General features: G+C 42.4%; 2 protein-coding genes and 1 non-coding gene across 5 annotated transcripts; 2 read left to right on the top strand and 1 right to left on the bottom strand.

Annotated features, from left to right (window-relative positions):
- Positions 1-38991: 38991 nt before the first annotated feature.
- Positions 38992-235954, top strand: ATP10A (ATPase phospholipid transporting 10A (putative)). Of its 2 annotated transcripts, XM_021680630.1 has the most exons (21): positions 38993-39497; positions 114357-114561; positions 173007-173092; positions 185508-185614; positions 186016-186147; positions 187226-187356; positions 188974-189226; positions 192357-192574; positions 194770-194964; positions 197415-197997; positions 205196-205299; positions 205393-205519; positions 210959-211143; positions 221434-221761; positions 224385-224461; positions 227803-227928; positions 231614-231814; positions 233603-233683; positions 233762-233866; positions 234343-234530; positions 234655-235954. In XM_021680630.1, the coding sequence occupies exons 1-21, from the start codon at positions 39037-39039 to the stop codon at positions 235271-235273; spliced, it is 4512 nt and encodes a 1503-aa protein (XP_021536305.1). In that variant the 5' UTR covers positions 38993-39036; the 3' UTR covers positions 235274-235954. The 2 variants fall into 2 exon arrangements, with proteins under 2 accessions (XP_021536306.1, XP_021536305.1); XM_021680631.1 differs by lacking the exon at positions 224385-224461 and having other exon boundaries at positions 38992-39497; positions 227807-227928.
- On the bottom strand, positions 139579-139700 carry LOC123325936. The gene has a single exon (XR_006540769.1). It is a non-coding gene; the product is annotated as a small nucleolar RNA SNORA28 (small nucleolar RNA).
- Positions 235955-249346: 13392 nt separating the features above from the next.
- LOC110572233 (chromatin modification-related protein MEAF6-like) lies at positions 249347-250254 on the top strand. Of its 2 annotated transcripts, XM_021680476.2 has the most exons (2): positions 249347-249878; positions 250208-250254. In XM_021680476.2, exons 1-2 carry the CDS (start codon positions 249347-249349, stop codon positions 250252-250254), a joined length of 579 nt encoding a protein of 192 aa, XP_021536151.1. The 2 variants fall into 2 exon arrangements, with proteins under 2 accessions (XP_021536151.1, XP_021536152.1); XM_021680477.2 differs by lacking the exon at positions 250208-250254 and having other exon boundaries at positions 249347-249964.
- The last annotated feature ends 38104 nt before the right edge of the window (positions 250255-288358 follow it).

A 288358-nucleotide genomic window follows, 5' to 3' on the forward strand; every position in this document is an offset into this window, starting at 1 on the left:
TGGGGGTGCTAATGTAATGGAGGGAAATTTGGCAATATGGAGCGAAACTGCATATATATTCGCTTTTTGGCCCTACAATCACACTTCTAGGAATCTGGCTCAAAGATACCCTTGCAAAAATGTAAAAAGATGTAAGCCAAAGGGCATTCATTGCAGCAAAAGAACAGAAACTGCCCACATGTCAAAATTGCAGGAAACTGACTGAAAGCACTATGTGTGCCATGAAATGGTAAATATGAAGGAGGATTCTGGGCAGTGGTTATGTTAGGGTTGTTGTGTTATTCCTTTCACTTTTGTATTTGCTTAAACATATTTTTATTGTAAAATGTTAACTACTACTTCTCCCTACCTCCGCCCGCAAGATTGGCTCTGGAGGAACGTTGGTAATTTTTTTTTTTTTTAATTCACTCCAAGGGTGTCTCATTAAAGCAAAGATCTGAGGGTGGTCTGTGCCTCTTCAGGAGCTTGTGACAGTCTTCTGTTCAGGGAACACTGAGTGTTTCTAAAGCTTGAAAGCCATTGCTGTATCAGACCTATGCCTGGCTCCTTTGCAGAGAAATATGTTGTTGCCTTCACAATTCTTTTCCACTCTTCAGATTTATGAGTCTGGCTGCCCTCCAGGCTTCCATTGGCTGCATTAATTTCAGCTGGTACTGTCCCTGGCTGCTGGTGTGTAACCGCAGTGAAATGTTGTTGCTATAATTTGAAGTATCTCTTGCCTTTTCGGTACTTCACAGCCCCCAAAGTCTCTGTTTCTGGTCCCCAGGCAGCACTGTTCATGGGGTGAGGACATTACAAGTTTCAACAGGATGTTAGATACCTTTTACAGCCAAAACACAACCTCCACCCCACCCCCTTCCTCCTCCCCCCTCCACCTCGAACTAGGAAGCAAACTTGCAAGTAAGTATTAAAATGAAATGAGTGTTGTATTTATCTATTTATCGTCTATATAGTGTCTATTTATTGTGTTGATAAATAGAAAGTGCAAGGGAAATTAAGTGCTAATCAAACAAGAGGTATGTTATATAAAAATGCCAGCCACATAGTTTCACCATCCCAAGGTTTTTAATTCCTATAAAGGCTGGCTTGGCTCACAGCTTGCTCCACCCAACTCGAACTAGTATGTATAAACATTTCCATTCTTACCTAAACATCTTCCGTTTATATTTCCTAATCCTTTTTTTCCCTTCCCCAACTCAAGAGAAATAAATCAAAGTAGCAATTTTAACATCCTATAGGAATTTCCCATCTAACTCATTTTTTTAACATTTTTTTTAATTTTGTTATTTTAATCACCATACATCATTAGTTTTGGATGTAGTGTTCCATGATTCATTGTTTGCATATAACACCCAGTGCTCCATTCAGTATGTGCCCTCTTTAATACCCATCTAACTCATTTTTAAAAAAATATTTCAGTACCTTATGAATCTGCACACACTTCTCTGCACTGAAGATATGAGAAAGATTCTGGAGACATAATACAATCTGCTTTCTTCCACCCAAGATCAAAGCTCTTCCAATCAGTGTCCAGGACTATGGGGTAAGCAGATAACGTTGGTGGTCACCTGGTCCAACCTCCTGGCTGATCCGAACTTCTTGGAGGTTGGCTGCCTGAGCCTCAGATTTTCTTCTGCATGCTCTCCACTACCACAGCTCTCTCTCAGGACAGAATCTGTCTTCACATATGGAAGGGTCATGATGAGCATGGGCAAAGAGGTAGCTTTGGAATATATGACAAATCCCTTTCTAATCTTTCCTACTGCAAGTTTCTCACACCTGCCCCATTTTTCCAGGCCCATAGCTACCCCCTATATCCTGCCTTCCTTTCCTTTCACCTTTCCCAATTAGCTGAGCAACAGTAGATAGGTGGATAGCATCTCATCTGTTTAGATGTGGTAAAATCAGCTCACTCGCTCCATGCAGTAGTACAGCATTTTGGAAAGACTGTGTCTATCTAAATTCAAATGCACTTTTCCTTTGAAGAATCCAGTTCTAGGAATCCAACCTATATCAGTTCTTTACTCTGTGCATCAAGGTGCATGTGTGATATGTTTATGGTCTCACTGTTTGCAATAGGAAATTGTCAAAGATATCCAAAAGCTTATCAGTATGTAAATGATCAAGCACATTTTGGAAACACTTTGCAGGGTACACAACACACCTACCACAAAATTAAGATGGATATGTATGTCCTGCAGGGAAAGATATCCCATACCACCCTCCCACTGTCACATGTTAAGCAAAGATACAGGATACATGACCATCACTTCTGTAGGAAAAAACTATATCCTTATGGGGAAGGCCAGAATGTATCAAGTCCTTTCATTGGCACCAAGCACTAAACCATTAAGTTGCCTCCTCCCTTTATATAATAATGGTTTTTCAAAACTATAAAATAAGTATAAGACCAACAAAGTTCTGATTTTTCTTCTCCACCCCATAAGTCTCATTTTGAGCTGGCGCACTGACCACAACCTTAGCATTTTCATGGTTAACTCACCGTTCAGAGACAGGGTGGCATTTCTGTAGAGAATGGGTAAAGGACTTATAACCATATGTGCCTTCTGTAGTTTAGCTGTATATATTTTTTCCAAGAGTCCTGTGCCAGGTCTTACTTACATCTCAACCCTCCCCTCAACTCCCCACCTTGGTGTCATCACATCAGATTTTTCGCCGGCCTCAGAAACAGTCTTCAGAGTACTGGCTGGGCTCCATCTCACCCTGTCGCTCCCCACCACATCCTCCTTTTCCCTGCAGGCTCCTGCCCTGCGTCAAGTGACTCAGGCCTCCTTCCCATTCCAAAAGACCAGGAAGAGTCATGACTCTATCTTAGAAAATAAAAGTTATACATTGAGGCCAAAAAAGGAGAACAGACATATATATATACCTATGCCTATATTTACATCTATCCATACCTGTATCTATATCTATAGAGATAGATAGATTGCCACTGCAATGCTATATGGATATATATAGCTATATAGCCATTATATATTAAAGGTTTATTTATTTGAGAGAGAGTGCACGTACAGAAGTATGAGCTGGGGGAGGAGCAGAGGGAGAGGGACAAGCAGACTCCTCACTGAGCAGGGAGCCCGACCTTGGGCTCGATCCCAGGACCCCAAGGTCATCAGCTGAGCCGAAGTCATGTGCTTAACTAACTGTGCCACCCAGGAGCCCCCAGGTATATATTTTTAAAACAAAAATATTTTAGTGGACTAAGGTTCAAAACGACCAGGCTCTGGAGTTACCAAACAGGCACAATGGTTAGGTGGAAAATCAAAAGATTGAATTCAGGTTTCTAAAACCAGAAATAGTAACCATTAGGAAATGTCAGGTGCAAACTAAGAATGAGGTTATTTAAGAGAATCTGAGTAATATATTTAAAAATGGACAAAAGCCAATTTCAAAGCATCAAAAGAAAGAAGTCCGCCGAGAAATCAATACTGGGTGAAGCATGAGAACAGCCAGTACATTCAAGAACAACATGATTTCACTTACATGTGGAATCTCAAAAACAAAATAAATCAAGAAACAAATGGAAATGGACTCATAAACACAGAGAACAATGGTGGCTGCCAGACAGGAGGAGTGTGGGGAGGCTGGGTGAAATAGGTGAAGGGGATTAAGAGGTACAAACTTCCAGTTATAATATAAGTAAGTCACAGAGATGAAAAGTACAGCATAAGGAATATAGTCAATATTATTGTAATTACATTGCATGGTGACAGATGGTGACTACACTTATGGTGAGCACTAAATAATGTACAGAATTGTCCAAACAATATGCTATACACCTGAAACTACCATTGTATGTCCACTGTATTTCAATAATAAAAAATTTTAATAAAAAAAAAAAAAACAGCATCTGGGGGCACCTGGCTGGCTCAGTTGATGGAGGGTGTGACTCTTGATCTCGGGGTTGTGAGTTCGAGCCCCATGTTGTGTGTACAGATTACTTAAAAAAATAAAAATCTTGAAAAAAAAAAAAAAGAGCAATAGTCATTTGAAAAAAATGGCTGCCAGTGGTAAAAAATGCATATTAAGGTAACAAAACACAATTTTATAACTAATAAATTAACCAGTATATAATGAAAGTCCTGGGCTGGCAAGCTCTATGCAAGCTGGTGCCCTGGAATATACACGTATAACCTCCATACCCTTTCCCCTATAGCAGAAACACTTCCCCAAGCAAGGCATGAGCTCCAGAGCTGTTGGCATGGGACAGGGTAATTGGGCAAGACTTTGAGTGGGAAGGAAACAGAGACACGGCCAGGGAGAAGAGGCATGGGTGAATGTGACTGGCGGCTTTAAACTTCCATGTCACTGGCCTTTTTTCTTTGACACCAACCTCATTGCCCCATGTCTCTCTGTTCCACCCCACCATGTTCTCTCCCTTTCCTGTGGGATGAAGAAGAGCAAACATGTGTATCCTAACAAACACCTGCCTGGTGAGATAATATGTTGATATTAACCAAGGTGTCTTTCCCCCGTCCCTCCTCCTATTTCAGCAGCAACCTGGAAATTCTTGTCTTACCGGCTAGCGAATGGCCAGAAGGGCTGCAGAGATCTAGCACTTGGGTTCTCAAAACAGACTTTTGAAACTTCGTGGCAGAGAAAAAACAGCTGAGAGAGACCTGAGGGGAGCTCACAATGAGAGTCATTCCTTTCCCTCACTCCCACCCAACTTGACAGTGATGCTGGAGTCCAGTGTGAGAGGAAGAGGAGAAGGACCCACGGGCACAGGGGCAGAGAAAACTTCTTTCTCTTTCTCTCACTAGCTTCTTCCTACCATGGACTTTTTCTTTTTTATTCAGTCTTGTGTTACATTTGTGTTTGTTCTGCTATTTTCGGTTCTATTTACTATGCCCCAAGATCTTTGTTGCTCTTTTTCTCAAGTTCATGTATTACTACTATTATTTATTTTTTATTTTTTTTATTACGTTTGTTAATCACCATACATTACATCATTAGTTTTTGATGCAGTGTTCCATGATTCATTGTTTGCGTATAACACCCAGTGCTCCAGTCAGTACGTGCCCTCCTTAATACCCACCACCAGGCTAACCCATCCTCCCACCCCCCTCCCCTCTAGAACCATCAGTTTGTTTCTCAGAGTCCATAGTCTCTCATGGTTCGTCTCCCCCTCCGATTTTCCCCCCTTCATTTTACCCTTCCTGCTATCTTTTTTTTTTTTAACATATAATGTATTATTCGTTTCAGAGGTACAGATCTGTGATTCAACAGCCTTGCACAATTCACAGCGCTTACCAGAGCACATACCCTCCCCAATGTCTATCACCCATCCACCCCATCCCTCCCACCCCACCCCCCACTCCAGCAACCCTCAGTTTGTTTCCTGAGATTAAGAATTCCTCATATCAGTGAGGTCATATGATACATGTCTTTCTCTGATTGATTTATTTCGCTCAGCATAATTATTAAGTATTAATATTTTATGTGTGTGTTTGTGTACATATACTTATGTGTGTTTATCAGCTTCTCAGTTTCTTATTCCCCCTTCCCAACTGTCTCACTTATTCTTTCTTCAAATATTTATTGACAACATACTACGTGCCAGACATTGTTCTGGGCGCTAGAGGTGTAGAAGAAACACAAACATTTCTATCCTCCTGTTTTCATAGACTTTATATCCAAATAGGTGAGGGGCAGCATAGAAAAGGCCTATAATAAACAAAATCAGCATGTAGAGCATAATATCAGGTAGTGATGGGGGCTTTGAAGTAAATCAGGGAGAGGGACCAAAGAGGCAAGGAAGATGGGATTTCACATGTGAACAGGCAGGCAGAGATCTGGGAAGAAGGGACGTCCGGGCCAGGGGACCAGCACACCTGGGAGCTGAGGTGGGAGCAGACTCAGCATGTTCAAGGAGGAGCCAAGAGGTCAGTGTTGTCTGTACAGGTGTGAGCAAGGGAGAGGAACAACATGGGGTCATGGAGACAACTGCAGGCAAGCATGCTGGGCTTTACTATGGAAGGGACTTTGTAAAGTCAACAGAGGGTTTTGAACAGAGGAGGAACCTCATTTGATATACATATTTAAAAAGATCACCCAGGACACTATGTAAGAAATGCACCAGAGTGATGGAGTCAGAGCCGGAGGCAGGAGTCTACTGTAGTACTTTAAGGGAAAGATTGCAGCTTGGACTAGGATGGTAGCACTCAAGATAGCTATAGTGAGGAGAAATGAGTTAAGGTATGCTGTGAGTGTAGAACATGTAGGATTTGTTTATATAGTGGATGTGGGGCATAAAAGAAAGTGAATAGTCTCTTCCTGTCTCCGAGCTCTTACTTTTTTTTTTTTTTAATGTAGGCTCCACACCCAGTGTGGAGACCAGTGTGGGGCTTGAACTTATGATCTGAGCTGAGATCAAAGTCCGAAGCTTAACCAACTAAACCATCCAGACACCTCTGAGCCCTTACTTCTGTTTCCCTTTCTCAAAGTTTCTCTTTTCCCCCTCTCTTCTTTTTTTAACTTTTTGTAATTTTTAAAAAAAAATTTTAAGTAGGCTCCACACCCAACATGGGGCTTGAACTCACCACCCCAAGATGAAGAGTCGCATGCCCCACCAAGTGAGCCAGCCAGGTGCCCCTTTCCTTTTTAACTTTTTGATACTAAAGATCTGAACTAAATGTATGTTTATTAGTCTTCTGGAAAAAGCTTCATGTCTTAATTTAAATGTGTCTTTTGAACATTTTATAATTTATTTAAAATAAAAAATAATAGGGACGTCTGGTGGCTCACTTGGTGGAGCATATGACTCTTGATCTCAGGGTTGTGGGTTCAAACCCCACATTGGGTGTAGAGATTACTTAAAAAGAAAATCTTTGGGGTGCCTGGGTGGCTCAGTGAGGTAAGTGCCTGACTTGATTTCGGCTCAGGTCATGATCTCAGGGTTGTGAGGTCTAGCCCTGCATCAGTCTCTGCACCAGACATGGAGCCCTCTTAGGATTCTCTCTCTCTCTTTCCCTCTGCCCTTCCCCCCTGCTCCCACTCTCTCTCAAAAATAAAAAAATAAAAATAATAATCATATAAAATCCTTAATAAATAAATAATAAAATTAAAATAAAAAAATAAATTACTGATGTTTGTGATAAGATTGCTTTTTTTTTTAAAAGATTTTATTTACTTATTTGACAGAGAGAGACACAGCATGAGAGAGAACATAAGCAGGGGGAGTGGGAGAGGGAGAAGCAGGCCTCCCGCGGAGCAGGGAGCCCAATGCGGGGCTCGATCCCAGGACCCTGGGATTAAGGCAGACGCTTAATGACTGAGCCACCCAGGCACCCCAGGATTGCTTTTTTATTTCTGTGTGTTGTTCAGTTCCTTTTATCAGAGTGCCAGGAACCATTTTTCTTCATATTTTTCATTCAAAATAAAAATACTTTTTTTTCTACATAAAAATATGAGATATTTTTGTAGTTGTATATTAATGCAGTGACTACTGCAGTAGCAATGAATGCCCTATCACCCAGATTACAGTTTCTAAATATCATTTCCCATAGAAAGCCATCAGGGCTCTTTGGAGAAATGGTTTATTCCAGAGCTGATGTAAGAAATGTGCAAGATGAGCCTGGAACGTCATGCCGTCCAAGCGATGGGGGAAGCTGTCAAGTACAACTGGAGTTGTATCAAAAAGACCCAGAAACCAACCTGAACAGACCTCACTGACCAATCACAGAACAAGGAGAGTTCCCAAATGCTATCTGCTGTGATTGAAAGACATCAATATGTTAAAATCCACAAGTTCATTTTGATACAAAACAAAATAGCCAAATTGATCACCATTGGAGGATACTAGGAGCCAATTCATTATTCTGCAAACTAGTTAATATAGGGAAATAATACAGCATTTTTTAAAAAGACTGACTGGAATATCAATGTATTGAGAGATCCTTGGGAAAGTTGATTTAGCCTAGTGCACTGGGGACAGTGGCAGTTCAATAGAGCTTGCTTGCTAAGAAGACTCACGGGACCCAATGGCAATGCTTACAATTCCATAGATTATTATAAGAGAAGAATCCAATGTATCGTGTACAGCAACAGTATTAAAGTAAGGACATGCATCCCTGCCAAAGATTGTCTCCCAGGAAGGTATCCAGAGAGGTCAGCAGCCCTCTCCCCTGTGCTCCCTCTGACAGGGCTGTGGCCAGGTGCACATTCTCTCTAATCAGGAACTATGTGGCTGAGAGGCAAGTGCTAAGCAGGCTGATAAAGCAGAACCAAGATGTAAAGCCAAATTGGGAAGGCAAGGTACAAAGATCCCCAGAGACTAAGGCCCGAGAGCCGAGTCTGGATAGCTTTTCACTGTATTAATACACAATGAGGTGGTTTCCAGTTTTTAGCTAATTTGAATTAAGTTGCAATGAACAAACCTTTTTGTGTACATGTATTTTTGTTTCTTTGCAGTACATGCCAAGGACTAAAATTGCTGATCACAGATGTTTAATTAAATACAATAGTTTTTTTTTATTATGTTATGTTAATCACCATTCATTACATCATTAGTTTTTGATGTAGTGTTCCATGATTCACTGTTTGCGTATAACACCCAGGGCTCTACTCAATATGTGCCCTCTTTAATACCCATCACCAGGCTAACCCATCCCCCCTCCCCCTCCCCTCTAAAAAAACAAAAACAAAAACAACTACCAACTATTTTTTCAAAGGAGTTGTACCAGTTTTATACTCCCAGCAGCAATGTGTGAGAGTTCTAGTCACTCCACATCCTTGCTCACACTGCGTGTTGTCATCCCTTTTCATATTAGTCATTCTAGCTTGTGTGTAGTTGTACCACCCTGGTCCTAAAGTTTCCTTTATGGGAAGGATGTGATTATGAACTTAATATCTTACATTGATATATAGCCATTCATATCTCCTATTCATTTTCTCTTAGTTTTGGTAAGACAGGTTTTTCAAGGAAATTGTTTTTTCCACCTCACTTGTTGGCTGTATTGGCATGAAGTTATTTGCAATGTTTCTTCATTGTTCTTTCAATACCTGGAGGTTGTAGTGATAATGTTATTCCATCTCACTTCCACTTTTGGTGCTATTGTTGCCCTATATTTTTTAATTTACTTAAGTTATAAACCTCACAATATATTGGTATATTTGCTTAAACAATCATTTGCCTCTTAAAGGTATTAAGAAATGAAAAATAGTATGGAGTCTTTTATATTTTATGTTTACTATATCCAGTATTATTTATTGCTTTCTGCTGATCTGGATTTCCACTTGGTTTCGTTTCCTTTAAGGCTAAAGAACTCCTTTCAGCTTCTCTTCTAATTCATGTCAGCCAGTGACAAATTTGTTTATCTTAAACTATCTTTATTTCACCTTCATTTTGACAGATCTGTTGGATATAGAATTCTGAATTGACATTTTTTTTTTCTTTCAGTGCTTTAAAGATATTCTTTTACCTGCTATTCTCCATTGTTTCTGATAGGAAGTAGAGGTCATTCATATCATTTCTTTGTATATATATGTTTTTCTCTGACTGCTTTCAAGATTTTCTCCTTATCTTTTATTTTTAGCAATTTGATTCTCATGGCTTAGTTCTGTTTTTCTTTTATTCATCCTGCCCAGAATTTTCTAAGCTTCTTATAAACTTGTGGAAGCTTATGTTTTTACCAAATTTGAGAATATCTGTCCATTATTTTTCTCAAACAATTTTCCTGCCCTTTCTCATTGCTTACTGAAACTCCAATTATACATGTTAAGCCACTGAATATTGTCCTACAGATCAATGACTATACTCAGTTTTTTCTTTTTTTTAAGATTTTATTTATTTATTAGAGAGAGTGTACTCAAGAGAGAGAGAAAGTATGAGGGGGAGAGGGTCAGGGAGAGAAACAGACTCCCTGCTGAGCAGGGAGCCTGACATGGGACTTGATTCTGGGATTTGGGGATCATGGCCTGAGCCAAAGGCAGATGCTTAACTGACTGAGCCCCCCAGGTGCCCCTCAATTTTTTCAATAATTTTTTTTTCTTTCTTTTTCAGATTGGTTAATTTATATTAACCTATCTCAGTGTGTACTGAATATACATCTGTTATCTTCAATCTATTATTAAGCCCATCCAGTAAAATTTTCATTTCATATATTGTACTTCTCAGTTTTAGAATTTCCATTTGATTCTTTTAATAGTTTTAATTTTTCTGCTGATATCCCCTATTTTTTAAATTCATCATGACTATATTTTTATTTGCATTTAAACATATGTTCAATAGCTAATTTAATGTCCTTGTCTTCTCATTTAAATCTGGGTCATAAAGGTTTGTTTCTATTTTTTGTTTGGTTGTGATTTTGGTTTTTGCCAGTTATGTATCACATTTTTCTGTTTCATCTCACATTTTGCATGACATTGTATATGCTGGGTTGCTAAGAGTTGTTTTTGTTTTGTTTTGTTTTTGTCTTCCTTTAGAACTGTGTTTTTTTTTTTTCTGATAAGCAGTTAATTCATTGGTATTTAGTTTGATCCACTTGAGACTGTTTCTAGACTTTGATATTATAAATCTAAAGTAGCCCTTACTCTTGGACTGATATAGTCTCTCCTTAAGGCATGGCCTTCCTGAGGCCATTTGAATGAATATTCAGGGTATCAGCATTGTGTCTTTGAAGACAGAAACTTCTGGTGAATGAGAATTCCTATATTCCCTAGCCCCTCCTGCACTGTGCAATCTCTGGAATTTCTGTTTAACTCAACAGCCAGATCTTGCAGAGTATTGACTTATACTTTGATAGCTTAATATTTAACCAGAGACTTAAGTGGACACTATGAAAATTTATAAAACTCCTTTATTGCACAGTTCTTTGCTCTTTCAGATACTCTACCCTCCAAATTGGCTGCTTAAACAACTCTGAACTTCAGGCAAGGCCCCTACCACTCAGTAAGGTTATGTGTTCTCTGTGGGCTCTACTTCTGTCCACCTTCAGCAGCAGTTTGGAAAATACCCTCAGGTAGCAATTGAGACAATATTTGGTGTTCATCCCATGTTTTCCCCTTCATTCAGGGGTCACAGTCCAGTATCTGAAAACTACTGCCTTATGTATTTTGTCCATATGTATAGTTGATTATGATGGGAAGTCTACTTTAGTATCAATTATTCCATCATGGTTAGAAGTAGAAGTTGACAAGAGGCTTCTTCTTTTCTTTCTTTTTTTTCTTTTGTTAAAGTTTGTACTTCAATAATTCACAAACAACATCACATACAGATTATACTTCACATAATTTTCTACAAACTTTAAAATAAGAAAGAAATATTTAAACAAATGTAAAGTATGAAAGCAAGTTTTGAAATAGCTTAATTTAAAAAAAAAAATTATTTTGAGGAAATCAGAGTAACAGAGCCCTTCTGCTGACTCTGCTTCAAATGCTACCTTCTACCACGTCAGCACATGATTCTTTGGGTACTGGGATTTAAAATACGTTTGCAAAACCAAATGAGAAATAGATGTGTACATGTAGTATAAGAAGAAATATGTTTGGGGCGCCTGGGTGGCTCAGTTGGTTAAGCTACTGCCTTCGGTTCAGGTCATGATCCCGGGGTCCTGGGATCGAGTCCCAGGCTCCCCGCTCTGCAGGGAGCCTGCTTCTCCCTCTCCCACTCCCCCTGCTTGTGTTCCCTCTCTCGCTGTGTCTCTCTGTCAAATAAATAATAAAAAAAAAATAAAATAAAATCTTTAAAAAAAAAAGAAAAAGAAGAAATATGTTTGGTCTTTGTATCTGGCTCCTGGCACAGAGTTCCTATAACCCTTGGAATTTCCTATGTATTAGCAATGTCTTTTGTCATTCATAAAGAGCCCCTTTTGAGCCCACCTGAGTTTATGCTAATGAGGTGACATAGGGTCATCAGGATGAGACTGCTCACTAGAAAATCTAAGTGATTGGAAGGTTGGAACTTTCAGCCCCGCCAAGAAACCCTTGGGAAGGGGAGAGGAAGCACTGCAGATTAAGCCCCATAGAAACTCTAGAATAGGGAAATTCAATAAGTTTTCATATTGGTGAACACATCCACATGTTGGCAGGGTGGTATACTCCAGATCCATGGGAACAGAAGCTCCTCCACTTGGGACCCAGACCTCAACCTCTGTATCTCTTCTTCTGATTATTCTTCCAGACTTCACCCTTTGTACCTCTTCATCTGATTATTCATGTGCATCCTTTATAATAGCTTTTATAGCACCTGGGTGGCTCAGTAGGTTGAATGCCCAACTCTTGGTTTTGGCTCAGGTCATGATCTCTCAGTCATGGGATCAAGCACCCCATCAGGCTCTGTGCTCAGTGCAGAGTCTGCTTCAGATTCTTTCTCCCTGTTCCTCATGTGTTCATGTTTTCCCCCATTCATGTGCTCTCTCTCTAAAATGAATAAATAAAATCTCTAAAAATAGCTTTTATAATAAGCTGGTAAACCTAAGTTAATATCTATTAAAGAACAAAAATTCACTTGAACTTTTTTGCCTCAATGGCTCAGTCAGTTAATCATCTGACTCTTGATCTCAGCTCAGGTCTTGATGTCAGGGTTGTGAGTTTCAGCCCCACATTGGGCTCCACACTGGGTATGGAGCCTACTTGAAAAAAAAAGTCAGCTGAGTAAATTTGAAGATCTAATTGGTTTTATTAACTGATTCTCAAATCAGGCAGCATCCCATCTGGCAAGTAGAGGGGAGCTCAGAGGTATTGTACAAAATGGAAGGTTTTTATAAGAAGGAGGGTGAAGTAAGGAAATTATTAGCAAAATAAAAGAAAAGATTGTTTCAGGCAAAGTCACCCTCCCTCTGGGGGAAGGACAGGGGTTCTTACTAGGTTTGCCTCACCTTCCTTTGAGGAATGGAGAGGGCTCCTGTGACAGATTACCTCAGTGGTGCTGACCAGAAAATTTCTGACCAACCACATTTCGGTGGGAGGTTAAAACTGCAATTAGGTTAGATATTAAGCCCTAGTTTGGTGACTTGGTTTTAGTGGCTCCATTTTGGGCCTGTGATTTTCCTTTTAACATAGCTGAGTTCTCTGAGCCACCCTAGCAAATTAATAGAACCTGAGGAAGGGGTTGTGAGAACCTCCAATTTGTAGCCAGTTGGTCAGAAGCACAGTTGACATTTGGCAATTGGCAACCAGACTTGCAATTGGCTTCTGAAATGGGGGCAGTCATGTAACCAAACTCAAGGGGTTGAGGGCAAAAACAAAGTCCCTAGTTGAATTATATGCATTATTGCTTGTTCAGTCTTAGTACCTGGGCAAATTTAGATTCCTGAGATACCTGGAAAAGGCCTCCTATACATCAATTAAAATGGGCTTAGTGCAAGCTTTTTCTTCAGGTCTGCCTTAACTCTAGTTAAAGCTCCTGGTAGAAACCTCAACCAGTTTTCCTGAGTTTCTTGACAAAGCTTAACTAGGGTGGTCTTTAAAGTTCTGTTACATCTTTCAAACTTTCTGGATGGCTATGTTCTCCAGGCAGCATGTAGCTCCATTTTATCCCCAGAGCATGGGCCACACCCATGGTTATTTTAGAGGCAAATGCTGGTCCAATATCATTTTATGTTGCTTGGAGAAGACCAAACCTAGGAATCACCCCCTTCAGCAAACCCTTGACTACCTCATTTGCTTTTTCAGTTCTACAAGGAAAAGCTTCCAACCAGTGAAAGTATCTATGAAAATGAGGAGGTATTTATATCCTCCAGGGGCAGTCAGCATAACTGTAAAATCTATCTGCCTGTCTTTCCCATGTAAAGCTCCTTTAGCTTGCATAGCTTTGGTAGAGGTAGAACCAGTGGGTTAATTTGTATTTTTTTTTTTAACACAATACATACATTTTTGTGCAGCTCCTTGGGTGTCTCTTGGCATCTTTCTGAGTGACCCACAGGCATGAAGATTGTGTAAGCATGGACTGTTGTGGCAAAATTCTCTGAATTTTACCTTAAGTTATCTAGTTTCAGATTGCAGGGTTTCAGGAAAAAAGACAGGTCTAGTCCCAAAGAATGGGAGAAAATTGGAAACCTTCATTTGGAGAGTCACAGCTAAATATTCAGTGAAACCAGAAGAATTCAGGATCCAGCCCAGTTTTATAGGCAAACAACAAACACTCAAAAAACAATTAATCAGAACTAGAATCTAACACCCACAGAGGTGTGTTACTGAAATGTAATTTTTCTCTCTAAAACCACCCTCATTTCCACCAAAGATAGCCAAATTAAGACTAATCTGTTTGTTAAACAAATACAGTTTTAATGAACTTGGCCTAAATATATACGTAAGTGCAGGAAGACTAGTGATTGGCAGTACAGGTTCTTTTAAATCTGCTTTGCTGGAACTTCCCATAAATAATTTCAGATTGAACACTTAACAGCTTCTCAAGGCTAAGAAGTCAAGCCAAATACTTGCCATCAGATTTGCCTGCAATAGTGTAGATTTTGGTTACTTCCTCTCTTCTTGAGCACCCCAAAGTATCTTGATGTTCATGAGTATGTCAGGAAATTACTTTCCTTCCTTACTTGGTAAGGCTCCCAGGAACCTTGTAAGCAAGGACCCAGGTCAATTTTTCCAAGGGGGTAATTGGCTCCAAAAGGTCAACTTCAGTTCCTTAAAGCTGTCTGGTCATATCTGAGTCTATGTATGTCTCTCTCAAATATGATAGTCCAGTCAAAGCCTTAGTAATATGACCAATGTGTCTAATGATATTCTGTTACAAGGACAACAGATTTGTATTGAACTTATGCAAATAACTATAATTGCCATGAAAGTAAGAATACTCACTGAGTTTCCAAAATATGGAACAATCATAACAAAGATAAATGTTTTATATTTGTTTACAAAAGAACATTTTACCACATTTTTGTAAGTCATAGATAGCTTAAGAGAAAAAGTTTCCTTAAATCTGGAAGAGCAGTAACCTACAATGGTAGAAACATTAGATTGGCAAAGGACCCATCCACAGAGACCTGGCAGGCCAGAAAGGACTGGCAGGATATATTCAGAGCACTAAATGAGAAAAATACGCAGCCAAGAATACTCTATCCAGCTAGGCTGTCACTGAAAATAGAAGGAGAGATAAAAAGCTTCCAAGACAAACAAAAACTAAAGGAATTTGCAAACACAAAACCAGCCCTAAAAGAAATATTGAAAGGGGTCCTCTAAGCAAAGAGAGAGCCTAGAAGCAACATAACCCAGAAAGGAACACAGACAATACACAGTAACAATCACCTTACAGGCAATACAATGGCACTAAATTCCTATCTTTCAATAGTTACCCTGATTGTAAATGGGCTACACGCCCCAATCAAAAGACACAGGCTATCAGACTGGATTAAAAAACAAGACCCATCGATATGCTGTCTGCAAGAGACTCATTTTCGACCCAAAGACAGCCCCAGATTGAAAGTGAGGGGGTGGAAAACAATTTACCATGCTAATGGACACCAAAAGAAAGCTGGGGTGGCAATCTTTATATCAGACAAATTAGATTTTAAACCAAAGACTATAATAAGAGATGAGGAAGGACACTATATCCTACTTAAAGGGCCTATCCAACAAGAAGATCTAACAATTGTAAATATCTATCCCCTAACATGGGAGTGGCTAATTATATAAGCCAATTAATAGCAAAGCAAAGAAACACATTGACAACAATAAAATAATACTGGGGGACTTTAACACCCCCTTACTGAAATGGACAGATCCTCTAAGCAAAAGATCAACAAGGAAATAAAGACTTTAAATGACACACTCGACCAAATGGACTTCACAGACATATTCAGAACATTCCATCCCAAAGCAACGGAATACACATTCTTCTCTAGTGCTCATGGAACATTCTCCAGAATCGATCACATCCTAGGTCATAAATCAGGTCTCAACCAGTACCAAAAGATTGGGATCAGTCCCTGCCTATTTTCAGACCACAATGCTTTGAAACTAGAACTCAATCACAAGAGGAAAGTTGGAAAGAACTCAAATGCATAGAGGTTAAAGAGCATCCTACTAAAGAATGAATGGGTCAACCAGGAAATTGAAGAAGAATTTAAAAAATTCATGGAAACCAATGAAAATGAAAACACAACTGTTCAAAATCTTTGGGATGCAACAAAGGCAGTCCTGAGAAGAAAGTATATAGCAATACAAGCCTTTCTCAAGAAACAAGAAAGGTCTCAAATACACAACCTAATGCTACACCTAAAGGAGCTGGAGAAGGAACAGCAAATAAAGCCTAAACCCAGCAGGAGAAGAGAAATAATAAAGATCAGAGCAGAAATCAATGAAATAGAAACCAAAAGAACAGTAAAACAGATCAACAAAACTAGGAGCTCGTTCTTTGAAAGAATTAACAAGATTGATAAACCCCTGGCCAGACTTATCAGAAAGGAAAGAGAAATGACCCACATCAACAAAATCATGAATGAAAGAGGAGAGATCACAACCAACACCAAAGAAATACAAACAATTATAAGAACATATTATGAGCAACTCTATGCCAGCAAATTAGAGAACCTGGAAGAAATGGATGCATTCCTAGAGATGTATCAACTACCAAAACTGAACCAGGAGGAAATAGAAAACCTGAACAGACCTATAACCACTAAGGAAATTGAAGCAGTCATCAAAATATCCCAACAAACAAAAGCCCAGGGCCAGATGGCTCCCTAGCGGAATTCTACCAAACATTTAAAGAAGAATTAATACCTATTCTTCTGAAACTGTTCCAAAAAAGAGAAATGGAAGGAAAACTTCCAAACTCATTTTATGAGGCCACCATTACCTTGATCCCCAAACCAAACAAAGACCCCATCAAAAAGGAGAATTACAGAACAATATCCTTGATGAACATGGATGCAAAAATTCTCACTGAAATACTAGCCAATAATATCCAACAGTACATTAAAAGGATTATTCACCATGACCAAGTGGGATTTATCCCTGGGCTGCAAGGTTGGTTCAACATCCGCAAATCAATCAATGTGATACAATACATTAACAAAAGAAAGAACAAGAATCATATGATCCTCTCAATAGATGCAGAAAAAGCATTTGACAAAGTACAGCATCCTTTCTTGATCCAAACTCTTCAGAGTCTAGGGATAGAGGGTACATACCTCAATATCATAAAAGCCATCTATGAAAAACCTACAGCGAATATCATTCTCAATGGGGAAAAACTGAGAGCTTTCCCCCTAAGGTCAGGAACGTGGCAGGGATGTCCACTATCACCACTGCTATTCAACATAGTATTAGAAGTCCTAGCCACAGCAATCAGACAACAAAAAGAAATAAAAGGCATCCAAATCAGCAAAGAAGAAGTCAAACTCTCCCTCTTTGCAGATGATATGATACTTTACATGAAAACCCAAAAGACTCCACCCAAAAACTGCTAGAACTCATACAGGAATTCAGTAAAGTGGCAGGATATAAAATCAATGCACAGAAGTCAGTGGCATTCCTATACACCAACAACAAGACAGAAGAAAGAGAAATTAAGGAGTCGATCCCATGTACAATTACACCCAAAACCATAAGATACCTAGGAATAATTCTTTTTTTTTTTTATTTGAGAGAGAGAGAATGAGAGACAGAGAGCATGAGAGGGAGGAGGCTCAGAGGGAGAAGCAGACTCCCTGCCGAGCAGGGAGCCCGATGCGGGACTCGATCCCGGGACTCCAGGATCATGACCTGAGCCGAAGGCAGTTGCCTAACCAACTGAGCCACCCAGGTGCCCGATACCTAGGAATAATTCTAACCAAAGAGGCAGAGGATCTGTACTCAGAAAACTATAAAACACTCATTTAAAAAATTGAGGAAGGGGCGTCTGGGTGGCTCAGTTGGTTAAGCGACTGCCTTCGGCTCAGGTCATGATCCTGGAGTCCCTGGATTGAGTCCCGCATCGGGCTCCCTGCTCGGCAGGGAGTCTGCTTCTCCCTCTGAGCCTCCTCCCTCTCATGCTCTCTCTCTCTCTCTCATTCTCTCTCTCAAATAAATAAATAAAATCTTTAAAAAAAATTGAGGAAGACACAAAGAAATGGAAAACGGCATTCCATGCTCATGGATTGGAAGAACAAATATTGTGAAGATGTCAATGCTACCTAGAGCAGTCTACACATTCAGTGAAATCCCCATCAAAATACCATCCACGTTTTTCAAAGAAATGGAACAAATAATCCTGAATTTTGTATGGAACCAGAAAAGACCCCGCATAGCCAGAGGAATGTTGAAAAAGAAAAGCAAAGCTGGCGGCATCACAATTCCGGACTTCCAGCTCTATTACAAAGCTGTCATCATCAAGACAGTATGGTACTGGCACAAAAACAGATACATAGATCAATGGAACAGAATAGAGAGCCCAGAAATGGACCCTTCAACTCTATGGTCAACTCATCTTTGACAAAGCAGGAAAGAATGTCCAATGGAAAAAGACAGTCTCTTCAACACATGGTGTTGGGAAAATTGGACAGCCACATACAGAAGAATGACACTGGACCATTTCCTTACACCACACACAAAAATAGACCTCAAATGGTTGAAGGACCTCAATGTGAGACAGGAGTCCATCCAAATCCTAAAGGAGAACACAGGCAGCAACCTCTTTGACCTCAGCCACAGCAACTTCTTCCTAGAAACATCGCCAAAGGCAAGGGAAGCAAGGACAAAAATGAACTCTTGGGACTTCATCAAGATAAAAAGCTTTTGCACAGCAAAAGAAACAGTCAACAAAACCAAAAGACAACCGACAGAATGGGAGAAGATATTTGCAAATGACATATCAGATAAAGGGCTAGTCTCCAAAATCTAGAAAGAACTTATCAAACTCAACACCCAAAGAACAAAGAATCCAATCAAGAAATGGGCAGAAGACATGAACGGACATTTTTCCAAAGAAGACATCCAAATGGCCACAAACACATGAAAAAGTGCTCAACATCACTCAGCATCAGGGAAATCCAAATCAAAACCTCCATGAGATACCACCTCACACCAGTCAGAATGGCTAAAATTACCAAGTCAGGAAACGACAGATGTTGGCAGGATGTGGAGAAAGGGGAACCCTCCTACACCGTTGATGGGAATGCAAGCTGGTGCAGCCACTCTGGAAGACAGTATGGAGGTTCCTCAAAAAGTTGAAAATAGAGCTACCATATGATCCAGCAATTGCACTACTGGGTATTTACCCCAAAGATACAAATGTAGGGATCCGAAGGGGTATGTGCACCCCAATGTTTATAGCAGCAATGTCCACAATACCCAAACTGTGGAAAGAGCCAAGATGTCCATCGACAGATGAATGGGTAAAGAAGAAGTGGTATATATATACAATGGAATATTATGCAGCCATCAAAAGGAATGCGATCTTACCATTTGCAACGACGTGGATGGAACTGGAGGGTCTTATGCTGAGCGAAATAAGTCAATCAGAGAAAGACATGTATCATATGACCTCACTGATATGAGGAATTCTTAATCTCAGGAAACAAACTGAGGGTGCTGGAGTGGTGGGGAGTGGGAGTGATGGGGTGGCTGGGTGATAGACATTGGGGAGCGTATGTGCTATGGTGAGCGCTGTGAATTGTGCAAGACTGTTGAATCTCAGATCTGTACCTCTGAAACAAATAATGCAATATATGTTAAGAAAACAAAAAAAGAAGAAGATAGCAGGAGGGGAAGAATGTTGGGGGGAAATTGGAGGGGGCGACGAACCATGAGAGATGATGGACTCTGAAAAACAGAGGCTTCTAGAGGGGAGGTGGGTGGGGGGATGGGTTAGCCTGGTGATGGGTTTTAAAGAGGGCACGCTCCGCATGGAGCAGTGGGTGTTATGCACAAACAATGAATCATGGAACACTACATCAAAAACTAATGATATAATGTATGGTGATTAACATAACAATACAAAATTTTTAAAAATCTGGAAGAGCAAACATTAGAGAGCCAGCAATGTTTCAAACAAGAGTCATAAAAATTATAATCATTCTCAATTCATTCAGTCTCAATTTACTAATTCTTGCTCTGTTTGAATGCAGTTTTTTTTCGTATTTGTTCCAGAAATTCTTACTCAGTTTCATTTTATGATCTTAAGGGTATCAGAAACCTGTATTTGTCAAAAGTCCTTTCCATGAATCTCCTTGAAAACCAAACACATTTGCAAGAGCCTCAGGACAATAACTATAAATGACAAAAGACTCAAAAATAGCCATGATTGAAGATCTGATGAGAATACGTTACAATGCAGTTGATAAGGAAATTTGATTATTTTTGTGATACACAACATTTCAATAACTGCAATTACAAGTGATGACGTTATACCAGGACATATTAAAACCTGAGAAATTTTATATAATTTCTAGAACAGTTAGAGCATTTATGCATACAACATAACCTAAGGTTTATCATCATTTGTTTGCACAATGCTTCCCATGTAACTTAATACATAAAATAAACAAGCCTAATTAGTTAAAAAGACTTTTTAGAATTTGAATTTTGGAGAATTTCATTAAAAACCTTAGAAGGTTTTAAAGGACATGCCTAAATAGGATTACAGATATTAAAAAATTTAATTCTTAATTACATTTAACCAAGATGGTAATAAGAGATTCTACAGAAGGTTACACAGTTGTTAGCAAAACATGGCTCTTTTTTTCTCTTTTTTTAAAGTTTTTATTTTAATTCCAGTTAGTTAACATACACTGTTATATTAGTTTCAGGTGTACAATAAAGTAATTCAACAAAAAACTTAACTCTTTTAATTTAATTTAATTTTTTAAGTAGGCTCCACACCTAATGTGGGGCTTGAACTCACAACCCTGAGATCAAGAGTCTCATGCTTTACCGACTGAGCCAGCCAGGAACCCCAAAACTTAGCTCTTTTAATATTGAGAAATTCAGTTTTCTTAAAGATTTTATTTATGTATGTATGTATTTATTTATTTATTTGAGAGTGAGAGAGAGGGTACACAAGCCAGGGGGAGGGGCAGAGGGAGAGGGAGAAGCAGACTCACCGCTGAGTTGGGACAGCTACACAGGGCTTGATCCCAGGACGCTGAGATCATGACCTGAGCTGAAGGCAGATGCTTAACCGACCGAGCCCCCAGGTGCCCCAAGAGTTGTATTTATCTTTGATAAGTAACCTTATGGAATCTGTGGGCTAGATTTTGAGCAAGGGTGATTTTCTAGTCTGTATTTTCTTTTTCCCTTTAGTCTTAGGAATGGGGAATGATTTAGATAAAAGTTCCCAGAGAGGCTGAAAGACTTTGAATTGTCTCTAAGACCTTCTTTCTAGTTTTTGCAATGATTTGTAAGATAAGGACAGTTGCTTTCAATCCCTTAAGGAATTGGGTGGCAATTTAAATGACATCATAAGTTGACCTACGAATCTGATTACATTTTCCTCAATTTGCTTCAACCCCTCTGGGTATACGGTTCTAATTTGGACTTAAGAGAGAAGGCCTTAAAAGAAATTCTTATCAGATTCTGATTATCTGCTTCCAATCAGGCCAACTTTTGACTACAGAGTTATCATTGCCTTAGCATGGTGAGAATGATTTTGATTTTAACACCTGGTTACCCATATCTCATTTCAAAGATATGAAGAAGGTAGAGTAGTAAGAAGTACTTCTTCAGGAGTTGATATTTTTGAGCTCAGTTTTGTCATTATTTCAGAAAGTTTCTTATTAGTTTCTTGCATGGATAGTATCTTGTCAATGTTTTTTTTTTTTTTACAGGCTTCCAAATACCAATCAAAATATGTACCCCACTCAAATTGTTTAGTTAGTAGGGGGCTTTCTTGTGTTGGGTGCACAAATACACTTGTATTAAATACAATAATTAGATATTCCAAAGGATCCTCCTTTAGGACATTTGAGTGTTAAAATCATCCTTAGTATAATCCAATTTTGTTTTTTTTAATCCCAGTAACCTGTACCCAGTGCATGCTTCTCGTGACCCAAGATGCTCTTGCTTCTTTCACTTGGGGATTTCTAAACTCCCCTTGAATGAGCATTTAATCCCCCAGAGCATTTACTTAAGGGGGCCTTTAAAAACAAACAATAACTTTCCTTCTGAACTTGGGTCTCTCTGTCAAGGATTTCTCCCCAACTGCCAAGGTCTGTAATAAGGGTTAGTGGGGACACAGATTCCGCTGTTCTTAGCCTACTGAAAATTACCTTCTCTAGAGAGTTGATAAATAAGCTCTTAAAAGCTCTAAAAATGTACACTCAGGTTATTCAGGTCTACCAACCTGGCACCTTTCTTACAGGTAATTTTCAGAACATGAGATTTATCTTACCAAGGCCTTCAATGATCAGGCATCTGATCAGCCTCTAGGACTTGCAATCCCTCAAATTCCCTAATAGGACCGGACCAGATAGCTGTGCAGACCCTGAGCCCTCCCCCTCCCACCCATAGGGGCAGAGCCCTAAAGCAGATCTGTACCAATTAATTGCCACTCACTTCTCCAAATGGCTCTCCCATTAAAATGTTCTGAGCAGCTACTGAACCCGTTCAGCAGGTCAAGGTGCATGAACCTGACAAATCAGACACCAAGAAGATTCTCCTATGCCCTTCCCCACAGGTTCCCCAGCAACATAAATGAGATCCCCCCTGCCCCGCAAGTCCCACCCCAAGTGAGCTGCCACAGCTCACTTTGTAGCCAGTTGGGAGCTGGTTAGGCAGGTATTTCCCATCTGGGTCTCCAAAATTTGTAACCAAACTCAAGGGTTTTGCTGCTTGGGTGTATTAAATTGAACACAAGCCAACAAAATGTTGAAAGCAAAAAAATTTGTATTACTTATTACAAGTAAGGAGACAGGGAAATAGCTCTCAAAGCACAGTCCCCCCGTGGGTTCAGTATATTAGGGGGCAGGGGCAGGAACTTGCATATACATTAAGGAACATATGCATATTCTCTTACTTAGGCACTTTGGTTCAATTGTACATGCCTAGCATGTCAACATGCCAGTGCATACATTTTATATAAAAAAAAAAAAAAAAATGGCAGAAAGCCCTGCCCATAGGAGGAGATCTTAGTATTATTATGAGCTAAAAGAAACTTCAGGACAACTCAGGGGGCTTCTGTACAGGTCCTCAGCTCCAAACCAGCTAGAACTGGCTCCAGCAAGGGGCTATCATGTAAAATGCCTAGTTGGGCATCTCCTTGGCAGGAACTGCTGATTCTACAATATAAAACACATTCTCTTCCTGCGTTTGTCACCATCTTCCCCCACCCCCACCACCAGCTCTGCTGATAGCTTTCAGCCCTCAGATTTTACTACCTCTCTGTGGCATCCTAGCTAACAGCCATGTGGGACTAAGCCCTTAACCTGTGGGATCTGGTACTATCTCCAGATAGATAATGTCAGGATTGAGTTAATTGCTTGATGGTGTTGGAAAACACACATCAGAGTAGTATTAATGAAATGAGCCACCCAATGTAATGTCAGAAATGGTTTAAAAGCAGTATATGCTTTTCTACATTCTATACATACATTTTTGATTCCTTCAACTTCCTCACCCCATTTCCGTCTCCTTTGAAATTATAAACTATGGCATTTCTCATAGCTATAATTCTGACACTAATAACACCAGTTAGATCTTCTAGAAATATGACTTGAATTGTATTTCTTTTTCTTTTTTTTTCTTGAGAGAGAGAGAGAGAACATGCACAGTGTGCACAAGCAGGGAGAGAAGCAGAAGGGGAGGGAGTGAGAATCTCCAGCAGCACCCCCCTGAGTACAGAGCCCAACTTGGGCTGGATGTCACGACCCTGAAATCATGACCCCTGACCCAAAATCAAGAGGCGACGCTAAACCAACTGAGCCACCAGGAGCCCCATCCTGAATTTTATTTCAAAAAAAGTGACATTTCAACCAAGCCAGAAGACAATGATCACAGACAAAAGGAAAAGAAGATGAAATGTTCATTTTTCCAGATACTTACCTGAATTATACACATGAGGGTATGTGTGTATTGCTTTTAGTCAAAGTTGCTTCTGTTGTATGGAAACCATTTCCCTTTATTTAACTGTCCTTAAAGAGGCAAGTTTTTGTTATATCTGGATTGTCTGCAGCAAGATGGAGAGAGCGTTTAGGATTCAAATCCAGTCAGAGAGAAAAAGTGTAAATTTATGATTGGTAGCTGAAGTACAGAGGAGGTTGGTGGAATCATGCTGCTGATCAAAATGTACAAGATACAGAACAACCAGTCTGACATAACTTGAAGGACACCCACTTTTACCTGCCCCATCACCTTTGTCCTTCCTCACCTCACACCCTACATCCCATGTGTTAAAGAACAAAAATCCAACTGAGTACATTTGAAAATCTAATTAGCTTTATTAAGTGACTCTTGAATAGAGAAGCATCCGATTTGTCAAGTAGAAGGGAGTTCTGAGGAGTTGTACAAAATGGAAGATTTTTATAGGAACGAGGGTGAGTAGAGGAAGTTATTAGCAAAAGAAGGGATTGTCTCAGTCATGGTCACCTTCCCTTAAGGGGAAAGGTAGGGACCTTATCATGCAGATTATCTCATTTTCTTTTGGGGGATGGAGAGGGCCCATGTGACAGATCACCTCATTGGAGCCATCAGGAAATTTCTTGACAGAAAAAAAAAGAAAATTTCCCGCCTGACTGGGTAAGACTACATTTCTGGAAAAGTTGAAACTACAATTAGGTCAGATATGAAGACCAGGTTTGGTGACTTGGCCTAAGTGATGCCATTTTTGGCCTGTGGTTTTCTTTGTAACACAGACATACTTAAGTTCTTCCAGAAGGCCTCTAAATACTTGGCTATTTTACCGTTTGCTTATAATTCCATGATCTCTGCTGTGTCCCGTTTTCCCTTTTGTTGGTAAACTCCATCTCCTTTCAAGACCTGGTTCAAGGATGATGTCTGGTTTGAAGCCTTTCTCAACTACCTATGTCCAGATAGCCTTAACTTTTCTCTGATAGAACTCTGCAGAGGTTTCTGTCACAGCAGTGGAATCACGTTGGGGCACTTAGGTGTTTACGAGTGGAAAAAGGTAGGATCTAGAGATGTTGACCTTGGAAACTTGTTTTGCCTGCTCTTCCAAGTTTGGAAATTCCTCTTCATCATTTGGGAGTAGAACGGATATAGGAAACGTTAAATGAGGAAGAGTATATTTTTAGAGATTTGGGGTTTTGTTTTTACTTCCAAAACATGCTTTTGAGAATCAAAAAGGAAGATCTGAGGTGGTATATTATAGCAGATATGGAAACAGTGAAGGAAGAGCAAGACAACTCCATGGCTGGAGGACTGTAGGAGGTTGCTTGGGTAGGGGCCCAAGAGGCAAGATCTGACCTGGTAGGCTATTGTGGAGACACTGGCGCACTGCCTGGCTTCACCCTCCACAGGTCCCGGAAGCTAGTAGAAGCAGAGTTAGTGCATGCAGACAGACGACATTTGTCAGGATCCTCAAACGTTGCCCTGGTGCTTTTCTCCTCACTTTAAGGTATAGGCTGGATATCCACAGTTGCCATCAGGAATTTTCCAGCACAGTTTTCTCCCCCTGTCTTGCTACTATTTTGAACCTGCTCAGAACTGTCCTGGTAGACATCCTTTTCTGTTCAATGGCACAGGACACATCTGTGCTCTTCCAAAACAGAGGTGGGGTCCTTGACACCTAGAGGGACAATGGTGGTGTGGAAGGGAAAACTTCAGCTTTGGCATGTGAATGTAGCTGGACAGAAATATAAACTGTCCTAATACATGTTTGTACCCATTGAACATGGGCTTCTGAGGGGAGAGACCAAGCCCTATTCTAGTGCTGTTCTAGTGATATTCAATTAGCATATCCATCACTGTTGTTCGTCTGTGACAAGATTAAGAACTTGCATCAGAACTAGAGGGGAGGGGGGTGGGGGAATTGGTTAGCCTGGTGATGGGTATTAAAGAGGGCACTTATTGAATGGAGCACTGGGTGTTATATGCAATGAATCATGGAACACTACATCAAAAACTAATGATGTATGGTGATTAACAAAACATAATAAAATTAAAAAAAAATGTAATGGCAACCTACTGTTTTCTTCACTGAGAATGTTTTCTCTAATAAGCAGTGCACCAACTGTCCACAGGCCACACTTCAGAAACACTAACTACGCATCCTTATAATCTTGGTGGTTATTACAGTATGCAATGCATAGTAGGTGCTTAATCATTATTTATTCACTTTGTGAAATAGTTTTCTGCATGGATTGATTGATCTTTAGATCAATCATAAAAGGACTTAAGCCTTCTTGGAAAAGCAGTATTTTCACCAGATAATCACTTTCCTATCTTAACAATTCCTTCATCAGTAAAGTGGCACATAATATACCTATTATATATTATCAATATACCTTTATCTGTCAGTTGATCAATAATATATATTATTGAGCCAAACATGAATTTGGTTATTCTATAAGATAAAATTGGATACAGGAAGAAGAACCTCCCTTACCTACCCATCTTCCTATAGCTTGGTCATAGCAAGTGTTTACTCAATAAATCATTAATTAATTAATCTCTCATCTTAGGGATTGCTATGGGTTGAATTGTGTTCCCCCAAATCCATACATTGAAGTCCTAACCCCCAGTACCTCAGGATGTGACCTTATTTGGAAATAGAGTTTATTCAGATACAACTCATAAAGGGAAGTTGAGGTCATACTGGAGCAGGGTGGGCCCAATATAACTTGTGTCCTTATAAAAAGGGGAAATTTGGAGACAGACACACACAGGGAGAATGCCCTGTGAACATGAGGGCAGAGATCTACAAATCAAGGAGTGCCAAACATTACCAGCAAACCACCAGAAGCTAAGGGAGAGGTCAGGAACATATTCTCCCCCAGGGCCCTCAGATGGAACCAACCTCCCTGACATCTTGATTTTGGATTCTAACCTTTGAAATTATGAAAAAATATCTTTCTGTTGTTTAAGGCACCCAGTTTGTGGTACTTTGTGATGGTAGCCCTAGAAAATCAATGCAGGGATATGTTGCTATTTACTTTGTTCAGATCCCATAAATGAGATGTTACACATATTATTACTACACATAGCATTTTCTGACTTCCTTTTTTCACTCATCGACATATGGATTTCTTTCTGTCCTTCTTCACATTTGATTCTACCTCATTTTTTAAAAATGGATGCATAGTATGCATCGTGTGGACTTACGTTTTCTCTGTTAAAATGTTGTTTACCTTTTACATGTTAATATGTTAGACCTTAATAGCAAAGAGGGATTAAATTATATAGTTGATCTTGTCTTTTATAGCTTCTGGTTTTTGTTCTTGTTTAGAAAAATCTTCCCACTCCGACATTATAAAGATAGCATGTATTTCTATAATATTTTCCTTTTTACAAAATTAAATAATTAATCCACCTAGAATTTATTTTATTTTATTTATTTTTTTGACAGAAGAGGAAAAGTCTTTGCTAGTTTTACAAAGATTTGTGAAAGGGGCACCTGGCTGGCTCAGTAGGTGGAGCGTGTGACTCTTGATCTCCTGGTTTTAAGTGCAAGCCCCACGCTGGGTGTAGAGATTACTTTAAAATAATAAAAAATGTCAAGGGCTAGGAGGCTGGAAATCAGGAAAGGCTCCCCTGGTTACCTGGGCGGCTCAGTCGGTTAAGCATCTACCTTTGCCTCAGGTCATGGTCCCGGGGTCCTGGGATCTAGTCCTGTGTCTGGCTCCCTGCTCAGCGGGGAGTCTGCTTCTCCCTGCTGCTCATGCTCTCTCTCTTTCTCTCTCAAATAAATAAATAAATCTAAAAAAAAAAAGAAAGAAAGAAAAAGAAAGAAAGAAAGAAAGAAAGAGAGAAAGAAAGAAAGAAAGAAAGAAAGGCTCCCCTGATGAGGCCCCAAATGAGCTGAATCTTGAAAGATGAATCTTGCCAAGGCAGCCGTCAGGGAAGCCCATCCACCTAACACAGGTCAATCCACCTAGAATTTATTTTAGTTTATGGTGTGAGATTAGGATTTGACATTTTTCCCTAGTTAATTTTTCCAACTGGCTATATTTAAATTTCTTCCTTTCCTCTATTGACTTAAAACTCCACATTTATCGCAGACCAAACTTCCATAAATACAGAAATTAGTTACGTTTGTCCTGGTTATACATTCCTTCATGAAAACCATCAGGAATAATAGCTTTAATTGACATACAGTAGGATATAGCCTTCTTCTTTTTTTTTTTTTGAAAGTGGAAAGTATAGTGTTTCTTTTTCTTTTTCTTTTTTTTGTCCACCTTTTAAGTAAATCATTTGATATTCAAACATTCTACGTTACATATGTTAGTTATAAAGCATAATAATACACTTGAATAATAGTTATCTATTACTAAAAATCAAATTACTCAAACAACAGTCACTTTAAACAACAACAGTTATTTATTATCTCTCAGGTTTCTGTGGTTCAGGAATTCAGGAGCAGCTTAACCGGGGGGTGGGGGGTGGGGGTCTTCACAACCCCAAGATGCATTAAGATGTTGGCCAAGGCTACAAACATCTAAATGCTTGATTAGAGCTGGAGGATCCACTTTCAGCTTGGCTGGCAGTTGGCAGAAGATCTCAGCTCCTTGCCAGATGGATCTCACATAGGGCTGCATGGGTGCCCTTCACCATGGTAGCAGGCTTTCCCTGGACAAGTGATCCAAGAAGGGAGGCAGAAACTGCAATGTCTTATGATCAAGCCTTGGAGATCACACATTGTCATTTCCTCGGTATCCCATTGTTTATACATATCATCTCTGTTCAGTGTAGGAGGGGACTACACAAGGGTGGTGATACCAGGAGATGGGGATCACTGGGGGCCACAACACAGAACACCCAGGAACTCACCAAGACCAAGAAATTGTATACTACCGATAATTTTCATCTACCCATGTGTCCTTTCCTTACCACAGCCCCCTACCTCCCTTTGGTATGTATCATTCCACCTTGTTTTTGTGTGTGTGGTTTTTTTTTAATGTCTGCATTTTCAAAAAAACTTTATTTTGAAATAATTGTAGATTCATATACAACTGTGAGAAATAACACAGGGAGATTCAGTATACTCTTCACCAAGTTTTCTTCAATGTTAACACCTTACAGAACTATAACACAGTATTACAACCAGAAAATTAACATTAATATGATTTATTGACTTGATTCGAATGTCACCATGCACTCATGTTTTACATGCAGTCATGTGTGTATATTTGTGTGTGAATTTAGTTCTTTTAAATGTGGGGCTTGAACTCACAGCCCAGAGATCAAGAGTTGCATGCTTCACCAACTGAGCCCGCCAGGAGGCCCACTGTGTATGAATTTAGTTCTATACAATTTTGTTGCATGTGTAGATTTATATGATCACACTATAGTCAAGATACGGAATGCTTCCACCACAAGGACCCCTAGCAGTACCCATATATCTCCCTCCCAAACCACATTTGTTCTCCATCTCTATTACTTTGTCATCTCAAAACTGGAATGGAATCATACAGTATGTAACCTTTTGGCTTTTTTTCTGAGCATAATTCCCTTGAGATCCATCCAAGCTGTTGTGTGCCTCAGTAGCTCATGTCTTTCATTGCTGAATAGTTAATTCGTGATCGGGATGTACCACAATCTGTTTATCCACTTACCTATTCTAGACACTTGATTTCTTCCCAGTTTCTAGCTATTATGAATAACACTGCTGCTATCAACATTTGTGTACAAGTTTTGTGTGAATGTAAGTTTTAATTTACCCAGGATAAACATCTAATAGTGTAATCACTGAATTACAGGGTAAGCACATGTTTAGTTTTGTAAAAAACTGCTTTATCACAGATAAAAGTAGCTGAACTGCTCCATAAAAACAGTATTGTCATGTATGTAGTCTTCTAGGACTTGCTTTTTCACCTAACATTAGATTTCCAAGATTCCTTCACATTGCTGCATGTAGCTGTAGTTTGTTTTCATGGTCGTACAAATTTTTCATTTTGTGATTTACTATACACAAAGGTGGAGCAAGTTGTTCCCTTTATGAATAAGCACATCATTTACAAAGGAAGTGTTCATGTGCAAGATTTCTTTGGCATATTCTTAGGGATGGGTGCTGAGGTTTAAGGACTTTGTTCAAATTTCAGATAGGATACCTGGTTAACCAAAGCAGCTGCATCCATTCATAGTTCCAGGGGCAATGTTGGAAAGTTCCTTCTAATCCACATCTTCAAAAGCCTTAAGTATTTGACTTCTTAATTTTTGTTGTCAGTGTAGTGGGTTATTAATTTCCTATATCCGAAATGGTTTTTTTAACTTACTTGTCTTCATTTATTCTTCAGTTACTTATATTCAAGCTGTCAAGTTGAAAAAAAATAATAAATCCAGTTGGAATCAGTTTGGAAAATACATAAAATCCACAGGTTAGTTTAAGAAGCAAGCACACTCAGAGAAATGGCATATTTCTATATTTATTCAGAGATATCTTCCTTTACCACCTTCAGCAAAATCTTAAGTTGTGATCATATATTCCTTATCTGTGATATTGGGATAAAAATTCTCCTACCTCATGGAATGGCCAAGAGGATGAAGATAGTCATTATGAAATGAGCAAGCACATGCCTGGCAGGCATTACATTCTCTACAAAGGTTAAATATTATTTCTTCTATTGTTGGTTTTTATTATGATTATTTGCATACATCTTGAACTGACCATTTTTGCTTTTCTTTAGGTATTTTATATAACTCTAAAAATGAGATCCTTCTGTTGATCCATTACATTTTCTAATTGGTTCTTGCTTATACATGAAAAACTTATGATGTACATTTTTATTTTATAGTTACCTGTATTACTAACCACTTTCCTGGATAAAAGCCATGATGTTGTGGGGTACCTGGGTGGCTCAGTCAGTTAAGTGTTCAACTCTTGGTTTTGGCTCAGGTCATGTCTCAGGGTCATGGAATTGAGCCCAGCGTTGGGCTCTGTGCTCAGCATGGAGTCTGCTTGGGATTCTTTCTCTCTTCCTCTCCCTCCCCTTCTGCCCTCCTTGCCCCCAGCCCCAACCATTTGTGCATGCTCATGCACAATCCTCTCTCTCTCTCAAATAAATAAGTAAAATCTTTAAAAAAAAATAATGTTGCAAACAGTGATAAATTGTTCCTTTTTTTTCCTGGTATTTATACTTATAAATATTAAAATATGGTAATAAACTATAAATAAACTATATGTGGTTCCTTTGCAATTCCACTTTCCAATTTTTAATAGGAGGTTTTGTTAGCCTTGTGGAATAAATTGAGAAGGTCTCAATATCTTCCTGTACTATGTTATAAATAAAATAAATTAACTGTTTTGAAGTTTCAACAGAATTTATCTGTCAAAGGGTCTCCATTGGGTGCTTTTGAAGCATGGATTTCTGAGGACACTTTCAAGACCTCCTGGGGCTTAATATATTAATCTATTCAAAATGCTTTTTTCTTTTTTCTGCGTCACTTATATTAATATGTTAATTTATATTTTGCTAATTGTAGAAAGTATATTATCACGAATAGGAAGGTAATATTTTTTCTTTCAGAAAACAAGCATGCGTGATTGTCTCTCTAGACGCTTGCTTGTCTACAAATGCATTTAAATTGCAAGATAGCTGGATATCAAGTTGACTAATAAAGAAACCTATACTCAAAATATGCTTCCCACAGAATGGTGCTGTCTTTTCATCACATAATGAAAATAAATATTTATTTGTTGAATACTTGCTAGAGGCAGCCCTGTGTGGCAATGGGGGCATGGGGCCTCAGTAAATGGCTAGACACCGAGCCCTGCGCAGGGGAGCTGAGGTCTCCCAGTGCTGGAGAAGGTGCCCCTCACAAACAAGCACATGGCACATCAGATATGGGAAATCAGACAGAGCTGGTTGGGGACAGGATGGGATGCATGGGGAGAGGGGCCTGGAGAGTCCTGTCCCACGTGCTGGACTCAGCTCTCTGGTGTCCTCCTCCTTCTGGGTCTTAGCCTCATTACCTTTGCTCTCTGTTAGCTCTCTGATGCTTCCAAATAGATTTTCTGTTAATGTTTTGCCCATCTTTTCTAGATGTCCTCTGAAGCCTTGGTCCAATTTACCTTGTCTACCAGTAGCAGGGCAGACAGGCAGGCCATTACCTGGATCCATCCTCCAGATGGGTAGCCTCTTCTCTATTTTCATTTCTTTATCTTTATGCCCTGTATTCTGAAAGAATTCCTCAATCTGATCATCCAGACCGCTAATTTTGCTCCTTCATTATGTTTTTTAAATTATGATAAAATACACACAATATAAAATTTATCACCTTAATCATTTTTGGGGTGTACAGTTAAGCGATTGCAAGTACATTCACACTGTTGTGGACTGTGTTTTTAAAAAATATGTAATCTGTGCTGTCTTTACTCCCAAGAATTCTTCACTGTTCCTCATTTGCTTCTTTTCCATGGTAATTTTATGAATGGGCTGGTCTTCTAGAACTCTTTAAGGATAATAATAATGGCGTTTAATATTATTTTCTGTGTTCTGTTAGATCTGTATTCTGAGAGGAAAAATTCACCTCTGTGGAGTTTGCTTTTTTTCATGTTAGCAGTTCTTCTCAAATACAGCAATGAGAGCAACTTGTCAAAATAGCCAGCATGGGGTCTGGAGTGGCACACTGATCCTGGATGCAGTGAATTACTGACCCTTTTATCTCCCCAAGTGTCCCACAATGGCTTGTGCTCCCAGGCCTGCCTTACTCACATTTTGGGCTTTCTTAGGAGATCTGTCTGGAGCCTCCCCCACCACCCCCCTTTTTTTAAAAACAGCATTGTCTACTTGATTATATAATGTATTTTCTTACATTTATTAGATTTCCTCACCAATTCACTTTTATCTACTTTTTATCTCTCAGATATCCCTCATTACTATCTTCTGAAGAAACTTCTTTTGTCTTCTGAAGATACTTTCCCCTGTTTCCCAGCACAACTATACATTTCTCCTTTCAAGTATATCATCTGTCTTTTTAATAGGAATTTCATTTGAAGAAAAGGAGATCAATTGTGCTGAGGCAAGTATCCTAAAATAGAACTTTTTACTTAAGTCTCTGGAATTTGGCATTTCTGGGATTTGAAACAGTATCATGGATTCAGCTTGTTGGATCATTATCCAATTAATATAACCTAATTTTTCACAGCTCTATACTTTGATAATTTAATTTAAATGAATGTTAAGGCCTTGTTAATTAATGGGCAATATCTGTGCCTAACTTTACACATTACAAATTTCAGAATCTCTTATGACTTTTTTTCTTAAATTAGGGACACTCACAAGAATAAATATTAAACAAACACTATCAGGTTAAAATGTTGTAGAATGCAATTTTTACTTATTCCATAAGCATTTATTAAGCAAGTATCACACCACCAAAGTAGTACATGAAAACTGGAAGCAATCTTCACGACTGTTTCATCTGACTCCTGACATTTTTCAGTGAGAAAGTATCATCCGGTCTCTCCTATTTACATTCTATCTGTAGGTACAATCTTCTCATCACACAGCTCTAAATCACAGGTATCTTCTGACATGGCCCAGATCTGTACCTCTAGTGCTGGCTTTTCCTATCACTGCAAGACTTCACTATCCTGCTGCCTACTTGACATCCATTAGATGTCAAACAGGCACTTCAAGCTTGACATGGCGTATGTTAGCTTTGTATTTTCTTCCCCAAATCTGTTCTTCTTTGTGGGAGTAGGAAAATTTTTCCTTCTTCCATCCTAGGTTCTTGGCTGGTCTAATAATTAAATTCATAGGAGAAAAATAAATTTGTACTTACAAGGGTCCCATAAAAATATGAGACTCAAAAAGTAACCAATGCAGGAAGCTTTTGTGCCTTTTAGACAAAAAATGGTAAGAAATTGGTGAAGTGACAAGGTCTGTTTATATAGCCTTCTTGGTCTTAAATTCCCAAACTCTGGTGATAAGTTTACCTTCTACCCTCCTGGCACAGTGAGGATACCTTTCACATAGGACATTTGTTTCCTGCTTTTGGAGGGACAAAGGAGGGTCAGTGTGTTTCCCTCTTGCACTCACTGGTTCTCAAGTCACTTTATTTTTAAAAGATTTTATTTATTTATTTGACAGAGAGAGAGAGTATGTGAGAGAGCACAAGCAGGGGGAGCGGCAGAAGGAGAGGGAGAAGCAGACTTCCCTGGAGCCTAAAGTGGGGCTTGATCCCAGGACCCTGAGATCATGACCTGAGCCGAAGACAGACACTTAACTGACTGAGTCACCCAGAGCCTCAAGTCACTTTAATTTAAAATAATCAACATGCCAAAGTGGCATATTTGGGAGCTGGAATATTCTACAATCCTTCATCCCCAAGTCATTAACTAAACTCTTGAGTTTTATTCTTGATTCACTTCTTTTCCTCATCTAAATATCCAACCTGTTGGCCTATCATGTTGACTCTACCTGGAGTCATCTCTGTCTATCCACTTCCTAGAGCCTAAGCCACCTCTTCCTTCATTGCCTTGCCTGCTCCCACTGGGCTCCAAATCTATCGTCCACCTTTTAAAAGGGAAAATAAGATCCTCTCACCTCATGCCTCTGCTGAGGGCAGTCCACAGCTTCCTGTTGCACTGGGAGCAAATCCAGAGGCCTATCCCATCCAAAGGCAGGCCTGGCCCTGCATGCTGGCCCCTCTGCCTCCCTCCCACTCCTGGCCACATTCTCCTCCACCCAGACTCATTCTTTGACTCCCAACTGACATCTCTGGCTGGGCCTCCCAGCTGACCTTGGCTGTGTGCACCCTTGCCAGACCACCCCAGGCCTGACCCTCCCGTTGTCTTCAGGCCTCAGTAACTCGTTATCCATTGCTTGGGCCCTTCTCAACTTTGTTCCCTCTTTCATACTCCACACCCAGTTCAATGGCATATCATGTCTGCTTTAATAAGGCCACATCCCACCCTGCACCATGACCACTCCCATAGGAACCACTAACCTTTCTCTCCAGGATTATTACAATGGCCTCTTACTATCTCCTTCTTACTGACCCAGCTCCTCTGCATTCTATTCACACAGCAACTGATTATCGTTGAGAACCTAAGTTCAGTCACTTGACTCCTGTGCTCAAAGCCCTCCAAGGCTTCCCTTCTCATTCAGCTAAAAGCCAAAATCCTTACCGTGATTCTTCAGGCCCTACATGAGCCCACTCTGGGCTACATCTCTGCTTGCCCACTCGGCTCAAGACAGCTGGGCCATCTCCCTGGGCCTGGAACCCCACGTTCTTCTACACTTGCTTGTTCTTCCCCAAGACATCTCTGCAGCTTGTTTCCTTCACCTTTGCTGAGGGTTGCCTCAGGAAGCCCCCTCGGAAAGCCCTAGCTACAGCAGCCCAGACACACCCCTCCCTGCTGGGTTCCCTGTGCCCCTCCATTTCCTATGTCCTTCTTGTTGGAATACCTTCAGAGAACACAGAGAGCAGGGACTTAGAGGTGTTCTGGAAGTGTCTTGTTTAGTTGCTGCCAATGTTAAGGGATGCTGATTCCAATGTGTGTCTGTGAGGTTCCCCCCCATACTACCCAGCAATTCTTTGACACCAGCTGTGTGTCCTATAATTCAACCCAATTCTGACACTCCCTGGAGACTGTGTCAGATCTCACAGGTTAAGGGCTCAGTCCTGCAAGACTGCCTCCCACATACACACACACTTCAGATGCTAATCACAAGTTCAGGTTATCACCTGTGCTTCTGACCAGCTGGCTATACATCAGATGTTCCCCAACAACCCTCTCCTTGGGTTTAATTAATTTGTTAGAGCAGCTCACAGAACTCAGAGAAACATTTATACTTACCAGATTACCAGTTTATTATAAAACGGTATAAGTCAGGAACAGTCAGATGGAAGAGATGCATAGGGCAAATATGGGGGAAGGGCATGGAGGTTCCATACCCTGTCTGGGAGTGCCACTCTCTCTGAATCTCTGTTGTTCACAACCTGGAAACTCTCCAAACGCTATCCTTTTGGGTTTTTATGGAGGCTTCATTACACAGACACATTAAAACATTGGCCATTGGCAATTGATTTGACCTCCAGCTCCTCTCTCCTCCCTGGAGGTCAACGGAGTTGGGCTGAAAGTTCCAACTTTCTAATTACATGGTTGGTTCCCCTGGCAACCAGCCCCCATCTAAAGTGCTTTCTAAAAGTCACCTCATAAACTCAGGTGTGGTTAGAAAAGTTTGTTATGAATATCAGGACAACTTTAGCACTCATCACTTAGGATTCCAAGGGTTTGGGAGCTCTATGCCAGAAATGGGGATGGAGACCAAATATATATTTATTATTATAAATCACAATATCACAGTCTCTTCCTACTAGAATGTTAGATCCATGAGAATTACCTGTTGTCATCAACAATTCTTCTGAGTCAGTCCCCAGCACCTAGAACAGTGCAGGGCACACAGTGGGTGAAGAATAAGTATTTACTGAAGGAGGACAATTAAAGTGACTTGCATAGGGCATGGTCAGAGCTCAGTGGTCCAGATCACCAACCCAGAGTTCATCCAAGCCTGGCCCTGGCCCAGGTGGTCAGGTCTGAGAGTTTAACTGGCAGAAGACATCCAAGCTCAAAACCCCAGCAGAGCAATCTAAGGGAGGTTTACATACCACTGCATATACATCGGGACAGAAGTAATTTCTTGAGGTTCAGTGGATCACAAGTGTGGAAACTTCCTGGGAGGCCAGGTGAGTGAGGTCTTAGCAACAATATTGAATTTGGATTGGTGAAGAGCAGGTGGGGAAAGAGTCCAGGCTTAAGGAGCAGTGTGACTCATGGAATCTTGGAACCTTAGAGCGGAATGTAGATGGGAATGAACAAGGCCTGTTCTGAGAAGGGTAAGGAGACCTCTTGCCCTGGGGCTGGTCCAGGAGTAGGGAGGGGTGGAGTTAAATCAGTAAGTTGGTGCCAGTACCCCTGAGGGCCTCAAGGGACCTCTGCCTGAGGAGTCAGCATTTGACCCTGTAAGCAACAGAGGACTCGGGTAAGCTCGAGGGTAAAGAAATGAAGTGAAGGGGTCCAATAGTTCAAGGAACCATTTTGGCAACATGTGGTCTGATTGAAGCAAGGAGACTGGGAGGCAGGGAGACCCACCCAGAAGCTCTGGGGCCACACTGGGGATACCTATAGGGATGGAGGCATCTATGGAAATAGAGGGAGCCAGTAGGCCCTGGGGCCTCACTGGGTTAGACGATGGAGGAAAAGGAGGGTCCGTGAGGTTTTAGTCATTGGAAACCAGGGAAGCTGTGGTCCTTCGTTTGCTGTTAATACTCAATTTGGGATGCCATTGGTTCATCATGAGATCTGATTTCTTTCCCTGAAAATGCAGGTCCTTTAGCCAAATCTTTCTCTGAGCCAGGCCTCTACACACTAATATTCTGCCCTTAGGAATGGCATGGGGGAGAGGCTTGATATATAGCATACAGTATTTTCTTAGTATCTGTCACTTTACCCTCCTTATGCTGGATTCTGACAAATACTGTGGTCTGTGGCAAGGCTCCCTGTAGAGCTGTGAGACCCTGGCCTGGCTCGATGGGGTGTGAGCCCCAGGGTACAGGAGGTGAGAGAGTGTTGTGGAGGAAGACATAAGTGATTTGAGCAAAGCTAGGGAAGTGACTTCTAGCAGGCACAGAAGGGACAACCCAGCGCCAGCAGAGGCTGCTACGGTGGTCTCTTGGGAGATGATAGAGTATCCCAATGCAAGAGGAGAAAGGAGGGACTGGCCTCCAGGAGGCCAACAGCTCCCAGAATCAAGACAGGCAGTACCCATAAGGGCTCTTTTCGCCCACATCCTCAGCCAGAGTCTCCTTGCCAAGAAATCTCTGCTTCTTATCCCTGTACTCCAAAGCAGAAGGCCAAACTGTCACAGCTGTGGTCTATCTGGGGGAGAGTGTTACTGCAGAAATGGGGACTCCTCAATACCTTCTGCCATACCCAGCATATTCTCCCACCCCCATCGTTCATATGCTCCCCTCTCTGATTCCTCACGAATACTGAGGGGAGGGAGCCCTTTGCCCCAAAAGACACTTCTGCAATTCTGGTCCTCTCCTCCTCTCCCAACAAACATTTTCAATTTCCTGTCACAACTTCTCCGAGGCCACCTCAGAACTGCAGCACACAGGGATATTTTGGCTCTGAGCGTTTACCAGAGAGGAAAAGAAAAATACCTCAAACCAAAGCCTGCCTTTGCCACTGAAATATTCCTCCTTACAAAAAAAAAAAAAAAAAAAAAAAAAAAGCCTGTGTAGGGAAGTAAGGAAAAGCAGCGATGATCAGGGAAAGGGAAAAGTCTAGTTACCCAAGAAGTGAATCTGAAAGTAGGTGGAGGTTGAGCAGGCATAGGGAAGGGTGTAGAGGCAACAGAATCCCGACTTCTTGGGCTCTCCCCAAAAGCAGTTATCCTCGGTAAATGAGATTTAAAAATCGTAGCATTGGTATGCCATTGCTCATTTGGATTTTGATTCTAGCTGATTCCAGGAGGCTCCTAACCCGGGTTCCCAGACCGTTTCCCTGTCCAGGGCCTGGGAAGCAGAGCTGGCCCAGGAAGAGCCTGACCAAGCTGCCAGGGGACTGCGGTGCCTTTGCTCTCACACTCTACAGCTTCCTCTCTCCTACCGGTGGTAGGGCGCATTTGCACTGTTCTGGGACTAACTGATGCTTCTGGAAACGAAACTAAACTGCTCTAAAGTTTTCAGCCCGGGTCTTTCTGTTTCCCGCTATCCGCGGTATCCCAGCCTGGGCGCGGCGCGAGGCGGGGCCAGGAGCCGCGGCGGCGGAAGCGGCCAGGCAGGCGCGAGTACAAGGGGGTTCTGTGCCGCGCGCGCCGCCCCGCCCCGACTGCTCCCTGCCCCGACAGCGGACCAGCGGGCAGGCGGGGCGGGGCGGGAGCTGACCGCCTTCTCCTTGCGTCCCGCAGGCGGGGAGCCCGCGCCACCGCGCCCGGGCCGCCGGCGATGATCACCTAGGAGGCTGGCGCGGACGGGCGCGAACTGCGGAGGAGCCGGGCGCGGCGACACGCGGCCATGGAGCGGGAGCCGGCGGCGGCCGAGGAGCCCCGGTCCCCGGGTCGTCGTCGGCGGCGGCGGCGGCGCGGGGACGGCAGGACGCGCGTGGTGCGCTCCAACCTGCTGCCGCCCCCGGGCGTCGAGGACCCAGCGGCCGGCGCGGCCAAGGGTGCGCGGCGGCGGCGGCGCGGGGGCGCCCAGCACCTGGCGGACAACCGGCTCAAGACCACCAAGTACACTCTACTGTCCTTCCTGCCCAAGAACCTGTTCGAGCAGTTCCACCGCCTGGCCAACGTGTACTTTGTCTTCATCGCGCTGCTCAACTTCGTGCCGGCGGTGAACGCCTTCCAGCCCGGCCTGGCGCTGGCGCCCGTGCTCTTCATCCTGGCGGTCACGGCCTTCAAGGACCTGTGGGAGGACTACAGCCGCCACCGCTCGGACCACGAGATCAACCACCTGGGCTGCCTCGTCTTCAGCAGGTGAGCCGGGCGCTCCGGGCTGTGGCGCGCAGGGTCAGCTCAGGGCCACGGCGCTCCGGGAACCTGGTGTTGGGCGCGGTGTGAGTGGCACCGGGCGGGGTGACCCAGGAGCGGCTCGACGGGGGGCTAAGGGCCCGGCCTCTTTTGCGCCTGGGGACGCAGAAAGCAGGAAACCTAAATGCTGGGCGGGCGGGGGCTCCCCTGCCCCTGATTGGCACTCAGACGCCGCGTCCAAACCGGAATGATCCCAGGGCTGGAATCCAGCAGCCGATGGGCGTCCTCATCCTCGCCGCTCCCGCCTTTTAAGTAAAAAGGAGGGAAATCCATGCCCTGCGCTCTGGCTTGAAGTCCTAGCTTCAGTTTTCGGCCAGGCTCTCTAGGACAGGTTGTTTAACACGTTTAACAACCAACACAGGTACGTAAAGCTCAAGCTCAGATAATCTCTCTTCTTGGGACAACAGTGAAACTGCCACCAAGTTTTGGTGTGACCAGCACAGACATATAAAAAAGCAGGGGTAATAATAACAGCGTCCCTCCGTTGATGTGAGCTGTGAGCAGACCACCCAACTGGGCACCATCCCATAGTTGACTGTTTAATGTTAGTTTTCTAAAAATTAACCCCAGTTTCCAAATGGAAAGATTGAAGCTTTGAGGGGTTTTTGAGCCCTGCCCATGGTTGGTGAATGTCATTACATTGCGCACACTCTCTCTCCCTGCACCTCCCCAGAGTTTCGGACCCTCAGGCTGGAGGTGACTGCTGTCTCTTCTCCCTTTAGACTCCCCACCCCCAAAAGAGCCACTGGGCTGCAGAGCAATCTTGGAGCTGTGTCTAGTAGCTGAACCCACCTCAAGGTGGAACCCTTCAGGAAGGCAGATGGGCTTGGCTTCCATCCAAAGCTCAGCCCATCTTTCTCTCCTGTTCACCTTGCTTGACTCCTGATGTAAAGGCCTGGTGTGGGTCTCTGAGTTAAGGACATTAGTCTTGTCTGGCTTCCATCACGTGTGAGAGGCTTCTAGGAAACCCCTTGTGCTCACAGTGGCAGATTGTTCCCCTAAAAGACGAGGGTCATGGTTATTCCTGCCTCTTAGGATAGCATAGATGCAGAGTATTATTTCTGATTCTCCCAGCAATACTGGTTGTGCTTCATACTTATATTACAAATGAGTAAACTGAGGTTCAGAGAGGTTAAGTAACTTGCCCATGGTCACACAGCTGCTGTTTAGTGGTATTGGAATTTGACCCAGGTCTTTTCAGTTCCACAGCTTTTCCAACATTCTGGTCCTTGAGCTTCTTAAATTTATATAAAACTCACTTCAGGAGCTTGTTAGAAATAACAGCTCTCAGGTTCTATTGCCATTGTTTCTGACCAAGCTCATCTGGGATTGGACCTAGGCATCTGAGTATTTAATTAGCACAGAGGTGATGCTTATATAATGGCTCATACTTTGAGTAATGCTGCCCTCTTGCTTTCAAGGGGCGCCCACTGTCCAGTCAGCAAGCATGATGTCGGTGGACAGGGCTGTGGGATTTCCTGGCTCCTGTTTGCAAGAAGCCGGAGGCCAAGAAGGGAGGAGGCACCTATTTCACAAACGTCCTCTGTCCCTAGTGTGAGGACTCTGGGAAGCCGTACCTCTGGCTTCTGTATGACGTAACTCCGGTGGGACTCTGGCAGGTTTAAGTCTTTACACACATACCACTTCCTGTTATTACCGAGCTAGTAGCTCCTGTAGCCTCCTTTTCAGAAATACTTGGGTCTCAGGAAATATAGTGTATTTTTAATGGACAAAGTGTTTTTAGCCCATTAAGTCAATTGACCCTTTAAACAACTACCACCCTCAACATCCAGATGAGAAAATAGAGTGGGACCCAAAAGCAGTTCTCTTCACTCGACCTCAAAAGGGTTCACGGGATTTTGAAACATTCATCTTCCCCTTGGACCACACCTGACCATGTTCTCTTCTATCCTGACCATACTGGGATTCTTAAATAATCAGTAAAACCCTAGGGAGCAGGTCCTCAGGGATAATGGTACTTTCAGGAGAAGTTCCTAAATATCTCCTAGCTCCCAAGATGAATTCCTTGAGTGCTTTCCTGGGGAGAGAAGGGGCCTTCTTAGGAAGGTCCCAGGTGCTTATATGTAGGTGTGAGAGGGGTGGTAGCTGTTTCTGGAGAGGACTGTCCAGTCATCCTTGTTCAGAAGCCAGGTCAAACTCTTTGAGGTCCAGAAAGTCTGAGATTGATGTTTTCAGGATTGAGCTGTGAATGATGTGGATTTCTGAGCCCTCCCCTCTCCTCTGAGAATGGTGAGTGACTTAAGCACCCATTGCATTCCAAGCCTTAAAACTTCTGTCCATTAACTCAAACTAATGCCCTGATTTGCTCCTCACCATGCCAGGCCCTAGCCAGACCCTGGGATAGAAAAGGGAGGAGGCTGGGTCTTATCTGGAGCTTACTCCGGGGACTGATTGTACTGCAGGATGTGTCCATGGGCAGGGGACCTGGGCAGGGCTCCTAGCCTAGGGGTGTAGGATGCAGGTCAGGAGAGGCCTCCCAGAGGAGGGCATGAGTGAGGACCAGGGAGGATGTGGTCAGATAGGGGGTGGATGCTACCCTTGAAGGAACATGGTGGTGGTGATAGGGTACGACAGGGTCACAGGGCAGCCTGAGACTGCAACCAGGCCATAACCTGTTGTGGGGGCAAGGTGTATGCTTGAAGCCCAGGATCTCAGGGGGCTGGCATCAGGACTGGCCAGAGAAACCCAGGAGAGGATTTTTAATTTTATGTCCAGCCAGTTTGTTGAGTGCCTTTGGTTACTACAGGCAATGGGAAGCATAGCTGTGAACAGTCGAGGTCTGTTCTGTACTCTAACTGATGTGCAGAGAGGTGTAAAATGCAGTCAAAACATATGTAAATGCAGAGCGAGAGCAAAGTTTAGTTGGGGAAGCCTTATCTGCTGACACTGTCTCTGGATGGTGACTTCTCTTGGACATCTCTGTGTTCTGACTGCAGCTGGAAGTGCATCAATTATTCACACCATTATTTATGTGGTGTTTCCCTCAGTAACATAGTCCTTGGGTCCCTTTATGAGAATCCGCATCAGACTTGTTAGAAATGCAGCTTCCCAGCTCCCCCCTCCCCACCCCTGGACTGTTGAGCCTGTGGAGGTGGGAGGGCTGTTATCTACATCATGGTTTTGTTTACACATGGAAGTTTGAGAAGCAGTCCTCTGCTTCCATGTCCTGAGCCCATTGTGTCCTCTCATGGATTTCAGACTGTTGGTATTTAGGCAAATCTTCCTGAGCCATGCCCAGTGGATGAGAGAGAGAGGTGGGTGATCCCAGGGAGTCAGGTCCATTCTGTGGCCTCCTAGCTGGAGGGAATGGTCAGCTTGAGCATCCCTCAGCTGTGGACTAGCGGGCTGGGGTGGGTGTGGGAAGCCCTTCATGGTCATACAGACCTCCTTGGTGCTGGCAAATTCTGGCCAGAGAAGTCCTCTCCCTTGGTGCCACAGGTGAAAAGAAAGGGGGCTTGCTGAGCAGCCAACTGGGACAAGGCTGGTTGTCACCAGAGATCTGGGCTGAGAGGCGAGCAAATGGTTGGAGGGCGCAAGGCTGGTGGGACTGGAAGAGGAGAGTGATGGGAATACAGAGTCAGCCTGGAGAGTGGTGATTCTGGTGGCAGGAAAGCAGAGAATAGTAAGCAGAGGAGGACATTGGTGAGGAAGTTGAAGAAGGAACATTCCTAGAAAGGGGTGTTGCCCAGGAGAGGCAAAGGGAAGAAGCAGGGACCATGCATGGAAGAAAGTGCTCTCATCCTCCTCTGCAACCGTAAGGGCAGTGGGTAACACTTATTAAAACAAGCAAACCTTACCCCCTGCTCCCAGAGCAGGCCTTAGAAGGGCGCAGCTTGGGGTGGGGGTGCTGCACAAGGCCCCTGCCTCTCCTGCACCCTGTTTCCTAACTTGACAAATGAGGTGCTAGCCCCAGGTCCACATACCCCTTCTGGTGCTCTTGTCCTGTGGCCCTCCCTCCCTCTGCCCCATACCCTGCCTGGGTCAATGTGTAATTTTGTTTCCCTTTTACCTCCATTCCCTTTGTAATGATTCAAAGATGGTCATACTGACACCTTCCAATGTCTGTCTCCTGGCTGGTGGAAACAGTAGCATTTCTGCATGAAATAACCTGAGGGGACTTTTCCCCGGAATCACTTGGGCTTTGTACTTGGATTTGAGTTCCATCCTCTTTTGGGAAAACAGGTAGTCAGGGGGTGCTATAACGCTTATCTTGGATTTGCTCTAATTTTGTCTGTTCCCTTTCCTTTGATTCTCACCTCATTTCCCCAGCTTACAGGCATTATCTGTCCAACCGGCTTACCCTGGGCTTCATGATTTGTTTTTTCAGAAGAGCCTGAAATGACACCCAGCAAAGTTCTCCTTTTGTTTTCTGTTCATTATCTTGCCTCTCCTCTCCTTCCTTCCCTTTCCTGGGGAGCTACATCTCTTCCTTGTCAGCAGCAGAAACATCTTTTCCCTGGAAGCATAGCAACTTTGTCTTATTTAGAGTAAAAGATTTGCAAAAGCAGAGACACCAGGAGATCTCTCTCGGGTATGCTAGGCAGGGGGACACTTGAGGAATAGTATTTGGAAATTGCCATTCACATGCTTTTTAGAAGTTATTTTTCTTTTGATACCTGTCCTATGTCACATGTGACTGGGCTCATGGTGGTCAAGTTGTAGAAAAAGAACCTTTCTTTTCCTAAAAATTTGGTTGCCCTCAGAAGGTAGGCATGGGACAGTTCTTTTTTACTTATTGATAGGAGGCAAGTGTTTTATGTGTATAATTCCATCTCAACCTAACAACAGTCATATTTTCACATCCCCATTTTTCACAGATGGGGAAACTGAGGCCATAATTCCATCTTGTCATTTCAACAGTCCCATTACTTTTTACATCCCCATTTCTCAGATGGGGGAAACTGAGGCATCAAGACTTGATAGCTTGCCTAAGGTCTCCCTGTTAGGAGGCAGCAGTACCACGGCTTGAACCCACAGTCCTGCTGTGACTCCACGTTTGTAGTTATTTTTGTACTTGAGACCCCTCCCCCCAGGAGACATAGGCCTCCTTAAAAAAAAAAAAAAAGTTGAAAATTTTATTCATCTCAAAGTACTTCCTAACTTCCCATATGATTTCTTCTTTGACCCATTAGATACTTAGGAAGGTCTTATTTAATTTCCACATATTTGTGCATTTTCCAAATTTCTTTCTGTTACAGATTTCTAATTTCATTCTATTCACACATATAGAGAAGTGCACATATAACATATCAGCCTGCGGTTTCAACAGTTAGCAGCTCATGGCCAGCATTGTTTTATTCTGTGCCTTCCCTCTCCCTTTTATTTTGAAGCATACCCCAGATATTTCTTCTTTCATTATTTATCTTTAGAAAAGCAATGATTCCTTTTAAAAGTAAACTGCACATCTGAAATTAATGATGTACTATGTGTTTGCTAACTGAACTTAATAAAAAAAAAGTAAAACTAAACTGCAATGTCATTATCATATCTAAATTTATACTAATTCCTTGGTATTACTAAGTATCCAATCTGTGTTCAGATTTTCACTTGTCATGTAAATATCATATATATATATTTTTTTCCATCTGTGTGAATCAGATCCAAATAAAGTCTCACTGTGATTGGCTGATAGGTCTTTTAGGTCTCCTTTATCTGTGGCTATCCCCCTCTAAAGCTCCATTTCTCTTTCTCATTTTCTCCTTGCAATTTATTGTGAAGAAACTGAGTTATTTATACCGTAGGGTTTCCCATGGCCTGAATATTGCTGATTACTTTCCTGCGGTATCTTCCTTTCTGTGGTAATTCCTGTTTAGTGGTAGATTGGTCTAGACACTTTATCAGAACTTCCTCAGGTACAGATTTGACTTTCTTTTCTTTTTGTTTTTTTGGTCAAAACTGCATTCATAGATGGTGTTCTGTACTTCCATCGAGAGGAACATAGTGTTTCTTTGTCCCTCTTTTCCTGATGGATGTTAGCAGCCATGGGTGATCACTGCCTCCTTCCATTAATTTGTTAGTGGATGCCAAATGTTGATGGTCTAATTCTTTAATTTATTATCGGGAATACTTTTATAAAAAGACCCTTCCCCTCATCTACTACCTACGTTCCCAGTGCTACAACTCATAGGAAAAGAGAGGTAAGTGTTTGATTTGGATCCCTAGCATCTTCTGATGGGAACCAGTTGGCTTTCTAAAATTTTTTACCTTTTTATTTTGAAATAATTTGTAGAAAAGTTGCAAAAATTGTGCAGAATTCCTGTATATCCCCCCCCCTACAGTATTCTAATTTTAACATTTTACTTAACTGTACTATGGTGGTTAAAACGAAGAAATTAACATTAGCACAAAGCTATTAATTACATTCTTTATTCAGATCTAAACAGTTTTTCCTTTAATGCATTATTGTAGGTAGTTATTTTGCAAATTGATCCTGTATCCTGTTACTTACGTAGGTGTTTAAAATTTTTATGTCTTGCTGATGAATTGATCCTTTTATCATTATAAAATATGTTTCTTTGTCTCTACCAATTCTTGTCTTAAAAATCTGTTTTGTCTAAGATTAATATAGCTACATCAGCTCTCTTGGTTACTGTTTCCATGGTTTATCTTTTCTTATCCTTTTACTTTCAACCTATTTTAGTCTTTGAATCTGAAGTATGTGTCTTATAGCTGGCATATGGTTGAATTATGTATTCTGAAAAATTTATTCTGCCAGTTTTTGCCTTTTGATTGTAGTACTTTATTAACATCTAACGTAATTACTGGTTAGGTATGATTTATGTCTGCCAATTTGTTGTGTGTTTTCTGTATGTCTTACATGTTTCTTGCCCATAGACTTCCATTATTGCCACCTTTAAATAAATATTTTTCTAGAGTACCATTTTAATTCCTTGTTTCTTTTACTATACTGATGTTCTTTGTTATTTCTGTAATGGTGCTATAGAAATTACAAATAGTATCTTAATTTAAAATAATGTAATTCGCATTAATACTAACAATTTCCATAGCACATAGAAAATTTGCTCAGTATAGTTCTATTTTCTCCCCCTCCTTTGTGCTATTACTAGCCTATAAATTTGCATCTTTACACATTATATGTCCATGAACACAGATTTATAATTATTGCTGTATGGAATTGTCTTTTAAATCCACACAGGAGAAGAAACAGTTATGAAAAATATACTTGTCTTTTTTGCCTCAACTGGTATATCACCTTCAGGCAGCTGCAGTGTTAAACAATTGTGTTGATTCTTTTTTTTTTTTTAAGATTTATTTATTTTAGAGAGAGAACATGCTCCCCAACACAAGTGGGGGGAGGGACAGAGAGAATCTCAAGCAGACACCCTGCTGAGCACAGAGCTTGAGGCAGGGCTGGATCTTACAACCCTGAGATCATGACTTGAGCCAAAACCAGGAGTTGGACATTTAACTGACTGAGCCACCCATGTGCCCCACTGCTGATTATTTTCAATGCATGCCCTGGGTATAGGGCTTTTCCCACAGAGCGAGGTCCAAATCAGCTCCTGTTACAACATTGTTCTGGGGTTGGAACTTTTTGAGGGACTCTGAACTCAGCCTACCCTTTCTGGTGGCATCAAGTCAGCTGATTTTCATAGGTTCTGTGGAGCCAGGGAGAGGGGAGTGGGAATAGGTTAAGTTAAAATTCCACAAATCCTACTATTGTTATTGAGGTTCAGCAGTTTTTCTTGAATAAACTCTCCTTAGCTTGTGGCAAGCTTTACTTGTTAACACCCAGGCTTCTGAAAAAGTTGGTTTGGAAATTTTGCCAGTGCTGCTTTTATGGAGAAGCAAATTTATATAGAGGTCCTCATTTCACCATTCTGGCAGTCCCACCTCCTGGTCAGTTACTTGTCAGTTTGGGTTGGTGTGTTGTTTCTCACGATTAGATTGAGACTGGGTTTTTGGCAAGAATACCACCAAAGTGATGTCTTTTGCACACTCTGATATCTGGGTGTGTATGATGCCTATATGTCTTATTATTGATGACTCTAGTTAGGATGATGTCTGCTGGGTTTCTCCATTGTAAATTTATTATTTTCCTGTTGTAAAAAATTAATATCTTGAGACTATAGAGGTATTTTATTTCTCCTCAAACTTTTGCCCTCCAACATTAGCACCCACAGGTGGATCTTGGTGGTATTCTAATAGTGATTATTTTTTTACCCTCATTCCTTCTGTATTTATGGAGTAGAATTCTTGGAGGAGCCATTTTTTTTTTCTTCGTCATTGGTAATCTACTCAATCATTTATTCCTTATCAGTGGAGACTAGTGGATATTTATTTTATTCTGCAGGTTGTGATTGAATGCTGTTGTGATTTATCTTGTTGCTCACATTGTTCCAGCTCTGGTGACTGGGAGCTCTCTCAGTGTAGCCCTGTGTCCCTTTGGCATGTACCCAACCTTTCTTGAGCTCTTCCCTACTTTCTGGCTCTAAGATGTTCCAGGCTTATCTTTTATTTTCTTTGCTCCGGTTCTGGAATTAACCACTTTTCCTAAGGGTTCTTTAGTTTTTTAAAAATTATTATTATGGATTTCATGGATTTATTTACTATGGAATGCATATATTTAAATACAATCCATTGGTTTTGGGTCTGTTGTGGTTATTGTAGTTGACTCTTGAGTCTTTTCACATAACCTGCAATCATTTTTTGTTTGTTTGTTTTTTGGTCTGTATTCCTAGCTCATCTTAAGTATTTCCTACCACAATTCTGGAACCAGAAGAAGCCTTCTTATTTTTTTTTTCCCTTAGTTTTATTGAAATATAATTGATATATAGCACTGTGTCAATTTAAGGTATATAGCACAATGACTTGGTTTAAATATATTATGAAATGATTACCACAGTAAGGTTCGTTAACGTCCATCATATCACATAGATACCAAAAAAAAAAAGTTTTTTTCTTTGTGATGAGAATTCTTAATAACTTTACATATACACCACAGTATTGTTACCTAGGGTCACTGTGTTGTACATTACATCTCTACAACTTGTTTATAACTGGAACTTTGTACCTTTTGACTACCTTCACCTATTTCGCCCATTCCCCCACCCCCTGCCTCTGGCAACCGCCAGTCTGCTCCCTGTATCTGTGATTCAGGGTTTTTTTTGTTTTGTTTAGATTCCACATGTAAGTGAGATCATAGAGTATCTGACTTTCCCTGTCTGACTTATTTCACTTAGCATAATGCCCTCTAGGTTTATTTATGTTGTCACAATGGCAGAATTTCCTTTTTTTCTCATGGCTGAATAATATTCCCTTGTATATATACACCACCAGTTTTTTATCCATGTCTTGGCTACTGTAAATAATGCTACAGTGAACATGGAGGCACACATATCTCTCAGACATAGTGTTTTTATTTCCTTTGGGTATATTCCCCAAAGTGGAATTGCTAGACCATATGGTAATTCGATTTTTTGGAGGAACCTCCATACTGTTTTCCATAGTGGCTGCAGCAGTTTAAAATCCCACCAGTGATATACGAGGGTTCCCTTTCCCCCACATCCTCGCCAACACTTGTTATTTCTTTTTTCTTTTTTTAAAATTTTCTTTATTTATTTGACAGAGAGAGACACAGCGAGAGAAGAAACACAAGCAGGGGGAGTGGGAGAGGGAGAAGCAGGCTTCCCGCGGAGCAGGGAGCCTGATGCGGGGCTTGATCCCAGGACCCTGGGATCACGACCTGAGCCGAAGGCAGACGCTTAATGACTGAGCCACCCAGGCGCCCCAACACTTGTTATTTCTTGTCTTTTGGTACTAACTTTTCTGACTCGTGTGGGGTGGTGATATCTCATTATGTGTTTTTTTTTTTAATTGTAGTTTTTGATTTGCATTTCCCTAATCATTCGTGATGTTGAATACCCCCACTTGTAGCTGTTGACCATTTATATGTCTTCTTTCAAAAATGTGTGTTAAGATCCTTTGTCCAATTTTAACTGGATTAGAAGCCTTGGGTTTGTTTTTTTTTTTTAAAGATTTATTTATTTATTTTAGAGAGAGGCGAGAGCGCATGTGGGGGAAGGGGCACGATGGGATAGAGGGAGAAGAGGAGGGAGAGAATATCTAGCAGACTCCCTGCTGAGCACGGAGCCTGATGTGGGGCTTGATCTCATGACCCTGAGATCATGACCTGAGCTGAAACCAAGGGGCAGATACTGAACCAGCTGAGCCACCCAGGGGCCCTGGGGCCTTGTTATTTTTAATTCAGTTCTACTGTAGCTTTCAGTGTCCCCTGAAGCCCAGTGTCCTGGTTTGCCTTGCTGTGGTATGGCTAGATCCTCATCTGAGGGTCATTCTTTATGGTGGTCATGAACTCGGCAAGTTCTGTCTTTCCTGGAAGGGGTCAGGTATCTCCTGTCCGGGGACAGTACTGCCTCTAGGTGTGCTTGCAAATACTCCGTTACCGCAGTGACCACCAGGAAGACCTGGCACTTGGTGTTCATGGGCTAGGCTGCTGAGTGCTATGTGATGTACTTGCTTTGCTCTGGACAGTCTCACCCCATAAGGAACTGCCCTGCCATCATTGAAAAGCATTTTTGGAAGACTTTGAAAGTAAACACTTATCTGTGTTTCTGGATGACTTGGCTTGAGAAGATTAAGAAGGACCTGTGTGACATTAGGGTCCTGCCCTTCACGAAAATGGGGTGGTCCAGCTATTGTTGAATTCCTGAATCAGGGGAGCCCAGTGTACTTACTTGTACAAGTCTTAACCTTACTATATTTAGTACATTGAAAGAACGAACAGGAAAAAATGGAAAGGCTATTTTGCTTTTGCTTTTTTAGAATACTCTTAGCTTGGCTTTCCGTGTTTGCTTGTTTTGCATTTTCCCGGAGTACAGTTTGTATGCATTGCCCTGGATATACACTCTGTGGTTATTTTTCCCCTGGGCATACTGTAGTTTGAAAATACTTTGCCTACCAAACTATTTTCATTAGGTAATAACAATTCTTTTGCCCATTTTAGGCCAATCAGGGACAACTAAAACCCCTTCAATGAGGTTGAACCCTTGCCAACAGTTAGATACTGGGCAGGCTGCATCTCTCTTCAGCCCAGTGCCCTCATCTAAATAGGAAGGAGGATTAAGTGAGATGATGCTCAAAGAGGTTGGAGCAATGCTACGCAGGTAGGTAAGAGTTTGAGGAAGTTATCTGTAGCTCATTATTATGATGATTACTACTACTGTTATTTCTATTATTGTTCAGATCTTTTGGTCAAAATGTTTCTGAACATCGTTAATTACACTGAAGTAGATGTACTTCCAGCCAAAACAAAGAACTTTAAGTGTCATTTAGCATGTGTGGTTTTACCATTGGTAAATGGACAGTTTTTGAAAAGCATTTTGAAATACTGAAATAATGGGAGCGATGGACTCCCATTGCTAACTTCCTGGACCCCTGATAATCCAGGGATACCCTTGGTTGGCTCAAGTATCTTCTTAGAAATGCACTTCACTGGAAAAGCACTGTAGGAAAATAGCAAAATTAAGGCATTATTTGCTTATTGGAGAGCAGTGTGTGATGTATTTTGGTAATTATTTGGTAATAACCCTGTTTAAAAAAAATACATCAAATAAGTTTAATTCAGTTGATCCATTTAATGGTGTCTTTGAAATTCTCATTTTTGTTTGTCAGTTGTCATAACAATTTAAAAAACCCTAAAGTAAGTCTTTGGTTTTCAAAAGGAAAGCAAACCTAGAGCTGCCAGGACTCTTCTTCCAGAGATGGGCCCTGCAGGACTCCTCAGAAGAGTGCTTCCCAGGCATTAGGATCCGTGATACCTGATCCTAGAACAGTCCAGACATTAGATCTGTGTGGGACTCTGCCTTGGTTCTTCTCCCCCCTCAGGTTTGCCTCTTTTAGGAACCATAGCACTTTCCTAGAAAGGCCCCAGGATGTGAAACAGACATGGGCGTGGTCTGGGTCTTAAAAAGTTGCCCCTTCCAAAGCTCTGGAGCCCCCACTGGGAATCCCACTTCTCCCACCTCTCTTCCTGTGCTTTTCTGAATGGAACCTTCTGTCCCGAAAGCAATCCGGTAACAGAGGGGTTAATGAAATGGAAGGAAATCCAGCTGTCACCAGACAATTGGACTGAGCTCTTTGTTCTCACTTACTACTCTTCCATCCCACCCTTTGTTTTTGGGGTACTTCGAATAGCAGTTTTTTAAACAAATCAAGTTTGGGGGCATCTGTTTTTGGTTCTGATGTCCATACTTTGTAAAAACGTGACCTTGGGACACTCAGTGGTATGTGTAGCGTGTCAGCTGTGGGCGGGGAGGTGAGCGTGGCCGGTGCTCAGGGGCATCCCATCTGTGCAGCCTCATTCGGGTGGCAGTTCCAGTTCTCTAAAGGGTTGAGTGGGTGGAGGGGGCCCTGGGGCTTACTCTGAGGGTGTGGCCACATCCTTTTCTGTGCTTGGGCAGAGACACAGATGGGGCCTCTCCCCCAGCCCTCTGCCAAGTTGGACATCATTCTCATTTCAGTTACAAAATCCATCCACTCTATCTTGGTCATCTTCAATGCACAGGGATTCAGGAAATCTCTTGACTCCCGAAAACTCAGAACAGTCTGAGGCAAAGAGGCAGGGCAGGAAGTGAGTGTGTTATCGGGAGGGAGGCCGTGGTTCCTCTTGGGATGCTTTCAGCTTTTGTCTCTCTCAGAACAGGCAAGTCATTTTTATTTATTTATTTATTTATTTTTTGAAAGATTTTATTTATTTGACAGAGAGAGACATAGCAAGAGAGGGAACACGAGCAGGGGGAGTGGGAGAGGGAGAAGCAGGCTTCCCACCGAGCAGGGAGCCCGATGCGGGGCTCGATCCCAGGACCCTGGGATTATGACCTGAGCCGAAGGCAGACGCTTAACGACTGAGCCACCGAGGCTCTTTCCCCTTTTGGTTTCATATCCTGTTAATTCCTCTGTGAAGTATGTGGGGGATATAATGGGAATTCCTTCATGGTAAGCTTGTGGGGCTGGGAGAAGGGTGTGTGGATGGGCGGAGGGAGCATCGTGTCTGTAATTCTTGGCGCTGTTCCCAACAAGTGCATTCAGTAACATCTTAAATCCAGTCCCTGTGTTTTCAATCCTGCATTCACTTTGTCTTTTCATTGTCTATATTTGAAGTTTGGACATCTGGGCCTTGTTGACCCTGGAGGTTACAGCCCCTCCCAGGACCAGCCAGTTCCTAGAGACAGCAAAGGACTGATCTGTGAGCGCACCTTTCAAATGCAAATCAAACAATCCAGAGCCCACAGTCCAAACACTTCTTTTTCAGGCTATCACACTCAGGGCCACCATCCCCCTGCCCTAATCAGCCCAGGGCCAGGTGCCAGACAATGGGCAGCCCCTATGCTCCAGAGCTCACTGAAGTTATTCCTAACCTTGCTTGCCCTACCCTGCCCATTCCTTCCAGTGGAAACCACAATAAAGGGTCTTGCCCACGTTTTCCTCTTGTTCTTTTTTTTTTTTTTCTTAAGATTTTATTTATTTATTTGACAGAGAGAGAGAGCGGGAGCGCACAAGCAGGGGGAGCAGGAGAGGGAGAAGCATGATCCCGATGTGGGGCTTGATCCCAGGACCCTGGGACCATGACCTGAGCCAAAGGCAGACACCTAAACAACTGAGCCACCCAGCACCCCCCACCTTGTTCCTGATGGACTTTAGTGCTTCCCTGTGTGCCCCCCTTTGGTGTTGTGTGCCCCCTTCTGGGACTATGAATAACAAACTGTATTCTCAGTGGTAGTCATCTTCTGATCTGTTAGCCTTACCTACACCTGAATAATAATAAACCCTTCATTTTAAGACACATCCCAAGGAGCTACTCCCCTCAGGCCCTCTTCACCCTCCTTGTGTGTTTGACTTGACCTGTCTTATCTACTCCTGCCTTTGTTGGTCCCTCACTTCTCTTCCTCCTTCCTCATCATCACCAGAGCTGTATTTTTCAGTTTATACATGTTATGTCTTTTTCTTTGAATCTGGGATCGTACCAGTGAATCTGGAAGTCATCCCTACTATGTGCCGAGCTGCAACCCTGGACCTCCATGCATGTGATCCTTGGGAACCATGCTCTCAGCTGCTCTGCACACACCTGTTAGCTCTTCTAAACCCTGACACCCTCACCCCATCTCAGCCTTTTTCTCTGACTCCTGGTTCCCCTCTCTTGTGCTCCCATCTATGCTGGGAGCAGAAGTCCCTCCTCTGTACCCTGGGTATTACTGCCCTTCCTCTGCTCCATCTGTTTCTACAGACATACTGCTCTGTCCTGCTTTCTGGGCCACTCTGGGACCAGCCAGTCTTCACCATCCCTGTGGTTCTTGTTCTGGAGCAGGGTCTCAGCATCTTTGATTGAATATAGAGAGGAGTGAGTGAACTAATCCTCATGATACATGGGTCATGGCACGATGAATGCCTGTTGGTAGAATAGTGGCCCCCTAGAGATCCTAATCCCCAGAACCTATGACTGTTAAGTTACATAGTGCGGGAGAATTAAGGTTGGTCATAGATGCAGTGGCGGTTGCTAATGAACTGACCTTGAGATAGGGACATTATCTTGGTTCTTTTTTTTTTTTTTAAGATTTTATTTATTTATTTGAGAGAGAGGGAGAGCACAGAGGGAGAGGGAGAGGGACAAGCAGACTCCCCGCTGAGCAGGGAGCCCGATGTAGGGCTCGATCCCAGGACCCTGAGATCATGACCTGAGCCAAAGGCGGACGCTTAACCAACTGAGCTATCCAGGTGCCCCCATTATCTTGGTTCTTAATCCAATCACAAGTCCTTAATGTAGAAGAAAGGGCAGGAAGATGCAATGTAAGAAGGGCTCAAGAGATCTCACTGGCTTCAAAGACAGAAGAAGAGCCACAACCTGAAGAACGTGGATGGTCTGGAGAAGCTGGAAAGTCAAAGTAGCAGACTTTGTCCTGCATCCTCCAGAAGGAGCACTGTCCTGCAGAAACCTCAGCTTTATCCCCGTGAGACCCATGTCGAACCCCTGATCTCCAGAACTGTACGATAACACGTTTATATTATTTTAAGCCACTGAGTTGTAATTTGTTACATCAGCTATAGGAAAAGAATGCATTTGTGTTCTTGGGAGGATATAACAGATACCAAGTGCTTGAACTACAGTTTTTGATGTGTTACTATTGATTTATGTAATTTCAGTTAAAAACATCTGTAGCCATTTGAATTAGCTGAGAATACATGAGGATCCCATGTTGCTTCCTGGGATCATGAAGACATGATATGGTGGAAAAGAGGTGTTTATTTTTTTTTCAGTTGAAATATTTAATGATAAAACGTTACACATTTCTCTAGCACTATATGCTTTAGGAATTTTTATGACCTTGTATGGTAAAGTTCCCGGCTAGCCCTGCAAGTTACTTGTAAATTCTTTGTTGACCCTCTCAGGAAATGGTGACCCAGAGAGGGGTCTTGGCTCAGAAGGCACAGAGCTGGGGAGTGGACAGTTGGCCTTGGACTCTGGGATCCCAGATGATGTTAACCAAGGTGACTGGCCACCTGCTTGTCATGTGCTGCCCTCTGTGAGCATTCTGGGCCATTTTCTTTTTTTTTTTTTTAAAGATTTTTTATTTATTTATTTGAGAGAGAGAGCACATGAGAGGGGGGAGGGTCAGAGGGAGAAGCAGACTCCCTGCCGAGCAGGGAGCCCGATGCGGAACTCGATCCAGGGACTCTGGGATCATGACCTGAGCCGAAGGCAGTCGCTTAACCAACTGAGCCACCCAGGCGCCCCCCTGGGCCATTTTCAACTTGGATTTGTGTGTAGATGGGATCCAGCTGTTAAATATTTCAGGCTTTTGAGAAAGTGTCTAAAACCAGATAATTATCCTGATAACATGGCAGAACCCAGAATTTAGCAAGTGTAAATGACAAAGATGCTGCATATATCCTTTTTAGGAAAAATCAAGTGTTTTATAGACATTCTTTTCAGTGTGGCTGGATCATATGAGTAATCTCCAAACTTTTTTGATCTCACACCCCATCAGTAAAAAGTACTTGTGCATGTGTAATTAATGTGTATTTAGTTATGTATAAATCGTAGGCATTCAGTGAATGATTGAATAAGTAAATAAATTAGAGAAATAACCACTACAAATAAAAGTTGTGATGTTTTTTGCATCCCAGTGATGGCGTATTTTTTGTGTATTGCATCCCTTCAGGGACCGTTGTCCTCGAACATCTTCCGAGTAGCTTTGCGGTTGTGAAATCATCTCAGGCCACCGAAAGAATGTTGCGTGCTTTCAGTTGTGTATCAGTCCAGCTCATTGTCCTGGTTTCCGTTTTATCTGGGGTGACTTACAAAGTTTTACAGAACTGTAGGCACCACTGATGCCCACCCTGTGCACACAGGGACAGGCCTTCCTCGTGTGCGGTGGGTTGGCTCTGGTGGTCAGGGCCTGTGAGGCGCTGCTGTGCATCCACTCTGCTGACCTGCATGGGTCACTGCTCGTACAGCTGGTGAGCCAGCACAGGCTTGTCCCTTCACACGGGGCAGTGAGTGAGAGGACACTGCTGGCCACCTGCCTTTGAGCGTGCTTGTGCATGTGCCTTAAAATTAAAAAAAAAACCAAAACTCTTTCAAATAAATAAATAAAAATCTTTAAAAAAAAAAAGGGGGGGCGCCTGGGTGGCTCAGTCGTTAAGTGTCTGCCTTCGGCTCAGGTCATGATCCCAGGGTCCTGGGATCGAGTCCCGCATTGGGCTCCCTGCTCCGCGGGAAGCCTGCTTCTCCCTCTCCCACTCCCCCTGCTTGTGTCCCTGCTTTCGCTGTGTCTCTCCGTCAAATAAATAAATAAAAATCTTTAAAAAAAAAATATGGTAAAATATGCATGACATTTGCCATTTTAACCGCTTTTAAGTGTACAACTCTGTGGCATTAATTACATTCACTCTGTGGCATTAATTACATTCACTCTGTGGCATTAATTACATTCACATTGCTGTGCATCCATCACCACCGTCTATCTCTAGAACTTTTTCATCTTCCCAGAGTGAAACTCTGTACCCATTGAACACTAATTCCCAGCTTCCCTTCCCCAGCCCTTGACAGCCACTCTTCTACTTTCTGTCTCCATGATTTTGACCACTCTGGGTACCTCATATGAGTGGAGTTATTAATGCAGTATTTGTCCTTTTGTGACTGGCTTATACACTTAGCATAATGGCCTCAAGTATCATCCATGTTGTAGCATGGGTCAGAATGTCCTTCCTTTTTTGGGGATGTGTACACATACCCCATTCTATTTACTCATTCGTGGGGTGATGGATAGTTGGGTTGCTTCCATCTTTTGACGTTGTGAATAATGCTGCTGTGAACATGGGTATGCAAATACGTGCTTGAGTATCTTGTGGTTTATCCTGCATGGATTTCATTTGGATTCCCTTTCCAGGGGCTGTATCCAGGAAGGCACAATGAGGGATGGTTATTAGGGCAGGGTGAACTGCGTATGGGGTCATTTTCCTACTGTTAGCTTTTTTTTTTTTTTTTTTTAAAGATTTTATTTATTTGACAGAGAGAGACACAGCGAGAGAGGGAACACAAGCAGGGGGAGTGGGAGAGGGAGAAGCAGGCTCTCCGCAGAGCAGGGAGCCCGATGCGGGGCTCGATCCCAGGACCCTGGGATCATGACCTGAGCCGAAGGCAGACGACCTACTGTTAGCTTTTGCGTTGGTCTCATGGACTCTAAGAAGGTTGCTTTAGCCCTTTAACTAGGTGACACTGCCAACGGACAGGCCTCCAGGGGCCAGGTGTGTACCTGTCACACTAGTCTCCGCCCCTTCCCCCACGGACGAGTACACACAGTCAGCTTGGAGGAGTTGCTATCAACAGACAGCGTCAAGTGCTCCTCTGTGGTCTGTTGCCTAGATATTATCCCACTCTTGATCTTTGAGTTTGAGATTCCTTTTGAATCCAGAGGCAGCCCTGCTTGCTGGCTGCATGGGCACTGCTGTGGGCTTGCGGCATAGTGTGGGGAGCAGTGATGGGGGCTGAGGGCACACTGCTGGAGGAGGCCAGGCCTGGTTACTGCAGCTTCATCACCGGGGTGGCCTCTGATGCATGCTTAGAGAATGGGCCATGCTGGCTTGTTGATTTTGAAGCTGTGACTCAGTCTTTGTTGCTGTTCAGTCAACTATTTTACCTCCATCTTCCTTTATGGTTATTCATAGCGTGCGTCCTTTGTTCACACTGATCTTTGGCAGTCAGATTGAGAAGTTGTCCTCTAGCGTATCTCACAGCTCAGGAGAACTGCTGGTGGAGGGGTGTGGGAGCCGAGCTTTTACTTGGTGAGTGTGCACCACGGCACACAAAGATGCCACGTTCTCCCTGCGTTTGGGGGATTTCTCCTGGTCAGTTCAACCCATCAATAAGACTCTTGTTCAGGGCTGTGCCCCTTTTGGTTAAATCAGAAGCATGCAGTGATTGATTATGGGAGGAAGGGGAAGGTCAGCCTTATCTAAAATATGTCTGTGAAGCCAAGGAAGAGTTGAGATCATCTCGTGTGTCCTACGGTGATCCCGCCGAGGCTCCCAGCCTTCCTGGCCCTAGCCCCATTCCATGTCTCATTTTACAGGTGGGGCTAATCATGTCCCCAGTGGGCAAGTCTGTGGGTCCACAGTGCTGGCTGTTTTGCAGCTGGGAGCTGAGCCAGGGTGTGTGGGGCAGGGCAGGGGGTCCTGGTGAGGGGGCAGGTGCGGCTGCACCCTGGCAGCTGTTTCTTCATTTCCCGCATTTCTCACTGTGTGGTCATAAAGCCCCCTCTGAAAGAGGCTGCTTTTAAACTAATGCGTGAGGGCTTGCTCTACCTACATTTTAAAAGCTTTCAGGAACACAGAAGTTGCTTTTAAAGGAAGCAGTTTCACCTATTTAGTTCCCTTTTGATTACCTGAGAATTTAGCACATCTCTTTAAATAGAGGGCATCATAAAAATGAATATGTTAGGAACATGGTGATAGGTAGAAAAATCTCTCTTAAACTTCATTACTCTAGACAGGATCCTTAGTTTAGGAAAACCTGTAAACATTCCTTTTATTTGTATCATAATTCACCTTGAGGTTGCAATTAGTTCACCCTCCCTTTTATGGAAGGTCCATCGGGCTTAGGGATGGGATGCAGAGAGAAACCCAAGACTTGTTTTCTGAAGGTCATTTCTATGGAATGGCGAATTCTCTCTTATCTTTTTGAAAATGTTCGAATTGCAATGATATGACACAAAACCAATTGGAAATAATAAATGTTATCAAAGTTTATGACAAAGACCTTTTTAATAAGATACATGCTTTGTGGACTTGTTTGTTTCTGACATTTTAGCTCCTTCATATTATTTGGTGTGATTGTAAAGTAAGGTGTTATTGCCACTTGAATTTTCTTGAACAAAAGTTTCTACTGTGGTGGGTTTTGTTACAGTTTTGTCAGAGGATGATACTATCATTATAGACAGATACTCCAAAACTCTACCTTGAGACCCTGGGAAGAGGAATTAGGTGAAAAGGAGCCCTTTCTGACAGTTGCCTGCTGAGTGTTCTTGAATTCAGAGTTTCATACATCAACTGGAAACTGCATGCAGAATAGCTTCTAGAATTAGTGGGATCTTTGGCAGTAGCTGTGGGCATGGTGTGATTTACCCAGGCAACTCAAATGTTGGGAGTTTCATATTGGTGGTCATGCATTTATCTTCCTCATGCATTTATCCTCAAAGGACCTTTTCTGTTCTTGATTCTTGGATGAACTCTGAATACGTGGCAATCAGTGAGGTTACAGCTAAGGGAGGGATGTTGAAAGAAGCTGCTTTCATTCATAGATATCTGAAAGACCTGATGTGTGTGTGTGTGTGTGTGCACGAAAAGCTGTTTTTACTATAATATAATGTAAGATGCTAATGACAAAGCACTGTACAGAGAGGAGTATCTCTTTTCTGCACCAAATCTGAACATTGAGTTGGGAAAATTTATCAACGTGTCTATATAGAGGCAAAGTTCAATCAGTTTCTTTTTTTTTTTTTCAATAAAAAAGATAATTTATTCTGTCATTTAAATCACATCTCTCTCCACTTGCACTGAAGAGGGAGAATTTCCTTCCATTTCTAGTTTTCTGCTTTGAAATTTAACTTCTGCAGAACTGTGCTCTCTGAAAGTCTCTGTACATGCTGTTGTGGGTTTGGGGGGTGCTAAAAGACTTGGGAATGCCATAGCCACATCCCAGACCGATCGCAGTAGGAGTGTGGAGGATGGACATGCTCCCGTATGGTTCATGTCAGCTCTCTGACACAAGGGAGAAGGCACAGGGAGTGACTGTATTGGACAGGAATTTGCACAATTTAATTTTGTACGCCCCCTCTAACATTAAATTATGGACACCTCCTACAGCTATTGAGAATACTAGGTTTTGAAATTCTGAATAATGGAGGGAAGTAATCTTAATATTTAATTAAGATTTTTTTATCATAGTGTCAGACTTTTACAGTTAAAAGAGACCTTATAACATTAGGGATGATGTTTAATGACTGTGGCCTAAAGTACCGTTGACATCAGTCATGAATGTAGATTATGTAAATTCCGTTCATCATATTCTGTGAAAATCATGTGACTCCCATAGAAATAGTTCAGAAAATACAAATGAATATAAATTAGTGTTTTAATTCCTAGCAGTTCCTTTAAACAGTCAGTAGAAAAATGGAAAACAGACTTTGGCTTCCAGAATAGGATGGTGCAGATTCAATTTTCCCAGCCCGTTCACTGTAAATACAATGAAATCCAGGAAATAGTAGGCACAATAACAGGACACTGGTATTTGGAGAAGAAAGCAGACTGGTTAGGTAGCTCAGAACCTGAGGAATGATAACATGGTGAATTCTCCAGATTTCCTTTTTAATTTCCCATATATACCCAGACTAGACATGGAGAGGTCTCTCACCAGAACTGCCAACAACTATGGACAAAAACAAAACAAAGCAAAATAAAAAAATGCTATGGCCAAAGGAGAAGGCCAGCAGAGACCCTGTGAGAGCCTAGGGTCCTGCTCTGCACGCTTGACACCAGCAGGCAATCTGGGCCTCCCCTAGGGCAGCGTCACAGGGCTCCGTGTCTTCCTGCTCTCCTTCCAGTGGCAAAAAGAGACCTAGACCCAGGGGCTTCTGCCCACCCACCCATACCACAGCAGAAGGCGGCCCAGGGAGGTGCCTTCCATTCCCTTACTAAAAACATTTACAGAAAGACGTACAGTTAACATCATACTTCATAGTTGAAAGTCTGATGCTTCCCCCTTAGGAATGAGAACAAGACAAGAATGTCTACTCTCATCACTCCTATGTGATCTAATACTAGAAGTTCTCATCACTCACAAAGATAAGAAGAAGAAGTAAAGTGCATACAGCTTGGACCAAACAAACAAACAAACAAAAAAACAACAAAACAAAAAAACCCAAAACCTCAATTTGCAGACAACATGATTGGCTATGAAGAACATTCTTAAGGTATCTACCAGAGACACCCAAAAACCTCTTCTAGACCTAATGTATTTGCTCATTAAGATTACAGGATACCTACAGATTCAAGGAAATCCCTATCAGAATTCCAGTGGTGTTTTCACACAGCTAGAACAAACAATTTTAAAATTCTTATGGAATCACAAAAGACCCTGGATAGCTAAAGTAATCTTTAGAATAACAAAGCTGGAGACATCACACTTCCTGATTTCAAACTGTACTACAAAGCTATAGTAATCAAAACAATATGGTATTGGCATAAAAACAAACATAGATCAATGGAACAGAATTGAGAGCCCAGAAATAAACCCATGGATATATGGTCAGTTAATTTATGACAAAGGAGAACTCAGAAATAAGTCCACAGAAATATACTCAATTAATTTTTGACAAAGAAGCAAAAGCAAGTCAGTGGAGGAATTATAGCCTTTAATAAATGCTGCAGGAGAAATTGGGAAAAAATAGAAGGAAGGAAGGAAGATAAACTCATACCTCAAACAAAATTAGAAGGGATCACAGATTTAAATGTAAAACTATAAAACTTTTAAAAGAAAACATAAAAAGAATTTGGGACTTAGGGCTAGGCAAAGAGTTCATAGTCTTCACCCCAAGAACATGATCCATAAAAGGAGAAAGAAAATTGATGAACTGATACTCAGCAACATAAAAACATATGCTGTGGGACAAATCTTACTAAGAAGAAGACAGATTACAGACCAGGAGACAATATTTGCAAATTATGTATCCAACAAAGCACGTGTATCCAGAATATATAAAGAACTCTAAAAATCAAACATTAATAACAACAACAACAACAGCAAAATCCAGTTTGAAAATGGACAAGCCCTAAGGAGACATTTCATTGAAGACGTACGGAAGGATTAAGCGCATGAATAGATGTTCAACATCCTTAGATAACTAAAGTGCAAATTAAAACCACAAGGAGATTTCACTGCATATCTACCATAGTTGCAAAAATAAAAACATCAAGTGATAACACTAAAACACTGGAACATCCATACCATGGGATACTATTCAGCAAGAAAAAGGAATGAGCCATTGACACATACTACTTGAATGGGCCTCCAGGAAACTTTGCTGAGTGCAAAAAGCCAATTTCAAAAGGAAACCTATTGCTTGATCCCATTCATGTAACATTTGTGAAATAACATAATTATGGAGATGGGGAACAGATTAGTGGTTGCCAGGGGTTAGGAATAGGGGAGGGTGGGTGAGGCTACAAAGAAGGACTTAAATATGGGGCCTTATATTTGTGGTTATAAAAGGCTTTATGTATGGAAAATTACATAGGCGTACATATGCAAACACACACAAGTGTGCTCAAAGCTGGTGAAATCTGAAGAAGCTCTGTGAATTGTACCAGTATCAGTTTCCTAGTTTTGATACTGTACTGTGGTTATGCAGTATCTTAACATGGGAGACGATGAGTTAAGGGTGAACAGGACTTCCCTGTACATTTCTTTGCAATTTCCTGGGTATCTATGATTATTTCAAAATAAAAAGTTTAAATATAGTCATTTCATTATTAAGAACTGTAATTATAAAATATGAAAATGAGACACAGAAACTTATCATACCTAGTGCCCAGACAATGGGAATGGGAAACTGCCAGCACGACAGCCTCAGGAGGGAGCCCTGGTCCCTCGGGATGCTCTGCCACTTCAAATAAGAGTAGGAGAGAAGTGCCTGCTACTTTTTCTAGGGAGAGGCAGCATCAGAGATTTACATTCTTTTCAGGAAAGATGAAGCACTTGGGTAACAACCTCTCTTATAGGTATGGGCATAAGCATGTAAAATTCGTGAATAACTATAATTAAGGGCAAATAGAGGATTCTTACTATTATTTCAGACTTGACTTTAAGGAGACTTGGTTCTCTGGTTATGAGGGATATAAAAAACGCTCAGGAATATTACCTTATTATATTAATGCCTGGAGATATCCACCAGTATTTTATTTTAATGTACTTTTATCTTATGGTTATGAGCAATTCAGATAATTGCAATTGGAATGGATGCACTAAGGCACACACCCTATTATTTATTATCCCATTCTCAATCCTAGGAGTGAGCCCTTTCCCTTTTAAATCAGAACTGTAATTGTATGCTAACAGCGAATGTCTTCTAGAAAGAACAGGTACTGAGTGAAAGCACATTGTTACATCATAGTTGATACCTAAGTAAATATGCATTTTTAACACATTTACAAGAAACGGATACTGTAGCAAAATACTACACTGCTGTGGGATGTTCCTAAAATAAACAAGTTTGCAGACAGAGACATTCATGGGGCAGGTGTCTCTACTCATAGAAAGGTGAGGAAGTTCTCAATGGGAAATGCTTCTGAAAACACACTGATTATTAACTGTAAAAAAAGACTCCTTCTAGAACTGAAATAGTATCCTGGAGTAATATCTACTCTCTCCCTGTTTGCTCAGGGGAAATAGGTTTTAAGGAAATGCCTCATGCAATATTATGAAGAACTATAACTCTCAATGAGATGCTTCCTATAAAAAGCAGCAAGGGACTCTGCAGAGTGAATTTAAAGATACGGAAAATCCAAATTTGATCTGCATTTCAGTAGCAACACCCCATTGTTGGATTAACGGTAGATTAGCTACACTGGATCAGAGATTAAAGGGTAACTGAGTATGGGTCCAAGGTCTGAGGCTGCAGTTGGGATGCTATACAATACAGTCTAAGTTGGCAGAGGCCCTTTGGGCTTTCCCACTAACAGTGTGGCTGGGAAGGTTTTAGCAAGGGGAGGCTTTGCTGAGAATGTGCACATGTCATCATCACTGGCTGTCCAGCATGTTTCCTCACAGGCTTGTTTGGAAGCACAGTCCCAGTGCCTTCTTTCTGCTCCCTGAGGGAAACTGAGGGTTGTGCAGGAGCTTAGGCTGCTTGGCGTCCCGTGCCTGTGTCTTCTGCCTGTGTTCTGCAGGCAAATAATCTGAAATGAGATTAAGAGTGTATTTCAAAGTATTAGTCCTCAGAGGTTCTTAGTGCTGAGTGTTGGTTTCCCATGGAAAAAGTAAAAAGTATCTGTTTCTGTTCTGTCTGAAGCAGGTCAAACAGACCCTACTGAATGTCAGAGAAGCTGTGCCTGGATGGGGTACACACTTCCTGGTAGGGCCTTCCCATATGACCAGCCACTTAGTGCTGGGGGCATCTGGTGTGGAGCTTCACGGAACTGGAACAAGTTCTACTAAAGTTATGGCTGGAACCCCCAAGAGCACTGGTTTTCCAAGTGTGGTCCCTGGACCAGCATCATCGCATTACCTGGGAACTTGTTGGAGGTGCACATTCTATCACTCTGTCCCTGACCAGCTGAATCAGAGAGTCTGGAGTGGGCACCATAATCTGTTTGATGCTGTCACATGCTGAAGTTAGAGCATCCTGTCCCTGAGCATTGTTGGCTATTAGCTCTCTCCCTCCTCTTGTCCTCCGCACCGCCAAGGAGCAGTGCCCCCCAGCCAGGGCCCTTCTTCCAAGAGCATGGTCACCTAGTTTAGCCATGGTCCATGCCTGCCTTTTAACCAAGTCCACCTGTGTGTTTCCCCTTCAGTTTGCCAAGTCTATCACATGTTCTTGGCTGTTTCCTAGGGGCCCTCCTGCTAACTAGAATCAGGCAGGTGATTTTCACTGAATTTGCCATTTGTGAATGTGCATGTTTTTTGGTTCATTATCCATTAGTGCTTATTTGTGTTAAATAATAGTTCTTAGAGCTTGAAGAGTATTGCAGTTTGTAACTTCCTGCTTTGTTCTTCAAGTCAGTGTCATTGTGTACACGTAGAAAGCCCAGTTCCAAATGCTTTGTGGACAAAGGGGAAACATTAGTCTTTGCCTTTCAGGAACTTATAGCCTAGTGAGAGGGACAGACATGCACATCGATGATGTCCCTAGAGGTGTGGTTCTTTGCAAGTGGCTTCTGCCTTCACTCTCCTCTGTGAGTCAAGGATGATGATTTGCTATGGGGAGTAGTGCCCATGAGTCAGTACCTGCAACAGTCTTAGGACAGTTCTAGCATGTTGTTAGCATTAATTAAAAAGAGGAAAGACTTTCTGGAGAAGGTGGGGCTTATAGGGGGCCTTGGAAATGTCTTAGTGTGTGAATAGGTAATTAAATAAATTAATTAAGGGTGTTTGTACTTGATTGCCTTGCTTCAGCGTTGGCTACGGCAATTTAGCTCACACCATGAGCCTTAAATGCTTCTCACTTTGATGTCGGCACTGCCACCTCTGTGGTCAGTGTTTCCTTTGCCACGCCACACTTATGGGGCATTCAGTCAGACAACCCTCAGAAAGGCAGTTAGAAAGGGAAGAGAATTAACAAAGAAAAAAGGGTACAGAGAAAGAAATGAAGTGTCTGGGAAAGATGGGGCAGGCAGCATATAAGGAACTGAAGGGAAGAGAAAGTGGCAATGGATCGGAAAGGAGATGGGATGCTCTTGTGCCCAGAGACCAAGCTCCTGGGTCATCTTCATGCACTAGAGACTGCCCTGACTCCTGGAGCCCAGAATGCAGCTATAGATGCTCTTGAGTGGAAGTCTGTGTCCCTACACTCCCTGTCACAAGTAGGGGAGGTCACAAGTAGGGAGGGTCACAAGTAGGGGGTCTCTTCTGAGGGATATTGCCTCTGTTGGGAATCAGGAGAGCCATGGATCATGATTTTTTTTTTTTTTTTTTAATCTTTGACTTCAAAGTGAAGAGAAATGTTTGGTAGTAGTACTCTACTGCCAAACGACTCTTTAAAACATAAAATTGGGTGTTACAGTGAGAAAGCCACCCTGAAGTGGCCTCTAGCCAACACTCTTTGGTGCTGTGGAGCTGGGTTTCATTGACTTCAGATTCCACAGAGACATCAGTCTTCCATTTCAGTGAGGGCTTTTGGGGAGCGTGATTCACATGCATGTATGCTTTTTGCTCTTTTAATTTCTTTTATTTAGAAAAAAAAAATTATTTAGGCAGAAGACTATAGCTCCTGCCTGTTTTTGTTTTATTTTCTGCTTTACATGTAGTATATCAAAATAGAGTGACTGGTGCAAAGGAAATGTGTTTGAAAAAAACCTGGAACCCATTCTAAATAGGACCCATGATCATAAAACAAAAAATGGAATCTCTTCAACAGCAACCGGGGATATAAAGATGCCCATTTGGAATTCCAGTGATGGATCCAGAGTGTCTCCAGTCTTCGTGATGTCTGTGACTTGTGCAACACACTCCATGTAATCGCCCTCCCAGGAAAGAGGCCTTGTGTCAGCACAGAAAATAGTGTTCAGTTCTCCACCATTACCATAGTAGTCTCCTAGGGCTGTTGTAACAAATCACCACAAACTGGGTGATTTAGGACAAGAGAAATTTATTCTCTCTCAGTTCTGGGAGTTAGACGTCTGAAATCAAGCTGTCAGCAGGGCCATGCTGCCTCTGACAGGTCAAGGGAGGACCCTTCCTTCCCTCTTCCAGCCTCTGGTGGTGGCTAGTAGTCCTTAACGATTCCTTGGCTTGTAAGCTCCAGTTCCTGTCTTCATCACAATGTGGCCATCTTCACTCTATGTTGAGTCTCTTTCTTTGTTTTCTTACAGGGACAGCCAGTCGTTGGGATTAGGGCCCACCCTACTCCAGCATGGCCTCGTTTTAAGTTGACTAATTACATCTGCAAAGACCCTATTTCCAAATAAGATCATGTTGTTTAGTTCTGGGTGGACATGACTTTTGGGGGGACGCTATTCATCATAGTATAATTGCCATAGTCACTGACACTTGTAAGTCTCTGTAGAGAGGTGTTTTTTTTGTTTTTGTTTTGTTTTTTAAGGATTCCATTTTGGTGGTTAAAAATGAGTTATTATTATGAGCAGAAGGTTGTATGTCTTTTTGGAAATCCATGACAATGTTTGTCTTCTGGATGTCTGGATCAGGCAGTGAGGGAGTACACACAGGAGCCTCTGTAAGTTCGGGGAGAGTGTCCCGGTACCCCATGCCCAGCACAATGCCTTGCATGTCATATGAGCTCAGTTAGAGTTTGTGGATAAATAGAAACTCAGAAAACATGGCACAGTAATCCACATGGTATTAAGAAAGGAATCCTTGAAGGCAGTCTAATTGATTGCCACACATTTCAAGGATATTGCTAGGTCAGCTTTACTTTCACAGCTCTACACACTGTATTTTTAGACAACTCCCAAATGTGGTTCCATTCCCTATTAGGAATTGCCCGCCCACAACATTCCCCTGGAAAATGTTATCAAGAAGATTAACTGTGTCCATGAATAAATTTGGCATTTTTTTCTGAGGAAGCATAAACAAGCAGAACCCATTACAGTTAGAGTAATTGCTCAACAACGTGTAATTGCCGCACGGGTACCTTGTATGGGAGGAGTCCATGGAGGCCCCAAGCCACGCATGGCTTTGGAATGAACTCAGCTTCCTTAGGAGGGAGAGGGCGTAGGCAGCAATTCCAGACACCCAGACAAAGTAGAGGGGTGCTGGGTGAGGCCCAGGGTCTAGCCCGTCTGATGAGGGTAGGACGGGGTGTGGTGGGGAAGGTGGGTGGGTGGCCAGAAGTTTTGTTAGTTTTGTTTCCGTTCATTGCAGATTCGTCATTCACTCCAATATAATTTTGGCTTTGAATGATGTGGATGGGCAGGCAGCTGAAGGAAAGTCTGGCAGGACCTGAAGCTGTGAAGCCAGAGAAGGAATGATGTCCCCTTCCGAGGGTACTGCTAGCTCAGCTCATTGTTTTTTGGTGCCTTTTGTAAGTCTGAGGAGATGAGTTCCTTAAATTTGAAATACTGATTCCCATAAGCTATCAGATATTGAAGTTCTCATCAGGTGACAAGTTTCCCAAAGCTGATTTTTTTTTTAAGGGTTTAATAGTTAACATGAAAAGAGAGCGTCTTAAAGTGTCATGTCTTCCTGGGACAGCTTGGCTGTGGGAACATGAGTCACAGTCTTAGAGTGCTGGCCTAAAGATCCCAGACACACAGTGAGAGGAGGAGAGGGGTCAGACAGAGCAAGCAGTGCTTTAGTAAGGCAGAGGTGTGCTGTCTGGGGACACCTTTTGAGTGAGGTGAAGGTGAGGATATAGGCGCAGGGCCAGGAGCTGCCCCGTGCACTTTCTTTCCTGCAGTTAACCCCCTGCTATGCCTATGTGGTGGGGTAACCCTCTTCATGCCTTGTTCTGTTTGTAGATCAGTCTACGGCTCCCACTGGTTTTTCCTGAAGACCTAGCTGCCTCCCCTCTGTTATGACTGATCTTGGTGGCATCACTGGCCTTTCGGCCTTTACTCTCACGAGCTCCTGCCTTTATCCTTGCCTTAGCACATACTGTGTACCCTCCGCTCAGCTACCACCATGGTGCCTTAAAATATAAAGCAGATCACACACACCTCTGCTCAGAAGACCCCCTGCCCCACCTGTCCTACCCCAAAGCCCTCCCTCATGTTCTCACCCTCCCACCTTGCACCTGCCTTGCACGACACTGGCCTCCTGGCAGTGCCCTGCCTCAGGGCCTTTCTGGAACCTTCTCCCAGTACTCCCTAGCTCCAGTGTCCCATCCTCAGGAGTCCTTCCCTGATCACCCTGTCTTTGTCCTTATACTGGTCTGGTTATCTTGACAGCACTTACCACCATCTGTCCTTTTACCTGTTTGCCCTTTAGCTGTTTTGCAGTCCTGCCTCCTTATGATGTAAACTCCAGGGGGGGCAATAACATTTCCTGTGTGACTGCACACCTGGCTCCTAGAGTAGAGTGATGCTTGTCTCCCAAATGATGCTCAAAATATATGTGTATGAGTATGTTTTAAAGATTTATTCATTTATTTTCAGAGAGAGAGAATGTGCATGCGTGTGTGCATGAGCAGGGGGAGGGGCAGAGGGAGAGAACCTTTCAAGCAGACTCTGCCCTGAGTGAGGAGCCGCACGGGGGCTCCATCCCATAGTCCATAAGATCACAACCTGAGCAGAAATCAAGAGTCGACACTCAACTGACTGAGCCACCCAGGTGTCCCACTGTGTATATTTAAAAGAAAATAGAACATCAACACACTCAATATTCATTGACTCAGTTATGAAATACTTTGACTAAAAATATATATTTACAGAGCACTCTTTGTTAGCACATTTTTAATATGTAACTGATATTACCTCCTTAGTATAAGTTTTGGTGAAATCAATGCAAAGCCTGGTGGTAGTCATTGCTCATTGGGTGCTATCAGAGGTTATCATGGGCATTGTTGATGTCACTACCACACACGAAGATGTGTGAACCAACACCCTTCCCTTACCCCAGACTTGTGTGACCAAGCTTTGTAAAATTTTTTTTTTTAAAGATTTTATTTATTTATTTGAGAGAGAGAATGAGAGAGAGAGAGCATGAGAGGGAGGGAGGAGGGTCAGAGGGAGAAGCAGACTCCCTGCCGAGCAGGGAGCCCGATGCGGGACTCGATCCTGGGACTCCAGGATCGTGACCTGAGCCGAAGGCAGTCGCTCAACCAACTGAGCCACCCAGGCGCCCCTGTAAAATTTTTTTTTTATGAAAAAGCATTCTTTTGATCAGCTTGTGCTATTATAAGAAAAAGTGAGAAAGGAAGGAATACAACTGGCTTTCACTTCCCCCTCCTTACCATCTTGATTCTTTTTTTTTTTTTTTAAGATTTTATTTATTTGAGAAAGAGGGAGAAAGCATGAGCTGGGGAGTGGGGGAGGGAGAAGCACGCTCCCTGCTGAGCAGGGAGCCTGATGTGGGGCTTGATCCTAGGACCCCAGGATCATGACCTGAGCTGAAGGCAGATGCTTAACTAACTGAGCCACCCAGGCTCCCCTACCATGTTGTAAACATATTGGAAGTATGATATTTACCACACATCCTTTCTCCCAAACATTAATATTGACTACTTAGCTTGATATAACATAGCTTTACAAATAAAGTTACCAGATATCATCAGCCATAACACCTGTATTTAGTGCACATTCATTTCTACAAATATAATCTGGGGAAAATAATCTTTAATGCAAAGATTAAAGTGCTGAAAGCCAATTTTTACAATAGCTAAAAAGGAACACAACTTAATGCTGTCAAATTAGCATAATAGTTAGATATTATGGTAAATACATTTGTTGGAATACTGTTGTATTTATTAAATTGCATTTTAAAATAGTTTTAATTAAGTGGAAATGCTTACATTTGAAAAGAAACATAGAAATTATATTAAATATAGGACATTAAATTTCCCTCTCGGCACTGTTTTAGCTACATCCCATAAATTTTGGTGTGTTGTGTTTTTGTTTGCATTTATCTCAAAGTATTTTCTAATTTCCCTTGTGATTTCCTCTTTGATCCATTGGCTAGTCAAGAGTGTATTGTTTTAAAGTCCACATGTTCATGTATTTTCCAAGTTTGCTTCTGTTACTGAATTCTAAGTTCCATTTCATTGTGGTTGGAGAACACACTTGGTATGATATCAATCCTTTAAACTTATGGAGGCTTGTTTTATGGCCTAGCATATGGTTTGTGCTACAGCATTCCATGTGCATTTGGGACGAATGTTGTATTCTACTGTTGTTGCACAACATGTTCTATAGTTGTCTGATAGATCTCATTCATTTTCATTGTTCAAGTTTTCTATTTTCTTGTTGTTTTTCTGATAGTTGTAGTCATTATCATAAGTGGATTATTAGGAGCCTTCAAAATGTTGAATTGTGTGTTTCATCTTTCAGTTCTGTCAATTTTTACTCTATGTGTTTTGTGACTCTTGTTAGGTGTATTTATGTTTATAATTGTATGATTCCCTGATGGATTGTCCCATTTATCATTTTAAAACATCCTTTGTTAGGGCGCCTGGGTGGCTCAGATGGTTAAGCGTCTGCCTTCGGCTCAGGTCATGATCCCAGGGTCCTGGGATCGAGTCCCGCATCGGGCTCCCTGCTCCTTGGGAGCCTGCTTCTCCCTCTGCCTCTCTCTCTCTCATGAATAAATAAATAAAATCTTTAAAAACAAACAAACAAACAAAATCCTTTGTTATCTCTCTAGTACCAATTTTTATTTTACTTTATTTTTTTTAGATTTTATTATTTATTTGAGAGACACAGAGAGAGAGCACAAGTGGGGTGAAGGGCAGGGGGAGAGGGAGAAGCAGACTCCCTACTGAGCAGGGAACCCGATGTGGGACTCGATCCCGGGACACTGGGATCGTGACCTGAGCTGAAGGCAGACTCAAGCAACTGAGCCACCCAGGTGCCCCCAATTTTTATTTTAAATCTATTTTTTTCTGATATTAGTATAGCCAGTCCAGCTCTCTTTTGGTTACCATTGGCTTATTATATCTTTTTCCATCCTTTTACTTTTCACTTTTTTGTGTTTTTTAATCTAAAATGTGTGTTTTATAGGTAGCATATAGATGGATCATATTTTTTAATAAGACTATTTTGTTGGGGCGCCTGGGTGGCTCAGTTGGTTAAGCATCTGCCTTTGGCTCAAGTCATGGTCTCAGGGTCCTGGGATCAAGCCCCGCATTGGGCTTCTTGCTCAGCAGGGAGTCTGCTTCTCCCTCTCCCTCTGTGCACTCTCTCTCTCTCTCAATAAATAAAATCTTGAAAAGAAAAAAGACTCCATTTTGTCAATCTCTGCCTTTTAGGGAGTTTGATCCATTTACATTTAATGTATTTACTGAGAAGGCAAGATTTAAGTACATCATTTTGCTATATTTTTTCATAGTGTCTTAATGTATTTTTTCCTCTCTTCCTCCATCACTGCCTTATTTTTTGTTAAATAGATATTTCCTAGTGTACCATTTTTTATCTCTTTGTCATTTTTTTACATATTTATTTTTGGAGTTAATATTTTAGTGATTGTCCTGGGTATTAAAATTAACATCCTAATTTATTGCAATCTAGTTTAGATTAATACCACCTTAATTATAGTAGTATAAAAATTTTTCCCTTAATATCTTCATTTTCTCTCCCCTCCATTGTGCTATTATTATGCAGATTACATACTTACGTCTTATATGTCCATCAACATAGATTTGTGTGTTCTTTTTTAAAGATTTTATTTATGAGAGAGAGAGCACAAGGAGAGGGGAGGGTAGAGGGAGGAGCAGGCTCCCCGCTGAACAAGGAGCCCAATGGGGCTTGATCCCAGGACTCTGGGATCATGACCTGAGCAGAAGGCAGATGCTTAACTGACTGAGCCTCCCAGGCACCCCCCATCAACATTGATTTGTAAGTATTACTTTATGCAGGCGTCTTTTAAATCAAGGGGAAAAAGAGAAAATTACATTTATACTGTCTTTTATGTTTACTTAGTAGATATTTTACTGGGACTCTTTATTTCTTCATGTGGATTCAAGTTACTGTCTAGTGTGCTTTTATTTCAACCTGAAGGATACTGTTTAGTAGTTCTTGTAAGGGAAGTCTGCAAATGATAAATTTTCCCAGTTTTTGTTTATTTGTGAATGTGAATTTCTCCTTTGTTTTTGAAGGATAGTTTCTGCTGGATATAGACTTAGTGGATGGCAGCCTTTCTTTCAGCACTTTGAATATTTTATTCAATTCCCTTTATGATTTCTGATGAGAAATCAGCTGTTACTTATTTAAGATAGCACATCTGAGATGAGTTGCTTCTCTCTTGCTGCTTTTAAGATTCTGTTTGTTACTAAAATTGGAGCACTGGGCTTTTGACAATTTGATTATGATATGTGTTAAGTTTAGACCTCTTGAGTTTATCTTACTTGTAGTTCATTGAGTTTCTTATATGTATATTAATATTTTTCACCAAATTTAGGAAGTTTTCAGCCATTATTTATTCAAATGTACTTTCTTCCCTTTTTCTCTCTTTCCACTGAGACTTCTATTTTGTATGTTTCCATACACTTGGTGTCCTACAGCTTTCTAAGGCTCTGTTGATATTTATTCCTTTTTTTTTTCTGTTTCTGATACTGAATGATCTCCATTGACCTATTTTCAAGTTTTCTGATACTTCTATGTGCTCAGAAATCTGTTGAGCCCCTCAGTTTTTCATTTCAGGTATAATACTTTTCAATTCCAGAATTTCTACTTGGTTCTTTTTAATCATTTCTATCTCTTTACTGATATTTTTTATTTGGTGAGACTTCGTTCTCATATTTCCTTTTCATTTTTTAGACATGGTTTCCTTGAGTTTGTTGAACATATTTAAAATAGCGGATTTAAAGTCTTTGTCTTGTAAATCCAACATCTGAGCTTCCTTGGTGACAGTTTTGCTTGTGTATGGGCTGTACTTTCTTGTTTCTTTGTATGTCTCATAATTTTTGTTGTTGCTGTTGTTGAAAATGACATTTAAGGAATATAATGTGGACACTCCAGAAATCCAGTTCTCTCTCCTCTCCAGAGTTTGTTGTTGTTGCTCTTTGTTGTTTGCTTAGTGACTTTTCTGAACCACTCTTCTAAAATCTGTTACTTGTTCTGTATGGCCACGGAAGATTACTTGATTACTAACTTAGTGGTCAGATAATGATTGAGCAGTCCCCTAGTCTGTGCTGGTGGGCTCTGTATTCATGTTGTGGCATGTCTTTAACACTCAGCTGGGCAGTTTACCCTATTTTAGCCTTCACTTTCTGCTTGTTCAGAACCTCACAGTCAGAAGCTAAGAGCTTAAGGTGTTCTTAGGTCTCTTCTGAACATGTGCAGAGCTCTGGGCATGTGCGCGTTCCTATGCATGCATGTGGCCTTTTAGATTCCCAGGAATATGTTGGAGTTTTTCAAAGCCATATATGGTCTCATTCCCCAAATTTTCTTTTCTTTTCTTTTTCTTTTTTTTTTTTTAAGCTTTTGGTCATTCTATTGTTTGTGGCAACTCTTACTCACCATCTGAGGCAGCCTATACAATTGCCTTCCATTGTTCTTAACAGACACCTCCAGGAAAAAGGCTTTTTACACTGACAGAGCTCCAAAGCAGATCAAATGAAGACAGCTTTGTTAGTGGGATCTTCCAGGGAAAAAACTGCTCAAATTATGATAATTCTGTGAGAATGGGTCTGTGGGGGCACTCCTTTTTTTTGCTACCTCCAGTGGCTGCCAGGCTGTTGGTTTTCCCTGTAGTTACGGCTTCTATGAAGCTAGAGTGAGGAGAATAGGAACTAGTAGGGAAAGTTAAAAGAGCTCACTGCTCTTACTGAGTTTCAGCCTTTTTCTTTAATAAACATTCCCAGATTATTGCTAGCCTTTGATTAGTTTCCAGAGATCTTAAAAAGTTGATTTTGACAATTTTTGCCAGTGTTCTCATTGCTTATCTAGAGGAGAGAATTTTCCTCTAACATGGAGGAGAAAATCAAGCCTTCACTCCACCATTTGCATTGACAACCTAAACATAGGATGTTAAAAATATTTTCTTAAAATTTGTTAAAATGTAAGAATGTTAAAAATATAAGAAAGATTTTTTTCAATTATTAAGTTTAGCAAAATTATCTTTTCTCTCTGAAAGTAGGAAGCGTTAACTATAAATTTCAGGCTCATATGCAAATAAGTTTGCCTTATAGCAAATTATTGGCAACTGGTGAGTGTGAGCAAACTATGATCCCTGTTTTTGTAAATGCAATTCTGTTGTAATACAGCATACTGTTTGTTTACATATTGTCTATGGCTGTTTTGTGCTACAGTGGCAGAGTTGAGTTGATGCAGAAGAGAGCTATGGCCTGGAATGTTTACTCACTCTTAGGCCCCTTACAAAAAAGGTTTGCCAACCTCAGGAATATAGTAAAGTTAAGTAGCTAGATTAAATTAATTTTTTTTCTTTTCTTCTTCTTCTTTTTTCTTTTGTTATAGTGATGCATTGGGAAAGGTGTTAAAGTTTGCTTATTCCTTTGTGTATTTTCAAAACCCTGTCAAGAATTCATTAGAATGAATTCATTAGAATATTTTGGTTGTGAGCAATGTTATGCTATGGAAATTTTTTGCTTGCCTTATATAAATTGAAGATTGATGATGTTGAATTAATGCAAGTGATGCTTTTGTGCTCTGAATAAATTGTGTAGTAATTACCTTGGCAAATCTTGTACTTATAAACAATTTGGTCCAGCATTTAAAATACAATATTATGAATTTCTGACTACAAGAAGGAAGTATACCTGTTAAGGGCACTAACCCTACAAAAGGGTATCTGGAGAAAGTTCTCAAGCTTTCATTGACCAGCTGTTTGAACTTGTGCAGGTAACTTTGCCTTGCTGGCTTCAGTTTTGTCCTCTCTTAAATGAGTATAATGCAATTCTTCTAAAAATGCTTTGTGAAAATTAGGTTATGTATTTGAAAATATCACATAAACTATAAGAACTAAACAATCATCTATGTCATTATTACTGATATAGATATTAACATATAATAGAGATGCAGAAGAGACTTTTTTTTTTCTTTTGCTAATGCATACCATTGAAGCTAGAATTTTTTTTAAGGTAGTAAGCTCTCCATTAACGTAAGAGCCTATTAGGCCTTTCCAAACTTAAATTACAATTTCTCTTTACCTTTTGAGGTTTCTAAATTTAAAAGTCCACTAAAATATGTAAAAAAAAAAAAAAATGAGCTTTTTCAGTGGTGCCTGGGTGGCTCAGTTGGTTAAGCATCTGCCTTTGGCTCAGGTCATGATCTCAGGGTCCTGGGATCTAGCCCCACGTGGTGCTCCTTGCTCAGTGGGGAGCCTGCTTGTCCTTCTGCCCCTCCCCTGGCTTGTGCTCTCTCTCTCTCAAAAATGAGTTTTTTTCCTTAACTGGTTAGCTTATGAAAGGTTGCATATTGCAGGGGCATCAGGGGTTCTTTTTTAGATTAAATGGTTCATAACTTAATGAAGGTAGAATTTACAACCTTAGATGGAAATCTAATGTAAGAAAGACATTATGTATATCCAGATTTGTTTTTATTTTAGGTTAGAATTAGCAGTTCAGTTTGGCTTAAATTTTGGTTTACCACAGTTAAACATTTAAACATTTATTCTGCTGTGAATTGGCAATGCACTGCCTTGTGTAAGGTATAAAAGGAGAGAGGAAATTGTTATATGTAAGATAATCTTCCCTACTGACATTATTTTCTAAGATGTAGGTTCTGTGTGTGTGTGAGAGAGTACATAAGTTGGTATGCCTTTAGAGTGAAATGGACCTGAAATTTGGCTCCAGCTCTCTTTAAAGGCTAATTAATTTGAGCATGATACTTAAAGCTCATGTTCTTCTGTGAAATGGGAATATAACCTCCCTTATAGCCTTGTTGTGAGTTATGCAAAGGCACAGGTCTTTGTGACAAGCCTGGTCAGCATAGAAGGAAAAAACATAAGCCAGATAAATAAAATTCACATGCTGTCCCCAAAATCACATAGCCAGGTTGAAATTATAATACTGAAATAAACATAAATTATTATGTACCACTGATTGTATTTTGAGAAGTACTGCATAACAGTTTAGCATCATACAATACATATTTGTTAATAACATTTATTATGATTCTAAAATGTATAGGTTAACTATAGATCATTTGGAACATATAGAAAGAAAAAAATAACAATCATGTGTAACCTTTTCTGCCACTCAGAGATATTTTTAACATCCTGGTATATCTACAGTTTTGTATCCCATGTTGGTCTCATCATTATTATGTTTCCTATGTCATGAAATATTCTGAAAATGTATGATTTTTAAGGACTACAAAGTTTCTACTCTAAAGATTGTCACCATTTACTTCATTGTTTGTTCATTTTTGAAGTGGTCGTACATCCTTGTGCACACTTTCTGTTGGTTATTACCTCTGGATATATTGCTCTAGGGCTCCTATGGCTTGTGGACAAAGCCCTTTCTTCTTTTTAATTTTTTAAAGATTTATTTATTAGAGGGAAGGGAGGCAGAGTGAGAGGGAGGAATAATCTCAAGCAGACTCCCTGCAGACATGGGACTCAATCTCACGACCCTGAGATCATGACCTGAGCCAAAATTAAAGAGTCTGACGCTTAACCAGTTAACCGCTTAACCAACTGAGCCACCCCAGCACCCGCAAAGCCCTTTTCAGTATCAGATGCCACGACTGAAATGCTTGCCCACATAGGCCTCCTGCTCAGGCTGCACCAAAAGACAGGCAAAAATGGCATCTTCTTGCTTTTAATTTGTGTCTCTTTGACAGCTTGTAAGATTGCAAATTATTTCCTTAAGGTTACAAGCTATATGTATTTCTTGTTTTTAAATCACCTCTTTCTTTGCTAGTTTAAAAAAAAAAAGTGCTTATTTTTCATTAAATTTATAAGATACATAGATATCCCATCATATAAATTAATTTTTATCTGGTGTATATGTTGCAAATATTTTTCGCACTTAATTATTATGTTCCATTTCTTTTAGGGTGAAATTTTTGACACATAAAGGTTGAAAACTTTAATGTAGTCAAACCTATCAATCTTTAGCTTTTGTTATACCTTTTTAACTTAAAAAGTTCTTCCAAACCCTGAAATATGCAAATAGTCACCATATTCATTTCTGTTTTTTAAGATTTTATGTCTTAATTTCTCTCAAAGTTTTACAGTCCCCTGCGTATAATAAATTTTTCCAAGAAGGATATATTGAATTCTCTCTTCCTCACCAATTTAAAATCCTACTTTTATTGTATTAATTTTTAAAATCTTCTTACTTCAGACCACTGATCTTATCTTGCACATTACATTGCACATTTATAAACATTTTAATGTGTCATGGTGAAAAAGCACTCCACTTCAATAGTTTTCTTGGGTATTTTCACCTATTTATTTTTCTATATAAATATTAGAAATATTTTCAAACTACCCTCTCCCTTCCCCAAAAAAAGTCCCTTTGTAGTTTTGGTTGGGATTGCTCTCATATAAGGAGAATCAACATTGATAAGGTGTAGAGTATTTCCATTTAGGGCAGTGGTGGGTGGGTCTTTGTATTAACCAAGCTTCTTTTTAAGTCACTCAGAAAGCAGTGTTGTATTGTCCATTTGGATTCTGTACATTACTTTTTAAAAAATATTTATTTATTTTAGAGGGGGGAGGGGCAGAGGAGAGAGAGTATCACGCAGACTCTGTGCTGAACGCAGAGCCTGAGGTGGGCTCGAGATCACCACCTGAGCCAAAACCAAGAGTCAGACATTTAACCAACTGCTCCTCCCAAGCACCCCTCTGCACATTAACTTATAAATTTATTTCTTTACATATCTAATTTTCGTGCTATTGTGAATGGATTGCCTTCCCCGGACAAGCTTCCTCCCCCAGGTTTTTGAAATAGTGTGTGTCAGTGCATAACTATGTTACTTACAGTTGTATCTGGCTATTTTGTTGAAGTTTTTGATTGTGATCTTGGAAGTTTTATCCTATATATTTATTACCATATTCATTTAATGTGTTTTGTTTAAAAATATTTGCTTAGTATTAATTTGCTGTCTTTAAAAAATATTTTCTCATGTATTTGTCCTGTATTTCTCCACATCAAAAAATTCTCACTGGTTTCAGTTTCCCTTAAGTGTTATCTCCCATAAAGACCAAATATTTTGAGGTACCTGGCTGGCTCAGTTGGTGGAGCATGTGACTCTTGATCTCGAAGTCATGAGTTTGAACCCCACACTGGGCATGGAGCCCACTTAAAAAAAGTTTTTAAAAAAGGAGTGGGGCGGGCGCCTGGGTGGCTCAGTTGGTTAAGCGACTGCCTTCGGCTCAGGTCATGATCCTGGAGTCCCGGGATCGAGTCCCGCATCGGCTCCCTGCTCGGCAGGGAGCCTGCTTCTGCCTCTGACCCTCCCCCCTCTCATGTACTCGCTCTCTCTCATTCTCTCTCTCTCAAATAAATAAATAAAATCTTTAAAAAAAAAAAAAAAAAAAAAGGAGTGGGGCACCTGGCTGGCTCAGTCGGTTAAGCGGCTGCGTCTTGGTTTTGGCTCAGGGGTCATGATCTCTCTGTCGTGTGATAGAGCCCTGCATCCAGCTCTGCACAGCTCAGAGTCTGCTTCACATTCTCTCTCCCTCTGCCCCTCCCCCTGTTCTCTCTCTCTCTTTCTCTCAAATAAATAAAATCTTTAAAAAAAAGAGCAAATATTTTTCTTTTTGTATGTTGTTTGCATAAAAATAAAGTTAAATTGGCAATGTAAAATTATCCCTACAGTTCATTTTAATGGGATTTAAGATCAAATAAATAATGGTATAAATTAATTGTATTTTTCTGTGTGGCTTTTTACATTTGTGACTTTATCTCACAGTTATTTCAAACAAATTGCATGAAAATTCAGTTTACTAGAATATTAAAACTAGTTTCTTGTGAAAAGCAATAATGAGTATCTTTTGTATATTACCAAAAAGAATGCGCGTTTACAAGCCACATTTTGCTTTATCATCATCATAGCATTTCATTGCATATAATTCTTCAAATTCTTTAGTACTCTTCATCTTTGAGAGAGCCCCATGTTGTCTTGTTTCCATTTTGGAGATAAGAAATCTGACCCCGAAAAAGGTTAAATAACGTGTACCCAGCTGGATCTGCATCTATTAAGAGTTGAACTGATTGTTGAACCTCATAGTCACTTTTTACTGACAGCCACCAGTGTCCTCCTGCCTATAATCTGATTGGACAAGGTTTGGAGAAAAGAGAGTGAGCAGTTTATGTTTATGTACATTTGGGCAGTTGCCCTCACTTGAGGACATTATCTTATCAATCATTCTTAGACTCTTGTAAGATGAAGTATGTTATATGAAATTAAGTTCCCCAAGTGAATAAATAGTATTTTCATTTTAATCATCTTCATACTATCAAAACTGGAAGTTCATCTATTAAACTGATATATTTAGATACAGGTTTTACTTTCCCATGGGATACAGACTGTTAAAAGAAAGTGGAAAAATTACATTGTAAATAATCCATTACATAAACTAGTGAAAGTGTAAAATTTGGGCAGAATTTTTTTTCCTACACATTATCAAATTTAGGATAGGGACCTACCCTTTTGTAGCCCAAAGTATAAGCTACAACAGGAATTCTTACCCATTCTTTCAGCAGGCTTCTCTCTGTAAGCCTCTCGTCTCCCTAATGAGGAAAGTAATACTTTAAATATGGAGATCTTGTATCTTTTTAATTTGCAGATAGGTCAGACCTCAGAAATTCATATGTATAAAACAAAAAAAAAAACCCACATTTTTTCTTATTTTTTAATTTCTTGCAGTATTATACTGTCTCAAAACTGTAGTGCAATGGCTGAGAGAGAGGGAGAGAGATGTCCAAAACCTTTAGCATGGTTGACTGTTATCTTTTAAAGTGATATTAAAGGCCTGGCCATATTTTGGAAATATTAAACAAATTTATACTCTACAAAAAGTACACAGAATTCTATATTTCATAGATTTTAAATATGACTATCACTTAACAGAAATCTGCATTTTTAACGTATGTAAAACCGATCAAAATTGGTTGGCACAGTCAGAAAGAAAAAACTTTGAGTTCATTTGGTTTTCCATATTTTTATACTTTTGCTTTAAAAGCAAAGCCAGAAAAGCAATGTAAAATTTGTCATTTTATTCATCATAACTTTCATTGTTCTGCAAGTTCTATTTATCGACTTCAAGCAGTTTAATTTCTAAATTCTAAATATTACTGATATTAAAAATAATGTAATGGGAATATCACACTTTTAGGAATAGTTTTAATTTCTTGTAAGTTAATTATTACAGGTATTCTAGATCCCTACCATGGAAATTTCTGGTTAAAAAAGATTTAAGTAATTTTCCTCACTTTTTAAAAACTCTTTCCTAAGACATAATTGTCAGATTAATTCTCAGATTATCAGCCTGGAATTCCAAAGATAAAATTTCCTTACATTTGCAAGAGTTGGAACTAAGATAACAAACCACTTTGAACCATAAAGGTATCACCCTATTAAAGCAAAAATGCATCATTCTAAGCAAGGAAGCTAGTTGCTTGGTTAAGGTTAACATACCCTCTAGAACTGCTAATAAGTAAAACCAGTCTTTTGTTTGAACATTTTCCATTTCATTTTCTTGGGGAAAGTTGCTTTTCACATGTGAAGAAAATACAATCATTTAAGAAAAGCTTAATAAAATGTTTTTGCAGAATTCATTTCTGAGTTTGGTTTTAGCCCATGTAAATAAACATTGAGAATTGGAAGAGCCCTAAGGTTCTTTGCCTTCTAAGATTCTGCAATTTGAAGAACATCTGCTGTTAAATAGCAAAAGTGATACATTGAAGTTTTCTACCTTCTTACTGCCTGGCCACTTCTGGCTTTGGAAGTGGGAAGCCGGTGGGAGCTGGGAAGGAAAGCTCTCAGAGAGGGTGTGTGCATCCAGAGGTGCAGGCCAAGTCGAGCAGGCACCCCATGTACATGGTCCTGTATGGCTGTAGAAGCCAGCTCAGCCCCAAGAGATGCCCCTTGTTCCCATGGAGTTGCAGTGTTGGCTGGGTTTCACAATAAGCTAGACCCGGAGATTTTTATAAATGTCTTTTTATAAGCCTCTTTTTTTCAACTGAGGGCAGAGGTTATGGTGGACCACTGGTTTGGGATCTCAACACTCCCATGGAACGGACTATCTATCCACTCTCTAGGTACTATTTTAGAAGAGTTCAAAATAGAACCTTGAGACAGAGAGCCACAGTTCCCACTTTATGCAGTGAGAATGCATTTATAAAACATACTTATAAAAAAATCAGAAAACAGGCCCAGAGTGTGAGTGGCCAGGCTGTCGCCACAGTGTTTTGGCTCTGTTACCTCTCTGTGCCCCCTCCCTAGAATGCCACACAGATTTCTCCTATTTTGGAATTTGAGGTTACGTTAATCATTTTGAGCACTGATCATTTGAACTGATCAATAATCTCAACTGATTAGATTGATTGAGCAGGCTTCTGTTTTGATTTTCATTTTTGTTTTGATAGAGTATACCAGCATGGGTTTTATGGAATTTAACTTGAGTGCCTAGTAGTTTTGATGTAAGCTTGGTAGAGGATGCAAGGGGTGGGGTGGAGGGAGTTCAGTTTAATCAAGCTGATTTTAACAACAACAGGAAGTTCAATTGTAATATCTTTTTTCTTGAAAGGACTTTCTAGTCTCTTGAGAGAACCTTTGTCCATACATATTCTTCACAATCCAGATGGATATTTCATGTTTAGAAGGTATACACCATACGCAAAAAGTGCAAATATTTGTGCATTTTCCCATTAATTTTTAAACGTTGGTTCCAGACTCTGACACACTTTAGAATTCAGGACTCTATGGCTGACTCTACCTTTCTCATCTCTCTCTGCTCAAATTTGGAAATGTAAAAGGTTTTCCTCTTTTTATGTACAAAATGAGTTCCCAAATCACTGATAGTTCCACGGGAAATCCAAAGTAGCCTCATTTAAATGTAAAAAGGCTCATTCATTTATCTTTAGAAGTTAACTGACTCCCATCTGCCCAGCTTTAGGACTGTGGAAACCTACAGGGATCCCAAGGAAACATGTATTTTCCAGAGCAACTTTAAAGAAACACAAGACAACAAGGCCCCAGTCAGCATGGATAGTGCTGAAGAAAAGGGCAAATGAGGATTTGGACTCCAGACCCAAAGGTGTCATCGGTGACACCAGGCACCATCTCTGTTTCTGGGGCCCCTCGTGGCTTTCTTACTTATGCAGGATTTCCATCTGCCGGAAGGGTTTCCATTTACTTTCCCAGAGTACAGGTCTGCCTGGGATGAATTCTGTTCATTTTTCTGAGTCTGAAAAAGTTTTCGTTTCTCATTTGTTTTCAGAATTTATTTTCCCTAGGTGTATAGTTACAGATGGACAGTTTTTTCTTTCAGTACTTTAAAGGTGTTGTTCCCCTGTCCTTTTGCTTCATTGTCCTTTTGCTTCATTGTTTCCAATGAAAGGTTTATCGTTCTTTTCTTTGCTTTTGTGGTGCTAATGAATCTTTTCTTGTTTTTGTGGTCTGTCATTGATTTTAAGCAGTTTGAAAAGGAGGAGCCTGGGTGTCATTTTTTTCTCGTTTCTTGTGCTCGGGGTTTATTGAGTGTTTTGAATCTGTGCTGTATAGTTTTCATTAAATTTGGAAATTTTTGGTCATTATTTACAGGTACATTAGATTACTAGAAGTTGTCCCACAGCTTACTGATGCTCTTCTCATTCTAACCACCCATCTTTTTTTTTTTTTAGGATTTATTTATTTGGGAGAGAGTGAGCGTACTCATGTGGGGGGAGGGGCAGAGGGAAAGGGAAAGAGAGAAATCTCAAGCAGACTCCCCGCTGAGCACTGAGCTCAATCCCAGGACCTGAGATCATGACCTGAGCCAAAATCAAGAGTCAGAAGCTCAACCAACTGAGCCACCCAGGTGACCCCTAACCCCCCCATCCTTTTTTTTTTTAAATCTGTGTTTCATTTTAGATAGTTTCTATTGCTGTGTGTTCAAGTTCCCTAATTTTTTTTTTTTTTCTTTTCTGATGTCTAATCTGCCATTAATCCCATCCAGTGGGTTTTTTATCTCAGACTTTGTAGTTTTCAACTCTGGAAGTTTGATTTGGGTCTTTATTTTTTTTAATCTTTTGTGTAGCTTCTTGAACACATGGATTACAGTTATCACAACTATCTTAATGTCTTATTTATTTTATCTGTGTCATTTCTGGATCTGTTTGTACTGATTGGTTTGTATCCTTATTATTGGTTATATTTTCCAGTTTCTTTGCATGCCTGGTAATTTTTTATTAGAGGTTGAGCGTTTTGAATTTCAAGGTGTGGGACATTTTTATGTTCCTATAAATGTTCTTTTTTTAATTGAAGAATAATTTATGTATAATATTGTATTAGTTGCAGGTACACAGCATAGTGAATATGTATACTATGAAATGGTCACCACAATAAGTCTAATTACCATCTACACTATACAAAACTGTTATGTGAATGTAGTCCCTGTGCTATACACTACATCCTGTCTTATTTATTTAACTGGATGATTATACCTTTAAAACCCTTTTATCCATTTTGTCATTTCCTCTACCCCTCTTCTCTCTGTATCTATGAATCAGTTTCTGTTTTCTTTTGTGTTTGTTTTATTTTTTAGATTACACCTGTAAGTGAAATCTTACGGTATTTTTCTTTCTCTGTTTGACTTATTTCACTTAGCATAATGCCCTCTTGGTTCATCCATGTTCTCCCAAATGGCAAGATCTCATTTTTTTATGGCTGAGTAATAGTCCATTATATATATATATATATATATATATATATATATATAATGGAATAGTATTAGGTGGAAATTCATCTATCAGTGGGCATTTGGGTTGCCTTCACATCTTGGCTATTGTAATTAATGTTGCAGTGACCATAGGGGTGCATATATCTTTTGGAATTGGTGCCTTTGTTTTGTTTTGTTTTTTTAAGATTTATTTATTTATTTTAGAGGGGGGAGGGGCAGAGGGAGAGAATCTCAGGCAGACTCCCCACTGAGCATGGAGCCTGACATGGGGCTCCATCTCACAACCCTGAAATCCTGACCTGAGCCGAAACCAAGAGTCCGACACTTAACCAACTGAGCCACCCAGGTGCCCCAGTGTTTTTGTTTTCTTCACATAAATACCTAGATCATATGGTGGTTCTATATTTAACTTTTTGAAGAACCTCCATACTCTTTTCCATAGTGGCTATACCAATTTATATTCTTATCAGCAGTGCATTCTCTTTTCTCTACATCCTCTCCAACACTTGTTATTTATTGTCTTTTTCATACTGGCCATTCTGACAGGTGTGAGGTGATATTGCATCATGGGTTTTTCTTTTTCTAAGTTTTATTTATTTAAATAATCTCTACACTCAATATGAGGCTCTAAATTCACAACCCCGAGATCAAGAGTCACACAAGACTGAGCCAGTCAGGTGCCCCTCTCATTGTGGTTTTGATTTCTGTTTACCTGATGATTAGTGATGCTGAGCATCTTTTCATGTCTATTGGTGATTTGTATGTCTTCTTTGAAAAAATGTCTTTTCAGATCCTCTGCCCATTTTTAAATCAGGCTCTTCGTTTTTTTTTTTTTTTTGATACTGAGTTTTATGAGTTCTTTATATATTTTGGATGTTAATTCCTATAAATGTTCTTGAGTTTTGTTCTCAATGTAGTAAAATTACTTAGAAACAATTTAGTCTTGTAGAGCCTTACCTGTATGTAACCTTCGTGGGGCAGGAGCAGAGCAGTCTTCCATCTATGGCTCATTTTCTCTCTACTACTGAGAATAATACCCATCAGATTACTCTGCCTGGTGTCCTTTGAGTTCAGAGATTTTCTACCCTGGCCAGTGACAGCGAGGACTATTCCTGCACCTCTGTGAACTCCAACCATCTTCCCTTTGCTTTTTTTTTTCAGGTGGCTCTTTCCTGGCCTTGGATAGTTTCCTCACATGCAGCACTGATCAAGTCTCAGCTGAGAACTCAAGGGGGACCCTCTGCTGCCCTCCATTGTGCTCTCTCTCAATTTTCCCATCCAGTGCGTTTTGGTTTTTTTTTTTTTTTTTTTTTTTTTAATCTCAGACTTTGTAGTTTTCAACTCTGGAAGTTTGATTTGGGTCTTTATTTTTTAAAATCTTTTGTGTAGCTTCTTGAACACATGGATTACAGTTATCACAACTGGGCAGCTCTCCCCTATCTGGCACTCTGCCCTGCAAACTGCAGCTTTCTTGGCTTCTCTGGACCCTCAGCTCCATCCCCTCTACTTAGAGAGACCTTGTTCCCTGTCCCATCTGTAGCCCGGCAACTTTCTCCAGACAATATAGTGGGGCAGGTGTGAAGCTCACCTTGTTTATTCCCCTCTCCTTCGGTCCTTGTGGTCCAGTGTTGGAAATCCATTTTTTAAAAATGTATTTTGTTCCAGTTTCTTACTTGTTTCACAGAGGAGGGTAAATCCTGTACCTTTATTCCATCTTGGTCAGAAGTGGGAATTTGCGGTTATTTTTGAAAATGGAATTATAGTTTCTTGAAAAATCTTCTCTAAAAATGCAACTCAGAGATTAATCATGTGTTTTGCTGCCCTTCTATAGTCAAGAGAGAATAATAGTACAAGGTTTCAGAATAGTGTATTCCCCTGTGTTCAAAGAAAAATAAAGACAGCCCAGTACCAAAAAAACAAAAAATAGCTTGTTTTAATTTAAAGTGGAACAAAATGAGTATTTTTTCCCCTACGTTTAAGGCAGGTTGATCGTAGATAAATTAAAGGGCTTTGATATCATCAGCAAAGCATTCTTGCCAGCCCAGGGACAAATGCAAGTGTTCTTGGAAGAGGTTTGTGGGTGTGCTTCGGGCGTCCTTGTTATTTTCCCTCGCTTTGAATGAAAAAAGAAACTTATTTATTTTTGTAGTAATGTTTCCTCAAAGTGATTGTGTAGCAACGGGTAGAACATAACACTCTACATTACAAAGCAGAAACAAATAGAGCTTTGTAGTCAGTACAGGGTATGATATCCAAGCTACAAAAGTGTTCTTTTAATATTTCTTTTTTTAAAATTTTTTATTGTTATGTTAATCACCATACATTAAACGCTGTAAGAATCTGAGTGAGGTTCCTGTTTCCTGACTTGTTATTTTTTAAGTGTGATTGATACCATGTTCTTCACCAGAGAGTAGTCAGAAACTAAGGAAACTTAAAAAACAACAACAACTAAGGAAAAAAAAAAGAAGAAGAAGGTAGCAGGAGGGGAAGAATGAAGCGGGGGAAATCGGAGGGGTAGACGAACCATGAGAGACGATGGACTCTGAAAAACAAACAGGGTTCTAGAGGGGAGGGGGGTGGGAGGATGGGTTAGCCTGGTGGTGGGTATTGAGGAGGGCACAATCTGCATGGAGCACTGGGTGTTATGCACAAACAATGAATCATGGAACACTACATCTAAAACTAATGATGTAATGTATGGGTATTAACATAAGAATAAAAAAAATCAAGAAAAACAAACAAACAAAGAACAACAACAACAAAAAACACAAAAAGTCCAAAACTAAAGCTCAGTCATTTTGGTTCTAACTCCTAGGCTTCAGTTTCATAGAATGTCAAACAGGGACCATAGCTGTAATCTTTGCTAACAATGTTCTTCCACTCTGTCTCCTGATCGTCTTTGGTCAATCTCAGAGGAGCCGTGTGGGGAGAAAGCTGAAATATGTACTGAGTGAGAACCATCCTTGTGCGCAGTTCCTGTGTGACACTGTGCACTGCCAAGGGCTGCGGGTCTCTGCCCGCTGGCAGCTCTAACCACATGCCTCAGTTTCCCCTGTCCTCCAGGACAGGTCTTGTAGAGTGGAGAGCACTGGGGTGCATCCAGGCATGGACAGACACACAGTGGCTGGTGGGGACCAGCTGCGGTCCAGCCATACTGAGGAAGAGCCTGGAACCTGGGCTGGGTCTGAGCTCAGTCCCCATGCATCAGAGAACCTGTGCGCACTGTCTTTGTACTCCTGATGCGTGTGGTATTTCCGCGCCCCTGAATCTTCTCCTTTCCACGATCTCAAAGGTGCTTTTTCATTACCTTTCTTGTAATTTTTTGGATTGCTTTTCCATTTAGGTGTGGTCTTGCCACACACACTTGAAAAATAGTGAAGATGGCAGAATGTACTGTCTCCATCTGCTTAAAGTGGGGGCAGACCCTCAGGGGTAGTTTCCACATGGGGCTGTTGGAGGGCTTCCAGCATGCCCCACACTTTATTCTCAGTCTTCCCTCCTCATCTCCTGTTGCTTTCTCTTAGTTTCTTTCTCTTCTTTCTTCTCCCAACCCTGCCTTATATCCTAGTGGAATCCATCAGTCCCTTCGTGGCCAAGAACTGGCCAGTCACCAAAATTTGCTTCTGGCCTTCTTCTTCCTCATAATCACTCAACTCCAGTATCTGTGAACAGGCTGCAAGAACCACGGGCTGTGACATCCTGGCAGCTCCCTTCTGGGTACATGCACTGTCCTCTGATGCTGACTTTTTCCCAGTCTCCTGTAACCCACCCACACGGACCTATCTAGGACCCATTTTTGAAGGACCCCATTGCCTGGTAGCTGAAGGGTTTTAATGGCTGTAATTAATCCAATAAAGTAGAATTCCTGCTTAGATGCTTGCAAGGTCATCTGTGACCCTTGCTGGATAACACAATTCCTCCACCTCATTGAAAACACACAATGGTTGTCATATAGCTAGAGGACTTCAGCTGACTCTCAGATCAGGGCATCATTACTTTTTCTCTGCATTTGTAAGGTTGTGGTCAAAGGGAGGCCATCATATGTCCTCTACTTAGCTTTTAAATACAATTTATAGTGTTTGGGTCTTTGTAGCACCTCACCTTCCTGGCTTTGAAGGTGATTCACTGACCACCCAGTCATTGCCCACTGGAATCCCCGGAGTGGTATTTTGTGTGGCAGACTTTTATATCAGATCCTGGACAGCTCATGCCCCTAAGTCCTGCTGTTTTCCAATGATGGCAGAAACATGCCTTGTTAATCTTGTACCTGTTGCAGGCAGGTATGAAGTAAAGCCCTGTTGGACACATAATCTGAGTTCAGTTTGGCTATTATTTTCTTTGGCTACCTTTCATGATGTTATTTATTTATTTGTTTATTTATTTATTTATTTATTTATTTATTTATTTATTTATTTATTTATTTTCAGTAAGCTCTATGCCCTACGTGGGGCTTGAACTCCTGACCCCCAAGATCAAGAGTTGCAAGTTCTACTGACTGAGTCAGCCAGGCGCCCCTCTTGGTGTATTTTTAACTTTTGCAAAGCAGTCTTTCTGCTCAGAGCCCTGTTGGCATTGCTACATTTTGAATTAAATTAAATTTGATTTAAAAACAATTAAATACATTGATGCGCATTTCCTAAAGCACCTTCAGATTTAAAGGAACTATAAAATGTGCAGGCAAGAGGATTGGTCTGCCTACGAGTGGCTGTGACTTCTAACAGATTCATGTGGGTGTGTCAGGCTCTGATCGTCCAGTCGTAACTCACCTGAGTCTTCTGCCATGCTCTTGCTTTCCCGGCAACCCCAGTTTCTATAACAGCTATCCTATTAGGTGTGACCAAGGACAGCAAAATTAGGGAAACTCAAACTAGGCTCTGGGGCTTTTTGACAGCAGATCTTATCAGAAGGTTTGTGGGAGATGAGGAGCTTGAGAATGGTTTTCCTGCTCTGGCCTCCTCCTTCTTACTCCCCATCACTGCCGTGGACCATTGGGAGTTAGCCGTCAGTGATGGGACAGACTGCCAGCAAGCCTTAGTCTTTGGTTCATGACCCTGAGTTTTAAGACTAGGCTCTAAAATACACTCTGTTTTTTCAGAAAAAAATTCTTATAATTAATTTCTTATGTTCAGGTAGTTTATCATCCATATCCTAGATTGACATGATGTACTTAGACTCTTTAGCTTGGTGACTCCAGGACAGGACACTTCCCTGTTGGGGACCAACCCAGATCTAAACTCTCCAGTGGTAGCGCTCTAAAGGTGGAACTGAGAATGAAGGCTGTGGGAGAGAGGGCTAAGTGTCTTTGGTCCCTTTCTTATTCTGTTTCGGAATTTTTAGTAGCAAGTCCCATGCTTAAATCACAATGCACTGCTGGAGACTAGATCACTGTGTTCGTGGAAATGTCTTACTGCCTTCCTAGCATATCCTGGGTGATGGACACAGTTCTCAGGCACACTGTACATCTGTGGCCCTATGACTGACTTGGAAGTCTTCCCAAGAATAAGAGGGAAATGAATACAAATGAAACATGTAAGGCAGGAATTTAATTTTGTGCTACATTGAAGATAGACTTTACAAAAAAAAAAAATCTTGTATCAAGTAAATGTGCCCTTTGTTTATTTTAGCTCTAGCAAATTTATGGGGAAGTGGATGGGTTTCTTAAATTAAAGTTTGATGCTCCATTTGATTTTTTTTCTTTGTCTTTGATTTTGTAAGAAAATCCATTCTTTAGAGAAAATCAGAATAAAATGCATGTCCTCCATTACTCTGCAAAGCAGTAATGAATTGTCCCTGAAGGTTTGGGGAGTGAATGTCCTTGGTTCATGACTCACCTCTCACCCCCAGCTCATGCCTAGACTCTGTTTGGGAAATATGGGAATTATAGGCCTCCTCCTATATGCTAGGAGGTGCTTTCCCCACCGTGACCTCTTTTAGGGGTTGCACCATCCTACACAGCTAGGCTCTTTCTGGTGGTGGTTCCTCCTCTTCACCTCATAACATCCCATCCCTGGCCACCAGGGGTGCTCTTGCTCAGAATGCAGTTCGTCCCAATGCTCAGAAAACTGCGGGGCCCAGGCCTCAGAGAATACAATAGGGACTCTTTCATTTAGCCATCATGTCTGTTCTCCCCACAATGGGGCTCCTTTTCTGTTAGGACCTTATTGCCCACATCTGGCCTCTCCACACATCCCCATCTCATGGCCAGTCAGTGAGCACATCACATTCTACTTTGGTCTTTCCCAAAGTCCAGGAAAGCTTGTTTTAATGTTAGCACTTGGGAATTTCCCCACCCTCTAATCCTAAACCCAAACCCTACCTTATCCAAGAAGCTTCTCTAGGTTTCTCCAAAGAATGGACAGTATTTGGCATAAAAATAACAGATCCAGGCTCGTCATCCAGTAGGGGAACAATATTGGCAAAAAAAAACAAAAACAAAAACAAAAAAAAAACACGAGTTGGGAATCAGTAGTTACTTACACAAATGTTTCCCACCTGAGAAACAAGACACAAATGAGAGAATGTTTTAATGAGAATCGTTGAGCAATTGTGTTGAAATAATCCTTTGTTGTTCATTTAACCGTTAACTTATGGCTAGCTACTTAATCCAAAAGCCTGGCAAGACAGTAAGGCCATAGTGAAACCTTGACAAAAAGCAAATACAGTAGGATAACAAACTTGAAAACTAGGAAGGAGCCTTGATATCCAGGGGTGACTCATGAAAATGTTATTTTCAAATTGCAGAATGAAGGGCCTTATTAAAGTAGCACAGCATGGGAACAAAGAGTTAAACCAGGGGGTGTGATCTGTCAGCCTGCTGATATATTTGGCACATTTGAAAAGTAAATGTATTCAACTTTAAATGTTATTTGATGATAGCTTATGGCTTTTTTTCTTTCTAGTATGTTCTTCTGTGGTCTTCCTCAAAGAAATCGGTCAGATTTGACCTTCACCTCCACTATAAAGACAGCTACAAAATTCATGAGGAAGTCAGTTCAGAGTCCCAACTGGCACCAATAAATGCATTTTTCTTTTAAAAACATTTGGTTAATTAGGATTTCATTTAAAACTGTCATCCAACAAAGAATGCTTGACTGTCACAAGAATTGCCAAAGCATTCATTCTTTCCACCAGAGCATCTCTGGGAGGCCTGCTGTGGCTGGGTGTAGGGATGGGTGGCCTGAAGACCAGCTGGGGCCCTGTGCACATGGTGGCAGGGGAGTGGGTGAGAAGGCACACAGTCAGGCTAGGGCATTACCTGGCTGCCTGGCCCACCTGCTTGGGGTGCAGGTTCTCCGAAACGGCATGTGGTCACCTCAAGAATTCAGAGGTACTCGGTGGTTGAGAGAAGAAGGCATCGGAACCCATTCTTGAAAAATTTAAAGATTCCACTAAGTGAAGAAGTGAGTGGAGGATGTTTTGCTAGTCTCACACTCACTATAGTCATTCTTTAAAAGTCCTGAGAACTTCTCAACTCGTCCCTTTTGCTCTTTTGTTGCCTACTAAAAAACTACACTCTGAGCTGTGGTGGAGGCCCATCCATTTGACGGAAACATGGGTGTGTTGAGGTGTCAGCTGTGGTCAGAACTGTAATTTAGATGCAGCTGAGAAAAATAGGTGCCTGCCCTTTAGTTATTCCTGGAGAAAGAATGAGTTATGGCTTGGGGAAAGGGAACATTTATGGTAGGGAGGAGGAAAAGAATGTGTTAGGGCAGCTGGTTTGTGTAGTCCATGGAATGAGTGAAAAATCACTTGTTCGATGCATGGCCAAGAGGACATTTAGTCTTCTGTATAGAAATAATCATGTACAGCAGTTTTCATTGCTTGTTCTCAAAGCAGTGAAGGCCACTTGTCATAAGTAAGGTAAACTTCTTGGCAAAATTATTTGAAATAAATAGCAGATGTACCTTCCATCTTTGATTCTAAAATACCTTTTCCTCTGGTCTGTTTAGGAGTTATGGGAATTATAGGTTTTATTTTTTGTCTTTTATTTTTAGTAAAGGTAGAAACTTATTTTCCTGAAGCAAATTATGAAATGTTGGGCAATCCCTAGAGTTAGGTGAGTTTGGGGAAGGAAAATAGCCTAACCTTCATTTTTTACCTATGGATTTAACATTTCCTTGTGTCCTGCCCCTGCAAGAGAAACATAACCCTTCAGTCTTTGGGCCCAGGAAGGTGCTAGAGAGAAACATGACCCACATTTGTGGTCTATAAGACTGATTTTTATCTGGACCTGGCTTGTATGTTAATGCATTATGGTCCTCATCAAAATCTATAAATAGCCATCTCATTACTGTTTCAACTCACAGAGAGTACAGAAATGCGAAGCGTGCTGCAGTGGGTGGGTGAGTTTTTTGGTAAATGCTACCACTGAAAAATTGATGATGATAAAGGATTTTTTTTAATAAAGGTGGTGTGTCTTTTCCTGGATCACGACCCTTAGGCATAGTGGAATGAACTTAAAGCCACCCGGGTGGCAGTATAGTTCCAGTCCCTTGTGAGGTCCTAGCTCCAAGGCTGGTGTATGGCTGGGCATGAGAGATTGCATCTGCAGAGTGGGTCTGAGGTACTCAACTAGTCATCCAAAAACAGGCTTGGAAAGTGTCATTGAGTGGGGACCCCGCAGGCTCAGATGGGCCCACGTGTGGATGTTGGGGCTGGCTTCTCTAAGAATATCCCTGTGGACCACCATTGATATCCTGTTCTAGCAACACACCTTATATTTCTTTCTTTTTTTTTTTTTAAGATTTATTTATTTATTTTGGATTGGGGGAGAGACAGAGCAAGTGTGAGCATGGGGAGGGGCAGAGGGAGAAGGAGAGAATCTCAAGCAGACTCCCTGCTGAGCCTGTGGCAGATCTCGATCTCACGACCCTGAGATCATGAACCTGAGCTGAAATCAAAAGTTGGATGCTTAACCAGGTGAGCCACCCAGGTGCCCCAGTGTGCCTTATATTTCAAGAGAGTTTTTACTTTTCCTCCATTCTTGCCTCTCTATTTTCCAAACAAAGACCTTCTACCTACCCGGGATGTATTATAATTTAAGCAAATCTAAAAAGCCAATACTTAAAATTCCTAACATTTCTGTAATATTTTATACTTTTAGAAGAAATTTCACATTTATTTATTCAACTGTTCAAGAACTATTTATTTGAATATTAAATATTCAACAAATACCTAATGTGTGCTATGAAAATTCTGATTTGATTCTCAAGGACAGTTCTGAGAGGCAGTTTGCTTTACATCATTAGCCATATTTTACAGATAAGATGACTTAATGTTCACGTTCACAGAAGTTGGATGGTGTATCCAGGCACATTTGCACAGTGGATGGCAAAGATGAACTTGAACACTTGCTGTTTATTTTAGGTCTCATGTTCTTTCTGCTCTATTTTGATGGCTCTCTGTCAGTTATCCTTTATGTACATTTATCTGTGTGTACCTATTGCATGTGCCTGTGTGCACACACACACCCCATACACATAGATATACACACACATACATGCACACACACACACACACACACACGTCTTGCGGACTGAGCATTGTGAAGACAGACCAGCAGCATGTAGGTGGTATTAGAGGTACATGCATGCCTGAGTCTGGGAGGAGAGCTGCTACTCCCATTCTATACTCAGAGAAGCCAAGGCCTATGGAGGTTTGGGAACTGCCTGGAGTGCTCAAAACTGAGTGAGCTTCAGTCCCAGGTTTTCTGAATCCACTATTCAGTTCACTTGCTGGCATGTCCACTGTGAGCTGTCTTGCCAGTACAAACAGGATGGCAACCTGCTTTGGAGTTTTAAGAATGTATATTCTTGGGCGCCTGGGTGGCTCAGTTGGTTAAGCGACTGCCTTCGGCTCAGGTCATGATCCTGGAGTCCAGGGATCGAGTCCCACATCGGGCTCCCTGCTCAGCGGGGAGTCTGCTTCTCCCTCTGACCCTCCCTGCTCTCATGTGCTCTCTCTCTCTCTCTCATTCTCTCTCTCAAATAAATAAATAAAATCTTAAAAAAAAAAAATGTATATCCTTACGGAACAGGTGCTGATGACAAAGACATTTGTGAATGGGGACTGGATTTAACCTGCCTGAGGATAAAGCCAGCTACACTGGGACCAAACCCTGGTTCATATGGACTCACAAAGACAGAGAAATTCAGGCTGCTCATTTTGATTCCAGGAAGAAGCCTTGATAGTGGGCGAATTGTTCTAGAGACATAGTCCTTGTGGCCCAAAAGCAGATGCCCAGATGGAAGAGGACATTGGGAGGCCCACCTTGCTCAGGACCTGGTGTGTCCTTAACACCTAGCATGTGCCCTGCAGGACCAACAGACACTGGATAAATGAATGGATGAAAGAAAGGAGCCTAGGTGGTAAAGTGTAATTCACGTGTCAGGGGAGGCAATGTGGTAGACTGGGAGCGAGGGAGAAGCATGGGCCACAGTTCCACTACCTTACTACTTTCTTACTAACGATTTGCTTCCCTTCAGACCCCTGAGATTGCTGTGTCTAGGAGGTCAGATGCAGATGTATTCTCAAGCCTTGGCTTTGTCTTATCAGGAATTACCCCACCTCACAAAGTTCCCTTGGTCATGTGGGCACCAGGTGGAAACTGAGTTCCGGGTGAAATCCCTAAAATGGCATGCCCCACTGAATATTAGCCACACTCTCCTCATATATACAATGCAGCTCTATGCACCAAATTTTGGTTTATGATTTATTTCAGGCAAAATAATGGCCTCCCCAAATATGTCCATCATCCTAATCCTCAGAACCTGTGAATATTTTAGGTTACGTGTGGCAAAGTAGAATTTAAGTGGCTAAAATCACATAGCCTTAAAATAAGGAGATTCTTTTGAATTTTCTAGGTGAGCGCAATGTAATCACAGAGGTCCATAAGGTAGAAGAAAGAATGAGAGCAAGAACTAGAAAGATGGCAACTCAGTAGGAAAGACTTGGCCTCCACTGTTGGCTTTGAAGATGGAAGAAGAGTCCATGAGCCAAGGGATGTGGGCGGCCTCTTAGAAACTAGAGGAGATAAGGAAACAGATTCTCCCCTAGAATCTCCAAAAAAGGACACAGCCCTGCTGATACTTTGATTTTAGCTCAGTGAGACCTGTATTGAGATTCAGACCTCCAGAACTACAAGATAGTAAATTTGTATGGTTTTAAGCTACTGAGTTTGTGGCAATCTGTTACAGCAGCCCTAGGAAACAGGTTCCTGATATTATTGACCTGGCTCCACGGCCTGGTCCACATAGCCCTAGGTTGCAGGGAGAGAGGTTCTCAGGACTGAGAGGATCCGCCTTGACATTCATCAGCATGTTCATGTCAGTTTTCAAAGAGGAAAGCCTAACTCTTTGTGATGTTAAGACAACACAGTCTGTACTGTGGGGATGGGCATATGCCAATGTTTCCACAGTGCACTTTGCCCAATTTCTGTTCTGTTCTAAGAAGAAAAGCATCCAGATGGAGAGTTCCCAAATAACGTCTTGGCCCCAAAGCAACATTTTACTGACTTTGAAACAGGAAAATAATTCAAAAAGAGTCTCTGGTGAACAAAGATGGCTTTCTATGTGGTACTGAACCTAATTAGGCCACATGCCCTCATCATGTGGAGTGCTTGTTCCCTGTGGTGACATGAAAATGTAGATGAGATCCTTCCCTTTGGCCTAGGGCATGTGGCTAGCTGCTCACCAGCTTGGATCAGTTATCAGAGTGATGAATCCCTTTCATAGGAGATCTGCCGCTCCAGTGGCTTTTGTGTTCTGGCAGACCCCTTCGGGTGCAGAGGTTGTGCGGGAGGTTCCCCAAGGTGGATGGTGACGCCCTTCCTGCTCCATGGTGGGAAAGGACCGCTGGCCCAGCAAGCCTGAGCTGCAGTGGTGTCAGGGCCAGGGTGCTTTATAGAGCTGGGGTGTGTATTTTTCCTTAAAGCACGCTATTCCATGCCACTTGGATTTTTACCCAAATGAGCAAATGGAGACCCAGACGTTGGCTGCCCGGGACATGAATAAGAATCAGCATTTCAAGGCTGAGTGGTCGCACCTTCCCCCAGAAGCTTGCACCTGAGATGCATTCACAGCAGCCTTGACTGAGTGCAGAAGTGAGCTCAGTGCTGCCTTACCCACATTAATACACCCACTCCCCACCACCCACAATGCTGTCACAGTAACTGTTGTCCTCACTTTACAGATGGGGACGCTGAAGCTCAGAGACATGACTGGCTATGCAGACTGTAAGTGCCAAGTCAGAGGCTTAGCTTGGGGGTCTGATTCTGCCCTGGACTCCTCTTCTCAGCTCACTCGTCTTGTGCTGTGTGTCCAGGTGCTGCTGAGGGGCACCCAGACACCCCTATCCACCATGCCTGGGCTCCTGCCTTGGGAGGCTGGGGAGCTGCTGCTTCAAATCCCAGGGTGTACACGACAGCATGTGGGTGAGCACACGTGGGATGAATATCCTAATACAGCCCCATCTCCCTGGGGACACTGTGCACTGTCATCCAAAGGGTTTTCTTCAACTTAGTTACCTAAAAGGAAACACATTTTCTCTTCACCCAGAGTGACTCGCCAACCCTTGGCCTGCGGCTGAAGCTCTAATCCGGTACAACATAAGGATAGTGTAGTCAGCTAGTTACTCAAATACCAAGAATATATTGAATGCATGGATTTTACCTCTGTGAAAACACAGTCTCTGGTGTTGTTGAAATATCGGTAATAAAACTGAGAAATAAGACAACTAAATAAGAAATAGATGCTTAACATCACGACTGTGAGTATTGGTGTTTGAAATAAAGGGGATTTAATTAGGACAGGTGGGAAGCCTCAGGGCACGTTCCAGAGTGGGCTGCAGGACAGGCCTTTCCACGCTAAACGAGGCTTAGTTTGCATTATTGGGGACTCCAAGTGGAGTCACTTTATCTGGTTTGTCCACATACTGCTGGCACTGTGTGCATTTCTGAGGAAGGGGAAGGGCATGGCTGGCTAGAGTGGTCGGGCAGCTCCCACAGAATCGGGTTTTTGCTTCCATGATCTGGAGAGAGTTTGGTTTTTTTGTTCAGTGTTTGTGTGTCATCCAGTCCACTTAGCAGTAGACCTGGAAGCTGTTTCACCAGATTGGAATCTGGCATATCCCAGATTTGTTGCCTTGACAAACCTTGCAAGGGTTACATTTTGAAGAAAGCTAATACTACATTTGTAATAGTCACAGAAGTCTTATATTTAGATGCGTTGTCAGAAAACTTCCTACTATGGCGAGCATGGTCTCTCTGTGTGACACCGGTTCAGCCTAATTCCATGTACTTCCCTGGAGGATGTGGAACCTTGGCCAAGGGTGAGATCAGGGTGATGCATCTGATCTGTGCTGTGGTCTCTGTCCCCTGCCCCCAGGGCAGCAGGCTCTTGTTAAGGTGTCCCTGGCTCAGAGTGGAGCAGAGACTCAGCCCTGGCCCCAGGGGAGGGGGAAGATCAGCAGCTGTGGGCTGCCCCCTCTGGGGCCATCCCCACTGGAGGGGACCTGAAAACTTGCCCACCCTTTAGAGGGCATCCTATCTCCTTAAATCTCAGGAGTGAGTCTGTGATTTAAAAGAAAAAAAAAAGGTAGCACAAAATAGAGAAGTCAGAGATAGACTTGAGTTCAAGGGAGCAGAGTCGCTGGAAGGCATCCAGGGAAGACAGGGATGAGGGAGCAGGGAGCCACCATGTGCTGGCCTCAGGCGCCCCTCCTTGCCCACAGAGTGGGGGAGGGGAAGAGGAGGTAGGAGAAAGTGTGGAGGCTGGGGTCAGAACCTTTTGTCACGCCGCTGAGAAGTCCTGTATACAGAGGCTTCTGCTTTCTGAATTCTTGAAAAATAACATTTCCAACTTACTAAAGTTCCCAAAGCTGCTGAAAGAGGGAGAGGCAAGTTCAAATTACTGCTACTCCTGTCTTCTGCCCAGGGACATGTTGTCTTGCAGTCCAGTTGGCCCATCCCAGGGGGACACCAGGCAGGTTGCAGGCAGAGAACACCTGTCCAGACCATTCCCAGGATGTCTGCTTGGCCATGGGGTTACCTGTGGATGGATCCATTACATCCCCCTGTGGAAAGATGCCACACTATGAAGGAGGATGACTGCTCTCTGATGACGGCACTGAGTTTGTGCACCAACAGAGGCATCTCTTAGACTCCCTAGCCAGCATCCTGCTGTGGGAGCTTCAGGTGCTGGGCATTGCTCTGTGTGTGTGCATGCTGGGTCATAACAGAACCATGGCAGTGTGGATGAAAGATAGACTGGTGCCGGGACCATATTCATTGGCTCTAAAACAAACTTTTCACAGGTCAGATTTTTCCGTGGATTTCATGACACACTACTCCAGGGTTAAAGAATAAAATGTCTACAGAAATATTTTCAGGCAGTAATTTTAGTGCTAGTACCTATCTCTGGTACACTTCAGGAAAATACATACTACTAATAATAGGAGTGATATGGGTCATAACACATTGCTGAAGCCAAAATCATAAATCTAATTCAGTGGCATTTGGATTCTTAAAGAGAAGTCCAAAAACATTAAAATGAGATTTTGTTCTTATTCACAAATCCTTTCAATCCCAAATCACTAGGGAGGATTGAGGGAAGAGTCTATTATTCCTCATCTCAGTAGACTGCAGCAAAGGCCCAAAGTCGTCAATATTCTGTGTTTACAATTGGACCAGAGGTAAGAGGTTGGCATAGGCCTTTCCCCGTGAGGGACCTGTGTGACGGTCATCTGCCTCATGGGGCAGTGATTTTGTGCTGATTGGTGGGAACCTCCTGGCTGATTCAGTTCCTCACAGGGGCATGCTTCTTGTCTTTGTATATTTGTGAGTTGACAGAAGGCACTTTGTATGTAACCAGTCGTATCCTGCTCAATTTTCCAGAGAAGAGTAATGTTTTGTTTTGTTTCTTCCTAAATTGAGTTGTCTTTTTTTTTTTTTTTTGAGAGAGAGCATGAGTGAGCATGCTTGTGTGAGCCAGTGGGATGGGTTGGGGTGGGGCATGGAGTGTGGGGGGGAGGGGCGGAGGGGGAGAGGGAGAATCCCAGGCAGGCACCATGCCCAGTAGATGCAGGGCTGGATCTCACAACCCTGAGATCCTGACCTGAGCCAAAATCAAGAGTCAGATGCCTAACTGACTGAGCCACCCAGGAGCTCCTGTTTTTTTTTTTTTTTTTTCCTCCTAAATAAAGACTGGCAAAAACATGTACGGTTTAGCAATTCCCATTTCTCAGCATTTTTTCCCCTAATAATCTAAAATTGGAAAGCAATGGTTACATGAGTTTTTGGAGTAGGTCTCCTGACTTCTACCTGAGAGCTTTGGGGCACTGACTTAACCCCCTCTGACCCTCAGTATCTTTATACTTAAAATGGGAATGTCACCACCTCAGGGGCACTGCAGAAATGGAATGGAAATAGTGACTCTGCAGTGGCCATCGTGGGGTCTGGCTTGCATGGCACGCGGGGGACTGTCGGCATGGCCAGTCTCAGCATGTTTTTACTCAAGGAGGAGAACAAAGAGCTCACCAGTCCTCCTGAATTCCAGCACTGTTGATCGTTGTCAGAAAATTACTGGGTGAAATCAGTTTCCCTGGGTGACTGTTGCCATTATTACTCTACTAGAGAACATTGAGATTTGGCTCTCAAACTGTGAATCCCAAAGGTGTCTTATGTCACCATACAAACGGCCTCAAAAGAAATTGTGTCACCATAGCATAGTTTGATCTATATTTTAATATTCCTTCTATTCCAGGAGCTACGTCTCTGAAAAGAGCAGTGCTTGTTTTGGGGTCTTTCACTGACTATGCTTTGTAGTCTGTCATAATTGAAGGACATTTATAATATGTTTTGGAGAAATGTTATTGTACTGATTCTTTTAGAAAGGCTTAATATAGAGAGGAGGTTGCTTGCATGATTCCTAATTTTGCATAGTGGGGAGAAACCCAGAGTGGTGTTGGTCAGGGACTGCTCTGGAGGTAAATGTAGTTCAATAATCCTCAGGAAGACTTCTGAGTGGTGCAGTAAGAGACAATTTGGGCTCCACTGACACAGTCTGCCATGCCCATTGAGTAAGAAAACTGCTCTGCTTCTCTGGTTTTTAGTCCCCTCAGAATATCAAATGAGAGGGAGGGGTCTTGTCATCAGTGAAGCCTTTTCTCTTTCAAATTCTGATTCAGAGGAAGCAGGGGACTCTGGGGAAATGGTGGCCTGCATACAAACCCTTTCTCCCTCCAACCTCACATGCCTGAGCAGGGTGGCCCCTGGGGCCTAGGTCTCCTTGCATGTAGAGCAGTCTTGGGTCCATCTGTGTCCATGGGAAGCAAGCACTGGTGCAGCCTCCCCACTATGGACTGCAGGCACAGGGGAACACCATCAGAGAGCCCTGAGGTGGGTCCCACAAAACAGAGCATCTTGGAAAACGCCTGGGCCTGCAGAAGTCTTTTCCCTTCAGTGGGGAAGGTGAGTGTCAGTGCATGCAAGGGTAACCAGATGCTCTGGTCTCTGGTATCTTTCTTGCTCCTGGGGCTGGAAGAGACTGCCAGGGAGGGCAGGGTGAAGGCTAGTGCTCCCCACTCAGCTGGGGAGCTACTTCACCTTCCAGAGGAGGGCACGTGCCCTCACTTTAGAAAGCGGAGCAGAACCCAGGTGCGCTAACCAAGAATAGTAACCATTCCACCAAAGGGGCCTGGCCGCCAGGGAGAGGAAGATGGTTTGAACAAGAGAAATCCAGTGGGGCAGTGGGAGGGGCCGGGGAGGGGCAAGGAGACTTGTGGCCACACAAAGAAGAACTCACAGTCATTGAAGACACTGAGCACACCCAAGAAGGGAAGTGGGGAAGATCAGCTAGTGAAAACTGGAACAAAAACTGTAAAATGCCTCGGAATAAATTTAAAAAGAAAGGCTCAAACCCCTCCTGAAGAAAAGTGTGGTACCTTTCTAAAGGATGTCAGCAAGCACTAGGCGATGAAAGCTTCCCGTGGCCCTGGGTGGGAGATTGAGTGCTGTCATAATCCCAGTTTCTCCCAAGGAGAGTATGCCTGTGTGTGGTGTGTGGTGCGATTCTGCCTAGAAGGTTCTCTTGGAATTGAATCAAATGGCCTTAAAAGTATATAATGCTCCAGGATAGCCAAGACATGTTTTAAAAGATGAAGGAAGGACTTTGTTCCAGTTAGTGGAACTAGGGCTGCAGCATAAGGTGTCCATGACTCACAGGTGCCCTGCTGAGTAAGGGCAGGAACCCATCCAGCAGTCACGCCACGTGCTGGGCCGGCTGCCCTGAGGCTTCTTTCCCCCAGAGGGGGGCACCCAGTGCTGGAGCTGATTTGATACACTGTGCAATCAAACCAGTAATACCACAGTGTGGACATGAAAAATGACAAGCTGATTGCTTGAACATCGTAGATAAACCTCCAATAAATGATATTGTATGTGAGAATTTTAGAGTAGGTGTTTCAGTTCTTTGGGAAAAGGTTTATTTAATAAATAGTGTTTATACAATTGGCTATGTGGAGGAAAAAGCATTGGACCCTTTGGTTGTGCCTTATATAAAAATGAGTATCAGTTGGTTTGAACATTTAAATATGAAGAGAACTCTGTACTCTTACCCTCCCCCCCCAGAAAAATAAGGAGGCTACATGTACAGTCCAGGGGCACAGGAGACTTCCTTAGCCAGGCCTAGAAAGGTCAGGCATATTTAACTAAATAAAAATCTTAACTGTTATATGACAAAATATGCCACAAATAAACATTATAAAACCATAATTCTTTAGAGGAAAAAATATTTTCAAGGCAGAAGAAAGGAGATTAATATTTTTATTATGAAAGTTCTCACAAATGAAGTTGTCAAGAAGGAAGCAAAAAATACAATGGGAGAAAATGAGGGGGAACATAAGCGTTAATTCCCAGAAGAACAAGTCAGTTGGCCTGCGAGTAAGGGAGATGCAGATATAAAGGTAAAGTGTCCTGTCCTGCCTATCAAACTGGCAGGGAGGTTTTGAAGAGAGAAAGAAGCAGCTATTGCTTGCAGAAATAAGGGGGCTGGTACTCTTAGATACCAGTGGAGAAATGTGAATTATTGCAGCCTTTTAGGAAAAATTACTAAAAAACACTGGACCTCTCCCAGCTTTAGGGCATTGCCTACACGAATGTGTATCATATTACTTCTGCCCATTTTGTGAGAATATCCTACCAACAAGTGAATTAATGTAGAAGAAATTACCTTGACAACTCAAAGTGTCCCCAAAGTGTTTATTACATGCTTCAAATGGCAGTAATAGTATTATTATTGAGATGACAAATCTGATCCCCTGGTCTTGATGTCTGTGGAGCTGTTTTGAGAATGTCCCATAAAATTCAGAAAAAACTGCAGTAGAAATGATTTGTCAAAAAAAAAAAAGAGTTTTATGTTGAAACTCACCAGGGGGTTTCTGAGTGATCTTGTTTTAAGGTATCATTTTGCTGTCACAAGCTGGTACATTTCCTGGGAAAAATTGTTTCTTCTGGATAGGCAGTGTTACATTGTAGCAAATAATTGTGTGGTCCCAGCATAGCACAGTGTAGGCTGAGAAACTGCATCTATCTCATCTTGGTTCTAAAGAAGCCTGAGGTCCTTGTTATATGAGTTCTGCCGGGACAGCCTTCAGCACTTCCTGACTTTATCTCAGAGGGGTCAATATTTTCCTTCATCTTGGCTCATTTGAGCAGTCTCCTCCATGCATACATGTGCCTCTACACATATGTGGAGCATTTCTTACTATACATGTAGCTTTTAGGAGACATCTGGAATAACAAGGATTTCAGAAAATACATTTCATGCATTTGGGTTAAACTACCGTACTTTTGGTAATTTTGCTATCACAAGATTCACTGCAGAAAAATCACTCCCAAGTATCTTCTCTCACTGCCTCTGACTTTTAGTATTAAATTCAGAAGCCATTAGCATGTCTCACCAGAGGAGCAGATGTTTCAATTTAGGGTAGAAAGAAGACACATTCTGGATGTTGCGCAACATATTTGGGTCAAGTTCCTGCGGCAGATTTTGCCATTTCTGTTTTAGTGCTGAGTTCTCACATATATGATTTTTAAAATATGTTGGTCCTGTAAATGTTTACTTAATAATTCATTTTCCAGAATGTTTGTCCCAGGTGCTTTGAAGCAGTGCTTCTCAACCTGGGATGATTTTGTCCCCCAAGAGGCGTTTGGCAACGTCTGGAGCCATTTTTGTCTGTTACAGCTTGTGGGGAGGGACGCACTGCTGGCATTTCTTGGGTGGAGGCCAGGGATGCTGCAAAGCAAGATGGCCAGCCCTCTGTGATAAAGCATCATCTGGCCCAAATACCATTTGTGCTGAGGTTGAGAACCACTGCCTGAAAGCCGCTGTCTCTCATTCTGGGCTGTCTACTTCTGCCTGTTGTGTAATGAGGGTTTATTAAATTTGGGGTAATTTTAGAATCTCAGTGGGTCTTTTTAGAGTGCTGTGAGAATTTTCCTTTTCTCTGTCTCTCTGTCTGTGCTCTGCACACACGCCTTCATTTGTTCACAATATGAAAAATAAATTCCATGAAGGATTTTCTTTTTTTTTTTTTTTTAAGATTTTATTTATTTATTCGACAGAGAGAGTGAGAGAGTACAAGTAGGGAGGAGTAGTAGAGGGAGAGAGAGAAGCAGGCCTCCCGCCGAGCAGGGAGCCCGATGCGGGGCTCGATCCCAGGACCCTGGGATCATGACCTGAGCCGAAGGCAGACGCTTAACCATCTGAGCCACCCAGGCGCCCCATGAAGGATTTTCTTATCCCCAAGGCATCAGGCCTTGGCACTGATGATTATTCCACGAGGTTCTTGGACCACTTGCCATGAACCTCCCATTTAGGGCTTGTCTCGCTGCATCCTGGTTTCTCCTTCATTCTGTTTGCTTAAAATGTGTTGTGTAGCTCTCCCTTTCCTGGGCCCCAGGAGTTCTAAAGAAGCCTGCCCAGGCTGGGGAGGCCTCAGCCTAGTTGGTTGGCATGTTAGGTTCGTTCCGTGGTCTTCCCTTTTTCTTAAAAACGTGTTCTGTTTTTAAGATACTTTACCTTTGAACCTAGCTCAACCGTGAACTTTTTGAGAGGAGAAGACGATGCATTCACCTCTCTTGTCTGTAAGACACAAAGCATCCAGAAATTTCTACCAATTCTGTTTTTGTTGGTTTAGTAAATGAAACACAACTTTAGTTGCAACATGCCTGTCTCCTCCATGGGATGTTTTATCAACAGGAAATGTGACAAGCTGACAGACCAGAATCAATTTGATGTTTGGAAAAGAACTTTTTTTTTACAGGGATTAATTGCTCTGTGCCAATGAAATAGTATAGAATGGTGCTCAGCATGTAATCTTATTTTCAATATGACTCTACTCATCTGGGTGCTCTATTTCACTTAACTGCTATGAATAATTACACCCTCTTTCTAAGTTAAGAAAACAAAATAACAGCTCTTGCTTTAAGTCCAAACCACAAATTAAATGTTAAGTATAACTTGTTAATTTGTAGTATTTCTGATTTTATTAGTCAAAATGAAACACTTGCTTCAAAAATAATAGTGGGGAAAAATCATGCACACAAAAAAAAATGGAAAGTGATGTCAAAATAGAGACTGTGGCCTTGCTCAATTGGGAGTTCCTTGGGGACGGTCTGATGTCCACCGGGAAGCCTGTGGGACCGGAATGAAGGCTGCTGGGGGTTAGGTATGAACAGTTTCTGTGGGAAGACAGACCCACATTTATAGACCAGGCACTTGAGGAGCTGAAGTTCAGGCTCCTGAGCCCCAAGCCCTCTCCTTCCCTTGCTCCTCTTAATAGAAGGTGAGTCATTAACTTGGCAAGAAAGTGCCTGTGCTGGGGCTTCAACCCTCAGTGGGAGCACTGGCCAGATGTGAGGCATCATCAGTCATTATTGATGATTCCAGAGCCAGCTGCGTAGAATTGTTTGTAAATATTCTCTGGGGGAGGCATTTTTCAAGAAAGGGTGGGGCAGCTTTGCACAGAAGTGACCTGTAAGATGCCCGTGGTAGGGGAGCTGCTATATTTGAACATGAGCAGTTTGGTCCATAGCCTTGTCTCCCACAGTGCCACGTGTGCCCGACCCAAGCTGGGAACACTTGTCGAAGCTGCCAGGTCATTCCGAAGCCATGAGAAAAAACCATTCTCCAGCCTCAGTGAAAACCCACCAACTGCCCTTCAGTCCCAGAGTGGGGCTCCCCAGAGTCAGAGGCCTAAGGTGGGTGGTGTCCTTCAGGTTGCCCAAGCTCAGAGGCTCTTGGCCACAGGTGGTCTCAGTTAGGGATGAGCTCATTTCTCAATCTGCCAAGGCCCATTTAGGGCACACTTCCCAGTTTGTAGCAGAGACCACATTTTGGTGACTTCTAACCTTGGACGTGGCTGCTCTGGTCGTTTGCAAATAGGCAGGAGTTTAGGCAAATGGACTGAGATTTGTTATTCTGTGTCTGTGTCAAACACTGCATAGGTCTGGAACTGTCTGCCTTTCCACCCTTATTCAGGCATAGCAATATTTTATTTTCAGACCACATCGGTCTCTGGGCTGCGCAATTTAAAAGGAAAAAATACAGAGTTTTTGGCTTGGAATTTTGCAAAGTTGTCACCAGACAACTCCTTTAGGAGTTTTAGTTGTTCCTCCTTTAAGCCACCAGATCAGATGTGCTTTCAAAACCAGATGGCTGGAAGGCTTCATGGTCCCTGGAGTCAGACAGATTTGGTCCTTAGTGTGTCTTCCTGGCTTGTGACTTTGGGCAGGTCATTCCACCTCTATTTCTATGTCTGTAAATGGGAATATAATGTTAGGATTGTGTGAGGACTCACTGAGATAAAGGATATAAAATGCTCTGCACATTGCCTAGTTCATAATGAGTGGTGTGGAGGGAAGCTGTGTTTATTGTTCTTTTGTTGTTATTATTAAGATAATGATGTCTCAATACTGACAGAGTTTGGTGTCTAGACCTCCAGCTGGTGTTGGCTGAAAGACTTGAAATGTGCTTCAGTGGTGAACAGGTCTGAAGGGAGACAAAATACCAGGAATGTTTGAAAGGTGACCTTTGATCTTAGTGGGTGTGCCATTTCAGGTGTGTGCCATAAAAGTTGCCTTTTCAAAAAAATAAATGAAAATATGGCAGTGGAAGGCATGGCACTCTGGACTCCTGCCCAGCTACCCCTGCTGGCTTCCCTACCTCATCACTGACCTCCCCTTCATGGTCCCCTAGTCCAATTTTAGCCCTCATCACTGTTTCCTTCTATGAAGATAATAGAAGGTGAAGGGAAAGAAAAGATAATAGAAGGTGATATCTCTGGTAATCTGAGTGATGGCATCCACAGTAGGGGACTCATCACCTCCATGCCATGAGCTCCAAATTCCTATCTTTATTTGCCTTTGTCTTCAAAGCTGTGGGCATCTCCTACAAGCCCAACCCACATACCCCATCAGCACCTTGAAGAAATCACAATTGGACTCTGTTCCTTCCCACAGTGGACCCACTCCTGGGTAAGGTCAGTGGCACCCACATTCCAGCCACTGGGGCTGGAGAATGTGGATACTCACAGGCCCATGTATTTATTTATTTATTTATTTAAATTCAATTAATTAACATACAGTGTATTATTAGTTTCAGAGGTAGACTTCAGTGATTCATCAGTCTTCTATAATATCCAGTGCTCATCATATCATGTGCCCTCCATAATGCCCATCACCCAGTTATCCCATCCCTTCACCCCCACCCCTCCAGCAACTCTGTTTCCTATGATTAAGAGTCCCTTATGATTTGTCTCCCTCTTTGATTTTGTCTTGTTTTATTTTTCCTTCCTTCTCCTATGATCTTCTGTTTTGTTTTTTAAATTCCACATATGAGTGAAATCATATGATAATTGTATTTCTCTTACTGATTTACTTTGTGTCTGACTTAGGCTCAGGTCATGATCTCAGGGTCCTGGGATCGAGCCCTGTCTCCAGCCCCAACTCCAACCCCACTGCCAGCCCCATGGCAGGCTCTGCGCTCAGCACGGTGTCTGCTTGTCCTTCTGCCTATCCCTCCAACTCGTGCTCTCTCTTTCCCTCTCTCAAATAAATAAAATATTTTTTAAAAACTAAAAAAAGAAAAGATTCTTTTCATCCTTTAGGATCTAAATTCAGATGTCCCCTCTTCTAGGAATCAGTCCCCAATTACCTAATCAAAACAAGTGTTCTTCCTTTCAGCATTAAATTGTACTTAAAAATTGTAGTGCTCAAACCTTAAAAAAAAATCCCAACCCTGCATCTCTTCTTTCTCTTCCTCTCTTTCTTACTCATCCCCATCCAAGATATTCCTTCGTTGATTGGTCTTATTAGAAGAGACACTTTTAAAGGAGGGGAGAAAGCAAGGGAGGCAAGTGAGATGTGCCTCTGTTACCCTGTGCGCCCCCATTCCAGCACACGAGCAGGGTGTGGGTGTGGTGAATGGTGGGAGGGCAGGAGTGGGGTTCCCATGTGTAGTTGTGAAAATAATTTGCCATTGAATTAAAGCTGACATTTTTACAACATAGGAAAGTATACAATAAAATATGGCCATTGAAAGTTGTTAGATAATGTAAGGGTAAGAAAATCGAATGTGTATGCATGTTACAGGCATTTTGAACTTTTCATTCATCTCCTCAAATACCAAAAAATAGAAGAAGCAAGCATCTCCAACTGTAAGATGCCCTAGAAGCCGGCAGGGGGCAACTGCAGGCATGTGGCTTGCCGTGTTTTGGGGCAGCGTGGTCCTGCAAACACCCGCTGCTACTCTTTGTTGATTACAGTGTCACAGAGCTTGAATGATCATGTCATATTACACCAGAGGAGTAACTTGTGTGTGGAATCAGAAATGAGTTTCCCTCTCTCTGCAGCCTGGGAAGACTCTTAAAAACAGAACGAGTTCCTTCAGGAATTCAGAGACCAGGCTGGAGATCAGGGACAGTGACGATCCAATTATTGTTGTGACCATCCTTGTACGAGGAGTGGCAGTGGGTCACCAGGGATGTTGACTGGTTGTGGCAAATTCGGAATCTGTTGTCACCTTAAAAAAAAAAAAAAATGCTCCTTTACTGTTAGGGAAAATTATAGCCAATAATCTAAATGCAAATCTACGGGAAAACAGCACATTAAAGATGAAAGTATGATTCCCTCATTTTCTGCCAATGCCTTTTTTTCTTAACTTTATCTAAGTTTGGTTTTATGAAATAGATCCACCTTCACTACATTGGAGAGATTTACAAATACATTGTTGAAAACCCTGAACCATGGCAGAGACACCAAAACACTGGAGGGATCAGGGCTCAGTGAGGCTGCAATGGGTGAAGATTCTGATGCCTTTCAAAAAATAAAACATTAGCAAGACATTTCAGAGCAGTATATCTTGAACCCTGTATTCATGAAGAAGAGCTACGTGAAAGTAACAGTGATCTCCAGGGAAAACATGCTTTCAACTACTTAAAAGTAATTCCTGTAAATTCTGTAAGTCCGCTATCTCCTCTTAGGGAATTGTTTACTAAGGAAACTTAAAAACATAACTAGTACAAATAAATAGTTTAACTCAGCCTAAATATTAAATAACCAAAAATGATGAATTAAGGGATCTTTAAATTTTATTTACTGCTTGTCTTCAAATAAAATTGGTCACTCATCATCCTCCTGTTTCCTTATTCTTTCACCCCTGCATTGTGTTGTTTTGAACAAAAAAAGGCTCAGATGAGAACTGCAAAGCTCAGCATGACTAATTATAAAATGTTAGTAATAGATTTTCCCAGAAGAGGAAATCTATTAATCTCAGAAGGCTCACATTAGCCTCAGAACAGATTTTCAAAATCATCTATTTAACGTTCTCACTGTTTAGCTGAGGAAACAGCAGGCCCCAAAGTGAGGTGGTTGGTGCAGAAAAAAAAAAACAAAACAGTGCGAGGGCTTTTTAAGAAAAGACTCATTTTTGCCTATGACTTCATACATGGTTCTTTTAAATATAAATATAAGACATCTTTATCACTCTACCCTCCCCTTTTTTGCCCACATTTCAAAAGAACCACAGTTTTTTCATTCATGACCTTTGAAATCTTGGTTCAACACTCTGAGGAGTTGAGATCTTTCAGGAATTAGCAGAGATTTGCAGCTAATTGGAAGAGCCAGTTGTCATTCCTGTGGTGCAATCAGGCACCACGTTTGTAATTATTTATAACATAGCCACTATTTCAAGACTGCACATTTTCAGGGTTTCCCCCCATTTTATTTTATTTTATTTTATTTTTAAGATTTTATTTATTTGAGAGAGAGAGAATGAGAGAGAGCACATGAGACGGGGGAGGGTCAGAGGGAGAAGCAGACTCCCCGCCGAGCAGAGAGCCCGATGCGGGAGTCGATCCAGGGACTCCAGGATCATGACCTGAGCCGAAGGCAGTCGCTTAACCAACTGAGCCACCCAGGCGCCACCCCCCCATTTTAAAGATTTTATTTATTTATTTTAGAGAGAGAGTACAAGAGAGCAGGGGGAGGGGCAGAAGGAGAGAGAAAAATCTCAAGCAGACTCCCTGCTGAGCACAGAGCCTGATAGTATGGGGCTTAGTATCTCTGAGGACCAAGATTATGACCTGAGCCAAAATCAAGAGTCAGGTGCTCAACCAGCTGAGCCACCCAGGAGCCCCAGGGTTTCCCCTCATTTTAATATGTTATTCATACCCTCTGATGGGCTTTCACTTTGTGGGCGTTTGGATTTTAACCGGTCTTGCTCTACATTCTTTTCTTGTGAGGTAGTTTTTCCTTAAGTATGCAGATTATAAAACTGCCGGTAACTGCCTGTAGAATCTTTAGTTTGTTACACACTGTAGAAGATTGAGCTGCCTGGAATGGTGCATATTAATTTTTTATTGCTCTGCAACAAATCCCTGCAAACTCAGCAACTAAAAACAATGTTGCAACAATATGGATGTACCGAGAGGGTATTATGCTAAGTGAATAAGTCCGAGAAAGACAAATACTGTGTGATCTCACTAAATATGTGGAATCTAAAGAACAAAACAAATGAACAAACAAAACAAAACAGAAACCGATTCATAGTTACAGAGAATCAACTGTTGGTTACCAGAGTGGGGTGGGGTTGGGTGGCAGGGCGAAATCTGTGAAGGAGATTAAGAGGTACAAACTTGCTGTTATAAAACAAATAGGTCACGGGGATGTAATGTATAGCATAGGGAATATAGTCAATAATATTGTAATAACTTTCTATGGTGGGCGCCTGGGTGGCTCAGTTGGTTAAGCGACTGCCTTCGGCTCAGGTCATGATCCTGGAGTCCCTGGATCGAGTCCCGCATCGGGCTCCCTGCTCGGCAGGGAGTCTGCTTCTCCCTCTGACCCTCCCCCCTCTCATGTGCTCTCTGTCTCTCTCATTCTCTCTGTCTCAAATAAATAAATAAAAAAAAAAATAACTTTCTATGGTGACAGATGGTAATTACACTTATCATGGGGATCATTTTGTATTGTATAAAGATATTGAATCACCATGATGTACACCTGAAACTAATAGGATTTTGTTTGTCAAAAAAAGAATGCAGATGTATTAACTTAGTTTCTGGGTGTCAGGAGTCCAGGCGTGGGTTGGCTGGGTCCTCTGCCTAAGGTCTCACCAGGCTACAGTTGAGGTGTTGGCTGGGGCTGTGGTCTTGTCTGAGGCTTGGGTCCTCTTCCAGGTTCTTTTAGGTTCTTGGTGTAATTCAGCTCCAGGAGTTATGAGACCCCATGCTCTCAGCTCTGGCCGTGTGGCCACTTCCAGCATTTGACTTCCTGCCTGTGGCCTGAGGCCCAGATTTATGGGACTCCTGTGGCTCTGTCAGGCCCACTCAGATGGTCTCTCTGTTGATTGGCTCATAGTCTACTGATTGGTCACCCTAGTTATGTCAGCAGGAGTGATTTCCACCACATTCACAGTCCCTACCTCACTCAGGGGGGCTGACGGTGGTGTGTACACCAGGACTGAGCTGGGGATCTTGGGGCCATCTCACTCAGGGGGGCTGACGGTGGTGTGTACACCAGGACTGAGCTGGGGATCTTGGGGCCATCTCAGAATCCTCCTTCCACATGGGGTGGCCGGCATCTGCCCTTAGGAGGAATATTGTGTGGCAAACTAAATAGTGCTACTTCCTAATTGCTGTGAAGGAATCCAGAGTATTGAGGACGTGGTGACTTCAAACCTTGCCACTGTAAGAAAACACAAGCTGTGTGTCTCAGGAGAGTCCTAGGTTCCTGGGGGAGGCAGGCCTCTGCCTGGTTGGGGTTAGAGTTGGCAGGGAGGCCATGGGGCAGTGTGAAAATCCTGAGATTTTTGCCAAGGAGAGGAGGGTCACACATCCTGCCCACCCTGAACTGTGTCCACACTGGCCCAAGGAAATAGAAGGCAGTTCTGAATTGTTTACCTGTTACTAGGAGGCCAGTGTTACATAGCATTGTGTCAGAGGAATTTATTTCTGTCTTCTCTGCAGTGTTGTCCTGTGCACAGATCTGTGAGGGAGCGTGGGACACATGCCTGTGGGTAAATCGCCTGGCGCAATGCCCTCCACTAATTGCTTCTTCTGCTGCCTCTCTTTCTCTGTCACTGCAGCCTGGGAGCCAGTCCTTCTAGCAGGAGTCATGGGAATTGCGGTTACTAGGTGTTCGTCTGCTCAGGCAGCCATAACAAAGCACTACAGACCAAGTGGCTTAAGCAAGTCGATTGTCTCTCAGTTTTGGAGTCTGGAAGTCCAAGATCAAGGTGTTGGCAGGATTGGTTTCTCTTGAGGCCTTTCTCTTTGGCTTGCAGATGGTCGCCTTCTCTCTGTGACCACACATGGTCTTTCCTCTGTGTGCACACATCCCTGGTGTCTCTTCTTCTTATAAGGACATCAGTCATACTGGATTAGCACCACACCCTGTGACCTCATTTCCAACTTAAGACCCTATGTCCAAATACAGTTGCTGGGAAAAAATAAGTGTTATACCCTCCTCATGAGAAAAAGGGCTACTCATATATAATGTGTGTGTCATATGTAATATATATTATATATACATATATATGTGAATATATAATATAGCATATGTAAAGTATATATGATATATTTAATATATAATATTATATGATAAAAAAAGAGAAAAGTAGGCAGGGACATTGCAGAGGTTGGTGTAGGGTCCACACTCAGCTCGGGTGCTCCAGCTGGAAATCGTCGATGGGAGTGCAGGGCTTTGGTGGGGAAATCTTTGTCTGTTGAGGTGTCGAAGGGGTTCTATCCTGCTGCTCTTCTTCCACAAATAACTCCCAGGTTTGGGTTTTCAAGGACCCAGCCTGCTGCAGGAATTCCTGTGACCTGCAGGGCCTTTTCACAGAAGCCAGCACTCTTTCAGGCATCCTGGAGCCGCTCTGCTCCTTCTTCCTTTGCTCCCCATGGCTCACGTGGGTCCTCTCACCAGGACTGTCAGCAGAGATCTCCTGACCCAGTGCTTGCAGTCTGCAGGCACACTGGGGGCTACAGGGGGTGCCGTGGGGGAATCTCCTTTGAGGCTCAAGGCCTCCACCAAAGTAAGTTTCTTTTTTAAAAACAGTGCTCTGATGGAATGGGCAAGCTAATGTTTTAAGATTCCAAGGCAGAAGGAAACTGACTTTATGTTCGATGAGTTCTATAAATGGAATGTAGTTAAGATAAACTGAACACAGACAGTTCTGCTCCTCTCCTTGTCATCACCTTCCTGTGCCTGTCCCAGGGAAAGTCTGGGACCACCGGTCTCCTGGCAACTCCCGTCACAACAAAGCCTGTCCACCTCACTCTCAGAGTGCATGCTGCCCTCCTCAGTGACTAAATGGTGACTTAGCTTTTGGAAACTTTCTTCTGGAAGAGGATGGGCTCTTTCGGATTTCTCTGTACTTTCTGTGGGGACTCAGCAACTGGTCATGATAAGGAAGAGAGATGAGGGAGCTAATGCTTGCAATGATCATAAAGTCAAGGTTTGACCTTTAAAAGAAAATGGGAACATTTTTAAATGTTGTTTCATCTATCACACATCAAGGCTATCTGTCCACAGGGAAGAGGTCAGACTGACATGGAGCCAGCAGGAGGCTCAGGTGATTGAGTGACAATTCTGCACCTTATCTCAGGGCCAGCTGACCTCGAGCTGGAGGCTGATGGGACTCTATCACAGCTGTTGAAGCAGTCTTGAAGAACACCCTGGCCTTGTAGGGAGCATTGCGTTGGCCCAGGAAGAATACATTTGCTCACATTGGGGGCTTGATTATACAATCCCCAAGGGTTGCTATCCAGTGGTTTGGTCTTGCCTTGCATTATTTTTGAGTACAGAGCTATACCTAATTTATCTTTGTTGGTCTTATGGTGGCCAAACTGTGCTTTGTACATAATTGGCTTGGTGGATCTTGAATTAGAAGAACAAGAAAACAGAGGCTTAAAATGGAAGGGGATACTTCTCTCCTCCCATCTGGGGCAGCTGATGGCTAGGAGCTCCTGGAAGTTTGCCTTGGGTTTCCTCAAATCCACAGTGTGGAATTAAATAGATGTGTAAAACTCTCAATACTTCTCTCAAAGTTCAGAAGTCCTATAAATGCGACTGACTTGGTCCACCTTGAGATCTGGACCTGATGCCTGAATTCAGATTCTCTGGGAGCTCACGCAAGGAGAGGCACCACTACCTAGTCCCAGAACGTTTTAATCAAATGGAAACCTGTACCCAATAAACAGTTTCTCCCCATTTCCCTTCCTCCTCATCACTGGCAACCACTAATCTACCTTCTATGTCCATGGATTTGCCTATTCTGAATGTTTCATATAGTGCTCGCTTTGGCAGCACATATACTGAATGTTTCATATAAATGGAGTCATAGTATATGTGGCCTTTATGAATATCCTTTTTAAATACTTTTTATTATGGAAATTTTTAACATACTGGAAAATAGAAATATTTGTTAAATGAGCTGCATGTGCCCATCACACAGATTCAGGTATGATAAACCTTCTGCCAGTCTTGTTAATGGCAGTTTCTTTACCAGGGAGGAGAAGCAGTATGTGAATCGATTCTGGAAAGAAATCCGAGTGGGAGATTTTGTGCGTCTCCGCTGCAATGAGATCATCCCTGCGGACATTCTGCTGCTCTCCTCTAGTGACCCGGATGGACTGTGCCACATCGAGACTGCCAACCTGGATGGAGAGACCAACCTGAAGCGAAGGCAGGTGGTCCGTGGCTTCTCAGAGCTCGTAAGTGACCTGATACTTCCAGGGTATCCTGGGCACCAGTCCATATGGTACCTCCCATGCTGGCCTTCTGAGCATCAGAGCACCTGCACCCCACCCCCTGTGCCCCACCCCCACCCCCACCACATCATCAGGCCAGGCCACTTTTCCTAGTAGATAGGTGTGGAACTGAGGGTCTGAGAGGATCCCTGACCCGCCTGAGCCCATGACCAGCCTATGGCTGTGGGGAACAGGACCCAGTTCTTATAATTCTGATTTCCACTGTACATTTCTGAGTTTCTCAAAACAGTATTTAAAATTACAAAGAACATTTATGACCAGCTGACTCCTGGCTTTTATCCAGTTGTTGTTCTGGTTTGCTAAATGGCAACACAGCAGAAGTAATGCCCTATTCTGAGAGTGTAGCTCTGGAATATTTTCTCCTCAAGGGTGTTTCTGAGTTTGGCCTCAGATCTTCTGTATCTGAATTCTGCTTTAGAGAGCCTCAGCCACAGCTTGAAGATGTACAGTTGATGCTGAGTGAGAAGTAGGAAGGGAAATGTGGGGTCTGACTGACGGCACTCACCAACAACAGCCTTGTGGCTGGAAAATTCAAACCCTGTCAGGGGTTTCTAACCTTCTGTTCACTGTTGTCCCTGCAGGTCTGTGTAGAGGATGCAGGGGTCAAACCAGGTGAAACGAAAGTAGCATGAGTTGTCAGGGATGAGGAAGTGTCCGGAAGGGAGTTCGGCCAGCCTAAGCCCTATTCTCCTAACACCTGGTCTGTCCCAGGCTGCCTGTCTCAATCATGCTTGGGAGTCTTGCCATCAGCCTATACTGAAGGAGGCTTTAAGAAGTGCCCAAGGAAATGAGCTCCTGCATTTCAGAAAGGATGCCACTGGGGAGTCTCTTTCTCTGTCACGTAAGATGTGTCAATCAAGGTCATACACTGGGGATTTTCTTCCTCTGTCACTGAGACCTCTCCATGAGCTCCCATAGGAGAACTAGCCCTGGAATCAAGACCAGGCAGGCTTCTTTGGACTGGTTGGCTTGTTTTATAGCTTATGGATCTCATCATGAGCACTGTCAGTATTTTGGGTGGGGTGTTTATTGCACAGGATTTATTTGGGGCTGGCACTCATGAGTGAACGTGTGATTCCCCCTTGGTCACTGTGACAACCAAAGGTGCCTCTACACACTTTTAGCTAGAATTCCACAAGCTGGGGCTCCCCACTTTGCCGTGGCTGGTGGGGACTTCTGAGCCTGACACTCCTCCAACCTACAGTGCACTTGGATGTCATTACCAGCATCTTCCCCCATTTATTTCCATCACAAGTTCCTCATTCACTCTTTTTAAAAAGTTGAGATGTAATGGACATACAATATTATATTAGTTTTAAGTGTACAACATAAGGATTCAATATTTGTTCATATTGTGAAATGATCACCACAGTAAGTCTAGTTAACATCCATCACCACGCATGGCTACAATTTTGTTTTCTTGTGATGAGAACTTTCAAGATTTACTCAGCAACTTTCAAATATACAAGGCAGTATTGTTAACTGTAGTCACTACTCATTTACTTTTTTTTAAGCCTTCTTTAGTGCCAAGTATTTTTTTTTTCTGAGCTGCCTCAAATCTTTCTTGCAATGACACAGAGCTGACATAAATATTAAAAATAGCCATCTTTTAAAATGCGGTGCTGTCATCATCCCAGAGCAGGAGAGCTGGTGGAATTTAGGGGTTTCCGACTTCTGCATTGATTGTGCTCCAGGGTTTGGCAATAAATGGGGGATCACCTTCCACTCCCACCCCCTGGTCCCCTGTTCTCCTAAGGCTGGCCTCACTTCCAGGTTTTCTCCACCAGGCCTGCCCCAGTCTCCTAGACTAGAGCCCAGAATTCCAGGGCACAGTTCAGTGTGTGGACTAAGCCTGAAATCAGTATGGCGGCTGCATGGCCTGCTCAGTTCTTGTCATCTGAGCATGCACGGGGTTATAAGGAGGCAATGGCTGCACAGGCTAGACCTTTACCCTCCTGGAGACTGGCCAGTGTGCATGGAAGATGACTGTACCATGAGTGAATACATAGGAATCTCTAGTGGATGCAAATTTGAAAACTGGAGAACAGAGTGTACATGTTTGGGGTGGTGGTGTGGGGAAAACCACATAGGTGTATCTCCTTGACCAACCCTCAAGAATAACTTCCACATTTCACATCTTCTAATTTTATTCAGTTGCTGAACCTGGTAATATCTAAAAACCTCCTCCACCTACTTTTTTCCCAAACAACAACTAAACATTTCATAGCTCGGTAGTGCTTTATCTAAGTGAGCTGTTTGTAAGTTGGATGTTTATTCAAGGATGGCTACGGACAGACACATCCTATATCACCCTCCCTCGGGTCCAGTGAATGCCTGAGGAAGTAAATGGAGTTGAGCCATAATTTAGTCAAAATAGCCAAAATTAGCAATCAAAGCAATTCTGATTTAAAATAAAAGTTTCTTTATCGGCACCCAAATTCTTCAGTATGCATGCACATTGTCCCTATTATTGGAATATTTTTTCACTTTTTCTTTTATTTTCCTTTTTCTTTGAATGTTCAAAGATATTTTTCTGGTAGCTGACTTCCCATTCATACATTATCATTCTGAAATGTAAGAACTGCCCCATGGAGAATAAAGACAGGAAGTTTCTGGCATTTAAAAGCCTGACATTTGGAAAACTAATATCACACACTATGTTAATTATGCTGGAATTAAAGTTAATTAAGATAAAACAAAAATTAAAAATTTTTTTTAAAAATTAAAAAAAATTAAAAGCCTGACAATTGGAAAATCAGAGTTCTGACTACAGCGTTATAATGCCAAGACCATTTTAGTTCTCAGTATTTAAGTAGGTTTTCGTAGAATGGAATCAGCTAGTGTATCTCAGACACCTGAAGAACTGGGTCCTGTCAAATACAAAGTGCTATGTTGCCATTTTGATGACTGGTCAGTTGGAAGTAGTGGTCCCTAGGAAAACTTAAATTAGAAGCAGCTTGCAAAACTGAGGTGACGAAATGTGACAGGGACTCTGTGTGTACATCAGGGTCTGGTGAGGAGGCCGAAATTACACAGGATTCAGTCAGGGCAAGTTTGATGGAAAGAATTCCAGTGGGGGACTGTGAAGTGAGAACAAAGACTTGCCAGAACTCAGACCTAGCTGATGGAGCAGTCACTTGTCCTGGTACCTAGATAGTGCCCAGGGAAGAGGTCCCCGAGGTTGAGTCTTGTTTTCATGGCTGAGGGCATGTTGGTAGAAGAGTTTCTGAGGGGCTAACCTGGGCAGAAGTCAGCCATCCACAGGAAAGTGCTGAGCCAGGGAACTTGGGAGATGCCAGGGGCAGCTGCTGGCCACTGGGCACTAGTTGGGCTCTAGGGATGCCGCCTTCTTCTTGTGGTTCCAGCTGCTGCAGTGGACAAAGACTGAGTGGTGGCTCTTTAGACAGCCAGCCCATAGAGCCCAGATCTGCACATGCAAAGGGACCAGGAGAGGGTGCAGGGAGGAGTAGCCCCCTTGGGGTCAGGGCCCATACCCTCAGGGTCTCTGGTTACCCTGAGCTGAAAGCAGAAGAAAGCATGTGGCAGATCTAGTCGTGGACATAAACACATTGCAAGCTCCTTGCCTTGGAGACACCTGGAGGGGGGCTGGGAAGTGGAGAACAATCCACACACCCTTCCACCTGAAGGCCAGCCCCTTCTCCTGCAGCATACCTCCAGCGCCCTCTACTGACAAGGCAAAAAAAGTAGCTCCGTTTCCAGAAGTCATTAATGAAGAGCTTGTTTGCTTAGGGAAGGATGCTTGGAAAGGGGGAAGTGGGCGGCACTGAGGCTGTCCAGGTCGAAAGCGGCTGGGTCCCAGGTTTCTCAGTCCGGGGCATGGCTGGGGGGTCCATGTGGCGCCCATGGCTCAGATGGCTCAGCTGGCATGTGGAAGGCCCTCACCTAGTTCGTAGTGCTCCCCGGCAAGGGAGTGAGCATGCTGACCGTCTTCCTGAAGTCGCATCATGGAGAACGCTAGAGACCACAGTGTGTCACCTACCCCATCTCCTCATCAGGTCCACGCCCTTTCCCTGGGAAGATGGTAATCATACACTGTTCCATAACTCTCAGGGGAATCCGTTTCTCACTGTCTATGAAGATGAATAAGAAGAACCTAGAATACTAAACTACCCAGTGGGGACCACAGAACTGGTTTGGACCATGACTCTGCACATAGACCAGAAAAGTATATGGGACCTTTTTACTTGTATCAAGTGATGACCACTATACTGATCTTCCATCCCTTTGCTTATGGCAGGAGATGGCTTAAATAAGTAACTTAGATTGGTCCATGAGCAAAAAAAAAAGAGGGACTTGGTCCATGTGCTTCAGGGTCTAATGGTTTAAGGCAATGGGACCAATACCCAGAGGACTCAGGCTTGATTACCAGCAGACTCCCAATACAGAAATTGTACAGGATTCATGGACTAGAAGCAGGAAGGCAGCATGCACGGCCTGCCCAGACCTTTGAATCTGAGGATAAGGCCCTCAGACACTGGGCAATGACCCCAGGACCTTGAACCCCCTAGCCATCTGGCCTCTGGCAAAGGAAACAGAGATAATGGGACTTCAAAATAAACAGACAGTTTAAAAGTGGGAGCCAAATTGGCATTATCCCAGAAGTAATAGAGAACCCCAGTGTTTCACACAATGCTCTCGGGATAACTCAAATTTGTTCAGGCTCCCCTGGTGTCAGACCTCATCATGCTTCTCACATTTGTAGTAGCACAGACATTTTAAAAACAACTTCACATATTTTAGAATATAAATCTTATGAAGTAATGATTATCATACCCTTTTACAAACCAGAAACAGAAAATGCCAAGACAGGAGATTCTCCCAAGGTACCCCCTGCTGTGGCTCCCTGAATCAGGGTAGAGCTGGAGGCAGTCCTGGGTTCTGTCACCTTCTGAGTTGGCATGGATGGGGGGATTCTCCAGCATCCAGTCCTTCCGTTTTGCACTAGGCATCTGCTGTTGCTTCTCTGTCTCTCTCTCTCTCTCTCTCTCACACACACACACACACACACACACTCTCATTCTGACCCACAGCCCTGCCCATGAGGCTGCATGCAATTAGCCTCTATACAGGTAGAAGTGTCTAATTCGTCTATAACATTTGCACAGTGATTTCTGCAAATATAGGAGTTCCTTAGGCTGATAATTTTATATAAAAATATTTTTAGAGACTCATTTTTGTGATTTTCATTCTTTCAACAAACATTTATTGAGCACAGACTATGCTTCAAATGCTTCAAATAGATGCTTCTAAGCAATCTATTGATCAAAAGAGGCAAGCATCTTTCCTGTCATAATGTTTACGTGATCTTTGTAAACAGTGATATGCACTGAGGAGTAAATGATAAAGCAGAAGCAGGGACGTGAAATGTCAGGTGGGTGTTGGAATTTGGGATGGGAACTGAGCAGGGCAGGCCTCCCTGAAGACAGCAAGAGAGTCCAGACCTGAGATCTTGCTGCTGAACAAGCTATGTTAGTATCAGGAAGGAGCCTTCAGGGACTGACTTCGGTGTTGGTTAATTTACTGAGAAAAAAATGTTCGTCCAGTTTATCTCCTGGGTAGACCTATGGGATTATTTCCCACAACCCTGGCTACACCCACAGGGCCATCTGCTTCAGGCTGTTGGGAGCAGTGATTATAAGGCTTTAAGGAAGAGCTGAAATCGCAAGCCTGGGGTAGCTAGCTCTTCTCAGGTATGTGTGGGTGTGTGCACGTGGGTGTGCATGTGTGCCTGCTGTGTGCTCCCCCTGAGGAAGAAGGATGACACTAGTATGAAAACTTTCCTAGGCTGGGGAGAGTCTGTGGAGCACTAGTCTAAAAGATGTACCTAATGTCTAGACTTGCACTGATTCTAAGACAGTGATGTGGCTTTACCTCGATTTTGCATATAAAGTTTTACTGAATTCCCAGCAACATTCTTGGGTGCCAGGCACTCTTAGGCAGTGACAAAGCACAGAGTTTCCTTTATAAGGGAGAATTAAGCCTCCCCTGAACTACTTGGCAGAATTCAAGGAGCTTAGAGAAAATCGCTTTACATTCCATATGTGTAGGAGACAAAATTATTATGTTGTTTGTTGTTTCTACCTACACATGCTCTCAAAATTATCTCTACCACAGGAAGACTAGTGGTGAATAAGGACTGTTTGCAAAATCTTGCACCAAAGCTGTTTTTTCCTTAAGATTTTCAGGTTGTTAGTCTTTAACTAAATTAGCTACATGCTCTGCTATGGAATGAAAGAGGAAACAATCTATCATCTAAGTGGAAAACAAAGACAGCTGTCCGGATGTGTTAATTGGAAAGGTCAATATCAAGCCTTTACAAAAAGATTCATGGTTTTCTTTTACATATTGAAGTATAGTCACTAAGCTCATAATTCATACTGTGGGACATTTTCATTCCCAAACTTAATAATCAGATACTTTAGTTGAATGATATGAAATATGTAACAGGAAAGATTTTGAGAAAGAAAATGAAAAGACAACTGTATTTAGACTAATATTTTAATTCTAGCGAGTGGATATTCAAAGCAATTTGGTTAGGTAGGTAATATAATTATCTGAGATATACCATGTTTTATAATATCAACTGTGTTTACTTCATGGGAAATATAAATTTATTACATAATAAGATTTTTGTTTGTTTTCTAATCCTTATGACTTTGCCACAGATTCTTTGCCTTGAACCTGTGGTGTAGCAAATCAGTGCGTGTGGAGAATAAAGCACTGTGATCTTAATGAGAACAACTAAATGCCATGAAGTTGATAATACTAGGCTAACCTGACATATTAATCCAAAAAGATCTTACTGTATATGGAAACTTGAGCATTCTTGTACATTTAAATTCACGTTTTTGTGTGACTAGAAGTGGTCATTTTTTATTCCAGGAAAAAGACAACCAAAGCCTTAATAGGTTTTGTTCTATTTATGGTGGTATGTGATCTGAAATACTATCTTTCTCGTTGATTATATTTTCACTGTTAAAAAAAATTAATCAAATTTCAACTTTGCTAAATGTAGTTGAATTGCATCCACAGTTGCAAAGAGTTTGAGTTGTGTGTGTGTGTGTATGTGTTTCTGGGCTAGAAATTTCTTTACCAGTGGGAAGAGCTGACAATGTGAGATCTGTCCAGTTGACGCTAAGTTCTTCTTTGTAAGTGGGTATGGATGTGCATGTTTATGTGTGAGAGAGAGAGCATGTGTGTGTGCACACATGCAAGCATGTGAATGGATGAGTGTGTTCGTGTGCACACACTTATGAGTGTGAGTGTGCAAGGCATGTGTACGTGTGTGCAGGTGTGGCTGTGTATGTTCCAAAGAAGAAAGCAAAACGAAATAAAAGGGCTTGACTTATCACCTTCTGTTATCTTTAAGGAGAGGATAAATATTATTTCCTGGGCTAAGACAAGATGTTCAAGAAGCAGATTGATCTGTAAAAGGAACATTCCTGGGGAATCTGGAATTGTCAGTCTGGTTATTGAGCACCTATTGTGAACTGTGTTCATGAGGTGGGGGGTGTCTGGACAGTCCGGTCTTCGGTCAGTGGACTGGGGAACACTTTGCTCCTTGATGGGGTGCCTGTATCTGGTGCCGTATCCCTTCCACTTGTTTTGTGAGCAGAGCCCCCAGTCAGAGGAAAATCCCTGTTTCCACAACATGAAACCAATCACCACACCCTGATTGCCACAGCATTTGAATTCTTTGAGTTATTCTAATTTTGTTTCTGAATTTGTCAGAGTCTATTTTCCCATTTCACCAAGAATTACTCAGGAAGTTATGTAATGCTTTCAGTTTGCATGTGTTCCTCCAGTGAAAGGCAGTACTTTGGTTCTCATTTGGTATTAGTGCTTCCTAGGATTTCTCCTTTTCATAAGTGAGACACACCATATATGCGTACGTATACACAGAGATATCAGTATACACATTTGTACCCTCATGACGATATTAACATAAATCATGTCTTACAAGAAACCTGTCTTAAGCAAGAACTATACTTCAGAAGACACTATTACCTACTTCTGTGTGGATGAAACAGTATTTCCTAACATCTAAATTGGGTTTCAACTGTAATGAAATAAATTCAGGGCTTTTTCACCATTGCTAATGAATAATCCATGTTGTGAAATGTACCCGATGATGTGACTTAACAGACCCCAGTGAGAATTTTAACCAAGCTGAGATCAGACCTAAAGCAAACCTTTTTAGTTTGTTGGTTTTCACTGAAGTTGTTTTTCAGTAGTATATCTGTCAGAATGCCTTATGCTCACCTCCCATTATAAAAAAGCATGTCATTGCCAGTGACAAAAGTCTTCCCCCCCCAGTTCCAGAGAGCAAGCACTTAAGTACATCTGGTGGGGTTTTATAAGTTAGAATTGGGCCAAAGCTTAAAATCATTCTTTCTCGTAACACACACACACACGCACACACACACAAACACACACACACACACACGTGCACACACCACTTACCCAAACAAAAATGTCTACATGCAGTTCTTGTGTCTTTGAGAGAAAGGAAAAAAACACAGTTCTCACTCACCTGTAGGGGCTCACTTTTCCACACTAGCACCTGCTGTAGTCCAAAAATGAGCCCTTTTGTTTGGCTAAAAAAGACCAACTTCAAAGCATATGGATTTAGGTTTGTTTTGGATGTGACTTCAAATAGTTGGTTTGCTTATCCGGCCTTTATCAAGTGTTCTGGAGCCTTGACCATCAGGCAGGAAATTTTGTGGAGGACAGACTTGTAAGGTTGACGGCTCCACCTTGGCGCAGCAAAGCTGGTGTTGGCCATGGAAATCCGTCTCTGGTATCCTGAGTGTTGGCCTTTCAAAGCTAACAGTGGGCAGAGAAAGGTGGTGCATGTAGGGTTGGGTTCAGTTGCTAAGACTGGACTGTTCATCTCAAGCATTAAAGTCAAAAGGCTTGGATAGTAGCTTGTTCCTGCCCGTTTGGAGTGTTCCTGCAAATCATGCACCCTTGGGAGACTGGGGTCTTTCTGACAACCTGCTTGTAAATCTCTTGTTGACAAAAGATCCCGGGGCTGGCACCACCTGGAACCTGGAATTGGTGGGAGCTCTGTGTCAGTGTTAAGAAAGCTTGTGACCCTTGTGGTAAGAATACTGAGACTCTCCAACCTCCCGTACCCTGAGTAATGATACCCATTCATATTCATTCAGTGCCCACTGTGTGCCAGGCCCTCTTCTAAGTCTTCATATGACATTGCTTCTTCTAATTTTCTTGATGACTCTGTGAGGGAGAGCTGTTATTTCTGCAAATCAAAATTTTAATAATGCTTGGAATTAACAGTAGCTTTGGATACTCCCAAAACATGGAATTGGGTACTTGTGACGCTGTAACAGCTCCATGGGTAGGTCAGTTTGAAAAGCTACTTTCTAAAGGCAGTGGTTGATCACCACCGTGTGTTCACTGACCTGCCCACATTGGGGGAATGGGATTACTAAGTCCCTGGTTTACTTAGATCATAGGAGGGATCTGCCTCTCCTCCAGTCAGGACACACAGGCCCATGGTGGTGATGTTGGTGGCACTCACCAGGAAGTTCCCCCTTGCTGTTTTGGTCAAGCCTGGGTATAGCAGTTCCCTGAGACCCCCCACAGCACAGGCCAGGTGCCAGCCACACTGTCCCAGAGTGAGTGCTTAGGGTGATCTCCCTAGCCTCTCCAAGGAATCCTCCTGGGGAATGGGGAAGAAATGCAGGCTATGTCAGGGCTGGAAGGAAGGAAGGGAGGAGGGCCTGGCGTCAGCTTTGTGACGCTCCAACTCTCAAACCCCACCTCTGAGGCCTCGAAGCCCAGGGCTGCCCTGCGGTTCCTGCTCCTTTCAGTTTTCATCTGTAGGAGACAGTGCCTTAAGGCTTCAAAGGGGTAATTCTGTTTCTGCGCAGATCATGTTTTAAATGTGCATGTATTCATTTGCTAAAGATGCCACGACAAAGTCCCACAGACTGAGTAGCTTAAATAACCAAAATTTCTTGTCTCATAGTTCTGGAGGCTGGAAGTCCAAGATCAAGGTGTCCCAGGGCTTGTCTCTTCAGAGGCTTCTCTCTTTGGCTTGTAGATGGCTGTCTTTTCCCCGTGTTCTCACACGGTCTTCCCTCTGTGCCTCCGTCCTCATCTCTCCTTATCAGGACACCAGTGAGATTGGATTAGGACCCACCCTAATGTTTTACCTTGATTACCTCAAGACCCCATCTCTACGTTCTGAGGTGCTGGGAGTTAGCACTCTGCCATAGGAATTTGGGGAGAGGACACGACTCACCCCGACAGTGCGGTGTCAGGGGGAAAGCAGTGCCATTTCTGCAGGTACCATTAGCATGCTGATCACCTCAGATCAACCACGTTCCTTCTCTTCCACTGCCAGGAGGAAAATGCTTTCTCTTGATGAACTTATTGCTAGAAACTTGAGCCCTAGTATAGTAGTCCCCCATTATCTATGGGGGATGCATTCCAAGACCCCCAGTAGATGCCTGAAACCACAGATAGTACTGAACCCTATGTATACCATGTTTTTTCCCTATACGTACATACCTGTGATAAAGTTTAATTTACAAATTAGGCACAGTAATAGATTAATAATAACCAATAATAAAATAAAACAATTATAACAATATGCTGTAATAAAAGTTATGTGAATGTGGTTTCTCTCTCAAAATATCTTACTGTAGTCACCCTTCTTTTTTTTTTTTTTTAATTTTATTTATTTATTTGACAGAGAGACAGCGAGAGTAGGAACAATCAGGGCAGTGGGAGAGGGAGAAGCGGGCTTCCCGCTGAGCAGGGAGCCTGATGCGGGGCTCGATCCCAGGACCCCGGGACCATGACCTGAGCCGAAGGCAGACGCTTAATGACTGAGCCACCCAGGTGCCCCGTAGTCATCCTTCTTGTAACGATGTGAGATGAGACAAATGAGATGAAGTGAAGTGAATGAGGCAGGCATTGTGATGTGATGTTACACTGCTGTTGATCTTCCGAGGATCCTTCCAAGGAGGATCATCTGCCTCCAGATGGCAGTTGACTGTGGGTGTCTGGAACTGGAAAGAGATCAGGGGGACTGTGGTACGGTTGCCAAAGGCTGAGGCAGGATGGCTTCCTCTGGCTGGCTGCAACCTGCTGAGAATATATATATATTAGATATTAAATATTAAAAACTCTGTGAATGACAGTGGAACAAAAAGAACAAGAATTTGTACTATTGGGAAGATTTCAAAAATTTGGTTAGAGTTCTTTTAAGTGTTTGTGTGTGTGTGTGCATGTATGCATGCGTGCGTTAATGCGTGCGTGTGTGTGTGTGTAGGCCACTTAATAGTGCATGCCACGCCAGGACACAAACGCTCCCTCCTGAGTAGTTTGTCTTAGAAATAGTGAGGGACAGGTGGGCACATCACATTTGCCTCAAGTGTATGACTTAGAAAGGTCCCCCCGGCCTTGGGGCCACGTGGAGGACATCTAATCTCCCCTCCACAGGCAAGTTCTCCAGATCTTTGAAAGCTGCCGGGTAGCTCGCCTGTGGCCTCCGCAGCTAACATTTGCCAGTACTCACCACTTAGCATGTTATTAGTATGGTTGATCGAAACCCATGCTGGGAGGTACACAGGAACCCCTTTGGAGCTTTAGATATGGCTGAGGGCCTGGCCCGCCAGCACTCTGGCTCCCTTGGTGTGGGATAGGCAGACACGGGGGTGTTCCAGGCTCCCCACGGCTGCGGACCATTACCCCAAGACAGGTACAGTTGCTTCCCTAATTTACAAATAAGGTGGCTCAGGTCCCAGAGGTTAGGTGTCTTGCCTAAAATCCTGCAGCTACTCAGAGGAGGAGCCACTGCACATATGTGTCCTGGCTGCAGAGCCCATTCTCACAGTGCCCCTCCTCCTGCCCCCTGGCTTGCTTCAGCTCATCGAAGGCAGCCTTCAAGGGTGCTTGCATCTGTCCTTCACTCCCCACCACCAGCAGCCTGACTTGGCTCCTCCTCATACCTTCTCAAGGGCACTGCACGGTGTCCATGCAGTGTTTCTCACGCCGTCAGCCCCCCACTCTCTGCAGCGACTGCCAGTCATCCACATGGATCGCAGTACTCCTCTGGGCACTCTCCGCTCAGAAGCCTGCAGGGGTTGTTGGCATAGTGGTAAAGTTAAGGAGAAACTCCTTAGGCCAGAACAGACCGAAGGTAAGTTGATTACTGTCTAAAAATCTGACTGCAATGGGCTATGTAGCAGAAAGCTTGGTCTAGAGAAACTGCTGACGCCAAGAAACAGGTCAGGGCAAAATGCGTGTATATGTGTGTGTCTCCATATGTCTCTATAACATATGCATACACACATATGTGGGTGCATATATGCACATAGATATAGTAGATAAACACACATGTGTATGAGTTTCACTTAAGATTTTGTTTGCTAAGAGAGTTCCAGTCATTTGAAGTGTTGACAGAACCCCGACTAGATGATTTCTAGGGTGCATTCTGACTCTGCCTTTCCAGGCTGTGGTTTTGGTCCACAGCTTCAGTCCAGGAGGCTTTGCTGAGGCACAACAGGAGCTCTTGCAATTGAGCACAGACATTGAGCTCCGGGGTTCTGCGATCGAAGGACCTGGCTTGGGCCCTGAGGGACCTCTCTCTTTACACCTCCCGACTGGTAAGATGGGGGTGATGGGGGACCCTCCTGAGGCTTGCAGATGCGATGACATGACCCATCTGGGCCCACTGCATGTGCCTGGCTCACACTGCTGTTAACGGGTCGTAAGGATAGGAAGTAGTTGGCTTTTCGGCAAGGGTGCAGCCCGGGGGGGCCCTGCAGTTGCCACGGCAGGGCTGCATTTGGGCTTAATTACTATGACACCACCTTCAGGGATCTGGCTAAGATGTGGAGAGACAACTAAGCCCTCCCTGTGTCTTTGCTTTCTGCCCTCCTTGTGTGAGAAGTGGCCAGAGTGGAGGCTGGGAGGCAGTGTTGAGGATGGGGCCTTGTCCTTCAGAGGATGGTTGCATCCAGGTTGTGCAGATTAGAAAATAGGAGGTTCTGAAAGACTCATTCATTGCTCACAGATGTATTAAGCACATGTGTGCCAGGCACTGTAATTAAAACAAAAAATCCCTTCTCTCAAGGAGGCTCTGGCTAAGTAATTTGATCTGTTGAGTGGAGCAGAGCTGGATTCAAACTGAAGGCTGCCTAAAGTAGCAAGGAAGGAATAGACCAAGCCTCCTAGGCTGCCTGTTACTTGCTAAGGGTGGAGGAGGCTACCTGGCCATGTGGCTCCTCAGTGCTTACGGATGCTGCTCGTCCCATTCCCTCCAAGAATTTAAAAACCCATTAATAGTATAGATGAGCAGAACTGGGAGATGCTAAATGCTAAAAAACTAAATGCTGTCCCCTCCAGTTATAGTGAAGAAGAAATAAAGTTGTACATCCTTGGCCTGTGAAGTGATCTGCAACTTCCTGCTTTCTCAGCTTCCCAACCTGCTGTGGTGGCCACCAGCTCTTCTCACCCCTTCTTGCTGGCTCAGAGGAAAGCCCCATTTTCTGAGGGTACAAGGCACTGCAAGAGCCTGACGAGAAAGATGCTGGGGTTGGGGGTCTGAGAAGAAGGAGCCTGGGCAAGCTTGGTCCCCCTTGAAGTTGGGGGCTGGTGGCAGACCTGCCTGGAGAGCAGGCTTTGGTCCTGCACTTGCTAGCTTGTGACCTAGAAATCATATGACTTCTCTGGACCTCAGTCTCAACATCTGCAAAATGGGAACAATGCCAGAGGTCCCTCTTTCCTGGCAGGCCCATAGTCAATGGGGGTGGCCATTCTTATCACCAGCTCTTCTCCTGCTCCTGCTGTCCTTGGTGGGCTTCTGGAGGGAGGTGGGGGCAGCCCCTTTGTGCCTAGCGACAGGGAGAAGGGTTCACCTCACTGTGCAGAAGAGCCTGATAATGAACACAATAGATCTGTCTCAAGTGGGAGGCCTGCCTTCAGCTCCGTCAGTCCACAGAAATAATGGCGAGGCAGAGAGTTTATAAAGTGGCTAGTCGAGAATTGTCCAGAGTTCTGGGAAGGAGGAGGCGGCATCATTGACCCCTTGCCCAGGGCTGTGGGAGTCCCTGCCCACCTGTGCCCAAGAGCAGGGCGGCTGTAATGCTGCAGTAAGAGCAAGCTCTCCATGGCAGACTGCCAGCCGCTGAGCCGTGGCATGCCAGGTCTGTAGCTTTAACCTGAGCCTCCCTGGCAGAAGAACACGGGAACAAGTCTGGCAGAACCAACACTTTGTGGGGCTTCTAACTGACTCAGCTACAGGGGCAGGGGCAGTGCTTCTAAAGGAAAGTTCTGATTTTGAGAGGGAATTCTTTTGTCACATCCTGCAGTTCTTGGCAGGCATTCCACAGAGAAAGGGAGGATATTGGCGTGATGTGCTAGCGGCTGTTAGACAAATCTCCACCGGCAGCCCGGGAGCCTGGCTGCAGTGCTGAGCTCAGCATACACAGTGCCCCACAGTCCAGTGCCAACTTCATTAGAGGGTCCACGTGGCCACCAGGGCTCAGAGATGCTCCCCCTCAAGCTGGAGGACTGTTGTAAAAGCCAGGCTTACAAAGGGAAAATAATCCAGAAGCAAGCCTTAATTTATGTTCACTGTTTCTCCTGCCTCCTCGTTAAGTGCTCACCAGGCACACTGCAGAATTACCCTCTGCAACCAGCAGGAGCCCTTAGCTCTTGGCACCTTGAATCTGGGGGCAGAGCCTGCACATTTGTAGTATCACAGGTGGAGTGGTCCGTGGTGATAATCCTTGTGTTTCAGGGAGGTAAGTTAAAGGTGGCCGAGATCACCAGGAAGGGAATGTGTTCGGTCCTGGAAACCCATACTGCCTCACGGATCTTTGATGAACTGTTGCACATGATCCCTTGTGTTCCTAGGTCCTTGCTCCAGAGGTTGGTCGGTATGCAGCAGCATTGCCCTCACCTGGGGCTGGTGAGAGACTCAGAGGTCCCAGGTGCCACCCAGACCCACAGAGACAGGATCTGCAGTTTTTACAAGATCCCTGGGGGATCATATTTGAGTCCCTTCAAGTTTGAGAAGCCATGCAGTGCAGGATTTACACCTGGATGTAAATACTTATTTTTCCGTAATTATTTCCTGTGTTTTCTAGACATGAATGGGATAATAATCAGTCTTTATGTTCTTCTTGCCCTCTTGACAGAAGCTGATATTTCCGTAATTCCCTAATTAAGACACTTTTTTTTTTGAAGTCACAAACATCCATTACCTACAAAAGATGCATTTTTGAAAACCTCTGGATAAAATAAAATCGAGTGATATTCTTTCATAGATGAAATTTCAGGGATGCTTTATTTGCGTTCCCGGTAGATTGATCCATGTGGGAGGAGCCTGTGTTGGCTGGCTCAGATCTGTGTAGTAGTTAATTACGAACAGTGCTTGTGCTTCCTGGGGTGAATCCTTTTACAGCTGGTGCCGTGTCCCAGACTTCATTGAACTGGCAGCCTCTGTTCCCAACAGCTTTTCTTAATGAGAATCACTGTCAGCTGGCCTCCTGATGCACCCCTCTGCAGCCCCTGCCAGGGGATGCTGTTCCACATCTGCACCGTTCTGCTTCATACTGTTAGCTTGTCTTTCATAGTCTGCACCCGCCCTGCCTCTATGAAATCCTTTCAGTCCACACCTCCCAGAGTGGACACACTTTTAGGAGACACTAGCATTTTGGAATATCATCCACAGCATGCCCTGGACCTCCTCTGCTTGATATCCTGGGTTTCTGTCCAGGTGTGAACTTGGGCAACCTGGGGATTTCCTCTGTTTCTGGCCTCTTTTCAGGTAACTGCCTGTTTTTTTAAAATTCCAAATACCACATCCTGTCCTCCAAGGCCTCCAGAAATCTTGTAACATAAGATTAAAATATGTAACAAATATTCTTTGTTTTTGAAGTTTAGAGGTGAGGGGCGTGGGGGGATGGGTTATCCTGGTGATGGGTATTAAAGAGGGCATGTATTGAATGGAGCACTGGGTGTTATACGCAAACAATGAATCATGGAACACTACATCAAAAACTAACGATGTAATGTATGGTGATTAACATAACATAATAAAATAAAAAAATAATCTGATAAAGTTATACTTAAAAAAAATAAAGTTTAAAAGGTAAGGGTAAGCTGTAGGTACACAGTACACCCATTGACTGACATGAGCATGTGTGTGTGTGGAGATAGGTACATAGAGGTACATGTGCAGTTTCCCCATGGGAGGTGTCTGCCCCAAGAGCCATGATTTTTACCACGTAGGTCAGCTGAAACTCAGAAGGCAGTCTTCGGCAGAAATCACCAAGGGTGGGACCATTTACAGAAACAGAGGTTCTTCCAGTCTCTTCCTGTTTCATACCAACTGATCTTAGGGCCTTGAGACTACTTTGGGAAGAGGCCTTACTTAGGTCTCTTGGAGTATTCAGAAAGGGTAATAGACTCTAAAAGGTTGTTGGATATTATATTAGAGTTCTCCAGAAAAATAGAACCAATAGGAGAGATAGATAGGTAGATCTCTCTGTATCTATCTCTCTGTGTCAGTATCTATATGCCAATAGCTATAATAAATCTATCTGTAGATGTCCATATCTAGAGAGATGTAGACATACAGATATCTATATATATGGAGATCTGTATGTCTAGAGAGATTTGTTAGAGAAATTGGCTCATGGGATTATGGAAGGTGAGAAGTCTCACGATCTGCCTTCTGCAAGCTGGAGACCAGCAAAGCTGGTGGTGTAATTCAGTGTCAGACTGAAAGCCTGAGAACCAAAGGAGCCAATGATGTAAATCTCAGTCTGAGGGCAGAAGATGAGATATGATATCCCAGCTCAGTCAGTGAGGCAGGAAAAAAGAGCAAATTTCTCCTTCCTCCATCTGTTCTATTCAGGTCCCCAGTGGATTGGGTGATGCTCTCCCATGTCCAGGAGGACCATGTACTTTGCTGAGTCCATGGACTCAAATGCTAATCTCCCAGGAAACACCCTCTCACACACACACACACACACACACACACACAGAATGACAGAATGACAGAAACAGTGTTTAATCTGGGCACTGCTTCTTGGCCAGTCAAGGTGACACATAAAATTAACCATCACATATGTTTACTCGGTATCTTGGGGGGTTTTCCTTGGAGAGAATATGAAAAGTAAAAAGTAGAGGAGGCAGTTCTGGAACTTTGGCTTAGGCGCTGACCATCGTTTGAGCATGGACCGTTCCGCTTCTGGCCCTGACTGATTGCTTCAGAGGGACAATGCGAGCCTGGGGACTTCTGAAGGAGCAGAAGGGGAATGGAATGGAGTTGTGGTGAACAGTTTCAGGCTGGGCAGAGAGATGGGAGACCAGCCGTGATGTGGCTGTGGGACCTTGACCATGTCACTCCTCTCACAGCCCAGGATTGTTCCCTATCTGGAAACGGACATTGTTGGACCTTAAGGTCTCGCAGACTCTCCCGTCTCCACTCTGTGACTGCCTTTTATGGAAAGGGGCAAGGACATGGCAGAGGTGTGGGGTAGTGAGATGGCAGTGCTAAACAGCTAAACAGCTAAACACACGTCCAGCCACCTGTGTGCACCACCTGTGTGCGCTGCATGCCAGGCCCTATGTGGCAGCCGGGACGCAGGGATGTGAAATCTGCTTCTCAGATGAGATGCATGGCAAGGAGTGCTGGACTCAGACTTTCAGCTGAGGCCTGCTCTCATCTGCCTTCTTATGCTGCAGAAAAGGTCCAGCTTTATCAAGAATAGAACAGAGGAAGACAGACTTGGGCAGCGAAGATTTAAATTAAACATGGGGCCAGACTCTCCTGGGAGGACAGAACCACCGCTGCCCCAGCTGCTCCCAGGGGGAAGTGCACCGGAGGCTGGACAGGGAGCAGGGAGGCAGGGCTGTTTGGCCAGGAGGAGAATTGCTGTCTGACTTCATATCATTGGATAACAAAGGGGATCCTTTTATTTGTTGAGATTTTTAATCCTCGAAAGGATTAGGGATTTGGTCAGGAGAATGAGTATTGCTAGCCAGTTAAGCATGGGATTTGGAGCATCGTTCTAAGTCACTTTAAGCAACAGGGGCCACTACTTGGCATTGCAAAGCAAGCAGGTGCTGACATAGCTGTGCTAATGGCAGAAGAACAAGAAAGGCATGTGTGAGAGCAGCACACACAGCACAGTGGTTCTCCCTGAGCAGGAGCCCCCTTCTTCCATCCCCACCAAGCTGGACAATGACCCTGGGGGCACAAAGGAATGCCAGGAAGAGGATGGAGGTCTCAAAGGGCATAGACCTCTTGCTTAACTCTGCCTGGAACCAGTTATGTGCCCTCTGGGTTCCAGTTTCTTTATTTGTGCCAAGTATATAAGAAAATACTTCCCTTGTAGTGCTGGTGTAAGGACTGGACACAGATTAAGACATGGCTCCTGGCACATGGCATGCCCTCAGTAAAAGATAGTGCTGTATTTAGTTGCTAGGTGGGTCTGCAAAGGACCAGGTGTGCTGTAGCTGTTCCCAGGGCTGGGGATCAGAGGGGTTGTGAGTGGCAGCCAAGCAGAGCCTAGGGTGGTCAGAAGGGTTAGACAGGAGGGGCAGGGAGAGCAGATTGAAGCCAGTAATGAGGTGCTCGAAAGGATACTGGAGAGCCAGCTCATAGGAGGAAGTGAGTCCTGGGACCCAGTGACACTGAGTTGCCACAAGCAGAAGCCTGACCATCTGCTGTCACCTGGGATGAGTTGGGCTCACTCAAGGGACAAACAAATAAGCAGATGTTAAAATAATGATCTAGAATTAAAAGTATGCTGAGTCCCAGTGGAAATAATCTATTTCAAGAATTCCATGTGCAAGCAATTTAGACTTCTAAAAGTAAAGCCCTTGCTTTGGGCAGGTTACTTCTGCTGGAGGAGGAAGTAAGCACAGGTGGAGAAGCAATTCCTTTCTTACAGAAATAAATTTCTCTGCAGGAAGGCGGTCCAAGATAGAGGGGTGGGAAGACCTTGAACACACCCCCTCCCGTGACACACAGAACCTATACCTGCATATAGATCAATTCCTCCTGAAGATGAACTGAGGGCTGATTGAACAGCTTCTGCACAACAAGGATAGAGAGAACACATAAAGCAGAGCCAGGGACATGGAGACACAGTGATAATAGGACCCCACTCCCAAAGTGCCACCTGCGGTGGGGAAGGATATTACTGAGGGGCCCCATATACAGACTTGGCTGCCCTGGGGCACAGTGAAAAAACAGTGTTTAAGGGCAACTAGAGAGGTGGGTGGGGGATGGGCTAGATGGGTGATGGGTATTAAGGAGAGCACTTGTGATGAGCACTGGGTGTTGTATGTAAGTGATGAACCACTGAATTCTACTCCAGAAACCAATATTGCACTACATGTTAACTAACTAAAATTTAAATTAAAAAAAAATAAAGGGCGGGTGCCTTCGTGGCTCAATCGGTTAAGCGTCTACCTTCAGCGCAGGTCATGATCTCAGTGTCCTGGGATCGAGCCCCGTGTGGGCTCCCTGCTCGGTGGGAAGCCTGCCTCTCCCTCTCCCTTTGCCCCTCCCCTGGCTTGTACCCTCTCTCGCTTAAATAAATAAATAAATAAATATTTAAATAAATAAAGGATAACTAGACTGTCAGTAAAGGAAATCTACTTACTAACCCCAAAGCCTCTGCCAAACGGGCAGGAAACTGCGTGAACTCCTTCTGGGTTGAAGGTGCCAGCGAGAACTAGTTTTTACGTTCACTCTCCATCTTGATAAACCCAATGGGCACAGGTTCCAGGGTCTCTAGCCCAGCCTGCTAGGGCCACCTCAGCATGCCCAGACCCCTAGGTTATACCAACTCCAGCTGTCTCCTAAGGTGACCCCAGTACTGCACACCCTGGGCATCTCTAGCCTGCACCCACCTCAGCTCCAGCTGTTGGGTCGAGGGGGCCCTGGTAAGTGATGAGCTCAGGGCCCCCCATGGCCTGTGCCCAGCCCAGCCATCCTGCTAAGAGGCAGTCCCAATAGGGTGTGCCCTAGGAACGCCCCTGCCTCCACAGCTGCTCCAGCTCCAGCCCACCTGCCAGAACAGCCCAGTGTGGTGAGCTCTAGGACACCCCTGGCTTGTGCCCATGCCAGCCCCCACTGTCTTGCCATGCCGGCTGCTATGTAGCACGCACTGACACTGCCCCTTGGCCTGCATCTGATCCAGCCATCTCACCGAGGCAAGGCCAGTGTGGCCTGGGACCCTCCTGCCCTGCACTTGCTCCGGCTCCAGCTGGTGTGCCAAAGCTGCCAGACACTCACAGTCTGTACAGCGGCTTTTGGTTACCAGTGTGGGGAGGAGTTGGAAGTGGGTGGAATAGGTAAAGGGGTTTAAGAGGGACAGTTATAAACAGATATGCCATGAGGATGTCATATACAGCCCTGGAAATACAGTCAATAATATTGTAATAACTTTGGTAACAGACTAGACTTAAAGTGGGGCTCATTTCAGAATGTGTAAAAATACCAAATCACTATGGTGTACACCTGAAACTAATAAGATATTGTTTGTCAATTACACTTCAATAAAAATAAGTGCAGGAGCAGAGATGGTTTTATGCCATCAGCTAAGTGTTAACATTCAGCATATAAAAGAATCATGAGCATAGGGTATTAAAAATAAACATAATTAGGGCGCCTGGGTGGCTCAGTTGGTTAAGCGACTGCCTTTGGCTCAGGTCATGATCCTGGAGTCCCAGGATCAAGTCCCACATCGGGCTCCCTGCTCAGCAGGGAGTCTGCTTCTCCCTCTGACCCTCCCCCCTCTCGTGCTCTCTCTCTTCCATTCTCTCTCTCAAATAGATAAAATCTTTAAAAATAATAATAATAATAATAAATAAACATAATTACAAAAGAGAAATACGTGGGATTTGGGGTGGCTTCACTTAGAACAAGAAAACAAAGTGATGAATTTTTTTATTCTAGGTTAGAGACTCCCATCAATCCAAATGCAAATCAAAGAAAAAGATGGACTTCCCAAGTCCCAAATTATTGTTGTATCTCACTTATAGTTCACTGTGCTTCAACAGGTGATTATTCTTTCCCTTTCTTGCTTCTTCCCAATATTGACAGTGTTTAAAAACACGAATATCATATTCTAGATCCCACTTTAGTTAATCTGCACAGCAAACAGAACTTGTATTTTTTTATTTGTGAATTTTAAAGACTTCAATTTTTTAAATCTCATTTTTTACCCAAATTGGAATCTTCATGTTAATAGCTTCTGACATCTCAGAGCTTAAAAATGGAGCCAGGAATCTAGCAAGAATTTGATCAACTGTAAGTCACTCATAGATTATTGCCTCTTTCATTTTCTTTCTAGAGGGACAAAACTAATACTCTGTTTTTAAGTTGTGAAAGAAAACATGACAATTAAACTTAGTAAACAGAAAGAAAAAAAACAAAAGTCACCAGAAATTCCACCATCTAGCGATCACTGCTCTAAATATTTGGTAGTATCTCCTTCCTGATATTTCTCATGCTCTAATATATACCTACATACATACATACATAAATGTAATGATTTCTAAATGCTGCCCTTTCTATTTAGGTGTTCTGGCATTACACATGCCATTTAAAATACTGCACCATGTCCTTGGATTTGAAAGAAACATTCATTAGAATTATCAAGAATTAATAGCATTTCCTGTTTTTGCTTTTTGAATAAATCTGGCACCATAACTATTTCTGAGTTTCAGTATTTTATCCTAGATTTATTTGCTTATAGTGTTGAACCAAGTATTGTTAATTTTAACCTCCTAAATGTGTCTAAATCTACCCACTCTTCTTCATCTCTGTAGCCACAGGCCTCCACTGGCACCTGCCTAGAATGCTCTTGTGTGAATCCCAAAGATTCACTCCTCTTGCACAATGGAGCTCCATGCAGAGCTCTTGGCCTATCTTGGTGCCTTTGTGTTGGTCACTCCATATCAGTGACCTGATGGCTTCACCTGCATGGTCTTCTGTCTGGATCACCTAATCCTAATCAGTTTCTCTTTTAACAGTGATCACTCTTGACCTCATTTCACTTTCAGATGTGTCCCTTCCTTCTATGCTCTTCCTTACTAATCCCATTAAAGGAGATGTTTTACTGGCACCTCAAACACAATCCATGTAAAATCGAACTCAATCTTTCTCCCAAAAAAACTTTCATCACAATTTTCCACATTTCAGTTAATGGCCTTCAGGTTATTCCTGCCAAAAGCCCTGACTCTCTTTCTTCTTTCTATTTCACACATGACTGTAAGCAAATCTTTTTTTCTACCTCCTGGACCAAGCCACCATTGTCTTTTGCTTGGGTTACTGTACCTACCCTCCATACTAACTACCCTCCTTGCTTCTACCCTTCCCCCACCTTCCCTTAACCCAACCAGCCTCTGCCCCTTACCCACCCAGTCTCCTCTTCAACCCTCCGATGGCTTCCTATCTCACTCAGAGTCAAAATCGATAATGGCTCACCAGCTCTATATGATCTTCCCCTATCATCTCTGACATAATCTCTTATTACTTTCCTCCTTGCTTGCTTCTCACCAGTGCACATTGGCCTTCTTGCTTTTTCCCCAGAAGCCAGCATGGTTCTGCCTCAGAGGTTTTGCTCTTGCTAGTTCTATCTTGATGCTCATTCCCCAGCTCTCTGCATGGCTGACCCCTCACCCCCTTTAGGTCTTTGCTTAAATATTGTCTTCTCCATGATTATTTCTGTGACTTCCTCATGAAAAGCAGACTTTACTTACTCCTTTTCCTTGGCCGGGCTTTGCCTTATTGGTCATTGTCTGCCTTATTTTTTCCCCATAATAATTCTTCTCAAACAACATACCACATATTGTACTTAGTTTTTTTATTGTCTGTCTTCTCCCACTCAAATATAAGCTCCATGAGAGCAAGAATTTTTTTTTTTTTTATTTATTCATTAGAGTCAAAGAGAGAGAGAGAGGCAGAGGGAGAAGCAGGCTCCCCGCCTAGCAGGGAGCCCGATGCGGGACTCAATCCCAGGACCCTGGGATCATGACCTGAGCTGAAGGCAGACGCTTAACCATCTGAGCCACCCAGGCGCCCCGAGAGCAAGAATTTTTTATCTTCTCTATGTCTTTGTTCCCAATGCCTAGAATAATGCCTGATAATTAGTAGATGCTGAATAAATATTTGTTGAATGAGAAAGGAAGGAACGAAGGAAGGGGGGAAGGAAGTGGGAAAGTGTCTTTTCCTAAGGTGAAAATAGCCTTGGAGAAGTCAGTTGACAGTGTAGTTCCTAAAGGACAGGCAGTTTATTAAGCAATTGTTTTTAGCTTCTCTGTAAGACCCATTCAAAAAATAAAAAGTTAGGGAAAATTGGTGTGCCACTAGGGGAAAAAAAAAAAAAAACTTTTGCTAGTTAATTATCAGTTGCAAACTTCATCTGCCCTTTCATTTATAATACTGCTCCACTGAGGTACAATTGACATACAATGAGCTGTGTATATTTAAAGTGGACAGTTTGATGAGTTTTAACATATATATACACTAGGGTAGCTGTTACCACAACCAAGTTAGTTAACATGTCCATCACCCCAAAAAGTTTTCAAAGACTCTCCCCCACCCTTCCCTGAGCCCCTGGGCAACCATTGATCTTTCAGTCACTGTAGATTATTTTGGATTTTCTAGAGATTTATAGTACGTACTTTTTTCATCTGGCCTTTTTCTCTTGGTACAAACACTGAGATTCATCTAAGTTGTTGTGTATTAGTAATTTGTTTCTTTTCGTTGCTAGTAATACTGCTTTATGTAGCTATATCTCAATTTTAGAATTACAAGTACATTCACCTATTGATAGGCATTTGGATTGCTTAGTTTTTGGCTGTTACAAATAAAAGTGCTGTGAAAATTCATATGTAGGTCTTTGTATGGAAATAGACTTTAATTTCTCTTAGATAAATAAAATACCCAGGAGTGGAATAGCTGGATTGTATAGTAGATGAGCTTTCTAAGAACTGCCAACTGCTTTCCACATTGGCGTCATAATTTTGCATTCCCACCAGCATGTATGAGAGTTCCCGCCTCTCCACATCCTCAACAATATTTGGTGTGGTGAGTGGTCAACCAGTATTTTTCTTTTAAGTTGTGGTAAAATATGTTTAACATAAAATTAGCTTTTTTACCATTTTAAATGTATAATTTGACAGCATGAATTTCATTCACACTATTGACCAACCATTGCCGCTATTGATTTCCAAAACTTCTCATTAACCTAAACAGAACTCTGTAACCATTAAGCTATAACCTCTTATACCCCCAGCCCCTGGCAACCTTTTTTCTACTTCCTGTCTCTATGAGTTTGCCTATTCTAGAAATTTCATATAAATGGAATAATTTGACATTTGTCCTTTTGTGTCACTTATTTCACTTACCATTATGTTTCAAGTTTCATCCATGTTGTAGCATGTATCAAAACTTTATTACTTTTATGGCCTAATAATATTCCATTGAATGGATATACCATATTTTTATCCATTCATCTCTCTTCTCTCCCTCTCTTTTTTTTTTTTCAGGCCAAACAAAAAAAAAGTAAAAGCTTAATACTCCAGTTTATATTACACCTCACTGTCTCTCATGAACATTTAAAACCCTTGCCCCCTTTTGCTTTGGAACCTTCCCTCAGAACACCATACACAAACACAATGCTACTTGTAATTCTAAAAGGATTCACAGACGAAACTCATACCCTGTCATTTCCTATGTAAAAAACTCTGGGTAAGGATGGAATGTTCCAGAATAGTAGAGGCATTAACTGTTCGGTAAGATTAAGATGAAGTGGTGATGTCTCAGAAGACCAGGTGGTTAGTAAAGGTTGGCACTCCTGACCTTCTCATCCCCCATGTACCTGAACAAGAACACATCTCAACTGCACTTTAGCCCAGAGCTGGAACACTGTTGAAGTCTATATAACAGTTGGTCTCATGGAGGAGAACACTGGAACAGGTTAGACTTTCTTGCCATGGCAAGCTCAAATTGTGTCAGACAATGTCCATCATCTGCCATAGCACTGCTTGCAATATCCATTCATCTCCTGATGGACACTTGGATTGTTTCCACTTTGGGCTATTGTGAATGATGCTACAGTGCACATTGGTGTACAAGTATCTCTTTGAGCCTCTGTTTTCTGTTCTTTTGGTTTTATACTTAGAGGTGGAATTGCTGGGTCATAAGGTTATTCTGTGTTTATTCCAGGAACCACCAAACTCTTTTCCACAGTGGCTGCACATTTTACATTCCCACCAGCAATGTATGAGTCTTGCAGTTTCTCCAGATCCTTGTCAACCTTTGTCATTTTCCTTTTTTTTTTTTTTTTTTTAAAGAAAACCATCCTGGTTAGGTGTGAAGTGGTATTTCATGGTGATTTTGGTTTCCATTTTCTTAATGACTAATGATATTAGGAATCTTTTTATATGTTATTGGCCATTTGTATATATTCTTTGGACAGATTCTTTGTTCAAGTTCTTCACTCATTTTTTTTTTTTTAAGATTTTATTTATTTATTTGACAGAGAGAGAGGGAACACAAGCAGGGGAGTGGGAGAGTGAGAAGCAGGCTTCCCGCGGAGCAGGGAGCCCGATGCGGGGCTCGATCCCAGGACCCTGAGATCACGACCCAAGCCGAAGGCAGTTGCTCAAGCGACGGAGCCACCCAGGCGCCACCTTCACTCATTTTTTAAATAGGTGATTGTCTTTTGGTTTTGACTTGTAAGAATTCTTTACCTTTATTAGACATATGATTGCAGATACTTTCTTTCATTCCCTCAGTTATCTTTTCACTTGAATCATAATGTCCTTTCATTTGCAAAAATTTTTAATTTTCATGAAGTTAATTTTAACAGTTTTTTCCTTTTGTTGTTTGTGCTTTTGTTATCACATCTAAGAATCCATTGCCTAATCCAAGGTTAGAAAGATTTACCCTCATATTTTCTTTTAAGAATTTTATGGCTGGGGCAGCTGGGTGGCTCAGTCGGTTAAGCGTCTGCCTTCGGCTCAGGTCATGATCCCAGGGTCCTGGGATCGAGCCCCACATCGGGCACCCTGCTCAGCGGGGAGCCTGCTTCTCCCTCTCCTCCCAGCTCATGCTCTCTCTCGCTATCTCTGTCTCTGTCTCTCTCTCAAATAAATAAATAAAAGAATTTTATGGCTGAGTCCTTATATTTTTGAGGTAATTTTCATTTTGAGTTAATTTTTATCCTGGTGTAAGGTAGGTGTCCAACCTTATTCTTTAGCACGGGGATATCCAGTTGTCCCAGTACATCTGTTGAAGAGACTATTTTTTCCCTATTGTGTGGTCTTCAAAAATCCTTTGACTTTATGTGTGAGTTTATTTCTGGGCTTTCTATTCTGTTGGTCTATATCTCCATCTTTATGTGAGTACTACACTGTTTTGATTACTCTAGCTTTGTGGTAAGTTTTGAAATTAGGACATAAAAGAGTCTTCCAACTTCTATTTCATGAATTTGAGGATTGTCTTCCATTTCTGCAAAAAAAAAAAGCTGTTGTGATTTTGACAGAGATTGAATTGTAGCTGTAGATCACTTTGGGTGGTTCTGATGTCCTAACAATATTAAGTCTGCCAATTCATGAACAGAGGATGTCTTTTCATTTATTTAGTTAATTTCTTTCAGCCATATTTTATAGTTTTCAGATACGAGTCTTTCACCTCCTTAAATTTATTACCAGATATTTTATCTTTCTAGATACTATTGTAAACAGAATAGCTTTATTAATTTCCTTCCAGAATGTTCATTTTTAAGTGATTGAAACAGCTGATTTTTGTGTGTTGATCTTGTATCCTGCAACTTTGTTGAATTTATAGGCTATAGTACTTTTCTTCAGGATTCCTTGAGACTTTCTATATACAGGATCATATGAAATGTCAATTTCTTAGTAGATATAGGGCTGATCAGGTTATCTGTTTTTTCTTCAGTAAGCATTGGTAGTTGTGTCTTTTAAGGAGTTTTTCCTTTTTCATCCAGTTCGTTGAATTTATTGGCAATGTTTGTTAATACTCAGTCCTAATATTGGTAATTAGAGTCTTCTCTATCTCTCTCTCTCTTTTTCCTTTATCTTTCTGGCTAGAGGTTTATCAGTTTTGTTGATGTTCTCAAAGAGAAATCTTTTGATTTCAATGACTTTCTCTATTATTTGTTTTCTGTGTCATTGATTTCCAATTTGATCTTCATCACTTTGTTTTGCTCACTTTGAATTTAGTTTACTCTTCTAATTTCTTAAGGTTAAATCTGAGGTCATTGATTTGGGACCGTTCTTCATTTCTAATGCATGAATTTAGTGCTATAAATTTCCCCCTATGTTCTGCTTTAATGGAATCATATTTGTGTTCTCATTTTTCATTCAGTACAAAACATTTTCTGATTTCCTTTTTGAATTCTTTTTGACCTGTAGGTTATTTAGAAATGTGTTATTTTGTTTCCAAATACTTGGGCATTTTCCAGAGATCTTTGTTATTGATTTCTAACTTAATTCCATAGTAGTCAGAGAACATACTTTATATGACTTAAACTAGGTTAAATTTATTCATACTTATTTTATTACCTAGAATATGGTCCCTCTTTATGAGCTCTTTTGAGAATAGTGTGAATTTTGCTTTTGTTGGGTTGAATGTTCTATAAATGTCAAGCAGGTCATTCTGGTTGATGGTATTATTCAAGTCTTCTATGTCCTTGCTAACTTTATGCCTATTTGTTCTATGAATTATTGAAAAGGGCTGTTGAAACCTCTGAGTATAATTGTGGTTTTGTCTATTTCTCTTTGCAGATCTATAAATTTTGCTTCATTTATTTTGAAGCTTCATTGTTTGGGTCATTTTGACTATTGTATCACTATGAAATGATCTTCCTCATCCCTGGCAATATTCTTTGAGCTGAGATTTACTCTGTCTTCTCCAGCTTTCTTTTGAGTAGTTTTAACATACCCACCTTTTATTTTTAACCTGTGTGACTTTGTATATGAAGTCCATTTTTTATAAGCAACATATAGTTGGGTCTTGCCTTTTTTTAAATCCTTTTTTTATTATCTCTGCCTTTTCATTGGGATGTTTAAAGGTTTTGCATTTAATGTGATTACTGATATGGTTAAGTTTAGATCTATAATCTTGATAATTGCTTTCTCATCTTTGTTCTCTTTTTCTTTTCTCTTCTTTGTCTAATTAGCTACAACTCCTTGTTTTGCTATTTTTGTAGTTACTTCAGGGTTTATAGGATATATCTTTAGTCTATCCTAAGTGATATTATTCCACTTCACATATAATAAAAGAACTTTGCAGTGGTATACTTCCATTTCTTTTCTGGTAGCCTTGCAGCCTTTGTACTATTTTACATGTGTGTTAAATACCACCACACCTTGTTATTTTTTGTATTTATACATATAGTAAAGAGATTCATATAATAAAAAAATCTTATATGCTCACCCACGTAATTAACATTTTCTGTGCTCCTTATTATTTTGTCTAGCTTTCAAAATGATGCCATTTTCCTTCTGCCCAAAGGACTTTAACATTTCCTGGTAGTGTGGTTCTGTTGGTGATGATTTCTTTTTTCAGCTTTTGTGTATACAAAAACATCTTTATTTTGCTTTTCTTTTTGAAATATACCTATATTGGGTATAGATTCTAGGTTGGCGGTATCTTGTCTTTCAGTGCTTTGAAGATGTTCCTCACTTGTCTTTTTGCTTACATTATTTCCAATGAGAAGTCTGCCATCACCCTTATTTTTGTATCTTTGTATAACACAGCTGCTCTTTTTTTTTTTTTTAAGATTTATTTATTTTAGAGAGAAAGAAAGGGGGGAGGGGCAGAGGGAGGGAATCTGAAGCAGACTCCATGCTGAGCACAGAGCCTGATGCAGGGCTCTATCCCAGGACCCCAAGATCATGACCTGAGCTGAAATCAAGAGTCAGAGACTTAACCGACTGAGCCACTCAGGTGCCCCTATAACACAGCTGCTCTTAAGATTTTTTTTTTAATTGTTGATTTTGAGCAAATTGATTATGATGTAACATTATAATTTCCCTGTCATTTTGAGCCTTGGAATTCTTGGATCTGCAGGTTTATGGTTTTCATCAAGTTTGGAAGCTTCTCAGCCATTACTATTAAAGTATTTTCAGCCATTACTATTATTGAGAACTCCAAGTACTTAAGTATTTAGATGTCTCTTGAAGTTGTCCCATAAATCACTGATGTTCTTTTCTTTTTAGATTCTTCATTCTCTTTGTATTTCAGTTTGAATGGTTTCTGTTGCTATCTTTCAAGTTCACTATCTTTTTGGGGTGCCTACGTGGTCAGTTAAATGTCCGACTCTTGATTTCAGCTCAAGTCATGATCTCATGGGTTGTGAGATTGAACCCTTCACTGGCTCCACACTTAGTGGGGAGTCTGCTTGAAGATGCTGTCCCTCTGCCCCTCCCCCCACTTGTGGGTGTGCATGCGCGCTTTTTCTTCTCTCTAAAATAAATAAAACTTAAAAAAATTCAAGTTCACTTTCTTTTCCTTTGCAATTTCTAATCTGTTTTATTTTTCATCTCCGACATTGTGGTTTTTATATCTAGAAGTTCAGTTTGGGCCTTTTTTTTTTAACTTCCCCATCCCTGCTTCTGTTTTGATCATAGGAAATCTAGTTATAATTACTGTTTTAATGTCCTTTCCTGCTAATTCTAACATCTGTGTCTCTTTTGAATCAGTTTCAACTGATTTGTTAATTTTCCTCATGATGGGTCTTATTTTCCTGCCAGATATTTGGATTTTATATTACTGGGTGCTGCCTCTTTTCATGTTTCTATAAATATTCTTATTTTTTTTAAAGATTTTATTTATTTATTTGACAGAGAGAGAGACAGTGAGAGCAGGAACACAAGCAGGGGGAGTGGGAAAGGGAGAAGCAGGCTTCCCGCCAAGCAGGGAGCCCGATGTGGGACTCAATCCCAGAACCCTGGGATCATGACCAGAGCCGAAGGCAGACACTTAACAACTGAGCCACCCAGGCGCTCCTCTATAAATATTCTTAAGCTTGAGCTTCACTTACGTAACTGAAAATAGTTTGGTTTGTTAGGTGTGATTGAAGCAGTACTCATCTAGAGCTAATTATTCTCTACTCCTGAGTCTTCTACCAATGCCCGTGGATTTTGACTTTTTCTAGTCTGCCTGCTGGGAACAGGTACTGTTGTGCGTTGTGTGTGAGCCCAGAACACAGCTCCCTCCAGCCCTTAGATTGTTCTTTCCCATCTGCTCTTTCACATGTGTGTGTCTGTTTTCTTTGCTGGATACTTGAGGGGGACCGTCCACAGGTTCCCAGGGTTCTCTGTGCATTTCTATCCTCTCTGATACTCTACACTCTAGAAAACTCTAGCTCTTGTTCTTGTACTATAGGACCCAGCTCCTCCATGGAAGAAATCAGCCAGCTGGGTTCCCATGCCCTCTGTCATGACCTGTACAGTCTTTCAAAGCAGTAATCTGGGGTGAATGTAGGGCTTGCGTCCTTTGTTTTCCCTCTCAGGTGTCACTGTTCAAAATGTTCAGTGTCTTGAATGTGTTTGTTGTATATATTTTGTCTGTTTTTTGTTACTAAATCTTTCCTGGTAGCCGTAGTCCTTAACTTTACATTTTAAAATCTCCCTTCCTGTTGAGGGTGCTTTTCCCATAAGTATTGTACTTGTCTTTCAATTCACTCGGTGATGCAAACTCAACCTCTTCTCCTGAACGAGGCACTGAGTTCTGCAAGGAGAATGCCCATGACAAGGATGGCCCTGCCTTCACAACATTTAGTCACAGGGGAATGTTAAGACAAGTGCGTGGACTGCTTTCATCTAAGCAGGAGTTAGTAAGACTCTTAGCAGTTTGATGGAAGAGAACGCAGAAGTTAAGGATAGAAGAAAATAATTTCATGTAGAAGCTGACATTTAAGAGTCTTGAAGGATGACTCTTTGGTTGACTCTATACTTTCATTAGTATAGAAAAACTTCCCATTTGAGTAGCACTTTACAATTGGCAGAGTTTCATGCTCACTATTTCTCTTAAGGAGATATATGGACATTGGAACACTTGAAAGAAACTCCCCGGGGGGGGGGGGAGATGGCAGAGGAGTAGGGGACCCTATTTCAACTGGTCCCCGGAATTGAGCTGGATATCTACCAGACCACTCTGAGCACCCATGAAACCAGCCTGAGATGCAAGAAGATCTGGATCTATACAAACAGAATATTGCATGCGGTTGGTTTTGAGGTACGAAGCGGAGAGCCGTGATACTGCAGGCGGATATCAGAGGATAAACGGCGGCGGGAGGGTGCCTGGATGTGGGGATCCTACACCACCGGTGAGTGACAGCCTCACACGCTGCGGACGGGGCACAGACTCGCAGACCGGTAGCGTCGGGAGAGAACTTTAGGGCAGCCCCCAGGGTGGAGGACCAGACCGGCGGGGTTGCGCGCACGCGAACTGCAGCCCCCACGGACAGAAACTGAGGCGGCGGTCACGCACACGCAAACTGCAGTCCTCAGGACAGAACCCCAAGCAGCAGAGTCGCGCGCGCGTGAACTGGGAGCAGCTGGCGGTTTTAGAAGCACAAAGGGCAGAGACGTGCCCCGACTTGGAGGCAGGACTGGGAGCGCTGCGGAGGGGCGCACAACCCAGGGCGCTGCAGTTTATAACAGCACAGACAGAGACGGAGACAGTGTGGCCTGGAGGGCTCACTGAAGAAGAGACTGAGGTCTCTCTGCTCTGAGGCAGAGGGTTGGAAAGGGTCTCTTCTGCTCTGATTCGCGGAAGAGATGCGGAAAGCCACCAGGGAAAGGCACCAGAGAACAAAAGCCCCAAAGACTGATTCCCACTGAGCCCATCCCCCGCCACAGGGGCGCAGGGCAACTCCGCCCAAACAGGGTTGCCTGAGTAACAGTGCGGCAAGCCCCTCCCGCAGAAAGGCTGGGAAAACAAGAGGCCAGCAACCCTAAGGTCCCAAGAAAACAGGTGCATCTTGCTTGGGTTCTGGTCAATAATTTGGACTCTATACATTCCCCCAAACACCCATCAACAGAATGACTAGGAGGAGGAGCCCCCAAAACAGAAAAGACTCAGAGATTATGACTTATGCTGCAGATTTACAAATGGATGCAGACATAACCAAGATGTCGGAGATGGAATTCAGGCTAGCATTTGTGAAGACAATGGCTAGAATGGAGAAATCAATTAATGGTAACATAGAGTCTCTAAGGGCAGAAATAAAAGGGGAATTGGCAGAACTTAAAAATGCTATCAATGAGATCCAATCCAATCTAGATAATCTAACAGCTAGGGTAACTGAGACAGAAGAGAGAATAAGTGATCTGGAAGACAGTCTAATAGATAAAAAGGGAAAAGAGGAGGCCAGGGAAAAACAACTCAGAATCCATGAAAATAGAATCAGAGAAATAAGTGACACCATGAGGCGTTCCAATGTCAGAATAATTGGAATCCCGGAGGAAGTGGAGAGAGAGAGAGGGCTAGAAGATGTATTTGAGCAAATAGTAGCTGAGAACTTCCCTAATCTGGGAAATGAAACAAACATTCGAGTCCTAGAGGCAGAGAGGACCCCTCCTAAGATCAAGGAAAACAGGCCAACACCCCAGCATGTACTAGTAAAAGTTGCAAATCTTAGAACCAAGGAAACCATCTTAAGGGCAGTTAGGGGGAAGAGATTCCTTATGTACAGAGGGAGGAACATCAGAATAACGTCAGACCTATCCACAGAGACCTGGCAAGCCAGAAAGGCCTGGAAAGACATATTCAGAGTATTAAATGAGAAGAACATGCAGCCAAGAATACTTTATCTGGCAAGGCTTTCATTTAGGATGGATGGGGAGATGCAGAGCTTCCACGACTGGCAGAAGTTGAAAGAATATGTGACCACTAAGCCAGCCCTGCAAGAAATATTAAGAGGGGTTCTAAAAAGGAGAAAGACCCCAAGAGTGATCTACAACAGAAATTTACAGGGACAATCTATAAAAACAACGTCTTCACAGGCAACGTGATGACAATTAATTCATATCTTTCAATAATCACTCTCAACGTGAATGGCCTAAATGCTCCCATAAAAGAGCACAGGGTTGCAGATTGGATAAAAAGACAGGACCCATCCATGTGCTGTCTACAAGAGACTCATTTTGAACCTAAAGGTACATCCAGACTGAAAGTGAAGGGATGGAGATCCATCTTCCATGCCAGCAGACCTAAAAGAAAGCTGGGGTAGCAATTCGTATATCAGACAAATTAGATTTTAAACTAAAGTCTGAAATTAGAGACACAGAAGGACACTATATCATTCTTAAAGGGTCTATCCAACAAGAAGATCTAACAATTGTAAATATCTATGCCCCCAACATGGGAGCAGCCATCTACATAAGCCAACTGTTAACCAAAATAAAGAGTCATATTGATAACAATACTTTAATTGTAGGAGACCTCAGTACTCCACTCTCAGCAATGGACAGATCATCTAAGCAGAAAATCAACAAGGAAACAAGAGCTTTGAATGATACGTTGGACCAGATGGACCTCATAGATATTTACAGAACATTCCACCCTAAAACAACAGAATACTCATTCTTCTCGAGTGCACATGGAACTTTCTCCAGAATAGACCATATACTGGGTCACAAATCAGGTCTCAACCGATACCAAAAGATTGAGATTATTCCCTGCATATTCTCAGACCACAATGCTCTAAAATTGGAACTCAATCATAAGAAAAAATTTGGCAGAAATTCAAATACTTGGAAGCTAAAGAATGTTTGGGTCAACCAAGATATCAAAGAAGAACTTAAACAATTCATGGAAATCAATGAGAATGAAAACACATCGGTCCAAAACCTATGGGATACTGCAAAGGCAGCCCTAAGGGGTTAATACATAGCCATCCAAGCCTCACTCAAAAAAATAGAAAAATCCCGAATTCACCAACTAACTCTACACCTTAAAGAACTAGAGAAAAAGCAACAAACGACACCTAAGCCATGCATTAGAAGAGAAGTAATTAAAATTAAAGCAGAAATCAATGAATTAGAAACCAGAAACACAGTAGATCAGATCAACGAAACTAGAAGTTGGTTCTTTGAAAGAATTAATAAGACTGATAAACCACTGGCCAGACTTATCCAAAAGAAGGGAGAGAGGACCCAAATTAATAAAATTATGAATGAAAGGGGAGAGACCACGACTAACACCAAGGAAATAGAAACAATTAGTAGAAATTATTATCAACAACTATATGCCAATAAACTGAGCAATCTGGATGAAATGGAGGCCTTCCTGGAAACCTATAAGCTGCCAAGACTAAAACAGGAAGAAATTGACAATCTGAATAGGCCAATAACCAGTAACGAGATTGAAGCAGTGATCAAAAACCTCCCAAAAAAACAAAGAGTCCAGGGCCTGATGGATTCCCTGGGGAATTCTACCAAACATTCAAAGAAGAAATAATACCTATTATACTGAAGCTGTTTCCAAAAGTAGAAAGAGAAGGAAAACTTCCAAACTCATTCTATGAGGCCAGCATTACCTTAATCCCCAAACCAGGCAAAGACCCCATCAAAAGGGAGAATTTCAGACCGATATCCCTGATGAATAAGGATTCCAAAATCCTCAACAAAATCCTAGCTAATAGGATCCAACAATACATTAAAAGGATCATCCACCACGACCAAGTGGGATTTATCCCCGGGATGCAAGGGTGGTTCAACATTCTCAAATCAATCAGTGTGACAGAACACATTAATAAGAGGAGGGAGAAGAACCATATGGTCCTCTCAATTGATGCAGAAAAAGCATTTGACAAAATACAACATCCTTTCCTGATTAAAACTCTCCAGAGTATAGGGATAGAGGGACCATTCCTCAAGCTCATAAAATCCATCTATGAAAAACACAGCAAATATCATCCTCAATGGGGAAAAGCTGAGAGCCTTTCCCTTAAGATCAGGAACACGTCAAGGGTGCCCACTCTCACCACTGTTGTTCAACATAGTACTAGAAGTCCTAGCAACAGCAATCAGACAACAAAAAGAAACAAGAGGTATTCAAATTGGCAAAGAAGAAGTCAAACTCTCTTTTCACAGACGACATGATACTTTATGTGGAAAACCCAAAAGACTCCACCTCCAAATTACTAGAACTCATCCAGCAATTCAGTAATGTGGCAGGATACAAAATCAATGCACAGAAATCAGTTGCTTTCTTATACACTAACAACGCAACTGTAGAAAGAGAAATTAGAGAAACAATTCCATTTACAATAGCACCAAAAACCATAAGATACCTCGGAGTAAACCTAACCAAAGAGGTAAAGGATCTATACTCTAGGAACTACAAAACACTCATGAAAGAAAATGAAGAAGACACAAAAAGATGGAAAAATATTCCATGCTCATGGATCGGAAGAATAAACATTGTTAAAATGTCTATGCTACCCAGAGCAATCTATACCTTCAGTGGCATCCCGATCAAAATTCCAATGACATTTTTCAAAGTGCTGGAACAAACAATCCTAAAATTTGTATGGAATCAGAAAAGACCCCGAATTGCCAAGGAGATGTTGAAAAAGAAAAACAAAGCTGGGGGCATCACGTTGCCTGATTTCAAGCTATATTACAAATCAGTGATCACCAAGACAGCATGGTACTGGCACAAAAACAGACATACAGACCAATGGAACAGAATAGAGAATCCAGATATGGACCCTCAACTCTACAGTCAAAAATCTTTGACAAAGCAGGAAAAAAACATGCAATGGAAAAAAGACAGTCTCTTCAATAAATGGTGCTGGGAAAATTGGACAGCCACATGCAGAAGAATGAAACTCGACCATTCTCTAACACCACTCACAAAGATAAACTCAAAGTGGATGAAAGACCTCAATGTGAGACAGGAATCCATCCAAATCCTAGAGGAGAACATAGGCAGTAACGTCTTTGACATCAGCCACAGCAACTTCTTTCAAGATACATCTCCAAAAGCTAGTGAAACAAAAGCAAAAATGAACTTTTGGGACTTCATCAAGATAAAAAGCTTCTGCACAGCAAAGGAAACAGTCAACAAAACAAAGAGGAAACCCACAGAATGGGAGAAGATATTTGCAAATGACACTACAGATAAAGGGCTGGTATCCAAAATCTATAAAGAACTTCTCACACTCAACACCCAAAAAACAAATAATCCAGTCAAAAAATGGGCAGAAGAGATGAACAGACACTTCTCTGAAGAAGACATACAAATGGCTAACAGACATATGAAAAAATGTTCATCATCATTAGCCATCAGGGAAATCCAAATCAAAACCACACTGAGATACCACCTCACACCAGTTAGAATGGCCAAAATGGACAGGGAAAGAAACAACAAATGTTGGAGAGGTTGTGGAGAAAGGGGAACCCTCTTCCACTGTTGGTGGGAATGCAAGTTGGTACAGCCACTTTGGAAAACAGTGTGGAGGTTCCTCAAAAATTTAAAAATAGAGCTACCCTATGACCCAGCAATTGCACTACTGGGTATTTACCCCAAAGACACAGATGTAGCAAAAAGAAGGGCCATATGCACCCCAATGTTCATAGCAGCAATGTCTGCAATAGCCAAACTGTGGAAAGAGCCGAGATGCCCTTCAACAGATGAATGGATAAAGAAGGTGTGGTCCATATATACAATGGAATATTACTCAACCATCAGAAAAGATGAATACCCAACTTTTACATCCACATGGATGGGACTGGAGGAGATTGTGCTAAGTGAAATAAGTCAAGCAGAGAAAGTCAATTATCATATGGTTTCACTTATTTGTGGAACATAAGGAATAACATGGAGGACATTAGGAGAAGGAAGGGGAAAATGGCGGGGGAGAGGTGGAGGGAGAGAGAAAGCATGAGAGACTTTGGACCTGAGAAACAAACAGGGTTTTAGAGGGGAGGAGTGAGGGTGGATTGGTTAGCCCGGGATGGGTGTTAAGGAGGGCACGAACTGCATGGAGCACTGGGTGTTATACGGAAACAATGGATCGTGGATCACTACATCAAAAACTAATGACGTATTGTATGGTGACTAACATAATATAATAAAATTAAAAACTACAAAAAAAAAGAAACTCCCCTGACATAGGATACAGCTTGAGTAAGGATGAGGTATCAAGAAAGCCTTGGATGTGTGCAGAAAAGAGTGAGTTCTCCAGGTGGATTAGCATTCAGATGGAAGATGGCAGCAGGCAAAAATTCTGGAGAAAAGGTCAGTTGGGGACCATTTTGTCAAAGCAATGAACTACAGGTAGAGACATTTATACCCCATTTCTTAGGAAGCAGGAGCCATTGAGGGAAGCATGGGACCAAAATGATCGAAGCCATGTGTTCTGAAATTAACTTAGAAATAGGGTATGACAGGAATGGGGAGTGCAAAGAGAATAAAAGTGAGGAAACGGGAGTCTATTCCAAATGCTATCTCTTCTTCCCTTTTCTTGAGCTTTCTTTTTGAACCCCTGTCATTCATCTTGTCTTGAAACACACACTGAGAAAAGGAATTGAGTGTAAGCAGTCAGTAGCTCTGAGTGGCAGCCATTACAATTTCTTCTTTAAAAATTAAAATAAGACAATTGTTGGTCCTGAGGCCATAATTAACATACATGATCACTCTCCTCTGCCAGCTATTTCAGATTCCCTTCACCTCAGCCAGCTGATCTAGGTCTGCTCGGTGGGGTGACCCAGACCTTTGTTCCCAATGAGCTCTTGGTCACTGTGCCTTTGTTGGTGATGGTTGCCACGGTTGCGCATTCATTGTCAGCAGTTATGGAAGCGCAGGGATGGCGTAGCAAATTCTCTAAATTTCAAACATGCTTCTCCTTGTCCCAGTGATGTAGTGGCAGCCTCCTGTACTCCTGAGCTTTAGGAACATTCTTTTCCTGTTGGGTGTTCTTGGCATGAGGAGCCTGGAGGGGGTAGCAGCCAGAGCTTTAGGTAACGGAATGGATTCCTGGTGGAAAGTTATTTCACTCCTCCTCCATTTTCCTCCTATAGGAACCAGGACTTCTAGCCCACCATAGCCTAAAGGTGCAGGGACCAGAAACACTAATTCCCCATGATGGTCCCCGGGATCGATAAGGAGAGGGGCCGTTCTGCTTCCACACCTTTTTAATTTCGACAGTGCCAGTCATCCAAAGCATTTGAACTCAATAGCAGTGTGAGAGTTCACTTCGCACCAGTTCCTCATTAGTACTCGGTACTTTTTTTGTTGTTGTAGTCATCTGATGGGTATGTAGAAGTATCTCATTGTGGTTTAATTTGTATTTTTCTATTTACCAAGGTTATTGAACACCTTTTAATTTTTATCACATAGATACTGTCTTTTATAACATCCCTATTCAAGTCCTCTAATTTTCCACTAGGTTAGCTGTCTTTTTGTAATTACGTTCTAGGATTTTTTTATATGCTCTCTTATCAAAGTCCTGTGCAGATATTTTCTTCCATTCTGCAGCTTGCCTCTACACCCTTTTTATGGTGTCTTTTGATGAAGGTAAGTTCTTAATATTTCTATAAGACAATTTATTGGTGTTTTTCATTATGACTAATTCCTCTAGAGCTCTATTTAATATATTTTCCCTTATTCTGGTATCATGAAGATATTCTATAATTTTTTTAAAGATTTTATTTATTTATTTATTTGAGAGAGAGAAAGAGAGATAACAACAGAGAGCATGAGTGGGGAGGAGAGGGAGAAGCAGGAACCCCCCCTCCTGAGCAGGGAGCCCGATGTGGGGCCTGATCCCAGTACCCCAGGATCATGACCTGAGCAAGAGGCAGTCACTTAACCAACTGAGCCACCCAGGTGCCCAAGATATTCTATAATTTTCTAAAAGCTTTGTTTTTTTACCTTGCACAGTTAGGGTCACAGCCCACCTAGAATTGATTTTAGGATCAAGTTTCACTTCCTTTTCCCATATGGATGCACAATTATCCCAAAATTATTTATTGAAAAGATATCCTTTTTCCTAGAGTAATGCCACCTTATCATAAATCAGATGACCATATATATTCATGGCTCTGTTTGGAGGACTCCTATTCCATTCTGTTTATTTCTCTAACCTTACACTAGTACTACAGTTTTAACTACTCTGGCTTTCTGATTAAGTCTTAATATATGGTAGGGATCTTCCTCTCAATTTGATCTTCTTTTTAAGAGTATCTGCTATTCATGGTCATTTACCTTTCCATTTTTTTGGACTGAACTTGTTCCCAAATCTAGTTCCCAAAGATGTTGGGATTTTTATTGTGATTACATTGAATATATAGATACGTTTGGAGAGAAAATAGTTGATTATAACTAATTCTGAGTCCTCCAATTCATAAATACATATATATATATCCCCCTTTAATTGTATCTCCTTTAATCTCTCTCAATAATACTCTGTAATTTCAACAGAAAGAACTTGCACATTCTTGTTAGATTTATTCCTACAAATTGATTTTGTAAGCTTGTTATAATGTGTATATAAATGCAATATGTATGTGCATTTTCAAAGTAGTAAATGCAATACACACACATATGTATGTATGTATGTATGTTTGCATATGCAATTTATAGAAGTACAGTGGATGATCTTGTATTCAGAAATCTAAACCCGCTTATTAATTCTAACAAGTTTTCTGAAGATTATTTTAGATTTTCTACACATATAATCACTTTGTTTGCAAATGATGATGGCATTATTTCTATGTTTTCAATTATTTATACTCTTGGTTCTTTTTCTTTCTCTTTCTTTCCCTCCATTACCCAGTTGGAATGGCAAGGACCTCCAATTCAGTCTTAAACAGAAATGGTGATATGAGATATTTTGTCCCTGATACCAATCTTTTTTTTTTTTTTTTTTTAGTGGGGAGAGGGGCAGAGGGAGAGAGAGAATCTTAAGCAGGCTCCACTCCCAGCATGGAGCCTGAGGTAGGGTTCGATCTCATGACCCTGAGACCATGACCTGAGCTGAAATCAAGTTGAATGCTTAACTTACTAACCCACCCAGGTACCCCCCGATACCAATCTTTTTTTCTTTTTTTTGTGGTTACTAAAATTTATTTATTTATTTTTATTTTATTATGTTATGTTAATCACCATACATTACATCATTAGTTTTTGATGTAGTGTTCCATGATTCATTGTTTGCGTATAACACCCAGTGCTCCATGCAGAACATGCCCTCTTTAATACCCATCACCAGGTTAACCCATTCTCCTACCCCCCTCCCCTCTAGAACCCTCAGTTTGTTTTTCAGAGTCCATAGTCTCTCATGGTTCGTCTCCCCCTCCGATTTTCCCCCCTTCGTTCTTCCCCTCCTGCTATCTTCTTCTTCTTCTTCTTCTTCTTTTTTAACGTATAATGTATTATATGCTTCAGAGGTACAGATCTGTGTGATTCAACAACCTTGCACAATTCACAGCACTCACCATAGCACATACCCTCCCCAGTGTCTGTCACCCAGCCACCCCATCCCTCCCACCCCCCACTCTAGCAACCCTCAGTTTGTTTCCTGAGATTAAGAATTCCTCATATCAGTGAGGTCATATGATACATGTCTTTCTCTGATTGACTTATTTTGCTCAGAATAATACTCCCCGGTTCCATCCATATCGTTGCAAATGGACCCCCTGATACCAATCTTAAAGGGAAAATTTTGAACGTTTTACCATTATATACAGTATTTCATTAGGCTCTAGCTGAGTACATTTTACAGACTAAGGATGATCCCTTTTTTTTTTTTTTCTTTTTTCTTCTCCCCTAGCAAGGAAGCATTATCATGAACAGATGTTGAATTGTATCAAATGGGTTTTCTGCTTCAGTTGAGGTGATTAAATGATTTATTTTTTTCCTTTTGGGCTAATGTGGCTGATTACACTGATTTTTTTAATGCTATTACCAACTTTGAACCAACTCTATCCATTTTCCTAATGTATTATCTTTTAATATATAGTTGGGCTTAGTTTGCTAATGTTTTATTAAGAACATTTTCATAAGATAGGCTTGTAATTTTCTGTTTTCATAATGTATCTTTGGGTTTTGGTATCAAGCTCATATTGGCTTCATAAAATAGGTTGGGAAGCATTCTCATAACTAGAAGAGTTTTATGAGTGTTATTTCTTCCTGATATATTTAGTAAAATTCATTGGTAAAATCCATCTGAATTTGAAATTTTCTTTGTGGAAAGATTTAAATGATCTTTCAATTTATTTAATATTAAAATACTATAATGTGTCTTTTTCTACGATAAATTGTAGTAATTTGTATTTTTCTAGTAATCTGTCCTTTTCATTTAAATTTTCAAACTTATTGGCATGTAATTATTCATATAATACTTTTAACTTTTTAGAATAGTTAGGATCTTAGTGTTGTCCTCTTTTTTATTCCAGTTACTCATCATTTGTATTCATTTTTTCCAAGCTCTGCCTTTCTAGGGTGGGTTAGTTATTACATTTGGATTTTTTGTTGTTGTTTTTTTTGCTATTCCTTTAACTTTTTTTAGATTTCATTTATTGTTTTCTAATTTTTGAAATGGATGCCTACCTTGTTAAATTTATCTTTAAATCTTTTAATATATGAAAATAGGCTCTTAATTTTCCTAAAAGCAAGCAATATCCCACAAATTTTGATACATATTATATTTAATATCATTTTCATAAATATATGTCCCAATTTCTCTTGTCACTTTTTTCTTTGACCATTTAGAATTGTATTATATAATTTCAGAGCAAATGTTTTTTTTAAAAAGAATTTTCTTCTTATTTTTAATTTTGGTTTAATTAAATTCTATATTAATTATATTTTTGAAATTTGTTACTTGCTTTATGGCTCAGAATATGATCAATATTTTTAAATGTCGTGAGTGCCCTTAAAACGACTATGTATCCTATAGTTGTTGAGTGCAATTTTTATATATGTCCATTAGGATAATAATGATGTTCAAATTTTCTGTACCTTCCTGGTTTTCTTGACTGTTTGTTCTATCAAATATCGAGAAAGCAATGTTAAAATTCCCTGATTAAGATTGTGGATTTCTTTATGTCTCCTATGTTTCTATTAATTTTTGCAAGCTATAAAGTTATGTTTTTAGAAGTATATAAATTTATAATTATTTTTATTTTCCTTTATTTTTAACTTAAATTTTACTTAGTTAACATACAGTGCAATATTTGTTTCTGGAGTAGAATTCAGTGATTCATCAGTTATGTACAACACCCAGTGCTCATCACAAAAAAGTGCCGTCCTTAATACCCTTCACTCATCTATCCCATCCCCCCTACCTCACTCCATCAACGCTTAGTTTGTTCTCTATCGTTAAGAGTCTCTTATGGTTTATTTCCCTTGCTCCCTTTCCCCCCCTTCCCATATGTACATCTGTTTTGTTTCTTAAATTCCACATATGAGTGAAATTATATGGTATTTGTCTTTCTCTGACTGACTTATTTCACTTAGCATAATACTCTCTAGTCCATCCATGTCATTGCAAATGGCAAGATTTCACTCTTTTTGATGGCTGAGTAATAGTCCATTGTGTGTGTGTGTGTGTGTGTGTGTATTCTTATTCATCCATTCATCAGTTTATGGAAATTTGGACTCTCTCCATGGTTCGGCTATTGTTGATAATGCTGCTATAAACATAAAGGTGCATGTATCCTTCGAATCTGTATGTTTGTATCTTTTGGGGAGATATCTAGTAGTGCAATTGCTGGGTCCTAGGGTAGTTCTATTTTTAATGTTTTGAGGAACCTCCATACTGTTTTCCAGAGTGGCTGCACTGGTTTGCATCCCCTCAACAGTGTAGGAGAGTTCCTGTTTCTCTGCATCCTCGCCAACACTTTTTTTTCTTGTGTTAATTTTAGCTATTCTGACAGGTGTGAGGTGGTATCTCATGGTTTTGATTTGCATTTCCCTGATAATGAGTGATGTTGAACACCTTTCCTGTGTCTGTTAGCCATCTGGATGTCTTTTTTGGAAAAGTGTCTATTCATGTCTTCTACCCATTTCTTAACTGGATTATTCATTTTTGGGGTGTTAAGTTTGGTAAGTTCTTTATAGATTTTGGCTACTAACCCTTTATCTGATAAGACCTTTGCAAATATCTTCTCCCATTTGGTAGACTGTCTTTTAGTTTTGTTGATTGTTTCCTTTGCTGTGCAGAAGCTTTTTATCTTGATGAAGTCCCAATAGTTCATTTTGCTTTTGTTTTCCTTGACTCTGGCCACGTGTCTAATAAGAAATTGTTATGGCTGAGGTCAAAGTGGTTACTGCCGGTGTTCTCCTCTAGGGTTTTGATGGTTTTCTGTCTCACATTTAGGTCTTTTATCCATTTCTTATCCATTTTGAGTTTATTTTTGTGTATGCTGTAAGACAGTGGTCCAGTTTCATTCTTTTGCATGTGGCAGTCCAGTTTTCCCAACACCATTTGTTGAAGAGACTTTTCTTCCCATGGATATTCTTTCCCGCTTTGTCAAAGATTAGTTGACCATAGAGTTGAGGGTCCATTTCTGGGCTCTCTATTCTGTTCCATTGATCTATGTGTCTGTTTTTGTGCCAGTACCATACTGTCTTGATGATTACAGCTTTGTAATACAGCTTGAAATCCAGAATTGTGATGCCACCAGCTTTGTTTTTCTTTTTTCAGGATCACTTTGGCTATTCACAGTTTTTTGTGATTCCATACAAATATTAGGATTATTTTTTCCAGCTTTGTGAAACATGCTGGTGGTGTTTTGATAGGGATTTCATTAAATGTGCTTTGGGTAGTATAGACTTTTTAATGATGTTAGTTCTTCCAATCCATGAGCATGGACTGCTTTTCCATTTCTTTGTGTCCGCTTCAATTTCTTTCATGAGTGTTCTATAGTTTTCAGAGTACACATCTTTTATCTCTTTAGTTAGGTTTATTCCTTGGTATCTTACTGTTTTGGTGCAATTGTAAATGGATTGATTCCTTGATTTCTTTTTCTGCTGCTTCATTATTGGTGTATAGAAATGCAACAGATTTCTGTATGTTGATTTTATATCCTGTGACTTTGCTGAATTCATGAAGTAGTTCTGGCAATTTTTTGGTGGAATCTTTCAGGTTTTCTACATAGAGTATCTTGTCGTCTGCAAATAGTGGAAGTTTGACTTCTTCCTTGCCAATTTGGATGCCTTTTATTTCTTTTTGTTGTCTGATTGCAGGCTGAGACTTCAGTACTATGTTAAACAACAGTGGTGAGAGTGGACATACTTGTCATGTTCCCGACTGTAGGGGAAAGGCTTTCAGTTTTTCCCCATTGAGGATGATATTAGCTATGGGTCTTTTGTATATGGCCTTTATGATGTTGATTTATTTTCCTAATGAATCAAACTTGTTGTCATTTCATATTGACCCTTTTTATATACAGAAATGCTTTTTGATTTAAAAATACTTTGGCTAATCCAGGTATACAGGTATACTAGCTTTCTTTTTGTTAATCTTTATCAGATAAGCCCTTTTTGTCTTTTCACATTGTTCTCTTTATCTGTATGTTTTTAGGTCTATTTCTTATAAATGTCATATTGTTGAGTTTGTTTTTTTAATTCTGACAGTCTTTTTATGTTCACTACATGATTTTGCTTGATTTGCTTTTAATGTTAATATTGGTATATTTGAGTATGAAGCTTTTCTTCTTTCATTTTTGTTTGTTCTGCCTGGTTTGTTTTCCTTTTTCCCTCCACATTTGCCTTCTTTTCTTTTGTATTTTTTGCCTTCTTTTAGATAAAGAGATTTATTAATCTTTCTTCATTTGGTTTGGCAGTTACACACTCCTTTACTCTCATTGTAATTGTTACATTAGAGTTTACAACATGCATCTTTGACTTACCAGTATCCAATATGCATTGATTTTCAATTATTTTCCTGGACAATGCAAGGACTTCTTTTTTAAACTTCTTTTTATTCCCTCCTAACCTAATATGCTTTTGCAGTCATGTGTTATAATTATAACTGTTTATGAACCCCCTAAGACAGCATCATTATTTAATACAGTTAACACGCATTCATATTTACCCTCATTCTGGCCATTTTTTGTTGCTCTTTATTCTTTTCTGTATCTTACCCTTTTATCAGGGCCATTTTTTCCTTCTCTTTGGAGAAGTCTTTTGTTTTTAGTATTTAGTTCTGTTATGCCAGTATCAAATGCTCAATTTCCTTTTAAGATTTTATTTTCTTTGGTTTTCAGCATTTTCATGTCATGTGCTTAGGTGTAATTTCCCTCTATTTATCTTATTTCAGGTTTTTGGATCTGTGGGTAGGTGCTTTTTAATCAGATTTACTAAATTCTCAGCTATGACTTCTTCAAATATTACTCCTGCATAATTCTTTCTCTTTTTTATCAGGGGCTCCAGGAACATATATGCTAGCCCTTCCTCTCTGTCTTCTCTGTCTCTTACCCCCTCTGCTGTGTTTCTTGCCTTTTGGTCTCCCTGTGCTTTATTCTAAACAATTTTTCTGACCTTCCTTCCAACTTACTAATTTTTTTCTTCAGGTTACCAAATCTGCTATTAAACCATTCATTGAGCTTTCAGTGTAAATTTTTTCAGGTCTAATTTTTTGTTTTTTTGTTTTGGTTTGTTTTTTGGGTTTTTTGTTGTTGTTGTTTTTCAAATGTCTTAGGTTACATTTTAAGGTTTCTAGCTCTTCCAAAATGTCTTTAGCTTCCTGATCATGGCAAGCATGGTAACTTAAAGTCCCTGTGAGCCTATTCCTATTCTTGTTTCTGTTGGTTCTTTTTGGATGATGTCTTATCTCTTTTGTGCCTGCTTATCTTTGAGTATGTGTATGAAATTGTACTTGGAAATTTGTGTTTTTTTAAGATTTATTTATTTGAGAGAGAGAGAGAGGGTGGGAGAGCACAAGTTGGGGGAGGGGGCAGAGGGAGAGAATAATCTTAAAGCAGATTCCCCACTGAGCATAGAGCTCATGAAGGGCTCAATCCCATGACCCATGAGATCATGACCTGAGCCAAAACCAAGAGTTGGACGCTTAACTGACTGAGCCACCCAGGAGCTCTGGAAATTTGTTTTTTATAAATAATTTGAAACCTAAGATTACTTTTTTTCATTAAGAAAGGACTTTAGTTTGTTTTGTTCAGTATCTGGAGGTTCTAGCAATCTAGAATCACTTTAATCCAATTTTCGGGGTTAAGATAGTCTGGGTTTAAGCTGGGTGGCAGTTTCTTTGTGGTTCAGTTGTTCATGGTCCCCTAAAAACACATAACTGTTTATCAGGCCCTTCTGTTTGTGAGTTCAATGGGAGGCAGAATAATAACCCTTCAAAGATGTCTGTCTTAATTCCCTGAACCTGATAATAGGTAATGTTACATGACAAAGGGAAATATAATTAAGGTGGTTAATTAGCTGTCCTTGAGGTAGATTATCCCTAATTATCCTGAATTATTGAGGCTTTATAAGTGAAAAAGGGAAGGAGGAGAAAGAGCACACAATAATGCAGTATGAGAAAGCCTTGTTTTCCCTGATGCTAACTTTGAAAATGGAAGGAAGCCATGAGGCAGGAATATGGGCAGCCTCTAGAAGCTGGAAAAAGCAAGACAATGGATTCTCTCCTGGAACCTCCAGGAGGAATTCAGCCCTGTGACTCTTTGTTTTTAGCCCAGTAAGACCTATTTCCAACCTTTGACCTCCAAAACTGTAACATAACACATTTATGTCATTTTAAGCCACCAAGTTTATGGTAATTTTGTTATGGCAATAGGAAACTAATTTAGGTTCTAAACTCCAACATTGGTTCCTCTAGTTTTGCTCAATTTCTCAGCTACCTCTTTCAGAAACTGTAACTCCTGTGAGGGAAAAGAGGCCCCAAAGACCAGTCTCAGCTCCCTGGACTTTTTGTCTTTACTAGATCTTGGTTTGACTATTCTTTACCTTCTGGTTAAATCTCTGGTACCTTTGTTCAGGTGTTTCTAATATTTCCCCAATGTTTCTTTTTGCCCTCAACCTGATGTTTGGTCCCAGTTGCCTAGTCCTTAATGCTGGACAATCTTCCTTTTGAATCCAAAGACTGAGCTAGTCTGGTTGTGTGTTAGCATTCACAGTCCTGCTGCCATTTGGGTCTCAGAGCCATTCCCTGGGGTAATGTAAGAACTTCTTCACTGACCTCTTCTTTTGTAAGTCCTCCATCCTGATTTTATTCTAACACTAGCAGGATGACTTCTTCCTACATGGAAACCACTGGGACCTGCCCTCAGAGGTCACTTCATTATAGATGTCTCTAGTTCTTTCTGTGCTGCCTGGTGAGAAGAGAGCACCTATCTACAGTTAGGATATCTGTCTAGTGATCCCCAAAACTTGATGGGTCTATACGCACAGCCCTCTTTGCTCACTCCATCATGCCCACCTGTAGTGATGGAAGAGGGACAAAGCGGTTCATGGCTGTGAGACAGACAGGCTGACTTGTAATGTGGCAGTGCTCCTTAGCTCAGCAGCATTGCTGTAGACGTGTTTCATACAGTGGCACCTTGTTGGATTAAGTACAGATTCTTTTAAGAGGGCTGTTTTAAAATACAGCTCTTATTTAGGTTTTGAAGTTGGTTTTCTATAAAACAACTCCTGTTGCTTGCTGTCTGGATGCATAGCCTGTCCTTAGATACTCCTTCTTTGATAAAAGAAAAAGTGGAGCTCTGCTGGCAATCAGAGGCCATGAAGGCAGCATGGAACATTTGTAGCTGCGAGGGAAAGAAAGGCTTTTGATCTTGAGAATTTAGGCTCAAACCCAGCACTCTAGGCCTTTGAATTTTGCCACCATCTAAACTAACGCTTGGAGGCTTTTTGACTATGAAACAGCAAGGAGGCAAGGGAACAAAGGATGAAAAGGCAAGGAAAGGAAGGCAGGGGTTGCTCCTCCATTTTCAAGCCAGAGTCAATGAGGGCAAGGCTGGCTTTCTGCTTTCAGACAAAGAGAGGTCCACCTGATCCTTGTACTTAGGACAGGAAATTTTGCATTAGAAAAAGAAGGCAGCAAATTAGATACCCCTTGATCAGTGTTTCTATGAGCTGTCAAAGGCTTTGAGCTTCCAGAAGCCTCCTGTAAGGCTTGCTGAGGCCGTTATGCCCCTCCCATGGTCCTGGTTAGCTTTGTTTCCCTGGGGATGACAGTGGCATCAGGGAGGAGTGTGGTACTCACAGAAACCATCATGAGCTGTACTACGTGCCATCCAGTGCTTCCTCATGGGCTGCAGCACCAACCTACGTAAGCACTTAGGATACATTGGATAATATAGTCACATCTATGGCAACTATAGAGTAAATAGTTATTTAAATGTGTTTTGTAATCATTTGTATCAGGACATAAACTCCTAGTGTAACACCGCATCTATGAAAGTGATTAGAAAAAAGATTACTTTGATTTAAGGCTCCTTACATGTTTGACTTCTCCTGCTACCAGTACCAGAATGACTACGGTTTCATTAGGTTTTTATTTTTTGATTGATTGAGTACTGACTGTGTGTCAGGGGACATGTTGGTGGACAAGACGGACTATTACTTTCCCATTTCAGGTTAACTATTTGAAAATACTGATTTGGCAATACAATCTTTGCAGTAAATAAGTAGATTTATTCATTTATTTGTTCATTTGCTTGTGCAGTATTGGGCTATCTGCCCTCCTTTGAATACCCACAGCACTGAAAAGTCATGTGGTAAATATAAATTGGATTAAAAATGTACAACAAAAGGGTTAGAGTAATTATTCCATTAATTTAGGTTAAAATGCTTTGCCTAAGTTAATTCAGATATTGTTCACCCTTTGTTAATAAATAAGCAGCTAGATTAGAGGCTGTGAAAAAAATTATTTTATATTGCTACTAAGTGAAATGCACTTGCAACAAAGAGAGTGGGTTTCTGAAACACAGAGAAGCCCTACCAGCCCCCTTGACAGTCCTATTTGTCTCAGCATCGGGTGAGGGAACACCTGGCAGGCAGAGGTTCTAGACCCCAAGAGCCCAGCATGGAGCTCTAGGTCTATATGGAAGCTTATGTTATATGAGATCCTTGCAAAATAAGCACCCATCACCCTGGGCCATGTGTGCACCAGGCTCTGTGCTGGTCTCGAGGGCATAGAGCTCCTGTTCTCAGGCAACCTGAAGTTGGTGAAACAAGGATGAAGCCAGCAAGCTCGCAGCAGTTGGCACCTACCTGTCCTACCTAGGGCAAGGGGCTGTCACTTCTTGAAATGCAGGAGGCAGTTAGCCAGTGTGGGAGGGCAAAGGAAGCCATGCAGAAAGGTCTGAGCCTGACATTCCAAGTAGCAGGAATAGGAGGTGGGCGGGGGCGGCAGCCAACCTTGGGCAGACCCTGGCTGCTACACTGGGATGTGAATTTCATCCTGTATGGCAACAGCTAATACAGGGTAATCAGCCTTTGTAAAATTTTTTTGTAAAGATTTATTTATTTTATATTTATATAGAGAGCTTGAGTACATGCTAGCGGGGGGGGGAGAGAGGGGCCAAGGGAGAGGGAAAGACACAGACTCCCATTTAGCAGGGAGCCCAACTTGGGGCTCGATCTCACGACCCTGAGATTATGACCTGAGCTGAAATTAAGAGTTGGACGCTCAACCAGCTGAGCCACCCAGGTGCCCACGGTCATCAGCCTTTGAAGGCCGATGTTGGGTGGTGATGTTGAGGCTTGAAGTAGAGGGGAAACCCTGAGTCCCTTGTGACTAGTTGCATCATGACAGGTGGCACAAAGGACATTTTGAGGACAGGGTCCCAGGTGCAGAGGACAGAAGGAGCATGTGTGTTTTCTTTGTCTTGTCAGTTTGTTGCTGGGCTTCTCTCACCAGGCTTCTCTGGGACCATGTCATCCAGAGACCAGGACAGACAGCCTCACTCTGAAATCTCTACATGTAGAGCTGGTGGGGTCTCTGGAAGCATGTGCTTATCCTATTTTCAAAAGTGTAAACTGGTTCACTTCACTCTTCTTATGATAAAAAATAATGGTTTCTACTTTAATGGACTGAAAATGTCCTTTTAGATATCACGGCTTTTGTTTTAGGTTGGAGGAAGTGCACTTTCACTTTTAAAAAATATATTGTTATGTTAATCACCATACATTACATCATTAGTTTTTGATGTAGTGTTCCATGATTCATTGTTTGCGTATAACACCCAGTGCTCCATGCAGAACATGCCCTCTTTAATACCCATCACCAGGCTAACCCACCGCCCCACATCCCTCCCCTCTAAAACCCTCAGTTTGTTTTTCAGAGTCTCTCATGGTTCATCTCCCCCTCCAATTCCCCCCCTTCATTTTTCCCTTCCTGCTATCTTCTTCTCTTTTTTTTTTTAACATATAATGTATTATGTGTTTCAGAGGTACAGGTCTGTGATTCAACAGTCTTGCACAATTCACAGCGTTAACCATAGCACATACCCTCCCCAGTGTCTATCACCCAGCCCCATCCCTCCCACCCCACCCCCCACTCCAGCAACCCTCAGTTTGTTTCCTGAGATTAAAAATTCCTCATATCAGTGAGGTCATATGATACATGTCTTTCTCTGATTGACTTATTTCGCTCAGCATAACACCCTCCAGTTCCATCCACGTCGTTGCAAATGGCAAGATCTCATTCCTTTTGAGGCCTGCATAATATTCCATTGTATATATATACCACTTCTTCTTTATCCATTCATCTGTCGATGGACATCTTAGCTCTTTCCACAGTTTGGCTATTGTGGACATTGCTGCTATAAACATCGGGGTGCCCGTACCCCTTCGGACCCCTACATTTCTATCTTTGGGGTAAATACCCAGTAGTGCAATTGCTGGATCGTATGGCAGCTCTATTTTCAACTTTTTGAGGAACCTCCATACAGTTTTCCAGAGTGATTGCACCAGCTTGCATTCCCACCAACAGTGTAGGAGGGTTCCCCTTTCTCCGCATCCCCGCCAACATCTGTCATTTCCTGACTTGTTAATTTTAGCCATTCTGACTGGTGTGAGGTGGTATCTCATTGAGGTTTTGATTTGGATTTCCCTGATGCCGAGCAATATTGAGCACGTTTTCATGTGTCTGTTGGCCATTTGGATGTCTTCTTTGGAAAAATGTCTGTTCATGTCTTCTGTCCATTTCTTGATTGGATTCTTTGTTCTTTGGGTGTTGAGTTTGGTAAGTTCTTTATAGATTTTGGATAGTAGCCCTTTATCTGATATGTCATTTGCAAATATCTTCTCCCATTCTGTCAGTTGTCTTTTGGTTTTGTTGACTGTTTCTTTTGCTTTGCAAAAGCTTTTTATCTTGATGAAGTCCCAGTAGTTCATTTTTGTTCTTGCTTCTCTTGCCTTTGGCGATGTTTCTAGGAAGAAGTTGCTGCGGCTGAGGTTGAAGAGGTTGCTGCCTGTGTTCTCCTTTAGGATTTTGATGGACTCCTGTCGCACACTGAGGTCCTTCAACCATTTGGAGTCTATTTTTGTGTGTGGTGTAAGGAAATGGTCCAGTTTCATTCTTTTGCATGTGGCTGTCCAATTTTCCCAACACCATTTGTTGAAGAGACTGTCTTTTTTCCATTGGACATTCTTTCCTGCTTTGTCAAAGATGAGTTGACCATAGAGTTGAGGGTCCATTTCTGGGCTCTCTATTCTGTTCATTGATCTGTGTGTCTGTTTTTGTGCCAGTACCATGCTGTCTTGATGATGACAGCTTTGTAATAGAGCTGGAAGTCCGGAATTGTGATGCCGCCAGCTTTGCCCTTCTTTTTCAACATTCCTCTGGCTATTCGGGGTCTTTTCTGGTTCCATACAAATTTTAGGATTATTTGTTCCATTTCTTTAAAAAAAGTGGATGGTATTTTGATGGGAATTGCTTTGAATGTGTAGATTGCTCTAGGTAGCATTGACACCTTCACAATATTTGTTCTTCCAATCCATGAGCATGGAACGTTTTTCCATTTCTTTGTGTCTTCCTCAATTTCTTTCATGAGTATTTTATAGTTTTCTGAGTACAGATCCTTTGTCTCTTTGGTTAGATTTATTCCTAGGTATCTTATGGTTTTGGGTGTAATTGTACATGGGATCGACTCCTTAATTTCTCTTTCTTCTGTGTTGTTGTTGGTGTATAGGAATGCCACTGATTTCTGTGCATTGATTTTATATCCTGCCACTTGACTGAATTCCTGTATGAGTTCTAGCAGTTTTGGGGTGGAGTCTTTGGGGTTTTCCACATAAAGTATCATATCATCTGCAAAGAGTGAGAGTTTGACTTTTTCTTTGCCGATTTGGATGCCTTTGATTTCTTTTTGTTGTCTGATTGCTGTGGCTAGGACTTCCAATACTATGTTGAATAGCAGTGGTGATAGTGGACGTCCCTGCCGAGTTCCTGACCTTAGGGGGAAAGCTCTCAGTTTTTCCCCATTGAGAATGATATTCACTGTGGGTTTTTCATAGATGGCTTTTATGATATTGAGGTGTGTACCCTCTATCCCTATACTCTGAAGAGTTTTGATCAAGAAAGGATGCTGTACTTTGCCAAATGCTTTTTCTGCATCTATTGAGAGGATCATATGATTCTTGTTCTTTCTTTTGTTAATGTATTATACCATGTTGATTGATTTGCAGATGTTGAACTAACCTTGCAGCCCAGGGATAAATCCCACTTGGTCGTGGTGAATAATCCTTTTAATGGACTGTTGGAATCCTATTGGCTAGTATTTTGGTGAGAATTTTTGCATCCATGTTCATCAAGGATATTGGTCTGTAATTCTCCTTTTTGAGGGGGTCTTTGTCTGGTTTTGGGATCAAGGTAATGCTGGCCTCATAAAACAAGTTTGGAAGTTTTCCTTCCATTTCTATTTCATGGAACAGTTTCAGAAGAATAGGTATTAATTCTTCTTGAAATGTTTGGTAGAATTCCCCTGGGAAGCCATCTGGCCCTGGGCTTTTGTTTGTTGGGAGATTTTTGAAGACTGCTTCAATTTCCTTAGTGGTTATAGGTCTGTTCAGGTTTTCTATTTCTTCCTGGTTCAGTTTTGGTAGTTGATACATCTCTAGGAATGCATCCATTTCTTCCAGGTTATCTAATTTGCTGGCATAGAGTTGTTCATAACATGTTCTTATAATTGTTTGTATTTCTTTGGTGTTCGTTATGATCTCTCCTCTTTCATTCATGATTTTACTTATTTGGGTTATTTCTCTTTTCTTTTTGATAAGTCTGGCCAGGGGTTTATCAATCTTGTTAATTCTTCCAAAGAACCAGCTCCTAGTTTCATTGATCTGTTCTACTGTTCTTTTGGTTTCTATTTCATTGATTTCTTCTCTGATCTTTATTATTTCTCTTCTTCTGCTGGGTTTAGGCTTTATTTGCTGTTCTTTCTCCAGCTCTTTTAGGTGTAGGCTTAGGTTGTGTACTTGAGACCTTTCTTGTTTCTTGAGAAAGGCTTGTATTGCTATATACTTTCCTCTTAGGACTGCCTTTGCTGCATCCCAAAGATTTTGAACAGTTGTGTTTTCATTTTCATTGGTTTCCATGAATTTTTTTTAATTCTTCTTTAATTTCCTGGTTGACCCATTCATTCTTTAGTAGGATGCTCTTTAGCCTCCATGTATTTGAGTTCTTTCTGACTTTCCTCTTGTGATTGAGTTCTAGTTTCAAAGCATTGTGGTCTGAATATATGCAGGGAATCATCCCCATCTTTTGGTACCAGTTGAGACCTGATTTATGACCTAGGATGTGATCGATTCTGGAGAATGTTCCATGGGCACTAGAGAAGAATGTGTATTCCGTTGCTTTGGGATGGAATGTTCTGAATATGTCTGTGAAGTCCATTTGGTCCAGTGTGTCATTTAAAGTCTTTATTTCCTTGTTGGTCTTTTGCTTAGATGATCTGTCCATTTCAGTGAGGGGGGTGTTAAAGTCCCCCACTATTACTGTATTGTTGTCAATGTATTTCTTTGCTTTTGTTATTAATTGCCTTATATTTGGCTGCTCCCATGTTAGGCGCATAGATATTTACAACTGTTAGATCTTCTTGTTGGATAGACCCTTTAAGTAGGATATAGTGTCCTTCCCCATCTCTTATTACAGTCTTTGGTTTAAAATCTAATTTGTCTGATGTAAGGATTGCCACCCCAGCTTTCTTTTGGTGCCCATTAGCATGGTAAATGGTTTTCCACCCCCTCACTTTCAATCTGGGGTTGTCTTTGGGTCTAAAATGAGTCTCTTGCAGACAGCATATCGATGGGTCTTGTTTTTTTATCCAGTCTGATAGCCTGTGTCTTTTGATTGGGGCATTTAGCCCTGCACTTTCACTTTTACTAAATAGTTATTAGCAGTTCATTTAACGCAAATGTGAAATATAAGATTGGTAACAGATTCTTCCCTGTGAATCAAGCCTTCATTCAGTGAACAGTCTGGGTACTGCTCAGTTAGACATCATGCCTTCCCCATGTGATTGAACAGGGGTCATGCACCTGCATAGCTACCTGTTTTACCCAGAGGGGGTGCTGAGCTTGAGGGGTGATCAGCACTGGGCATCTGAAGGAGGGACCATCTGCTGCAGTGACTTGGCTCATAGGCTCTTGGCTCCTGCAGTTTCTAACAAAAATGCAAGTTCAGGGGCAGAGCTCTCTCCTGTGTCACTGCCCTGCCTCTTCCTTTTCATGTAATAAAATTGAATCACTTCGTCCAGAGAAGCTGGAGAAATATTCGGAGTATAGCAGCAGAAAGTATTGCCAGTAGGGTACTTGTTTGAACACGCCTCCTCTGCAGTGAGTGATGTCATCAGCTGCGCTTGGCCCAAGATGCTTGGCTGCTGTGGCGGTTGCTGCAGAGGGCCGGCAGCTTCAGTTAGAGGGCCTGCATGTGCGAGAGCACTCTCAGAGGTCCCGCTGCTTCTGCAGCAACTCCCAGTCCTGAGGCTATCACAAGCATGGGCGTGAATTAAAACCCCTCTGCATTCTGTGGATTGATGGATTCATAGGGCTCCAGAGACCTCAGAGATCCAAGTCTAAAAGCTCTCTCTTGACTTGCTAACAGTCTCACATTTATTAAACTTCAAATCCCAAGTCTCCTGACTTGTTTTTACTCCATTTTTGGGTGCACTCTGCTATAACTCCACATCCACAGGCATTGCTGAAGATGGGAAGGGTGTAGGTATCAATAATCAGACGAGGATATATTTAATAGGAAGCATGTTTTTAAAAACATTAAAACTTAAAGACACGTTTAATATCTTTGAAATTTTCTGTAGAATTATACACTTTCTGGCTTATATATGATAACAGTACCATCATCTCCTGTTAAAGTAGGATAATCTTAGTGTCAGTGGCTGAGCTGGATGTCTTAGAGGCCGAGGAACTGCCATCAGTTACTCAAAGGTCTCTTGACCTTGGGCATGACCTTAGGCATGGTCCTTAATCACCCTAAATTAAAGGTAGCATGAAAACCAACCCTGCCCTGAATGGTGGTGAATAGCACTTAGTACAAGGCCTGGCATTTAGGAAGCTATCAAAAAATTGTAATTGGTGACAGTGAGGCAGGTAATGCAGTAGAGTGGTGCCCCCAGGAATTATTTATGCATGCATGGTGCTTTCTGTATTTGTATTGAAATCCCTGGTTTTCCGGGCTATGTTCTACTTGATGAGTAACTCGTTTCTTCACACTCCGTTCTCAATGTATGTAACTTTCTTTTTGTTGTGGTAAAATATATATAGCACACAATTTACCATTTTAACCATTTTAAGTGTACAGTTCTGTAACATTAATTTTATTCACATTGTTGTGTAACCATTATTATCATCTACCTCCCTCCAGAATTTTTTTCATCTTCCCCAAGAGGAAGTGCTTTTTTTTTTTTTTTTTTTAATGGAGTTAGCAAGCTCAGAATGGAAGGGTGGGTTGGGGTCCTGTAACTCTGTCCATGCTCCAGGAGGCAGGGTTGGCAAAAGTTTCGCTGATGATGGTGATGAGGGCATGACCTTGAAGCCAGTTTAGAATGAAGCAGATGGGTAGGTAGATGAGTGGACGGAAAGATAAATATATTTCTTAAATGGGGTATTATTATATTGTCAGTTTAGTTAGAAACAATCAATGTAAGTAGAATTTTCCCATCCAAAAAGTGTTCTCTGCTTGTGAAACCTTTTCTAAATGGGAAACTCAAAGATGGTCTCTGCATTAGTTTGCTAGGGCTGCCGTAACAAAATACCACAGTCTAAGTGGCTTAAACAACAGAAATTCACTTTCTCACAGTTCTGGAAGCTGGAAGTCCAGACCAGTGTCTCTACAGGGTTGGTTTCTTCTGAGAAACCCCTCCTTGGCTTGTAGACGGCCATCTCTTCCCTTTTTCCTTTTATGATTGTCCTTTGGTGTGTGTCTATATCCAAATTTCCTCTTATAAGGATACCAGTCAAATTGTATTAGGGCTTACCCTCATGACTTCATTTTAACTTAATTATCTCTTTAAAGGTCCCGTGTGGTCACATTATGACATTCTGGGGGTTAGGACTTCAACATATGGATTCTGGGGTATGGGGTGGGTGTGGGGGTGGTTACACAATTCAGTTATAACAGTCTCTGAAGATCCCTCTGATTCTAAAAATCCTCAGAATTCTCCCCAGTTCCAGATGAAGCTGATGAAACCAGGCAACCTGTGCCCTGGATGTGCACATTCCCCAAGGCACATGGTTATTGATAGAACGGTACGAATGCAGCGCTGGAGTCCAGAGACGGAATGTCCTACCATTTCTGAGCCATTCACATTACATTTTTCTTAGAGAGAAAGAATAACAAACAGAGACAGGGTATTTTAAGTGCACCCTCCTGTCTGCCAAGAATAATCTGGTGTGCTGTGGAACTCAGTCCTTTCATGGCTACCCTGGATGCTGCACCTGCAGATGTCTGCCTTGGAAAAGGCAGCCACCTGGCTCCAAGATACTTCACATGGCTTTAAATGAACACAAGGCAGCTTGAAACATGGCCTCACTCTAGAAATAGAGCCAGAGGCCATTTCAGTCCAAGGGGAGAGGGCTGATGGCTAATTAAACTTCAGGAAGAGCCTTTTATTTATTTTTATTTTTTTAAAATATTTTATTTATTTATTTGACAGAGAGAGACAACACAAGCAGGGGGAGTGGGAGAGGGAGAAGCAGGCTTCCCGCGGAGCAGGGAGCCTGATGTGGGGCTAGATCCCAGGACCCTGGGATCATGACCTGAGCCGAAGGCAGATGCTTAACGACTGAGCCACCCAGGCGCCCCAGGAAGAGCCTTTTAAAATGACATTTTAATTTCAGCTGTTGAATTGAGCTATTATCCAATGAGTTCTCTTTTTATTGTACACGATGCACTGGAAAACAGAACTGACGTTTGAGTAATTACCTTTGTGTCTGTTTCTGTGCTGGAAACTACGTTGCTGTGTTAGAGTCATAATCACCTGGGGTGCTGGTAGCAGTGTTTATGCCTTTGCTATAATTTTTAACCACTTGCACTTTTTGTGTGATGATTTACTTGTGTGAGCAAAGACAGTTCAACTTTTCACCATGTTGTGACACTTGGTAGAGAAAAAAGAATGACAAGCCTGAGCAATGAGAGTTGATTTTAAAAAAAAAAATCCATTAATGATAGTTATTTATACTAAAGGCCTATTCCCTGCATTTCCCTTTCATTTTTCTTCCTCCCCTCTTCCTTTCTTCCCCCTTCCCTCTCTCCACTCCTGATCTGGTCATATGGTTTATGGCAGTGTTACATCATCTCTCAGTGGCAGAATTCTCAGTGAGAGACTTTGTGGTGAGCTGCCATTTTTCATCAAGTAGAATAATAAAGAAATTGTTGGCTTACCCATTGGCTATTTAAATGTATTTCATTAAATATCTGTGCAAAATTTTTAGTGCACATTGAGGAAATGTCATTTTGTTATAAGTTCCTATTTTCCAGATGGAATTTGCTTCTCTAATCTGTTTAGGAAATTGGAAGGTGCTGGTCTGTTTCAAAAAATTCATTCATCCCTTTCAATCATTAGTGGCTTCCTTTGTTGTTATCTCATATTCTCTTATTTTCATTAGAGCTATAATCCTTTCCAGCTCACTTACTCACCGGTACTCTTCTACTAATTGCTATTCATTCTACAATCATCAGTTATCATTCAGTATAAAAATGAGAAAGCATGAGCTAAGCGCTCTGTGAGCATTGGTATTCTGCAGAGGTTTCTGGGCAGACTCCGTCCATGAAATTTCCCTACCCCACGTAGATGTGAGACAGAAGAGCAAGTGCCTTTTAGAATGGAACAGTCAGAGCCCAAATTTCTCTAATGTATGCATGCTCTTGTTTTAGGTCTCCGAATTCAATCCTTTGACGTTCACCAGCGTAATCGAGTGTGAGAAGCCAAACAACGACCTGAGTAGGTTTCGTGGTTGCATGTGAGTATTGTACATATGCTTGAGCTTGCTGTTCTGTCACGCACGGTTCAAAAATACACATTTAATATTTTTTGCCCCATGTGTAGCCTTTTAGGAATGTTGCCCGTATCTGAGCCTTCTTGGTTGCTTATGGGACTGGTTTGTAAGATCCTGTCAGCAGTAGAAACTTGCCTACACTGCCTGTGATGAATAATTACTGCTTTTCCTACCTCTAGCTGGCCTGGGTAGGGTGAGGGGAACAAGGGAAGTATTGTTGACTGCACATGGCCCCATTAAATGGAAGCATGGGGGCCACCCAGGGGGAGCCTGGGTGGGAAGCTCATTCATTCATTCACTTAGGTATTCAGTCACTGACTATTTGTTGAGCCTCTGCTGCATGATAGGCCCTGTTGAGGGCTCTGAGAGTAATGCAGTGAAATGAATAGTAAAAAAAAAAAAAAAAAAAATACTGCCTTCATGTTTATTTCATTCTAGTTCGGGGAAAAGAGAGACAATAAACAAACAAAATAAGTACAGTATATAACATGTCAAATAGTTCAGTCCCTTTCTCCAAAAGGGAAAGACGAAAAAGGTGGATAAATGACACAGGATTGGCATGTGTTGTACTTGCTGAAGCTGGGCTGTGGGTAGGTGGGAAATATTTGCTAGTCTCTCTACTTTCATGTTCATTCAGAAATTTCAATAATAATGTGTGTGTGTGTGTGTGTGTGTGTGTCGTCGGTTGGCTTGGGGGAAAAAATGGCAGAGGAGAGGGAGTGTCAGCATGGAGTTGCTGAGTTGGCTGCCAGAGCTGTTGGGGGCAACCTCACAGAGAATGAATGAGATGTGTGTGCAAGAATATGGAGGACTTTAGGTTTGGCCTACCCTGACCCACTGCTTGGCCTCTTGGGGCCTTAGTCTGCTCTCCCAGGCTTAGCTCTTCTGTGTGGAGAATTTGGGGCCTTCCCTCTGCTGGCTTTCCTGCCTGAGGTGCGAGCTGACTGGTCTAACTGCTTTGTGGTCCAGGCACAGCGTGGCCCCACAGACATGTGGGGGTGCGGCAGGGTGCTCTGCTTCTGAAGTGGGCTCCATTTCCAAGGCCTCTCGGTGTATGTTTGAATCTTCGGGTTCACTGGCACATCCAGCATTGTTGCGTGTGCCCACGCACAGTAGTAGACTTCCTGTCGTACTGCGGGGTGATCAATGAATGGAAAGTTTTAATAGTAAACAGTGAAATGTGTGTGCTGCCAAGAGAGGACCCAGTCATGCACCGAAATTGCTGATCCATGCCTGAAGATCAGAACTTGGAAAATGTTAGGTCACCCCTTAAAGGAACCAATTAAAAAGATAAAATTCATTAAGAAAAATGTTAAAATGTAGTATGTAAAATTTAGAGGGAGAATACTCAACTACGCATATGTAACTTGGCTGCTGTGGATTTTGCACCCTCCCATGGCCCCCTGGGCCGTCTTCTATAGGCCTGCTGACCCATTGTCCCCCAGACTTCACACATGGCACCATTCTCAGCACCACTGTGAATCTCCAGGGCCACGTCAGCTAAATGGAGCAGATGCTGGGTTTCCAAAGACCCTGAAATAACCACGTTGAAGGGTGGTGAAGGCATCTTCTAGGGAGAATGGTCTATGCACATTCTTGCTCATAGGGTAATTTGGGGGGGCCAACTCTACCAAAGAAAAAGGGTAGACATCCTTCGCCAAAGACTGTACTCCTCTCTTACGGTCTGTCTTCTCTTCTGTGGGGGTTCCTCCAAAGCCCCTGAAAGATGCAGGACTCCTGTGCTCTGATGACTATTGTCACACTTTTGTTGCCTGCTCTTGAGTTGGATTAACCCTAAGTCAGCAGCTGTCAGTCCTGCCCTCTAGGAACTACTTTCATCATAGGGATATTAAACAAGTCCAGCTTAGTGCTGAGGCTGGCAAGCTCTGGAGCCCACACTTTCTAGCTAGATAAACTTGGGCAATCTACTTAACTTTATTCATCTGTATAATGGGGAGAATCACGGGACCCCCCTCAAGTCCTTGGGGCAAAGTTTAATCAGTTTAATACCAGAAAGCTTTCAGAAGGGTGCTTTATAAATATTTGCCACTATTATGGTCATTGCTGCTATTGCTAATATTATTACTGTTACAGATAATACCATAGAGCAGGGAGATAAAAGGATCAGGAGAGAGGTATAAGTGAGAACACGAATGTATCCAGGGGAAGAGGTCCAGTTGGAAAGGGAGGGTGATTTGTCTTCAGTGTGTATATTAGGAGAAGCCATAGAAGGAAGGGAATGGGGTTTTGAGATTTCCTGAATTTGAGGAGCTGGCAAATGCCTCAGGTGGAGTGAATGTGGGCCAGAACTTCAGGGGAATAGGAGCTAAAGATGAAGATTTGAGGACCCTCTGCCTAGAGGTCATGTATGAAGTCAGGGAAGTGGCCTGGGAACATGGGACAGAGGGGTAGGGAAGAGAGGAAAGGAATAAAGACAGAACAACCCCACAGTCAAGAGCAAGCATCCTTGGGTGTGATGGGGTGTGGTTCCATGGGCAATGTACAATGGTGGAGGCAGAACAGGGACATTCAGGAGAAGAGCTGCATGCCACACTCCAGGGGCAGCCCAAGGAACGGGAGGGCCACACCATTGGAGTGTAGACCCAGAGGGGCAGAGTCCAGATTGCAGGAGATAGAAGAGGAATTATATTTTCCACTACTCTTTCTAGAAATATGGCTTAAAAAGGAGGAACAGGGCCAGAGATGAAAGCCTCAAAGAAAGGGGAAGGACTTTTATTAGGAAAAGAGAAGATAACAAAAAGCCAGGTTGGCGGAGATCTCCATGTGGGCAATGCTGACTTTCTGGTGTGGGAAGTTGGTGATCAGTGAGGGGTAGCGTCCCCTGGTTCCTTGCTCACCCCCAGCACCTGCACCACCTCCATGCCCAACCCTCAGCTGACTCAGCCCCCCAGCCACTTCTTTCTTTGAAGATGGCTGCTTGAGTGGGCGTCATTTTGCCCCTCCAACAAACGTTCCTAACATGAGTGACCTCACTGGCCCATCTCCCAAGAAAGAAAGGAAAGAAGGGCCACTCCCCGCTGCATGAATCTTTCCCCACTCTGCTCTCTAGTTTTGCCATGCTTTCTCCTTACTTTCTCCAACAAATTGCCCTGCACTGAGGCTCACCTTTGAGTCTGGTCCCAAATCCTGCTAAGACAGTCTAGGTGCTGCCAGTTCAGGCCAGTGCATACCTAGACTGTTGTTTAACTGTGATTTACCATTTCTACCAAGCCAGGTATTTTGGATTGGCCACTGGAAGGGCGGGGTGCCGATGGGCCTCTCTCCCAGCAGGCCAACTCAGGCAGGGTCTCTGGAGGTGGGGCACAGGTGACCGTGTATTAAAGTTTCTCCCTCTGGTGCCTCTGTGGCTCAGCCAGCATGCGCAGCCCTGCCCCCCAGCCAGGCTGAAGTGCTCCAGGAAGAGTGAGGGGAGTGGAGGGCAGGTAACTGGAGTGTCAGGGGAGGGGCCTGTTCCTCCCCTGAGAGAAGGGAGGCCCCAGTTCCCATACTGGTCCTGATGCTCAGGGCTGGGGCTAACTTGGGTGGTAGATCTGCAGTTCAGACCCAGGGAGCAGATCAGCAGCCAGTTCCCTGGTTTGCTGGCTTGCTGGATTTCATTATCTGCTGAGGATGGCCTCCCTTCTTCCTTGACTCAGCTGCTGCCCTGTAGCCTCACTCCAGCCAGGGAGCCCAGGCCAAGCCCAGCTGCCATTTATACCAGCAATACCAGTTTCACTCATATTTGGACCAGCCAATCTGAACTCAGAACTTTAGCCATTTGCACTTAAAGAGACCTAAGCTTGGGTTTACTGCAAAAAGACCCAAGTCTGAATTCTAGCTTTGCCCACTCACTGGGCAAATTATTCTGCATTTCTGAATGTGGCTTCCTCCTAATGCTGGAAATAACAGTGGCTGACATGAGAATGGAGGAAAAGAATATGGGTGAAGCGTGAGGTGAATTATTTTTTTTCTTTTTTTTTTTAACTGTTTTTATTAGTATACAGGTAAGAAAATACAGAAACTCTAAGATAGGCTTAAAATATTCCAACAAAAAGTAAGATCATGTATTTTGAAATTAAGAAAGAAAGAAATTCACTGTGTGCAAGGCAACAATTCAAATAATCTTTTAACTATCTGTGAAGGAATCATGAGGTGAATTAGAACATGTCATGCAGGAGAGTGGTGTTAGCCATGGTATGTTATTCCACTGAGATGAATTGTCTTCACTAGGAATATTTTTAGAGATAGGAAGTACATTAGTGATTGCCAGGGTTTGGGAGTGGAAGGGGAGTGGGGATGACTGCCAATGGGTATGGGGTTTCTTTTTGGGGTGATATGTTCTAAAATTAGCTGGTAGTGATAGCTGCACAACTCCGTGAATATACAAAAAAAAAAAAAAATGCTTAACCATACACTTTAAATGGGTGAATTTTATGGTAAGTGAATGTATTTCAAGCTGTTAAAATTTTTAAAAAAGTGTTAGGAGCTTCATTATTCAAGTGCTTCTTAATGCTCACTGTTGTTTACTACAATCCCACAGTTAAGCACTAATGAAATCCTGTTCTTCGCTCCTGCGGGCGCCCTCTCCCTGCCCCAACGCACTGTAGCCCAGAGGGACCACTGTGAATGGAGACCAGCTCAGTGGCCAAGTGCCCCAGCAGCTCAGGGCACCTTGCTCAGCTGTGCTCAGCCAATGTCATGGCATATGGTGGGTGACCTTTGGAGCCACCAGCCAATCAAACATTTTCATTTGCCTTTAGGAATAAAGCAGAGAGGTTGGTTGGTTTAGTCTGGTGTAAAATTCCATTTCAAATTGTAAACCCAGGTTCCATTTCTGATCCCAGAGTCTTCCACAGAGTAAGTCCTGAGCTCCCTCCCTGCACACTGCAGAGCCTACTGGGAACCTGCCATTGCAAACCTGGGCATGCTTGTTGGGGTAGCCTCCCTGCCCCGCAGATGACACGATCCATCACCACTCTCACCCTGTAAGAGGTAGCATCAGAACCTGTTGTAGGAGAGCCCTCATGGTCCCTCACCCCTCCAGCCCAGTGTCTGGACAGAGCTATGTGTGGGCTTATGTCCAAGATGTACTCACTACCAATGACCAGGCATTAAGATGAACTATAACTGTACTAAATGGACTCATTAAAACTGGAAAATACTTATTTTACCTTGACACCTTTAATTGACATATTTACATCTCAAGAAAATCCATCATTGGCACAAAACACACAATTGGGTTATTTCTACACTTACATTAGATAAACAAAAACCTGAGCAACTATTATCTTAAAGAAAATTCTGCCCAGGGTTTGGCCGTGGAAGGAATTATCTATTATTTCTTTCTCCCTACCTCTGTGACTCAGAGTTCCCTTCGGCCGCAGATCTGGCACTCAAATTCACATAAGTGATTTTGAAAGGGCGGTCTTTTTGCTAAGGTCATTTGAAACAGGAGTCAGTGAAGCCACGAGAGTTCATAGCAGCTGAGCTGTCACCACCGTGAGGCCCAGTGGTCCCAGGGCAGGAGTGGCCACCTGGACTTACGTCAAGAGGGTCACCTGGGGAGCCTCCTAGCCCTGGTCTAGGGACATGCCCAACCCAATATTCACTCCTCAAAAGGAGCCAAGGAATGAGCTCCTCATCCTCCCTTGCCTGTGTTCACTCCCCTGTCCTTCTGACATAACCATTGGATGGACCCAACCTAAAGCTGAGGGCAAGGCAGACTCCAGCATTTGCCAGGCTCTGAGGTAGACATCAGCGATGCTGAACAGAATAAGATTTGAGGAGCTCATATTTAGAAGTGGACACAAACAAGGAGGCATCAAAGAATACTGCAGTTTCCTGGCTGCAGGGCCTGGGGAGCTTAACCCAGAGAACCTTCCTGAAGGCTGTAAATGTGAGTCCAGGCTAGCAGGCCATGCTCCTCCAGGCTAACCAGCTGCACGAGTATGAGAGGCAGCATGGGTAGAAGGATGTGCACTGTGAGGTGGCTGGAGCCCAAAGCCTGGATAGGAAGGGCCCACAAAGGTGGGCAGAACTGGCTGGGCTATGTATGTCAAGCATGAAGAAGTAAGGCAAATAAGGCGCTCACACAGGATGCACCCAGGAGAATGCAACGTTCAGATGCACACACTGAAAGGTTGCTCTGGTGACTGTGTGAGAAATGGATAGGAGGGACCAAGGCTGGTGGCATCCAGGCCAGCAAGGCGTATGTTACAGGCTCTAAGCAAAGAAATCCTGGAAGCCTGAATTAGGGCGGTGATGCACGGAGGGAGAAGAAGGTGGATTCAAGAAACAACCAGTGAGGAGGGTAAAATTAAGGACTGACATTTGAGTGGGTGTAAAAATGAGGGAGGAGGGGTCAAGAAGGGCACCCAAGGATGCTGGTCAGGTGACCAGGGTGAGGGTGGACCACTATCTGGGGTGGAGCAGGGAGGAGGGCCCAGGTGCTGGGGAAGGAAAGAACTGCTGGCTGCCGTCCAAGGTCCCTGAACTTACACCCTACTGCCTGTGTTCCTGGGGGCAACTGGGCAGCAGCAAATACACCTTGCACCTCTGTGTTTGAACTGATGGATTGCTACCCTATTGCTGGTCCCTGTCAGCACCTTCATATGCTCAGAGGAATGAGCCTTGATGCACAAAACTCATTATGAACAGCAAGTGCTGATAGGGAAACATGACATCTCCTGACATCTCCTGAGCAAGAGCAGTCTGCTGAATGCTCATTAGCTGAACTCTGCCATTTCCCCAGGAGCTTACACGTAGCCCTTCCCAGTGCACAGGACATTCTCACCAAACAGCTCTCTCATCACGCTTATACTTTGGAACAGTTTTGATTTAGTAGAGATTGGTTTGATGAGTCAGGAGGCCAGGAGACTTGAACTAGAGGCTTAGATGGATTGTTTAGGGATGTGTCAGTTCGTTCAGGCTCACCATAGACTAGGCAGCTTGGACAACAGAAATTTATTATCTGACATTTCCAGAGGCTGGAAGTCTGAGGTCAAAGTGTCAGCAGGACCGGTTTCTCCTGAGGTCTCTCTCCTTGACGTGTGGATGGTCTTCTTCTCCCTGTGTCTTCACATGGTCTTAACCTATACATTTGTCTATCTCTGTGTCCAAATTTGTCTTTATAAGGACACCAGTCACAGGGTTAGAGCTCATCTGTGTGACCTCATTTTTTTAAAAGGTTTTATTTATTTATTTGACAGAGACACAGCAAGAGAGGGAACACAAGCAGGGGGAGTGGGAGAGGGAGAAGCTGACTCCCCACTGAGCAGGGAGCCAGATTCGGGGCTCTATCCCAGGACCCTGGGATCATGACCTGAGCTGAAGGCAGATGCTTAACAACTGAGCCACCGAGGTGCCCCTGTATGACCTCATTTTTAAAGACTATGTCCAAACGTGGCCACATTCTGAGGTACTGGGGGTTAGGACTTCAACAAATGAATTCCAAGGCAGAGAGCACACCTCAACCCATAACAGAGAGGTAGGTGTTGAGAACAACTCGATGGGGTGTGTCTTCCTGGAATCAGGCTTCATCCCTGCTTGGCCCTGGGTCTGTGTTGCCCCCAGAGAGTACTTTTCCTCTCAGAAGTCCAAGGCAGGGCTTCAGCTTTTCCCTTGTTCTCCAGTTGTCCTGCTGGAGCTTGGCCTGCCTTGCTCCCACTTCTAACACAGGGCCCATCCACAGGAAAGGCCATTCCTGTCCATGGACTGCCTGTCCTTGTGGCAGCAATCTTCATAGGCCTGTGCAGCCCCTGGGAACCACCTCTGGTCTGGTGTGGTCTGATTAGAAAGCACAGTATCGCTGAAAAGTGTATGTTACGTCGAAGAAAGCTTAATATAAAATATTTTTCTCATTTCTATTCAGTTCATCTTTTATTCTGAATAAGCATGAGTGGAACTTTGACTCAAGCTGTTTGTTTTTTACTATAGTCCCTCAGAAATAGTTTCCATGTGTAGCCAAGAGAACTGTGGCCACAGGCATCCTCTCATTCCAGACATGGGAATGGTGTTTTGTGTGTACCATCTTATGCATGCTGGTGTCTTGATGCATTAGCCAACAATGAGGTTTCCAGTCTTCAATCTTTTTTAAAGAAAAACCTCTGTCCTGGAATTGCCAAAGGGGAGGGGGCATTGACACAGTGTTGTTTGAACACTCTCCTGTGTTCCTTGCATGCCACCAGAAGAATTGGTGCTGTATCAGTTAAATAACAGGCTTGCGGAAAATGCATCCCGCTAGCATGAATTCTGGCTTTGTCTTTATGATTTAGCCTCTCTTCTTCACCAGAAAATATATTCATTTCCCTGGCCGTGAAGAACATGGGTTGTGTCTGAGATTGGGTGGTAGTCCTGCCCCTCATGACAGCAACCAGGGTCCAGATGTGGCAGTAAGTATTGTTTCCCCAGAAACCTTCTGTGCTTCCTCTGACTTTATATTCCCCAGAACAGTTCTACTGTCCATGTCAGTGACACAGCATTAGGAGGTGGTGGGAGGGAAAATACCTGCAGGTGTCCTTGGTGAGCTTTAAGAACCACAGAGGAGTCTGAGCTATGTGTGTGGAGGAGGGGTGGGGAGGCTGTCTACTGATGATGTGAGAAGATGGCTTTTCTGAAGTCCGCTTTAGAGGCACTGCCTGGTGTAGCTTAGGCTGGGCCCCTGCTCTAGTTCTAGAAGCCTCCAAGGCCTCCCCTTGTGTGTTTATCAGGCTCCGGGACCAGATCTGTCCCAGTGTGATCCTAGCATAGGGTGATTCTGGTCAGCATGGATGATGATGAGGCCATCTTTAGTGGATCGAGAGGACAAGTTTGAAAACCAGTGCCTTAAACTTGAACTACCCCTCTGACTCAAAACAACGAGGAAATCCAATTAATAAAATGGAATTTACCACATTTCAAATTTAATGTATTAATATTTCTAATAAATTCATGACTTTCTATAAGAAGGATGTAGAAAATATTGCTGAAACTAATACAATTCCCTTTTCTAAACCTGTTGCATTTCTATACACCAATAATGAAGAAGCAGAAATAGAAATTAAGGAATCAGTCCCATTTACAATTGCACCAAAACAGTAAGTTACCTAGGAGTAAATCTAACCAAAAAGATGAAAGACCTGTACTCTGAAAACTATAAAACACTGATGAAAGAAATTGAAGAGGACACAAAGAAATGGAAAAGTATTCCATGCTCATGGATTGGAAGAACAAACATTGTTAAGATGTCTCTATTATCCAAAGCAATCTACACATTTATTTTTTTTTAATTTTTTATTTATTTGACAGAGAGAGACACAGCGAGAGAGGGAACACAAGCAGGGGGAGTGGGAGAGGGAGAAGCAGGCTTCCCCACTGAGCAGGGAGCCCAATGCAGGGCTCGATCCCAGGACCCTAGGATCATGACCCGAGCTGAAGGCAGACGCTTAACGACTGAGCCACCCAGGCGCCCCAAAGCAATCTACACATTTAATGCAATCCCTATCAAAATACCAACAGCAGTTTTAACAGAACTAGAAAAAACAGTCCTAAAATTTATATGGAACACAAAACACCCCAAATAGCCAAAGAAATCTTGAAAAAGAGGAGCAAAGGTGGAGGCATCACAATTCCAGACTTCAAGTTATATTACAAAGCTGTAGGGGTCAAGCTAGTATGGTACTAGCACAAAAACAGATACAGATCAATGGAACAGAATAGAATTGGACCCACAACTCTATGGTCAACCAATCTTTCACAAAGCAGGAAAGAATATCCAAGGGAAAAAACAGTTCTTTTTAACAAATTGTGTTAAGAAAACTAGACAACAATATGCAGAAGAATGAAACTGGACCACTTTCTTACACCATACACAAAAATAAATTCAAAATGAATTAAAGACCTAAATGTGAGACAGGAAACCATTAAAATTCTAGAGGAGAGCACAGGCAGTAACCACTTTGGCATCAGCTGTCGCAACTTCTTACTAGATATGTCTTCTAAGCAAGGGAAACAAAACCAAAAATGAACTATTGGGATATCATCAAGATAAAAAGGTTCTGCACAGCAAAGGAAACAATCAACAAAACTAAAAGGCAGCCTATGGAATGGGAGAAGATATTTGTGAATGACATATCTGATGAAGGGTTAGTATCTAAAATCTAGGAAGATCTTATCAAACCCAACACCCCAAAAACCAATAATCCAATTAAAAATGTCCAGAAGACACGAATAGACATTTTTCCAAAGAATACATGCAGATGGCCAATAGACTCATGAAAAGATGCTCAACATCACTCATCATCAGGGAACTACAAATCAAAACTACAATGTGATATCACTTCACACCTGTCAGAATGGCTAAAATCAACAACACTAGAAACAATAGGTATTGGAGAAGATGTGGGGAAAGAGGAACCCTCCTACACTGTTGGTGGGAATGCAAACTGGTGTGGCCACTCTGGAAAACAGTATGGAAGTTCCTCGAAAAGTTAAAAATAGAATTACCCTAGGATCCAGCAATTGCACTATTAGGTATTTACTCAAAGAAAACAAAAGTACTAATTCAAAGGGATACATGCCCCCAATGTTTATAGCCGCAGTATCTACAATAGCCAAATAATGATCAATCAATTGATGAATCAAGAAGAAATACACACACACACACACACACACACAGAGGAATATTACTCAGCCATAAAAAGAATGAAATCTTGCTATTTGCTAATGATGTGGATGGAGCTAGAGTGTATTATGCTAAGCGAAATAAGTCAGTCAGAGAAAGACAAATACCATATGATTTGACTCATGTATGGAATTTAAGAAACAAAACAAATGAGCAGAGGGGAGAAAAAGAGAGAGAGGGGCAAACCAAGAAATAGACTCTTAACAATAGGAACAGACTGATGGTTAGCAGAGGGGAGGTTGGAGGAGGAATGAGTTAAATTCGTGATGGGGATTAAGGCGTGCACTTGTGATGAGCACAGGGTGTTATACTGTATAGAACAGTGTGTTGTAGTATATTGTAGACTCGAAAGGAATATTACACTGTATGTTAACTAGCTGGAATTTAAATAAAAACAAAGAATAATTTGTGTATTTGTGACAACACAAGGTACTGATGAGAAGCAATGTTCTCTGTGATGAGCAGGAAGTGGGCACGGGACCACGTAGCAACCTTCCCTCACCAACTTCTCACTCAGTCTCACAGTTCCCAGGTCTGCCCTTTCTAGCTGTGGTCTGTCCCTGTGAGGAAAACAAACCTGATGCTGACACCAATTCGTACATGTGGGTTTTTCCTACATATCAAGCAATTCTGTGACACCAGCTGGGTGTCCAATAATTTAACTCAATTCTGACACTCCCTGGAGACTGTGTCAGATCTCACAGGTTAAGGCTCAGTTCCACAAGACTTCCTCACTTCTGATGCCAGCTACAAGTCCATGCTGTCACCTGTTCTTCTGACTAACCTGCTATGAATCAGAGGTTCCCGTAATCACCTTTTCAGGTTCAATTAATTTGCTAGAGCATCTCACAGAACTCAGGAAACTATTTGCTTACTGATTACCAGTTTATTATAAAATGATATGATAAAGGATACAGGTGAATAGCCAGATAGAAGAGATGCATGAGCAAGGAATGTGGGAAGGGTTGCAGAGCTTCTGTGCCCTCTCTGAGCATACCACTCTTCCAGCACACCTCTGTGTGTTCACCAACCCAGAAGTTCTCTGAACCCCTTACTATTGGGATTTTATGGAGGCTTCATCACATGGGCATGATTAGTTATTAACTTAATTTCCAGCCGCTCTGCACTCTCTAGAGAATGGAAAGGTGAGGCTGAAAACTCTTAAGTTTCTAGTCATGGCTTGGTCTTTCTGCTGACTAAACTGCATCCAGGAGCCCACCTAGAGTGGCTTCATAAGAACAAAAGATACTCCTGTCACCCAGGAAATTAAAAAGGATGTAGTATCCTATGTCAGGAAAAACTGGGTTCAGAGATGCTCCTAGTGCTCTTATCACTTGGGAAATTACAAGAGTTTGAGGAATCCTATGCTGGGAACTGGGGTCAAAGACTAAGTACTAGAACAAAAGAGCCTGCTAGCACCCCTACGTACCAGGGTTTTTAGGAGCCCTGTGTTAGGAACAGGGGGCACAGACATATCTGTCTTACTATTTCACAAAGCCCATGGACAAAACAAACAAACATCAGGCTGTTGAGAAACCTCTAGAAGCCCACTTACTAGTGAGCATCAGCTCCCTCTCAGCTCTTGCAGAGATCCATGGAGACAAGCCACCCAGTCCTGGAGTTCCCAGTGTCCAGGCCTTCCTTCCCTGAGGCAGTGCTCCTTGAGCTGCAAGGTGCACGTAAGCATCCATGTGATGCCTGCCTCCTATTCCTTGACAGCATACACGACAGCGGGAAAAAGGCCGGGCTGTATAAAGAAAACCTGCTGCTGCGAGGATGTACCATCAGAAACACGGAAGCTGTTGTTGGCATCGTCATCTATGCAGGTAGGCATGGCCGTGGCACGCGCGGTCCACAACACTGCTGGCTTGCCACCCATGCTGTGTGTCCTTGAACGTTGCTCCTTGCTCTTTTTTTTTTTCTTTTCTGATTATAAAAGTAGCACAAAGACATTGTAAAAATTTAGAAAACCCAGAAAACAGAAAGAAGCAAAATTTCTAATAGTAGCTCAACCAAAGTGTTCTCTCTTAGCATTTTAGCTTATTTTTTTCCATTGTTCCTCCATGGTGGTTACGTATTTGGGATTCATTTCATACCCTGCAGTTTTGAAGGAACTTATCCTGTAAGTATGATTGGATGGCAGCACTGTCCTTCAGTCCATGAGTCAGGGCGCCGTTGCTCTGCTGTTGGGCACTGATTTACTGCATCCCTCACGCTCCCTGTACAGGACATGAAACCAAGGCTCTGCTGAACAACAGCGGGCCCCGTTACAAGCGCAGCCAGCTTGAGAGGCAGATGAACTGCGATGTGCTCTGGTGTGTCCTCCTCCTCGTTTGTATGTCTCTGTTTTCTGCGGTTGGTAAGTCTCCTTCGTGGGTCACGAATAAGAGGGCACTGCCGGACAGCCTCCAGGTGAGCCCAGTGGGCTGCCGACGACTCATTCTGACCCAGCACTCTGAAGTTAAAACACGCATTTGTCATCCACTTAGACTCAAGGGCTGCTTGCATCCACACAGGCCATGTTAGAGATGCCTAGATGAATGTTAATGTTATTTTTCAAATTTGCAACTTCTTGGATGGAAAAATGGTTTAATCCCACTGGTTATAATGATTCCAGTAGAAGAAGTATTAGTAACCTGGTGATAAACTGAGAATAATTTAGCAGGAGAGGCACAAATGCTCCCCATGAGAACTCCATGAGGAAAGGAAAAAAAAGCCTTTGGGTCTTAAGAAGGACCTAAGCATCAGCTTGCACATGGGCTGTGGTGCTATCCAGCCTCTGATGGCCTCCAGACCTGGTATGCTGCCTCGGGAGTGCCTTGCAGGGGACTGTGTTTCACCTCTGGGTAAGTGATCTTCACCACATCCCCTGCTCAGCGACCATCATGAAGCAGATGAGTGTGATGTGGTCTTGGAGCTCAGTGGTGAAAGACATAGGTGTACGGGACACGGAAAGGGCTTGTGTTATCAAGTGTGGGACCCAGCTGATGAAATACTGTGCAATGCCATTGGCTTCTGAGAGTCCATGACATGTGCAATGTGAATCTGTAGGAAGGGTCAATAATGGGCAATATCCGGGGCTGACTGACAAGACTGGTGTTTTGTGAGGCACATGCTGGGAAATTCCTCTTTGGGGATTTTCCCATTGGTGGCTGCCAGCACATACCCAGTTTCTGCCTCATGACCAGCGTGCTTTTCAGTGCCAATAATGGGAAATGCCTGATGTGAGGAAGAATCCAAGAACCAGTGCCTTCCAGCAGTCTGACTGTGGGTGCCAACAGTACCTGCCATGCGCTTTTGCTTTCTTACATGGCAAGGCAGGCTAATGAGACCCAATGTGCCTGTGTCCATAGTCTTACAGTTTTGCTTTACTTTGCACTAGCAGTGTCTTATTTTCCCATTGGGTGAATGATGTTTCTTTTCGAACGTTGCTGTAGGACACGGACTGTGGGTGCGGCGGTATCAAGAGAAGAAGTCATTATTTGATGTCCCTGAGTCTGATGGCAGTTCTTTATCCCCAGTCACAGCTGCAGTTTACTCGTTTTTGACAATGATAATAGTTCTGCAGGTAACAGTACTAAGTACCATATGATAATTGCTTTACTTTTCTGGTAAGAACTTTAAAGTCATCACACTCTGCTAAGAATGTCCTATAAATTCTGCATCTGGGAGGACCACAGATACACCTGCCTAATGTGCTGCTTCTTACTTTTCCACTTAATTTATCTATAGGGTCTTTTTTGGGTGCTTTTCAAGTTAACATTCTCCTTTGCCGTTCCTAAGATTCTTAGGCCTTACGGGGTTGGTTTTTGGATCATTGTGTTTGTTTTATTTTTCCATTCCATTACTTCTTAAAAAAAAAAAAAAAAGCCCTAAATTTTATTTTGGGATAATTTTAAGATTTACAGACAAGTTGCAAAAAATAGTACAGAGAGTTCCCATATGTCCTTCACCCAGAGTCCCCTAATGTGACTGTATTATATTACTATGCTACATTGTCGAAACCAAGAAACCAACTTTGGTACTTTGCCATAAATTCTAGATGCCATTTGGATTCTACTAGTCTTTGCACTGATGTGCTTTATCTGTTCCAGGATTCAATTCCGGATATCACAATTGCATTTTGCAGCATTGGTTTTTATTATTTTTATTACTGTTACTGTTAGTATTATTAGTTCACATGCCTCATGAACAATTCCCCATCACTAACTGAGAACCTGTGCCCAAGAGGCTTGTTCAAGAGTAGAGAAGGGTCAGTTGAGTGTCATGTTAGGAAGACAAAGTGCACAGAGGACCTCTGCTTAGCCTTTGCCTACAAGGGGAGCTCTACTGCCTTTATCACATGTGTTTCATACAGCAGGAACTTTCTACATTAGTCTTTTTTGTGAGTGCACATTTGGTTCTAGCTCTGTACTAGTAGTAGTTCTATAGTAAGCATGGTACTGAAGTAGGTGTTGCATTAACATTGTGTTACCAGGAGAACCCAGTTAGTCTGTCTGGATATGATATTCTGAGCCCATGAACATGAGTTCAATACTGTCATTCAAAAAAAAAAAAAATTTAAACATTGACGTCATGAAGATTATTCTTAAATTGTCAAAGTGTAACTGTGAATATTCTTCTCAAAGCCTTCTTCCCTTTGCTCTGTATCATACAAGATCCCAGAAATTGTCCTTCAACACAACCAGCCTCTGGAAAGCCTGTCTCTTCCGAACCCCTGTGGGGTTGTGTCCACGGGATGGGCAGCTCTTGTTGCCGGGAGCCCTGGGAGAGCCTGGGGGCCAAGTGCTGCTGTGGTGCGAGGTGACTTTGCTTATGAGGACTCTGACTGTGCCATGTGTTTTTTTCTCTTTCTCTCTCCTCTTTCCTTTCCTAGCTTCTCTCAAGCACAACTTAGTAATACGAAAATGCTTGCTTCTATCCAAGCCATGGTTACCATTCTTCCAGACACGATAGTGGATTTCTGCTCCGCAGTGACACCATAGGCTGTCCTAGTTTAAACTCTTTGCCAATATCCTAATACTTTTCCAATACTGACTCTCAACCAACCTGGTTAAGCTCTTAAAGGTACAGTATAGTCCCTACTTACTTGTGGTTGTAGTCATTTGTCATTTCAGTAGTTTGGACTACTTCTGCAGCTCCCTGGTCCTCATAATTGTTCATGTGTATGCCTTATGTCTTCTAGGTTTTGATCCCAATTTCCTTATATGTTTCCATTGAAATTGTTAAAGTATGCCAAGTGTACTTCATTCATCAGGACGTAGAGTTGTATGACGAAGAAACGGACTCGCAGCTGCAGTGTCGAGCTCTGAACATCACGGAAGACTTAGGGCAGATACAGTATATCTTCTCAGATAAAACTGGCACTTTAACTGAAAATAAGATGGTTTTCCGAAGATGCACTGTGTCTGGCATAGAATATTCCCATGACGCCAATGGTGAGTCTGGGGGTGGGGACCCCCAGTCTGGGCTGGACAGAGAGCCTCTGTGTCAAAGCTGCATGCACACATGCCTGGGCACACGTACATGCACACACACGCACACATGCACACACACACACATACAAGCTTCAGGGATTGCTGATTTTTGAGAGAGAATAAAACACAGAAAGGCTGTTAGAGCAACTCAGGAGACTGAAGCGTGGCAGCATTTATAGAAGCAAACATAGAATTCCATGTTGCTGACAGTGCCCTGTTCACTGCAGTATCTCAGTGTGGTGGGCATCTGCTTAAACACTCTTTTTCTACCAGACAAGAGAACCGAGAAGGGCATTCTTGAGGAAGTCACTTCTGAGGCACCCAGTCTCTTTGCTGCACCAAAAAATGAAGAGATGCTTTTATTGTCACCCATCAGCCTCCTTGTTATTAGCTGAAAATTCTCAGAAGGGCATTGGGCAATTCATGCTGTATTCTTTCCCTTAGAAAATGATGTTAGTAGAAGCTGGAAAGAAATATCACTCCCGTTTGAATTTTACAGGTGGTTGCTCCTCCTACCTCTCCTTTCCTTATCCTTTGCTGCCTCTGTCCTCCCTGAACCCATACGGGAGCTATCCACTTCATAAGCAGAGGGTATGACTGGAACCATCCACCCGTCTGAGCCAGGAGAGGGCACCAAGATAAGGTGTGCCAGCTCTGCAACCAGCGCCCCTCTCCTTCCTGTAACAGCATCTGAGAACATGAAAGAAGTCTTGCCACGGGAACAGAAGCAAATAATAGAACAGGAGTCAGTATGTGGGCTTCATTAGGAAGCTGTTCTTTTAGGGGGATATGGCAGGAAAGATCTGTTAGAGGCATGGGATTTTTGCGAGTTTCATGAAACCAAGAATTATGATATCCACGAAGGCCCTTTATGTAAAATTAAAGTAATCATATTAAATAGAAGACATAGGAACTTATCCACTATGTTTATTGCTTTATTTGCCTCCCAAAATAAATGGTCAGTCACTGCCCACCTGTCCCCCTAGCACTCTCCCCTTCCATAACTCCTCAGCCTTGTGCAGAAGAGCTCATTTGCCTGAAAGCAGAGCTTAGCCTAACTGTAAAGGAGCCAGAGACCCAGGTCTGAAGTTGGGTCAGAAGCAGCCTCTGAAAGCTGGACCTGAGACTCCATGTGCGGAATCCCAGCTAAGATTACAGAAGAATGTTGACAGTTGTCAGATGCTTATCATAAAATCAAAGGATTGCATTGCCTCTGGAAGACACAGGAAAGCGTTTGTGGTGAAGGCCAAAGCAAGCAGGCCTCGCTGCTGCATGTTTGAAAAAAAATGCTGTGATCAGTCATTGATATGCACCTGGGGCCAGGAGCAACGTCAGCTGTTATTACCCATGACCTGACCTCTCAGATCTCATTAGTAAAATGAATTCAGATGACTTTGTGCGATGAACCCAGTTCACATGGAGACTGTGGGTTTGGCCATCTCTGACCTTATGTCCCGGTTACGTTGTGTGCCCCAGATGAGGCATCACCTACCTGCTTCCTGCCTTCCCTCGACACTGAGGGCATCGCTCAGGCCACTGCTGGTCAGAAACTGCTGCATCATTGTAGACCACAGACACATCAGCAGTGGTCTGAGGGATTGGTGTTTAGGCTAACATCCAGGATGTTAGCAGGAGGGTGGGACAGGCTGGTGTATCCTTCGAGAGGCTGACCCAAGCTCCTAATGCACAAGCCCAGGAGCTTGACAGCACCATGTCCGGGCTTTGTTCTTCCCTGCCGTTCATTCACCACCAAACTGGGGCTTCCATCAGCCAGGAGTGGGTGAGACGGGCAGAGAAGATTTGCTTCTGGGGTGAGGAACTCCCGGAGTTGGATCCTGGTGTTGGCAGTTACTTGGCCTTGTGACCATGGGTGACTTATCTTTCCTTATCTCTGTTTTTCTCATCCCTAAAGAAAAGTCTTCCTAATGAAAGATGCTCAATATAAGGCCTAGCTCACAGGACAGACCAATGCCACAGGCATGCGCAGATCGGAGGGCCCTTCTAAGCCCTTCTAAGCCCCTCAGGCAGGCCACCTTGTGTTAAGATACCTTGTGCTCACACCCAGCACTGGACCTGCCCTGGAAGTTCTTAATAATTGCTTGTTTTGAATGAGTAATCTTCATGACTAGTCTCCTTGCTCGTCTGTGATGAAACAAGCTGAACTAACTGGGGAAAGCCAGAAAAATGTCTTCAGAGCCATCCATTAGCAAGAAGCAGTGCAGATGTACCTCATAATTCACTGAGTGGCCATGTAGCTACAAGGACTTTGCTGGTCAGTGCCCCCTTGAGGGCTCAAGCACAGCCATGCAGTCAAGGTCGTCTTCAGTGGAGCATTGCCTGCTGGGTCTATATCCTGGTGGCATTTGTCCACCCTGTGCAACCCACAAGGACTGTCAGCCTCCCTGTTGGGTAGACCTTCATCCATACAGTGTAAATGCAGACAGTACCCACCACCTACCTGGCCTTGAACAAGGATGCCCCATGGTAAAGCACCATAACACAGCCTGAGAACCATCATTTCTCTGTGATTGCAGGGCAGATGTTCAACATGTGATCTGTCCTGACAGCCCCAGTGAGCCAGGTGGTTCCATGACCCCAGGTTAAAGGGCAAATCCTGAAGCCAGGTTACTCTGTGGGCTAGGCCTTCACTGTCTTCCCTTCCTTTGCCCCTGTTGTCTGCTGCCCAGACGCCATTCATCACACCTAGGGTCCACCTGAATAGAGGGGCTGTATGTGAATCTATCTGTCCACTCCTTACTTGTTTGTGGAGTGCGATGGCCACTGTGCCAAAATGCACTGGACCTGAGCTTTGGCATCACCTTGACCTGGATGCCATCTCCACCCTCTTGAGTCCTAATGTACTTAGCAAGCTCCTTACGTTCTCTGTGACTCATCTGTGCTTGGGGCTGAGAATGTCAGCCTCACCAGGTTGACTGTAGGTCCACATAAAATGAGAGCGGCCTCCATCTCTCAGTGGAAACTCATTAAATGTGGCCTTGCCTTTAAGAAAGCGAGGGTGGCGAGTGCTCTGAATCAGTTTCATTTTCCTAGCCTTCCTGTGACGTGTCACCCCATGTCCCTCTGCCCACAGCCCAGCGTCTGGCCAGGTACCAGGAGGCAGACTCCGAAGAGGAAGAGGCGGTCCCCAGAGGGGGATCGTTGCCCCAGCGCGGCAGCATCGGGAGCCACCAGAGCGTTCGCGTCATGCACAGGACCCAGAGCACCAAGTCACACCGGCGCACAGGCAGCCGGGCTGAGGCCAAGCGGGCCAGCATGCTGTCCAAGCACACGGCCTTCAGCAGCCCCATGGTGAGTCCCACTCAGAGGACGGCAGCTGCCCATGCTGGGGCTGTATCACCTTTCCTGGTCCTGCTACTTCCCTTCATTCCTCCAAAGTATCTGCATGTAACAATACGAATGAGCTGTTGCTGGGGGTTTAGCTCTGCTCAGTGAACAGAACTTTTGTGGCCAACACCTCTTCAAACCCATGTATTTTTCCTAAAATGCTGACACGGCCCCTTTGCCTTGGCCTCTAAGGATGGGGGATTACCGGTAAACTACCCAGATGGGCGCTGGAGAGGAAGGCTGTCCTGCCAAATGAAATGCATAAAACATCAGAGCAGGATGACAACTGTGAAAAAGCAAAGCCAAGTGGCGGGGGGGGGGGGGGGGGGGGGGGGGGAGTTTTAATTAGATGAACCCAAATCCAATAAACTTCTTTCTCCCTTGCCTTGACAGCTGCCCAAACATCTATGGACCATTCTGGTCAGGCAGGGAAATTTCCAGGAGTGAGTGAGTGAGGATCTCTAAAAAACCTTTCACTTCTGAAATGTTTTAAGAGCAGAGAGGGAGAATCCATTTTGGTTCCTCTGTGGTGGCCTCATTCTCTTCTGTCCTTAGAAACCATACAGAGTCTGCCATTACATGGCGGTCGCTGATTGGTGGGTTTACGTAGAGGTACCTGGGAGGAGGGCCCTCATGCTTGACAGGAGGGGGACTGTGTTGGAGCAAGCTTTCCTGGCATTGATTTAGCAATATGGGTCCAGAGTATTTGAAATATTCAAACTTCCTGACCTAGGAATTTAGGGATTCAGCCAAAGTTTTCTGTGCATAGCAGTTTGTCAGTGAAAAAAAAATGTATTCAGTGATAAAAGAATGGCCAAATGAATCATAGTGTGTCTGTTTTGATGTTGTTAAAAGTCTGGAAAAGTTCAGACTGCAGTTGAGCCTGGAAGAGCACAGGTCTGAACTGTACAGGACAACTTACACGCAGATTTTTAAAAATAAATACAGTACTGTATTTTCCTTATGACTTTCATAATATTTTCTTTTTTAAAATTTGTTTAAAGATTTTATTTATTTTGAGAGAGAGGGAGAGAGATCACAAGCAGGAGGGATGGGTAGAGGGAGAAGCAGGCTCCCCACTGACCAGGGAGCCCGACGTGGGGCTCGATCCCAGGACACCGGGATCATGACCTGAGCCGAAGGCAGACGCTTAGCCAACCGAGCCACCCAGGCACCCCTTAATAATAATGTTTTCTTTTCTCTAGGTTATATAATTGTAAGAATATAGTATATAATACATATAACAAACAAAATATATTATTAGTCAACTGTTTATGTTATCAGTAAGGCTTCCAGTCAGTAGTAGGCTAATTTTAGGAGTGTCAAAAGTTATATAGACTTTTCACCTGCACAGGGATCAGCACCCCAATCCCTGCATTGTTCAAGGATCAGCTGTATATAGTGTTTTGGGGAAAATGGACACTGCCAATTTATGTATAAATTTTTTTATTGAGCTATAATTGACATATAACATTGTATAAATTTAAGGTGGGAATGCAAATCAGAAATATAATGAGATACCACTTCACACCTCTTAGAATGGCTATCATCAAAAAGCCAAGAGATAAGAAGTGTTGGCAAGGATGTGGGGAAAAGGGAACCCTCATGCACTGTTGGTGGGAATGCAAACTGGTACCCAGCCACTGTGGAAAACAGTAAGGAGGTTCCACAAAAACTTAAAAAACAGAATTACTGTATGATCCAGCAACCCCACTTCTGGGCTTATGTCAAAAGGAAATGTATAAAATATTTGATGATGTAAAATGTAAATGTACAGAAAAAAGACTGGAAGGAGACAAAGAAGTGTGTGTTTCAAAAAGTATGTATTACTGTGAGGTGATGTGATACAGATTTGTTAAATTTTCCCTCTTTTTCAAATCTCTCTGAGTCAGATATGTTATAATAACATATATTCTTAGCTGTATGACTTTATAATGAGAACGTGTGTGTTATAAGAACATACACATTTCATTCCATATGTAAGTCATATATTCTTGTACCAATTATATACATTATTCATCACTATAAAATGGCATATGCATGTGAGTCAGATGAAGGTGTCTTTAGAGCTTATACTGAAATCAGGGTGCCTTAAACAGTCAAGCACTAAGACGCTTTCACTGGGTTATACTCACCCCTTAGTCTCTGTCTTCTTCCAGGAGAAAGACATCACACCCGATCCAAAGCTGTTGGAGAAGGTGAATGAATGTGACAGGTGCCTGGCCACCGCAAGGCCCCAGGAACGCCCACTGGCCCACCTTTCGCCAGAGCTCTCTGACGTGTTCGACTTCTTCATCGCACTCACCATCTGCAACACAGTAGTAGTCACATCCCCGGATCAGCCACGACAAAAGGCAAGCTCTGGGGTATCCCTGTGAAGCCGACGCCTTTGACCTTCAGCATCGTCCCACTGTTGTCAGTCTAACCTTCCCAGCAGGACTGCTCAGCACTACCTCTCAGGTTTAAGGGGATATAGTAGGGGGCTTTGTGGAGGGCAAGCCAGCTCATTGGTTCTGTGGTGCCGTCCCCAGGCTACCATGGACAGGTAAGGGGATTGGGGCCAAAGGGAGAGGAAAAACTTCTGAGCCCATAATGGGTGGGGCATATAACAGCCTAGACTGGAGTGGGGCTGCCCTGCACAATCTACACAGAGCTTCAGGGTTCCAGATTCTCATGAGAGAGTGGACAGGACAGGCTTGGGGCCCAGACAAATCGCCTGGACTTGAATCTTGACTTCACCAACAGGCTGAGCAGCTTTGGACAAGCCATTCCCCTCCTGTGCCTTAGGGACCTTATCTGTGACATGGAGGCAGTGGTGAGGGTTTAGAGGAAGGGCTCAGGGAAGGGCTCAGAGAAGTGCTTGGCACACAATAAATGTATTTGATGTTAAAAGGGCCTTTAACATTGTCTTTAAAAGAGAAGTGGTCAAGAATCAATCCGAGGTTACTTAAGATGGTGGAAACATAGCAATACCCAAGTTGGTTTTTGCTTGGGTAATTATAAGGTTCTCTCTGAAGAGAGTAAAGTTTCATGTGCAGACAGGTCCTTTATAACCCGAGTGGTTCTCAGGAAGTCCTCTAGGTAGGCCGGGAGGTGTGTGTGTAGGAAGTACACCTAAGGAGGGATATGCATAATGCAGCTAAGCAACTTTAAATGGATAAAAACGAAGGTGCTCTAGAGCTAGATGCATGCCATACACCTGCCCCTCAACCCCCCATTCTCCCAGACCTCTTTCCCTCCTCCTCAGCCAACCCTTCTAGCAGGTTCCACTGATGGAGCCATTGGTGTGTGATGTGGGGTAAACCAAGGGTCTCTGCTCTCTTCACAGCAGCATACCTGGCAGTAACGCAGCCCCCCCGCCCCCTTGCTCCTGCTCCTGCCACACTGGCCTGCAGAAGCCCCAGGGGGCCTGACAGGTCCAGAGTGGACAAGGTCCCCACCACCCAGAGACTGCAGGATTGCACCGTCTGCCTTAGGCGAGGGCTGCTTCCTGGTGCAGCTCACCTCTTAGCTGCCTCAGCATCCTTCATCTGGCCTTCAGATTCTTCCACCGTCCTATATTCAGTCCTGCTGGCATGCATCCCTGGAGAAGTGTCTGGTTTCTAGTTAGACCTGTCTGAGACCCAGGCATTGCTGCAACTATGGAATAAGTGAGAGAGACCCCAACATAACTGAGGCATGTGGTGATGGTCACATAGGCAGTGCGTTCCACATAGGGAGCAGAACATTTAATCCCCCACCCTCAGACTGCAGATGAATAGGTCTCTGGATGCACTGCTCTTTCCACATATTAGTGAGTGCGATATTTCAGGGTATTTGGAGCCAGTAGGAGCTCCAGTGTGGCTGCTTGAATCTCCCCCTTGAATATGTAGCACAGTTAAAGTCATTATAGAAACAAAGAATCACCTTTATCAAAATTGGTCCCATGTGCCTTGCTTTACCAAATACCTGACTTTTCTGCAGGCTATTATGTAATTTACAACTTTAGTCACATGGGGAAAATTATGAAAATTTAAGGCTAACTATAATTCAATGTTTTGCTTGTTGCAACATTTGCTGTAAATCTATTTTCTAGCAGAAAGTTAAAATAGGCATATTATACTAGCATTAGTGAACACTACTCATTTAAATAAAGTATTGCAGTTCCTGCATCGTTGAGCTTTTTGGAACTTTAGCAAATGTATATAACTGTCATTTTGTTGTTTTCACTTCTTGTTAGAAGATATGCGATTTATTGTGACTTTAAAAAAATGTGCTAAATGATTTGAATCCTGAATTTGTCCAAGCGTTTAATTTGTTTAGAAAAGTTTTTGGGTCTGGGAGTGTTATTTAAATTTTATATGGACATAATTCAAAGGACTGTATAAACTGGTCTTTTGTAAATGCATTTTGTAATGGGGGGGGGAGGGATTTGTGCCAGGCGGTAGTGACAGGCGTGTTCTTCTGAACCTTTTCTGCAAAGCAGTGGGACATTGCAATGTGGGGACAGCTAGCAGAGGGGATAGTCTCAGAGCCTTCAGGTACCACTAGCCACACACTCCCTGAGTCAGGCCAGGGCCTCCGTGTGGCTACCAGGTGATCACATTCTAAAAGAACGTATACTGCTAATTTTTGTTTAAGTGAAATAGAAGAGGCCAAAGGATGGTCTCAAGGAAGAAATGCTGGCTCTGGTTGTGTGCCCCCAAATCTGGGAAACGGGAACTCTGTGCTCTGAGCCCTCAGGGGGAGTGGGGGAGTGCCCTGTGGCCGTGTGGGCGAGGCCTTTGCATATACCTCACATGTCTTCTGACTGCTTGTCTTGCAGGTGAGGGTGAGATTTGAGGTGAAGTCCCCCGTGAAGACCATAGAAGACTTCCTACGGAGGTTCTCACCCAGCCGCCTGACCTCAGGCTGCAGCAGCATCGGGAGCCTGACCGCCAACAAAGCCACCCACAAGTCAGGGTCCAACTTTCTGTCCACCCTATCCAATGACAGCACACTGTTCAAGCTGGAGGAGAGGCTAGGCCAGCCAGCCGCGGCCATCGCCAGCAATGGCTATAGCAGTGGGGCTGCCAGCTGGGGCCCGGAGCACACTGCCCAGGAGCAGAAGCTGCAGCGGGAGCAGGAGCGGGAGCTGCGCTATGAGGCAGAGAGCCCCGACGAGGCGGCGCTTGTGTATGCTGCGCGGGCCTACAACTGCGCGCTGGTGGACCGGCTGCACGACCAGGTGTCCGTGGAGCTGCCCCACCTGGGCAGGCTCACCTTCGAGCTCCTGCACACGCTGGGCTTCGACTCTATCCGCAAGAGGATGTCAGTGGTGATCCGGCATCCACTCACCGATGAGATCAATGTTTACACCAAAGGAGCCGACTCAGTGGTCATGGACCTCTTGCTGCCTTGCTCCTCAGGTATCCAGCTCCCCTCCACTGGGTGGTATCCCCAGCTCCAGGTGGAAGTCCCAGTAAATTAGCCCTTTCCCTCAGTCCCTTCCCATTGGATTTCATTAAGCCTTTTCTAAAGCAATGCCCATCAGAGGTTTGCCTCTCTGGATCACCCGTTCCTCCTTCGAGGGGTTTGGACTAGAATGCACTGGGGGCTGGAGGATGGAGGGCTTCAGTGCCTGAACTCCCCTTAGAACAGTGGGGTCGAGGGTCACTTGGGGGGAGGCCTAGCATCATTTTAAATCTGGACAATGAAGGTTAAGATCTTTTAGACTAGAAGTTCCAGAAGGTTGCTTCCTGCTCTGATTGCCTGGACCATGTCTTCTATGGAGGTTCTCACCCAGCTGCCTGACCTCAGGTCATGGTTTGTAGCCCAATTGTGGAGCTGCCTCAGGCCACAGTGAGAGCTTAGGTATTGGAGGCTGCTGGCCTCTCAACCACCATCTGTCCCACCTTTGGGCAGAGCAGCTCCATCTTAGTCTCTTTCATGTACTAGAGTTCCATATAACTTCTGTGTTTAAAAAAAGGAATTTGAAAACCACTGGTGTTAGTGGAACTTTATCCAGCAGAAGGGCTTGCTTGAACCTCCTTCTAGATACAAAAGCTTCTGCGCCTTGAGAGGGGAATGGCCTAGGTCCCCATTCGTAAATGTGGTCACCCCTCCTCTCTACTTGGAGGATGAAGGCATGCCCGTCTGACGTCCAGGGAGAGAGGTGGGATGGAGGGGAGGATGCTGCTGGCAGACAGAGGGGTACATGCTGCGGCTCTGCTGCCTGGCCTGCACAGTCTTCCTGTCTGTTGTATCCTGGAAACATCTCTAGGTACAACCTGCTGTGAAAGCCTGTCCACTGGGTGCAGCCTTTCCAGAGCTCTGGGATGGAGCTAGAGAATACTTTACTTCCCATAGTCCTTTCGCCACAATCTCAGTGCCTCCGAACAGGACTCCTGGCTCCCAGGTACAGCAGCACTCTGCTGTGGGGAGGTGCACTGGACGATTTCTGCAGAGAAAATCCTTTTCCCATGGCAGAACTGTTGTAAACAGGTCTCCAAAAACAGTTTGGGTAGCTTTTCATGGCGAAAACCCACCAGAGGGCAGGATTTGCCTTTCCACCCCAGGGGTTCTGTGCTAGAGTGGACATAGAATCCAATTCATAGGCTGATTTTGCATTCCAAGAGTCTTCTTCATTCTCCCATTCCATAGGTTGCCTTTTGGTTTTGTTGCTTGTTTCCTTTACTGTGCAGAAGCTTTTTATTTTGATGGAGCTTTTTATGCTTATGTTTCCCTTGCCTCAGGAGACCTGTCTAGAAAAAATGTGGCTATGGCCAATGTCAGAGAAATTACTGCCTATGTTATCCTCTAGGATTTTTATGGTTTCGGGTCTCACATTTAAGTCTTTCATCCATTTTGAGTTTATTTATGTATATGGTATAAGATAGTGGTCCAGTTTCATTCTTCTGCATGTGGCTGTCCAATTTTCCCATTTATTGGGGAGAAAAAAAAGACACTGGAAAAAAAACACAAACACATGGAAGCTAAACAACATGATACTAAGCAACCAAAGGGTCAATAAAGCAATCAAAGACGAAATCAGAAAGTACATGGAAACAAATGAAAATGAAAATACAGTGGTCCAAAACCTATGGGGTGCAGCAAAGGTGATCATAAGAGGGGAGTATATAGCAATACACGCCTACCTCAAAAAAAACAAGAAGAAGTTCAAATAAACAATCTAACCTTACACCTAAAGGAACTAGTAAAAGAAGAACAAACAAAGACCAAGAGGAGTAGAAGGAAGGAAATAGTAAAGATCACAGCAAAAATAAATGACATAGAGACTAAAAAAACAGTAGAAAAAAATCATTAAAACCATGAGCTGGTTCTTTGAAAAAGATAAACAAAATTGATAAGCCTTAGCCAGGCTCATCAAGAAAAAAAAAAAGGACCCAAATAAATAAAACCAGAAACAAGAAAGAAGTAACAACCGACACCACAGAATACAAAGGATTATAGAGAATACTACAAAAAAATTATGTACCAACGAATTGGACAACCTAGAAGAAATAGATGTATTTCTAGCAACATACAATCTTCTTAAACTGGAGAAGAAATAGAAAGATTTTCTATAGAAAATAGAAAATTTTCTGTTTCAAGAAGAAATAGAAAATCTGAACAGACTAATTAATAGTAGCAAAATTGAATTGGTAATCAAAAAACTACCAAAAAATAAAATCCAGGAACAGATGGATTCATAGGTGAATTCTGCCTAACATTTAAAGAAGAGTTAATACCTATGCTCCTCAAACTATTCTAAAAAAGAGAAGAGGAAAGAAAGCTTCCAAATACATTTTACAAGCCTTCTTTATTCTGAAATTTGATTTTGCATCCACGCAAAAGAAAAAAAAGATATGGCAATTATCTGAGCAGATTTAATTCTATTGTAAAAAAAAAATCATCATCTTTGTCCTTTTCCACAGCCTTTCATTAAAGACAATTTAATGGACCACTGTATTTCAGACATTACCACATACAGCAGGTCATGTATAAGGTAAAAGACCTACAATAGCACTAGCAAACAAGGGTAGGACAGGGTGGTAGGTAGGACCCACCGTACAGAGAGGGTCAGGGACCCTACTGCGCTGTGCAAAACACATAAGAAAAACCAAGAAGGCTGCCATAGTCACCACACTTGTACTCTGCTGCCAGATCACTCTTTTAAATGAGGAAGAATTCTCAAATTTCTAGAGAAAGTGCAAACAAACAACTCCTACCACTCATAGTCAACTTCAAGATCAAGATGGGGGGGGGCGTTGCAGGGAGACTATGTGCAGGCTGGGGAGCCTCGTAGCCCCCTCCACCTAATCCTGCAGCCCCAGTGTGGCTTTGCTGTTGTACTCACCTCCTCCATGACTGTAGGTCTTCGGGAGGAAATTACTACCCATATATAGGTAACTACAGATGAGAAGAAGCAAAGCCTTCCATCTGTTCCACCATGAAAGAGACACATAAAAGAACGACATTGCTATCGTTACACATTGCCCAAACCATGACATTGAAAGGGGCAAATTAAAAATAAACAGTTGGTGTTGCTCTCCACCTTACTCTAGGAATTTCCAGGCAGTGTGCAGGTCAGATAGGTTGATAGGGAAGAGGTACATGTAGACATCCAGCAACTTAAGATTCAGGAGGTTCCAAGACCCCATTGGATTCTCAAGAGAGGAGCTGTCACCTTGGGGGGTCACCTTGAAGTTATCCACTGGTGACACCCTGGCCTTATGTATAACTCATTCAGCTTTTTACTTTGTGGGCGGATGGGTGTGGAGAGGAACAGACTTGCAGAGCACTTATCTGTGCTGCAGAAGCAGCATTAGAGCTGAGCTGCTGTACCTGTGTGCTGGTGATAAAGTGAGGTAGGCACACAAGTATTATCCTCTGGATTACTTCAGATCTTTAAGATCTTTCTTCAAAGAGACCTAACACTTTATCAAACAAGGCATGAGGAGGCTACACTGATGGTGGACGTGACTGTGTTAGAGTGTGTCATATTCTCAGGACACGATCGTGTCTTGGAAGTTGTATGGGATCAGGTATAAAGCAGGGGTCCACCCCACCCTGGTACCTACAGACCTCTGTTCAAATCCCAGGTCTATGTTTATGAGCTAGAATGACCCTGGATAAGTCACTTACTTTCTTTGCCTCTATTTCCCATCTGCACAGAGGAAATCAGGATGCTGACCTCACAAGAAGCCCTGGTCCAAGCCTCTAGCAGTGTCTGGTCTGATATAAGTATAGAGTCTAAGCTTAAGTCCCTTTCTCTTCTCTCTGGTTCCTTCCCCTTAAGATTCACTGCTTGAGGTTTGGTCCAGTTGCCACTTGGTGTGGTGTTTAAGACACAAACACCCAGACAGCTCCACCCTCCTCCAAGAGTGAGGATGGAGAGTAGCCCACCATCTAGCATGGGCCTCACACTTTGCTGCTCTTCCGTAGATCAGTAAATGCATGCATGAACAAGGAAGAGAATTCACCTTCTTATTTTACCATCTGACTAAGATGAAACTCCTTATAAGAGAAATAAATTTGACTCAAGTATAGAAGCAATGGAAATATCACTTTGGGCATGTTAAGACCACATGTCAAAATCATGAGTGGGAATGGATGTTTTCCTGTGAGGTCCTGAGCATTGCCAGCCGTGTCCATCTGCCCTGCTCAGCCAGAGCTGGAAGAGGGTTCCTTTCAGTCCTGCTGCATCTTGAGGTCAGTGACATGGGAGTCATCTTTACAGACTGACAGGATCTGTTACTGTCGGACACTGTGTGTGCCCCCCAATCCTGGATGTGGCTGCAGAGATCTTCTCTCTGGGCCCCTCAGGCCGCCACCACCCGCCAGGAGGCACTGGGTAGCATTGGTTCCACTTCTGCCGGTGATGTTGCTCATTACCCAAGTAGCTGTGTTGCAGACACAGCATTCTTCCTACTACCATAGATAGGAAAGCTGCACGGGATCTGGGTGGCCTCTAGGATATCAGGAAGAAGAGGCTGATATTGCATGAGTATCACTTAAAATGCAATGTGAATGGTTAGAATGCCTGCAGTTTGAGAAGAGTGCAGGAGAGCCGGGCTGAGCACATAACTCTGGGGGGTCCATGGGTTTGCTTTCTAGGACAGCACCCAATACATTCTTCTTAGGTGCCCCCAGCTCCTCGGTGCTCTTCCACTTTGAGCTTGAGTTCTTTCCACCATCCTGGCCCCTCCGTCAGAATGTGGACATATCCCAGCATTCACAAAGAACCAATCCTACAAACCCTAACATTGGCTCTTCCCAGTGACTGTGCAGTCCTTGGTGCAGTTGAGAATCTACAAGGGAGAGGTCGAGTAAGAATCAGGAGCCAGGTTTTACCTCAAGTGGCAGAGGAGGTGTGTGTCTGCAAGTCTGGAGGAGGGGACGAGGCAGGGCAGTTGCTGCTTCTCTCCCTGAAGGGCTGGGTGGGCTCAGTCCCAGGCTCTGCTGTGGTGGCCCCGTACAGAAACAGCTCCGCATGGCTGCCTGTGGGATCGCACACTCATCCAGGGCACCCAGCATGCCGAGCCACCCAGCCTGCCTCCTCTAGCTCATCAGTTCTGTTTTGACCAAGTGTTCAGTCTCAGCTCCTGCATGCTGCTCCTTTGCTGGAGTGCAGTCTTCCCCTCCCCTCTCTGGAGAACCAAAGTACTTTATTATTATTATTCTAATTCCAAAGGCCCTCAGATAGACATGCCTTTGCTCAAATAATAGTCAGCATCTGGAATATTGTTATTATCCCCTTCTGAGAATTGCTATCACAATATCAGGTAGTCAAAATTAAGATGTCGTATTTTGAGTGTCATCTTTTCAGGAAATTTAAATTCTTAAAGCAAAGCAATCTAGGGCAGTGTTTCCAATCTCTCTTTTTTTCATTATTGCTCCCTTAAGGAGCCTTTTTAGACATTTTTTAATTATCTCCCCATGACATTTTAATGCCACAGATATGCTGCATATTTGTTTATGTACTGTATATATATCTGTGCCTTATGCTATGCCTAAGTATGTTTTAAATATATAATTAAAATTTTTTGCCCCGGAACCAATGTCTTAGGCCCTTGGGGTGCTATCTTCTTTATGCAGAACACATGTCTAAGAGGTGAAAGTGTTTCTCCCAGGTCCAGTTTGCCCAGGACCTGACTCAGATAGTAGACAGCCTGTCTCAGACCAGGGGCCTCACCACTGGTAAGTACAGTTGCCAGATTCAGCAAACAAAATATATTGAATGCCCAGTTAAATTTGAATTTCAGATAAAAAACATAATATTTTTAGTGAAAGTATGTCTTATGTGATATTCGCACATCTTATATTCTATCTGGTAATACTACTGGTGTTCTGGGGATAGAAACTGCACTTTGTATTCAAGTACAATTTTTCACAAACTGGAAGAGTATGTACCTTCATTTACATCCACCTCCTGGGCAAAAGGATACCAGATCACTCCTAATAAAGCATTGTTTAGGGGTGCCTGGGTGGCTCAGTCAGTTAAGCGTCTGCCTTCAGCTCAGGTCATGATCCCAGGTCCTGGGATCGAGTCTCACATTGGGCTCCTTGCTCAGCGGGGAGCCTGCTTCTCCCTCTGCCCCTCCCCCTGCTTGTGCTCTCTTTCACTCTCTCTGACAAATAAATAAAATCTCTAATAAAGCTTTTTTTATATGAGCTTCTCATTTCAACAAAGGTCATTAGTAACAGTCAAAAATACGATGTGGCTCTTTTTACAATACAGCTTTTACTTTAAATTTTATGTGAAACGTGTATACTGTTATAAGTGATGAAATAGACCCGGGATGAATCTAGTGGTGCGGAGGCTTCACACATGTCTCTTATTGGAGGGCGTTGGAGTAAATCACAGGGGAAGGATGCTCTTGTGACAGTCCTGCTTAATGCATTGCAACAAAATACATTCCAAATGCAGTCAGCTAGAGCACTGACCCTGAAACATGGTCATCATATACTTTCATCATGCACAAACCAGAGTGCATTATGCCTTTCCACTCCTAATTGGCGGCCCACGAAAACGGTAGACTTAGGATAAGTGTGTGTCACCTTGTCATGGATACCACAGTTGGGTGAGGCTCCGAGTCAGCACTTCTGAAGTTTGGTAATAAGCAGTAAGTCTGCTCAGCTGTGTCTACAGGAAACAGAAAAGGGTGGGTGTTTGGAGAACTCTTACTAGTGGACTTAGCTCTTTCTTTTTAACTGTGGTTTAAAAAAAAAACCCACATGACCTAAAATTTACCATCTTAATAAGTGTACAGTTCAGGAGTGTTAAGTGGATCCACATGGGTGTGCAATACGTCTCCAGAACTTTATCTTGCAAAACAAAGTCTTTACCCATTGGACAATTCCTCTTGTCTCCTGGCTGCCCAGCCCTTGGCAACCACTATTCTGCTTTCTGTGTCTGTGAGTGTGATTACATTCAGACCTTAAAAACATGGCTGTTTTCATGGGAAGCTGGCCTGGAAGCTGGGTGAGAAGAGCTTCCGGGCTAGAACCTCTGGGGTGGTGCTGACCTCTCATCTGGGCTACGCTACATATGTAGAGTTGTTTCAACACCATGCAAAGCTACCTCCGTTGTTCTTATATGTTTCTGCTTCTACTCCAACCTAGATGACGCCAGAGGAAGGCATCAAAAGAAAATCCGAAGCAAGACTCAGAATTACCTCAACCTGTATGCTGTGGAAGGCCTGCGCACCTTGTGCATTGCCAAGAGGGTGAGTGGGTGCCACCTCCACAAGCATGGATACTGACCGCTGCCCCCACAGTACGTGGTGCCTACGTGGCACTCACCAGTGTGTCTCACATAGGTTCTGAGTGAAGAAGAGTATGCCTGTTGGTTGCAAAGCCACTTAGAAGCAGAATCTTCCCTGGACAACCGTGAGGAGCTTCTTTTCCAGTCTGCCATTCGCCTGGAAACAAATTTGCATCTGTTGGGTAATTATGCACATGAGCACATGTTGCACTGAGCAGTGTGGAATTTGCAGAGACAGTCCTGGATGGGGTGGTGACATGGCTCCAGTCATTGGCAGCTCTGCACCTGCCGGGCTTGGTTAAGGAGTTGGCTGGCTTGATGCTAGCATGGCCCCCAGGCCCAGCCATCCTTGACTGAACATTCACACCATGGCCCGTCTCTGTAGTATTCCACGTGCTGTCCCACCAGGCACCCAATGACAACACCTGACTTGCCTCCCCCCTAAACCCTGCTTTCCCACCAAAAATAGAGATGAGGAACGAGGCTTCTCAACAACTGAAGCTTAAAGGGACTCCCTCCACCTCCTACCCCTAAAACAAAAAGAAACTGTTGGATTCCAGAAATGGCTGCACTTTACATCTTATGAATGTTTCATAGATTCAGTTTGGATGAAAAGAAAACGAGCTCATTTTTACTAAAATGTGCTCATATTTTCTACTGTGTTCATATTAGTATTTATAAGAATATTTATTTTAATATTTTAAATATTTAATATTAAGTTTGTATTAAATTAGCTGAGTCTTTGTATCTGTGCTCTCTGACCACACCAGGAACTGAATGTGATCATGCTGTGTACACACACACACCCCATCCCGTGGTGCCAAGAGTCAGATGGTATACCTGGGGCATGGAGAAACGAGTTCACCCCTCTCCATTTAATACAGAAAGGCTATAATTCATTTGGTCTTGTTCCCTGGACAAAGGAGTTGGGCTACCTATATATCTATATATACATATCTAATATAATAATTAATATATTTAATAGCATAACATACACACTTCATACAATATTCTTTTTTGCCTCTGGTGTCTTATAGGAGGGCACGCACTGTTCAAAAAAGCCCCAAGATCCAGATGCCCAGAGACATCATGAGCAGTATCCCTGGGGGGTGATTAAATGAAACACTTGGAAGACAGCTGTGCTTTTTCTAACCTTCAGGTTTTGATTTACTGGGACTGTTCATATCTAGAGCATGCTTCTCCAGAAGGCACTGTTGACCAGACCCGGGGGATAGGCAGGGGTTCCTGCTGGTCCTTCTGGCCCATGGGCAGGTCCACTTCTCTGTCCCTTCACTGCAGGGCACTCTCCCTGGAGAGCTCTGACTCTTGAATGGAGTAAAATTTGCCTCCCCAGTCCCTTCTTCCAGTGGGTGCTGGTCCCACCCTGTGGAGCAAAGCAGACGGAATCTCTTCCCTTTTCCAGAGGGTGAGACCTTAACTGTTTGAGGACTTGGCTGTGAGTCCCCACGCTGTCCACCTATATTTTTAGGCATCCCTACCTTGCCTTCTTTCAGAGTCTAGGAGCCTTAGCTTGGTTATCTATCCAGTCCTGGCTCTGTCACTTACTGGCTATGAGACCCTGGGCAAGTGACTCAGTCTTTTTGGCATCCCAGTCTCCTTGTCTGCTGGGTAATAATCCTGCAGGGATGAACAGAGGGGGTGCCCAGTGGAGCACTGAGTGAGGTCCAGGCACAGGGTCCAATACTCAGCAGCACGTGGTGATGAGTCTTATGTTACTGCCTCTACATCTGTTTACAGCCTGGCTGGCCTCTTCTATACAGACCCCCTCTGGTAGTTGGGCATCCATCACCTCCCTTGGCCCCCATGCTGTATCTCTGTTAACATGTCCTGAATTTTTGACAGCCCTAGAATACCCTAAGTTCATATTGAACTTGAGATCAACTCACCTTCCTCGATCTTTTTCAGGGGATTTGCTTTCTAGCTTGGATTCTGTAATTTTTGTTTGGGCAACTATGTAAGCATCTAAAAGTAAGGTTTTCTACTTATCCTCGTTCCAATTTTTTTTTCTGTTGGGACCGGGATAGTAGAGTTTTTCAGAATCTTGATTCAGCCACATTCTGCTGTCATCCTGAGTGGATGTTTATCTCCAGGGGTCTGTTAAAGGGCTCTGAGATGATTCAGTGAAGGAACTACTGGAGTGCCCACAGTGGGCACCATCAGTGTCCTTGAGTCTGCTCATGCCTGCTGGTGAGAGCCTTTTCATACATTTTCAGAAATTTTACAATCACCATTTGCTGTTTTGCATAAATTTTCAGGAATTTTGCATAGCTTTTTGATGCTGTTGGTAGCTTGACATCAGCCAAGGTGAGTATATTTGCACCACAGAAATGGGAAAATGCAGCAAATCAGCTTCCCTCCTGCTAACTGGTTGTTAAACACTTAGCATCTCCCACAACCTGGGATATTTATGGTTCAGATGATAAGCTGGAGAATAGAAGAGCCACCACCTTAGTGTTCACCACAGCTTTATGCACAGGCACTGTGTTCCAACTCCTCAGATTCATTTTTAAGAAATGTAAAGTAAGCTGTTTATATTTTTAATAGGCCCAAAGCCAAATACTCCTTCTAAATCTTTTCATTTAGGTTCTTATGTTAAATAACATCAGGGACTACAAAGGAAGGGTCACCATTTATACTGTGTTCTTGAAATTTTCTTTTCCATACTGTTCTGGCCAAGAGCCTAAATTCAAAGGACAACATTCTGTTCACTTTCCCCAGCATTCCTTTTTGTTTTTCCAGATGTCGTCTGAAACTCCCCTCTCACGAAAAGCCACCTGACATTTGATCACAGTGAAGCATGATGGCACTAGCTTGAACCCTACTACCTACCCTGTTATAACACTCAAAATGCCAGGTTCTCCCAAGGCTCAGGCTGTACAGAGGTGGCATTTACTCTAAGTTACACAGATTCCATTGTTAATAAGCTACCTTAAAGAGCTGAAGAAAGACCACTGTGCTTCCAGATAATTTTTAAAGGACTGTTCCCTGAGATTTACTCTTCATCCTTGGCCATATTTCGTGCTGAGATAGACATACTTTACATAATTCTCTTTATGAGTTCAGTAATATTCTATGTTTGGTTCAAAGCTTCACATAGAGGTTAGGATCAGTCCAGAGACCCAGTCGGGGCCCATTACTTAGGCCAGTTAGCTCCTGAAATGAAGATGCTTTATTTTCAAGGTGTTAGGTTTTCCCTGAAGGACTGGAATTTATCTGTGAGTCCTTCCCTGCTTTCTTTCTTGGAGGACATATATCAAGGAGCTCTGGCTGAGCAGCTAATATACAAAGGTGGGGAGTTGCAAGTCCCTTCTATAGTAAGTTGCCATCTAATGAAGGGTGGGTAACTGGTTGAATTACACACAAAGCTCTGTTCCATAGTGGAAGTTCTCCTAGAGCAGCCATATAGGGAGGTTTGGAGCATGAGACATACTGTTCATGGAATGCTATAGCCCTTCCCTTGCTAATCTCCCTCACCTTTGCTTCCCAGATCTATATGGTGGGGATAATTGTAGTACTCACATGTTAGGGATGCTGCAGAAATTTTTGCCTGACAATTAGTAATTCATCAAGGTTAGCCATCATTATGATTATTCCATAACCATTGTTATTATTAAGTATGAACAAGATATTTTTTAAAAAGAGAGCACATGCAGGAGGAGGGGCAGAGGGAGAGAGAAACTCTAACCAGACTCCATGCTGAGCACAGGGCCCCAATGTGGGGCTTGATCTCACGACCCTGAGATCATGACCTGAGCCAAAACCAAGAGTTGGACACTTAACCGACTGTGCCACCTAGATGCCCCTGAACAAGGCGTTTTGAGTACATGGAGGCAGACGTGGTCATGCCTCCCTCTTTCCCTGGATATCAGGGAATGTATCACAGCAGAAGTGATACTTAGGATGCCTTTGTAGATGTCAACTCTGTTGGATGATGAAAATAGGGAGCCAGAGACCTAGAGCACGGAGTGTCTCCCCATGCTAGATCCAGGGGTCTGGGGGAGGGGAGAAAGGCCAAGACCAGATGGCCTTCCAGTGCCTGGGTTGTCAGGAATATGCTCACAATGAACATGGAACATAACATGGTTTTATTCCTAAGCATACTTTGAGACCCACACCCCTGCCTGGTCCTTACCTTGCAGACTCCATGATTCGGAGCTGAGGGCAGCTTGGGTGCAATATCTCCTCTTCCTTTTTGGGCCCTTCCCAAGTTCCCACTTAGCCTTCTGCACATTCAAATTAAAGGTAGGCCCAGGTCCAACACACTGCACAGGCTGCGTGAGATGGAAGAGAGAAGACTGCCACTTACCCCTGAGGGGGCTTCTGGAGAGCTGGTGATGCTGTTACCTGAGCTCAGGGCTGGTTAAACAGGAGTGTGATTTGTGAAAGTGCATTGTAGGATATATTTAAGAAATGCTTGCTTTTTGTACATGTATTATACCTTGACTCCATCCCCCCAGCACCTGCCAACTCATCTGTTCTAGGAGGAGAAAGGGAAGTGGTGTCTATCTTAGTCATTTCAGGCTGTCATAGCAAAATACCACAGACTGGGCAGCTTAAACAGCAGACATTGATTTCTCAGTTATGGAGGCTGGAAGTCCCATATCGAAGTGCCGGCCAATGTGGTTCCTTAAAGGGCTCTCTTCCTAGATTGCAGATGGCTGTCTTCCTTCCGTATCCTTGAATGGTGGAGGGAGATCATCTCTCTTGTGTCCCTTATTATAAGGGCCCTAACCTCAGTCATGAGTCTTCCACCTTCCCTCCTAATGCCATCACAGTGAGGGTTAGGGCTTCAACCTATGAATTATGGGGATAAGGGGACACATTCAGCCCATATCAGCTCTCAGCACAGGGAACAGTGTGACATAAAAGAGAAGGGCAGGGCCAATGAGGTGTCCTCAGTCAATGCTGTATTTCTAGAGGGAAGATAGAGACCATCTCATTAAATTGACAATAGGAAAAAAACTGAGGCTGACCTGGAGAGCACCTTTCTGCACTGGGTGGAAAATTTGTCCCAATGTACAGAAGCCTGCATATTTATTAATATCCTAATTTATTAATACTGCTAATTTATTAATTATGTTTGTGGAAAAAGTACATTCTGGATAATGTTGCTTTCAAGAAATAATGGGCTTGTGTGGTCTGTTTAGACAGCTGACAGTAAGCATTGCTGAGAGCAAATATTGTGGATGTCGTTCAGAAGCTTTGTAGGGGATGGATAATTTTTAAAACTTTTCATCCTTCAGAATATGGTCATTCCCACCATCTCCCCACAAGCTTTGTTTCCAAGTTATCTGTTATGTTAAAAATTAGCCGCCTGTTAGAAAGCACTGGAAGTGCTTTGTTTTAAGTACAGAGAATTATGTTCAGTGCCTCACAGTCATTCTGACTCATTCTTGACTGTGTCAATCGAGGGAGCTACTGAAAGTGTTCACCAGGGTCCGGAAATGATGAATCTTCATCCACATGAGACAGGCATCAAGCAGGTCCCAGTCTGTGGGGTCATGCCAGCATCTTTGGTATGTTGGCAATGGCATTCGTGCCCCATCAGGGTCTGAGGGCATGTGCAGAGGGGGCTCACATACACTTGCACATTTGACCAGGTGCCACTGGGATTGAAGATCGCCTGCAGGATGGAGTCCCAGAAACCATTGCTAAATTGCGTCAAGCAGGCCTGCAGATTTGGGTTCTCACTGGTGACAAACAAGAAACAGCCATTAACATTGCATATGCCTGCAAACTGCTGGACCATGATGAGGAAGTCATCACCCTGAATGCTGAATCCCAGGTATGTAGGTTTCCAGAAGCCATGCTCTGCCTGGGGCAGCTTCATACCCACCTAGCCCCCACAGCAACAGGAATGCCTTCCATTTCTTTGCCCTCTACCTCTGTGTTTGCACCTGTGCTGGGTTTCTTACATGTTCTTGTCATTGCCTAGGAAGATGTGGGATTTGATGGGATTTCTTAATTTCCGAGGGATGCATCCCTGGACTTTATTAATGCAAAATTCAACCTGCTTTTTCCTGACCTATTCATGTCAACAATATTGGAAAATTGTTTCATGAGGTCACACAAGTCAGCGAACCAGTCCATTCAGCATTGATGTACTCAGGATGGGATGGTTTGTCTGGGGCATGCCCGCTGGGCACTTAGAGTTTTCATCCAGTCACATTCACCTATTTAAATCTTCAAGTATGTAGGGAGTATCTACTTCTCATAAACCTGGCCTGGACTCTGATTCCTTGAGTGAACTCCCACTTGAAACATCTTTTTGAGCTGTATGATGAGGTCTGATTCATCAACTTTTTCTCTTATGGATTATCATTTAGCTGTTACATTTAAGATGTGCCTAGCCACAAAGATTTCTCCTATATATTGTTCCAAAAGTTTTGTAGTTTATTGTTGCACCTTTAGACACATTCCATTTTGTGTGGAATTTTGTATAAGGTCAAACTTCATTCTTCTGCATGTAGCTGACTAATGCAGCACCATTTGTTGAAAAGTTTTTTTCCACTAAATTGTCTTTACACTTTCATTTAAAATCAGTTGGTCATGATTTTTAGGGTCTATTTCTGGACATTCTGTTCTGTTGCACTGTCCTGTGTGTCTATCCCTTCACCAGTATCATGCTGCCCTATGGGTTTTTTTTTTTAGAAGTCTTTATATTGGTATTTTTTTCCCTGATTATTCTTTCTATTTTCAGTTCTTCCATTCCCTTTCCCCCCTTCCCTTGGTTTACTTAAAGTATCTTTTAGTATTCCATTTTTTTCTTTTTTTGGCATTTTATTTTTTTTATTAAGTTATGTTAATCACCACACATCATGATTTTTGATGTAGTGTTCCATGACTCATTGTTTGTGCATAACACTCAGTGCTCCATGCAGAACGTGCCATCTTTAATACCCATCACCAGGCTAACCCATCCTCCTACCCCCCTCGCCTCTAGAACCCTCAGTTTGTTTTTCAGAGTCCATCCTCTCTCATGGTTTGTCTTCCCCTCCGATTTCCCCCCTTTCATTCTTCCCCTCCTGCTATCTTCTTTTTTTTTCTTTTCTTAACCTATATTGCATTATTTGTTTCAGAGGTACAGATCTGTGATTCAACAGTCTTGCACAATTCACAGCGCTCACCATAGCAATACCCTCCCCAATGTCTACCACACAGCCACCTCATCCCTCCCACCCCACCCCCACTCCAGCAACCCTCAGTTTGTTTCCTGAGATTAAGAATCTCAGACATCCCTGCCATGTTCCTGACCTAGGGGGAAAGCTCTCAGTTTTTCCCCATTAAGAATGATAATCGCTGTAGGTTTTTCATCAATGGTTTTTATGATATTGAGGTATGTACCCTCTATGCCTATACTCTGAAGAGTTTTGATCAAGAAAGGATGCTGTACTTTGCCAAATGCTTTTTCTGCATCTATTGAGAGGATCATATGATTCTTGTTCTTTCTTTTGTTAATGTATTGTATCACGTTGATTGATTTGCAGACGTTGAACCAACCTTGCAGCCCAGGGATAAATCCCACTTGGTCATGGTGAATAATCCTTTTGATGTACTGTTGGATCCTATTGGCTAGTATTTTGGTGAGAATTTTTGCAGCCATGTTCATCCAGGATATTGGTCTGTAATTCTCCTTTTTGAGGGGGTCTTTCTCTGGTTTGGGGTTCAAGGTAATGCTGGCCTCATAAAATGAGTTTGGAAGTTTTCCTTCCATTTCTATTTTTTGGAACAGTTTCAGAAGAATAGGTATTAATTCTTCTTGAAATGTTTGGTAGAATTCCCCTGGGAAGCCATCTGGCCCTGGGCTCTTGTTTGTTGGGATATTTTTAATGACTGCTTCAATTTCCTGAGTGGTTATAGGTCTGTTCAGGTTTTCTATTTCTTCCTGGTTCAGTTTTGGTAGTTGATATACCTCTAGGAATGCATCCATTTCTTCCAGGTTATCTAATTTGCTGGCATAGAGTTGCTCATAATATGTTCTTATAATTGTTTGTATTTCTTTGGTGTTGGTAGTGATCTCTCCTCTGTCATTCATGATTTTGTTGATTTGGGTCATTTCTCTTTCCTTTCTGATAAGTCTGGCCAGGGGTTTATCAATCTTGTTAATTCTTTCAAAGAACCAGCTCCTAGTTTCGTTGATCTGTTCTACTGTTCTTTTGGTTTCTATTTCATTGATTTCTTCTCTGATCTTTATTATTTCTTTCCTCCTGCTGGGTTTAGGCTTTATTTGCTGTTCTTTCTCCAGCTCCTTTAGGTATAGGGTTACGTTGCGTATTTGAGACCTTTCTTGTTTCTTGACAAAGGCTTGTATTGCTATATATTGTCCTCTTAGGATGGCCTTTGCTGCATCCCAAAGATTTTGAACAGTTGTGTTTTCATTTTCATTGGTTTCCATGAACTTTTTTAATTCTTCTTTAATTTCCTGGTTGACCCATTCATTCTTTAGTAGGATGCTCTTTAGCCTCCATGTATTTGAGTTCTTTCCAACTTTCTCTTGTGATTGAGTTCTAGTTTCAAAGCATTGTGGTCTGAATATATGCAGGGAATCATCCCAATCTTTTGGTACCGGTTGAGACCTGATTTGTGACCTAGGATGTGATCTATTCTGGAGAATGTTCCATGGGGACTAGAGAAGAATGTGTATTCCGTTGCTTTGGGATGGAATGTTCTGAATATGTCTGTGAAGTCCATTTGGTCCAGTGTGTCATTTAAAGTCTTTATTTCCTTGTTGATCTTTTGCTTAGATGATCTGTCCATTTCAGTGAGGGGGGTGTTAAAGTCCCCCACTATTATTGTATTGTTGTCAATGTGTTTCTTTGCTTTTGTTATTAATTGCCTTATATAATTGGCTGCTCCCATGTTAGGGACATAGATATTTACAAGTGTTAGATCTTCTTGTTGGATGGACCCTTTAAGTAGGATATAGTGTCCTTCCTCATCTCTTAAAGTCTTTGGTTTAAAATCTAATTTGTCTGATGTAAGGATTGCCACCCCAGCTTTCTTTTGGTGCCCATTAGCATGGTAAATGGTTTTCCACCCCCTCACTTTCAATCTGGGGGTGTCTTTGGGTCTAAAATGAGTCTCTTGCAGACAGCATATCGATGGGTCTTTTTTTTTTTTTATGCAATCTGAGAGCCTGTGTCTTTTGATTGCAGCATTTAGCCCATTTACATTCAGGGTAACTATTGAAAGATAGGAATTTAGTGCCATTGTATTGCCTGTAAGGTGACTGTTACTATATATTGTCTGTGTTCCTTTCTGGTCTATGTTGTTCAGGCTCTCTCTTTGCTTAGAGGACCCCTTTCAAGATTTCTTGTAGGGCTGGTTTCATGTTTGCAAATTCCTTTAGTTTTTTTTTGTCCTGGAAGCTTCTTATCTCTCCTTCTATTTTCAATGACAGCCTAGCTGGATATAGTATTCTTGGCTGCATATTTTTCTCGTTTAGCTCTGAATATATCATGCCAGTCCTTTCTGGCCTGCCAGGTCTCTGTGGATAGGTCTGTTGCCAATCTAATGTTTCTACCATTGTAGGTTACAGATCTCTTCTCCCAAGCTGCTTTCAGGATTTTCTGTTTGTCTCTGAGACTCATAAGTTTTACTATTAGATGTAGGGGTGTTGACCTATTTTTATTGATTTTTGGGGGGGGGTTCTCTGTGCCTCCTGGATTTTGATGCTTGTTTCCTTCCCCAAATTAGGGAAGTTCTCTGCTATAATTTGCTCCAGTATACCTTCTGCCCCCCTCTCTCTTTCTTCTTCTTCTGGGATCCCAATTATCCTAATGTTATTTCGTCTTATGATATTGCTTATCTCTTGAATTCTGCCCTCATAATCCAGTAGTTGTTTATCTCTCTTTTTCTCAGCTTCTTTATTTTCCATCATTTGGTCTTCTATATCACTGATTCTCTCTTCTGCCTCATTTATCCTAGCAGTTAGCACCCCCATTTTTGATTGCACCTCATTAATAGCCTTTTTGATTTCAACTTGGTTAGGTTTTAGTTCTTTTATTTCTCCAGATAGGGTTTCTCTAATATCTTCCATGCTTTTTTCAAGCCCAGCTAGTATCTTTAAAATCATTATTCTGAACTCTGGGTCCTACATCATACTAATATCCGTATTGAGTAGGTCCCTGGCAGTCGGTACTACCTCTTGTTCTTTTTGTTGAGATGATCTTTTCCATCTTGTCCTTCTGTCCAGAGGAGAATAGATGAATGAGAGAACAAAATGCTAGTAGTGTAACAATGTCCCCAGAAAATATACTCTAAACAAATCAGAAAAGACCTGCAGCTGGGGAAAAGAAAGGGAAAGAAAGAAAAAAGAAAAAAAAAAAAGAAAATGAAAAAAAAGAAAATGAAAAAGATAAAAACAAACAAAAACAGAACAAAAATAAAAACAGAATATGATCAAATATGATCAGGCTGGTGCATAGATCAGTGCCACACACTAGATTTTGGGTGTATTTTGGTCTGTTAGAAGAAAGTGCCTCCCAAAATTTTAAAGAAAGAAAAACTTATATATGTACAAAAATAAGGGTTGATACAATGAAGGGATGGAGTATGACTGTAAAGATGAAAATTATAAAAAATTTTGTAAAAAGAATTGATAAGAAGTTGGAAAAAAACAAAGAAGAGGATTTAAAAAAAAAAAAAGAATGTGATCAGGCAGGAGACTAGAACAAAGCCATACACTAGAGATTTAGGGTATATTTTGATCTGTTAGAAGAAACTGTATCTCAAAATTTTAAAGAGAGAACAACTTATATATATATGCCAAAAATATGGGTAACTAGTATGCAGGGATAGAATAGGACTCTAAAAATGAAAAATAAAAATGTTTTTTTTTTTTTAAAGATTTTATTTATTTATTTGAGAGAGCGAGAATGAGAGAGAGTACATGAGAGGGGGGAGGGTCAGAGGGAGAAGCAGGCTCCTCACTGAGCAGGGAGCCCGATGCAGGACTCGATCCTGGGACTCCAGGATCATGACCTGAGCCAAAGGCAGTCGCTTAACCAACTGAGCCACCCAGGCGCCCCTAAAAATGTTTTTTTAAAGTAGGGATTGATAAGATGTTTGAAAAAGGGAAAAAGAAAAATTTTTTTAAAAAGGCAATTAAAAAAATAATAATAACTTTGAAAGACTAAAGAATCATGGTAAAAAAGCCATGAATTCTATGTGCAGTATTCCCTAACGCTGGAGTTCTGCCGTTCTCATTGATCAGTAAACTTGGTCTTGGCTGGCTGTTCTTGCTGATCTTCTGGGGGAGGGGCCTGTTGCCATGGTTCCCAAAAGTCTTTGCCGGAGGCAGAATTGCCCCTCCCTTGCCTGGTCCAGGCTAAGTAATCTGCTCGGGTTTGCTCTCGGGAGCTTTTGTTCCCTGCAAGCTTTCCGTACAGCTTTGGAGGACGAGAGTGAAAATGGCGGCCTCCCAATCTCCGCCCCGGAGGAGCCGAGAATTTGGAGCCCTGCTCCTCAGTGCGTCCCCAGAGAAAAGCAGTCAATCACTCCCGTCCCCTCAGTCTCCAGCCGCACTCCATGCTCACCCGACCTGTGACCACGCGTTTCTATCTCTGGCACTCGACCCCGTGTGGAGTCTCTAAACCCAGCAGATCCCTGTGGTGCGCTCCCGCGCTGCTCTTCCATGGGAGGAAGGGGACTCTCCCCGGAGCTGCCGCTTGTTGGGTCCCTGCTGGAGAAGCAGTGACCCAACTGTGCCACGGATCACGGTTTATGGCAACCCCGTGCTGAGAGCCCACTCCTTGGCTCCGTCTCTGCAGCCGGCTTCCCCACTCCAATACCTGGGAGCTCTGCCACACTCAGGCACTCCCGGTCTTTCTGTGACTCCGAGGGTCCTGAGACCACACTGTCCCGCAAGCGTTCCACTCCCCACCTTAGCCACTGCAGCGACGTCCCTCAGTGGAACCGACTTCTAAAAGTTCCAATTTTGTGCTCCGTGGTTCTATCACTTGCCAGAAGCGGCCGACGGAGGACCCCACCCCCGCCATCTATCCTCCCGAATATCGCCTCGGATTCACTTCTTCGCTCGTCCTACCTTCCAGAAAGTGGTCGCTTTTCTGATGAGAGAGTTGTTGCTATTCCTTTCTTTGATCTCCTGTTGGGTTTGTAGGTGTTCAGAATGGTTTGATCCCTATCTAGCTTCATTCCTGGGACCAGACGAAATCCAGGTCTCCTACTCCTCCACCATCTTGCTCCACCCTAGTATCCTGTTTTAATGTGTCTCTTTCCTTTGAAAATATCACTTTACTTGGGTTTTTAGCTTCTTCTTTTTTTAAAAAAGATTACAATATGCATACTTAAGTCATCATACAAAATACAATCAGTATTTTGCTACTTTGAGTGGAATGAAGAAGTCTCAATCCATGTCTCCCTTTACTCCTTTACGTTGTAGGTGTCTTCTATATGAAAGCAACAGAGATTGAAATCCTTGTCAGATAATAATTTTTACTTTCAATCAAAAAGCATATTTTAAAGAAGTCTAAAGGAAAAGAATAGCCCATTTTATTTATGTGAATATTGACAATTTCTGTCACACTTATTTCATCCCCGGTGTTACAAGTGTCCTTGTGGCACTTTTTTCCCTCTTGTCTGAAGAACTTCCTTCGGCAATTCTTTTAGACTAGGTCTACTGGCAACAGATTCTCTTTTCTTTATCAGAGAATGCCTTTATTTCACCATGGTTTCTAGGCAAAATCAACAGTCATCCAAATCTATAGCTAATGCATCATTTTTATCTGGATGTTTTGATTTGGGGTTGGTTTTGTTTTTTTTGCCTTTAGTTTAAGCAGTTTGATTAGGGTGTGTTTGGGCACAGATTTTTTTAGATTGATACTCTGAGTTTTGCTGAGCTGCTTGAATCTGTGGGGTTATGTCTTTCACTAAATTTGGCAAATTTTTAGCCATTATTTATTTCTTCAGACACTTTTTTTGTGCTGCAATTGCTCCTCTTCTGGAAGACTGATGACATGAATGTCAGGTCTTCTGGTTTGCCTCAAGGCTCACTGAGGCTGTCTTCATTTTTTCAATTTTTCTTTCTCTCTTGGTCAAATTGGTTAATTTCTATTGATCTTTGAGTTCACTGACTTTTTCTTTCTGTTATCTCCATTCTGCTATTGGGACATTTAGTGATGTTTTAAAAATTAAATTCTATATATACAATAGTTTTAAATTTACAGAAAAATTGCAAAGATAGTATTGAGAGTTCCCATATAATCTACACCATAATATTCCTATTATTAACATCTTTACCATAATCAATGAACCAATGTTGACATATTATTACTTACTATAATATATACTTAGGGTGCCTGGGTGGCCCAGTAGGTTAAAAGTCTGACTCTTGATTTTGGCTCAGGTCGTGATCTCAGGGTTGTGAGATCAAGCCCCACATCAGGCTCTGTGCTGGGCCTGGAGCCTGCTTGAGATTCTCTCTCTCCCTCTGCCTCTCCCCCACTTCTAAATAAGAATAATAATAATAAATAAAATAAAATCTATGCTATATTCAAATTGTCTTAATTTTTACCTAATGCCCTTTTTATGTTCCAGGATCTCATACAGAATACCACATTACATTTAACTGTCATGTTTCCTTGGGCTCTTATTGGCTGTAACAGTTTCTTAAATTTTGTTTTTGATGACTTGACAGTACTGGCCAGTTATTTTGAAGAATACCATTATATGGGGATTTGTCTGGTGTTTTTCTCATGACTAGAATAGAGTTATGAGTTTAGGGGAAGAGCTCCATAGACCTAAAGTGCCATTTTCAACATTTTATCACATCATATTAAAGGTACATTCTATCAACATGACTTATCACTGTTGATTTTATGTTTGTCAGCTTTCTCCAATTATTTTTACCCCTTTCCATTATTGTACTCTTTGGAAGGAAGTGACTATGCACAGCTTACACTCAGCATGTGGAGTTCTATTTCCCTTCCTTGAGGACAGAGTATCTACATAAATTATTTAGAATCCAACGAGCTTCTTATTTTAGTTAAGGTGTTTTTTTGGTTCTAAAATTTCTGTTGGTTCTTCTTTATATCTTGTTTTTTTCCTGAGACTTTCTTTCTATCCATTTCTAGAATGTTCACTCTTAATAGATAGAGCATTTTCATAATAGCTGTTTGAGTCTTTGTCAAATAATTCTGCTATCTGTGTCATCTTCTCTTTGGCTTCTCTTGACTTTTTTCACATGCATTGAGAATTTCCTGCTTCTTTGTATGCTGATGCATTTTGGGTTGTATTTTGGGCATTTTGAATGACACTGGTTATTTTAAAATCTGTGGAGAATGTGGATATATTTTAGGCAGGTAATCAGCCCTCTTAGATTCAGGCTGCAAGCTCTCAATAGCCTCTGGATGGTGGTTTCTATGTCAGTTTTGTGTAGCCTTTGCCAAGCTGTTAGACTCTATCTCACATTTTTGCCACCCCTTAATAAAAGTCGGGAACTTGGGTGGCAGTCTATCCCAAGTTCAATTCTCAAATGTCTTTGTTATGCCATTTAGGATTGTCTATGTGTGCATGGCTTGTGGGTAGTTCAGGAATTAATAAACCATGCTATGGGGTCAGCTGGCCAAGCTCTTCCATCTTCACAATTTTTTCCAGTACTTTCTGGTTCTCTGGGACTCCCCTTTCCAGTCCTCTGGCCAGAAAGCTGGGGTTTGAGTTCCCTTGCTCTACTTTGTACTTCGGCACCAACACCTCCATCCAAGCCCAAGTGGTGGTAGGACAGAGAGAAAAAGGCAGAAGTTATCTTGCCACCACAGGACCACAGTCTTTTCCACTCCTCCAGCTAGAACAGGAGGGCTTCTCCTGGAACTCTCTCTGTCCCTGCCTTGACACCCACTTCCAGGTTCTGTGATGCTTGGGTACAGAGCAGGCCCTACCAGAGGGAAAATGGAAAACTCACCCACCTGTCCAGTGTACTTAGAATGCTGGTCTTCCTCCCCAGTGCAATAGCTGCTATTTATTTTCAAAGTCCTCAAACAGTTGCCCTATGAATTCTCTTTGGCTGCTATAGCTGCACTCAGTTGGGGAGCCAGGGTGGATGTGCTCACTCCAGTTTACCTTAGCAGTTCTTGGTGCTAGCATGAGGGAACTCATGGTGTTTGTAGAATGAGACCTCACATCCTTTTCCAGCCCTGTCTCAGTTACTGCCACTCCCAACCCCACCCTGGAAGCAAATCTTTCCCTCTTCATATCCTGTAACACTTTTGCACATCCTAGTCTGTGACTTACTGTGATCCTGTGTATGTTCAGCCCCTGCCATTTGTTCAAGGGCCAGTAACTGTGTCTTCTCAGTCTTCCTTTTTCTTGTCTCACTTTCCGACATACAAAAGGTCCTCAATAAGCACTTACAGAACACAACTGGATTTCCAGGGTGCGTTGCAGGAAATTGGTTGCTTACCCAGTGGGTTCACTGTCCACAGAGGGCCAAGAACTACTTGCCTTCCCTGGAGTGTGTTTATTCCTAGAAACAGTCATCTCTCTTATGTCCCATGACCCCTTGGATTCCCCAATAAGTTTTCCTATTCTTTCTGGAATTCAGGTACAGTTTTGGAAGGACATTGCCAATAAAAGCCTCAATAATTATGCTTTTTAAAAAAAATTATTTCCCCGGTCAACTGGAGAGCTTAGGGAAACACTGATAATTACACTTCTTTAGAGAATAATCATCATAAAGACTTTTAAAAGGCTTTGTACCTCACAAGCAAGCAAGAATGGCTGAGTAAAGGCCTCAGAGAAGCATGGAGAAGTGCATGTAAGACTCCCTCAGCCTAACCTTAAGCCAGCAGTTTAGCCACAGAAAAGTCAGGCCTTACAAAGTGAAGATGTGTTCGTCTAATCTCCACACAGTATAATGGGCAATGAAGTGGAGTCTTATCAAAACCCTAGACAAGCTCATCCTCTTCAATGTGGAGAGTCATCATCCTCAACTAACTTCTCTTCTGGGCAGAGCCTGCAGCCTGGTGCCCTTGAGATTATCAGACTGTCAGTGTCGAGGAAGGTAACCTAATCTGTGGTGCAGCTGAGTGAACTGCGCTTCCTCTCATGTCCGTTTCAGGAGGCCTGTGCGGCCCTGCTAGACCAGTGCCTACACTATGTGCAGTCCAGGAGCCCCCGCAGTGCCCCCGAGAAGACTGCAGGCAACGTGAGCGTGGGGTTCTCCCCTCTCTGCCCGCCCTCCACGTCCACCACCTCTGGCCCCAGCCTGAGCCTCGTGATCGATGGGAGAAGTCTGGCCTACGCCCTTGAGAAAAACCTAGAGGACAAATTTCTCTTTCTCGCTAAGCAGTGCCGGTCAGTCCTTTGCTGTCGCTCGACACCTCTGCAGAAGAGTATGGTGGTGAAACTGGTCAGAAGCAAGCTCAAGGCCATGACCCTGGCCATAGGCAAGTATCCAGGCCAGCCAGGAAGGGCCCTACGTAAATGAGTAGCCCCCATCTTATGCAGCTGCTTCCTCTGGATGCATCCAGGACTTTCCACCCCTTCTATGCTATACTGTAAGATGGGAAAACACTTCCTTGCTCTGTTTTCTATTTATAAAATCACAGCCAGTGCAAGAAAATAAGCAGCCTTTTTGAAATACAAAACATGGACTTGAAAACCATAAAATAATGTACAACAGTTATATCTATCTATCTATCTATCTATCTATCTATCTATCTATCTATCTAACTATCTATCTATAGCTGTATATAGTTATACAATGGCGATTTAAGAAGACAGAACTTACATTGTTTCTTGGGAGACAGGAGACTAGAGATCTGCTGTTCCAGGCAGCCTCTGCCACAGCAGAGCCCGGCACGCTAAGCATTATCTCAGAACACATTAAAAAGAAGGCCCTTTGAAGGTGCTTCTGGTCACCATGAGCCAACTGGAGTGCAAGACTCCATAATACCTCAAGAACCCAGAGACTTGATGGTGATCAGAATCCCCATTGCCTCTTAGCCTTTGGACTTTACTGATTGTTCCAAGACAAGCATGTAATTAAATGAATCCATCATAAGCATGTGAGTAATTGCTAAATCTTACAGCATTTCCTTAAGGACTGTGCATCTAATGGTGGTTTTTCCTTGCAGACTTTTGGCTTGGAGAGCCTTCTAGGGTCCTCTCCAGTGCTACCCAGTCCTCACCTACCTCCTCCCAGGGCATCATCCCCACCCACTCTGGTTGGGGGTCCAATCTCCTGCAAGGTTCAGGGACTCAGCAGCACCATCTGCTGGTGAGGACTGGGAAAGACTGCAGGTAGCCCAGGGAAAGGGGCGATCCCCTTGACCCCCAGATACCAAAAAGTTTAGTCTCCCCGAATATAGAATCCATACCTAGGTGAGATTTGGTTCTGAAATAAAGGATCCTCACCAATAATAATCACAGTATTTTCTGCAAAGGGTCTGAGACAGTCTCATCCTGCTGATGTGGGGATTGCTACCCTCTCACATGGCACACTTCATTAGGACAAAGTTGAGGCTGGTAGAGCCTGGGTCTGAGGTGGGATGGCCTTAGTGTGGTTGTCATGGAGACAGCCCTGTACATCTTGAGGGCTGTGGTAACCACTAAGGGGAGTGAGACGAGCACAGACGTGAACACATGTTTAGTTCTGACTCCCTGGTCCAGGCTATGGGAAAGCCTCAGGGGTGGGCTCCTCCCAGGGGAGGCTGTCTCAGTCCCACCTTTGCCCTCAGGTGTCTGGAGTGTTCTTCAGAGCTCCCTTAGCAAGTGTTGTAGGTCGGTGCTGAGGAGTGTGCTGGCTGGTGCAGGCTCCTCTGAGCTCCTCTCTGTGGTGGCATGAGGACGATGCCCCCGGTAAGGCTGGTGTAACACATGAATGAATAAACCACATTTTCACAGCCTGGTCAGTGCCTGGGTCAGCCATGGAATCACTGGTGTATGGTATTAATTAAAACAACACCACCAAAAAAATGGAGGTAAAGTCTTAGTTGGTTAGAAAGAAAAGAAAAAATAAAATAGAATCTCAAAAGGGAAAGGGAAAGTAATGACCCAACAGAACTTTAGCTCATTTCTTTGACCATGAGTGAAAGCACTGAACTGATGGCACCTAGTCCCAGGGGTCCAGGAGTTAATAACATAGAGAACACGCCGTATCTCACTTTGATTGGGACATTCTGAGAAAAGCTTCAGAGATTGTTAATGGCTTCACAGAACTTCAATTTCACAAATACTGACTGATCACTCATGTTGGGCCCAGTGCAAAAAAAAAGAACAGAAAAATCATAGGACAGAGACATCCTGTAGCCATTTTATGAATCACTCTGACTTGTATATCTGCACTTTTTGCATATTTAAAACTTGGGAGGTACTCTGTGATTTGGGCCCTTCTGCTGTCCTATTCCTGAGTGACAATGACTTTAAGTCTCTGCTTGCTTTTCCCCAAAGGTGATGAGATCTCTGACCTATGTCTTAGGTTCTTAACCATTTTCTATCAGCAGCTTGACTGAATAAATAGAAGTTTTTCTTTATCACATCTTTAGAGGGCCCAAAGGTAAGCACATAGCTAATAAGCTAGCTGGTAATCAGTGTACAAAAAGAACTCTAGAGTTTGCTGGGCAGAATTTACCATCCTTTGTTCAGTTTAGAAAGCCGCTCGTGTGAGCATGAATTAGAATAGCCTTTACTGATATGGTCTACATGTGATAAAGGCTAGAGCTCAGTAAGTAATAACGATGATGATGATAGCATTTTTATTGTGCCAGACACCCTGTTAAGGGCTCTCTTTATAGTTATATGAGCCAATAATGTAGAGTGAATACTAAACAAAGTGATAACCATGCTAGCCGGCTTTCTGAAACATCTCTTGATGTGACTGGCATTTCCACACCTCATACCATGTTTATTCTGACTGCTTACCTCAATTTTCCCAGGGCAGACTGTACGCTGCCTCTTCCTCACTCATCCCCAACACCCTTTCACAAGACTCAGCTCAGTAGGGACCCCATGAAGATCCGTCAAGCCGTTTGATTCTGTGCATCTCAACTCAAACGATTATGTTTCTAGGAGATGGAGCCAATGATGTCAGCATGATCCAGGTGGCAGATGTGGGTGTGGGAATCTCAGGCCAGGAGGGCATGCAGGTAAAGACCCATCAGGGCTATCCTATGTGACCAAGTGGCCCACTGTCGTACCTTGCCATAGGCTTTGTCCAACAAAGCTAAAGGGTTGGCCTTCAATGCAGTGTGATGCTCACTTTTTACTAAGCAGTAGTAGAAGATAAGGTAGAGGTGGCTAGTTCTTCATGTTTATGAAGCAGTAAATAGCTTTGCTTAGGTCTATAAGTATATTTTTGTGAAATAAGTGGAACAGAGTGAGGCAAGGTGAGTCATCACCTTCTCTCTGGCTATTTATGGCTCATCCTTGGAAGAAAGCATGTTTTACTGTTCCATTTGAAAAAAATGACTCTGCTGTAGGACTCTTGGAATCTGGTATCACTATAAAAAATGGAATGTAGCCATCTTGACTCACATGAAAATTTATCTCTGCTTTTTTCATTTGTCAGTATGTTGGTTCTTAGCATGTGATTCAGATGCTGAACAACTGAGTTAATTAAAACTAACTTTCTTCTGGATATAGTATCACAACAATTTCCAACATTTGATTAACTTTGAATCATGACATTTTTTAACTTGGTGGAGACCTTAGAGAACAACATATCCAGTTTCCTTCTCCTAAAAATCCAGATGTTGGTCACCATTTAGTCATTGGTTGAGTTATTCATTAATGCAATCAGTAATTATTCAGTGAACACTTGTATATGCCAGACACTTGTATGTGTCATTAATTTTCTTACCTGACATTAAAATAAAAGTAAAGTGGAAAGTCCCAAGCTAGAAACACAATAGTTCCTCTTGGCCCATCCTCAGCATGTACCTTATTCTCCTCCTGCCCTCAGCTGACCCGAGTCACTGTCTTATCTTACTTCTGTGGTTTTAATTCTTCCATGAAGTGGAAAATACAGCCTGCCTTTTTTAAAAGATTTTATGTATTTATTTGACAGAGAAAGAAGAGAGCACAAGTAGGCAGAGAGGCAGGCAGAGGGCGCTGGCTCCCTGCTGAGCAGAGAGACCGATGCAGGGCTCCATCCCAGGGCCCTGGGATCATGACCCGAGCCGAAGGCAGACGCTTGACCAACTGAGTCACCCAGGTGCCCCTAATCCCTGCCTTTTAATGCCGTGTACATGGGGAGTGAATGGATGAACAAAATTGTTGGTTCATTCTAATGTTTTCATCACCATCTCCACTGTACCTGTTTCCTATAGTGAAAAGCTGACCAGGGCAGTGCCTGTAAATAGCATATGCAGAGAAATGCACCAAGTAAATACATTTTGTATGAAAGACTCTCAGGTTTGTGGATGGGGAGGGGACTGAACTACCACCACTGCTCATGTCCTCAAGGCAGGGGCCAGTGCAGATATATACTTCAAGCCATGCGAGAAATGATGGCAACAGCCAAATGATAGGGCACATACTGAGACGAAGCTTTGAGTGAGCATGACTTCCAGGTGGGATGTAGTTGGATGCTTCTGCATTTATTTAAAGCCACACTTCTAATTGAGGATACATTATGTAAGATGATGGTAAGGCCTGATACCTTTTCTCACTGTTCCAAGTGCTCAGGTTCCCAGGGAATATTTTCCCTGCTTGCATTTTAGTCAGTCCAGTAAGCAAAGGTGAGCCCTTTGGGAGATGGACTTTGTGGGATGCTGTGTTAACATGGATACTAGGGATCTGAGCAGAGCCATCAGGAATGAGTGAGGGTGTTTGGAGCTCCCCAGCTTAGCCAAGGTGTGAAGCTTATCCCACCCAGTTTGGCCAAGGAGATCCTGCATCTCTGAGAATCTTGGTCTTCATGGGGTCATCTGGTCCACTGTGTTTATTGAGCGCCCGATGGGGCCAAACACTGAGTGGGAACTCAGGGTGTACACGGTGATCACATCTACTATCCTCGCTCTCATGGAATGTCCAGAAAAGTTGGGAAGACGGATACATATTTTAAATGTACACAAATAGTCACAATTGTAATAAATGCTATCAAAGAGAAACACAGGTTTCGGTGTTGAGTATTTCACAGGAAGATCTAACGTAGCTGGGAGCATTTTGGAAGGCCACCTTGACAGAAGGACAAAGAGTGGATTCAGGGCCTAAATTTGGAGGTGGGAAGGAGTGGCAGAAGGCTGGAAAGGAGTACACAAAGTGTCAGTGTTGACAGGAGGAGGTATAGAAACAGTATTTGCTTTGAAATCTTAACTTTTGGTTTAGAAAGCAGACATTTGAAGGCTTCACACTTTTCTGTCATGTATAATGACATTATTCTATTTCACCTAAGGGACCACATCAAGTGCGATCTGACTCTACTCAAGGAGTTATTTGACGAGAGGGAGATCAGTTGAGTTTTAAAAGCTGACTTACATTTTTGTGTAGAACAATCCTCCAAAAATAAGCAGAAATCTATGTTTCCCTCACATTTTCTTTGACGTGTTTTCCAAATAGAGAAATTCATTATATGGTGGGTTCTAAGTTATTCTGGGTACAAAAGGTGTCATTTTGATGGCATTTGTCTGGCCCACTTAGTTTAATTGTGTAGAGCATGATACTCAGTGAAGTGAGGGGACAATTTGACCCTCCGTCATATTTCCTTTCCATGGAGGAAACCTGCTGTCCCCACTCCCTTCTGAGTGGAATGGACACGTTGCCTTTTTGCAGCTTCCTGGAATTGGGTTATGCGAAGGCCAGCAGAGCCATGGACTTGGCCTTGCTTATCATCTGTGGCTGCTGAGGAGAAGATCCCAAAACACACCACCCGAGATGGCTAACTGCCTGTCTTTGATTCATACAAAAGGGAAGCTTTGGTTCATCTTTAGGTTGAGATCCCAATATGAATAAAACATCAGAGGGTGGAGAATAGTAGGGAAACTGTACATCTCTGGGTTTGTTTTTGTTTTCTCCTTGTTAAAGAAATAATGGGAAGACAGTGGGGCACCTGGGTGGCTCAGTCAGTTGAGCCTCTGCCTTTACTCAGGTCATGATCCCAGGGTCCTGCTGGAGCCCTGTGTCAGGCTCCCTGCTCAGTGGGGAGCCTGCTTCTCCCTCTTCTCCCCTCTTGCTGTCTCTGTCTCTCTCTCTCAAATAAATAAATAAAATCTTTTAAAAAAATGGGAAAACAAAAGCTTTTAAAAATCAATTACATATATTCAAAATCTTAAATGAGTTCAATAAAATGATATGCCTGAACTAGAGTGCTTGTTGAGATTGATTTTTTTTTTTAATTGAAGGAGATAATAAGGGAAACGGGGATAAAGTAAGCCCTGGCCAGTCACACGCACATTGTGTTTGAAACATGCCTTGTATTTGGGGAGATAAGACAGACCTTAGATGGAGTAAGATGTCACCAATAACAGGAACTTCTTTCCCTTTCAAGGCAGTGATGGCCAGTGACTTTGCAGTGCCAAGATTCCGATACCTTGAGAGACTCTTAATTGTTCACGGACATTGGTGCTATTCCCGACTTGCCAACATGGTGCTGTACTTCTTCTACAAAAATACAGTAGGTATTTGACACTTCTCATTTCTAGAGTTTTTGAATCAAAAAGCCTGGGCTGAGATTTATCGGACCCCTGACTGTGGCCATCTGGCCATCCCAGGGCTTCCTGTGGGTTCCATCCTCCTTGGCCTTTGTGAACTTACCCCAGGCCTGGCCCCCTATAGGCTCAGAAGTCTAGCTCACAGGCACATAAAGGTAACTGCACCTCTAAGGGAGAAAGTTGTAGAAACAGAGCAAATAAGAATGTCCACTTAGTGCTTTATAATAAGAAGTGGGGGAATCATGAATCACAGTGGTCTGTACAAGGTCACACAGCTAGTGAGTGAGTAGTCAAGGCTGTGTGTAACCCCAGCTCACCGGACACCCAACCCTTAACCACTCTGTTAATGTGTTTCCTGGGAGCAGACTGCTGAGGTATCCATAGATGGGAATCCTCTAGAGCAGACAGGCAAATCCAGGGATAAGCAGGAGTGTAGTGGTGTGCTGGAATCAGAATGGGAACACTTAGTCATGCTGTGATCCCAATACTGAATGGCCTCTGAGGAAACATACCCACACTGGGCCAGGTGTGTGAGTTCCCCGGTCAGGATGCAGGTGTAGGGCCCGAGGAACAGGGCCACCAGCAGGGCCTGGCCACACTTTCTCCCGTGCTGGCAGGGCAGATGTGCCCCATTCTGGCCAGCTTGTTCTATAATTGACCCTCCAGTTAGGTCACGCCCAGGCCTGGCGGGCTGATTACAGTTCTGTCCCTCCAGAGACTCTCATCCAGGGCTCTGCTCCTTTTCATTTTGATCCTAATGTTTAACTCTTAGTTCCTTTATTACTAAGTCCTTGGCAGACAGGTGTCCTTCTCCATAGCCCTCCAGCATGAATGCCATGGCCATTTTAGAACCTGCTCTACTCATAGACATTCTGCTAAGAAGTTGCTGTGTTGCTACTTATTGCTCTTGTCTCTATAAAAGCTTGTGGCTGAATGTGCAAACAAGGAGACAAAATAAATAAACTCTTGGGGTAAGTGATCTTTCAGGGTAGTCCCACAAATCTGCCACATTGGATGCCACAATTCCAGTGTCAAGATCATCCTATACTCTTCTAAAAAAGAACAAAATACAATAAATTAAAAGATATATATATATATTTTTTTCTAATTACATTAAAAAATCTCCATGCTAACTCGAAACTGCCATCAGTGTACTTCTTGTTCATGTTCTTGCTTGTTCTGGAGATTTAGACCTATCTACTTTTTCCAACCCTCTTGCCCCCTTACCTTTACCCATTTTTCAAAATGTTTTCTAGTAAATGAATATGGATACTCAGGACCAATCATGGCATGTCCAGTTTGACCAGTTGTGTCCTGGAAATTAATTCTGATTAGGTTGTACCTGGGATTCTGTCCAAGGAAGTCTGTGCCATGCTGCCCTTGGCCTTGGCCAGTTACTCCCTGCTATCTCCCATCCACCTGGCATTGCATCCCCAGAGCCGAGGCCACCATGCATATACTTGCAAATCTAGAGGTTCCCAGTTCCCAAAGAGGTGGATGGGTGCTTGAGTACAGATAAGTGGGGCTGGGCAGGTGGAATCCCAACTCTGTTTCTGTCATTAATTTCTGTGCAATCTTGAGCAAGTTATTTGCTTTCTAGGGATTTTGTTTCCTTTATTTGAAAACAAAACATGAGAGTTGAGCTCTGCTCTCCATAAGTCCTTATGAAAATTTCTCAGGAGGGAATTCAGCATTTCAGTTGCAAATGAGTGCCAGAGTGGCCACCTGAATGGGCACAGCCTCCTGCCTGTCGTGATGAATCTGTCCTCATGGAGGGGACAGGAAGGAGAAGGGGATATCTGTCTTTATTCCATGTAAGATGCAGGGCCTCTGTTAACAAACACTTAATCTAGTTGAGAAGTGCAAGGATAATTACCCTGCCTCCCAAACTGAGAAATTCATTAGTTTTAGGAGTAAGTTGGTCTTCCTTTCCAATAAAGAACAGAGGAGAAAAGTTTCCATAGCAACAGTAGTTTGGGAAGAAGGCTTTTTGGTACTACAAGAAAAAAATGTCAATTATCTAAGTACTTTTCCTCCTCTTTCTCTTGACTCCAGTTGTTCACTGATGACTCATTAGGCTGAGCCTGTGGGGGTGGGTGAAAGAAAGTCAGCCGTGGGAGTGAGAAGGGAAGAAAGTCAATGAAAAACCCAAGTTTGTCAGTTTTCAGTGTGGAAGAGAAAAGTTGCTCTAAGTCATAGATTGAAACAAGACTTGGAGGATATGTGTCATTGTTTCCTGATCTTCAGACCAAGCCATTTTCAGGTCCAGAAACCAAAGCTCAGAGAAGGTAAGTCAAGGTCTGAAAGATAGATAGTGTCAGCTCCAGAACCAAAACATAGGCCATTACCTGTGGTCCCCTGCAGAGAATGTTCTTCCACCTGGGGGTCTCTGCCCTCCAGGCCAAGACCCACAAATGGTTTGAACAGATTGGCTTTATTACTCATACAATGACCGTAGTGAAGTCATTTAACATCTTGGAGCTGAGTTTCCTTTTCTCTGAATGGAGTAAGCACACTGGCCCTCAGAGAAAATAGCTGTACTGCTAACTGAAACAATAAATCATAAGTACCTATAGTGTACAAGGAGACCTCGTGAGTACTTTAAATGCGTAAGTTCATTAATCCTCACAACAACCCATAGCTAAGTACCGTCGGGTAGTAGATACCATTGGATACCCATAGCTAAGTACCATTTCATAGACAAGGACACTGAGGCAGAAAAGGGTTAAATGATCTATGCCAAATTATACAGCTGATAGGTGTAAATGTTTTGCCATTGCTAAATTGCCATGCCCCCATGTAAATGCACTCAAGCCACTGATGTTCAGTGATCAAGTAATAGGGGGAAGAGATCCACCCAACTCCTCCTACTGAGCAGGGGCTTGAAGAGGCTGTTCAACCTCCCTGACCCTCACTTCCCTGTTCAGCAAAGCGGGGGTAGTAGCTATAAGAACCAGTGACCATACGTATCCCTCACCTGCCAGCAGAGTGCCCGGTGGATATCTGGGCTTGCTCAAGGCAGCAATGTTGATATCATCATCGACTTTGTTGCTGTGCTTGTTTGTGTCCTCCCTGCCACGGGAGTCAGGAATTGCCCACTGTTCCTCATCAGAAAGAGTACGTGACTAAGGAGAGAGGCAAGATCTGGGATGTAAAACAGGTAGGTTTGGTTTAGGATCACAGAGGACAGCTATTAGGGAAGAAGATGTGTGAGCAACCCTAGACCCTGCTGGACCTTTATGGGGAATTCCTGTACTCAACTGGACCTCATCTCCTCAGCTGGCTGTGGGAACAAGATAAAAGAGTTTGTCCTGGGGAGATAAGGGACTGTCAGGAAGGGCTTAGCCTTTCATAGGTGCTCAATAAATGCTGTTCCATCCAATCTGCCGTTTCTTGCAGGTTGGTACCAGAATCATCTCTCCATGGGCTGGCCTTGGGAATTCTCATCTCCCATTGCCAGTCCTTTATGCTCAAGGAAATGAGGAGGGAGAGAGAGGGCAACAAGATTAGGGCTGTCTTTGAAGGAAATTTCTGCCTGTAAATTCAATCTTTATAGTCAAATTCTACAAAACCCTTAGATCCCTTGGATGTGAATCTGCAAGGACTGCTAAGAATTGCTTGTCCCCATTCTTCCTTTCTTGATTTCAGATGTTCGTGGGCCTCCTGTTTTGGTTCCAGTTTTACTGTGGCTTCTCTGCATCTGCCATGATTGACCAGTGGTATCTGATCTTCTTTAATCTGCTCTTCTCGTCACTTCCCCAGCTCGTGACTGGGGTGCTGGACAAGGACGTGCCAGCTGACATGCTGTTGACTGAACCACAGCTCTACAAGAGTGGCCAGAACATGGAGGTGAGGTTCCCCTCCTGCCGCACCTCCTATGTCTTTGCCCTCCCACTCTCCACATTCACCTTACAGAAAGTGCAAGTTTCCACGCCTCCCTTTAAATGGACACCCTGGGAGACATCGTTAAAATTTTGCAAAATGACCCATGGGATGGAAAGAATGTATTCTGTCTCCTTGATTGTATTAAGGTTATTGGTTGGAGTGATGGTATCCTGGTATGTGCATATGTCCAACCCATCCAGATGTATACATTAGATGTGTGCAGTTTTTGTGTACCAATTTACCTCACTAAAAAAGAGAGGGAGATTAATAGAAAAAGTATAATGGCATGAAAAGTCTGTACACCAACAGTCTCCAGGAGCCCAAGGAAAGTCCACCTGGAATTGAAGTCAGGGTCTTGTGGATTGCTGCCTCCTGAGCAGGGATTTTTCTAAAGCAATCCCCTCAAAATGTGATTTATTTTGAATGGGAATTAACCAGAAGATAAACCCATGGGGAAACCATTGAGAGAATAAGTGAATACAAACAGATATAAATACATGTTTACATCAACACACCACATAGATTGACATGCTAATTACCAGCTATTCCTACCAGCATTTAAAGTTGGCCCTGTAAGTGCTTCTCTTTGCTAGTTGGAATTACAGTATGTGTGCAAAGGGAAAGGAGCTCTCTCTTACAGTAGTCTCGAATTTGTTTACTTTTGAGTTGACTTCCCAGGTCACCTTCATTGACACTGGGTTCCCTCTGAGGTAGGCAGCAGGGGTGGGGCTGTGGGGTGGGAGCAACTGGGGTCAGGCAGATGAGGAGAGCGTCTGCTTGTTACCTGTCACTGGAGGAATGCCTGTACTCAGCTTGGCCTCCTGTCCTTGGCCAGGGGCTGGGGCTGGCCAAGGGAACAAGACAAAAGGAGTTTGTCCTGTGGAGCTAGGGGACTGAAAGAGGGACCTAGCCAGCACTTTCTTAAGTGCTCAGTAAATGCTCATCCAATCTACATTTCCTGCAGGCCAGTACCAGCCCCAGCTGCTTAGGAGCTCAGAGTCAAATACAAATTTGGTTACCCAGTAAATGAAGGCTTGATCAATCCATATCAAGGTCATTTTTGCCCTCAGTGTACATTTTTTTTTATTTTAACATTAAACACTTCCATCACCTAATTTTGAAAGACTCACTTTTAAGAAACATTCTAGGGGACCCACCAACAAAGGGCAGCAACACCCTGACAAAGTAGGAGTAGAAGAACTCAGATTGGAGCAGGATGTCCAGAATTTGAGGTGCTATGCCTACTGTAGGAAAATGCTCCCTCAGGGACGCCTGGGTGGCTCAGTCAGTTAAGTGTCCAATTTGTGATTTTGGCTCAGGTCATGATCTCAGGGTGGTGAGATCGAGCCCTATGTTGGGCTCCATCCTCAGCGGGGAGTCTGCTTAAGATTCTCTCCCTCTGCCCCTCCCCCACTCTCTGTCTCTCTCAAATAAATAAATCTTTTTTTAAAAAATGCTCCCTCAAAGGATTTAAGAAGTGGTTTTATGTGTCTACTGTTGACCTAGAACTAGAGTAGCTGGTCTTGTGAACAGATGCTCTGAATGATTGACTCAGTTGCAGATGGTGCCTCTGAGACGATCGTGTGGTGTTTGTTCCCCAGCCCTCTGGGACCTCAACTCGCCAAAGTCCTGACTTAGCAAGTTGCCCTGGGGTGCTTATCTTGTACACTGATGGCCCTGTAGCTACTGGAAGACATCATTTGAAGAGATGCTTACTTCCCTATAATTTCTGTGCTTGTTTCTGTGTCTCAGGAGTATCGGCCACGCACGTTCTGGTTAAACATGGCTGATGCTGCCTTCCAGAGCCTGGTTTGCTTTTTCATTCCTTACCTGGTAAGTGGGCACCTGGCACAGTCTTTCTCACTGGCTTCATCCAGTGACCCACAGACACAGGACACTACTGTCTTTCAGGCCTGCTACGACTCAGACACAGATGTGTTTACCTGGGGAACCCCCATCACCGCCATTGCGCTGTTCACCTTCCTTCTGCACCTGGGTATTGAAACCAAGACCTGGGTAAGAGCTGTGGACATGATCCCAGGGGGCGCTGATGCTGCAGGCCCCGCACTCCCAGGCAGGTTCCATGACATCTAGAAGATCTCTGGGCAGACAGGTCACTGCAAAGCCAGCATCACTGTGGAGAAGGGAAACCAATACGCAGGCCCGCCACATGTATTGGAACCCCTGGTGTGGGAACTGCCGCACCCTGACCGGTGTCTTCACCTGGGCAGCCCTTAGCTCCTTCCTGCCCGCTCTGCTCTCCTCCTCCACCTCACACCCCCCTTTCTCTCTCTCTTTCCTGCCTACACCTGACTTCCATCTCCCTGACTGTGCCCAGGCTGGTCCACAGATGCCGAAGGCTTCATCAAGCCCCCCAGCTGCCCATGCCACAGACCCGGGTTTTCACTAAGCCCTTAGAACAGCTACCCACTAACAGATGACCAGTGCGTTTCTCTTGAAATAAATGCCCCGTCTTTCTCTTTCCCCCTTAGACCTGGCTCAACTGGATAGCTTGCGGCTTCAGTATCCTTCTGTTTTTCACTGTGGCTTTGATTTACAATGCTTCTTGTGCGACGTGTTATCCTCCATCCAACCCTTATTGGACTATGCAGACGTTATTGGGTGACCCCGTGTTTTACTTGACTTGTCTCATAGCACCTGTCGCTGCACTGCTTCCCAGGTGGGTATCAGGGACATTGTCCCTCAGGTCCTAAATGAGCTCTGAGAGCATTCTCAAGCCTATGTTTTTCACAGAAGACTCAAAGGCACCACCCGCAGATGACTGTTTTTTATATGCTTTCCAGATTGTTTTTCAAAGCCGTGCAGGGGAGTCTTTTTCCCACCCAACTTCAACTGGGGCGCCAGCTGGCCAAGAGGTCCCCCAAGAAACTCATTGCTTCCAAAGAGACCTTTGCTCAGGGACATCTCCCAGGAGAACCCAGAACTGAGTCATCAGAACAGAAGAGCATCAGTACCTCTGGACACCTCTCCCAGGACTGCACCTCACAGGCATCTTGGCACGGACAGCGACCAGCCTGCTCCCCAGAGGCTAGTGGGGAGCCCAGTGTGGTGGACATGAATGTGACTTTAAGGGAAAACATTCTGCTGGAAGGACTGAGCAGTCAGGCCCCGGGGTCCTCCATGCCAAGGGGGGCTATCCTAGAAGGGTGTCCTGGGGACTCCAAGATGAAATGCACCAGCACCAGCAGGGCAGCCCCCCTGTCGTCCATTTTCAACCTGCCCAACTTCAGCTCCCTCAACTGGATTTCCTCCCTCTCGCTGGTCAGTGGGCTGGGAAGTGTCTTACAGTTCTCTCGAAGTAGTTTACAGATGGACAAGCAGGACAGCGAGTTCTTGCCCAGCCCGCCCCAGCCAGACCAGGATCTGTGTGGCTTAAGCGGGCAGGGCACTGACTACTTCTAGGAGCATCTTCCAGGGACTGCAGTGGATGGAAGTAGTGGTGAAATCCTTGAAATGGCCTCTTCTTTTTTATAACTTAGATGATAATATTATTTATGTTTATTATTTGCACAGAAGAGTTCTAGTGAGATGTATTTTATGTTTCCAAGGCTAACACAGGAAATGAAAGGTACCAAAAAAGAAAGTTTATTTTTTAAAAGTTCTAAGTAGAATATATTGAATATATTGAAAAGAAAAATAAGAGCTTTAACGTATATGAAAGTTTAAAGAAGAATAACACTTGAAAAGTGTGTTTAGATTTATTTTTTCATCTCATTTTATAAGAAAATGCAATATGATTGATTTTCTTCAACATGCATGACCTTGGCTTTCCCCACCTGAAAATGTGTGTCTGAGTTCAGTGAATCCCATGTGGGTGTGGACAGCAGTGAGGGGAGATGACAGGGCAAGCATGCAACTTCTCTGTCCTTGGCCCCTGTTCCCCCACCCTGCCTCCACCAACCTGGGAGAGCTTGGCTCTGCTTCACCCAGAAAAGGGAAAGAGAGAATGCATGCATGGAGTTCATCCCAATGTTGAAATCTAGGCAGGCATTCTGTAAAGATCACCTTGTGGGTATTACCGTCCCTATGTAGGGTCTTGCCTGTCAAAATCCTAACAAGCAATAAACAACCTTCACTTTGCAAAGAGAATGTGTCCTGTTGCCACTGTTGTGTGAAGTTATTAATATGTGACCTAACAGCACATTCTGAGTACCACAGGGCACTTCCTCATGGCAAGTCCTTTTAAACATCATGAAGGATACAGCTGGGTACCACACAAGCTGCACACGGTAATGCTATGACACGAGGATACATCACGGCTCCATACACCAGGCTACCAGCCCCACAAGACCCTTCCTGCCAAGAGGCTAGGCTTTTTAAGTGTGTATCTTTAGACACTTGTCTCATGAGTCATTATTTCTGTCCCTCTAAATAGAGGGAAAGGAGGGGGAAAAATTTGAAATATCGAAGGCAATTAATCATATAGCACTTCTTCTGCCGAGACCTTTCTTTGCACTTAAAAAAAATTTTTTTTATTTAAACTCAACTTAGTTAACATATAGTGTATTATTAGTTTCAGGGGTAGAATTTAGTGATTCATCAGTTGCATATAACACCCAGTGCTCATTACCCCAAGTGCCTTCCTTAATGCCCATCACCCAACTATCCCATCCCACCACCCATCTCCCCTCCAGAAACCCTCTGTTTCCTGTAGTTAAGAGTCTCTTATGGTTTGCTTCCCTCTGTTTTTATTTTATTTTTCCTTCCCTTCCCCTATGTTCATCTGTTTTGTTTCTTAAATTCCACATGAGTGAAATCATATGGTATTTGTCTTTCTTTGACTGACTTATTTTGCTTAGCATAATACCCTCTAGTTCCATCCACATTGTCGTAAATGGCAAGATTTCTTTTTGATGGCTGAGTAATATTCCATTGTATATATACACATCTTTATCCATTCATCTGTCAATGGACATCTGGGCTCTTTCCATATTGGATATGGATATTGTGGACATTGGGGTGCATGCACCCCTTCAAATCACTATTTTTGAACCTTTTGGATAAATACCCAGTAGTGCACTTGCTGGGTCCTAGGGTAGTTCTATTTTTAACTCCATACTGTTTTCCAGAGTGGCTGCACCATTTTGCATTCCCACCAACACTATAAGAGGGTTCCCCTTTCTCCGCATCCTCACCAACATCTGAGTTGTTAATTTTAGCCATTCTGACAGGTGTGAGGTGGTATCTTATTGTGGTTTTGATTTGTATTTCCCTGATGATAAGTGATGTTGAGCATTTTTTCATGTGTCTGTCAGCCATTTGTATGTCTTCATTGGAGAAATGTCTGTTCATGTCTTCTGTCCATTGACTGGATTTTTTGGTTTTTGGGTGTTGAGGTTGATACATTCTTTATAGATTTTGGATACTGGCCCTTTATCTGATATGTCATTTGTGAGTATCTTCTCCCATTCCGTAGGTTGACTTTTGGTTTTTTTGACTGTTTCCTTTGCTGTGTGAAAGCCTTTTATCCTGATGAAGTCCCAATAGTTCATTTTTGCTTTTGTTTCCCTTGCCTTTGGAGACGTGTCTAGCAAGAAGTTGCTGTGGCCGAGGCCAGAGAAGTTGCTGTCTGTGTTTTCCTCTTGGATTCTGATGGATTCCTGTCTCACATTTAGGTATTTCATCCCTTTTGAGTTTATTTTTGTGAATGGTGTAAAAAAGTGGTCCAGTTTCATTCTTCTGAATGTGGCTGTCCAATTTTTCTAACACCATTTGTTGAAGAGACTGTCTTTTTTCCATTGGACATTCTTTTCTGCTTTGTCGAAGATTAGTTGACCATAGAGTTGAGAGTCCATTTCTGGGCTCTCTATTCTGTTCCATTGATCTCTGTGTCTGTTTTTATGCCAGTACCATACTGTCTTGATGATGACAGCTTTGTAATACAGCTTGAAGTCCAGAATTGTGATACCTCCAGCTTTGGTTTTCTTTTTCAACATTACCTTGCCTATTCAGGGTCTTTTGTGGTTCCATGCAAATTTTAGGATTGTTTGTTCTAGCTCTCTGAAAAATGCTGGTGGTATTTTGATAGAGATTGCATTAAATGTGTATATTCCTTTGCATAGCATGGATATTTTAACAGTACTTGTTCTTCCAACCCATAGGCATGGGGGCATGGAATGTTTTTCCATTTCTTTGTGTCCTCTTCAATTTCTTTCATAAGTGTTCTATAGTTTTCAAAGTACAGATCCTTTACCTCTTTGGTTGGTTTATTCCTAGGAATATATATATATATATAAATTCAGCAAATTTATTTATAAATTTATATATATATATTTATATATATATTTATATAATTATATATAATTTATATATATATAATTATATATAATTTATATTATATTAATTATATATAATTATATATATATATATTAATTATATATAATTTATATATATATATATATATATATATATATTCCTATGGTTTTTGGTCCAATTGTAAATGGAATTGATTCCTTCATTTCTCTTTCTGATGCTTCATTGTTAGTGTATAGAAATGCAACTGATTTCTGTGCATTGATTTTATATCCTAAAACTTTGCTGAATTCTTGTATCAAATCTAGCAAATTTTTGATGGAGTCTTTTGGCTTTTCTACATAGCATATCATCATGTCGTCTGCAAAGAGTGAAAGTTGGACTTCTTTTTTTTTTGCCAATTTTATTTCTTTTTGTTGTCTGAATGCTGAGGCTAGGTCTTCCAGTACTATGTTGAATAACAATGGTGAGAATAGACATCCCTGTCTTATTCCTTACTGTAGCAAAAAAAAAACCTCTCAGGTTTTCCCTGTTGAGGATGATATTAGCTGTGTGTCTTTTGTATATGGCTTTTATGATGTTGATACAGCTTTTATGATGTTGAGATATGTTCCCTCTATCCCTACATGGTGGAAGCTTTTTATCAAGAAAGGATGCTGTATTCTGTCAAATGCTTTTTCTGCATCTATTGAGAGGATCATATGGTTGTTGTCCTTTCTTTTATTAATGTGGTATATCACATTGATTGATTTGTGGATGTTGAACCACCCCCACAGCCCAGGAATAAATCCCACTTGGTCCTGGTGAATAATCCTTTTAATGTACTGTTGCATCCTGTCAGCTAGTATCTTGGTGAGAATTTTTGCATCCATGTTCATCAGAAATATTGGTCTGTAATTCTTTTTAGTGGGGTCTTTGTGTCTCTCTTGAGGATCAAGGTGATGCTGGCCTCATAGAATGAGTTTGGAAATTTTCCTTCCATTTCTGTTTGGGACATTTTCAGAAGAATGGGTATTAATTCTTCTTTAAATGTTTGGTAGAATTCCCCTAGAAAATCATCCAGCCCTGGACTTTTGTTTGTTGGGAGATTTTTGATTACTGATTCAATTTCTTTGCTGGTTATGGGTCTGTTCAAACTTTCAATTTCTTCTTGTTACAGTCTTGGTAGTTCATATGTTTCTAAGAATTTACCTATTTTGAGATTGCCTAATTGGTTGGTATATAATTTTTCATAATATTCTCTACAATTGTTTGCATTTCTGTGGTGTTTGTTGTGATCTCTCCTCTTTCATTCATGATTTTATTTCTTTGGTCCTTTCTCTTTTCTTTTTGATAAGTCTGGTTAGGGGTCTATAAATCTTATTAATTCTTTCAAAGAACCAGCTCTTAGTTTTGTTGACCTGTTCTACTGCTTGTTGTTTTTTCTTTTTTAATTTCTGTATTATTGATTTCTGCTCTAATCTTTATTATTTCTCTTCTCCTGTTGGACTTAGGCTTTTTTTGCTGTTCTTTTTCCAGCTCCTTTAGGTGTAAGTTTAGGTGGTATATATGAGACTTTTCTTGCTTCTTGGTGTAGGCCTGTATTGCAGTATACTTCCCTCTTAAGACTGCCTTTGCTGCGTCCCAAAGGATTTAGACTGTCATGTTCATTTTCATTTGCTTCCATGTATTTTTTTAAATTCTTCTTTAATTTCCTGGTTTAATGATTCATTCCTTAGTAGGATGTTCTTTAACCTCCATGTATTTGTGATCTTTCCAAATTTTTTTCTTGTGGTGGACTTCAAGTTTCATAGCAGTGTGGTCAGAAAAGATGCATGGTATGAGCTCAATCTTTTTGTACTTCCTGAGGACTGATTTATGACCCAGTATGTGATCTATTCTAGAGAAAGTTCCATGTGCACTTAAAAAGAATGTGTATTCTGCTGTTTTAGGATGAAATGTTCTAAATATGTCTGTTAAGTCCATCTGGTTCAGTGTGTCATTCAAAGCCATTGTTTCCTTGTTGATTTTCTGCTTAGATATCTCTCCATTGCTGTGAGTGGGGTGTTAAAGTCCCCTACTATTATTGCATTATTATCAATGAGTTTCCTTATGTTTGTTATTAACTGATGTATATATTTGGATGCTCCCAAGTTAGGGGCATAAATATTTACAATTGTTAGATCTTCTTGTTGGATAGACCCCTTTATTATGATATAGCACCCTTCGTCATCTCTTATTACAGTCTTTGGTTTAAAATCTAGTTTGTGGGCACCTGGGTGGCTCAGTTGGTTAAGCGACTGCCTTCGGCTCAGGTCATGATCCTGGAGTCCCGGGATCGAGTCCCGCATCGGGCTCCCTGCTCGGCAGGGAGTCTGCTTCTCCCTCTGACCCTCCTCCCTCTCATGCTCTCTGTCTCTCATTCCCTCTGTCTCAAATAAATAAATAAAATCTTTAAAAAAATAAATAAAAATAAAATAAAATAAAATCTAGTTTGTATAGGATGGCTACTCTGGCTTTCTTTTGATGTCCATTAACATGATAGATGGTTTTCCATCTCCTCACTCTCAACTGGAGGTGTCTTTAGGTCTAAACTGAGTCTCTTGTAAGCTGCATACTGATGGGTCTTGTTTTGTTTTATTTTGTTTTTATCCATTCTGATGCTCTATGTTTTTTGATTGTAGCATTTAGTCCATTCACATTCAGAGTAATTATTGATAGATATGAATTTAGTGCCATTTTATTCCCTGTAATGTCACTATTTGTGAGTTTCTCTGTTCCTTTCTAATCATTGGTGCTTTTGGTCTTTCTTTCCCACTCAAAGGGTCCCCTTTAATATTTCTTGCAGGGCTGGTTTGATGGTCATGAACTCCTTTCATTTTTGTTTGTCTGGGAAGCTCTTATCTCTCCTTCTATTCTGAATGATAGCCTTGCTGGATAAAGTGTTCTTCTCTGCATCTTTTTCTCATTTAGCATGTTGGATATATCATGCCAGCCCTTTCTGACCTGCCAAGTCTCTGTGGACAGGTCTGCTGCCAGGCTCATGTGTCTACCCTTGTAGGTTAAAGACCTCGTCCTGAGCTGCTTTCAGGATTTTGTCTTTATCTTTGAAATTTGCAATCTTCACTATTATAGGTTGAGGTTGACCTATTTTTATTGATTTTGAAGGGGGTTCTCTGTGCCTCCTGGACTTGAATGCCTGTTTCCTTCCCCATATTAGAGAAGTTCTCAGCTATAATTTGTTCAAATAAACCTTCTGGCTCTTTTCTGCTCCTCATCCTCTGGAACCTCTATTATCTGGGTATAACTTTGCTTTATGGAATCACTGAGTTCCCTTAGTATAACTTCATGATCTAATAGTTTTCTTTCCCTCTTCTTCTCTGTTTCCTTATTTTCCATCATTTTATCTTCTATATCACTGATTTGCTTTTCTGCTTCATTCGTCCTCGTTTTTATGGCCTCTACTTGGGGCTGTATCTCAGTAATTTAATTCCCTGGCAGTGAGTACTACCTCCTGTTCTTTCTTTTAGGGTGAATCTCTCCATCTTGTCATTTTGTGCAGAAAAGAAAGTAGAAAGAAGGAGAAAAAAACAACAATAACAATAACAACAGAAAAAAAAAACAAAACAAAACAAAACTAGATCCCAAAATAAGAAAAACAAATATATATGTGTGTGTGTATATGTATATATATATATGAAAAGATAAAATGAAAGGAAACAAAAAATAAAAATATATATAATTATATATAAAAATACTAAGAATAAAAAAATTGAAAAAATAAGAAAATAACAAAAAATAATACTAAAATACTAAAGAATAAAAATACAAAGAATTGTATATACTGTTTTCCCCAAGAGCTGAAGCTTTGCAGCCCTCTATGATCAGTAAACTTGGTGTGAGCGAGTTGTTTGTAGTGGTCGTCTAGGGGAGGGGCCTGTTGTGATGATTCTCAGGTGGACTTGCCCTAGTGCAAATGCGCTTCCTGTGCAGAGGCAGGGCTCTGTGTAAGTGGCTCCAGACTCCACTAGGTGGCACTGTTTTGCTCCCTGAAGGCTCTCAGCATTGATGGGCTGGATGAATATGGCTGTGCCCCCTCTCTAGCCCCAGAGCTGAGAATTCACACCTCCTTACTCTTCAGTGAGCCCTCACAGAAAAAGCAATCAATCTCTCTTGTCTACCAGTTTCTGCCAGAACTCTGTGTTCACCCAGCCTGTGACCAAGTATTTTTATCTCAGTGTTTTATCTCAGATTCAAAACTCCAAATTTTACAGACTCCTGCAGTGTGGACCCATGCTGTTCTTCCCGGGGGTGTGTGGAGGGTCTTGCCTTTTGCTGGACCCCTCCCAGGAAAGCAGTCAACCATGCAGAGGTTTGCAGTTCATGGCAAAAGAGAGCACAAAGTTGGCACCTAGAATCCCTGTTCTCAGCCAGCTTCCCCACTCCTATGCCTGGGAACTCTGTTGTACTCAGGTACGGCCCGTTCTTCTTGTGACCCTGGGATCCTGAGACCATGCTGTCACACCTGGAATTCTGCCCTGCTTCACCACCTCAACACCTTTAAGACAGGCACATTCCTCTCCCCTACACTGTACCAGACTTCTAAAAGTTCTGATTTTGCACTCTCTTGCTTACAATACCTTGCAATAACTCCCTCTCTGTAGCCATATCCTCAGCAATATCACACCAGATTCAAGTCTCCCCACCTCCTATCTTCCAAACAGTGGTCACTTTTCTACTTCTAGACTTGCAGCATTTGTTTTCTCAGATCTCTGGTTTCTTAGGTGTTCAGAATGATTTGATATCTAGTTGTATTCCAAGGATGAGACAAACTTAGAGTTCCCCTACTCCTTCACCATCTTAACTCCTCCACCCTCTCTGCACATTGCCAACAGCTGTGAGTCAATTGCTCTGCTCAGCCTTGGGATGTGAAGTGAGCAGCATGTGCTCCCTGCTTAGGGGTCTTGTGGCTGTTTGTCTCCAAGAAAAGCAAGGTACAGAGGGTGGAGGATCTCAGGAGAAGCAGTTCCTGAGCACAGCACACCAGGAAGAATGGTTAGCTATCCAGTGTGTGGGGGTCACTGAACAAGACAGAAGATGTACCCCATCTGGTTAGAAAGGGAAGGCAGGGCTCACTGTCTACAAAGCCAGAGACAGGGTAGACTTTGAGGCCACTGAACTCAGCAACTCAGACCTGGGGCTTTACCCCCTTCTCCCTCAGCTCTCTGGGGTCAGTTTTGTCCTAAGGCTGGCTTTGTTCTTGGTGATACATGGCTAGAGCCAGGTCCCACAGTCCAGAGGAGAGGGCTTTCCTCTCCACCCAGAAGCAGAGTTCTGGGTTCCTTCACCTCAAGCAGCACAGGTTGCAATTGCTGGCAAATTGAGGGGAATGTCCTGACTGGAGCTTCTGGTTAGAACTGGAAGAGGGGTCAGCTTCCCTCCAAGTACCTGAGTTACATGAGTGGACTCTCAGGAATATCTGGGTCCTGTTAGAGCAGGGAGAAAGAAGGAGGAGTGTAAGGGACTTCAGCAGCCAGCAGTGACCAGAACCGGAGGTGATGCTGTCCCAACTCTCTCCCTGCATGCCATCTCTTCTTGGAGCAACACGTACAAAAAGAACTTACTTGGGAAGATACACAACACTACTTTCCTGAGTTAATGTAATGCTTGTTAGCACAAAATACAAGAAAAACTATATGCATATTTCCCTGAGTATCAGAGTTCAGCATGCTCCAGCTTCCAGATTTTCTTGCATTCACAATTGACCTTCTTTCCCAAAGACTACTCTCCTTCCTAGATATGTCCTCTTGGAAAATGGTATAACCCAGGAAGTGGCTTTAGCAATATGCATACCAAAGCCATTTCAGAGAAATAAACATCATAAAGGACATTGTCAACTACTCTGTAGGATGACAAATATTCATAGAAGCCTACAATACTAATCAATCACAAGCAAGGGAGTGTGATCTCAAAAATGAACATGGTACAGAGATGAACTTGATGATTATCTCAGAAAAGCACTGGGCAGGATTTGAGTTAAGATGGCAGGGCAATGGGGGACCCTATGCTTGCCTTGTCCCTCAAACACAGCTACATAGATATCAAATCATTCAGAACACCCAAAAAATCAATCTGAAGGCTGAGAGAACAAACTGCAGAATGAGAGGGAGAAAAGAGGCCACATAGTGGAAACTAAGAGGTGCAGGGATATGATTCAGGGGAGAAGAGAATCTCAGGTGCTACAGAGGGTAGGGAGCCTTGATATCAGAGACAGGAGGGAGACAGAGAGAGAAAGAGAGAAAGTGTGCAGGGGATTACATAAGAAAAGCACATCCTCAAAATCATTGGGAAAACTACAGCAACTGATAATCGTAAGTTTTTACAAGCAGTGGAGCTCAAAGTCTGAAGATATAGAAGTTTGCACCATCACCAGTAAAGCCTGGTGGGCAAAGTGGTGCTTCTGTTGGGAAGGGGGACAGAGGCCTGGGAACAGAGAGCATGGTCTGAGGACCCCTGGGTTGCAATGGGAGAGACAGTCCCCCTTCTTGGAGTGCATTTGGGGGAAGGTGGCACTGCCTCTCAGGGGACAAAAGAGCTGGAAGGTGCCAATGTGCAGCCCCATTCATTAGCATAGGAAGAGAGACACCTGCCAAGGGCAGCAAACCTTGGTGCTGGCTTTTTGCTGTGCTTCAACATGAACTCCAAGCCCCTGCACAATGTGCAACTGCTTTTCTGGGACAAACTGACACCAGTGACATCATGGTGATACCCTCCCCCAGAGGATCAGCGCAGGTCCACACTACACTGTTTACCTAAAATTTGGAGTTTTTGAAACCCAGCTGCATGCCTGAGGTAAAATAGAGGAACACTGAACTGCTGGGTGGGCAAACAGCTTGGACACAGGCAGGGTGGAGGCAGAGATCTGAAAGAAACCTGGGACATGATACGGGACTATTTTGTCTCCTGTGAGGGTTTTCTAAACAGTGGTAAGCACAAACTCCCCACTCTGGGGACAAGAGAGTGGGGTGAGGCCATTTTCCCTTGCCCATCAGCACTGACTGACTTCAGTGAACAACACAGTACCCCTAGTGGAGGTTGGAGCCACTTAACCAAGCCCTGACCCCCGGCACCCAGATGCATCTTTACTAGAGCAAATCTGCTTGAGAACCAGTACAGCAGGCCCCTCCTCCAAAAGACCAACACAAGCCCCTCACGTGCACCAACTCTACTTGATCATAGAGCGCTGCAAAACTTCAGTTCCAGTGGAAATAGGTTCAGGCTTATTTTAAAAAGCAAACCAAAGCATACCTAGTTAAAACACCATACACTGGACAGGGGCAAAACACTTCCCACAGCAGGCAAGGAGAAACTGCAGAGGACTGACCTGAGGGAAAGAGCAGCCAAAACACAATAGCAGAGTGCACACTCTGAAACATTTCCTGAAGCACCAGGCACTGATCAGTATAGGTTCTCTTCTTAATATAGCCATTACTCTCAGAAGCAGGAAATATAACAGGCTTTCCTAACACACACACAAAACAGTGCTAGACAAATTGCCAAGACAGAGGAATTCACCCCAAAAGAAAGAACAAAAAGAGGTTATGGCCAGGGATCTAATCAAAACAGATATAGGTAATATGCCTGAACTAGAATTTAAAACAACAATCATAAGAATACTAGCTGGGCTTGAGAAAAGCATAGAAGACACTAGCAAATCCCTACTGCTGAGATAAAGGAACTAAAAACTAGTCAAGCCAAAATAAAAAATGCTATAACTGAGATACAAAACCAACTGCAGGTAATGACCACAAGGATGGAAGAATCAGAGGAATGAATGTGATATAGAAGATAAAATTATGGAAAATAATGAATCCAAAAAGAAGAGGGAAAGAAGAGTATTGGATTACAAATATAGACTTAGGGAACTCAGCAACTCCATAAAGAGTAGTAACATTCATATCATAGAAGTCCCAGAAAAAGAACACAGTGAAAAGGGGGCAGAAGGTTATTTGAGCAAATTATAGCTGAAAACTTCCCTAATCTGGGGAATGAAACAGACATCCAAATCCAGCAAGCAAGATAACTCCCTTCAAAACAAACAAAAGCTGGCCAAAAATACATATTGTAGTAAAATTTGCAAAATATAGAGATAGGGAAAGAATCCTGAAAGCAGCAAGGGAAAAGAAATCCCTAACCTACAAGGGAAGAAAAAGGAGGTTTGCAGCAGATCTCTCCACAGAAACTTGGCAGGCCAGAAGGCAGTGGCAAGATACATTCAGTGTGCTGAATGGGAAAAATATGCAGCCAAGAATACTTTATCCAGCAAGGTTATCATTCAGAACAGAAGGAGAGAAAAGAGCTTCCCAGACAAACAAAAATGAAAGGAGTTCATGACCATCAAACCAACCCTGCAAGAAATATTAAAGGGGACCCTTTGAGTGGGAAAAAAAAGACCAAAAGCAGCAATGATTAGAAAGGAACAGAGGAAACTCTCCACAAACAGTGACATTACAGGGAATAAAATGGCACTAAATTCATATCTATCAATAATTACTCTGAATGTGAATGGACTAAATGCTACAATCAAAAAACATAGAGCATCAGAATGGATAAAACAACAAGACCCATCAGTATGCCGCTTACAAGAGACTCAGTTTAGACCTAAAGACACCTCCAGTTGAGAATGAGGGGATGGAAAACTATCTATCATATTAATGGACATCAAAAGAAAGCCAGAGTAACCATCCTTATACAGACAAACTAGATTTTAAACCGAAGACTGTAATAAGAGATGAAGAAGGGTGCTATATCATAATAAAGGGGTCTATCCAACAAGAAGATCTAACAATTGTAAATATTTATGCCCCTAACTTGGGAGCATCCAAATATATACATCAGTTAATAACAAACATAAGGAAACTCATTGACAATAATGCAATAATAATAAAGGACTTTAACACCCCACTCACAGCAATGGAAAGATCATCTAAGCAGAAAATCAACAAGGATACAATGGCTTTGAATGACACACTGAACCAGATGGACTTAACAGATATATTTAGAACATTTCTTCCTAAAGCAGCAGAATACACATTTTTTTCAAGTGCACATGGAACATTCTCCAGAATAGATCATATACTGGGTCACAAATCAGTCCTCAGGAAGTACAAAAAGATTGAGCTCATACCATACATCTTTTCTGACCACACTGCTATGAAACTTGAAGTCCACCACAAGAAAAAATTTGGAAAGATCACAAATACATGGAGGTTAAAGAACATCCTACTAAAGAATGAATGGTTAAACCAGGAAATTAGGGGTACCTGGGTGGCTCAGTCAGTTAAGCATCTGCCTTCGGCTCAGGTCATGATGCCAGGGTTCTGAGATCAAGCTCCACCTTGGGATCCCTGCTCAGTGGGAAGTCTGCTTCTCCCTCTCCCTCTCCCTCTCCTTCTGCTCATGCTCTCTTTCTTTCACTCATTCTTTCAAATAAATAAATAAAATATTAAAAAATAATAAACCGGGAAATTAAAAAAGAATTAAAAAAATACAGGAAGAAAATGAAAATGATAACATGACAGTCTAAAACCTTTGGGATGCAGCAAAGGCAGTCGTAAGAGGGAAGTGTATAGCAATACAAGCCTTTCTCAAGAAACAAGGAAGGTCTCAAATATACAACCTAAACTTACACCTAAAGGAGCTAGAAAAGGAAAGCAAATAAAGCATAAAGCCAGCAGAACCTGGGAAATAATAATGATTAGAGCAGAAGTCAATGATATAGAAACAAACAAAAAAAACCAATAGATCAACAAAAGTAGGAGCTGGTTCTTTGAAGGAATTAGCAAAATTGATAAATCACTTATGAAAAAGAAAAGAGAAAGGACCCAAATAAATAAAATCATGAATGAAATAGGAGAGATCACAACAAACCCACAGAAATACAACAATTGTAAGAAAATATTATGAAAAATTATATGCCAACAAATTAGACAATCTGAAAGAAATGGACAAATTCCTAGAAACACATAAACTACCAAAACTGTAACAGGAAGAAATTGAAAATTTGAACAGCCCCATAACCAGCAAAGAAATTGAATCAGTAATCAAAAATCTCCCAACAAACGAAAGTCCAGGGCCAGATGACTTCCTAGGGGAATTCTACCAAATATTTAAAGAAGAGTAAATACCTCTTCTTTTAAAACTATTCCCAAAAAATGGAAATGGAAGGAAAACTTCCCAAGTCATTCTGTGAGGCCGCCATCACCTTGATTCCAAAACCAGATAAAGACCCCACTAAAAAGGAGAATTACAGCCAATATCCCTGATGAACATGGATGCAAAAATTCTCACCAAAATACTAGCTGATAGGATGCAACAGTACATTAAAAGAATGATTCACCATGGTCAAGTGGGATTTATTTCTGGGCTGTCGGTGTGCTTCAATGTTTGCAAATCCATTGACGTGATACATCACATCCCTCTGCCCCTTAATTAATAAAAGAAAGGACAAGAACCATATGATCCTCTCAATCGTTGCAGAAAAACCATTTGACAAATACAGTATCCTTTCTTGATAAAAACCCTCAGGAAAGTAGGGATAGAAGGAGCATGCCTCAATATCATAAAGGCCAAATACCAAACACACACAGCTAATATCATCCTCAATGAGGAAAAACTGAGAGTTTTTCTCTATAGTTAGGAACAAGACAGGGATGTCCACTCTCAACTTGTTATTCAACATAGTACTGGAAGACCTAGCCTCAGCAATCAGAAAAAAAAGAAATAAAAAAACATCCAAATTGGCAAGAAAGAAGTCAAACTTTCATTATTTGCAGATGATATGATACTCTATGTAGAAAACCCAAAAGATTCCATCAAAAAACTGCTAGAACTAAACCATGAATTCAGCAAAGTCGCAGGATATAAAGTCAATGTACAGAAATCTGTGGCATTTCTATACACCAATAATAAAGCAGCAGAAAAAGAAATCAAGGAATTGATCCCATTTGCAACTGCACCAAAAATCATAAGCTACCTAGGAATAAACCTAATCAAAGAGGTAAAGGATCTGTATTCTGAAAACTATAGAATACTTATGAAAGAAATTGAGGAAGACACACAGAAATGGAAAAAACATTCCATGCTCATGGATTGGAAGAACAAATATTGTTAAAATGTCTATGCTACCTGAAGCAATCTACACATTCAACGCAATCCCTATAAAATACCACCAGCAAGCCCAACATGGCGATGCACAACAAGGCGGCGCCTCCGCAGATCCCAGACACCCGGCAGGAGCTGGTGGAGCTCCTGAAGTGGAAGCAGGAGCTGGCGGAAACACTGGCAAACTTGGAGAGACAGATCTATGCTTTTGAAGGAAGCTATCTGGAAGACACTCAGATGTATGTCAATATTATTCATGGCTGGGATCGGTATCTGACCAACCAGAAAAACTCCAATAGCAAAAACGATCAAAGGAACCGGAAGTATAAGGAAGCTGAGCGGCTCTTCAGTAAATCCTCAGTTACTTCAGCAGCTGCAGTAAGTGCATTGGCAGGAGTTCAGGATCAGCTCATTGAAAAGAGGGAGCCAGGAAGTGGGACAGAAAGTGATACTTCTCCAGACTTCCACAATCAGGAGAATGAGCCCAGCCAGGAGGACCCTGAGGACCTGGATGGATCTGTGCAGGGAGTGAAGCCTCAGAAGCCTGCTTCTTCTACTTCCTTAGGGGGTCATCATGGCAGCCGTAAAAAACGAAAGAATAAAAACCAACACAGGATTGATCTGAAGTTAAACAAAAAACCATGAGCTGACTATTAGAAGACTCATTAGTGCAGAAGCTTCCAGGCTGTAGAGCCCTGCTTCCCTTCTCCAACCTCACAAAGATACATATCCCTCACCTGAGTGTGCGGCCATCCACCTCTGCTTTCCCAGACCCAGTGCCTGTGACTCTGAATAGTTTGTTCTGAAACGTGGTGACAAGCCATTTCTGTAAGACCACATTGGATCATTTACTGTGTGTCATTTTTAGTAACAGAACTGCAAGAAGACCAAGACATCATTATAATTCCAGCAAGTTGTTAACTGTGCATTTCTCCCTTCTTGGAATGAATGTGTCCCCCCAAACTGGCTTGCACCAGCTTCATCTGTGATACCCATTGAGAAATGTTCTCTGGTTTTGTTGTATGCTGAAGTTAGAACATAGGTCACGTTTCAGAGGGAGGCTGAAATATTGGGCATTTTCTTATTTTGTTTGTGTTTTATTATTTTTCTATTGTTTTTACCATCTTCTTTTCTTTGGGGACTTTTTGTAATGCCATTGTACAGCTCATACCTTCCTGCCGACATATCTGATCATCTGCTTCATGCAGTTGCCAGTATTCTTCACTGAAAATAATCTGGTTTACCATAAAGAAAATGGGGAACTTGGCTCTGTGTTTTTGCAGGGGGAAGGTAAAGAGGGTTTATTTAATAATTACCTATCTTAAATCTTTCTGCATTGGAGGCAGTTTCATGTTCAAGGAACAGGAAAAGCTGAAAAACCTAAGTTTAAATCAATCCTTTTAAAATAGATATTTTTATTCTCTTATATAAATAAAATTTCGCAGGTGTTGACTTCTCATGCTTTACTTTTAAACCTGAAAAAAAAAATACCACCAGCATTTTTCATAAAGCTAGAACAAACACTCCTAAAATTTGTATGGAACCACAAAAGACCCCTGAATAGCCAAAGCAATCTGGAAAAAGAAAAGGAAAGCTGGAGACATCACAATTCTGGACTTCAAGCTCTATTACAAAGCTATAGTCATCAAGACAGTATGGTACTGGCACAAAAACAGACAGATCAGTGCAACAGAATAGAAAACTCAGAAATGGCCCCACAACTCTATGATCAACTAATCTTTGACAAAGCAGGAAAGAATAGCCAATGGAAAAAAGACAGTCTCTTCAACAAATAGTGCTGGGAAAACTGGACAGCCACATGCAGAAGAATGAAACTGGACCACTTTTATACACCATACACAAAGATAAACTCAAAATGGATAAAAGACATAAATTTTTTTAAGATTTTATTTATTTGAGAGAGAGTGAGCAAGAGAGAGCCCAAGCCAGGGGGAGACGCAGAGGGAGAAGCAGACTTCCCACTGAGCAGGGAGCCCAAGGCAGGGCTCGATCCCAGGACCCTGGGATCATGACCTGAGCCAAAGGCAGATGATTGAGCCACCCAGGTATCCCAAAAGACCTACATTTGAGACAGGAAACCATCAAAATCCTAGAGGAGAACACAGACAGCAACCTCTTTGACCTCAGGCATAGCAACATCTTACTAGACATATTTCTGGAGGTAATGGAATCAAAAGCAAAAAATGAACTATTAGGATTTCATCAATATAAAAAGCTTCTGCACAGTGAAGAAAACAATCAACAAAACCAAAAGTCAACCTACAGAATGGGAGAAGATATTTGCAAATGACATATCTGATAAAGGGTTAGTATCCAAAATCTATAAAGAACTTATCAAACTCAACACCTAAAATATAAATAATCTAGTTAAGAAATGGGCAGAACAAACATTTTTCCAAAGAAAATATCCAGATGGCTAACATATACATGAAAAGATGCTCAACATCATTCATCATCAGGGAAATACAAATCAAAACAATGAGATACCACCTCACATCAGTCAGAATGGCTAAAATCAACAATACAGGAAACAACAGATGCTGGTGACAATGCAGAGAAAGGGGAACCCTCTTGCACTGTTGGTGGGAATGCAAACTGGTGCGGCCACTCTGGAGAACAGTATAGAGGTTCCTCAAAAAGTTAAAAATAGAACTACCCTAGGACGCAGCAATTGCATTAGTAGGTATTTACCCAAAGGATAAAACAGTACTAATTTGAAGGGGCATTTGCACCCTGATGTTTACAGCAGCATTATCAACAATAGCCATATTATGGAAAGAGTCCAAATGTCCATTGACTGATGAATGGACAAATAAGATGTGGTATATATATTCTACATGGAATCTACACAATGGAATATTTCAGCCATCAAAAAGAATGAAATCTTGCAATTTGCAATGATGTGGATGGAACTAGAGTGTGTTATGCTAAGTGAAATGAATCAGTCCAAGATAGACAAATACCGTATAATTTCACTCATATTGGAATTTAAGAAACAAAACAGTTGAACATGGGAAAGGGAAAAAAAAGAGAGAGCGAAACAAACCATAAGAAACTCTAAGCTAGAGAGTACAAACTGAGGATTGCTGGAGGGGAGGTGAGCAGGGGGGTGGGCTAAATGCATCATGGGTATTAAGGAGGGCACTTGTTATGTTGATAACTGAGTGTTATATGTAAGTGATGAATCACTAAATTCTACTCCTGAAACGAGTATTACACGGTAGGTAGAATTTAAATAATAACTTGAAAAAAAAAAACCACTGGGTAATATATGTTACCCAATCCTAATCACAAATGTAAAATAATTAAGAAAGCTGGGTTTCTAAGGCTACCTCTGCTCCTAGTGACAAAATGGCAGGACTAATTATTTGACTTTATAAAGAATGCCTATTTCAAACCCCTAATCAGTTTTATGTTTTTGGAGCCTAGATCTTGTGTGTCCTCTTCACCTTGTATCCCCAGCACTAGCACAGAACCTAGCTCTTAGAATGTGTTCAGTATATGTTTGATGGATCCAAGAATAAATGTTAATAGTGAAACACTAAAGACATTCTTGTTAAAATCAGAGATAAAGAAAGTTGCTTGTTATAACCCATTATTATTTAATATTTTCTGGAATTTCTGGTTAATGCAATAAGATGAGAATTTTAGAAAAGAATCAATATTGGAATTTGAAACCAAATTATCATTATTTACAAATGCTGTGTTTATATGCTTAAAAAATCCAAATGAATTAATTAAAAGGCTCTCAGAGCTAAGAGGAAACAATAAGTTGACTATGAGGAAAACAAATTGTAGCTTTCCTATAAAGCATAATGGCAGAAGGAAAAAAATCTAATCACCAATACAACAATAACACTAACAAAAATTCAAATGCCAAAGAATAATCTCTGTAAATATAAAGACAATTTACCAGAGTTTAGGAAGACATTAACCAAAGTCTTCACGACGAAGACCTGCCTCATTTCTAGCTTAGAAAACTAAGTATTGAGGGGAGGGGGGAAAGATGGCAGAGGAGTAGGGGCCCCTATTTCAACTGGTCCCCGGAATTGAGCTGGATATCTACCAGACCATTCTGAGCACCTACAATACCAGTCTGAAATGTAAGAAGATCTGGATCTCTACAAACAGAATATCGCATGTGGTTGGTTTTGAGGTACGAAGCAGAGAGCCGTGATCCTGCGGGCAGATATCGGAGGATAAATGGCAGTGGGAGGGTGCCTGGATGTGGGGATCCTACACCACCGATGAGTGACAGCCTCGTGCGCTGCGGACGGGGCACAGACTCGCAGACCAGTAGCATCAGGGAAAGGACTTTAGGGCAGCCCCCGGGGTGGAAAACCAGACCGGCGGGGTCGCAAGCACGCGATCTGCAGCCCCTCGGACAGAAACCCGGAGCGATGGTCACACGCACGAGAACTGCAGCCTCTGAGATGGAAACCCGGTGCGCCGGGGTCGTGCCAGTGAACTGCAGCCCCCGGGGTGGAAACCCCGAGCGGCGGAGTCACGCATGCAAACTGGGAGCGGCTGGCGGTTTTAGAAGCACAAAGGGCAGAGACGTGCCCCAACCTGGAGGCAGGACTGGGAGCACTGCGGAGGGGTGCACAACCCAGGACACTGCAGTTTATAGCAGCATGGACAGAAACGGAGACAGTGTGGCCTGGAGGGCTCACTGAAGAACAGACTGTGGTCTCTCTGCTCTGAGGCAGAGAGTTGGAAATGGTCTCTTCTGCTCTGACTCGCAGAACAGACGCGGAAAGCCACCAGGGAAAGGCACCAGAGAACAAAAGCCCCAAAGACTGATTCCCACTGAGCCCATCCCCCACCACAGGGGTGCAGGGCAACTCCGCCCAAACAGGGTTCCCTGAGTAACAGCGCAGCAGGCCCCTCCCACAGAAGACAGGCTGGGAAAACAAGAGGCCAGCAACCCTAAGGTCCCAAGAAAACAGATGCATCTTTCTTGGGTTCTGGTCAATAATTTGGACTCTATACATTCCCTCAAACACCCATCAACAGAATGACTAGGAGGAGGAGCCCCCAAAACAGAAAAGACTCAGAGATTATGACTTATGCTGCAGATTTACAAATGGATTCAGATATAACCAAGATGTCGGAGATGGAATTCAGGCTAGCAATTGTGAAGACAATGCCTAGAATGGAGAAATCAATTAATGGCAACATAGAGTCTCTAAGGGCAGAAATAAAAGGGGAATTGGCAGAACTTAAAAATGCTATCAATGAGATCCAATCCAATCTAGATAATCTAACAACTAGGGTAACTGAGACAGAAGTGAGAATAAGCGACCTGTAAGACAATATAATAGATAAAAAGGGAAAAGAGGAGGCCAGGGAAAAACAACTCAGAATCCATGAAAATAGAATCAGAGAAATAAGTGACACCATGAGGCGTTCCAATGTCAGAATAATTGGAATCCCGGAGGAAGTGGAGAGAGAGAGAGGGCTAGAAGATGTATTTGAGCAAATAGTAGCTGAGAACTTCCCTAATCTGGGGAATGAAACAAACATTCGAGTCCTAGAGCCAGAGAGGACCCCTCCTAAGATCAAGAAAAACAGGCCAACACCCTGGCATGTAATAGTAAAACTTGCAAATCTTAGAACCAAGGAAACCATCTTAAGGGCAGTTAGGAAGAAGAGATTCCTTATGTACAGAGGGAGGAACATCAGAATAACGTCAGACCTATCCACAGAGATGTGGCAAGCCAGAAAGGCCTGGCAAGACATATTCAGGGTACTAAATGAGAATAACATGCAGCCAAGAATACTTTATCTGGCAAGGCTTTCATTTAGAATGGATGGAGAGATGCAGAGCTTCCACGACCGGCAGAAGTTGAAAGAATATGTGACCCCTAAGCTGGCCCTGCAAGAAATATTAAGGGGGGTTCTATAAAAGGAGAAAGACCCCAAGAGTGATCTACAACAGATATTTACAGGGACAATCTATAAAAACAACGTCTTCACAGGCAACATGGTGACAATTAATTCATATCTTTCAATAATCACTCTCAACGTGAATGGCCTAAACGCTCCCATAAAACGGCACAGGGTTGCAGATTGGATAAAAAGACAGGACCCATCCATACGTTGTCTACAAGAGACTCATTTTGAACCTAAAGATACATCCAGACTGAAAGTGAAGGGATGGAGATCCATCTTCCATGCCAGCAGACCTCAAAAGAAAGCTGGGGTAGCAATTCTTATATCAGACAAATTAGATTTTAAACTAAAGTCTGTAATAAGAGACACAGAAGGACACTCTATCATTCTTAAAGGATCTATCCAACAAGAAGATCTAACAATTATAAATATCTATGCCCCCAACATGGGAGCAGCCATCTACATAAGCCAACTGTTAACTAAAATAAAGAGTCATATTGATAACAATACGTTAATTGTAGGAGACCTCAATACTCCACTCTCAGCAATGGACAGATCATCTAAGGAGAAAATCAACAAGGAAACAAGAGCTTTGAATGATACATTGGACCAGATGGACCTCATAGATATTTATAGAACATTCCACCCTAAAACAACAGAATACTCATTCTTCTCAAGCGCATATGGAACTTTCTCCAGAATAGACCATATACTGGGTCACAAGTCAGGTCTCAACTGATACCAAAAGATTGAGGTTATTCCCTGCATATTCTCAGACCACAATGCTCTAAAACTGGAACTCAAACACAAGAAAAAATTTGGGAGAAATTCAAACACTTGGAAGCTAAAGACCACTCTGCTCAAGAATATTTGGGTCAACCAAGAAATCAAAGAAGAACTTAAACAATTCATGCAAATCAATGAGAATGAAAACACATCGGTCCAAAACCTATGGGATACCTCAAAGGCGGTCCTAAGGGGGAAATACATAGCCATCCAAGCCTCACTCAAAAAAAAAGAAAAATCCCGAATTCACCAACTAACTCTACACCTTAAAGAACTAGAGAAAAAACAACAAACGATGCCTAAGCCACGCATTAGAAGAGAAATAATTAAAATTAGAGCAGAAATCAATGAATTAGAAACCAGAAACACAGTAGATCAGATCAATGAAACTAGAAGTTGGTTCTTTGAAAGAATTAATAAAACTGATAAACCACTGGCCAAACTCATCCAAAAGAAGAGAGAAAGGACCCAAATTAATAAAATTATGAATGAAAGGGGAGAGACCACGACTAACACCAAGGAAATAGAAACAATTAGTAGAAATTATTATCAACAACTATATGCCAATAAACTGAACAATCTGGATGAAATGGAGGCCTTCCTGGAAACCTATAAGCTGCCAAGACTGAAACAGGAAGAAATTGACAATCTGAATAGGCCAATAACCAGTAATGAGATTGAAGCAGTGATCAAAAACCTCCCAAAAAACAAGAGTCCAGGGCCTGATGGATTCCCTGGGGAATTCTACCAAACATTCAAAGAAGAAATAATACCTATTCTACTGAAACTGTTTCAAAAAATAGAAAGAGAAGGAAAACTTCCAAACTCATTCTATGAGGCCAGCATTACCTTAATCCCCAAACCAGGCAAAGACCCCATCAAAAAGGAGAATTTCAGACCGATATCCCTGATGAATAAGGATTCCAAAATCCTCAAAAAAATCCTAGCTAATAAGATCCAACAATACATTAAAAGGATCATCCACCACGACCAAGTGGGATTTATCCCCGGGATGCAAGGGTGGTTCAACATTCTCAAATCAATCAATGTGATAGAACACATTAATAAGAGGAGAGACAAGAACCATATGGTCCTCTCAATTGATGCAGAAAAAGCATTTGACAAAATACAACATCCTTTCCTGATTGAAACTCTCCAGAGTATAGGGATAGAGGGAACATTCCTCAAGTTCATAAAATCCATCTATGAAAAACCCACAGCGAATATCATCCTCAATGGGGAAAAGCTGAGAGCCTTTCCCTTAAGATCAGGAACACATCAAGGGTGCCCACTCTCGCCACTGTTGTTCAACACAGTAATAGAAGCCCTAGCAACAGCAATCAGACAACAAAAAGAAATAAAAGGTATTCAAATTGGGAAAGAAGAAGTCAAACTCTCTCTTTTCACAGATGACATGATGCTTTATGTGGAAAACCCAAAAGACTCCACCCCCAAATTACTAGAACTCAAGCAGCAATTCAGTAATGTGGCAGGATACAAAATCAATGCACAGAAATCAGTTGCTTTCTTATACACTAACAACACAACTGTAGAAAGAGAAATTAAAGAAATGATTCCATTTACAATAGCACCAAAAACCATAATATACCTTGGAATAAACCTAACCAAAGAGGTAAAGGATCTATACTCTAGGAACTACAAAACACCCATGAAAGAAATTGAAAAAGACACAAAAAGATGGAAAAATATTCCATGCTCATGGATCGGAAGAATAAAGATTGTTAAAATGTCTATGCTACCCAGAGCAATCTATACCTTCAGTGGCATCCCGATCAAAATTCCAATGACATTTTTCAAAGTGCTGGAACAAACAATCCTAAAATTTGTATGGAACCAGAAAAGACCCCGAATCGCCAAGGAGATGTTGAAAAAGAAAAACAAAGCTGGGAGTATCACATTGCCCTATTTCAAGCTATATTACAAAGCTGTGATCACCAAGACAGTATGGTACTGGCACAAAAACAGACATACAGACCAATGGAACAGAATAGAGAACCCAGATATGGACCCTCAACTCTATGGTCAAATAATCTTTGACAAAGCAGGAAAAAACATGCAATGGGGGGCGCCTGGGTGGCTCAGTTGGTTAAGCGACTGCCTTCGGCTCAGGTGGTGATCCTGGAGTCCCTGGATCGAATCCTGCATCGGGCTCCCTGCTCAGCAGGGAGTCTGCTTCTCTCTCTGACCCTCCCCCATCTCATGTGCTCTCTCATTCTCTCTCTGTCAAGTAAATAAATAAAATCTTAAAAAAAAAATGCAATGGAAAAAAGACAGTCTCTTCAATAAATGGTGCTGGGAAAATTGGACAGCCACATGCAGAAGAATGAAACTCGACCATTCTCTAACACCACTCACAAAGATAAACTCAAAGTGGATGAAAGACCTCAATGTGAGACAGGAATCCATCCAAATCCTAGAGGAGAACATAGGCAGTAACCTCTTTGACATCGCTCGCAGCAACTTCTTTCAAGATACATCTCCAAAAGCTAGTGAAACAAAAGCAAAAATGGACTTTTGGGACTTCATCAAGATAAAAAGCTCCTGCACAGCAAAGGAAACAGTCAACAAAACAAAGAGGCAACCCACAGAATGGGAGAAGATATTTGCAAATGACACTACAGATAAAGGGCTGGTATCCAAAATCTATAAAGAACTTCTCAAACTCAACACCCAAAAAACAAATAATCCAGTCAAAAAGTGGGCAGAAGAGATGAACAGACACTTCTCTGAAGAAGACATACAAATGGCTAACAGACATATGAAAAAATGTTCATCATCATTAGGTATCAGGGAAATCCAAATCAAAACCACACTGAGATACCACCTTACACCAGTTAGAATGGCCAAAATGGACAGGGAAAGAAACAACAAATGTTGGAGAGGTTGTGGAGAAAGGTTAACCCTCTTCCACTGTTGGTGGGAATGCAAGTTGGTACAGCCACTTTGGAAAACAGTGTGGAGGTTCCTCAAAAATTTAAAAATAGAGCTACCCTATGACCCAGCAATTGCACTCCTGGGTATTTACCCCAAAGACACAGATGTAGTGAAAAGAAAGGCCATATGCACCCCAATGTTCATAGCAGCAATGTCCACAACAGCCAAACTGTGGAAAGAGCCGAGATGCCCTTCAACAGATGAATGGATAAAGAAGATGTGGTCCATATATACAATGGAATATTACTCAGCCATCAGAAAAGATGAATACCCAACTTTTACATCAACATGGCTGGGACTGGAGGAGATTATGCTAAGTGAAATAAGTCAAGCAGAGAAAGTCAATTATCATATGGTTTCACTTATTTGTGGAACATAAGGAATAACATGGAGGACATTAGGAGAAGGAAGGGAAAAATGGGCAGGGGGAATTGGAGGGAGAGATGAACCATGAGAGACTATGGACCTGAGAAACAAACAGGGTTTTAGAGGGGAGGGGGGAGGGGGATTGGTTAGCCCGGTGATGGGTATTAAGGAGGGCACGTACTGCATGGAGCACTGGGTGTTATAAGAAAACAATGGATCATGGATCACTACATCAAATACAATGACGTATTGTATGGTGACTAACATAACATAATAAAATTTAAAAAAAAAAAAGAAAACTAAGTATTGTTGTCTATCATTTTTCAGTGGGAATGCCATCCCTCTGATTAGATTTTCTCAAAAAAACCCCTGCTCTGGAACTGACTATTGAGGTCCCAGGGACTAAGTGGGGTCATAATCATGACCTCCCATGCTCCATGGGAATATTGGTGTGTGAGTAGGATTCTGACACCAATTCTATGTGTGGGTTTTTCCACACCACCAAGCAATTCTCAAGACACCAGCTGAGTGTCCTACAATTCAACTCAATTTTGACACTATCTACTGGGAGATTATCTATCTACAGATTAAGGGCTCAGATTTAAGCCCTGTAAGACTGCCCTTCACTTCAGATGCCAATAACAAGCCCAGGTCTATTGCCTGTGCTTCTGACTTACTTGCTATAAATCAGAGGTTCCCAAAACCCCTCTTTGGGTTTGATTACCCTGCTAGAGCAGCTCACAAAATTCAGGAAACTAGTTTACTCACTAGATTACCAGTTTGTTATAAAAGCACATAATTCAAGAACAGCCAAAGGGAGGAGTTGTGTAGGGTAAGGAATGAGGAAAGGGATGTGGAGCTTCCATGCCCTCTCCAGGCATATCACACTCCCAGCACCTCCATAGATTCACCAATCCAACATCTCTCTGAACCCCATCCTTTTGTGTTTTTATGGAAGCTTCCTTACATAGGCACAATTGATTACATCATTGACCTTTAGTGATTGAACTCAATCTCAATCCTATCTGACCTCCTCACAGATCAAGGTGGAGGGTGGGGTAGGGAGGACATGGAAACTAAAAATTCCAACCTTCTAATCATATGGTTGGCTTCACTGGCAACCAGTCCCCATTCTTAGGTGCCTCACAAAAGCCTCCTCATTAACATAAACCCAGAAGTGGTTTAAAGGGGCTTGTTATGAATATCAAGACAACTTTATCACTCTCATCCCAGGAAATTCCAAGGTTTTTAGGAGCTCTATGCTAGGAATGGGAACAAAGATCAAATATGTAATTATTATAAGTCACAATATCATGGTGAGCCTAAGGGAAGTTTTTAGGAGCTGCATCCTAGAAAGTCCATGTTGACAGTTTCGGGTAATAGTATAAAACAATTCTAAAATGGGCAAATGAGAAGCCAAGAGGGTTGGGGAAGGAACTGTGTAGGGCATGACTCACAGGGGCAATGGGAAGCAGAAGCTGGGGGAAAACCCCAGGACTTGCCCCAAGTGCCCACAGGGCCACCTTCTCCAGAGGTACAAACCCTGGCACATATTATACTCTAAATACATATTTCCTGAACCAAAACACAAGCCCTGTCACACAGCATATACAGGGCTTTGGGGGTAATGGGTATGTTGTGCTATTAAAACCATACTAAAAGATACTCTAACTTAATTTGACACTTTTGGCATGTCTATTGGATCCATTGGACCTTTTGGAGTCATATGTCCATTTCCATTTGTTTTTGGATCCTAATCATTGAAAAACAGCATGATGTAGAGGTGGAAACTAGAATGTCACAAAACTGGAATTTTGATCTTGGCTGAGCCACAGAGTAACTGTGAACCCACAAATGTTACCTCCTCTTTGGAATCCTTTTCCTAGCTGAAACATAGTTCAAATAAATAATTAATAAAGTCCTTTTCATTCTAGAATTCTACTTTTTTAGAATAGGCCACCAGGTTAAAAAAAAAAAAAAAAGGTAAAACAATTTGAGATCCTGTCATCGATAATGTGATGTGCCGACAAGACCCACCAGGTCCTCTTAGGACAGCAGCACCTAATCCTCAGCTCCTGGCAGTGTTGGTTCCAGCAACTCTTTGCTAAGTACCTCTCTGGAAATGCCCTCAGCTAAAGGAACTACCTTCCTGGGCTCACATTTTCTCCCTGGTTTCAACCCACATCTTTATTGATGTGGATGTACCAAGGCCTGAGCAGCTTTGAAGAGCTAACCCAGCTCCAAAGCTCCCTGTGGGACCAGCCAAGACCTGTTACACTTTCATCACACTTCACAGATTCCCTCAGCCCAGTCCTGCTTCCTTCAGTCCCACACTCTGAGAGCATTTCCCTAGAGACCTTTTACTCACTAATTTCAGGCTCAGAAGATACTGAATTGAAATAGCTCCCAAATTCGAAACCAATTTTCATATAAAGAGGCTACTTAAGGCATTCTTAAATAAACATCAAAATGTTTATAGGAAATCACAACTAGAGTGGAAGAATTTAATATGAAATCTTATTATTTTAAGAAATAGCTGCATTTAAAGAACAGGTGTCTCAGTATGCTTCTGTATCATAATTGTCCCCTGTTGTCTTGAATTTATTGTCTACAAGTAGAACTAAGCTTCTCTTAGTAATTTTTTTAAAGATTTATTTATTTATTCATTTGAGAGAGAGAAAGAGAGGGAGCCTCATGCACGTGCACAAGTAGGGGGTGGGATAGAGGTAGAGAATCTTCTAGAGGACTCCCTCCTGAGAGCAAAGCCTGACATGGGGCTCAATCTCGACTTATGAGATCACGATCTGGGCCGAAACCAAGAGCGGGACACTCAATGGACTGAACCACGCAGGTACCCCTTCTCTTAGTAATTTTTTTAAAAACTGACTGGCAATTTGGTCTGGCCAATCCCCCAAATGGCCACATTGTGTCTTCTGGGCTTGCAGCACTCCATTATCACTGACCTATATCTGCCAATGTCACCTCTCTTGCATGCCTTTCCTGATGTCTTGGCCAGAAGTGCTCTCTCCCCTCTTTTACTCCCAGAGACCCAGAGTCGCACTTTATGATCTGCAGCAGTTTCGTCCCTGTGCTCCAGCATTTCCATAAATGCCTAGATCTCCTTTCCTAGATTATTAGCTCCTTCAGGGTAGCATCTGTAATTCTTCAGAGTGACTCGTTCTATAATTACAATTTGTATCCTGAATTAGTTGAGCTGTCCATGCCATGCATCACTAGAAGAATAAGGTCACTCTTCCTGATTTTACTTGTAAACTATTTGACCCTCTGGTGTGCTTTAGCTCTTGTTACAACAGCTTGCTGTCTCTACAGTGCAGATGGGAGTCCCTAGTTTTATGCTTACTTCATATTGAACTTCCTTGGCACAATGACCATATTTACCTAACTAGAAATCAGGATTCCCCACTTTGGCAGTCCCTAGAACAAAACAATATTTGAAATGGGAATTATATAGAAAATCATTATATAGAAAATAAAAATAAAACAATTATAATACAAAGAATTTTAGCTTTAAAAACAGTAGAAATAAATTGGAAATCTAAAAATTATTTGATTCATACCTCTCTCTATACAAAGGTAGGAGGAAAAGATGGAACAAAGAACAGATAAACAATTAGAAAACAAATAAAAGATTATACACTTAAACCAACCATATCAATAATTACATAAAGGTGAGTGAACTAAAAACTTCAATTAAAAGACAAAGATTTTCAGACTTGATAAAAAATAAGGTATAAGAAGTAAAAGGCACATATAGGTTAAAAGTACAAATATGATAACAAAGAAATAAAAAAAGAAAGGTGATATCATTAGATTACTATCAGGTACAGTAGACTTTGAGACAAAAAAGTGATATCACGGGGGGGCGGAGCAAGATGGCAGAGGAGTAGGAAACCTGGATTTCATCTGGTCTCAGGAATTCAGCTGGATAGGGATCAAACCATTCTGAACACCTAAAAACTCAACAGGACATCGAAGAAAAGAATAGCAACAACTCTCTCATCAGAAAAGTGACCACTTTCTGGAAGGTAGGACGTGTGGAGAAGTGAATCCGAGGCGATATTTGGGAGGATAGATGGCGGGGGAGGGGCCTCCGTGGGCCGCTTCTGGCAAGTGATAGAACCACGGAGCACAAAATCGGAACTTTTAAAAGTCTGCTCCACTGAGGGACGTCACTCTGGTGGCTAAGCGGGGGGTGGAACCCTCGCGGGACAGTGTGGTCTCAGGACCCTCGGGGTCACAGAAAGACCGGGGGTGCCTGAGTGTGGCAGAGCTCCCAGGTAATGGAGCAGGGAAGCCGGCTGCAGAGGCAGAGCCCAGGCGTGGGCTCTCAGCTTGGGGTTGCCATAAACCATGATCCGCGGCACAGTCGGGCCACTGCTCCTACAGCAGGGACCCAACAAGTGGCAGATCCGGGATGACTCACCTTCCTCCCCTGGGAGGAGCCACGCAGGAGTGCACACAGGTATCTGCTGGGTTTGGAGACTCCACCCGGGGTCAGGTGCCAGAGATAGAAATGCGGGGTCACAGGCCCGGTAAGCACGGAGTGTGGCCGGTGACCGGGGAGACGGGAGTGACTGACGGCTTTTCTCTGGGGGTTCACTGAGGAGTAGGGCCCCGAGTCCTCGGCTCCTCCGGGGCAGAGATTGGGAGGCCGCCATTTTCACTCTCCGCCTCCAAGCTGTACGGAAAGTTCGCAGGAAACAAAAGCTCCAGAGAGCAAACCGAGCAGATTACTTAGCCAGGAGGGGGCAAGGGCAGGGCACAGAGAACGCCCCTCAAAATCAATAAAAATAGGTCAACACCCCGACATCTAATAGTAAAACTTACAAGTCTCATAGACAAAGAGAAAATCCTGAAAGCAGCTCGGGAGAAGAGATCTGTAACCTACAAGGGTAGAAACATTAGATTGGCAACAGACGTATCCACAGAGACCTGGCAGGCCAGAAAGGACTGGCAGGATATATTCAGAGCACTAAATGAGAAAAATATGCAGCCAAGGATACTCTATCCAGCTAGGCTGTCATTGAAAATTGAAGGAGAGATAAAAAGCTTCCAGGACAAACAAAAAATAAGGAATTTGCAAACACAAAACCAGCCCTAAAGGAAATCTTGAAAGGGGTCCTCTAAGCAAAGGGAGACCCTAAATGCAACATAGACCAGAAAGGAACACAGACAATATACAGTAACAGTCACCTTACAGTCAGTACAATGGCACTAAATTCCTATCTTTCAATAGTTACCCTGAATGTAAATGGGCTAAATGCCCCAATCAAAAGACACAGGTTATCAGACTGGATTAAAAAACAAGACCCATTGATATGCTGCCTGCAAGAGACTCATTTTAGACCCAAAGACACCCCCAGATTGAAAATGAGGGGGTGGAAAAACATTTACCATGCTAATGGACACCAAAAGAAAGCTGGGGTGGCAATCCTTATATCGGACAAATTAGATTTTAAACCAAAGACTGTAATAAGAGATGAGGAAGGACATTATAGCCTACTTAAAGTGTCTATCCAAAAAGAAGATCTAACAATTGTAAATATCTATGCCCCTAACATGGGAGCAGCCAATTATCTAAGGCAATTAATAACAAAAGCAAAGAAACACATTGACAACAATACAATAATAGTGGGGGACTTTAACACCCCCCTCACTGAAATGGACAGATCGTCTAAGCAAAAGATCAACAAGGAAATAAAAACTTTAAATGACACACTGGACCAAATGGACTTCACAGATATATTCAGAACATTCCATCCCAAAGCAACGGAACTCACATTCTTCTCTAGTGCCCATGGAACATTCTCCAGAATTGATCACATCCTAGGTCATAAATCAGGTCTCAACCGGTACCAAAAGATTGGGATCATTCCCTGCCTATTTTCAGACCACAATGATTTGAAACTAGAACTCAATCACAAGAGGAAAGTCGGAAAGAATTCAAATACATGGAGGCAAAGAGCATCCTACTGAAGAATGAATGGATCAACCAGAAAATTAAAGAAGAATTTTAAAAATTCATGGAAACCAATGAAAAAGAAAACACAACTATTCAAAATCTTTGGGATGCAGCAAAGGCCATCCTAAGAGGAAAGTATATAGCAATACAAGCCTTTCTGAAGAAACAAGAAAGGTCTCAAGTACACAACCTAACCCTACACCTAAAGGAGCTGGAGAAAGAACAGCAAATAAAGCCTAACCCAGCAGGAGAAGAGAAATAATAAAGATCAGAGCAGAAATCAATGAAATAGAAACCAAAAGAACAGTAGAACAGATCAACGAAACTAGGAGCTGGTTCTTTGAAAGAATTAACAAGATTGATAAACCCCTGGCCAGATTTATCAAAAAGAAAAGAGAAATGACCCAAATCAACAAAATCATGAATGAAAGAGGAGAGATCACAACCAACACCAAAGAAATACAAACAATTATAAGAACATATTATGAGCAACTCTATGCCAGCAAATTAGATAACCTGGAAGAAATGGAGGCATTCCTAGAGATGGATCAACTACCAAAACTGAACCAGGAAGAAACAGAAAACCTGAACAGACCTATAACCACTAAGGAAATTGAAACAGTTGTCAAAAATCTCCCAAAAAACAAAAGCCCAGGGCCAGATGGCTTCCCAGGGGAATTCTACCAAACATTTCAAGAAGAATTAATACCTATTCTTCTGAAACTGTTCCATGAAATAGAAATGGAAGGAAAATTTCCAAACTCATTTTATGAGGCCAGCATTACCTTGATCCCCAAACCAGACAAAGACCCCATCAAAAAGGAGAATTACAGACCAATATTCCTGATGAACATGGATGCAAAAATTCTCACCAAAATACTAGCCAATAGGATCCAACAGTACATTAAAAGGATTATTTACCACGACGAAGTGGGATTTATCCCTGGGCTGCAAGGTTGGTTCAACATCTGCAAATCAATCAATGTGATACAATACATTAACAAAAGAAAGAACAAGAATCATATGATCCTCTCAATAGATGCAGAAAAAGCTTTTGACAAAGTACAGCATCCTTTCTTGATCAAAACTCTTCAGAGTATAGGCATAGAGGGTACATACCTCAATACCATAAAAGCCCTCTATGAAAAACCTACAGCGATTATCATTCTCAATGGGGAAAAACTGAGACCTTTCCCCCTAAGGTCAGGAATGTGGCAGGGATGCCCACTATCACCACTGCTATTCAACATAGTATTGGAAGTCCTAGCCACAGCAATCAGACAACAAAAAGAAATCAAAGGCATCCAAATCGGCAAAGAAGAAGTCAAACTCTCACTCTTTGCAGATGATATGATACTTTATGTGGAAAACCCCAAAGACTCCACCCCAAAACTGCTAGAACTCATACAGGAATTCAGTCAAGTGGCAGGATATAAAATCAATGCACAGAAATCAGTGGCATTCCTATACACCAACAACAAGACAGAAGAAAGAGAAATTAAGGAGTCGATCCCATTTACAATTGCACCCAAAACCATAAGATACCTAGGAATAAATCTAACCAAAGAGACAAAGGATCTGTACTCAGAAAACTATAAAATACTCATGAAAGCAATTGAGGAAGACACAAAGAAATGGAAAAACGTTCCATGCTCATGGATTGGAAGAACAAATATTGTGAAGATGTCAATGCTACCTAGAGCAATCTACACATTCAATGCAAATCCCCATCAAAATACCACCCACTTTTTTCAAAGAAATGGAACAAATAATCCTAGAATTTGTATGGAACCAGAAAAGACCCCGCATTGCCAGAGGAATGTTGAAAAAGGAAAGCAAAGCCGGCGGCATCACAATTCCGGACTTCCAGCTCTATTACAAAGCTGTCATCATGAAGACAGCATGGTACTGGCACAAAAACAGACACATAGATCAATGGAACAGAATAGAGAGCCCAGAAATGGACCCTCAACTCAATGGTCAACTCATCTTTGACAAAGCAGGAAAGAATGTCCAATGGAAAAAAGACAGTCTCTTCAACAAATGGTGTTGGGAAAATTGGATAGCCACATGCAGAAGAATGAAACTGAACCATTTCCTTACACCACACACAAAAATAGACTCCAAATGGTTGAAAGACCTCAATGTGAGACAGGAGTCCATAAAATCCTAAAGGAGAACACAGGCAGCAACCTCTTTGACCTCAGCCGAAGCAACTTCTTCCTAGAAACATTGCCAAAGCCAAGGGAAGCAAGGGCAAAAATGAACTATTGGGACTTCATGAAGATAAAAAGCTTTTGCAAAGCAAAGGAAACAGTCAACAAAACCAAAAGACAACCGACAGAATGGGAGATGATATTTGCAAATGACATATCAGATAAAGGGCTATTATCCAAAATCTATAACGAACTCATCAAACTCAACCCCCAAAGAACAAAGAATCCAATCAAGAAATGGGCAGAAGACATGAACAGACATTTTTCCAAAGAAGACATCCAAATTGCCAACAGACACATGAAAAAGTGCTCAATATCGCTCAGCATCAGGGAAATCCAAATCAAAACCTCAATGAGATACCACCTCACACCAGTCAGAATGGCTAAAATTAACAAGTCAGGAAATGACAGATGTTGGCGGGGATGTGGAGAAAGGGGAACCCTCCTACACTGTTGGTGGGAATGCAAGCTGGTGCAGCCACTCTGGAAAACAGTATGGAGGTTCCTCAAAAAGTTGAAAATAGAGCTACCCTATGATCCAGCAATTGCACTACTGGGTATTTACCCCAAAGATACTAAAGTAGGGAACCGAAAGGGTACGTGCACCCTGATGTTTATAGCAGCAATGTCCACAATAGCCAAACTGTGGAAAGAGCCAAGATGTCCATCGATAGATGAATGGATAAAGAAGAGGTGGTATATATATACAATGGAATATTATGCAGCCATCAAAAGATATGAGATCTTGCCATTTGCAACGACGTGGATGGAACTGGAGGGTATTATGTTGAGCGAAATAAATCAAATAGATAAAGACATGTATCATATGATCTCACTGATATGAGGAATTCTTAATTGCAGGAAACAAACTGAGGGTTGCTGGAGTGGGGGGTGGGGTGGGAGGGATGGGGTGACTGGGTGATAGACACTGGGGAGGGTATGTGCTCTGGTAAGCGCTGTGAATTGTGCAAGACTGTTGAATCTCAGATCTGTACCTCTGAAACAAATAATGCAATATATGTTAAGAAAAAAAAAAAGAAGAAGAAGAAGAAGGTAGCAGGAGGGGAAGAATGAAGGGGGGGGAAATCTGAGGGGTAGACGAACCATGAGAGACGATGGACTCTGAAAAAGAAACTGAGGGTTCTAGAGGGGAGGGGGGTGGGAGGATGGGTTAGCCTGGTGGTGGGTATTGAGGAGGGCACATTCTGCATGGAGCACTGGGTGTTATGCACAAACAATGAATCATGGAACATTACATCTAAAACTAATGATGTAATGTATGGGGATTAACATAAGAATAAATAATAAATAAAAGCAAAAAAAAAGAGAGGGATATCACATAATGATAAAAAGTCAGTTTCTCAGGAGTACATAACAATCCTGAGTGGTGTGCACCTAATAACAGCTTTAAAATGCATGCAACAGGGGCTCCTGGGTGGCTCAGTTGGCTGAGCATCCGAATCTTGATTTGGGCTCAGGTCACGATCTCATGGTCATGAGGTCGAACCCCACACTGGGCTCTGCACTCCATGGGGAGTCTGCTTGAGATTCTCTCTCCCTCTCCCTCAGCCCCTCCCACTCATGTTCTCTCTCTCTCTCTCTCAAATAAATAAATATTTTTAAAAAATAAATAAAAATAAAATACATGCAACAAATATTCCCAGAAAGCAGAAATAGAAAAATCACAAATATAGCCTGATCCTTTCTCAGAAATGAATAGAACAAGTAGAAAGGAAAAAAAAAAATTGTTGTAGGAGCTAGGATATCATAAGTAACTGGTTTCTGTGCTTGTGATTGTGAAATGAGTGGAAAATAAAGGCCTGGTTGTAAGTCTGCAGTGGCCACAGGACTTAAAGACCAAGTGTCTCTACTTCAGCTGGAAGCAGATTAGGCCAAGCAAGGCCAGGGAGGAGCTTCAGGGGGAGGAGGCAGAGAAAAAAGTGAGCAGAGAGAAAAGCAGGGAGAAGACTATGGGTAGAGGAGTAAGTACAGAGAAGTCCTGGGGTCCCTGACTCTCACTGGCTAGGGAGGCACGCCCTCCCCACCTACCTGGCTCTGCCCTGCCCTCACCCCCTTGTCTGTGGCCACAGAGGGAGGGTTCCCTGGGCTGCTTGCCCAAGCCCCTGGCACAGTGTGCTGGCCCCAGCGCTGCCACTCTTTCGCCCCCATCTGCAGTTTTTGGTATCTCTACTGAATAATCTCTGTATTTGGACTTGTTCTCAAAGGTACAAAGACTTTCCTTGAGTGTCCATCCTGACACTGCAGCAAATCCTATGTTTAGGACAGAGCTTCTCACACTCAGGTTCTCACACTGGGGCCTGCCCATGGATTATGAAATAAACTTTTTCTCCTCTAGCTAATTTTTTTTTTTTTTGTCTTTAATGAAATGATGGCTTTTGGTCATCTGAACAAGCCATGAGGAAGACAACAGTGCCTACTCACCTCCCTCCCAACCTTTGTCCTTTGAGCTTAGAATGGAAGCCATCTCCATGAGGGCCATCTCTGTGCTGCCCAGGGTCAGCCTCTCTGTCACACGGACCATTACACAAGTCCTAGTGTCTTTGCCGGAATTATCTGCATTTTCTAATTCCTTTTTGATCTCACCCTAGCCAGTTTTAACACAATCACAACCTGGTTTCTTTCTTTCTGTTTAAAGGTACTAAGCTCCTTTGAACAATTTGAACTTAGTTCATATCTAACTTGAAGTAAGTGTTTCGGGAAAACAAGAGAGACAGAGTGTTTTCAAGACACTTAAAATAGTGTTGCTTTCCTCCTGTCCTCATTAATAAAAGCACAGCTGGAGGCCCCCATGGGAAAGACACTGGATGGCATAACTAAGACCAAGGAAAAGCTCCTTCGCCACGCCCAGTCCTGACTGGTACATGGTGATCCTCCTAGAGGACCATCCACTGCTCAGTTAAGCTCCCTGAGCTGTGTGCCCATTCCACACACTGTGGGTTCTGATGTTTTAGTCACCACCTCAGCTCAGTGTAGATGTCAGGTGACTCTTGGGTTTTCTTCGTTATTAGGATTTTCAGCTTCTTCAGTTCTTGTTTGTTGGTTTGTTTTATTTTTGCCTTGCCCAGCCAGTCCATGTATATGTTTATATGTCAAGTCTTTCACTTCAAAATTTAGATAAATTGAGGTCAAGAATCATTTGTCATCCTCAGTTCTTATTTAAACCAGCATACAAGCCCCAGATTGTCCACTGAACTGAACACCTTTCTGGTTCTCACCCTTTTCCACCCTTTCCGGCTGGAGGGTGGGGTCAACCCTGACTAAGAGGAGTCTGAGGAAAGGGCCATGTTCAGAAAGCCACTGGTCATCCTCTGGTTTGCCTCCAGTACTTTCAGCAGAGCCATCCCAGGCAAATTAGATTTTTACCACAGAAATTAATATTTCCTAGCCTGCAATTTAATTAGGTTAAAGGGATTGCTTTTGGTTTTAGAGATTTTTGACTCTTCATCTTGCCTTTCAAACCTAAATGACAAAAAATTATTACATGACACATGAAACACTGGTTGCTGGCTCTAGCAAATAATCCACAGAGAGAGAGATGCAAAAATGTTTTGGGCAGTATGGGCTGATCGATTACACTTTGGGATGAAACCATGAATTTTAAGGAGACCTGTGCAGGGACACAGAAACTTAATAAAATAGGAGAGGATTATGGTTGGTATTACTCTAATTTGAGCTCATCAGTCATTTATGTAAACGGACGTCCATCCTTGGTGTGTACAGCCAAAACAAGTAGAGATGTTTTACCAGCTTCTTTCTCTTCCTCAATTCCACATGGTACATGAGCTGAGGGCCTGTGACTCCTGGGCTTTGGTTATAAGTGACTACAGTGACTTCTCTGTGGAAAATGATCTGGAATACTGACCCCGTATCAGGGATGGCATCGGGCCATGGTGTATAATGGCTCTGCACCCCAGCAGCCATGAGGGGACACTGAGTGAGGCCCCTGTTTTCCCTCCAGTCCTGATGATGGGTCAGGGCGCCATGAGGCTCATGCCCGCATGCACTAATTCTGCAGCTTAGACAGAGAGTATCCCAGGCTGAGGATATGTGTGAAGGCTTCTCATCGTGTTCTTTTCCTCAGTCTAAGAGTTACCATCTGGGGGCAAGTGACCTCTCTTCTGGTGTCCAGACCAAAAGAAACCCCAAAACAAACAAACAAGAAAATAAACAGGGCTGTGGAAGCTGCAAAATAGTCATCAAGTGATTGCTCAAGATGCCCATGTGGGCCATCACACTCATGGCATACAGGTGACTTCAGGATGGCTCCCATCAGATGAAGCAGGGCTGAGGATCCCAACAGAAAGGGTGCATTTCATATAAAAACACACAGAGACGTATTGCCACCCACCTCCCTTCTTTAAATACAAGGAAAAGAGATTTCAGTATTTTAAGCATTCACTATTCTTGAGACTTTTAAATGTAGCAACCTCAAAAATAAGCCAAGACAAGGGAGGGTATGCCAGGCCTTCTTTGTTGACAGTCACAATGCTCTTGAAAACCCACTTGCAAGTCCCACCTTGTTATGGAGCCGCATCTGCCCACCAGGAAGACACGGTCGTTCTCCAGATGCCGAGTTCAGTGAGTGCCTGTTTCTGAAAGTCTGGTGCCTACTGAGATCTGAGGAGACATCCGAGTTGTTTGAAACCAAAGAGCACCTCCAGTGCCAAAGGAGGGCAATTCTGATAGGAATTATTTTCTTGCTGATGTTTAGCTGTGACCCACTGGTGTTCCCAGGAGTGAAAGTCTGGAAAGGCAGACACTCAGGAAGCTCTACCCCCTCCTCCGTTCTTGTTGGTAATTTTACGTGAGGAGCTCCTGTTAAAATGCATAGAGATGTTGGCCCCCCACCACTGCCAGCATGATTGCCAAGACCTTCCTCCCTCAGAGAAGCAGGCTTTCCCTCTGCAACCCATGCTCCATGAACTGGGATTACAGGGTCCTTCTTGTGGCTGACTGCTGTGACAAATAGCTTACTCTAAACACCTGCAGGTCCTGGGTGTGGGCCTTGTGTTCTGCTAATGGCAACTGTCTTGGTGGACCCTCCTTTTGTCCTCTCCACCCCATGGGTATTATTGGGATGTAACTCAGCATGTGTTCTTGTACCTGTGTGTTAGGGGTCATAATAGATTAGTTCTTAAACCTGTTATCTCTCTGCACAAAACATCTAGTGGTATCTTGTCCTGCCCAGAGACTCCTTCTCCCTCCTAAATACCATGGTTTCCCTTATTCTCAACCTACATTTCAAAACAACCTATGAGAGTTCTTTTCATTGTTTTAGTAATCACTCATATTAAAATTTTATAATGTCAATAGTCAAGGCACGCTCAATATCACTAATCATTAGGAAAATGCAAATCAAAAGCACTTAATATTCATTAAGAAAGCTATTATCAACAACAACAACAACAAAACCAGAAAGCAAGTGTTGGTGAGGATGTGGAGAAATTGTAATCCTTGTGCACTGTCGGTGGGGATGTAAAATGGTGCAGATGCTTTGGGAAATAGTATAAAGATTCCTCAAAAAAACTAAACATAGAATTATTATATGATATAGTAATTCCACTTCCAAATATATACCCCAAAGGACTGAAAACAAGGACTCAAACAGGTATTTGCATACGCACGTTCATAGTAACATTACTCACAAGAGTCAAAAGGTGGAAGCAAGACAGTGTCCATCAACAGATGAATGGATAAACAAAATGCGGTACGTATATTCAATGGAATATTATCCACCATAAAAAAGAAGAAAATTCTGACACATGCTACAACATAGATAAACTTTGATGACATTAAGCTAAGTGAAATAAGCCAGTCACAAAAGGACAAGTACTGTATGATTCTACTTATATGAGGCCCCTGGAGCAGTCAAATTCATAGAGACAGAAAGTAGAATGGGGTTTGCCGGGGGCTGGGAGAAGGGGAGAAGGGGCAGCTATAATTTAATGGATGGAGAGTTTTAGTTCAGGAAAATGAAAAAGTTCTGTGGATGGATGATGGTGATGGCTGCACAATAATGTATTTAAGACCACTAAACTGTACACTTAAAGATGGTACGTTTTAGCACAGTCAAGAGCACCTTAGAAAATACGATTTTAGATTAAAATGTTTCGAAGCATGATATTCTGACACAGTTGGGAAAGACTGCACTGGCCTGCTCTCCTGCTGGCTCAGCAGCTAGGCCTGCCTAATCCCCCCTCACAGTTGTCAGAAGGTCTGAGAGTTTATCTGCTCATAAAGAAACATGACAGCAAACGTGTCTACTCTGAGTCAGAAGCTCTAAATAACTTGTTGGAATCAGGTGGCTGCGAATTGCTACGATGAGCTGTGTGTGGCCCACAGAAGCAGGAAACACATTGGCCGTGGGAATCCAGGTGGAGCCATCCTGCTATTTTCAGCTCCCACCTCCTCTTAGAGGATACGAGGGTCAGCCCACTAAGAGGCTGTGAGGAGAGCTGCTTGGGGGACCAAATATTCCTGCAGTCCTGTCAGAGTGCTCTGCCCACCTTCAGGACAGCTTCCATGGGGTATCCAGCCTCTGCACGTGGTCACCTCAAGAGAGCTTCCCAGACCCCAAACAGACATCCTCTGTCTGCCATACTCACACTTTATTTCCTTTGTGGCAATTATCAGTTTATGACATTATTTTGCCTACTTTTAACTCATTTGTTGTGTATCTCCCCCTTCTCAGCCCTTCCCACCAAGGGAGGAAATTTCCTTTTCCAATATCCCATAAAAAAATGAAAGATTGGGGTGGGGAGAGTGAGGAGGAGAGGAAGCAGGGGAGGGGACCAAAAGAGAGAGAAAGGGAGGGAGAGAAGTGAGAGACAGAAATTACCTGATAGATGAGGCAGTATTTTTCATAGTTAATTGAAGACAATTTTTACAATTGACAGTGTCATTTTTTATCTTTGCTCCATCTCACATCAGGAAGCATAGATACGTTCCTCCAGTTTTTACCTTTTCTTTAGAAATAAATGCACAAATTCCATCACCTCCCTGATGTTGAAAACGCTAGCTTTTCTAAACATGAAATTTGATTGAGCATTTATAAGAAGACTCAATAAAATGATGTTCCATATGGGGTATACCTTGAAAACTTGAATGTTTTTAGAAATTACCCCGAGTTCCCTTTTTTTGATCTCATCTTACTGAATCATACCCTGGGAGCAAACAATGAAATTTTATTGCTGGAGATAACATATGTGTGTGTGTGTGTGTGTGTGTGTGTTTAACGAAGTGTAATATTACATTCCACTGTGCCAAAAAGGAATGTGATTCTTGGCTACACCTAAAAATGCAGCTGCACAGTTATTCCTTAAAAGAGTGCCCACGTGACACATAATGACCCTTCTGCTAGAGGCTCCTGTGTATACAGAGTCTTGTTACCTTCCCAGGCTTAGTAGAGGGGTCCTCACAGCCTTGAACCTTGGGAGATGCCCCCTTGGACAGCCTGGCATTCCTCACGTACACACTCTGGATTGCATCAGTGGACACTGGAGTAAAAGCAAAAACAAAACCAAAAAAACCCCAGGCATTCGATGTTTTCCAGGGTGCAGATTAGAATAAACCAAAGCCTCTGGTGTCTGCAATTTTTTCTGTGCTGTGCACAGAGCCCTCCTAAGGCCACTTAGGACCCAGAATGAAAAATCGTGCCTTCCTGAGAGTGAGGCTGCACTATTTTCAGCTTGAATTTCTCATGTGGATTGGCCACGTGCGTCTGTGGCTGTTCTGTGCAGGAAAGCAATCAGGATAATCTGCTCCTTCTCTCTGGTGGTTGCCCTCATTATCTCCCTTTGCTCTGACAGGGATTCCCAAACCCGGCCAGGACCAGGAATCAAACACAGATACCCCAACCTGGGCTCCAGAGAGATCTCTTTATTTTTTGATCTCTTGAGGCGAGGGGCAGAGGGAGAGGGAAAAAGACAATCTTAAGCAGGCTCCACACCCAGTGCACAGCCCAACTTGGGGCTTGATCTCACGGCCCTGAGATCATGACCTGAACCGAAATCAAAAGTCAGATGCTCAACTGACTGAGCCACCCAAGCGCCCCCAAGAAATCTCTAAATGAGGATGTAGTCCTTAAAAAAATTGTCCCATATTTTCCTGAATATACATGTGATGCTACAGATATTATAATCACCTTTTACAAAACTGTGTCCATGGCTTCTTAACTTATTAAGTGCAGCAGATTATTAAGCATATTGAGGAAAGTGATGCAGAGGGGTGCTCCAAGGAAGAAGATACACATAAGCAATCTCTGAGAAACCATCTTTATCTCTCTCCCATCCCAACACACACACACACACACACACACACACACACACACGACAGTGAGTGCTCTACAGTGTAGCTTTAATTAAGTTATTTAAAATGGAGGTGATATTAATTTTGTTCTCTTGAAACAGAGACAAAAGTTTGTGAGGCAATCGGATTCTTATAGTTAGGTGTGAGAGCAGCATACTGTATTCCCAGACCTAAATGTATTTTACACACATTTGTTTCATCTCTATCTACATTTTTAAGCATTGAGTCAACCAACTGGATTGGGCAGGAGATAGGGATCCAGGTCCCTCCACTAGGAACATCAGGTTAGTCACGTAATGTGGTATCAGTGATTTCAAACCTAAATGAGGTAGTATCTGTTAATATGCTCATTATGAATCAGATCTCCTTCTAAGTGTTTTCTACAGATGGACACACATACAAAAGCCAGTGAGGTAATATTCTGTTTTTGCCCATTTTTCAGATGGGGAAAACTGAGGCCCAACAAGGGCAATTATTGTGTTCAGGTTGCACAGCAGTAAGTGGTAGAGCTGAAACTTGAGCCCAGGCAGGCTAGCATGTGAGCCTTAACTCACACCATGGTGTCTGGGTTGAAGACAGAAAGGTTCAATAAACATTATCTTCCACATATAAGTTAAGAAAATTAATTTTACTTGTACAGAGGCATACCGATTGCCATTTTCAGTTGTGGATAAAGTAATTAAAATAGCTTCAGTACTTTAAATGTAATTCTGCTGGAGCACACATTATTTCTAAGTCAAGTTTGATGTGACACCTACTGTTTAATTCAATTCCCTCATCCATTCATTCACTCATTCAACAGATGTCCACTGAGCACCAAAGATGTGGCAGGTTGGGGGCTCCCCTGTCAGCACATGACTTCGTTGTGGAGCCCTGTCTCAGGAAAGTTTAGAGTGTTGCCCCAAGTGTCAAGGAATCAGGATGAGAATGTAACTGATGACAGAGGTGTCACCCATGTCACCAAGAGTTTTGAAGGAGCCAGACTGGAGAAAGTTTAGATGGGCCACGAAGAGGCAGGCTGAGGGGCAGGGGAAGTTCAGCCTGAGTAGATGCACATGTGGACAGAGGCATTAGGTAAAGACAGTTCCTAGCTTTGACCCAAAACAATGAAGTAGGAAGGGTGTTGGATGTGGAGGCAGTGGTTTGCCACAGGATTCTAGATCCGCCCTATACAGCTGAATGCGGGGCACATACCACTATAGAACAAATATGCTGAGCAAATGGGGTTGGTTTTTTCTAGAGTAATCTGGTCTTTCTCTCCATCTACTCTCCTACCCACCGGGTAGCAGGAACAAATAAACTTTTGTCCTGTGCCATCAAAGTAGTCCCATACGGGGCTGCTCAGTCCTTATGGGTGCTTGTTCCTCAGTCTCATTGCCACCTCCTGCCTCTAAGATGACTCTGGCTCTGGGAGAGGGGTCTCTCAGGGGTGGTGGGCCTTCTCAGACCCACCTGGCTGGTGTGTTGTGACTCATGTGCTTGCATGAGCTGCTGAAATCAGGGCTCTCAGACCTGTGCTCTGGGCTCTGTGGGCTTAGACAGAGCTTGGCAGCCTGTCAGCAGGGGTCCTACACGGTAGTCAGACTGCACGGTGGTCCTGGCCTCAGGGGCGCGTGGGGGCTGCCGTCAGGGCCATGCCTACTGGGGGTGATGGGAGTGCTACAGTGCTAGAATTCCAACTTCTATGCCATGGATTTCCTTGGCTCCCCAGTGAAGACCACAGTCTCCCCAGACTCTTGTTTCTAAGCTTGTAGAAAGAAATACATTAATGGCAAAGTAGGCCAATTATACTGAAATAGCAAGATAAGGGTTTTTTTTTTTTAATTAGCTCTATGTGAGATAATAGAAAATACATATGCAGTTGGTCCTTGAATAACATGAGTTTGAATTGCGTGGGTGCACTTATACATGGATTTTTGACAGTATAGTACTGTAAAGGTATTTTCTCTTCCTTGGTCCCAGGCCTCACGGGAGCCTGTCTGAGGGCTCAGGAGCCTGGCTGAGGTGAGCCCTTCCACACCGAGAGGCAGGTTGCTGTCCAGCACAGAGAGCAATATCCCTGAGCCTGGGTTGCCCTCCTGCTGCTCCTGTATGTGAAACATTAGGGGACAAACAATGTGGTGTCCACACCTTATACTAAGTGAAAGTGTTAGGTGAACATTTTCAATAAAGCTGGAAAAAAGTAAAGGGAAGAAAAACCCATGACACACTTTCCTATGATGTGGCATGCCCACCCTGTCCTCTGGTGTCACATTAGTCTTAGCTCTGTTCCTCAGCTGATGGCACCTCTGAGGTCAGGCTTCCAAGGCAGGTGGAAATGGCCATTTCACCACATCTGAGGCATTTCCAACCCTCCCCTTCGCCCAGTACTTCCTCCAGTGCTGTTATTTTCAGTTTGAGGTCACAGGTGCCAAAAGGTGGAAACAACCGAATGTCCACCAACAGATGAATGGATACACAAAATGTGGTATGCATATACAATCTATGTTACCACAATAAAAAGATGCATAAAAGAAAAAAAAAAAAACATGCGTTAAGTCATCAGCGTGATTACAAACCTTGAAAGCTATGTTTCCTCCCCACGCCTGAGGTAGGTTATGCCTTCAAATACCAATCTTTGTATTGTGTCAGCTTGACTGGGCTAATGGATGCCGGAATAGGTTGCAAAACACTATTTCTGGCTGTGTCTGTGAGGGTGTTTCTGGAAGAGATTAGCATTTGAATCAATAGACTGAGTAAAAAGATACACCCTCACCAGGGCCGGTGGGCATCATCCAATTCATTGAGGGCCTGAAGAGAACAAATAGATAAAAGAAGGGTGAATTCTCTCTATTCTTGAGCTGGGACATTCATCTTATTCTACCCTAGGACATTAGACCTCCTGGTTTTTGGGCCTTTGGACTTGGCCTGAATATCCTTGTTCTTCAGCTGCAGACAGCAGGTTGTGGGACTTCTCAGCCTCTATAGCTGCATGAGCCAGTTCCTATAATAAATCCCCCCTATATACTTCTATATGTATCCCACTGGTTCTGTGTCTCTGGAAAACCCTAATAGAATGCAATATTTTTCAGCCTTGAAAAGGAAGGAAATTCTGACTCTTGCTACAACATGGATGAAACTAGAAGACATTATGCTAAGTGAAATTAGGCAGTCACAAAGGGCAAATTGTGTGTGATTCCACTTATATGAGGTCCCTAGGGTGGTCAAATTCATAGAGAAGGAGTCATAGAGTAGGATTCATGGAGTAGGATGGTGGTGGCCAGGGCCTGGGGGAAAGGGAATAGGAGGGTTAGTGTTTAATGGGGACAGTTTCTGTTTGGAATGATGACAAAGTTCTGAAGGTGGATGGCGCTGGTAGCACAACAATGTACATGTATTTAAAGCCACTGAACTGTGCACTTAAAAATACATAAAATGGTAAATTTTATGTTATGTGTATTTTACCACAATAAAAAGATGCATAAAAGAAAAAAAAAAGCATGCCTTAAGTCATCAGAGTGATTACAAACCTTGAAAGCTATGTCTCCTCCCCACGCCTGAGGTATGCTATATGCCTTCAAGTACCAATCTTTGTATCTACCTAAGGAATGCATGTTCATGGATTAAAAAGCCAGAGTACTAAAAACATGAGATTTAACAAGGTGGTCTCCAGCGTCTCCCTCCCTACTCCAGGTTGGATTTCATGAAGGTGACCACTTGCAGCATTGTATCTTCCAAATTTCAAAGAAAAATGCTTACATGGCTATCAATTTATTCCTTAAAGCATTATCCATCAGCTCCCTGGTATGAAAATAGTACTTAGCCTTTACACGCCCTTTGCCTTCCCTCCCCCATTCTTCCAATCTACTGCCATTTTTGTTAAATCACTTTTCGTTGTTTACATCCTATTTTTAACACCAAGGCCAAAATGCTACTGAGCTAATTAGTTTTCTTCTTTTATATACGTTTTTTAAAAATTTTTCTTGGAATTAATTATTTTTTACTTTTTCCTTTACCTCATTTTCTATAGCTCTATCCCAAATTCATCCTGTCTTATCCTACAGGAGAGTAAAATGTCTCTCAATGCTATTTTCCACACAGTCAAAATGCATAGGTGATTTATTAGTTCATTGGCGTCCTGGTGCCAGCTTTTACCAGGTGGGGAGAGCTAATTGTTAAATATTCAGAAATTCTATAAGTGGGTTGTTAATGTGTTGAGAGCTTGACATCAGCGTAATGGAATATTTTACTTTACAGAAATTAGTAAGTTTCAGGAGTCAGGAGCTGTTGTTTTGTTTTCCAGAGAGTCTGTTTCCCCACATTCTGGGCTATCAGTTTCATTTTGTTCCCCAGAGGCAAGCCTTCCAGAGAGTCTGCAGTCACAGGCTGCAAGGCTGCCCTCCCGGCTGGCCTTCCCTTACTGCCCTGGAGGGCTTCCCTTTGGCTCCCTCCTGCATTGTTCTCCTTTTGCTGGGTCAAGTATCTCTTTTTTATTTACTGCATGGGTTTGAGGTGGATTCTTACCACTAGCTTTCCTAGCAAAGATATACAGAAGGTAAGTTGCTTAATTCTTCACATGCTTTTATTCTCACTCATAACTGATTAATAGTTTGAACATGAAATTCAAGGTTGAAAATATTTTCCCTTGAAATTTTGAAGGCACTTCCCCCCACACTTTCTAGCTTTCAATGTTGCTGTTTAGAAGTTTGAGGATATCCTTGATAAGAACGTATTGATTCTTATTTTATCGAAATTCTTCTCCTCCATTTTCTCAATTCCTTCATTCCTGTCAGGTATTTTACTCTGTGCACTTATACTCTGGTTTTCTTCTTTTTTTCTCTTCCATTTTCATCTTTGTCTTCTTAAACCTATAAATAATTCCTAGGCTATTTATTGACTTTACCTATTTATTGAATTTTTTGTTATCATACTTTTTATTTCTAAAACCACTTTCTTGTTCTTGATTCTTACTTTTTGTGATATCCTGTTATTCTTTCATAGATGGACTATGTCTTTGAGGATATTACGCTTTTCTCTGTTTGCTTTGAGCTCTAGCTTTCATGTTAGAGTCTTTCTCAAATGTTTGATGATCCTTTGTACTCATTTAGAAGTAAAAGACTGGTATCAATGTTCTTCTTAGGCTGGGGACTCCATTATTTCAGTGGGGGCTCCAAAATTAGAGAATCTAGAGGTGTTTAGTCAGGGCTGTCAAGTTTCTACAGAAAAGAAGGGTCCAGTCTGTAGCCTGGGGTGGTGCATGTGGATGGAGCTATGTGGGGTGACAGGACCAAGGCTTTCTCCATCTGCCATGGGCACTTCCATCTACTTGCCCTAGTTTTACACCTGTTCCTTGACCCTCCCTCACTTCCCCAGAGTCCACAGCCTCCTGGATCCATTGTTGAGGGACAGAGAGAAGGTGCCTCCTGTAATCATTGCACCCCTCCCAGTCTTCTGAGGCCCCTGACACCCCAGCCTCTCAGGACCCTGCTGGGATACACGGCTCATTGCATTTCTCAGTGGCAGCTCCCTCTTGCTTCTGGCTTCTGGATAACTTCCTTTCCTCTGAACATTCACTGAACACTCTGATCAGCCACTAAACTTTCCCCTTTTCTCCTAGTCCTTATGGGTCTATACACTTTTTATTCCTCTAATATGATTTGACTGGGGTTCAGGATGGAGCTGAGATAAACACATGTGTTAACCTGCCATCTTTAAATAGAAGTGGAAGTCAACCCTCTCGGGTCCCCTCTCTCCTCGGGAACTTTGTACTATCACTTTGCTATCGCCCAATAAACCTTGCTTTGCTGCCCACAGAAATAAATAAAAATAAATAAATAAATAAATAATAGAAGTTTATTCCTCACTTTTCCTGCCCTTTTTTTTCTTCTATTCTGTCCCTGATAGGTGTGTCCCTACTCCTTTGCAACTGAAATCCTTTTTCCTGGACTCATACCCCATTCTGGGTCTAGTACCTTAATTTTTTTCTCTTTTTATGTTCAATTTCTCTTTATTGACTCCTTGTCTTCTGTCTCTAAATGTGCTCCTCCCCTCTCTCCATTTACAAAAGTGGTGGATCCCCCTCAAGCACTTCTTGCCTCTTTCTCTCTCTCTTTTTTTAAGATTTTTTTTTTTTTATAGAGAGCACGATCACAAGCAGGGGGAGAGGGAGAAGCAGACCCTCTGCTACACAGAGACCCCGATGCAGGGCTCGATCCCAGGCCCCTGGGATCATGACCTGAGCTGAAGGCAGACGCTTAACTGACTGAGCCACTCAGGCACCCCTCTTTCTCTCTTTTCTTATGTGCAAAAAACATTAAAGAAATTCATGTAAACAGACTTGCAACACAGGAGATTTAATAAATTATTGTTTTGCTCAATTAACCCTAAAGAGCAAGTAAGTGGACTAAAAGTGCTGGTTTGGTTTTCCAATATGCCTAATATAATCTCTTAGCTGACATACTACAAAGAATGTTCATTCAAATACCAGAATTTAGAAAGCCATTGCTCACTGTAGTGTACTGAAAGTGTCTATGAGCACTGTAATAATAGTGCCCATTTTATGAGTATGTTATGACCCTAGTGGATTCCCTAAAAACATTGGAGCAATGCCCAAAAAAGCAAATTTTACTTTTTTGACAATTTGCTCTCTAATTTTTATTATTGTATTTCCCTGGAAATCATTCATTATATCACATTTTTGTGGTGATTAATTCTTCCTTCATGTGATTTTAAAAAAATAGATGACTGGAATGATTCTTTTTTTTTAATTTATTTTTTGTTATTTATTTATTTATTTATTTATTTATTTATTTGACAGAGAGAGAGAGACAGCAAGAGAGGGAACACAGCAGGGGGAGTGGGAGAGGGAGAAGCAGGCTTCTCGCCGAGCAGGGAGCCTGATGCGGGGCTCGATCCTAGGACCCTGAGATCATGACCTGAGCCAAAGGCAGACGCTTAATGACTGAGCCACCCAGGTGCCCCTGGAATGATTCTTTTGAAATGGATCTGGTAGCTACCATTACTAAAATGACTTAAAAATTCACACTTCCAATATGAAGTGTAGTAAAATCTTGTCATATAATGTTCAACTATTTTTTAAAGAAATAGGAAACAAATTATATTCTTGTGGTACAAAGCATGAGGGTGGTGAGAGACAGAATATTAACATATTCAAGAAAATATGTATAGTTTGCAAAGAAATTACCAAATCATAATACAGACTTCAAGACAGAAAGCTTGATAAGATCCTACTGTTTGTGGAGAGTATGAGGAATGAGTCAAATGCCATAGAGGGATCAAGGTCTTTTTAAAGAATGAGAAACACTAATGTGAAGGTTGACTTTAAATTTTTCCCTAGGACAGATCAGATGGATAAACTAAGGCTAAGCTGTGCCCCATTCCACTCTTACCGTAATTCTGAAATAGGAGCTCATCAGAATTACTTCTCTAGTCCTAATAAGAGGACTTGCTTGCCCTGTGTCAAGTGTTAGGATCAAAAAGTAGAACTTTATGACCCAAAGTGTGGTTGTGTGAACCATCAGCACCTGGGAGCTTGGTATAAATGCAGAATCTCAGGCCCTACCTTAAGCTTACTGAATCAAAATATGCATTTCTACAAAATCTCCAGGTGCTCTGTAAGCACTGTAAAGGAGTAGCTCACAATCCTGGTTGTTCCAGGAACTTAGACCACAAAACCAAACTAAAACCCAAATATAAACAAACAACAACCAACAGCACAAAAACAAAGAAAAAAACTAATGTTCAATGTCCCCAAGAACCATTAATTAAACTACAACTTAATCAGTCTGCGGGTGGGTTCCAGGCATCCAGATATTTTACAGTTCTGCCAGGTAATTCTGATAGGCAAAAGTGTTGTGAGTCCCTGTTCATGACCTGTTAGGTACAAAACTCAGCTCCATTTCCCTCTTAGAGGATGGATTCCTGCACCTGAATCACAGTCCAAGATTAGAATCCCCTTCCTGCACAGATGGCCCAGACACACTCACCGCCTGCTTGAACTTCAAATACTAACTTCCCTAAGGCTTCCCTTTGCCCTACTTTTCTTGTATGTGAGGACCTAAGTTATTCTGTATTCCTGAAATTAACTGCGGTCCTGAAATATAATGCTGTTTCCAGACACTGCCTACACCATAGACCTTTTCCCACAATCTGTAAACAATGGAAATGAAGGAGTCCAGGCTCTGGCCCTTCCCAGACCCTTCTCATGCCTGTCTTTCAGTAACTAGCTCAAACATTTATCCCATGGTCTGGACAATGACCATTTACTTTGTACTTCTTTTCTTCTGTGTTTTTGTTTTTTATACTGTTATGTTAAATTGCTGCATGTTGGTTATTAATGAATTGCATCATTGTCATTTACTTTATATGCCTTAATCACTTTATTAATCTGTACAAGAAAAGTCCATTCATTGATGGTGGTGGTTTGGAATTCAAGGCCTAATCATGAGAATTGATAATCTTTCCCTGATCATCTATGAATTAGCTACTTTATAATATTTTTTTTCATCATGATAAGTGTACTCTTTTTAAATTTTTTTTTAAATTTAAGTTCAATTAGCCAACATATAGTATATCATTAGTTTCAGATGTAGAATTTGGTAATTCATCAGTTGCATATAACACCCAGTGCTCATCACACCATGTACCCTCCTTAATGCCCATCACCCACTTACCTCATCCTCCCACCCACCTCCCCTCCAGCAACCCCCAGTTTGTTTCCTATAGTTAAGAGTCTCTCATGGTTTGTCTCACTCTCTGATTTCTTCCCATTCTGTTTCCCTCCCTTCTCCTATGGTCCTCTGTGCTGTTTCTTATATTCCACATATAAGTGAAACCATATGATAGTTGTCTTTCTCTGAGTGACGTATTTTGCTCAGCATAATACCCTCCAGTTCCATCCATGTCGATGTAAATGGTAAGATTTCATCCTTTCTGATGGCTGAATAGTATTCCATTGTATATATATACCACATCTTCTTTATCCATTTCTCTGTCAATGGACATCTGGGTTCTTTCCATAGTTTAGGATAACTGTATTCTTTAATTCCTATCATCTATTTCACCCATCCCCCCACCTGCCTCCCCTCTGGTAACCACTTTCTTTAACTATATACAAAAATAAACTTAAAATGCATTAAAGACCTAAATGTGAGACTGGAAACCATAAAAATCCTTGAAGAAGACACAGGCAGTATTTTTTCTGACATCAGCCATTGCAACATTTTTCTAGTTATGTCTCCTGAGGCAAGGCAAATAAAAACAAAAATAAATTATTGGGCCTCTACCAAAATATAAAGTTCCTGCACAGCAAAGGAAACAATCAACAAAATTAAAAGGCAATCTATGGAATGGGAGAAGATATTTGCAAATGCTATGTCCAATAAAGGATTAGTCTCTAAAATATATAAACAACTCAACACTCAAAAAAACAAATAATCCAATTAAAAAATGGGCAGAAGACATGAGCAGACATTTCTCCAAAGAAGACATCCAGATGGCCAACAGCCACATGAAAAGATGTTCAGGATGCCTGGGTGGCTCTGTCATTTAAACATCTGACTCTTGATTTCAGCTCAGGTCATAATCTCAGGGTTGTGAGATCGAGCCCCATATTGGACTCTGCCCTGGGCGTGGCGCCTGCTTAAGATTCTCTCTCTCCCTCTCCCTCTGCCCACACCCCTCCATCTCTGAAAAAAAAAAAAAAGATGCTCAAACCACTCATCATTAGGGAAATACAAATCAAAAGCACAATGAGATGTCATCTCACACGTGTCAGAAATGACTAAAATAAAAAACACAAGAAACAGCAAGTGTTGGCAAGGATGTGGAGAAAAAGGAACACTCCCACACTGTTGTTAGGAATGCGAACTGTGTGCAGCCATTGTGGAAAACAGTATGGAGGTTCCTCAAAAAATTAAAAATAGAACTACCCTATGATTCAGTAATCATACTACTGGATATTTACCCAATTCAAAAACACTAATTCAAAGGGATACATGCACCCCTACATTTACTGCAGCATTATTTACAATAGCCAAACCATGGAAGCAGCCCAAGTGTGCACCAATAGATAGATGAATGGATAAAAAAATGTGGGGTGTGTGTGTGTGTGTGTGTGTATACACACGTATATTATTCAGCCATAAAAAAAGAATAAAATCTTGGGGGCGGAGCAAGATGGCGGAGGAGTAGGAGACCTGGATTTTGTCTCCTCTCAGGAATTCAGGTGGATAGGGATCAAACCATTCTGAAGACCTACAAACTCAACAGGAGATCGAAAAGAAGAATAGCAACAACTCTCTCATCAGAAAAGTGACCACTTTCTGGAAGGTAGGATGTGCAGAGAAGTGAATCCCAGGCGATATTCGGGAGGATAGACGGCGGGGGAGGGGCCTCCGTTGGCGGCTTCTGACAAGTGATAGAACCACGGAGCACAAAATCAGAACTTTTAAAAGTCTGCTCCACTGAGGGACGTCACTCTGGTGGCTAAGTGGGGGGTGGAACCCTCCGGGACAGTGTGGTCTCAGGACCCTCGGGGTCACAGAAAGACCGGGGGTGCCTGAGAGTGGCAGAGCTCCCAGGTAACGGACCAGGGAAGCCGGCTGCAGAGGCGGAGCCCAGGCGCGGGCTCTCAGCTCGGGGTTGCCATAAACCGTGATCCGCGGCACAGTCGGGCCCCTGCTCCTGCAGCAGGGACCCAACAAGTGGCAGATCCGGGGAGACTCACCTTCCTCCCCCGGGAGGAGCCACGCGGGAGTGCACCACAGGGATCTGCTGGGTTTAGAGACTCCACCCGGGGTCGGGTGCCAGAGATAGAAACGCACGGTCACAGGCCAGGTGACCACGGAGTGCAGCCAGAGACCGGGGAGACGGGAGTGACTGATGGCTTTTCTCTGGGGACTCACTGAGGAGCAGGGCCCTGAGTTCTCAGCTGCTCTGGGGCGGAGATTGGGAGGCCGCCATTTTCACTCTCTGCCTCCAAAGCTGTACGGAAAGCTCGCAGGGAACAAAAGCTCTGGAGAGCAAACCCGAGCAGATTACTTAGACGGGAGGGGGCAAGGGCGGGGCAATTCCGCCTCCGGCAAAGACATTTGGAAACCACGGCAACAGGTCCCTCCCCAGAAGATCAGCGAGAACAGCCAGCCAAGACCAAGTTTACCGATCAATGAGAACGGCAGAACTCCAGCGCTAGGGGAATACTGCACATAGAATTCATGGCTTTTTTACCATGATTCTTTAGTCTTTCAAAGTTAATTTTTTTTAACTGTTTTTTTTTTTTGAATTTTTCTTTTTCCCTTTTTCAACCAACATCTTATCAATCCCTTTTTTGAAAAAAACATTTTTACTTTTCATTTTTAGAGTCATATTCTATCCCTTCATAGTACTTACCCGTATTTTTGGCATATATGTATAAGTTGTTCTCTCTTTAAAATTTTGAGATAGTCTCTTCTAACAGATTAAAATATACCCTAAATCTTTAGTATATGCTTTTTTCTACTCCCCTGCCTGATCACATTCTTTCCTTTTTTTTTTCTTTTTTCTTTTTTTAAATCTTCTTCTTTCTCTTTTCAAACAACTTCTTGTCAATTCCTTTTATAAAATTTTTTATAATATCCATCTTTACACTCATATTCCATCCCTTCATCATATCAACCCTTATTTTTGTACATATATAAGTTTTTCTTTCTTTAAAATTTTGGGAGGCACTTTCTGCTAACAGACCAAAATACAGCCCAAATCTAGTGTGTGGCACTGACCTATATACCAGCCTGATCATATTTGATCACATTCTGTTTTTTTGTTGTTGTTGTTGTTTTGTTTTGTTTGTTTTTGTATGTTTTTATCTTTTTCTTTTTTTTTCTTTTTCTTTTTTCTATCATTCCGTTTCTTTTTCCACTGCTTCAGGTCTTTTCTGATTTGTTTAGAGAATATTTTCTGGGGACGTTGTTACTCTGCTAGCATTTTGTTCCCTCATTAATCTATTCTCCTCTGCACAAAATGACAACATGGAAAAAATCACCTCAACAAAAAGAACAAGAGGTAGTACCGACTGTCAGGGACCTACTCAATACGGACATTAGTACGATGTCAGATCTAGAGTTCAGAATCATCACTTTAGGGCGCCTGGGTGGCTCAGTTGGTTAAGCGACTGCCTTCGGCTCAGGTCATGATCCTGGAGTCCTGGGATCGAGTCCCGCATCGGGCTCCCTGCTCGGCGGGGAGTCTGCTTCTCCCTCTGACCCTCCTCCCTCTCATGCTCTCTGTCTCTCATTCTCTCTGTCTCAAATAAATAAATAAAATCTTTAAAAAAAAAAAAAAGGAATCATCACTTTAAAGATGCTACCTGGGCTTGAAAAAAATATGGAATTTATTAGAGAAACACTTTCTGGAGAAGTAAAAGAGCTAAAATCTAACCAAGTAGAAATCAAAAAGGCTATTAATGAGGTGCAATCAAAAATGGGGGCACTAACTGATAGGATAAATGAGGCAGAAGAGAGAATCAGTAATATAGAAGATGAAATGATGGAAAATAAAGAAGCTGAG

Source organism: Neomonachus schauinslandi, chromosome 9 (assembly GCF_002201575.2).
Source record: "Neomonachus schauinslandi chromosome 9, ASM220157v2, whole genome shotgun sequence".
Taxonomy (NCBI): Eukaryota; Metazoa; Chordata; class Mammalia; order Carnivora; family Phocidae; genus Neomonachus; species Neomonachus schauinslandi.

Coding starts and splice junctions, on each gene's coding strand:
- LOC110572233 (XM_021680476.2), top strand. CDS start 249,347: ATGGCGATGCACAACAAGGCGGCGCCTCCGCAGATCCCAGACACCCGG. Junction 249,879..250,207: donor AAAGAATAAAAACCAACACA/GGATTGATCTGA, acceptor TCTCCCTTCTTG/GAATGAATGTGTCCCCCCAA.
- ATP10A (XM_021680630.1), top strand. CDS start 39,037: ATGGAGCGGGAGCCGGCGGCGGCCGAGGAGCCCCGGTCCCCGGGTCGT. Junction 189,227..192,356: donor ATATTCCCATGACGCCAATG/GTGAGTCTGGGG, acceptor CTCTGCCCACAG/CCCAGCGTCTGGCCAGGTAC. Junction 205,520..210,958: donor AACAAATTTGCATCTGTTGG/GTAATTATGCAC, acceptor ACATTTGACCAG/GTGCCACTGGGATTGAAGAT.